Source organism: Pipistrellus hanaki (genome assembly GCF_964339955.1).
Source record: "Pipistrellus hanaki genome assembly, chromosome: X".
NCBI classification, from domain to species: domain Eukaryota; kingdom Metazoa; phylum Chordata; class Mammalia; order Chiroptera; family Vespertilionidae; genus Pipistrellus; species Pipistrellus hanaki.
The window spans coordinates 2,118,611-2,406,968 of record NC_140524.1 but is presented as its reverse complement, the minus strand read 5'-3'; the positions used below and the strand labels follow the sequence as shown (position 1 = coordinate 2,406,968).

At 44.4% G+C, this 288,358-nt stretch overlaps 3 protein-coding genes across 12 annotated transcripts; 1 reads left to right on the top strand and 2 right to left on the bottom strand.

The window, feature by feature from the left end:
- Positions 1-58,596: 58,596 nt before the first annotated feature.
- Positions 58,597-284,706, top strand: CASK (calcium/calmodulin dependent serine protein kinase). 7 transcript variants are annotated; one of them, XM_084870108.1, is made up of 26 exons: positions 58,597-59,357; positions 105,402-105,514; positions 139,807-139,912; positions 161,329-161,406; positions 167,955-168,027; positions 206,203-206,305; positions 210,652-210,827; positions 213,592-213,714; positions 214,647-214,730; positions 222,334-222,433; positions 231,647-231,768; positions 241,881-241,958; positions 245,195-245,275; positions 247,630-247,818; positions 251,652-251,730; positions 253,321-253,406; positions 254,867-254,935; positions 257,514-257,582; positions 258,990-259,025; positions 260,924-261,120; positions 262,578-262,693; positions 269,313-269,393; positions 269,501-269,581; positions 272,362-272,564; positions 278,420-278,503; positions 282,691-284,706. In XM_084870108.1, the coding sequence occupies exons 1-26, from the start codon at positions 59,299-59,301 to the stop codon at positions 282,865-282,867; spliced, it is 2,763 nt and encodes a 920-aa protein (XP_084726234.1). In that variant the 5' UTR covers positions 58,597-59,298; the 3' UTR covers positions 282,868-284,706. The 7 variants fall into 7 exon arrangements, with proteins under 7 accessions (XP_084726234.1, XP_084726233.1, XP_084726236.1 ...); XM_084870107.1 differs by having other exon boundaries at positions 105,402-105,532; XM_084870110.1 differs by lacking the exon at positions 257,514-257,582 and having other exon boundaries at positions 105,402-105,532.
- Positions 172,831-179,988, bottom strand: GPR82 (G protein-coupled receptor 82). The gene is made up of 2 exons (XM_084870118.1): positions 179,595-179,988; positions 172,831-175,862 (listed from the first exon to the last, which is right to left on the bottom strand). Exons 1-2 carry the CDS (start codon positions 179,609-179,611, stop codon positions 174,812-174,814), a joined length of 1,068 nt encoding a protein of 355 aa, XP_084726244.1. The 5' UTR covers positions 179,612-179,988; the 3' UTR covers positions 172,831-174,811.
- On the bottom strand, positions 192,973-201,144 carry GPR34 (G protein-coupled receptor 34). Of its 4 annotated transcripts, none has more exons than XM_084870058.1 (3): positions 200,822-201,144; positions 199,974-200,051; positions 192,973-196,188 (listed from the first exon to the last, which is right to left on the bottom strand). In XM_084870058.1, exon 3 carries the CDS (start codon positions 196,084-196,086, stop codon positions 194,968-194,970), a length of 1,119 nt encoding a protein of 372 aa, XP_084726184.1. In that variant the 5' UTR covers positions 196,087-196,188; positions 199,974-200,051; positions 200,822-201,144; the 3' UTR covers positions 192,973-194,967. The 4 variants fall into 4 exon arrangements, with proteins under 4 accessions (XP_084726184.1, XP_084726185.1, XP_084726186.1 ...); XM_084870059.1 differs by lacking the exon at positions 200,822-201,144 and adding an exon at positions 200,466-200,488; XM_084870060.1 differs by lacking the exon at positions 199,974-200,051.
- Positions 284,707-288,358: the final 3,652 nt, after the last annotated feature.

Genomic DNA, 288,358 nt, shown 5'->3' with positions numbered 1-288,358 from the left:
CTCAGCCTGCCCTGCACCTTCTCCAATCTGGGATACCTCTCACAATCCAGAACCACTGGCTCCAAAGCGCTCACCTGCCTGCTTGATGCCCCTAACTGCTCTCCTCCCTGACCTAAATCCCCTAACTGCCCATGTTCTCTCCCTTCCTCTTCGTGCCTTCAGACCCCTGCGCAGGAGTGCTGAGAGCTCTCCCCGGAAGCCCTGCCCCCATCCTGACACCACCCTCTGGGCCAGGCAGTGCCTTGGGCCTATGAGCACCTCCGCCAGGGGGCCCGCCCCCTGCAGCAGCCTCATGAACCTCTAGCGCAAGTCCCTGCCCTTGTCCCCGCCCACCAGCTCCTATGTGGGTGCAGCCTGGTCATGACTGTGACACCATTAGGATCAATTAGCATATTACCTCTTTATAGATACTATTGTTCTCCCAATCACAGAGGCTCCAGTCATTGATGTTATTTCTCTTTCTTTCTCCTCCTCCTGTAATTCATACTTTGCATGGATATTCACACCCATCCCCTTCTTTCCGTTCCCACTGCCACCACCCTAGTTGAGGACCAAATGTTTTTTATTTTGCTACCTAGTTAGTCTTTATAGCTACCTAGTTAGTCGTTATCATTTCTACCTTTTTTCCTGACTACAAATGACTGAACATTGCCTATTCAATCCGTTGCTTATTCAAACACTTACTGCAAACCTAATTGTGCATAAACACTATTCTAGGTGTTCTCTAACTTTATAGTTTTAACAGGCAGTCCTTAATTAGAGGGGAAAATGGATTGTTTTTAAAGTTAATTTTGTATTTAACAACTACTTTGAGAGAAGTCTACATACACACATATAATAGAACACTATAAAAACACTATCTGTGTTCAAAGAACAGGATAAATACATTTAGTGTAAATTTTTTAAAAATGAACTTTAAAAACTCAATTTCTAAGAACTGGATTTTATGCTCCCTCAGTTCACATGTTGAAATTCTTCTAACCTCCAAGGAAATAGGGACTTTGAGAGGTGACTAGGTCATGGGGGTGAAGCCCTCAGAATGACATTAGTGCCCACACTTTTTAAAATTCTATATCAATAGTACATTAAAAATGCGCGTGTTGTTCAAAGAAGTGGTTGGACACATTGATGAATGAATGTGTGCCACACCAGCACAGCCAAGGGTGAACCTGAGGAGGGGCGGTGAAGGATGAAGAAAAGGCAGACAAGAGAATGCAGCTGGGGCTCAGTAGATCTCCCGTGCCTGGAGGAGGACACAAAAGACCCAGCCTGCAAGCCCATGCTTTATTTTATAGTCTGGTTACAACAAGGGTAGATTAACATGTACACAGATATTCTTGTTTCGGCAGCATTTGCTGCACCTCCCACAGCCCATTAGATACTTAGGAAGGAATTAGAGAGGGCCACATGGTCAGGCTTAATTATGATAAAGATAGCTCTGTCCTCCAGGCTCGGACATGTTTGTGGCCCTGCCACAGGTCACCCTGAGACTTGGCCCTAGAGCTGCTCCTTACACGAATGGATGTATGTTCTGATGTAATCTCATAGAAAATTAATTTAATTGATGTCATAAAGCACATGACACAAGATTCCGAAGAGTATGGCTTACCTAAGGAACAAAAGGGGGAAAGCCACATTTTAAAATAACTAAATTCTTAGCTTCCAGAACAGGCAGTTCCCAAGACGGGCACTGGATGTGTTTGTTTTTAGGTCAATTATTTGAAACTCGGAGTACATTTTGCCTTAGAAGCAAGTCATAAAGGGTTGTTTAGATTCCCAAGCAGAAACAGAGCTGTCTATTTCACTCTTAATGTGTCTGAAGGATGGCACTGCACCACAACTCCTGTTTCAACTGTCACTGAGCACCATCCTTATTTCCATCAGAAACTGCATCTGGTCTTCAACACAGAAAACTGCTCCCACTATTCCAGCCAAGGGAAGAGAAGAGGGGAAGACATTGTAGTACAGTTATGGCTAAAGCAGTGACAGATTCCTTCAGAAACCAGAAGTCAGCATGGGAGACAGAGGTGACTTTGTCAGCATAGAGGAAGTTGCAAGAGACAGATGTTTCTGGGCTTCTGTAGCTAGTAACATCCATAGCTTCAGTTTCTTTTGAAAACCCAGTTCACGTTCTTACAGAACAAAAGCAAGCTCTTCACTTCACCCAGTCCCCACCCTCCCTATAATCTTACACTCACTCACTGCACTTGTTCAAGTTTCCCGTCAAGCATGGGCAGTAGAATTAAATGCTACAGAGAGCTCAAGTAAGATAAGAACTAGAAAAACCTAAATTTAAAGAAATGACCCTAGCTGGTTTGGCTCAGTGGATAGAGCATTGGCCTGTGGACTGAAGGGTCCCGGGTTCAATTCCCATCAAGGGCATGTACCTTGGTTGCAGGCTTGATCCCCAGCTCTGGTCAGGGTGTGTGCAGGAGGCAACCAATAGATGTATTACTCTCAAATCGATATTTCTTTCTCTCTGTCTCTCTTTCCTTCCACTCTCTCTGAAAACCAATGCAAAAATATCCTTGGGTGAGGATTAACAAAAACAAAACAAAACAAAAAAAGAAATAGGGTATAAAATTAAAGGACTTTATGCCTAACATGTATCTGTTTTCTCTGTAGAGTTGTACGTTCATTTCATATGTTGAAGGAAGAGAAGACCTGGGTAGATGGATTAGCATGGGTAGTTTATGGCAGCTTAAGTTGGAGGTCATTATTCCCTATGGTACCATCCACAAGGTCATATCACTTTTTTCTGCAGAGATTAATGGCTTGGGTGTCAGAGTGGAAAACCCAGAAACATCACAATAGGTTTTCAATAGAAGGTACTTCTTGGAAAATCATTTCCCAAAATGTCCAAATTGTAAAGAAAGAGACAACTATATCTGAAAAGAAAGTACATACAAAGTTTTTCTTCACAAACTACTTCGTTTGTATGGGTCATCTTTCAATTCAGTTTCCTTTATCAGATTTTTAATCTTCCCAGGCAACTTGAACCAATACCTCACAGAATACGACAGACCCATAGAAATAAAATGGAGTTATATTTGTTTAATGGATTATTATATCAGAAAAACAGTCTAAAAGAGTTTGAGTGAAAAAAAATGATTTATTGAGGACTGTTGATATCCTTTGGTAGTTTCATGTAACTAACATTTTTGAGGAAAAACTGCTGAGCAAAAATGATCAAAGGTTTCCTTTGGGATTTTTCCAGAAAAAAAAAATGAACATGACACAGAATTATTATGACTAAAGACCTTGAAGAAAGAGTGAATTACTCAAGGAATCTAGATAAAAATTATGATCAGATCAAATGGCTCACTTGAAAAAAATTAGTTCTCATTTATAAATGATTAATTTTAAATATTTTCCTTTATATATTTATATATTTTATACATGGAAAAAATAAATAAAACATTAAGGTAAATTACAAGGCATCTATGATAATAAAAGCATAATATGCAGATGTCCTTCTGGTCGACCTTCCGACAAAGCCACAGCGGCAGGGGCAGAGACAGAGGCAGCCGCCAGAGTGAGTGGGGGCCAAGCCCCTTGCACAAATTTCATGCATCGGGCCTCTAGTAAGAATATAATAAAAGTCAATGAAGTCACTACTGAAAATGTTAACATTGTAAATAATTTGCATCTTATGTATTTACTAACCAATCCTCCTATCTACCTATCAGAAGTACTTACTGTCCTAAATTTTTTGTGCATCATTCTATTCCCTTTTTATAGTTTCATCAATTATATGTGTACTTAAACATTTTCAGTACTAAAAAATCTGTGCATGTCTCCATATAAACTTTTAGTACTTGATTTTTCTCAGTTAAGATTATGCTTCAAAGAATAATGTTGTTGCTTGGATATATAGTTCACTCATTTTCACTTATGTATATTTTCTTTAATATACATACTAGAGGCCCGATGCATGAAATTCATACAAGGGGTTTGGCCCTCGCAGCCCCAGCTTTATCCATAAGGTTGTCTGGAAGAACAGCCAGAAGATCATTTGGCTGTCCAGTCTAATTAGCATATTACTCTTTTATTATTATAGATAACATACTTTAATCCATTCTTCTATGAACAAACATTTGGATATTGAGAGGGTTTTTTCATGTGTATATATAACCTGAAGTACATAGGAAAGATTTTATTTAAGTTACATAAAAGGAAGAGTTTGCTTATAGGTTAAACAAATGCTTAATTTTACAATATAAGTGCAAAAGTTTTTGAGACTGGTTGCAACAATTTACAATATACCAACAATATATGAGTTCCTATCTAATCTTCTCCAGCACTAATATTGTCAGACTGCATTATTTTTTACAAATATAATGGGTATAAATCATGTTTTTATATATTTTAAAATATATTTTGTTGGTTTTTTAGAGAGGAAGGGAAAGGGATAGAGAATTAGAAACATTGATGAGAGGGAAACATTGATCAGCTGCCTCCTGCACACCCCCTACTGGGAATGTGTCCGCAACCCAGGTACATGCCCTTGACTGGAACCGAACCTGGGACGCTTCAGTCTGCAGGCTGACACTCTATCCACTGAGCCAAACTGGTTAGGAACATGTTTTCATATTAATTGACAAAATAACAAGGGTGAATCTGAAAAACATTATGGTAAGTGAAAGAAGTCAAACAAAAGAGATGAAATGCTGCATGACTTCATTTACGTGAAACTCTAGAAGAGTCAGATCTACAGTGACAGGAACCAGATCAGTGGTTGCCTGGGAACAGGGGAGGGATCAACTACAAAAGGACACTAGGAAACTCTTAGAGGCTATGGAACTGTTTTGTATCTCAGTCGTGGTGGATGTTACATGATGAACATAATTACAAGAATTCATCAGACTATGCACTTAAAATGAGTGAGATCTTTTGTGTGTAAAGTACATCCTGTATTAGTGAGCTCAGGCTGCCATAACAAAGTACCACAGATCGGGTGACACAAACAACAAATTTATTTTCTCACAGTTCTGGAGACTGGAAGCGTGAGATCATGCTGCCATCAGGGTCCTTTCTGGTGAAGCTTCTCTTCCTGACTGTAGAGGACTGTCCCCTCATTGTCCTCCATGCCTTTCCTCTGTGTGTGTGACCAGGAGGACAGAGAGATGGTGTCTTGGTATTTCTTCCTCATCTTATAAGGACAGAAGTCTTATCAGATTGGGACTCACTTTATGATCTCATTTTACTTTAATTATTTCCTTAAAGACCATATGTCCAAATACAGTCACATTGGGGGTTAGAGTTATAGCATGAGGAACAATTCAGCCCATGACCTACCTCAATAAGCGATAGATAGATGATAGATAGATAGATAGATAGATAATAGATAGATAGATATAGATGATAGATAGATGAATGATAGATGATAGATAGATAGATATAGATAGATAGACAGATAGATAGATGGTTTTTTATAAATTACATTTTATTTTAGTCACAATGGCTATTTCCCTGATTATAAAAGAGAGCACTTTGTGCCCTGACCAGATCCCCTTGGTTGAGCCCGTGCATTTTCCCCCAGATACAGCTACATTGGCTGCTGATGGTTCGCAGCTTCACTCTTCTCCAAAGAAATATCTTTGACCAATGGGAGCCATCTCACTCGAAAAAGGCTTGGGGCAGCCCATAACCAATGACTGGTTGACACAGAAATGGAAACGTCTAGTTCCATCTGTTCAGGTGGGACAAAGTTGTGTGGCCATCCACATGCCAGAGTCTCCCCATGAGATGAGGTTGACACCACATCTAGGTCCTAGTGCAATTGTTCCTACACCGGGGGATGCCTCTCATGCCTTCCCTTCCAACTGGCTCCTATAATAAGACCAAGCCATCAGTGTCTCCCCGGAAGGAGCTTGAGCACACATCCGGTGCCCCACCTTTGGTGGCAGCCAGCCACCTGCCTCTAACAGCCAATGGGGCTTGCATTCATGAGTCTCACAGAACTTTAGCAAACAAAAATAAAAGTTTTAAATTGATGCATACACGTTTAGAAGTTTTACAACTCCCTGGTCAATTGAGTCTTTTATCATTTTGTGTCGATGCATTGGTTTATTGTGATTATTAATGTAAATGAACATGTTTCTCTAGTTTAAATTTTTTTTCTCTGTGACTTGCTTTTACTTCTCTTTCCTCCTTTAGTATTTTTCAGGATTGATTGAGCCTATTCAGTTGACTTTCTATTCCATTTTATCTGATGTAGAATTTATGTACTTTATGTTTTATTCTTTTAGTAGTTGCCCTTGAATTTTTAAGCATTACTGTTCAACTTGCAAAATGTAATGATAAATAATATCTTAATCTACCTCCTGAATGCTTTAATGTCAATTACCCCTTTTCTGACTTACATGCTGTTATGCACACATTTAATGATGCTATAATTATTGTTTTACGACACAATGATTGTTTGGATTTACATACATATATGTGAGTTTATTTGTTCACCGTTCCTTCTTGCATCTTATACTGTCCTCATTTAGAATTTCTTTTAGTGTCATTATCTGGGAGTTGAACTTTCTTAGGTTTTGTTCGCTTGAAAGGTCTTTATTTTACTCTCAATTTTGAATGGTTTTCTTCTGCTAACAGGTTTCTAAGTTGACAATTCTTTTCTTTGAACACTTTAAAGCGATTGTTCCACTGTTTTTGTTCTATTGCTGTTGAAAGTCACCATTATTCTTGCCCAGCCACTGTGGTTGAACGTCAACCTATGAATCAGGAGGTCACAGTTTGACTCCTGGACAGGGCACATGCCTGGGTTGGGGGCTTAATCCCCAGTAGGGGCATGCCAAGAGGCAGCCAATCAGTGATTCTCATGATTGATGTTTCTATCTCCCTCCCTCTCTGAAATCAATAAAAATATATTTTAAACAAAGAAAGTCACCATCATTCTAATTGTGTTATATTTTATCCTACTTGGATTATGTTGTGATTCCTGGGTTTATGATTTTTTATTTTTCATAAAGTCTAGAAAATTCACATTTATTAACCCTTTAGTTTTACCTTTTCTCCATTTTTTTCTATTCTTTCCTCCTGGGACTCAGATGAAATGCATATTAGACCACTTTCTCATCCTCTTCCTTATTTCTTTCTCTGTTGCTATCTCCTTAGCTTCCTAAACCACATTTACTATTCTTTTCTTGAGATTTTTCCAATATGTTAATCTGTCATTGAGTTTTTTTATTTCAACAATTATATTATTCATTTCTAGGATTTAAATTTTTAAAAATTCTGTCTAGTCATTCCTGATGGTATCTTATTGTATGCTTGGATGTATTGTTTTGCCTTTTGTTTCCTTAAACATTTCTTACCCAACTGTTCTATGCTCAATATGTGATTGTTTTAATATCTGTATCCTTGAAGCATCCAAATCCATTGTTTGTTTGCTTTTTCTACTGATTTTCACTCATTGTGAATTTTCTTACCATGGGTTTCATAATCATCGATTGTGAACTCATTGCTTTAATTTAATCAGTGGGAGTTCCATTGGCAAAACTTGGGGAAGCTTTTCTCTAGAGAGTGTTTGCTTCTGCTTTTTCTAGAAGCCAAGGGTTTACTTCAGCCTGAAGGCTTTAGCTCAGTGCAGAAGTCCCTGGATCATTTTCCTCCTCGTGGTACTGGGATATTGAACCTTACTGCCTCTCACTGCGGCCCATTTCTCTGGCCCCAGTCTCTTCCACTTCAGCTCCAGCTCATGCTACATTGGGAGCGCTCCCTGAATGTCCCATTTTGCTACTGTTATGAATCGTAATGTAAATATATGTGTTTTCCGATGGTCTTAGGCTCTACAGCAGTGGTTCTCAACCTTTCTAATGTCGTGGCCCACAGGTTGACAACCACTAGCAGGGTCGCCTAAGACCATCAGAAAACACAGGTATTTACATTATGATTCCTAACAGTAGCAAAATTACAGTTATGAAGTAGCAACAAAAATAACTTTATGGTTGGGGATCACCTCCACATGAGGAACTGTATTAAAGGGGTCACGGCATTAGAAAGGTTGAGAACCACTGCTATAAAGGGGAAAAAATTTAAATGATTTTTATCAGCATTTTACTTATAGAAAATATAAAAGTATCCTAACCCCCTGTGTTTATGTCTTACATAACCACAAACTAAAATAACTTTACAAATTTAATAAAAACAGAACTCCAACCCAATTAAAGTCAAATTAACAGCATTAATTTAATGTGACATAATAATAGGCTCAAACGGAATTAGCATCTTCAGCGTAAGCATGGCACCGAATGCTTCTGCACAGGCTGGTTTGTTTGCTGTGGTTGCCACTGCTCCTTGGCACGCCAACATTCCCATGCACCTGTGATGACTAATCCTCCCACTTCTCCGTGCACGGACCTGGTGACGTCATTTGGCTTCAACCAGGGCGAAGGCATCAGGATCCTACTTTCTCCAACTGCATCTGATTGCCTTGGGGATGTTAATAATGCAACCCAGTGATACTTTCTGATGCTAACTAATCACTGAAGCCAACACAAATGGAAATGTTATGGCTATTCTCAGAAGGGACATGTCCGGGTCACCCAAAAGATACTGAATGTTTTTAGATTATCATCTAAACAAAAACAGGAAACCTGTTCAGTTCTCATAGAACTCTTTGGGCCAATGAAATGCATTGCTGCTGACCAAAAGCTTTAAGTGACATGGCATGGCTTTTCATAGTCATCTTTCCTTCTGCCCCGACCATCAGACATGGTCCCAATCAATGCTATAGTGACAGCTGGGGTTCTGGGTGAAGCAGAGTGACAGTGACCCATAATGGAGGCGGAATGTGAATGAAAAAGACTCCTTTGTTGTAACAAATATCTAAAATAAAAGACATGACTCTTGTTAAAATTGTTTATTTCATTTTAAGAAATACTGGGGAGAGTGGAGAGCATTCACACTAGCATGTTGTAAAAGCCTTGGATAATCTGCTCCAATTGACATTTCCCAAATGCCAATTACTCCCTTTCCACTCCCCTGAACAGTCCTATATGTTCTGACCATTGAGCTTTGGCTCATGGAATTATTTCTGCCTACACATTCCTTGCCTCCCTCCATACCTTTGTTCCCTATATACTGAGTGGCCAGATGATGATGGTCTCTGAATGCATAATAATCTGGCCACTCAGTGTATATCCTATAGAATAAAAGGCTAATATAAAAATTGTCCCCTCGACCAGGAGTTTGACCAGCAGTCAGGCCAGTCAACCACCCATGTATCCTCCGCCTGGCTAGGCTGGCCAGACCCCACCCATGCACAAATTCATGCACCGGGCCTCTAATATATATATATACTGAGTGGCTAGATTATTATGTGTTTAGAGATCATCATCATCTGGCCATTCAGTGTACAGTGTATATACTCAAGAAGCCTTCTTCAGGCACTCTGGCAGAATAAGTTTTGCACTTGATACCTCTTGAATGACACATATTACAACTTTCCTTCTCTTTTTTTTTTTTTTTTTTGCATTTTAGACAGATTTTATCTTTTAAAAAATTTTATTGTTGAAAGTAGCTCACCCCGCCCCTCGCCCCAGGCCCTCTAGTTTTACTTTTCCTCTATGTATCTTCTATTCCTTCCCAGATTCTCTTTCTGATGGTGGCAATGAGTCTTTTCCAACCTCTTATCCTTGCCAGTGCCTCAGACAATGTGTTGTTTATATTAAATACTTGATAACCAGTTGTTAAATAAATGAGTGTATTGAATCTTCATGAATAGAAGTTGAACAGAAACAACATGAAGATAGGTGAAGATGACAATCCAGATCATGCAGCTTGCTTTGCAATGCAGCCGCAGAACTGCTGTCCTACACGCCCCGATGGTGCTTTTGAGCAGTTGTAACACATTCGCTACAGAAAACACCACAAAGGCAGAGCTCATTCAGCTGGTACTCAGCGAACATTCCATGCAACGTGAGGCAAGAGAAGAATTATTATAAAAGATTATTCTCATGAATGAATTAGTTAGCCCTCTCTACCTCTAAAACAAAATTAGTTTAGAAACAAATATTGCCGGGAAAGTTTTAAAAAATGGAAACATTTTCAAAACTAGAAATGTTTGTGGTTCTGTATTCATTTCAGATGTACAGCATAGTGGGCTGTATCATTGGCAAACACCTTCTTCCATTCAGTGAGTTGATTATTTCTTTTGCTGTGCAAAAACTTCTTAATTTGATGTAGTCCCACTTGTTTAGTTTTGTTTTGTTTTCCTTGTCTGAGGAGATATGTCAGGGGGGGGAAACCATTGTTAAGAGAAATGTCAGAGATTTTACTGTTTCCTTGTAAGAATTTTGTGGTTTTGAGTCTTACTTTTGAGAACATTGTTATATTGAGGAAGCCATTGCATGCTTCCTAAATGGGCATAGATGGAGCCTGAGAAGTGATGACAGACAAGGCTTGGCCACTAAGGTGACAGTACAGTGATTTAAAAATGACACTCTATAATAGTGTGCCAATATGTGACTCATAGTTTGAGCACAGACAAGAGAATTTTTAAGTAATTAAAATTATTTCACTAATTAACAATAGTTTAAAACCCATGAAACATTCCAACTTAAGCATTTATATTCATACTACATCTGTCAAATATTAAGAAAAACAGTACAAAAATGGGAGAGAAGAAGCTATTTCCAATTATACCACCATTTTTTACTTATTTAGGGCAATAGCTGAACTCAGACGACTTCTTTTGGTTAATAGCTTTTAATATATAAAATGACTATAAACATACATTATGAATGCAGTGAAACAGTTTTTTCTATTAAAAACAAAGTAGAAGTATCCTGACATTTATATTTATCTAAACAAAGACCAATACTGGTTAGAAAAAACAAACATCTGTCTGAATAAAGTCAGAAAATCGCTAAGCACATACTTAACTACTCAGCATGCCTTCAGAGCAGACCCACCCGTACACGTGTCTTGCAGTCCAGATGGAATGATGAGATTTCCCAGCCCCTCCTGGCATTTATTTAAATGTTTGGCCATCCAGACACAAACTTCATCCAACAAATGAGAACGGCTCTTCCAAAAATAAGTGATTGAAGACATCTTTTTGCTTCTAGAAGTAACAACTGAATTCTTCATGCATTAAATCATATCGTGCTAACGCTGTTTCTGTTCTAGAATTTGAAGACCTTCAGCAACTTTACAAACACTGCTAGGGTTGCCCTCCTGCACAAGCCCCCGGGCTCAGTGCTGCAAGCATAGAGAGGTGAAGAAGATACGGCCTTCCCTTCCAGGGGAGTGTCTTGGTAAAAGAAATAGAATTTAATTACGAATAACTAGAATGCAATAGCAGGAAATTGCACAAGAGGAGAGGAACATTAGAAAGGGAAGGATTTAAAACTAATGCTCTGACGGTTAACAGGATAAGTGGTGTCATTTGTAGCTAGGAAACTGAAGGCAGAAATTTGGATACAATTAGTATTTAACGTAGAATGTGAAGGTTGGTTAGGATTTAAATAAGCAGCACTATGAGGGACAAAGGAACAAAGACAGGAAAAACACAGTGTAAATGTGAGATGTGCGACCTTTTGCTGCACCGTTTACAATGGTAGCTCGACACTGTTCGCACTCAATCCATGTGCCCTTGGAATTAACTCTTCTATGCACTACCCTCAGACAGAGGCCTGAGAGTTGGTTGATGAATTTCTCAGCTTCTTCGCCTCTCAAAGAAACTCTCTCTCCTGGAAGCCTTCAGTAAACCTGATCCCAATTACCCACATCAACACACTCTGAATTGTCTATTTTCTCTTCCTTGTCTCACTTCCCTATGTCCCTAGAAAGACAAATGAGGCATGGACTCACCTATGAAATCCAAAATGGTCAAACTGAGGGAAGCAGAGAAGAGAACCATAGTTGCCAGGGGCTGGTGGGAAGGGAAAATGGGGAGATGTTGGTCAAAGGGTATAAAGCTTCAGTTACACAAGATAAAAAACTTCTCAAGTACAGCACTGTGAACTTAGTTCACAATACTGTGTATTGTATACTTGAAATTTGCTAAGAGGATAATCTTAAGCATTCTCACCACAGGAAAAGGTAAATATATGAGGTGATGTATACACTAACTAGCTTCATTGTGATGATTATTTGATGATATATACATAAATCAAAACATAAAGTCATGCCCAGCTGGTGTGGCTCAGTGGTTGAGCATTGACCTATGAACCAGATGTCACAGCTCGATTCCTGGTCAGGGCACATGCCTGGTTGTGGGCTCAATCACCAGTGTGGGGTGTGCAGGAGGCAGCCGATCCATGATTCTCTCTCATCATTGAGGTTTCTATCTCTCTCCCTCTCCCTTCCTCTCTGAAATCAATAAAAACATATTTTTAAAAATCAAGGCAAAAGCCTTAAAAATATACAATTTTATATTTGTCAATTATACTTCAATAAAGATTTTTAAAAGTATAGTAAAAAGATATTATGAACAATCTTTTTTGTAAAGTAATTTGGCAACATTTATTAAAAGTGTAATTACATATATACTTTTCAACTCACAAATTCTATTTCTTGGACTCTAGTACATAGCAAAGAAAACACCAATATAATAAACAAATCTTCAGTATGTAAGGAGCATAGAGAGAGACTAGAGGCCGAGTGCAAAAAATTCATGTATGGGTAGGGTCCCTAGGCCTGGACAGCCATCAGGACCGATCAGGTTCCCCAACTCCCAGCCTCCCTTCCTCTTCCTTTCCTAGTTCCCTCAGCATTCCACCACCACCGCTGGTGGCCCACTCTATTCTGTTCCGCCCCCTGGTGGTCAGCACATTATAGCAAGCAATGGAACTCCCGATTATCCAGTCCAACTCCCAAGGGGACAATTTGCATATTAGCCTTTTATTATATAGAATATTTGCTACAGCAATATATGTAGTCAAAAAAAAAAAGAAAGCAATATTTATGTCAATCAATTGCAGAACAGAATATTAGGCAGCCATAGAAAAGAATGATGCAAATACAGTGAGAAAAGGAAAATCCAAAGAAGTGCATTATAAAGATCCTGTTTTCATTAAAAAGGTCTTAACTGTGTGTATGTGTATGTGTGCACATGCAGGCATAGATGTGTGTAAAATTATATGATGATGGAGAAAGGGCAGTAAGAATAAACACCAAATTTTTTACATTAGGTACTGAGAGTATCAGTGAGAGGTGAGGGGTATCAATAAAAAAATTTTTTTAAAAATCATTTTTTTCAAAAGTTTTCCATGATTTAAAGAAATCAGCATGTATGACATCATCTCATGTAAGTGAAAATGCATCTGTGAATATGCATGCATAAACATGAAATGTTAGCCTCCCAAAACATTAAAGGTGAGGTTCTAGGGTGATGAGATTTCAGATGATGTATACTTTCTTTAGTACATTCTTCTAAATTTTTTTGAATTTTTCCCAAAGCAAAAATCAAAACAATAAAGTTACTTTCATTGTTCAACACAATAAAATAATAAATAAAGGCAGCAAGTTGAAGAGAGGTAATTGATAACAAAGCCAAAGTAGGCCCTAGCTGGTTTTGGATCAGTGAATAGAGCATCAGCCTTTGGATTGAAGGGTCCCAGGTTCATTCCAGTCAAGTGCACATGCCTGGGTTGTGGGCTCAATCCCTCATGTGGAGCATGCGGAAGGCAGCCAATCAGTGATTCTCTGACATCATTGATGTTTCTCTCTCTCTCTCTCTCTCTCTCTCTCTCTCTCTCTCTCTCTCTCACTCTCTCTCACTCTCTGTCTCACTCTCACTCTCCCTCTTCCTCTCCATCTCCCTTCCTCTCTGAAATCAATAAAAATATTTTACTTAAAAAAAAAAAGCAAAAGCAGAATTAGAAATTGACCCACGGAGCATCCCAGAAATATTGTAGGAAGATAACCTCTGTCTTCTTTGACTGGATCCTATCACCATGACGCCAGAGTCAGGAGGATCGCAGATAATCTCCTCTATTGTTCCTTAAATCACCCTCCCCTATATCTGAACCAGGGATGATTGATTGACATCTGATAAATACCCCGGATCCCGCTGAGCAGCCAGGTGGAGAACCCAAGACACCGTGTTCCAGGCAGGCCCCTCACATTGTCAGCTTTCCTATGGTTCTAACTTGGTATGGGCCAGTGTAATCCTTTCCTTGCATTTGCTTGCTCAAGATGACATCATGGTCCATTATGCCCACGTACCAGGGTTCATTACACAATCCATCAGCTTCTCTCTGTTCTCCGTGTCAGTGAAAACAACTCTGCCGCAGCCACCACCCACCCAGGCTATAAAACAGGTTTCAGGCTCTCATAGTGAATCATATCCCTGAGATGTTAGCAGAAGCTTGCTTTTCCCAGACTGACATGTCTTCCCTTGAGGGTGACACCTTTCATTTTCCACCTACACGCCACCCGTAAGAGTTCTTTAATCATCTTCAGTTCTGTTTGCTCTGAATACATTTTATTTTGCAGTTCCTGATGGCAATGTGCAGTAGGAGTGTGCAATCACTTTTCCTTTGCCCAATAACAATAGCCATTTTCTCCTTTCTAATAACCATTTCTGAGCCACTGAAATCATGTCACATTAGCTCTGTTTCTGAATTCTCTCCACCTCTTCCCAGTATCATTTTGCTCGGGCCAAAAACCTTGAAATCACCCTTAACTCCTTACTCTTTCACATCCTATACCCATCCCATTAGTAAATCCTTCTGACTCTTCTTTGCTCATAGCAAACAGTTTGGCAGTTTCTTATAAAGTTAATCAGACACTTACCAATCTCACCAATTGCACCCAGATATTTAGCCAAAAGAAACAAAAACGTATGTGTGTACCAAAACTTAGAAACAAATATTTAGAGCAGCTTTATTCATAATCACCCCCAACTGGAAACACCCAATGTCTTTCAGTTTGTGAATGGAGAAACAAACTGTGATACACCTATAAAATGGAATTCTACTCAGCAATTAAAAGGAAGGAACTATTGATTCACACAACACCAGGAATGAATGCCAAATGAAAGAAGCTGGACCCAAAAGGCTATGTATTGTATGATTCCAATTATGTGAATTTCCGGAAAACCCAAAACTATAGAGACAGAAAAAAGATTAGTGGTTACCAGAGTTGGGGCTTAGAAGCATGAAACAATCCTATATAATAAAAGGCTAATATGCAAATTGACCGAATGACAGAACGTCCAGTCACTATGACACACACTGACCACCTGGGGGCAGATGCTCAACATAGGAGCTATCCTTGGTGGTCAGAGTGCTCCCACAGGAGAAGCACAGCTCAGCCAGAAGCTGGGCTCACAGCTGACGAGCACAGCGGTGGTGGCAGGAACCTCCCCCACCTTTGCGGCAACACTAAGGATGTCTGACTGACATTCCCCAAGGGCTCCCAGGATGTGAAAGGATGCAGGCCAGGCTGAGGGACACTCCTCCCGACCCCTCCCCCACCCCAGTGCATGACTTTCATGCACCAGGCCTCCAGTTTTTAGAGTAAGAGATCTGTTCAATATCATCACTGTGATGGTAAATACATGAAATTGTCAAAACTCCCCTGATCCAAGCCACCATCAGCTCACCCCTAGACCCCTACTATAGTCTTCTACTTTTGCTGCCACTCTTGCCCACTTACAGTGCACATGGTAGCCGAAGTGGCACTTCCAACCCTAAAGTTATATGATGCCATATCCAGGCTCAATGGGTTTTAAATAAAATTCACTGTTTTGACAGTGGTTCCCAAGGCCCTATGCAATCTGATCCTTGCCAGCTTCTCTGATATTATCATCTAGTACTAACCCCTCATATTTCAGCCATATTGGCCTTCTTGCTTGTGCATGAACAGTCCAAAGACACTCCAACTTCAAGGTCCTTATCTTTGCTCTTTCCTCTCATGGGATTATTCTTTGTCAAATGGCTGCATAGCTTATTCCCTTGCTTAAAACTTGGTAGTTCTCCATTGCCAATAGAATGAAATTTCAACTCCTCAGTGTGGCACTTAAGATCCTTCCTTTTTAAAAAATATATATTTCATTGCTTTTTTACAGAGAGGAAGGGAGAGGAATAGAGAGCTAAAAACATTGATGAGAGAGAAACATCTATGAGCTGCCTCCTGCACACCTCCCACTGGGGATGTGCCCGCAACCAAGGTACATGCCCTTGACCAGAATCGAACCTGGGACCTTTCTCTCCACAGGCTGACACTCTATCCACTGAGCCAAACTAGTTAGAGCAAGACCCTTCCTCATGTGGCCCACAGCCATATCTACATCCTAATCTGTCACATATTGGGCCCCAAACTTGGTGAACTTTGTTTCTAACTTCTACCCACTTCCCCGTTTTTGCCTAATGAATAAATACCTACTTATTTTTTGAAACACAGCTCAATCATCACTTTCAAATAAAACAGAAAACTCCTTCTTCATGTACCAACCATTACCTGCATGTGTTCCCACATTGGCAGGTATTTTTCATTGAATTTCTTCCAGTAACATCTTTATATATAAAAGATTACCGTTATGACCAGATGACCAGCTGGTCGCTATGGCATGCACTGATCACAAGGGGCAGACAACACAGGAGCTGCACCCTGGTGGTCATTGCACTTCCACAGCCAACCTCCCACAGTCCATCCCCACCACTGGCCAGCCCCGATTGGCCCCGATCTCCAGCCAGGCCGAGGGACCCCACCCGTGCATGAATATGTGCACCGGGCCTCTAGTTTTATATAATTTTCAGGTGTACAAGATTACAATTTGACATCTGTGCACTCTATTGAATGCTCCCCACCTGAAGTCTAGTTTCCTTATGTTACCATATATTTGACCCACTTTGCCCTCCCCCCATCCTCTTTCTCCTGTGGTAACCACCATTCTTTTGTTTGTATTTATGAACTTATTTTTGTTAATTTGTTACTTTTTGTTTTATATTCCACATACAAGTGAAATCATGTGGGGGGGGCGTTCTTTCTCCATCTGACTTATTGCACTTGGTATATGTTTTAATAAAGCTCTTCAGGTGTTTCCTATGCAGACTAAAGTTGAGAAGTACTGGCCCAACCTTTACAATGTGTATTATATTTTATTATATGTCCATCTCCCCTCACTAGACTGAAAAGCCCTGAAGGTTGTTAACTATCCCCACAGCCTGACACAACGTCTGACTCCAAATATGGGTTTTATAAATATTAGATGAAAAACAACTGAAAGGATGTATGCCAAATTCTTCCTTTCTTTCTACTAACAAAACAGTTCTCGTCCTGTATTGACCACACACCCAATCAGATATCAGAATGACACAGAAGACAGTTGGGTCTGGCACCTGCTTGCCCTGTGTTGCTGCGACGAGACTGAGTCATTTTTCTTTTGTCTGCTAACTCACTAGGCCATTACAAATGTACCCGGGTTGTTGTTTATCTCTCTAGTATTTAGCCACAACACTTAGCTCCCAATTTCTGAGTTTGAGGGTTACATTCATTAAGTGCACAACCTTAGTGCAAGGCTCTAAAAGGTCATTGCAGATTTATTTTTTAACCTAGAGCAATTATTTCACTAACTAGTTCTTTCTCTTCATTTGTTAGATGTGGATATTTTAATATATTCATGCTGGGTTGTGTGTGTTTTTTTCAGTTGCGTCATTTCATAGTTACTGCTTATGACTAGAGCTCATTCTTCTAGGAAATCATGCTTTGAATGACATCTTTACCAGTGTTAGGTTTCTAGTGAATTTAATTTGTGCAAAGAACTTTAATCTGTGGAGTCCTTGACCTTCACAGGTATTTACTGAAAGAGAACATAGGTTCTCTCCACCCACCTGCCTTTCAGTGGTCCCCAGTGTCCCTTTCCTGTTCGGGATGATGTAGTGCTGAACAAGACCTTGGCAATAGGGGTGGGACACCTGATATTTGTTCCTAGTAACACCATCATTCCAGATAGCTGCCTTGACACTTGACAATTTATCTCCACTCTTTCAATGACCAACTCCAACTTCAGTGCTCCCCAGTAAGGCACAGAGCAAGAAGAAATGGGAGGTGGAGGGAGAGAAAGGGAACGGAGAAGGGAAGTGACTTGCTAACAGCAGGAAGGGAAGGAGTAGGCTGACCAGACATTTTGCTTGGAGCAATGTGCTCATGCGTATATCAGCCTGAATATTAGGTGGGTGTGCCCCAAAGAGAAGAAAGGGTTTTTTAACTGATTGTGACTCACTCCCACTCAGTGTATACAAATTAAGCTCCCACCTACTTATTTTTCCATTAACAACAACAAAAAAAGATTGACAGCAAGATCACCTTAGTTATCTGCACTGTGACTCAGCAGTTTCTGTTTGTGAAACCCAAACTGCTGCAATACCCTAAATAAGTTGGGGTCAAATATCTCTAAAGTTTGGATAGTATGTATCAACTAGAGGCCAGGTGCACAATATTCGTGCAAGAATAGGCCCCTGGCTTCACTCCCAACCGCCCAGGGGGCCAGCAAGTCCCCGCTCCCCACCCCAGCTGCCCCGGAGCCGGCAAGTCCCTCTCCTGGGCAGCCACTCCAGTAGCTGCCTCCTCTGCCTTCCTTCCCTTCATAGCAGACTTCACACTGCTCTTGCCTGCATATGCAAATTAACCTCCATCTTGTTGGGTTAATTTTGATACTCACTCTGATTGGCTGTGGGCATAGCGAAGGTATGGTCAATTAGCATTTTCTCATTTATTAGTGTAGATGGCTTTTCTATCCCCGGGTGTGTTAAGTCTGATATTGCAAATAGGCTTCTCTATTGGACATCCAGAACACACACAGTACCTAGAGGTAGGAAATAAAGCAGTCAGAAGCAGCCAGCACCACATGACATTTTTCTTCTTGCATCTCCTTCATATGTGCTTGAAAAGAAAGGTGTGGAACTCAGCTAAAAACTGACAGTGATGTTTACATGATTAAAATTATTGCTGTGTCAATTTTCTATTAAGTTGCTGTGGCTAAGACTGTTAATGCCACCCTAAGTCCATTCTCCTTGACTCGCATAGATAGCAATGGCAAATGGTGATGACCCAGAATACATTACCCAGCCTTCTTTGCAGCTGGGAATGACAAATGATCCAGTGCTGGCTAATGGCATCGGAATAGAAGTAGTATGTTCAACTTCCAGGCTGTGCCCTTCTAGAGCAAAGGCCTCGCACTGGACTTCATTCCTATTGACGAGAACATTAGCATAATGGTGGGAACTGAGGCAAACATCTTAAACATCAATTAGAAGCAATGAATTAAAGGTGGAAGAGAAACCAACAAGATAGAAGGTGCCTGGATCGTGACCACCGTGGAGCCACCATACTGGTCTGGAATCATCTACCCAGATTTTTGTATGAAAAAGAAATAAACTTCCATTTGTTTAAGCCACTGTTAGTTTTAATTTCTGTTACAGCTCATGTACCAATATCCTAAAGGTTTAGCTCATTTATATTTGCTTTCTAAGCAGAATCGGTGTGAAAGCAGGTAAAAGCAGCGGTCAGCAATGGCATCAGGGCTCCATCAGAGGGGCAGTGTCTGGTAGAAAATGTGCATCCTGTGGTCAGGGTGTCTGCACAGGAGAGAACCTATTAAGCGCTAGGGAAGGGTGATCAATTTTTTCTCCCAAACTCAACAAGCCAGTAAGTTACTTTCCTCTTCTGAGGCTTCAGCAAGAAGTAAAGGCTGGGGTAGTGGGGGAAGGTGTAAGAGATGAGGGGCAGAGTATTTATTCTAGCAGAAACTCCTAAATTCTTGAGTTCATTGTTCACTTATTTTCATGGTCTTATTAATAATTAAAAAAATTAGTTATAAATTTGCTTCTGAGTATAGACGTAGCTATATTCCATAATATGGGTGTGTTTTTTAAATTATAACTTTACTAGAGGCCTGGTGTACAAATTCATGCACATGGGGTCAGGTGAGCCAGTCCCAATGGGGGCCATCGGGCCAGGCTGGTGGGGGGGAAGAGCCATGGGTGGTTGGCCAGCCCCACCCCCAATCGGGGAAAGGGGGGTGATCAGGGCCCGGATCAGGCTCGTTAGCTGCCACAGTGTGCGTCATAGCCACTGGTTTTTCTGGTCGTTCCAGTAGTTCCGCCATTCTGGTCGCTGTGCTTTTATATATATATATAGATAGATAGATAGATTTATCCTTTGAAGGAATAGTAGTTTAATAGACTAGCTTTAAATTCTAAAAGTTTAAATGTATTAAACTTTTGTAGTGATTATCTTCTGGTTTCATTGCATTGTGTGAAAGTGCATAGCCTGCATGATTTCTGCTTTTTAAAATACATTGGCATTTTCTTTGATTTCCAGAAAATAAGCTTTTTTTAATCATGGTGTGGCTAATTGGAAAGAAATACATTGTAAGGTAGAAAGTTCAACATATGTTTATTAAATTAACTTTGTTCATTATATTATTTAAATTGACACATCCTCTTGTTTTCATATGTTTTACCTTATAAAACTGTATTAAAGTGCCTAAAAAGCAATTAGATTTATTTAACTTTGCCAATGAGTTTCTGACAACTTCTGCTTTGTAAATATCAATACTAAGTCATTTGGAATATAAAGTTCATAGCTGGTATATCTTTGCTCTGTATAATGTTTTTGGCTTGAATTCTTCTTTGCCTGAAATTAGAATTGCTACCTCTGCTTTCCTTTTGTTTGCATTTGTGAACAAAGATAAATTTTGGTCCATTTATAATTTTTAAGATCTAGTGTCTTGCCCTAGCCAGTGTTGCTCAGTGGATAGAGCATTGGCCTGCAGACCAAAGGATCCTGAATTCAATTCTGGTCAAGGGGTCATGCCCCAGTTGCAGGCTTGATTCCCAGGAAGGGCGTGCAGGAGGCAGCTGATCCATAATTCTCTCTCATCATTGATGATTCTCTCTCTCTCTCTCTTCCTCTCTAAAATCAATAAAGATATATATATACAATATATATATATATATATATATATATATATATATATATATATATATATATATTTTAAGATCCAGTGTCCTTTTGTCCCCGATAAGCAATATAGAGGCATATTTTATGTTATAATCTAATCAGAGAGTATTTCAATTTTAATAAGTTTTAACAATTTTTGTTATAATTGATGTTTCATTTCTTTTATGCCATTTTTTATGTCCTATTATTCCTTTAAAGACACATATTCTGTGTATTTCTTTGTGTTTATCCCAGTTAGTCATTTAGAAAATATAAACATTATAAACTTTTTTTAAGACTTTTTTTTTTATTGATTTTAGAGAGAGGATGGGAGTGAGAGAGAAACATTGATCAGTTTCCTCCTGTATGCACCCCAACTGGAGACTGAACACACAACCTGGGTATATGCCCTAACCAGGAATCAAACCCGCCACCTGTTGGTGTACAGGATGATGCTCCAACCCACTGAGCCACACTGGTCAAGGCAACATTATAAACCTTTGCAATCCGTATAGTAAATGTTTACACAGATGTACTAGTTCTTCTTCTTCTTCTTCTACTTCTTCTTCTACTTCTTTTTCTCCTTCTTCTTCTTCTTCTTCTTCTTCTTCTTCTTCTTCTTCTTCTTCTTCTTCTCCTCAAAAAATAGCATGGTTGGCATATTTTATGAGCCTATAATATTCATGTCTTTCTATTGCCTTCATTCCTAAATATTGACTATTTAAGCCAAATCTTTTTCTCTCCAAATATTTTGGACATTGTTCTGTAGTCTTTCATCCTTTAGTTTAAAATACTGAAGTTAGCCTGATTTTTCCTTTCTTTATCAGGAAACTAATTAACAGACTAGATATTTATAGGATATGTTTGAATCCTTATGATTCAAAATATGCCTACATGAAAATTTCTTTTTATTTTTGTGCCTGGAGGATTCTGGACTTTCGGTCTGCACAAGTCAGATCTTGATCAAATCATGAACTCAATTATGTCTGATTGCCGCATTTGTTCTAGTCACACTGACCTCTTTCTCTGGTGTATTGACAATTTTTCTCTTTGCTTTGCATATTATCCTTTTATTATATAGGATTGTGTTTCTAGTTCTCTTACAGTTTCTTTTATTTTTATTTATCCCAAACATTTCCCTGCTATTTTCCTACCGGTGTCTTTTTTTGTACTTCTTTCTGCAAGCCTTTAGCTCCTGTTTCATAGAAGTTTCATCTTGTAATCTTAAAGGTATACACTGAGTGGCCAGATGATTATGATCTCTGAATGCATAATAATCTGGCCACTCAGTGTATATCTTATAACATAAAAGGCTAAGAGTTTGACCAGCAGGCAGGCCAGCCAACTGCCCATGTACCCTCCCCCTGGCCAGGCTGGCCAGACCCCACCCATGCACAAATTCACACACTGGGCCTCTAATATATATATACACACATACATACATATACTGAGTGGCCATATTATTATGCATGCAGAGATCATCATAATCTGGCCACTCAGCGTAAGTTCCTATTGGTTTGCATAATAAATCAGTTACCATTTGGCATTTTCCTGAGTCTTCAGAGTGGCTTTTTTCTCCTGCTGCTGTATTTTTTCACAGATCTCTATGTAAGTTGTTTCTCTTGACTCATCCCCAAAATGAAGAGAAACCTAGCCTGACCCAATTCTTACCAAAAGACAGATTTTGTTTGTCTTTCCTTTCCCATGGGCATTGCTCACTTCACCTTTGAGAGTTCAAGTGTATGGATGTGGTATTGTTCTCAATCCCATTTTCATTGCCCAGCCCTTATGTACTAAGTTGGAATCTTCTCCCACTTCTGTAGCTTGGTTTCATGATGCCCTAAATCAATAAAGAACATGGAAAACTATAATCACCAGCATACACTATGGCAAGGGCTCTTCTGGCCTCTTCAACTGCAAGGAGGTATTATCAATTCCCTCTCTACTTTCTTGCAAATAGTTTTCTGGAAGATTCCTGATCTCTGCTAAATATAATACAGATGCTAATAGAATAGGATATGAGCAAGAAAGAGTCTTCTGGCTGCTATTTGATCCAGAGATCCTACTTCTAGGAATATAGCCTAAGAGACCTGAAGCACCAGTCAGAAAGAATGTATGCACCCCTATGTTCATAGCAGCACAATTTACAATAGCTAAGATTTACAAGTGTCCATCATTAGATAAATGGATAAAAAAGCTGTGGGACATTTACACCATAGAAAACTATGCAGCAGTAAAAAATAGAAGGCTCTTTGAGACAGCATGGAGGGAACTGCAGAGTGTGATGCTGAGTGAAATAAGCCAGTCAGAGAAAGACAAGTCACATGATCTCACTCAGATGTGGAATCTAATCAACAACATAAACTGATAAACAAAATAGAAACATGAAACAGACTGACAGCTGTCAGAGGGAAGGCAGGGGTGGGGGGCAGATGGGAAGAGATTAACCAAAGAATTTATAGGCATATACTAGTATGCAGAACCCCTGGGGTGGTGAAGGCCTGGAGTAGAGGTGGGTGAAGAGGGTTAATGGGGAAAAATAGGGGACATATGTAATACTTTCAACAATAAATATAAATTTTAAAAAATAATAAATGTAAGCAACCAACAGCATCTGCTACACTGATTGTTAAGACTTCAAGGTCTAGCTATTCAAAGCCTGAAGAGGCTCTGAGGTGCAGGAGATTATGAATCGTGGGCATCTTTTCTTTTGCTAAAGCATTTCAGTGAAGCGGGAGCACTATTGCCCTAGCAAGTCAAGAGCTTCAGCAGAGATGCACAGCACAATACAATGAGGCGCCCTTTACTGTCTGAACTCATCCCATGCATGTAGGCACATGAAGATCCATTTATGCAGTTTGTTTATAGTCCTGAGCCTGTAGCTTCTTTTCAATGGCTGAACAGAACCACAAAATGTAAGAACTAGAGCAGGTCTTAGAGATCAGAGAGTCTGCAGGTTGTCAAAAATTTAAATTCAGAAACCTTTGTACAAATAAGCTCTTACCACGAGGAAAAACATTTGAAAGTGGAGTCCCTCTGGCTGGCACTGGGAGGGGCATGGGTTGAGGAAGCTTTACCAGTTGGGTGCTCTCTCACCCACTGGCACCCATGCAGGGAGGTCAGAGAACCCTAGTGCTCACACAGTCCCATTTGAAAAGCCATGATCCACTCCAATCTTCTCCTCTTAATAGGGAGAGAATTTTTATTTTTCTCCCCCAAAGTCTGCAAGATAATATTCACGTTGTCTAACTTTAGCTTTCTTTCTAATCCCACTAATTCAGATTGGCTCACTGGCATTTACTCAAATGCTACTACTGTAAAAATAAAATAAAAAAGGACTCAAAAAGCAAACTAATTTGATTAAAACAAAAGGGCATGATGACCATTCCCACTTAAAATTCATCCCAATCACTTTAGGTAATGGGTCCTCGTTTTTTTTATAAAATCTGGGAGAAATCTCTAGCGGCAGGGTAGAACTGAGGAGTGGTGAGGAGAAAGAACTGGGAGACATATATGTAACAATCAGTTAAGTAGTTCTTGAAAAAGGAGGAACTTAACATTGTATATGTGAACTAGTAGCCCTATGCATGAATTCGTGCTCCAGTAGCTCGCTGCCGCCCTCCAGTAGATCTCTGCCTGCTGCCCCGCCCTCCTGTAGCTCCCCCCACCCCGTAACCCCCCTCATAGCTTGCTGCCCTGCCCCCTCCTGTAGCTCTCCACTGCCTGCTTGTAGCTTGCTGCCCCACCCTCCTGCTGATCCACAATTCCGTCATTATGCAGTCAGTCTTTACTCTTCACAGCATAACGACCATTTGCATATTACACCTTTATTATATAAGATAAGATTCCTGAAGGTATGAAGAATAAAAAAAACAAAAACAGAAACCACAGGATGGGGCTTAAAAGCCAGATATTGATTGATTGATTGATTGATTGATTGATTGAAGCACAGCTGCATAGTTCAGAGTGCAAGTTGAATTAGTACATTGACTTTGGCGAGATGGTCTTATGGTGCTTTTTAATTGTGCAGCTGTAATGAATTGTGATGTGGATTCCAGACAGTTCTAAAGAACATAGGTGTGGCCACCTCCTGGGTTCTATATTAACTTTTTTAAAAACTAAAAAACAAAACAGACAAAAACAACCCTGCTTTTTGCAAAGTTCATTTTGAAGAGTCTTTTGTTAAACCTCACTGTTTCCTATGGTCCATTTTTCCTTGTAGCCAGGATTATAGGCACCAATTATGATGAATCACTGGTTCATCTAAAGGTTCTGCTATTTTAATCTACATCAGTTCTTGCTTTCTTGATACAGTAATGTTTATACAATGCTAAGACTGCTTTCTTGGAGAGCATTTTTGTAGGATCATCTTAAGATTGCTTGGTTCTGGGCATAATTCTTTCATCTCATAATGTTTTCAGTTGTGTATTTATTGAGTAGTCACAATTTAGATCATTTGAAAAGGCCTATAGAAAGCATCAGTGGTCGTTTTCATTATTTAACAGTTTTTCATAAAAATTCAGTATGTTAGAAGATGTTCTTCATTGGCACTTCAATATATAGATCTGTACTTTAGCCAACTGACAATAATTCATCCCGGCTGGTCAACCTTGACTCAGGGTCAGCCTGGCTGCAATAAATTGAAACCATAATACTTTTGAGAGTTACAGTGGTGTTCCTCTTCTGTTGAGAGTGGGCACCGGCAGCTCCATCCCAAGCTGTTCATCAAAACAGAATGGATCACTCATGTTGATGCTGCTCAATAGAGGGATGATCACAATTTACTCTTTCCTTGATTCTTCCCCATCCCTGGCAATCCGCATTCCATGAGTAATGAGGACCACCATTCCCCTAGACCTCAAGCAAGAAACTGTGGAATGATCTATGCCTCTTCACTCTTTTGCCTCCCTGTGGGTATTATTAAATTCTGTTTCTTCTTTTTTATATACTCAGTGATATAAACAACAATCATTTAACACTCACAGATTCTGTGAGTTAAGAATTTGGACAGGGTTTGGGAGTAGCTTGTCTATGTGCTGCAAGTGGGAGGCACACAGATTCATATTCAGTTGGAGGTAATTCAAATGCCTATAGGTTGGAATTATTAGAGACTAGAGGCCCAGTGCACGAATTCATGCACCAGTGGGGTCTCTCATCCTGGCCAGTGATTAGGGCCGATTGAGGGAGGGACTATAGGAGGTTGACCCCAGCAGCAAGCTAACCAATGGCTCCCTCCTCCCTCCTGTCTGGGTCTGGGGTGCAGGTGAACAAGATTTGGGGCTGTCAGGGTCCCAGCAGCAAGGTCTGGGTCAGTGCGCTTCATAGCTATGGCCAGTCATCTGGTCGTTCCATTTGTTCTAGTTGTTTGATTATAACAGTCACTTAGGCTTCTATATATATAATATCTTCATTTGCCCTGCAGGTACCTAGTTGGGGATGACTGCAAGGCTGAGCTCAGGTGGGACTATAGACTGGGATGCCTACATGTGATCTCTTTGTGTGGCTTGGACTTCTTCCCAGCATGGAGCTTGAGTTCCAAGAGGCAATGTCCTAGGAAGTAGCAGATAGAGAATATTTCAAGAGAACCAGGTAGAGGCTACATGGTCTCATTTGACATCACCTCAGAGATCATTCAGGATTCCTTTCATTCCATTCCATTGGTTTACAACCAAGTCAGCCCAGAGGGGCGGGGCTCCTTGTCCGGGGACCTGCAAGTACTCATTGCAGAAGAGCATATGGAATGGGACATACTGCTGCGGCCATCTTTGGAGAATGCTGCTACATTTTCTATGGTTGTTTTTGTTCTCTGTTTTCTGACTACTCAGCAAGACCCCTCATCGTGACCCTGGCTATCTTCCCATCACAGAGTAATACCATCTCCACAGAAGCTTCTCTATTTTTTAAACACAAATTTCTTATTTTACAGTTCTGTAAATCCAACACAGGTCTCACCAGTGTTTTCAGGTCTATAATCTTTCTGCAGACTCTAAAGGAGAATGTCTCTTCGTTTATTCATGTTCTTTCAGAGGGACAGTACCTGCACACGAATTTCATGCGCTGGGCCTCTAATATCATAATAACTATGTACAGGGACAGGTGGCTACTAGACATTGTGGTGATAATTTTGTAAGATATATAAATATTGAGTTACTATGTTGTACACCTGAAACTAATATAATATTCTATATCAACTATAAATAAATAAACTGTGCTCACCACTATTTGGCATGGAACACAGGCTACCTACACTCAAAGTATTGCACCTTGAAAGAATGCCCAGCATGTACAGGGGATGATATTGCTACCATAAAGAACAACTCACGGCAAACAGCCTTGTAGTTATTTAGACTTGCTCTAATTCCTCTAAAAATAGCTGATGGATTTTGCTCTTGGGGGCCACAAAGCCCAATTCAATATATTCTGTAAACTGACTTGGACAAAGAGATGTAGAGTCAGTATCTTTTCTTAGATTTACTAATTGCTTTATTTCTCTTTTGTAATAGAACCATAAACTTGGGCAAGATATCCTGTGTTTATGATGCTGCACAAAGGACATGTGAACTCCTGTAAAGGGACTTTCAAGGGCCTTTCCCTCCGCTAGCACCTGAAACAATGCTGTGAATTGTGTTTGAATACAGGTGGCACCCATAATGTTCAGTCCCTGCCTCTGCCCACTAATCTGACTCAGTTTGTGCGGGGCCAAATCGGATGGTGCCTTCCCTGCCAGATGGCGTGCCTGCCACACTAGATGCATGGCTCAGGACTCACTAAGTCATAGGTAATCAGGAATGTAAATCTATGCATCCCTGCAGTAAATATTTATGGAGCATTTGCAGGATGCGACATTGTGCAAGACAGGCACGGAGACGGTGTTTGCTATGTCTTCTGCACCAAAGGCAACGTGCTATTCTTCTCAAGGGAATCTGCCATTTCATCTGCACTATTTCTTCCGCCACCCATACCACATGACAAAACAAGATGCAACACAGAGATGTGGCCAGTGAGCCTGTGAAGCTTTCCTGCCTCTTCCCTTCACTTCTCTTCCAGTGAGTCTTGGTGTCTCCCCCACACCCTCCCACACCACCTCCCCAGGTAACCTTGCAGTCTTTCCCAGCCCTGTGTGACCTCTGGCTACCTCCCCGCTTTACCTCCACCCCACACACTTATGCCCTTTCCACAGGCAGTGGCTCTTTTATTTTATTTTAAAAATATTTATATTGACTTCAGAAAGGAAGGGAGAGGGAGAGAGAGTTAGAAACATCAATGAGGAGAGAGAATCATGGATCGGCTGCCCCCTGCATTCCCCCAACTCAGGATTGAGCCCACAACCTAGCCATGTGCCTTTGACTAGGACCAGACCTGGGACCCATCAGTCCATAGGCCGACGCTCTATCCACTGAGCCAAACCAGCTAGGGCAAAGGACTCTTTTATATATAGCCTTAAGTAATATCATTTCCCCTTTTACATGTGAATCAAACCTCCTTAATTCCCATTCAGGAATCTGATGCTTACGGACAGCTATTTCTGGTGTGTGTAGACAGGCATCACCATTGGTAGGATGAAGCTGCTGTTGACAGTGCTTCAAAACATAGAGGCACAGACACAATGTGATTTTGATATGCTCAGGCTGCCTCAACCTCTGTGAGACTCAACCCTTCACTTATTAAATAAATACACATACATGCACACACACAAAACCACCTGAATCCCCCCAACAAGAGACTGGAAAAAGAAAATATGGAATATACATACTTAGGAATTCGCTGCTAAAATGAGGTATATTTACTTGAATTCATGTCATTGAAGAGTAAAAAGCAAGTCAGGCCCTGGCTGGTTTGGCTCAGTGGATGGAGCATCAGCCTGCTGACTGAAGGGTCACAGGTTCAGTTCCAGTCGAGGGCACACACCTCTGTTGCAGGCTCCATCCCTGTCCCTGTTCAGGACATGTGTTGGAGGCAACCAATCCATGTGTCTCTCACTTCAATATTTCTCTCTGTCTCTCCCCCTCCCTTCTATTGTCTCTAAAAACCAATGGAAAAATATCCTCGAGTGAAAGTTAACAAAAATAAAATGAAAGCAAATCAGGACATATAGAACAATGGAACAGAACAGAGAACCCAGAAATCAACCCATTACGCTCAATTAATACTTGACAAAGGAGGCAAGAGTATGCAATGGAGTCAAGACAGTCTCTTCAATAAATGGTGTTGGGAAATTGGACAGATACATGCAAAAAAAAAAAAAAAATGAAACTAGACCAGCAACTTACATCATACACAAAAACAAACTCCAAATGGATAAAGGACTTAAACATAAAACAGGAAACTATAAAAATCTTAGAAGACTCCATAGTCAGCAAAACATCAGACATATGCCATAGCAATATCTTTACTGATACAGCTCCTAGGACAATGGAAACTAAGGAGAAAATAAACAAATGAACTTACATCAAAATAAAAAGCCTCTGCACAGTAAAAGAAACCATCAACAACAAAAAAAAACAAGAAAGCCCACTGCATGGGAGGACATATTTGCCAATGTTATGACCAATAAGGGCTTAATCTCCAACATTTACAAGGAACTCATACAACTTAACAAAAGGAAGATAAACAACCCAATCAAAAAATGGGCAACGGACCTTAATAGAGACTTCTCGAAAGAGGACATTCAGAAAGCCAAGAGACATATGAAAACATGCTCAAAGTCACTAATCATCCAAGAGATGCAAATCAAAACAACAATGAGATGCCATCTCACACCTGTCAAAATGTCTATCATCAACAAATCAACAAACGACAAGTGCTGGCGAGGACATGGAGAAAAGGGAACCCTCATGCACTGCTGGTGGGAATGCAGACTGGTACAGCCACTGTGGAGAACAGTATGGAGTTTCCTATTTGACCCAGTCATCCTACTTCTAGGAATATATCCCAATAAATCAGAAACACCAATCAGAAAGGATATATGCACCCCTATGGTCATAGCAGCACAATTCACCATAGCTAAGATTTGGAAACAGTCTAAGTGTCCATCAGCAGATGAGTGGATTAGAAAACTGTGATCCATGCCGAAACCGGTTTGGCTCAGTGGTAGAGCGTCGGTCTGAGGACTAAAAGGTCCCAGGTTCGATTCCGGTCAGGGGCATGTACGTTGGTTGCGGGCACATCCCCGGTAGGGGGTGTGCAAGAGGCAGCTGGTCGGTGTTTCTCTCTCTCTAGTCGACGTTTCTAGCTCTCTATCTCTCTCCCTTCCTCTCTGTAAAAAAATCAATAAAAATATATTTTAAAAAGAAAAAGAAAACTGTGGTCCATCTACACAATGGAATACTATGCTGCTGTGAAAAAGAAGGAACTCCTATCATTTGCAACAGCATGGATGGAACTGGAGAGCATTATGCTAAGCAAAATAAGCCATTCAGGGAAATATAAACATCACATGACCTCACTCATTTGTGGAATATAATGAACATCATAAACAGATGAAACAAAAACAGATCCAGAGACAGAGAAGCATTGATCAGACCGTCAAACCTCAGAGGGAAGGCAGGGGAGGGTGGGGTAAGGGAGAGAGATCAACCAAAGGACTTGTATGCATGCATGAGCCTAACCAATGGACACAGACACCAGGGGGGTGAGGGCATGTACTGGGGGTTGGGGAGACCAGAGAGAGGTCAATGGGGAAAAAAGGAGACATATGTAATACTTCAAACAATGAATTTTTTTAGAAGCAAGTCAGTATACACATGGTCCCATTTATAATGCAAACCATATATATTATTAGGGCTTACTATAGGTAAGATCTGTGCTAAGCACTCCTCATGTGTGGTCATATTTATCCTCTTAATAATTCTGCAAGTTTGGTACTATTATCCTCTTCATGCATGTACAAGGAAACAAGAGCTGATAAGTAATTTCCAAGGCAAATAAGTGTTGGGAAAAGGATTTTCACCCCAGAAACCCCTATTTTCCTTGAGGAATAATATTCCTGTAGAGAAAATGGCGGGGGGTGGGGGGAGGGGAGCGGGAAGAGTAAAGCATTGTTCCTAGTCTTCTCCCTGCTTACAGGCTTTGAGTCCTTCCAGAAGAGCAGCTCCTCATTCTGTGGCACTTGCTGTGCTGCACGGAGTGGAGATAATTCCAGGGAGAGCTTTGGCAGGCCTCACACCCACTGTGAACTAACGTGAGGCCACATCGTGAGAGCATTATTCCCGCTACAACACTTTTTAATCCTCTGATTACATCACTACCAACATTTCAACTGAAGGCTGTCCTTTAACACCCTCTACCAAATGTTCCTTTCCTTGTTTTTTTCTTTTTTTACAGAAAAACCAACATCAAGCTCTGAGGATGGGCAAGAAGTGCAATCTAGTTAGACTTTAGTAACCTTGTGCTGTTTCATTCTATGTCTCCTAGAGGCCCAGTGCACGAAATTCGTGCAAGAGTGGGCCTTCCTTCCAACAGCTGCTGGCACTGGCTTCCCTCTGGCACCCGGGACCCACGCTTCCCTCACAGCCTGGGAAGGTCATGGAAGGACATCTGAAAGGATGTCCAGTCTAATGAGCATATTATGCTGTTATTATTATAGCTCTATGGTTATCTTCTATTTAAGGCAAGTGATACAGGGTATTTATTTATTGTAATGATAAAGCACTTACTCTTTTAAGGAGATGTAGGTAAGACTTTTCTTCATTGAAGTGTGTTAAATTTAAAGAAAAATATTAACTACAGGTTAGGAGGTATACAAATATAACAAAGTCAATATTTATATGGCTAAAATATTAAATACTTCACTGTGCTAAATAACACAGCAAACAGCTCAACTAGCCTGTCTGACTTACCGATCCACGCACCATTTGTCAACCAGTTAATACCAATAAGATAACACAAATAAAATTTATTTTTTGTATAAATTTAAATAATAAAATATGAATAAATTATACTGCTACTCAATTAAGAACTCTTAGAAGAATGTAGTCAAGAACATAACAACCAATGATTAGGACTTGGTAGCCAAATGTCAGCGTATCTGAGTGAGTTGGTTTCATCTGGTGGCTTACAGGAAGGTTGTCAAGACAGAGATCAATTCCTTCTAGAGTACCCAGCTGGAGGAAGACGAGGCAGGAAAAGCAGGGGCTGCTCTTGCTTTCTGTGGCCATGTGTTCCAGGGCAATGCCAGACATTCCCTGAGGTTTGAAACGGCTTCAGCAGGAAACCGAGTCAGACTCCACAGAGGGATGCCTTAGAAAGTCAGTTATAGGCCTAAAAGTCATAAATCAGGTCCCCTGCAGAAATGATTTAAATTCTATATCATTGGTAACAATTATGCAGGTATAATGAGTCTGATTGATTACAGGAATTTTTTTTTTCAGACAATCTAATAACTGCTAATGTTAGTTTGTTGTTTGTCATATGCACTAGTGCAGTGATCGGCAAACCACGGTTCTCGAGCCATATGCGGCTCTTTGGCCCCTTGAGTGTGGCTCTTCCACAAAATACCATGGCCTGGGCAAGTCCATTTTGAAGAAGTGGTGTTAGAAGAAGTTTAAGTTTTAAAATGTGGCTCTCCAAAGAAATGTCAATCGTTGTACTGTTGATATTTGGCTCTGTGGACTAATGAGTTTGCCGACCACTGCCCTATCTGTCACTAAAAGACAATGCTTTGGTCACTGCTCAAAGGTTCCTATTTTGAGGCAGTTCTCTCAAGCAAATTCTCAAAGGCCAATTCGTTGGCTCCCCCAACCCAAGATGGGGAAAAGAAGAAAGAAAAGAAATCTTGCTACCAACCACTCCTCAGCCAATTGAGAACAGGCTGACATCCCCCCAAACTACCGTGTTTCCCCGAAAATAAGACATCCTCCGAAAATAAGACCTAGCGCATGGAAAGATAAGACATCCCCTGAAAATAAGACCTAGCGCAACTTTGGGAGAAAAAAATAATATAAGATACTGTCTTATTTTCAGGGAAACAGGGTATTACATAAGCCTGTCTTCCTTGTTCTTCCCTCCTCAACTTAACGTTGACCAACCTGGAGATCCATGGGAGAGTCGAAGTAACATTTCAGTGAGTATGTGAGCCATGGAGGGGTACTGTTCAGAGCACCCTTCAAGAAATAACTTGCCATTCAGTGCCAAGGAGCTCAATCAGCCGACAGCCTCCAGCTGTAACACCTTCAGGATCTGCCTCAGCTTTGAAGCTTAGGCCACGCTTCTCTCAGGTGGCCTCAGCTGATGATGCAGCATGGCGGAAGTTCAGGGACTGGCCATGTCTGCCCACAGGGACACTCCTCTCACAGCAACCTTTTTCCAAAGTTCATGGGTGGGTTGATAAGACTTTTGCCAGATCTGCATCTCAATCTGCAGGCTTTCCCTACCCAATGCTGTGTTACCCCCTTTTATCTTTTACTAAAGGCCCAGTGCACAAAATTTGTGCACATGTAGGGTTCCTAGGCCCAAGCTGGCGATCAGGGCTGAACGGGGCCTTCTAGCTGCTGGCCAAAGCCTTTGTTGGTTCCGCGCCACCCCCTGGTGGAAAGTGCACCTTATAGCGAGCGAGAGAACTCCTGAGAGGATACTGCATATTAGCCTTTTATATACAGAGATAAGCTTTACTCCCAATCAACTTATCATACTCCTAATTCTATCTCCATGTTGGCTTTGCAGAAGACCCACTGAGATAATGCAATCTTACTTTTGGTTACTGCCGTCCCTGAACAAAGGCTAACACTATTTCTTGAGGAGTTGTTAGACAAGAAAAGAACTTGGAGGAAAAAGGTTCATAAAATCTTCCACTACTGAGTTTTAGCAATAACTGACTCAACATGATGGAGGACTCAGACTTCTATCTGGCTTCTATGCTGTGCTGGGTTCCCTGAGTTCAAATGAAAGCCCTATTTGGAAAAGATTCAAAGCTTGGTCATTGGAATGCGAATGTTATGGAAGAGCCAAAGGAATTAAACCCTGGGACTCCTGAAAAGTCCTAAATTCTCCCAGATGGACAAATGGGATTATCCCACCAAATATAAGGCCAGCCCTAGCTGGTTTGGTTCAGTGGATAGAGTGTTGACCTGTGGACCTGAAAGGTCCCAGGTTCATTTACCAGGTTCAATTCCGGTCAAGAGCACGTACCGCAGTTGTAGGCTCCTCCCTGTCCTGGGCCCTGGTCAGGGTACATGCAGGAGGTAACCAATGTGTTTCTCTCACATTGACATTTCTCTCTGTCTCTCCCTATCTCTTCCACTCTTTCTAAAAATCAATGGGAAATATCTTCAGGTGAGGATAAAAAAAAAAAAAAGGATAACTCCAGAAGTTTGGTCAGAGTAAAAGGACAAAGTTATCATTTCCTGAAGAACATTGTAGAAGGAGCTATTTTAGAAGGAAGGCCAGAAACTCCATTTGGAACATATTAAGTGTAAGATGCCAATTATACCCAAGTCGGCCTGTTGAAGAGGCAGTTGTATCATCAGAAAATTCTCAGGCTCTGTTCTTGACTCAAACCAACCCAGCAGGCAGCTATCCAAGTAATTGCTAAGCTTCAATTCAAAGGATGCCAACCCTTGCCAGACAAACTATTCTGATGACACCTCCTTCCATCAGAAAATCCTCCCCAGTTTTCCTCCTCAAATGTTCCATATCTCAGTAAGTAATAACGCCATTTATTAGGAAAACCTCAAAGTCACTGTTTTCTCCATACATATCTCACCCGCCACATACATCTCCAATTAACCACTGAGTTCTATTTATCCTCCCTCCTCTGTATGTCCTATGTCCACCCGTTATTTTCATCACCATTGCTATCCCTCTGGTCCAACTATCATCACTGTTACTTGGACTATTGTATCAGCCTCCTACCTGGTCTCTCCTATGTTCTCTTACTTCCCTCCTAGCCATTCTCAATTCCACAAACAGAGGGAAAGTTAACACCCAAATTAGTACAGAGGTACCCAGAATTCCCACCTCCCCTGCCCACCAGCCATTGGGCTCAAAATCCAGGGGGTATGAGGGTTAGAAACTCACACATAGTTGCGTAGGAATTCAATAAGATCAGGAGTGATGTTGCATAGAAGCAAATAATGATAATTGACACACTTCTGAATTGGATAATGACAAAAGGTGATCATTGAATGGGGGCGTGAATCATAAATTGGAATGAGTATACTGGAAAAAGAGTAGAATAAGTCATGCGTTTTAAAGTTCTTTGATATAAAGTTAAGTTTGATCACAGAAAATAACGTTCTATTTCTTTGCACATCTGCATCCTAGTAGGTGATATCCCCCTGGCTCAATGGGCCATTACCCTCCCATCTGTACATACTCTGCCCTCTGCCTGAATGCTCCTCCACTCCCAAAAGATTGCTCTTTATCCTTCCAATCTCAGCTCCAATGATTTCCTCAAAAGAACACCTCTTTGACCCCAGATTAGATCCGTTCCCCTTTATACCTGCTCTTAACATTTTCCTGCATGTCCTTTAAAGGACTTATCACAGGTGCAATTGTACAATTACCCATTTAAGTCACATTTTCATGATTATCTCCTCTGGAATGTAAGCAGTTGAGCGGGGACTGTATCTGTCTTGCTCACAACAAATTAACAAAATATAGCCTATAGCCTGGGATCTGGTATGTAGTACATGCTCAATAGCTATGTGGACTGAAGAAATGACTATGGATATTTTGCAAGAGTAATCTGGAATTTTTCCTTCCTGTCTCACACCCACCTTCAATCAGATGGCCAGCTCTGTGCCTCAGGGAGGTATGTGGTGGGGTAGAAAGTTGAAAAAGGTTGCACATGCTTCTGGTTTTTCTTTTCTAAAAGCCTAAGTTGTTTGGAGAAAACAATCCGTAGGTCTATATAGAGTTTCTTAAAGAAACACGTAGGAAAAAGGATTTCCCTCAAATTAGAAAAAATGTCCCCAGACTGGCAGAGGTGGGCCCCTAGAGCAGAGAGAAACCTTGGTCCCACTTCTCAGCAGTGCCCTTAGGGAGGGAGCAAGACCAGAAAGAAGAGTGGATGTCATGTGATCAGGGCTTTCGTATTTCTCAGTGTATTCCAATCACAGAGGACCAAATGTACGTCTGCTCTTGTGTGTGTGTGTGTGTGTGTGTGTGTGTGTGTGTGTGTGCGCGCGCGCACACACATATAGAATCTTGACCCTAGGTAAGATCCCAGAGATGGATAACAGCCTTTAGAAAAAGGAAACAAAGAAATGACTGAAGTGACATTTTAAAACATGTTCTTGCACCCATGCATTTGTTGAATGAGATTTGTTAAAGCTACATGCTTGTTTTATCAAAGATGTATTTATATGCAGCTTAGCTTTCATATGCAGTTTATTCTAGCCTAACAGTTTAAAACTGGACCCCCTGTATGGGGTTCACAAAATCTTTTATAATTTACAATCACACTTGTTCCTTGTAATAACCCTGTGAGATAGAGAGAATATGTATTTCTCCCACCACCATCCCATTTTTCAAGTGAAAACCCTAATTCAAAGAGGTCAAATAAATGGGGAAAATGCCACATAACTATTATATGCTAGAAGCAGAATTGAACTTCTGACCCCTCATTGCATAAGATTCTTTATGTAATCCCATGCTATCTCTGTTAATCAACGTGTTGATTTATGAGACAACTAGAGGTCTGGTGCATGAAATTTGTGCACAGGTGGAGGGGATGGGAGGAGGGCCCCTCAGCCTGACCTGCACCCTCTCCAATCTGGGACATATCTCTCGCAATCCAGGACCGCTGGCTCCTAACCGCTCACCTGCCTGCCTGCCTGATCACCCCTAACCTCCTCTGCCTTCCCGTCTGATTGCCCCCTAACCACCTCTGCCTGCAGACCTGATTGCCCCCTAACCACCTCTGCCTTCCAGCCTGATCACCCCCTAACTGCCTCTGCCTACTGGCCTGATTGCCCCCTAACTGCTTCCCTGCCAGCCTGATCACCCCTAACTGCCTCTGCCTCAGCCCCTGCCACTGTGGCTTTGTCCAGAAGATGCCAGGTCTAATTAGCATATTACCCTTTTATTAATATAGATTCCATTTTCTGACAACATTAAACCATTATGAGTTTTCTGTATTTTGGTTCATTTTTTCCCTGCCAAGTTAATTAGCATTTTTCCAAATCCAGTTTCCATTTTCAAATATGCTTTATAGAACGGATGCTATATTATTTGTTAATTGCTGCTTAATTGTTGAGTTTTCTTGTCTGTTGGTACAACGAAACTTTTTTTGTTCTTTTGGATGAGACACATTCTGCTCAAATGAGCTGCTGCTGGTTGTGATTCTGGTGGCGATGCAGCTGGAGAGAGGGGAGGCCGAGGGAGTGAAATCCCCGTGTTTGAGATCTTCAAAGCTCGGCCTGCAATTACTTCCCTCTGACTTACATTTTATGGCCCAGCAGGGCTGCTCGGATTGTGCACTGTGGTCCTGAGGGGTTTTTTATGTTCTCCACATTCTGAGGCTTGTTTCATAATCATGACTACACAAAAATTTTCAGTGGCTTAGCAGGCTTATTTACATGGTTACAAAGAAAGCTCGCTTCCATGAAATACTCATGAAATAAAAGACGTTCCCTTAAGTAATCAGCTATGTTAAATGCCACTGGGAGGATGGTCCCATGTTAGCCCATCACCTGAACAATCTGTGTTCTTATAACAGCATTCCAAAGACATTTGTCAAAAGTAAAAATCTTATAGACCCTTCATCTCTTTCTAACATATTCACATAGAGGGACCTAAACAGGGGGCGGGGCCTGCAGAGAACGAAGTACTGAACAGAAATGATTTTGTAAATATAGACATTTATCAGGGACTGCTTGAACAATGTGACAAAAACACTACGACGAAAGGCCTGCTTTGTCTAGTTCTCCATTTTTATCCCAAAAGCATTATATGGTTTACAATGAAAACAAGTCTCACTTGAGAACATAAGGATAAAGACAGAAGCATGATCGTGCAGAGCAAAGAATTCTGGGCCAGGGGGGCAACCATGAGGCGGGCTGGCCAGTTTTGTTGCTGGCTTGTCAGCAAATCATTAGCCTCTTTACGTGTAAGAGTCTTATTTGTAACATGAAGATCCCTCCACCAGCTCTTAATCAAGGATAAATGGCTTTTGGGAGGATTGCTTGTACAACCCTTGAGCTCTGTGGAAAGGTGAGGTGCATAGGCAATGGCTGAAGTGTCTTAACTGGACACTAATGCACTGCTGTACTATTCATTCTCTGATTTAGGAAAGTAAAGGCATCAAAAATGAATTTCTTTAACTAGCACCCGTTTTAGAATAAGAAATAAGAAATATCAGCATTATTTATCACTATATTAGATCCTCATCAGTGAATCCATCAAATTAACAATCAAGAGTAAAAGTGCCCATCTAGCAACTTGCTTCTCCCTATGGAGCCCTAGATGAGAGATGGATATAATCCATGGACAGACACATGGACACCAAGTTCTTTTTGTCATACAAATAGTTCAGTGCATAAGATCCCATGTGACCATCTAAAATCAGGATGCAAAACTGTAAATATAAAATGTCAAGCAAATATTATGTCCTGAAGAATATCTATTTTTAGCCAAAACCGGTTTGGCTCAGTGGATAGAGCACTGGCCTGCGGACTCAAGGGTCCCATGTTTGGTTCTGGTCAAGGGCATGTACCTTGGTTACAGGCACATCCCCAGTAGGGGGGTGTGCAGGAGGCAGCTGATAGATGTTTCTCTCTCATCAGTGTTTCTAGCTCTTTATCACTCTCTCTTTCTCTCTGTAAAAAGGCAATAAAATATATATTTTTTAAAGTATCTATTTTTAAAATTAGACAAGCTTTATCTGATCATTATATTGTTCATATTAAATATATTTTAATGAATAATAATTGTTTTACTTTTCAGGGTTTAAAAAGAAACTGGACTAAGACAATAATATAAAAAGTTAAGATGTTTTAGCCAGCACACTTAAAACATTTATAGGATCTATCAGTTTTATCTCTCAGGCAATTATTAGCATATAATAGCTGGTCTTATACCCCTCATAAACTTTTAAATTAAGCTTCTCCATGCTCTCCTGATTCATAATTTTGCTCTCACAGACACCACTGGTATCAGTTCAATCAAGTCACCTAATGGCTTTACCTTTAGTAAACTCACTACTAGCTGCTCCTCTTACTTAGAAGACGCAATCCTCTTTATAAGACTGAAAATGCACTAAATGCATGGAAAGGGAGTGAATAAAAAAGAATAATAAACAAATCGGAACATGGCGTCCTTAATCTATTCTTTGAGAGAGGGTTAGTTCTACTGTTTGTGAGTAATAGAATGAAACTTACCAAAACTCATGTTAGTGCTTATCAAGTCAGATTTTGTCATTCAGAACACATGATATTTAAGTTATTCACAAATTAATCAAAACATGTTTTAAGAAAAAAAAATAAAAAATGTTTTCTTAGAAGCAAACACTGGACATTTAGTGAATGCAAGGCTTTCAAAATGTATAAGGGATATTAAGGTGTCATGTACATTCTTCTGACAATAATTCATCTCTGCTGGTCAGCCCAGCTGCGATAAATTGAAACTGTAATACTTTTGAGAGTTACAGTGGTGTTCCTCTTCTGTTGAGAGTGGGCACCGGCAGCTCCATCCCAAGCTGTTCATCAAAACAGAATGGATCACTCATGTTGATGCTGCTCAATAGAGGGATGATCACAATTTACTCTTTCCTTGATTCTTCCCCATCCCTGGCAATCCGCATTCCATGAGTAACGAGGACCACCATTCCCCTAGACCCATGGTTGGCAAACTCCTTAGTCAACAGAGCCAAATATCAATGTTTCTAACTCTCTATTCCTCTCCCTTCCTCTCTGTAAAAAATCAATAAAATATATATTTTTTAAAAGACATTTACCTTGTTGCCTGGCTCCTGAGTATGCTTTGTGTTCTACCAGGACCCCACAATTTGGGGGCTCACCTCATTTCTGACACTATCTGCTCTGTCCTTAAAGGTGTCATTGCCTCATTTCAGAGCCAAAAACTGTGGGATTTAAGTGTAGGTGCATTATGCCCTATGTCCCCAGGCTGCCACCAGAGTGTCATGCCTTTGCACTCCTCATAACCCTGCCTTTCTGTTCTGCACCAGAACTACTCACTCCCACTGAGTGAGGAACTACTCACTCCTCACAGACCATCAGTAGTCCTTGGCTTAATTAGGCAGGCAATCCAGAGCACACTCCGCCAGCATTTCCTGGAAAACATTTTTTATTTGAAAATTAAAAATTCCCCTGTAGGGGCTATGACAACAGGTCTCACTTTGCCTCTGAACGTGTATACATCCCTTTCACTCACACTGCTGCTTAAAAACTTGGTTTCTGAAAAGTGTCCTTTATTTTTGTCCCTTCCTCTCCCTCACACCCCTGGGAAAGGGGGGAAGGGGTGGAAACTTAGGGAATTAACATCTGAAAGGAAACCTTGAACTTGCAGTCCAGCTCTCAGATGAGATTATGTTGCTGCAGAAAGTGCCACTACACTGGATCTGAGAGTCATGACATATAACGGGACCTGCAAAGTGTGGTTGAAATGAATGAACTCAATGTATTGTAGCCTGCAGTTCACAGGACGGTAGTAGTTTTATGGAATTCCATGTTTAATCAATCACCGCGGACAAAGAAATCTTTTCAGTTTGCTCACTGACTGCTTAGTTCATGGGTTTCAGTTTGGAAAATCCAAATGAACCCTAAATATTTGCGCTCACATTGCTTGGGGAACATTAGGCAAAAGAGCCGTAGAGAGCTGTAAAGATTTCCAAGTAGAGGTGATGCATGCCAATAGTTGCATATTTAAAAATCCAGGAGGACAAAGGGTGCATGCATCTGTCACAGCTAGGAACCCAGAGGGAGAAAACTCAACATCCAAACCAGAACAGCCACCTCTGTGCTTCAGAGGCGGATAGCTGGGCTGTGGGAGAACAAATAGCATGGTGAGTGTTGCTTAAGTTTTCTTCAATCATACTAAAATGCCCACTGCTTATTATGAGCTCTCTGAATTTGAGAAATATTTTGAAAGTCAAATCTTAAGACTCTACTCAACCCTGCCGATGCTTGTTTCTCAGATTGTAAATTGCAAAGATTAGGAAAGCTACATTCTTTTTTTTCTTTTTTTTTTTTTAAGTATATTTTCATTGATTTCAGAGAGGAGGGGAGAGGGAGAGAGAGAAACATCAATGATGAGAGAGAATCGTGGATTGGCTGCCTCCTGCACGCCCCCTACTGGGGATTAAGCCCGCAACCCGGGCATGTGCCCTTGATTGGAATCAAACTCAAGACCTTTCAGTCCGCAGGCTGACGCTCTATCCACTGAGCCACACCAAAAAGGGCAGGAGTAATTCTTATTGCAGGGCAAGTCATCAAAGTAAAATGCGGGTCAACTATAGGCTTTAATTTGGGCTCCCCCAAAAGCAGACCCTGAGACTGGAATATGAGTAGTTAATTTGGACGGTGGGTGAAACACCCCGTAGCAGGGTGGAGAAGTGGGAGCGGGAAGAGAAAAGAGAGAAAGCTGCCTGTTTGCACGGTGGGGGATTTGCACTCAGGTCCACTGGGAGGCAATGGAGCACACACACTTCCGAATTATTCCACCCAAGAGGCCAGGAGCTACAGTATTTAGACACCAGTTCCTGTCATTTCTTGGCTGAGCAATACTCCCCAGGGAGCATTCCTTTCTCGGCACTGTGGGCTGCTGCCTGGATGGTAAGGCAGGCTCTGAGGCCAGAGAAAACCTCCAGGCCCTGTGGGAAGGGGCAGGAGCTGAGGGCTCTGGGAGGGGCAGCACTAGCAAGTGCTGGCCTCTCTGATTGTCGCTGCAGTTTTCCCCTGAAGGAGTGACCGCAATTGCATTTGGAAAGCCTTCCCTGGGTCATTGCTGACCTCTCGCCCGCAGCCCTTTGCACGGTGCTGTCACACAGCCCCTGAAACACCTTGGCTGAATGAACCATCGAGTGATTTACTCCATCCATCCTTCTTATGACTGTATTTAAAGGAGCAACTGCTCATCACACAATTTGGAAACTGTTCCAAATGGGCTCACCCCCCAAGACAGCATCTAAAACACCAGGCGGATTGGCAGAATGGCTAAGGGTGGGAGTAATGGCAGTTTGCACACTGTCAGTGGATGTGTGTGGAGGAGCAAGCTTCCCAGAAACCAATTTGTCAATATCTATCAATATTTCAAAGGTGCCTATTTTGTGACAACTACACCAGTGGGAATTTTACCTTCCAGACATACAGCAATATGCACGTAAGGTGTCCGCTGCAGCTGTCTTTGTAATAGTGAATCCCTGGATAATAAGTCAGCTATCCACAACATCATAAAGGCTAAACAAAGTATAGTAACTCCACACAGTGAAGCCATTAAAAAGAATGAGGAATATCCTTACAGGATGACAGAGAAGTCCAAGACATATCAAGAGAAAGTACCCAGTTCTAAAATAGCATGTTCACTGTGACCCCATACATGTCAAACGATGAGGAGGTTGGATAGTTACAACACAGGTATGCTCATTTAGGCAGATCAAATGCCTAGAGATCAAACACCCCAGTTTCCAAATCTATGTGACATCATAGAATGGTTTAATGTAATCTGGCCCTTACCCTGCAACTAAATTCATTGGCTCTTTTGGCAAGTAGATGTCACATATATTTCATCCTTACCAAAAATTCCACAAAGTGGATGGTCACACTCTCGATAGTAATCACTGTCCAAATCCTGCTGGGGCTGATCGGCAGACCCTGAGCAGAGGATGAACAGATCGCTCTGACACATGTTTCTGTGAAAGAGAGGGCTAAGGGACTGCTTGGCTATAGATACCAAAACAGCCCCATTCATCTGCCTCTTTCGGCTTTTATTGTCACAACAGCTTGAACTCAAATTAACCTCTAGACACAATCAGCAGGGCAAGTATCTTTGAGGAAGCACATGCTTCTACAAGGTGGTGTCTAAAGACCAGAGGGATTCTAGCAAAACACCCCGGGGGCTCAGACTTGTTTGGAAAAGTCAAGGCAGGGGCTGCCGCCTATGGCAAGGTCCTCCCAGAAGCTCCCGACCTTTCAGAGAATCCTCCTTACATTCTAACCAAGTCCCATGCTTCCCCACACAAACCCTATTCATATCCCATGACCTACCCCAGATGCCTCCTCCACGCCTTCCTTCCCACATACCCACTCAAGGTGCAGGCAGTGGGTGCTGGAAGGGCCAGGAAATGCCCCTGGCAGTGAGTGGCAGCGGTTAGTACATAAAGACTCCAGCTCCCGAGGCTCTGGGGCAGGACATTTTCAAGTTGTGTTCTACAGTCTCTCAGAAGCTCCCTGGCAAAATGGGATGGGTCCTGGCCCGCAGCAGTGACCTGCTCATCACGCACCCTGTGTTGGTTTCTCCTTGCCCTATCACAGTGGTCGGCAAACTCATTTGTCCACAGAACCAAATACCAACAGTACAACGATTGATATTTCTTTGGAGAGCCACGTTTCTTACACTTAAACTTCATCTAACGCCACTTCTTCAACATAGACTCGCCCAGGCCATGGTATTTTGTGGAAGAGCCACACTCAATGGGCCAAAAAGCCGCATGTGGCTCGTGAGCCATGGTTTGCCAACCACAGCCCTATCTCACCTGCTTCACTCCTTCACTGGGCTTCCTGCAAAACCCTCCCAAATGAAATAATTGCATCTAAATCTCCATCTGAGAGCCTGTTACCAAATGTTTACCTCGGGGTCTGCTTATGCCACCTCACCATTGAACAGGCCAAGAAACTGGGAGTCTTAAAGGTTTAGGCAATGCACGTGAGTTCATACGGCTGCTAAGTTGAACTATAGGAAAATGCCATTCCCAAAATGGTCAAATGCCAGCAAGTTCACGTGGTTTAACCTAATAAAACTAGAGCAGAAGTCTGAATCCAGATTGAGAGCAAAGCTCGTTGTTTTCAAAGTGATCCTACTAGGTGTGGTCCCGGATAAACTAAGCGGTGCTTCCAGTGGCAGCAAAGGTAAGTTGCACACATTTTGTACACGGGTTATGAGCTCGGGCTTTAGATAGAGTCAAACTTGGGTTCAAACCCTGCCTCTTATTCATGTGCAGTGTTGAGCAAGTTACCTAATTCTGGGGAACCCCCATTTCATCACATATACAAAGTCACCACCTCATCATTTCCTGTGAAAGGCATCTGAGATACAACCCAGCAGGACCCTGGCGTATAGCAAGCCCTGCTACATGGGTACTTGCTCAAGATGGAAAAATCACAATTTTGTTTTTCTTTTGGTTACAGTGGACAGAAAACTCAAACAAGCTTGAACAGAAAGGGGTGCGTGCTGGGTCATCAGAGCAAACAAAGAACCTGGGGAGGCTGGCCTTGGGTGGCTAAATTCAGGGACTGTGGACACCCTTTTCAACCCACTGTTCCTGCTTCTTTCTGTTTCATTCTGGGCGACATTCTTCAGGTGTCAGAGCCCAAGGCTGCAGCTGACTACTGATGAAAGGGAGCTTTATTCCAGGAAGGTCCCTGAGGCGTCTGGCTTTGAGTCATACGCTCTGGACTAATTCCCATGGCCAGGGGAAAACGGTCAGGCCCGCGCCATTTACCCACTGACTGGGATGGGAAGAGAGGGGCTGCTAGCAGCAGGAATATATAAAAGGCATTCTTAGCAGACACAAATCAAACCTTTCTCTCAATTTCAGCAATCATTATCATAAACACTAATCTTTTTTTTTAATTGCAGTAATCCACCACCACCACCACCCCCACCCCCACATCTGTGGTTTTGATTTCTGCAATTTCAGTTACCTGTGGTAAACCAAAGTCTGAAAATATTAAATGGAAAATTCCAGAAATAAACACTTTGTAAGTTTTAAAGTATGCACTGTTCTGAGTAGCGTGAGGGAGTCTCTGGCTGCCCTGCTTGGTCCCACCTGGGACGTGAATATTCCTTCTCCTGCGTCTCCCTGGCCCTGCCTATCAGTCACTTAATAGCTGTCTCACTGATCAGCAGGACCACACTCATGTTTATATTGTTACAATTGTCTATTTTATTATTAGTTCTTATTGTCAACCTCTTACTGTGTCTATTCATAAACTTTATCCTAGGTATGTGTGTATAGAAGAAAGCATAGCATATATAGCGTTTGTACTATCTTCAATGTCAGGAATCCACTGACCAGAATTGAACCTGAGACCCTTCAGTCCCCAGGCCAACCTTCAATCCACTGCGCCAAACCAGTTTATTTTTTAATATACTTTTATTGATTTCAAAGAGAAAGGGAGAGGAAAAAGAGATAGAAACATCAATGACAAGAGGGAATCATTGATTGGCTGCCTCCTGTACACTGGACCGAGCCTGCAACCCAAGCATGTGCCCTTGACGGGAATCGAACCTGGGACCCTTCAGTCCACAGGTCGATGCTTTACCCACTGAGCCAAACCTGCTAGGGTAAAACTTACTTTTTCTAATAGCCAACTTCTATAAAAAGTCCTCTTGTGTTCTTACAAATTTGTCTCACCCCAATTTGCCTCTTCTCCTCCTCTGCACTGAATACCCCTGTCCCTCAGTTCTGGCATCTTTTGAGCTGCAAATTCATTGCATTTAGAAGAGTTTAGTGCCTGTTCATTGGAAATCAAAGCCGAAGCACTTGGCAGGGTGATAGCTGATTGGAGAGTAACCTTTTGTGGATTGGCCAGAGGAGTATTCAGAGGGATAGTAGTCGGGGCATGTTGCCGGGCACTTGTTTGATTTTCTTTTTGTTTTTCTTCCAATTTTATTTCCAATCCTGATTGCAGTAGCAACTGATTTACAGCCTCTTGACATTGCTAGGGATTTGCTTATTTTTTCTCATCATTGCTTCCTTCAGTCCCCCACCCCCAACCTAATTTCTCTTCTAAAGCATCCTTTCAAAAACAAACAAAAAAAATCTATTCTAAGGAAAACCTATAACTAAAAATCCACACAGCGTTCTCCATATTAAAAAGCACTTTAGGGATCGCCTTTATTTCTACCAACAAATAAACCATTTTCCCAAGGCTTACGCAGAGGTACCGCTTTCACAGTCTATAGAGATGGGCAAAGTCTGGTACTATATTAAAACACTGATGCTTTCATGTTAAAAATGTATACAGATAACATATAACGATTATATTGGCTGAATGATCTCTTTAAAGATATTTCAGCAACACTTTATTACTTTTTTATTGGTGGTACGTTTAACAATGTTAAAAAGCTTCACTGCGATTCTCATCATACGTTTCTCTCCGAAAGGGAGCAGGAAATCTGTATTTTTAAAATCCACAGTAAACTGCCGAGTTCCACCGGAATGGATTGGGTATATACTGTGGCAAGTTGCTACGATTCACGAATACACGGGCACCATCTGTGTCAGAGACAGGATTCTCCCGAAGCACACAGGGAGATGGAGTTTGGGGTACATGATGGTTTCAGGGATGAACGCCTTGAAGGAAATTGCGGGCGATGGGGAGCAGAATGGGGCAGAGAGAGAGGAATTGAACTGCGAGGCAAGTCCAATAGAGTCTCCCCCGCCCCAGCAAGGAGCTCAGGAGCAAGAATTTAATTGTTGCCCTAACTGGTTTGGCCCAATGGATAGAGCATCGACCTGCAGATCCAAGGGTTCCAGGTTCACTTCCGGTCAAGGGCATGTACCTTGGTTATGGCCCATCCCCAGTGGGGAGTGTGCAGGAGGCAGCTAATCAATGTTTCTCTCTCATCTATGTTTCTAACTCTCTCTCCCTCTCCCTTCCTCTCTGCAAAAAAATCAATAAGATATAATTTAACAAAATAAATAAAAAATGACCCCATGTCTTAGAATTCTCTGAATTGTACGCACTCAAGTTGCATGGCTTTTCCGCAAGCCTGCTCCTCAGTGAGTTGCTTTGTTGAACTGTTCATAGGAAATGGGCTCTTTCAGTTACACCCGAGCACCTCAACTTACTATCCCAAATGGGCCATGTGGTCTTCTGGGTGACAAAGCCCCTCGAATGGTATTCCCTGTCTTGTTAAGAACATGTCTTCTGCAATCAAAGATTCTGGTCCTCGTTCTCATTTGTGACACTGCTCTCCGCCGAATTAACTGTGAGGGACACAGTTCACAGGAGAGACCCTTGGCCCAGGTTTTCCTTCTCATCAACAAGCATCACATCGCGTAGAGAAGCTGCGTGATCAAAACACCCAGAATGCTCTTCCAGCCCTTTTTATAGTCTCAAGTTCATGGCCATAAAGAATGTGGAGAGACTCCTAGGCCTCCTGGGAATGAAGCAATAATTTACGCGGGCAACTGTGAACTGGCTCCACGCCCTCCGTGGCACCTAGGTGTTTGGAGTGAATGGCAGGCTGCATGCCTCTCCCTGGCCAAAGCCTCCTCCCTGTTTGCTTCCACTTCAGCAGACAGCACTGCCGCCCCCCTCCCCACCCTCCCAGGGCCCTTCCGGCCGCCTGCATTCCCCCTTTGGCTAGGGCAGTGGTCGGCAAACTCATCAGTCCACAGAGCCAAATATCAACAGCACAACGATTGACATTTCTTTTGAGAGCCACATTTTTAAACTTAAACTTCTTCTAAGACCACCTCTTCAACATAGACTCGCCCAGGCCGTGGTATTCTGTGGAAGAGCCACACTCAAGGGGCCAGAGAGCCGCAGGTGGCTCAAAAGCCGCAGTTTGCCAACCACGGGGCTAGTGGACAGTCCTCACAATGGCACCAGCCTTGGTCTGCTCAGCCATACCAGCATAGGGCACTTTTTAAAACGTAAACTAGCTTTACTCAGAAGCTTCAACATCTTATAGCTTTTCCCCATCCCCCCAACCCCAACCCAGGATCCTCCAGCCAGGGTCTCTGTCACCCCTTTTCCTCCTTTCCCTGGAAAAAGTGCTTCCACATCCACTAGGGACTGTATTTAGGCAAAAAGCAATCTGCGGTTTAACTGGAATTCCAGGATGCAACCAATGGCTTTATCTTAGGAACTCACACACTAGTTACCATTCTGCCCCCTGCCAATCGGCTTTAAAGGCAGCTACGCTTCTAGAAAAGTCCAGGGCCTAGAGCACATGTGTCAAACACAAGACCCGCGGGCCAAATCCAGTCCGCCAGGCCTTGCAATGTGGCCCGCACCGCGCTGTCATCACTGCACTCCGCTGTCAGTTTATGACATTGTCAGTTTATGACTGTTCGGTAAACCATTCGGCCCGCGATTTAGGCTGGATTTTAGATTTTGGCCCCTTCTCTGATTGAGTTCGACACCCCTAGCCTAGAGCCTAGACTCTGGGCTCTATCTCCACTGGCTTTAGGAGTAGAAATAAGGAAGCCACAGCAAGCGGTAGTTTGATTTCTTGGTTTGAAGACCTGGCTAGCTAAGTCTGGTGATAGTTTAGAGCATGACCGTTAGGCTCAGGGAATGGGTTCAAATTCCATCTCCACCCTGTGACTAACTGGGCCACCATGGGCAAGTGATTGGATCGCTCTGATACTGCGTTTGCTCTCTACAATGAGCACAATAAAAAGCTCCATCATACAGTTGTTTAAAAGATTAAAGGAGATAAATGTTTTAATTACACATTCAAAAATCTTAATGTGCAGTGATAACAACATTTGCTATATTTTAATCATCTTAAAGTGTACGGCATTAAGTACATTCACATTGTTGTACAATCAATATCCAGAACTTACTCATCTCAAAAACGGAAGCACTACACCCATTAAACACTAACTCCCCATTTCCCTCCCTCTCAACGTTGGCAACCACCCTTCTACTTATTGTTTCTATGAATTTAATTACTCTTCATGCCTCATACACTGAGTGGCCAAATGATGATGATCTCTGAACGCATCATAATCTGGCCACTCAGTGTCTCTCCTATAGAATAAAAGGCTAATATGCAAATGGTCCCCTCACCAGGAGTTCGACCAGCAGGCAGGCCGGCCAACCGCCCATGTCCCCTCCCCCTGGCCAGGCTGGCTGGGCCCCACCCATGCACAAATTCATGCACCAGGCCTCTAATATATATACACACTGAGTGACCAAATTATTATGCGTTCAGAGATCATCATCATCTGGCTGCTCAGTGTATTTGTACACTCACTCAGTATTTGTCGTTTTGGAACTAGCTTACTTCACTGAGTCTGATGTCCTCAAGATTCATCCATATTGTGGAGAAGCCCTCGATGGGGGCCAACAGCCACCACTCGCACCCACTGATGGCGCCAAGCAATCAAGACTGGTGCTGGGTGCCAGCAGCAGGTGCAAGTGATTGCTCTGGCACTGGCTGTGGATGCGAGTGGAGCCATCGCCACCAGCAGGTGCAAGAGACAGCTGCTGCCCCAATTGCCCCTCAGGAGCAAGAGAAGGTGGAAAAGCCCTCAGAGGCAATTGGGGCCAGCAGCCACTGTTCACACCTGCTGATAGCGCTGTGGGATCAGGGCCAGCGCAGGGCTCTGGCAGCAAGAGCAAGCAGGGCTGGTGCTGGCAGCAGGTGCAAGTGGCAGTTGCCAGGGGGGACCACTGTACATGGGAGCAAAGAGTTTTCAGTAACCACCAGAGGCTGGACCTGATGACAGTGACTGGCACCCCACCTTGATCTGGCGTCCCCGCTCACCTGCTCCAACATCTCGTCATGGCCAACATCTGCCATGTTCTGGGTTCTGCCGCCTGCTGCCAATGCTTACCATGTTCCACGTGCATGCCCCTGGGTGGTCAGTGCACATCATAGTGACCAGTTGTTCGGTTTTTCAGTTGTTCCACCGTTCAGTCTATTTGCATATTAGGGTTTTATATATATAGATCCCATGTGCTGTATACTACATGTCTGTGGCTAATTTATTTTATAAGTGAGAGTTTGTGCTTCTTACTAGTATTTCCCTTCAGGTTTCCCACCCATCTTCCCACCCCCAGATTTGTTCTTTTGTTGTTATGTTGTAGGAGCCCTTCATATATTTTGGATATTAATCACATCAGATAGATGACTTGCAAATATTTTCTCCCACTCTATCTGTTGCCTTTTTACTCTGTTGACTGTGTCCTTTGATGTACAAAAGTTTTTGGTTTTAATATTGTCCAATTTATCTACTATAACCTGTTGCCCGTGTATCTGGTGTCATGTCAAAGAAATTGCCCAATCCAATGGCATCAAGCTTTTTCCTATGTTTTCTTCTAAGCATTTGAAAATTGTAGGTCTTTGATCCACTTTGAGTTATCTTTATATGGCATATGGTAAGGGTCCCAGTTTATTCTTTTGCGTGCAGAGATCCAGTTTTCCGAACACCCTTTGTTGAACACATCATCCTTTCCCTATTGAATAGTCTTGGCACCTTGTGAAGATAATTCTATGTTTGTTTTTCTGGTTATTTGATTCATAGCTGCCTCTCTCACTAATTTATAAGCTCCAAGAAGACAAGAATCATGTTGACTTTGCTGACTTTTATCCCCTCAGTTCTAGTACATAATACAGGCTCAGTAAATTTTAATTTAATGAGCAAATAAATGCTTGAAAACACTTAGTACAGTGCCTGGCACTAAATAAAAATTTTAATAAGCAGGAGCCATTGTTATCATAGCTATTGCTAGTCAACCTATTTTACCCTTTACCTGAAATTCACTTTGCTTAATCCAAATAAAAAAAAAAACAAACATATTGCCTCAGAGAAACACAAGAAAGCCAACATCAGGGTGTGCAATGACCCAGGCTTTGGAATCTGATTGACTTGGTTCAAACATCAGTTCATCTCTAACTGTGTAATCCTTGGCACATTACTCAACCTCTTTCCAAGTCTCAGTTTCCTCATCTGTAAAATAATAGGGCAATAATAGCTATCTGTTAAAGTTGTTATGTAGATTAAATGAAATATGTGCAACATCTTTGCATAGTGTCTGGTATTTATGATATGCCTTCAATAAGTAGTTCTGTTATTATTTTTTAAATATATTTTTATTGATTTCAGAAAGAAAGGGAGAGGGAGATGGAGAGAGAAACATCAATGATGAGAGAGAGAAGCATGGGTTGGCTGCCTTCTGCACGCCCCCTACTGGGGATCAAGCCCACAATCCAGGCATGTGCCCTCCACTGGAATCAAAGCTGGGACCCTGCAGGCTGACGCTCTATCCACTGAGCCAGACCAGTCAGGACAATTCTGTTATTTCTTTACAGGCCATTAGACTGTCTATCGTTTCCCCTTTGTTTGGTTTGCTGTTGTCTTTTTAAAGGTTACTTTCTTAGCTATTATCTCCATTTACAAAGCAATTTAAAATAGATAACAAGGGTAAAGAAGCTTGAATAGGAAATATTTGATTAGAATACTTAAGGAAAATATCATTGAAGAGTTCCTATCAGACCTGGGAATTACCACAAACAGCCTGTGGAAAAGCTAAGAGTTCTTTTTTCTCTACCAAAACATCTTATTAGCGCAGATCCTAACATTATAGATTATCGCTATGGGAATAAAGATTTTTCAGGAAAAGAATCTCCATTTAAAAAAAAAAAAAAAGGGTATCATCATTTCTGAGAATGTATGGCAAGCAGGAAATATCTCCTTAAGAGTTTTGCAGGCTCATGCTTGCCAGAAAAGACCCTCTGGATCTGCTCCCTCCTGACGGTAAATGATTAACCCTACCAGTGTGGATAGGCTTGTATTTCATATTGGTGACTTATTAATCACTTGACCTTTTCCACAGTGCACTTAACACAGTAAATTAGACTCCTTCCTATCGCGGTCTGAGTGACTCACCCGACTCTTAGCAACTTAGCCAGAGCTGGGCTCAATATAAGTCACCCATTGGACCCTTTGCAGCCTATCATGCATTCTTACCATATAGTGCGACAGTTTAGTGGCAGCCTGGAAAGAAAGCGCCAGGAAATGCAGAAAGGAATGAAGGAGGAGGTCCCAGTTGAATTTGTCATGCTATCTTCGAAATCCCTCATAGCTAAGAAAGAAGGGAAAATGCCGAATGCTGTGCGAGATTTTATTCTGGTTTATCTACACAAAAGATTGCCAGTAGAACAACTTGCAATTAGTAGAAATAAATCCAGTGCCCTTTTTTTTCTGTCCCTGATCTCTTTGATCCTTCTTTAGCTTTGATACTCTTGACTCTCCCATCCTCTGTGAAAATTGTAATTTTTTTTTCTGTTAGGCAGTTTCTTGCCAAGAATCCAACCACTTTAACTGTTTCTGTTGGCTCTTTGATCTATTTCTAATGACTGATTCTCACATCCAACTCAAGAAACATATCGTCATTTATTTATTTAACAAACATATATGTAGTACTTACTATGTTCAAGACACTTTCTAGGTTCAGGGGTTGAAGGAGAAAGGCTATAACTAAGATAAATGAAAGAGAATTCCAGGAAGTGATAAGGGCTATGGGGCCATTCATTCATTCATCACTCAATAAATGCCTTTTGAATAACTACTACACACCAGGCACTACCCTAGATGCTGAGAAATCTCTTTATGGACCTGAATTGGGTTTCTCCATGGTGAGTAGTATGGGAAAAAGTAGTTGGAGGCAGGAGCCCAATGTGTAAAATGGGGCAACATCTAAGCACGGGTTGAAGAAATGGAAAAGAACCTGGAGAGCATTGCACTAAGCGAAATAAGCCAGTCAGTGAAAGAGAAACATCACATGATCTCACTCATTTATGGATAATATGAAACATTATAACCTGATGAACAAAAAGATAGATACAGAGGCAGAGAAGCATCGAACAGAATGTCAAATTACAGCGGGAAGGCTGGGGAGTGGGGAAGGAGGTAAGAGATCCACCAAAGGACTTATCTGTGTGCATATAAGCATAACCAATGGACGCAAGACACTGGGGGGTGAGGACATGTATGGGAGGGGGTGGGGGGACAATCGGGGGATATGGACACATGTAATACCTTAATCAATTAAAAAAAATGGGGGGGAAAAGTGCTGAGAAACAGCCAATGCCAGTATTTGGGTGAGTAGGGGAACTGGGACCCTTCCCATCATTCATGCTGCCCTTCTCCTGCCTAAAGTGCCCTAATTTTCCTTGGAGGCCTTTTCCTACCCCCGCCAATTCTCAGCCAGGAGATGGATTCCCATGCCCCACTTAATTACTCAGTGACTCTCCCTGACTATAGTCATTGGTTCAGGGATGGTCATGTGCCTGAATTCAAGGCCAATGAGAGAGAGGGAGTGAATCCTAGAACATGGGCAAAGACCTCCTGGGTAAGACTCCCCTTTTCCTGTATGTTGATATACAAGGCGGTGAAGGCTGCCATGCTGGCAGTTGTTTTGCTACATCAAGGGGAGAAAACAGAGCTGTGGGGTAGAGGTCATCCTGTAGAACCTAAGAGTGAAGGCCGTACCACAGAATGCATAACAATGAAGCTGGGAGAAGGCGGATCTTCCGTGACCTCATCTGAGTCTGACTTTTCAGTTATGTGAGCCAGAGGTTGGCTATTGTTTACTGGCATGAGCTTTCTGTCACTTGCCACCAGGAGAATCCTGACTATGGAAGTCCCCGTTAGCACAGAGTACAGGGTTGAGTATCTAGGAGACCTCTGAGCACTTGTGATCTTAAGTGGCTGAGTGAATGGATATATTTTGATTAACTTTTGAGTTACATGTTCATTGTATGCAGGCACTGTACTGTGTCCAAAGGCAATTCTGTTTCTGTCAGACAAAAGTTTCCAGTGACTTGTTTGCTGATAGCAAAGGAAGAAGGGTAAAATGAATCTTTCGAAAGAGGTTGACAAAAGGAAACATTTCTATTCAGATCCTCTCCTGTTCCCTGAGCATCCTTTCGCATTTGTTATGGACTCTCCACCAGAGTAATGAAGTCAGTCCTGGCTCCTTTTGTTCAGCCAGGTTCTTCAGTGGCCAGTGTCAAGGAAGTGGGTCTTCATTTTTAGGTGGACAAGACTCACTTAGGAAGCTCACAAAAATATAGATCCTTGCCACACGCTCCAGAAGATTCCCATCAATAAGGACTGGGTAGGAGACAGGAATCAGCAGTTTTCATATTTTTCACACACACACCCCAGGTGACATGGGAATGCCCAAAGCAGATCCTAATGAACAAAGGCTTCATTAAAGAAGGACTCTCCGAAGAAACCTGGGGGAGAAGTCGGACATGGAAGGGGAAGGAACTGGTGCTGAGGAGGGGAGCTCAGGCTGCCAGGAACCCCTCAGAGACCCCCTCTCCTCTGGGGAAGGGGATTGGACTCACATTCCTGCACTAACAGCCCAATCAGGAAGACCTGGACTCCCAGACACTCCCCTGGGGGCAAATGATCCCAGTAGCTCCTGGGAAGTTCTCTGAAGTCACAGGCACAGACTTTGGAAGCAAAAGCCTGCTGAAGCTGGGGGAGGGACGCACAGAACAGGCAAAGGGGTTGGAGGGGATTTGAGTGCAGCATCTACAGTGTCAGCACAAACCATTCAAGAAATTCCATCTTTAGTACAGGTGGACCTGCGTTTTTAAAGTAACAAAGGGGAGAACAGTGTGCACCACATACAAAGGAGAAAGTTACTTAAAACAGGATTCCATTCATGATGGGGCTTTGGGAAGCTTAGCAGACACATTAGACTAGTGCCACTGAAATCCAAAGTCCTTTAATATTATTACTAGAGGCCCGGTGCATGAAATTTGTGCATGGGGGGGGTGTCCTTCAGCCCGGCCTACACCCTTTCCAATCTGGGACCCCTCCAGGGATGTCTGATTGCCCGTTTAGGCCTGATCATACTGGGATTGAGCCTAAACAGGCAGTCGGACATCCCTCTCACAATCCAGGACTGCTGGCTCCCAACTGCTCACCTGCCTGCCTTCCTGATTGCCCCTAACCATTTCTGCCTGCCAACCTGATCACCCCCTAACCACTCCCCTGCCAGCCTGATTGATGCCTAACTGCTCCCCTGCCAATCTGTTTACCCCTAACTGCCCTCCCCTCAGGCCTGGTCCCCTCCAACTGCCCTCCCCTACAAGCCTGGTCCCTCCCAACTGTCCTCCCCTGCTGGCCTGATTACCCACAACTGCCCTCCTTTGCAGACCTGATCCCTGAAGAGATTGCTGGTGTCTTTTATTTGAGCTTAGAACATCCTGCTTATACCAACAGGCAATAACTTTGTTCCGGTTTAAGACAATGTCATTTTTCATTTTATTCAGTAATTCAGCAATAATTTATATGCTTAGACAATCATGGGTACAGGCTGAGGCTCCACCCTGAATTGCCTCCAGGAAGCCTCCACGCTAACCTCTGCGTGTACTCATGCTAATCGTTCTCTAGAGTATGTTTTCCTCTGTTTCATCTGTGTCGTTTTGGAATTAAGTTAGAGCCCAACCTGAGAATGTTGAAAGCAATTGTGAAGATCTTCACCGACATCTGAGAAGCAAATTTCTTAGGCATCAGCCCCATCCTTGAGGGTTTTCAGATGGTTCTGAGTTTTTTAAAGGCCTATCAACGATATACTCCAGGCATGTTTATACTAACTAGTAGAATTAGCTCATTGATAATTCTCCTAGTATTGGAAATCCTGCTACCTGGTGGCCAAAGCGCATTCTCCACCTGTTCTCCCTTACCCACCTTCAAAGAGGAGGCGGGGGAAGGCCGCTGCCCAGGTTCCCAGCTCCGCAGGCAGGTGAGGGCTGTCACGTGACTGCTCTGGCAGTGAGATGGGGAAGGATATATGATTCCCTACTAAGAGATGGGCGAGGAAGCACAACGGCCTTGCCCATTCTCCTTGCCTTCCTGATTCCCGCCTTGGAAGGCAGCTTGGCGCTGGAAATTGTGACAGCCATCTCGGAAGATGAAGCAGTGAGTCCGACAATGAGAAGCCAGCATGTCAGGTGCAGCAGAGGGGAAAGAACGAACTTGGGTCAGCGATGACACTATTGAGTCACTGATCAGTGTCAGTCCCCACCCACCTCCAAACTCCTCGCTCTACAGGCAAGACACACCCCTCATTGGTTTCAGCTACTACAGAGGACTCAGGTACTCATAACTGAACACAATCTAACATCACTCCCCCCCCCGCCCCCCCTCTCCCCAGTTACTTGAGCATTTTCTTTGTGGAAAGGAAAAAGGAACTAAAGTGTTGACACCTGATCATTTACACGTATGCTTATTTGTAGGAAGAGTATTGGATTTTGGAAGAAACCTAGAGAAGAATTATCTTTATTTAAAAGTTTAGGCCATTTTATGCCCGGCTGGTGTGGCTCAGTGGTTGAGCGTCATCCTATGAACCAGGAGGTCATGGTTTGATTCCTGGTCAGGGCACATGCCTGGCTTGTGGGCTCAATCTCTATTAGTTGGGGGAGGTGGGGGGGGGCGCATGCAGAAGGCAACCAATCAGTGGTTCTCTCTTGTCATTGATGTTTCTATCTCTCCCTTCCTCTCTGAAGTCAAATATATATATAATTTAAATGTTTGGTCATTTTTTAAAAGTTACATTAATCTTTTTTAAAATATATTTTTATTGACTTCAGAGAGGAAGAGAGAAGGAGGGGGAGAGATACAAGCATCAATGATGAGAGAGAATCATGGATTGGCTGCCTCCTGCATGCCCCCTACTGGGGATCGAGCCCACAACCCAGGCATGTGCCCTGACCAGAACCCGGGACCCCCTAGTTCGCAGGCCAATGCTCTATCCACTGAGCCACCCCGGCTAGGGCAGGTTTGGTCATTTTAACTGCAGAAGCAGAGAGGGACCACCTCAGGCCACAATGCATGGCACCAGTTCTGAGGGATGTGTGTGCAGATAACTTCTCTATGACTAAGCACCACATGGGAATCAAACCCTGGACCCTTCAGTCTGCAGGCCGACGCTCTATCCACTGAGCCAAACCAGTTTCAGCTACGTTCTTATTATTATACCCTGTTTCTGCGAAAATAAGACAGTGTCTTATATTAATTTTTGCTCCCAAAGATGCACTAGGTCTTATTTTCAGGGGATGTCTTATTTTTCCATGAAGAAGAATACGGTACACATTTATTGTTAAATGAAAATAAAGGAAATTTATTACCTGTATACGGTACGGTAGTGCGGTAGTTGTCAACACAAACCAGACAAACTGTGAATCCTACAGTATCAAGAATTTACTCATTTATTCAATGACAATCATGTCATCATCTTCTGGAACATCATCCTAACAATCCAATTCCTGAATTTCCTGGTGAATTTCTTGTGACTTCATTTCTTTCAGAATCAGTGGACCAAATCTCTCATGTTTAGCCTAGGGGGGCCTTATTTTCGGGGGATGCCTTATATTTCACTCAGAAGGAAACCTGTAAGTAGGTCTTATTTTCGGAGGATGTCTTATTTTCGGGGAAACACGGTAGATTGTCCTTTTCTACCTCTGACTACAGGCTCTGGAAAATAACCCCGAAATGAAGTGGACAAGCCCTGGCGTAGCTCAGACTGGGGCTGGGGAGAGGATGCGAAGCTGACAAGGTGACCTGTGAGGGTCACAGTCACTTCAGGGCAGAATGGAATGCAGTGACCGTGCCAATCTAGGGCGAGTGACATGGATATGTGGGACCCTCAGTGGAGGTGATGTTTCCCAGGCTCTGAGCTCCCTTCTCTGGAGAATGCCCCAGGCCTTTAGGAAAAAAAGAAAGCCTTCTCAGGCAGTGATATTTGCCTTCTGATTTGCATTTTTATTTTTAAGAGGCTTGGTACTCAATGGTTAACACTGGCACTTCTCAGGGCGTCTGGAGGGCGTGGTCCAGGGTCTGCACAGACGGTTTTGTCTTTCTGTCTTCAAATGGCTGCTGAGCATTTCACCCAGAGACGCCTGGACGCTGACTTAGGAACTCCCCAGACAGTGGTGCTGGGCAGAGGAACAAAGACTTTTTGATGGGCCATCAACTGAGGCACATACCTGTCCGCCGGCCTTGGCTCCCTCCGCACATGCTCAGTGCAACAGAAACGTTCCCAGTGAATGCAACCTACAAGGCAGCGCACCCAGCCCACTCCCGGCTGAGCCCTGCACTCGCCCTCGGGTTGTATTTTGATCCCGAATCGTATAGATGGGGGGGGGGGGGAGGTTCAGGGAGCTTGGGGGGGGGGGCAATATACAAAGGGGCTTCAAGCCTGTGTCCCTGCCTTCCTGTCCTCCCTCTCCAGGCTGTCCGTCTGCGGCGGTCACAGGTGCTGGACAGCTATTTGTAGGGTTGGGGCAGCATGCGGGAGAGCTATGGCTAGAGATCACCACGCGTTGTTGCACACCAGCCTGCACAGTGCGGGTCTGGTCTCTCCTCAGAGGTGGGCGCCCCCACCCTCACCCCCGCCCCCGCCCCAGCCCTGGCCGTGATGACAGAGTGGCGGTGACAACCTGGACCCCTTTCTCCAGCTGCCCATTCATCTGGCTCGCTCCCAGCCCAACCTGGGAGAGGCCGGCGGGGGTGACAAAGGGGGGGAGGGGTGGGTGCGGCCGGGGCTCCCCACCTCCCCCCGCGGATCGTCCCACGTGCGCTCGATCGCGGACCTTTTGTCCCCGGCCCCGCGCGCGGCTCGGCCCGGGGGGCGGAGGTGACGACCCCGACCGCCCCCGCCTCCTCCCGCCGCGGCCGCCCGCGCGCCCCGAGGCCGCCCCCAGCCTCCCAGCCCCGGCGCCCGCCCGATCGCCGTGACGTGTCGGGCGGCGCGCGCATGCGCCGCTGAGCCCGTGCCTCCGGCCCCGCGCCCGGCGGGGAGTGGGCGGGGCGTGCGGGCCCGGCCGCGGCGGAGCGGGCGGAGGGCGTGTGCGCGAGGCGGCGCGGGGCCGGAGCTGGTCGGCTGCTCGGGCGGCCGAGGAGGAGGAGGAGGAGCCGAAGGCGGCGGCCCGGCTCCCGCCCGAGCGGACAGCCAGTCCCGCGCAGCCCCCTCCCACTCCCCGGCGGGCGGCGGCGGGAGGAGGCGGAGGACGGAGCGTCTCTGCCGCCGCCTCCCGGTCCCCGGCGCGGATCTGCCGCCGCCACCTCCCCGAGCGGCGATCGTCGCTCCGCGGTGCCCCCACCCCCGTGGGCAGAGCCGCCCCGCGCCGCGCCGGAGCCGGCGCCGCCGAGGGAGCGCTCGCGGCCTCGGGCCCGCCGGGCTGTGCCGGGCGGAGATCGCGGTCCCCGGGGAGCCGCACGCCGGCAGCGCGGCCCGAGCAGCGCGGGGAGCAGCGGGCGGGCGGGCGGCGCCGGGCCCGGGCCGCCCTCGCTCCCGCGCCCCGGCCCCGCCGCCGGCGCCGGGAGGTCGCCCGCGGAGGGAGGCGCCGCAGTCCCCGGGCCTCGCCGCCCCGCTCGATCGGGCGTCCCCGGCTCCGAGGGCTCGCGCGGCCCGAGGGGAGGAGGCGATCGCGGGGCCGGGCTCAGCTCTTGGGCGCCCCCACCCCCGTTCTCGGAGCCCTCCGCGCCGCGGCCGCCAGCCCCTCCGGACCATGGCCGACGACGACGTGCTGTTCGAGGACGTGTACGAGCTGTGCGAGGTGATCGGCAAGTGAGTGTCCGCGCCGGGGCCGGGTGGGGAGCCGCCTGCAGCGATGCCCGTGTCCAGCCGCACCCGCGCCCGCCCGGGCCCGACCCCTGCCCGCCGTCCCCTCCCCTCCCCCGCTCGGTCCCGCTCGCCCCGGGTCTCTCTGGACGGTCCCTGCCCTTCTGCCTGGCGGGGGCCGGGGCCCGGACTGCCCGGCGGCCGCCGAGCCGCGATCGGCCAGCCCACGAGGCGGGAGCCGGCTGCGAGCCGCCGCCTGCCTCCTGCCCGCCGGGCGCCGGGGACGTGGCCGGGGCGATCTGGCCGCCGCTCCCGGGAACAGTCGGGGTTATTGTTACCTCCGGGCCCCGCAGACCGGAGCGGAAAGAACAGCCCGCCTGCCCGGGGCCGGGGCGGAGAGGGGAGCGGGAAGGACCGGGCTGTTAGCTGGGGTGTGTGTCTATTGTGCGGGATATTGGACACATGCCTTTGTGCTCGCCCCGTGCACCGATCGCGGGGGGCGGGGGGCGGTCATGTCAGACCGGGTGCATTCCTCACTTGGTGGACACTAACGTGGAAAGAGTTCGGGGGGCGGGGGGGCGGGGGGATCGGGGGTCGGGATTTGAAATGCCTCGTTATGCAATGCCGGCTCCATCCGTGTCCCAGGCTCCCTCCGCTGCTGGGACGGATGGTGGCCAGCGCGGCGGAGCCGGCCGCCCAGTCCCCGAGCCGGGCTAGACAGAGAACTGACAGGGAACGCTCATCCTCCCATCTGGGCCGGCTGATTGCTGGGGGGCGGGGGGGGGGGGGGGGGTGGAGGCAGGCAATCAGATTAATCACCGTGCCGATCGAGAATTAAATCTGCGGCTCCTCATCTAATTGTCCGTCCCTGAAATGTGTTTGCAATAGTTTCCTTTTCATTCCCATCAAACACTCCTCGGAGTGCACAACCCTGCTCGTCCGCCTGCAGGGAAGCGCTGGCCATCTGAAGTTCATTGCCTAGTTCCCTGTGTGTGTGTCGGGCGAGGCTTTCGAAGTTGAGCCGATAGGATTGGGGAGCAATCTGGGCCGCTTTGTGGCTTGCTAGGTGGCCACCATGGGAATAGTCCCCTCCTCCGGGAGGCCTGCCTTGTCGGCCAGCGGAAGGTCTGTTGGCATTTGTCTTTGAAGTTGTCCGCAGTGCCGGCTTTCAATTTGTCTAAGTGCTGATAAGTCATCTTCCCCTCGCATGTGGAGGTATTCCAGCGCCGCCTCACAGCCTCACATGGCGATCGCGGGCAGAGCTGGCTGCACACTTTGCTCAGACTCCGCTCATACGGCGACATGCACCTCCTTGCCCTATTGTTTGCCCATGATCCGCCTGGGGATTAGGAGATCCAGATGTGCCCCGATTAAGTGATGGCAGAAGTGCCCCAGAGCCGCGCTGTCCAAGAGGGAGCGAGCCCGGGAGCCACGCATGTCATTTTACATGTCAGTTTCCATGTGTGCATGTTCTAAACGCCGCCTTTAGCAGATTGCAAACGGATAGGTGCGGTGACTTTTAATATAATAATGGTCTTGAGCCCCACAGAGCCAGACTAGGATCATTTCAGCATGTCATCGGGGATAGAAATTATTAAGGACATATTTGATAGCCTTTCCCTGTACTCCGTGTGTTTTACACCGACAACACACTACGTTTTCAGGGGGGATATTTGACCTGAATTTAGTTGTCATGAAATTTGCATGTGCAGAAGTAGATTCACATACCCGAGTTGTTCCAAGCATACCTAAAAGTTTTCTAATAACGGACTGAATGACCTCTTTCTACATTTAAATTTAAACGAATTAAAACTAAATAAAATTCAGAATTCAGTTTCTCCCTCGGACTGGCCACGTTTAAAGTGCTCAGCAGCCCTGTGCGAACAGCACAATGCTGGAGGCAAATGGAAAGACACACCCTCAGCTTCTTCATTCTTAACACCATTAGGGGTGAATTCGATATTTCCCCAAAGCCCCCAAATGATTGTGTGTGTGTGGGGGGGGGGGGTAAATGCTGTTTGTTATATGTTAGCTATATTTGGTGTAAATGAGCCAGCCAAGTCATAATTGGAACCGGTTATTTATATGGTGATGACGGAATATAGCCATCATTAAATCAATGTTAGTTACCAGTTCTGATTCCTCAAGGTCTGGGAGGATGATAGCGCTCTTTGGACATGGAAGAGAAGTGGGCAGCGCCACATGAGCACCATCAATATTCTGCTGACTTGTAATTGACAGAGGATTCGCGGGAAACACTTCTGATAGGACTGAATCCGGTTCTTCTGTGGCTTCTGAGCTGCAGGGAATCTGAGGAGGGCGAGCTCGGGTATTCTGTGACCACCCCAACCGCGGGGATTGTGCGATCTCATTCCGATCCTACACACCCTGACTTGGTCAGTGATTTTCTCGAGGGGACCTGGACAGCATACATTTTAACTTAGAATTTGTTCAACTCCGGATGAAAGCCGAATGCCCCGACATACTCATTTGTCCTGAAAAGCTTTCTGTGGATCGCTCTCCAGGTTCTCTGGCGCTGTGATTTCCTTTTGTGCCAAATTAGTACAACAAGTTGGTTTTGACCCCCGGGTCTTAATAGGTTTACATTTCCCCCCAGGTGCTAGATTGTACTTTTCAAGATCAGCTGACCCCCCACCCACTCCCCTACCTCACCTGCCACTCTCATCCGCTCTCTGAAAGGAATCGCGTGCCCGAGTCCTTATGAATATGGACAAGATGTTACCTCTTTTACTTTTAAGATTTAGAATATTTTTCTGTGGTTCTTATTTTTGAACATTTTACAAAGGATCCTTTGATCGCCCCTAGTTCCCATCACATTTTCCTGTGTAATGTCTTTGAAGCGACTGGAACAAACCTCCACCCATAGGGCCTCAGCACAGCCCCAGGACTTTGTCTCCGCAAATAACGGAAAGGGAAGGTGTTATGCAAATACAGGTAATTGGCCGATGCTTTTCCTGACAGTCCTCTTTACCTTAGTGGATTTCTAGTTTCACAGGTAAGGCTGCCATCGGTACTGTTCCGCGAAGGAAATTGGAAGATGATTCATCCCAATGAAAACATAGAAACGACTTCCTAGGCCAGTAGTTTCTGTGAAAGGGAATAGCAATTTACACACTGTCTTCGCCTCGCGTGGGCTGAGCACGTGCCCGTGGATTCAGTAACCTGCACCTTCTGACTTCCCTGCTTTGGGGGGACACGTGATCCAGGGGGACCCCTGCAGCACGCCCCAGCCCCGCGGTGACAGGCTATCTGTGCTTACACCTGCAGAGTTCTCTTCATATCTCATTGCAGTGACTTATCTGTGGCTCCCCGCTAGTTTACTGAGTGCTTCCTGAGGGCAGGGGACCTGTCCCTCTCCATTCCCTCCCCCAGGGCCTGCAAAGTAACATCCTCCAGTAGCTCTGGAATGATTGAGGCGTTTTCATAAAACCCCCTTAGAAGGCCCAATGCCTATCTATCAGCCTGTCTATCAGCCTCGAAGCAGTGAGCCGGTGAAAAGGCTGCGCTGGCTTACGGGAGCGCCCGCCACCTGATGCGGGTGAGAACTGCCAGGAGCTTTGGAGCCAGATCCATCGTGTGTCCCTGTGTCAGAGCAATGCAATCAGGGCGGCCGGAGCGGGCCTGGTCGCCGATAATTCTGTAAAGCTCTCTAAATGGCTCTAACGAGCAGCTACAATTGACAGGCATTCCTCTGTGTATGGAATGGTTTGGGTCTGGCTTTTAAAAAGTGGAATGGACGTGTGTGTATGTGTGTGTGTGTGTGTGTGTGTGTGTGTGTGTGTGTGTGTTGGGGGGAGTGGTTGAAGCCAAAAGAGGAAACGTGGATTTTCCTTTCTCTGTGCTGACTGAGCCTTGTTGGGGAAGGATTTTGTCTCAGCCTGTGTTTGGCCTTGATTTCCTTGGTCTTTCAAGATTCCCACGGATTCATGACGCTCATCTGATGATAGCATGGTGAGGCATGTTTGGAACCACACGAGGCAAGGATTGCTTCAAGAGCAGTTGATACTGGCTAGCCACTAGAATGCCTCAATTTTATATTAAACTGGTTGGGCAGAGACCGGTTTGGCTCAATGAATAGAGCATCGGCTTGGGGACTGAAGGGACCCGGGTTCGATTCCGGTCAAGGGCATGTACCTTGGTTGGGGGCATATCCCCAGTAGGGGGTGTGCAAGAGGCAGCTGATCGATGACTCTCTCTCATCGATGTTTCTAACTCTCTCCCTCTCCCTTCCTCTCTGTAAAAAAATCAATAAAATATATTTTAAAAAAAGAAAGTTATTGATTCAGTATGGATTGTGTTTGTGCATACACTCAAGAGTATGGTTAAGTTGCTTATACTTATATAAGGGTGTCCCCAAAAATGTATACGTGCACTTTGGATAATTATAAAGGAAGCATTTATTAAAATATATTCCCTTTTCAAAATTGAGCTATCCACTGTTAAAGTGTCTATACATTTTGGGAGCGGGCACAGACTCTAGAGTCCATACTTGTGGTTCCAATAATGCCATTTACCAGAGAACTGAGTTAAATGCAGCCTTTATGTAAATACTAGTTTAATATGTAATTTAACTTAGAGAAAAATTCAGCTTTACTGTTTGCACTAATGACTAAGGCCTTCACCTATATTGATTGGCCCGCTGATTTGGTTTTCTATCACCATGACAACGGGGTGAGGTATTACATTACGTTGGAACATCTTTCCTGGATGCCTTACTTAGACATTGTAAGTGAACTGGTTTCTAATGTTAGGGAAAGGTCACTTGTGAGCCTGAGAGAACCAGCCATTGGCCAGACCCGTCACACGTGGGGTGGGTCCCCGCACAGCAGGCCTTATGGGAAGTCCCAAGCAGTGCCCGTCCTGTCTGGGACCATTTGAGATGGAACTAAGCTACTCTGTTTTCCAAATCTGCACATCTTTCTCTGAGTCTCATCGGTCTGCTTTGTGCAGACTGCCTGGGGCCTGGGGTTTCTGGGAGGGTTCCCGGATATTTTCTTTAAATTGGACATTCCTTTGTCACCTCCAGTGGTAGCTCTACTCAAGAAATTAAAGAAGCAAGCATCCCTTCCTGATGGAGATTGTCCTTGAATTAGCGCATTTTCACAATTCTTTTTCACATTTTAGATGTGGTGGAAGCTCTGTTCAAAGGAGCTTTAACATTAGATTTTTTAGAAGAAAAACATCTTTATAACAATACCTATTTCATAAAAGGAATTGACATGTATGCCTTCTCATGTTAGGTATGTTACATGTATTCTTTCCTCTATTTGTACCCGTTTTATAGAAAAAAAAAATCTGAGATTCAGACATGTGTGATTAACTTGCCCAAGATCACGTGGGGAATACTAACTGGTTCTAAAATTCATTTCTTTCTTTTTTTAATATTTTATTGATTTTTTACAGAGAGGAAGGGAGAGGGATAGAGAGCTAGAAACATCGACGAGAGAGAAACATCAATCAGCTGCTTCCTGCACACCCACCACTGGGGATGTGCCTGCAATCAAGGTACATGCCCTTGGCCAGGAATCAAACCTGGGACCCCTCAGTCCACAGGCCAACGCTCTATCCACTGAGCCACACCGGTTAGCTAAAATCCATTTCCTTCCTGCTGCGTTGGTTTCCTTAAAGCAGGGCACATGTCTTCAGAGATGATTTTCTGCAAATTTTAATTGTTCCATTTTCTAGTTAAATTTCTTACCCCTCAGTAGAGGCTCCATACATCTTCCCCTTCCCCAAGGAAACCTGTGACTGGCTTTGTGGATGTGGATGTGTTCACAATCAGAATTTATTAGATACTTTATGGCACCTAAGCCAATTTCGAAAATCTGAGTGCATATGATTTCATTTCAGACCTTGTGTTCGCTTCCTGGGCTGTTGCCCGTTCTTTGTTCAATCTTCCTTATTTCTTTTCACACACTGATTTCGCTTGGAATATTTGAGTCATTTGCAGGTAGGAGTGATGATTGCCCCCCGCCCTTTTGGGGTAGTTTAATAACTTCAAATATAGATTCTGTTGAGGCTGGATCAAGGTTTTAATTTTAACCCCAAGTTTAGAGTATATGATGAAAGTATCACCCTTTAACCATATGCAGATTTAATGATTTTTTAAAACACTCTCTATGTTACTCACTTGCAGAGGTCTCTAGCCCTGGTATGATATGCAAATTACCATTATACCACTATAGTGTTTTTAAAAAAATATATTTTATTGATTTTTTCCAGAGAGGAAGAGAGAGGGATAGAGAGCTAGAAACCGATGAGAGAGAAACATCGATCAGCTGCCTCCTGCATGCCTCCCACTGGGGATGTTCCTGCAACTAAGGTACATGCCCTTGACCAGAATCAAATCTAGGACCCTTCAGTCCGCAGGCCAATGCTCTATCCACTGAGCCACACTGGTTTTGGTGCACTATTGTTTATACAATCACTTCATGTTTTTAGGAAACTTCATAGATTTGGGGCCCTTCTGCTTGTCCTTGATTTGTGCTTCCCCCAAACACATACATCAGCATTGCTTTGTAGCTTATAAGTCAGCCCCCAGGATGTGACCTGGTACCCTTTGGGCACAGCGTGGCCATTTTCTCCTCATTTATTGAAAGAATAGTAGCTCCTTCTGAGGCCATTGGCATGGACCGGTAATTGTAAGGCGCAGCCTGAATCTTTTTTATTTCTAGGATGTCTCTGAGATACTCATTACTTTTGACAGCTATGTAGCTAAGTTTCAACAATTTCCAAATGTATTTGTTCATTTATGCACCCATTGCTAGCTGTGTGGCTCTAGGCAAGTTACTTAACCTCCCTGAGCCTGTTTCTTTATCTGTAAAATGAGGGTGATAGTGTGTGTGTGTGTGTGTGTGTGTGTGTGTGTGTGTGTGTGTGTATTAGAGGCCTGGTGCATGAATTCGTGCATGGGTGGGGTCTGGCCAGCCTGGCCAGGGGAAGGGGACATGGGCAGTTGGCCAGCCTGCCTGCTGGTTGAATTCCTGGTTGAGGGGATAATTTGCATATTAGCCTTTTATTCTATAAGATACACACTGAGTGGCCAGATTATTATGCATTCAGAGATCATCATCATCTGGCCACTCAGTGTATATCTTGAAGGGGTGTTGTGAGAATTGAATATAACATGGTCTATATAAAATGCCTAAAGGTGGTGGTTCTTTTAATTGCCGTTAATAATCTTATTCACCAAATACTTGTTATCTAGCCTCAAGAATGTCTCTGTCAATGGGAGAAGCTGACAGATAGTTCATATCTAATGGAACTAGACCTTAAGTCCTGTTCCGGCCAGGGCCGTATCTGATTTGTCACCTAGTGTCTCCAACATGACCTGGTGCCTGCACATGCTCACTGCTCGGAAAATGGTGAAGGAGTATGTTAGTGAGTGTCTGTAAACTGTGGTCACCTCATTAGCAGGAAGTGGGGGAAATCTTTGCAGAGGATCTGAGGCTGAAATGATTTGTGGTCTTCTTGAGTAACTCACTGTTTTGAGGCCTGTTTCCTCATTTAGAAAGAGTAGAGGAATACAGGTAGAGAAAACAAAGAACTCTCTAAAAAATTTCAAAAAATGTTTATCCTATTTCGTTTTTTAATTAATCAACCTCATTTTTAGAATACTTTTAGGTCCATAGCTCCTATTTTAGTTTTGGTGACAAAGGTAATATTGTATGTATAATAAGTATAAAATTAAAGTTTTCAGGTAAAACTTTAGGAATGCTTTGATTTTTTTTTCCCCCTTTTTGGTTCTGAAATTCTGTGGCTTCAGTGTTCATTATATGTTGGACAAGGTGTTAAAATTTTTATGTTTTTCTATCTTAACCTGGGCCACAACCCTTCCTTTTGAGGCAATCACCCCTCCCCATTTTACAGATGAGAAAACTGAGGAAAAGGAGACGACTAACTTATCCTGAGGAAGTACAATAATAAGTAGCAACATGGGGATTCACACCTGGGGGGATATGTGACCCATCTCAACACCTGCTCTGCGACATGTTTTATGACACTGCTTTACTGCATATGGAATTAGAAATCTGTGGTCTTTTGTGGCTGTATTTTTCTCCAAGCATAACTTCTTCAGAGGCTCATTCATGTTGTAGATATGTCAGTACTTCATACCTTTTTAAGACCCAATAAATACTCCATTGTGTGGGTCCATCACATTTGTGGATAAGTTGTTGGGCCACTTAACGTAAGTTGAAAACTGTCGTAAAGCAGTGAGAGCAGGTGTTGAGATGGGTCACATGTACTCCCAGGTGTGACTCCCCACGCTGCTGCTTCTCATTGCCACTTCCCCAGGGTAAATAATTATTCATCTCCCTTCTCCTGGTTTTCTCACCTGTAAAATGGGGAGGGGATTGCCTCAAAAGGAAGGGTTGTGGCCCAGGTTAAGTTAGAAAAACATAAACATTTACGTTTTTCTGCTGGGTATACACCTCGGAGTAGAATTGCTTGGTCAAATTGTAACTTTGTGAGGAGTCCTGGACTGTGCATGAGGGTGTGAGTGCTTTTAGTCAGGTGAGTACCAGCAGAGTTTGCCTGTATCTGTTCAACACATACATGGGACATAAACTAAAGCAAAGTTACGAGTTGTTGGCCCACCTTTTACCTCATGCCCTATTTGTAGTGATTTTCAACCATTTGGGGTATTTCAGACGAAGAGTTGGCAAACTATCCGTAAACTAAGCCAGTAAATGTTTGAGAGTTTTGTGGGCCACAGAGCACCTGTCACAGCTATTCAGCTCTGCCTTTGTAGCAGGTGAGAAAAGCGAGAGTGGCTGTGTCCCAGTAAAACTTTATTTACAAAAGGAGGGGGCACGCTGGGTCTGGCCCTGGGATATAGTTTTGCCGATCTTGTAGATTAAAACTGAAACTGGAGCTGACTTTTTACCCTCAAGGTTGGGGTGTTCTTTGAGGTCGGGGAGCCCGCTAGTGAGTAGATTGTTTTTATAAAATGTAAACATATTGAGACTGGTCCACAGAACTGTTTTCACTGTTAAATGGGGAAGTGCTATACATTTAATATTTTTCATTCTTCTTCTTTTTTAAAACTGCTTTTGGATTCTCTTTTTGATCCTAGGTTAAAAGGAAGAAAGCCATCAAAATTCTTCTCAGTTGACTGGAGGCAGTATGAATGTAGAGTTCCTGAAATAAATGATTTCCTTCATTCTTGCTTATTGCCCATAGAATGGATGAAAATAGAGCTGAGAACATACTAGAAATGATCAGAAATGAACTATTATTTTAAATGTTGGCTTTACAATCAGCAAATAAATCTCTATCCCTAATTGGAAAATTGGGATGTGCCATCCATGTCTATTTATGACTTCAAGAGCCTTTAATAAAGGATTAGGGATGGTGTGTGTGTGTGTGTGTGTGTGTGTGTGTGTGATCATATATAATAAAAGGCTAATATGCAAATCAACTGGTCACTATGATGCACACTGTCCACCAGGGGGAGTACCGCTCAACCAGAGGCTGGGCTTGCAGCTGGTGAGTGCAGTGGCCTCTCCCACCTCCACAGCAGCGCGAAGGATGCCCAACTGATAGCTTAGCCTGTGGGGAGGACGTCTCCCAAGGGCTCCCGGACTGCAAGAGGGCACAGGCCGGGCTAGGGGTCATCCCTCCACCTCCTGCTTCTGAGTGCACGAATTTTGTGCACCAGGCCACTATATTATGTAAATAAAACTTCTTCAAATTTCATTTTATGTTTGACATTCATTTTACGCAATTTGTTTTGTGGTAGTAGACATAGACTATTTAGAGTGCTTTGTGGCTTTTTAAAAATTGTCATTGCTTATGTGCATAGGAAAAAGTATTATTGGAGGTTCTAGATTTCATAATTTGTGTCATCCCAGTGAAGTCAATAAAAAAGAAAAAGAGACTCTTCTAAATTATAATTACGTTAAAAGAGGGTATTGGGCATCACACTTTATCTTTGCATTTGGGCATACAATAAATGAATTACTTGTTCAAAATGGGAAATTTCAAACTGAGACCAGGAAAATCACTGACTATAGATTTAGGAGACAGCTGTGTACAGGATTTATGAATATTATGGTGTTCTTTTATGCAATTTCTCCCAATTTTTTTATGTCCACATCTTAACAGCAAGCAAAATACAGTGGAAAGGACCCTGGTTGGGTGGCTCATTTGGATCATCATCCCATCCACCAAAAGGTTGTGGGTTCAATTCCCAGCCAGGGCACATACCTCGGTTGCAGGTTCATGTAAGGGAGGCAAGGAATCAACGTTTCTCTGTCCCATCGATGTTTCTTTCTCTAAAATCCGCTCATCTCTCTCTAAAATCAATAAAATAAAATAAATATCCTCAGGTGAGGATTAAGGAAAAAAATGAGGTAGAAAGATCTTAAATTTAGAGTCCATGATAGGATTGGGCACTGAATCTAAATTACCTACATTTACAGAACAGCATTTCATCTGCTAGGTCATATTACATTGTCATGGAGGGAAAGTGAGAATGTTGGAATCTATTTAGACCACTTACTTCGATGAAAATTCTTCCCAGGTGGCTGCAGAAGGGAGTAAAAGGAATCTGAAGATCACCCGTGGAAAGTATTACCTACACAGAGTGGCCAGATGATGATGATCTCTGAATGCATAATAATCTGGCTACTCAGTGTACATCCTATAGAATAAAAGGCTAATATGCAAATGGTCCCCTTGACCAGGAGTTCAACCAGCAGGCAGACCGGCCAACCGCCCATGTCCCCTCCCCCTGGCCAGGCTGGCTGGACCCCACTCATGCACAAATTCATGCATCGGGCCTCTAATACACACACACACACACACACACACACACACACACACACTGAATGGCCAGATTATTATGTGTTCAGAAATCATAATAACCTGGCCACTCAGTGTATATTGTGCTATTTAGGTTAGGTATTTTGCTGAATTCCAGCTGAGCCATTAGTTCCAAAGCAAAATGGTTAGCCTGTATTAATATAGAGCCTTTACCGGCCTTCTTAAGCTTAGTATGTCATCTTAAACTGGTTTTTTGTTCCAACAGTAATATATGGCATTGAATTTGAAATTATTTTACTGAGTAATTTTGAAATTATTTTACTGAGTAATTTTTCTTTAATTTAGTCCAAGTGAATTAACAAATAAGGTGTTTTCACTGGGTACTTCCTTTCATTGTATTTCATAATACATCATAAAAAATTATTCAGACCACAGTTTAGAGTGATCTCACATTACAGTCAACATACATAATACTTTTAAATGCATGCTAATAAGAATGGAAAAAACCTCTATTGACTATATACTAGTATATTGAAGGTTATGCTTCTTTCCTTTTCAAAAAATTTCCTTCTTATAATGGATGAGAAAATGGCATGTAAATATTCAAATGAGTCCACTTTTGTTATCATTATTGCACACAGAGCCTGGGAATCTGGAGGGGGGCGTCTAGGCTTGCTGCTCTACTCTGTGGCTTATTTCCATTAATAGTATTTCTCCCATTGTTGAGTGTTCCTGTTGTCCTGCTGGAAGGGATCATCACACCGCCACAATCTGTGACCCACTGCACTAAAGGTCAAGTGTGCTTGAAATTGCCATCTGATTCAAGTCCACACTCCTTGGTTCGACTTGCCTGGGTGGCTTCAGAATTAGGCCCACAGCCTTTGCTGGTGTTGCTCAGTGGATAGAGCGTGGGCCTACAGACCATAGGGGCCCAGGTTCAATTCTGGTCAAGGGCATGCACCTTGGTTGTGGGCACACCCCTGGGCCCAGGCCATGGTTGGGGCTTGTTCAGGAAGCAACCAATCGATATGGTTCTCTCACATCAGTGTTTCTCTGTCTTTCCCTCTCTCTTCCACTCCCCCTAAAAATCCATGGAAAAGGAGGAGGAGGAAAGGAAGGAAGGAAGGAAGGAAGGAAGGAAGGAAGGAAGGAAGGAAGGAAGGAAGGAAGGAAGAATTAGGCCCACAATTATGAATATGGACTTGAAGATCTTAGAATATTTTTCCCCATGAAGATGCATTCATAGACATAGCTATGAAAAGATATGTATAGGTTAGATTTGATAAATATACACTTACCATATGACCCAGCAGTTTCCACTCCTACGTACACACCCAAAAGAAATAAGAATATGCCCTCACAAAGGAATATATGTACAACTTTATTCATACTAGACAAAATATGAAGCCACTCAAATAAAAAAAAGACTAGGAAAAGTATTTTAAGGAAAAAATTTAAATAGGACAGATTACAACTTAGTTTTCCTCAGTTTTTCATCTTGTAAAAGAAGGATAGTAAAGGCTGAATTATCTAACTCTGGATTCTTACAAACATAAAATGACACAAAAAGGCTTAAACTACCTTATTTATATTATTATTTTGATGTTATCAAAATCAGACACTTCCCATTAGAAATGGGTTTTGTTGAATTTTCTTTGCTATTGCAAGAGTCATTTACTTTTGTGTTTAAAACTGATTTTATTTTCTGGTTTGATTACTAGCACTAAATACTCTCAAGTCTTTATAGGACTTAGAACCTGTTCAGTGAAAATGTTGACTAAAGAGATCCGGATGAATTCTGTGTGTTTTCCTAAAGGGACAGTGTGTACACTGAAGTCAAAGCAGAGAAAAAGACCCCTAACAGTATGTTTCCCATTGCTTTGCTTCCACTTATTTCATTTTATTTGAGCTTTGAAGTTTGGAACTTACTACAAAGTAGTAAATTTTTGTTGCCAAAGTTTGGCAGCTACTTAAAATGTTGCCCTTTCTGTTGAGTAGTAAGGTCTAGAGCCGTGGCTCTCCAAGCATAGACCTCATTCTGACCTGTGGCAGCATCACCTGGGAACTTGTTAGGAATACAGATTATGGGGGCCCTACCCCAACCCTACAGATCAAAAGCTCTGAGGATGGGACCCAGAAATCTCTATATAACAGCTCTCCAATGGAGAATTTATTGGGTCTTTAAAAAGTATGAAGTACTGACACACCTACAACATGAATGAGCCTCTGAAGACGTTATGCTCAGAGAAAAAAACAGCTACAAAAGACCACAGATTTGTAATTCCATGTGCAGTAAAGCAGTGTCGTAAAACCATGTCGCAGAGCAGGTGTTAAGATGGGCCACTGGCTTAGAACTCTAGCTCACGCCTCAGAGAAGTTACAGCCCATGAGCCAAATTGGTCCACTGGCTGTTTTTGTCAGTGAAGTGTGGGAATGCAGCCACTCTCATTTGTTTACATATTGTTGATGGGTGCTTTTACACAACAAGGGCAGAGTTGAGTAGTTTCAGCAGAGGCCGTATGGCCCACAAAGCCTAAAATATTTACTTTCTGGCCCTTTCCCAAAAAAATGTTTCAATGTCTTTACAAAAAAGTTTTCTGATCCTGGCTCGAATGGAAGCTTTGGTGCTGTTTTCTTGCCTGTAATCCTGGACTACAAGCATCTGAAATCCGTATGTAAACATCTCATTTTGTCTTTCCATTTGACTCTTCTTTCTACAAACTCCACTCCCTGATATCAAACTATTACTTGATGGTTAGAAACTTGTGAATAAGAAGAATAAACTACTGTGCCCTTTCCTTCTATTTGGTAATAGTGATAGCCTGTTTATCAATTCTGCGACATTTTCTCACTAAGTCAGCACTGGGGTGCCCTTGGTGTTCTGTACTATAGAGTGGCGTAACTTAATTATCTATTACTAGAGGCCCAGTGCACAAAATTCATGCACAGTAAGGGTCCCTAGTGGCTGCTAGTTGCCAGCTGCTGGCCAGAGCCTTCCTTCATTCCACGCTGCCTCCTGGTGGTCAGCGCATGTCATAGTGAGCGATGGAATTCCTGGTCAGTCAAACTCCCAAGGGGACACTATGCATATTAGGCTTTTATATATATAGCTAGTCTTCATGTCTCCCCATTCTAGCTGCCTTTTTACTACCACAACAGAAAGCACACCTTGGGACTGCTCAAGTTAGGAATTCATGGGAGCTGTTTGCTGTACTTAGAGCCATTGAAATGGTGCCATTTCATCTGGAAAATTTTTATCCTTGGCCTGGAATGCTGTAGCCACTGTACTTCGCAACAGTGTTTGTGAACACATAGATACCAAATATTGTGGGTAATCTTAGAATGTTTACTGGACGAGTTTTTGCTCCCCTTCCCATAATCAAGAATCACCATGTGTATTCTTAGTTGGAATATAATAAATGTCCTCTTGATATTCTTTTGTACTTGACTTTCAGTCCAGCTGACTGGTAGCCAGGGTCATATAAAATACAAGAACTGACTTTTGACATTGACCTCATTGATGCACTTGGAATCTTTCTACTCACACCACTGAAGAAAGGCGGGGGGGGGGGGGGGGGGAGGCCTCTCACAGTCTCCATTCGTTTTGCAAGACCAGGCAAAGTGTTGTTTTTGCAGCTGTGATTCCATGATTGTACTCAACTGATGTTTCTGGCTAAGAAACATGACTTGGCCAAATGTTAATGAGCTATATTACTGGTGAGTTTGTTTGGGCCCTGATTTCTTTCCGAAAGTTCCAGTTGAATACTTTGGTAGGAGATGCTGGGAAAGACACAGGAAATAGTGAGAATGAAACTGGACATGATCGAGGTAGATCTTCCGTTTAGGCTTTCCCCAGCACCTTAATGCATGCCTTTGCCCTGCTTACTCATCGTGGAGGCGAGGTACAGTGAGAGAGGGTCAGGCAAAGGCCAGCCGCAGAGTGTGGGTACTTAGGTTTGTTGCCAAAAGCAGCCCATCTACAGGAGAATTTGAGCTTCCCTGTTGTGTACAGTATAGTGTGGAAATGCTGTGTTGTTAAAATTAAATTGTTATTTATAGCCATGAATAAAATGTGAACTCTATAAAAGAGAGCCATGTTCTGCAGCCTTATTGTCCTAGTCAACACAATAGCCACCCACACGAATCAACTGAACAACCTCATCATTTCTGGTTTATCTACCTGAAATAGGGGTCAGAGGTGGGCGGTGATGAAAGCTGGGAATCATGTCGCACTCCAGGCACGAGGAGAGAAATGCTCCGGTAACTCTGGCTGTACTGTCCTCCCCCGTGTGTTCGGGGGCGGGGACAGCCCCCAGAGCTGGAGGGAGCTCTGATGCCCCCGGCACCTTGGCAGTAGGCCATTGTTGGGAGCTGGGTGCTACTTCCCTAAAAGAAAGTGCTGTAGATAAGTTCTGCCAAATGTGTAGAGTTTGAGCCATTTAAAAGGCAATAATGTTCACACTCAGAATTCCTTAGTAGGCACAGAGTGTCATTTAAGGGTACTTATGCTGCAGGGATAAGGCTCATTATGAAATAGACACTGCAGCAAGGCCTCCATGTGACTTAAACTTATTGGAGCTTGTGTATTTTTAAAACCGTGTGTGTGTGTGTGTGTGTGTGTGTGTGTGTGTGTGTACTAGAGGCCCAGTGCATGAAATTCGTGCATGGCGGGGAGCCTCAGCCCAGCCTGCACCCTCTCCAATCCAGAACCCCTGACACCCGGGTTAGGCTCAGTCCTGAGGTCCATGCAGCCTGCTATTCAGCAGTTTGGTCATCCCTCACTAACCCCCCTGCCGGCCTGGTCGCCCCACACAGCCTGTGTTTGGTTGTTCATCTGGTTGTTTCGGTTGTGATGGCCCCTGGATTTTTATATATTAGGATATATAATATATCTTTAATATATCTAATACATCTTTAATACATGTTTTAAGCTTCATTGGCATGTCAGGGTTCATGGCTGTCATAGTTATTGCTGTATCTCTACACCTAGGACAGCATCTGGCACGTAGTCAAGCTCATTATTTAGTTGTTAAACCAGTTCAAAGAAGCGGAAGTACCTGAACACATTAGAAAAGATAAAATCTGGCCCATAATGCACAAATGAGTTCAAATTTTCATATAATGGTAATAGTTTGCCGCTTCAGAAATCATCTAATTGTCATCATGTCCCTTTGAGATAGGTTAATAGATACAAAATTGTACAGTATATGCTGAACATAATGGTGGGACCCTGAATAACACTTAGCTTCCCTAGTTGAGGTCTGTAAGATCATTGCTATAATTAAACTACATGAAAAAAAGAAGTTCCTAAGGTTAAAATGGAATGGAGATTTTGATAATGAATAAAATTACTAATACTTGCTTACTGGATCTGTCTAAAACTGCTTCCTCATTTGTAAAATAGGCCAGTCAGAGAAAGACAAGTATCCCATGGTCTCACTTATATGTAAAATCTAATGAACAAAAGAAACCAATGAACAAAATAGATCCCGAGACAGGGAAGGGGGGAGGGTGGGAAGAGATTAACCAGGGAATTTATATGCATATTAGAGGTCCGGTACACGAATTCATGCACCAATAGGGTCCCTTGGCCTGGCCGGAGATCGGGGCCAATTGGGGCCATGTTGTTCAGTCCCAGTCAGGGCCAGCCGGCTGGGGGGAGGGACCATGGTAGGTTCGCTGGCCACGGGAGGTTGGCTGTGGGAGTGCACTGACCACCAAGGGCCAGCTCCTGTGTTAAGTGTCTGCTCCCTGGTGGTCAGTGCACGTCATAGCTACCAACCAGTTGTCCAGTTATAATGGTTGCTTAGGCTTTTATATATATAGATATGCATAGCCCATGGGTAAGACATAGACAAAATAGTGCATTGAAGGCCTGAGAGGGGGTGGGTCAATGGAGAAAAGGGGGCATCTGTAATACTTGCAACAATAAAGATAAAATCCTATACAATAAAACCCCAATATGCAAATCAACCAAATGGCAGAATGACTGGTCGCTATGACGCACTGGTGGTCAGTGTGCTACCACAGCGGGAGCACCACTCAGCCAGAAGCTGGGCTCACGGCTGGCTGGTGAGCTCAGTGGCGGTGGCGGGAACCTCTTCTACCTCTGCTGCAGGCAGTCATTAAGGAGCAAGGGGTCCCTAACTGCGAGAGGGATGTCTGATTGCCAACCTGCCACAAGCCAGCAGGCAGACATCCCCTGAAGGGTCTAAGAGGATGCAGGCCGGGCTGAGGGACCCCCCCACCCCAGTGCACGAATGTTGTGCACTGGGCCTCTATTAACTAAATAAAATGGGAGACAGTAGAATCTATCTCCTAGGACTATTAGAAGGAAACAGTGGGTAGAAAGCACAGTTCCTGGCATGCTGAAAGTGTTTAATAAATGCGAGTTGCTTTCATCATCATGAGTAAGTTTTGAGCACTGGCCATTGTGGCACGGTTGGTTGCCTGTTCAATTCCTGTTGTAGGCACATCCTTGGTGGGGGCATGCAGGAGGCAGCTGATTGATGTTTCACTCTCACATCAATGTTACTTCCTCTCTCTCTCTCTCTCTCTCTCTCTCTCTCTCTCTCTCTCTCTCTCTAAAAATCAATAAAAATGTTTTTTAAAAAGAGTTAAGTTTTGAGATCTTCATAAGTGCCAGACTTTGTGGCAAATACCTCCTCCTTCCAAGTGTTGTTCCAATTTCCCTCTCCTCTCTTCTTGCTGCCTCACTCCTAGTTCCACCTGGGGTACCTGGGATGAGTCATGAAACCAGGTTTGACGTTCACTCACCTAGCCCTTCCCACCTGACCTTGAACAAAGGTAAGGGAACCAGACACTAAATCCTGCCATCTGCCTAATACCGTAGCCACTAGCCACATGCACCTGATTAAATAAAATTTAAAGTTCATTGAATTTTTTCTAAAGATTTACAAATGGCCAATAAAGATATGAAAAGGTGCTCACTATCCTTAGTCATTAGGGAAATACAAGTCAAAACCATGAGATGCCACTTCACCTACAGCAGGATGGCTATAATAAAAAAAGACAGACAAATAACAAGTGTTGGTGAGGCTGTACAGATATGGGATCTCTCATGTGTAGCTGATGGAAATGTAAAATGGTGTAGCCACTGCGGCAGACACTCTTTCAGTTAATTCAAAAGTTGTTTTTCATACAACCCAGCAATCCTGTTCCTGGATATATATGCAAGAGAATTGAAAACATATTTACATATACACTTGTATATCAGTGTTCATAGCATTCTTCATGATAGCCAAAAGGTGGGAACCACCCAGATGTCCATTGACTAGTGAATGGATAAACAAAATGTGGTACTTGTATTGTACACAGTAGAATATTCAGCCATAAAAGAAATGAGGCATTGATACATGCTACCACAAGGACAAACCTCCGAAGCATTACGCTAAGTGAAAGAAGCCAGACACAAAAGAGCACATGTTGTATGATCCATTTATAGGAAACTAGAGGCCCAGCGCACATGAAATCATGCGTGAGTAGCTCGCTTCTACTTGTTTCAGCTGGCCGCCCTGCCCATCACCGCTCCGCTGCTTGTGCCCTGCCCTCTGCCACCCATAGCTCTCCACCGCTTGTAGCTTTCTGCTCACGCCTTGCCCGCCCGCCACGAGAACTGCTGCTTGTTTGGTCATCATGACCATGGCCCTAACCAGTACTGCAGGCTGAGGCAGCTAAGATGTCTGTCTGCCAGTGGTCCCTACTTTCTCAACAGTGCTACAGGCTCGGGGCTTCCCCTTGCAGATCCGGATGGCAAGTGCTCACAGAGCCACAGTGCCACAGACTTGTTGTGGGGGCGGGGGAAACAGCCTCAAGATAATGTGCCACAGGCCCTGCTTATCCTGCCCTGGATCATTAGTAGCTAAGGTCCTCGCTCTGCCATGAGAAGTCCTATTCCCACCTTTGATTTTCAATCTATTGTATTTTTAAAAATACATGTTTTTATTGATGTCAGAGAGAAGGGAGAGGGAAAGAGAGAAAAACATCCATGATGAGAGAGAATCCTGGATCAGCTGCCTCCTGTAGGTCCCACACTGGGCCTGTGCCCTTGACTGGAATCGAACCCAGGACCCTTCAGTCTGCAGGCCGATGCTCTATCGACTGAGCCACACCAGCTAGGGCCAATGTATTTTTTTAAATACATTTTATTGATTTTTAGAGAGGGAGAGAGATATGGAAACCTTAATGATGAGATAGAATCATGGATCGGCTGCCTCCTACACGCCCCACACTGGGGATGGAGCCCACAACCTGGGCATGTGCCCTGACTGGGAATCGAACCATGACCTCCGGGTTCATAGGTTGATGCTCAACCACTGAGCCACACCGGCTGGGCTTCACTGTATTTTTTTATGCCCATTTATAGTTTGATGGCTTTTCATTTGGTATAAGGAACTCCTCATCTCTTTGATGGCTGCATATCATCAGTTATTTGATAAGGCCCCTGTTGCTGGACATTAGATAATTACTTATTTAATTATCTCCTTTCCCCAACAGGCGCTGGAACTCAGAGGGTTGTGACTGCTTGCTTACTACTTCATCTTCAGTGCCTGACACAATCATTTATGTTGAATAAAGATATTTCCCCTAATTTTGAAATATGAATAACACTTAGAGGAGTATCTTACTGCCAAAGCTTTATCCAGAGTTCAGATTATTCTCTGAGTATGGCATTCCAGAAATGGAGCTGCCTCGTCAAAGAGGATAGAAATGTTTAAGCATCTGGGCACAGGCTGCGAGACAGTTCTCTCAACAGTTCTCCCAGCATGCCCTCTTTCAGCAGCAAATGCTATTCCCCCTCGCACTGTCACGTGGTAACACTAAACATGCTGAGTGCTTCAGCATCATTAACCTGCTCAGCAAAACATGTTATCTCATTGGACTACTTTGTTTCTCTTTAATGACCAGTGGAACTACTCATTTTCCTCATGTTTAATATTTGGTATTCCTTCTGTGAATTGGCCATTTCGTGTTTCCCCCTATTTTCCTATTGTTGTCTACTAGCCTTTTTCTTGCTCATTAATTTATGTCAACTTTATATATCAAACATATTAGCCTGCTGTCGTCTTACAAATGCTTTTCACATTCATTTTTTTATTTTCGGGACTAGAGGCCCAGGGCATGAAATTCGTGCAAGGGACTTGGCCCTCGCAACCCCACCTTCATCTGGAAGGACATCCGGAAGGTCGTTTGGCTGTCTGGTCTAATTAGCATATGATGCTTTTATTATTATAGACTAGAGGTCCGGTGCACAAAATTCATGCACTCAATTGGGGGAACCCTCAGCTGCCCCCTGGAGGTCAGTGCACATCATAGTGACCGGTCGTTCCGCCGTTCAGTATATTTGCATATTAGCCTCTTATGACATAGGATTATTATAGATGAGTGGATATGTGGAAACAAAAAATCATACAGAAGCCCCTTTATTGGGTGTGACTAGATCTCATAGCTGGTCTGTTTAACAGAAAATGGTATCTTGTAAAAGGTTACCTGTGTATCTTTGATGTTAAAGCTTCCACAGAATATACATTAAGTCGCTAGTCATTTTACATTGGGCTGCCCTTTTCTTTGAATATGAATCTTAATTGATTAGAAATCTATCTAGTTCTTTTCATATCTCATTCAAAATGCATCATCAGTGATTTTCAGTTTGGGTTTCTTTAAAGTAGAGTGATACCTCAGTGAGCTGAAATCGGTGAAGAATCTTCCAGGTATCCTACAGGTCCCCCTAGTAAGTTTGACACCCACATTTAATGCGACATCACTTTATGTGGTCTTTCCAGCCAGTTCCTCTCTTTTATACTCCCATTCAACTGATTTAGCCTATAATTAAGAATTACAGTAACAGGGGCACAACTAGCATAAAAGGGAATAAATTGCTGGCGAGGATGCAGAGAAAAAGGAACCCTCGTGCATTGCTGGTGGGAATGCAGACTGGTGCAGCCACTGTGGAGAACAGTATGGAGTTTCCTCAAAAATTAAATATGGAACTGCTATTGGACCCAGTCATCCCACTTCTGGAAACATATCCTATCTTCCCTCCCCCCCCAAAAAAAAAGAATCAGAAAGAATGTGTGCACCCCTATGTTCATAGCAGTGTTATTTACAATAGCCAAGACCTGGAAACAGCCCAAGTGCCCACCAGTCAATGAGCGGATAAAACTGCTGTGGCACATTTACACCATGGAGTACTATGCAGCTGTGAAAAGAAGGGTCTCTTATCCTTTGAGACAGCATGGAGGGACCTGGAGAGTACCATGCTAAGTGAATAAGCCAGCCAGAGACAGACAAGTATCACGTGATCTCAATCATATGTGGAATCTAATGAACAAAATGAATTGACCAACAAAATGAGACCCGAAGCAGGGAGGCATGGGACAGACTGACACACCTCCATGTGGGGGTGGGAGGATGAGAAGAAATAAACTGAAGAATGCACATACTTATATGCAGAGCCATGGACACGGCAACAGGGTACTGAAGACCTGGGGGGTGGGTCGGGGCTGAAGTGGGGCTGAATGAGGGGGAAATAGGAGACATCTGTAATACTACCGACAATACAAAATATATTTAAAAATAAAAAAGGAACAAATCTGGGAATAAACCTGACTCTTGGTAAGTAGGCAACTTCATTTCTAGGGCTTCATGGGCAGACACTACACGGTAGACTGTTCCTGAGAGCCAGCGTGGTCTGAGCATCCGTTAGGTTTCTACAGGAGTTGGGCAATGGGAACGGGCAACGGGTTAAATGGAGGCTGGTTAACAGAGGAGGCCTCGCGCCCACATGCCCATTAGTGACGCTGGTGCTAATTCACAGAAGCTGATTACCTAAGGGGGCGCTTGCGCAGAACATATAGTGCTGCTGAGTCATTGCCGATGCGCATGCGTAGGGCAAAGGGGCCTTTGCCAGTAACTCTGCTGTCCTGGCCTGCACGCATGCGTTCGGGGAGTAGGCCTTGACCCTCCGACTTCCTCCGCTCAGGACGCCCCACGTGCTAGCTGGAGGAAGAGCTGGGGAAGAAAATGTAAGTCAGAGCTCACAAGAAGGGGGATAGCTCAAGGAACTGCTTTCTAGAACCCAGGCCCTGCTCCCCATGGTGTTTGAAGGTACTTTATTCAGCAGCTTAAAAAACAAACAATAAATGGCTTATTAATGGGTGTGCCAGCCCTAACCGGTGGGCTCAATAGATAGAGCATCGGCCTGGGGACTGAAGAGTCCCAGGTTCGATTCCAGTCAAGGGCATGTACCTTGGTTGCGGGCACATGGGGGGGGGGGGAGGGGCCGTGCAGGAGGCAGCTGATGGATGATTCTCTCTCATTGATGTTTCTCTCTCTCCCTCTCCCTTCCTCTCTGTAAAGAATCAATAAAATGTATTAAAAGGGGGTAGGGGGATGCCAACCAAGAAGAATTAAGCAAAGTTCTATAGATATTACCAAACTCGAAAACATGATTTATCCCCCTCGATTTTCCCAATGTATGCTGGGAAGTCCTTATGGTAAGATGTCAGCCCTTTGATTTATTGTGTGCTTCATGTAAGCCTTCCTCTGGAATAAGTCCACCCCTCACTGCAATTATTGCTCTTTCCTGGGCCACAGCATTAGGTCAATTAGTGAAATACTGAGTCTTACACTGTTTAAGGCTGTGAACAGCTTCCCACTAATACACAGAAAATATGGGATGAATATTAAGGACCTGCTGCGAAGCTAATGTTAACCAATGGGAGCTGTATTTTGCGATGCTATTTATCCTGGCTTACACTGTCAGAATGTTTCCTCTAAGTGACCACTGTATGTATTTTACTTTCAAAATATTGTCTGGTGCGGCCAAAACCGGTTTGGCTCAGAGGTAGAGCGTCGGTCTGCGGACTGAAGGGTCCCAGGTTCGATTCTGGTCAAGGGCATGTACCTTGGTTGCGGGCACATCCCCAGTAGGGGGTGTGCAAGAGGCAGCTGGTCAATGTTTCTCTCTCATCGACGTTTCTAGCTCTCTATCTCTCTCCCTTCCTCTCTGTAAAAAATCAATAAAATATATATTTTTTTAAAAATATTGTCTGGTGCAGACCATAGTACGAGTCTGAACATTGTGGGTGTTGAGAAGTTCTATTTCATCTTCGTATTTATATTTTGATTGTTGACATACAGATGGCTCCCTCCCTGTGTCATCTGAATGTTTACTTGTGTTAGAAGTTAAGCCACTTAAAAGTGACTCATCGGCATTGTGTGGAAGCAAACCACCAAGCAGCCCTCATGGGAGATGTGCTGCAGCTGGCAGACCTTGTTCTCCTAAAGCTGTTCTTCCCTGCTTCTGGAAAGTGATGGTTGCAAGCCCCTTTCCCTCTCCCCGTGTGAGGTTACTGGGGTTCTGGCTACATGCATAGCAGAGCACGTGCCAAAATGTCCCCTAGTTTCTCAGACCATCTAGACCTACCTGTGGCCACTGTGCACTCTACAACTTCAGATGCCTTTCTGATCCATTGGCAGTGGCTACATTGGAGTTTTGTATCAGAGGTATCATTTATCTTATTTGTTTCATTCCAAAATAATCTACACTAATAAAAGAAAGATGCAAAATTGACCATACCTTCGCGACGCCCACCAGCCAGTCAGGAGTGAGTATGCAGATTAACCCAACAAATATGGTGGGTTAATTTGCATACACAGGCTCTGAGTGACCGGAGGTAGGACACTTGCATGGTCGCCATGGCAATGACGCAGGCATGTCACACCGCCCCACCCACTCCGGGCCTCTGGGCAGTGTGGGAAGGCGGAAAGGCAGCTCTGGCCAGAGCTAAGGTGGTGCCAGCAGCCAGGGGAAGAAAGCCCATTCTTGCATGAATCTTCGTGCATCAGGCCTCTAGTAAATGAAATAAGAAAGAAGACAATGAAGGTTGTGATTTTTTGTGTGTGTGAATTTGGGAAGTATTGACTTTCCTCAGAAAAATATGACAATACATTGATGTTGTTATTACTTTGGATTTTCTGCTTTAGAATGATATTTCTTCACCGGAATTAGCTGAGGAAAAGTGGCATTTGTGATGGATGGGTGGTTTCAGGAGATTGGGTTGTTTTCCATACTTTCAGATACCTGGCTTAATGTAATTAGAAAAATTTCACTGCTTTGTGTAAGTCTCAAAAAGATGGTTATTAAGCTTTCAATTCAATATCTATGGAGCCTGCTGTGTCTGATAGATTAAAATAAAAGTTTTATGATTTATTGAAAAGGGTAAAAGTGCCCTGATCTCTACCATGGCCACATTTGAATTCAAACTTAGCTTTAAACAAATATTTAAAATTAAATAGCCCAGCCGGCGATGGCTCAGTGGTTGAGCGTTGACCTGTGAACCAGGAGGTTGCGGTTTGATTCCTGGTCAGGGCACATGACCAGGTTGTGGGCTCCATCCCCCTATGTGAAGTGTGCAGGAGGCAGCCAATCCATGATTCATCGTTGATGTTTCTATCTCCCCCTCCCTTCCTCTTTAAAGTCAATAAAAGTATATTTTTTAGACATTTACAGTTGCCAGAGGCGACAGGGTAGAAGATGGATGAAAAAGCTGAAGAGGATATCCAGTTATAAAATAAATAAGACACAGGGATGTAGTGTACAGCACAGGAAACATAGTCCATCCTATATAATAAACCCTAATATGCAAATAGACCAAATGGCAGAACGTCTGGTCGCTATGATGCGCACTGACCATCAGGGGACAGACACTCAACGCAGGAGCTGTCCCCTGGTGGTCAGTGCGCTCCCATAGGGGGAGCACAGCTCAGCCAGAAGCTGGCTGTAGGCGGGCAGTACGGAGCGAGGGGTCCCGGACTGCAAGAGTCTCAGACTTCAAGAGGATGTCTGTAGGATGCCTGAGGATCGGGCCTAAGCTGGCAGACAGACACCCCCCAAGGGGTCCCAGACTATGAGATGGTGCAGGCCGGGCTGAGGGACTCCCTCCAAGTGCACAAATTTCATGCACCAGGCCTCTAGTAATATCATAACTTTGCATCTGATAGATGGTTAATAAACTTATGGGCGTCACTATGCTATACACCTGAAACTAGTACAATATTGCATGCCAACTGTACTTTAATTTAAAAATTTAGAATAAGTTTTTTAGAATCTAAAAGCTATGGTCCTTTAATATTTAGACATCAATTTATAGTACTTAGAGAACAATCAACTATGCTCTTCACATATATATCTGCCTTTTATTTTCAGTAGTTGGGATCTGTGTTATGTTTTTATTCGGTGTGTAAGGTTTTCCAAAAGTGAGCAAGCTTGACCTTAAAGATATCTTTGTCACTTTTTCCACGTTGTTAGTGTTTGCTTTGTGAAGCCTTCCCAGTCCCCAAGCTTCTGTAAGTTACATTTCTAGACTTTCCATGAAGTTCTAAATGGTTTCAAAGCCTCAAACAAGGAAATTGAAGTAAGCACTGGAAAACTTGCTTAAACTTCAGCTGGGAATATGTATGCAGATGCTGTTGTAAAGACCCCTGACTGTATTCAGTTTCTAAGTTCTCCATTTTTTGGTGATACAGGTCTTCTCCATTAGGGTTGCTTTGTTGTTGTTGTTCATCCTCACCCAAGGATATTTTCCCATTGATTTTTAGAGAGAGTGGAAGAGGGAGAAAAAGACAGAGAGAAACATCGATGTGAGAGAAACACACCGATTCGTTGCTTCCTGCATGCATCCCAACCAGGGCCTGGGCTGGGGAGGAACCTGCAACCAAAGTACATGCCCTTGACCAGAATCGGACCCAGGACCTTAGGATCTGCAGGCCAATGCTCTAGCCACTGAGCGACACCGGCCAGGGCTTCCTCATCTGGTTTAGGATTGGCTTGTAGTCTGGTGTTCTGCAGCCGCCCCCTCTCCCATTGTTACATAGGTAGAAGAAGACTAGGACGACTATACTGAAAGTCCCCACTCCCACAAAAGGGGGGTAGGAAAGATAGCTGTGATCATATCCTCCTGGACAGGAAGAGCAAAGACTCCCCGCCTGGCAGAAGAGAAGGTTTCTCAGGGGGCCTGTTTGGCAGTCCCTGGTTCTGCCCTCCAGGCGGCTCTCCTTTGCCTGGGAAGTAAATGTGTGAGGGGAGCCCCAGCATTTGTGCAGAGCTCAGGGATTGCTCTTCCCTGTAGGTCAGAAATGACAATGGAAACTGCCACCACTGAATTGGCAAACCTAAATGCAGGGGTGGGCAAAAGCAGGTTTCAATTGTGAGTATGCAAAGCACAGTTGATTCTTACATTATTTATTAATTATCTATACTAATAAAAGGGTAATATGCTAATAAAAGGGTAATATGCTAATTAGACATGGAGACCTTCCAGACAAAGCCATGTTGGCGGGGTTGAGGCAGAGGCGGTTAAGAGCCATCAGGCCAGGAGGGGTGGGAACTGGGGGTGATCAGGCTGGCAAGGGGAGCAGTTGGGTACAAGAAGACCTACGGGGGGGTGGGGGGGAACAGTTGGGGGCAGGCAGGCAGGCAGGTGAGTGGTTAGGAACCAGTGGTTCCAGATTGCAAGAGGGATGTCCGACTGCCAGTTTAGGCCCGATCCCACTGAGGGATCTCAGATTGGAAAGGGTGCAGGCTAGGCTGAATGACACCCCCCATGCACGAATTTTGTGCACTGGGCCACTAGTTGTATAATTTATTTGTATTATAATTTAAACCTACTTTTACCCACCCGTGTACAGTAAGAGTAATTGGATCCTGCGGTGACAGAGGCCAAATAGCACTCAAGCAGCAAAGGCAAGGTAGGCATCGTTTTCTCAATAAACAGGAGGTCAATCAGCAATTGGAATAATCTGAGTAATACAGGAGGATTTCTTTTGCCCCAGAACAGGCCCCCAAGTGTTCTCTAGAGATTTTGGGGGGGATTCCATTCTTCTCCATAGCCCTATCTGAAGTACTAATTGGGGAGCATAATTTTCTTGGGAAGTGCACAGCTTTCATAGCTAATGTTGTTTTGGTGAAGGTTTGGGTCCATGAATTATTTGAGAGGCGTAATACTTTCTGGCTGCTGAAGGGCAATCTTGGGATTTCATGAGAATATTATTCCTCCAAAACTTGGAGGTTTTTATACAGTTACTTTTAGTAAGCTCAATGGGGGAGAAGTCACATCTAGACATCATTTCTTAGCTTGAAAATTCTTCTGCTCACTGGTCTCTGTGCTCAGCCATCTTCCTCTAGCTTTTACGTTAACACTCATCTGCCTTACGTTAGGCAACATCTTTAATCTGATTTTTGCTGGCTGGTTTTCTTCTTTGCCCTGATGAGAGCTCTTCAAACAGCTTGGAGCTATGGGCTTATCCTGCTAAGATAGTCACTTCTCTGAGTTCCTGCTTATAATCACTTCAGTTTGAAGTGCAGTCTGTTGACATTTCCAGCCTTACAGAGATTCAAATTATATAACTCTCAGTCCATCCAGATTGAAGGCTGCAAGCATAGAATGACCAACTTGAGTTTGATTTGGTCCTTCATAGGACAGGGCTCAAAAGCTGTGAGGAAAAGCCATCATACAGCCATATCCTGAAGTTTTCCTGTATTTCCCTGAACTGTAGCCTTATTTGCCATATGACATTATTAAATGTTTTGCCACCACTTCACAAGAACAACCAGCATTAAGAGTCACTAACTTTAAATTGGTTAGAGACTGACGTTGGTTCTTAAGACTAATTTTATATGAAGTCTTTCTTTCCTTTTCCTTGATATAGTTATAGTCTAAGCATTGATGGGCAGCTTGGGGTGCATTCGCTTTTAATTAGGAGGTATCGTGTCTAGAGGGTATTACTTTTTTCTAAGGACAGGGACATTTTGAAAAGACAAGGAGAAAAGAAATACGTGGACATAATTGCCAAGAAGGGAGTTAATAAATGATGGGTAAATAAATGGTCAAGGAAAAATAATGGGCAATGTATTCTTTATATGATCCTGTGAAAGGAGAATAGGTATTATGTGAGCCATTGTCTTACTTCAGCCACCAGGTGATTTAGTTTACCAGGGTCTTGGTTCCTATCCACAGTGAGAGGTACCATGGTTAATTAGAAAGTGAGCTTACTAGTTGTTTATAAGTTCTCCAATGGGGGTGGCAGTCTCAGAAGGAGCAGGAAATGAGAAAGGTACAGAAAGCTTCTTTAAAGAAATAATGATAGAAAACTTCCCAAATCATGGGAAGGAAATAAACATCAAGAGGTTTTTACTAAGACATGTTATAATCATATTATTACAAGGATTTTTAATGCAGCAAAAGAAGTGACTTAGATGTAAGCCTCCTAATCTTCCTCCTTTTCCTCCTCTCTCCATCCCTGCTCCCATAATGCTATTAGCAGACTTCTCATCAGAAACCTTGTAGGCCAAGAGAAAGTGGGATGATATAATCCAAGTGATGGGAGGGGGAAAAATGCCAACCAAAAAGATGATTGAGTTATTTCACTTCTGGGTATTATCTGAAGAATATGAAAACACTAACTTAAAAATATATATGCACACCATGTTCATTATGGTGTTATTTGCAGTAGCCAAGATTTGGAAACAACCTTAGTGTCCAACAGTAGATGAATGATAAAGAATACATGTAGAGCCCTAGCCGGTTTTGCTCAGTGGATAGAGCGTCCCAGGTTCAAGTCCGGTCAAGAGCACATGCCTGGGTTGCGGTCTCAATTCCCAGTAGGGGGCGTGCAGGAGGCAGCCAATCAATGGTTCTATCATCATTGATGTTTCTATCTCTCCTTCTCCCTTCCTCTCTGAAATCAATAAAAAATATATATATTTTAAAAGAATGCATGGTGGATATAGGTATCTATATTTTATATGTGTGTAATGGAATACTCATTCATAAAAATGATGAAATAGTGCCATTTGCAACAACATGGATGGGCCTTGAGGATATTATGCTAAGTGAAATAAGTCAAGCGGAAAAGGACAAATACCATATGATTTCACTCAAATGTAGAATATAAAAAAGATGAAAAAACAAAACAGAAACAAACATAAATATGACAAGAAATTGGTGATTACTAGAGGGGAAGTAGGGTAGGAGAGGATGAAATGAGTATGGTGATGGATGGAAACTAGACTTTTGATGGTGAGCATGCTATACTGTGTACAGATACCAATTATATTGTTGTACACCTGAAACTTATATGTTATTCACCAATGTTACCTCAATAAAAATGGTCTTATAAATTTAACAAACATAGATGCTATATCTGGCAAAGGTATATTTCACAAATGAAGGAGAAATAGACTTCCCAGACTTTCCTAGGCAAACAAAAGATGAGAGAATTCACCCCTAGACAAACTGAACACACTCCTGTATTCAGCAGCCAAGTCAAGAAACTAGCACATTACCCGAAGCCCTCTTTGTGCTTTCTGCACTTCCATTTTTAGCTTTAGAATAGGGGTAATGCTGTCCCCTTCACTTTTTAGGAAAGAAATGGCCTAAAAAGTTGCATTGATCTCTCTCAGGCAGTGTGCAGCTAAAATGAGATGGCCGTAGCTTTATGCATTTGGATCTAAAAAAGTACGACCAATTTCCAGAGTTGTACAGAGCTTACTTACAGCATCCTGTATAATAAAAGCCTAATATGCAAATTGACCAAACAGTGGAACAACCAGAAAAATGGTTGCCATGATGTGCATTGATCACCAGGGGCAGACACTCAATGCAGGAACTGCCCCCAGCCTGCAGGCCCCAGGCCAGCCAAGGTGGGTGCCAGCAGGTTCCCCACCCCACCCCCAATCGCCCTGCTGGTTGCCCCACAGATTGGCCCTGATCACCAGCCAGGCTTAGGGACCCTACCCATGCACAAATTTTGTGCACTGGGCCTTTATTTATTAATAAGCCTTTTAAATTGGGAGTGAAGTAGAAAGAGAAGAGAGAAGAGAGAGAGAAGACAGAGAAACATCAATGATGAGAGAGAATCATTGATTGGCTGCCTCCTGCACTACCCCTGCTGGGAATTGAGCTCGCAACCCAGTCATGTGCCCTTGACTGAAATCAAACCCAAGACCCTTCAGTCCACAAGCTGACGCTCTGTTCACTGAGCCAATCCCGTTATGGCTAGATTTTCACTTTTAAAAGAACATGCTAGTAAACTCTTCCCTTGCCTTAACAGTGACTTCCTGATTTCAGGGTAAGACTCTCTCTCCAAGATTTTAGATTAAAAAAAAACCACCAGATTTACTTTAATAGCTTTCGCAGTACACACTGTGGTTGGTAGTTTAATTTATTTAATGTTTTATTAAGATTGGAAAGCAATAAGCATTGCCTATTTGAATCAAGTACCAATCTAAACCAGTAAACATCTGTTACCATCCCTGCCTGTCTGTTCTGTGTACAGCAACGTTATAGAAAGACTGAGAGTGTCTGGAGCAGTGATTGAAATAGTGACCCTTGCTAATTCCACTGATCACCACAATCATCTTTATTTTCTCATCATTAGAATATATTTTACCTACTGGAGTTAAGATTAAAACTGAGCGATCGCCTTCAAAAAGAATATTAGCCTTGCTCAATAGTGTATTACCTGTGGCACATTTTAGCCTAATGTGATTTCCTTAGCTGGTAATTGAGATCCATTTTATCTGTTCAGGAAGTGCAAGCAGCAGGTGTGTAGGACTTTGGATTGTTTGTATTACGGATCAACTGAGTATTTGTGGTAAAAACCCAATCTGTTACCTGGAAGTAACAAGCTACAGTCTCACTAAGAACAGTAACTGCATTTGTGGAAGTTCCGGAAGTTTTTACAACTGCTATCGTAATAGCTTCTTTGATGTGTTCCCTAGAAGGGATTGTGGGCCATCATTTTTTCAACTGATAAACTCTTGGTTTGGTGCTTTCAGTGTTATCTATAATAATAGAAGTGTATGCCCTGACTGGTTTGGCTTAGTGGATAGAGCATCAGCTTGCAGACTAAAGGGTCCCAGGTTCAATTCCAGTCAAGGGTATGTGCCTTGGTTGTGGGCACATCCCCAGTGGGGGGTGTGCAGGAGGCAGCTGATCAATGATTCTCTTTCATTGATGTTTCTAACTCTCTACTCCTTTCCCTTCCTCTCTGTAAAAAATCAATAAAATATATTTTTTAAAATAATATTGTAGAAGTGTAATATGCTAATTAGACCATACATCCTTCTGGACCAAGCTGGGGCTGTGAGGGAAGCCCAGGTCCCATGTGCCGGAGGGAAGCTGGTGCTGGCAGCTGGGGAAGGAAGGCCCACTCTTGCACGAATTTCGCGCATCAAGCCTCTAGTTCACTAATAATGTCGCAGCCACAATAAAAGGAAGGCTGTGCAGTGGAACTCGTTTCTCTCCTCTGTTACAACCTGCTCTCTGAAAGATGTCTGAGGACACCCTCACTGCCAGCAGCCCCCCAGGGAATTGCACACCAGATGTCCCGTTTTAACGCCTTGGCTCTTAATCTGCATTTTACACCGTTTACTTCCGTCTTCGCCTTTTGTTGGGCGCACTTACTGCTAAGCGGTATGACTGTTTTCCCGGGCAACAGAATTGGATCCTTCTTTTGTTCCCACTGAAGAAAGCCAGGTCAGCATCCACTCCGCAGCTTCTGACTGTTCCTTGAGTGAGGTCACAGTTGGGTCAAGGTCACAAAGACTCATTTTTTCATTTGGGATGGTATTCAAATGGCATCGTTTCAGTCCTTTTGCTTGTCATTGCTTCTGACAAAAAGCACTGTTCTGGATGCTTCTCCCTTATCCTACTGCTCAGCTAGGAAGTATTTGCTCGTCTGAGGCTATAGGGAGAAATAAGGAGTGACCTCAGCCACTGTTTTCTAGAGGAAGCCCCAGAAGTGCATTTGAACTTTCTCAGCTGTTGGGTAATAATTATCAACGTCAGCAAATCTGCTCTGAGTCCGGTGGATTCTGGTATCCACTCTGCTTTGGCCTGCAAAGGCCCATCTTCTTTCGGGAGAAAACTCCTAGAGCAGTTGCCACTGTGAGCTTGCTTTCTGGTCCCCTCTGTAGGGGACAGCCCCCATTGACGGCTTCTTGGGTTGTCTGTGATTACCCAGGGAAGAGGGGGTCCCCGCTCGGCACCACGTGAGGACAGGGGTGCTAGAATGGGAAGAGATCCAAATGCCATTTTAGCTGAGGTCCAGCTCTGGCTCAGGCCTGAAGTGGATTAGCAAACACTTCTTCCACTTAGTGAGCTCTCTTTAGTAATGCTGGGGCTTTAGCCAGAACCTCGCTGCTAGAAGGACTGGGAGCTACTGAGCGTGCGGTCATCGTGTCCTAGCCTGACTATCACAGCCCTGAGGAAGGGTGCCAACATACCAACATAACCAAGGATTCTTAGTTGTTATCTTCAAAAACTCTTACCTGAATTCACTTTTCCATTCAGGGACAGGGACATATCTATTGGGCTGTGAGGTGGCGATGGCTCATCTAGTTTGTACCCAATGGGATCAAAGTGGCAGATAGGAAAAGGAGACCAGAAATGGTCACATTTTTGTTTCATGAGAATTAAATCCTTTTCTCTTAAGATCCATCCTTCAGCCCTAGCTGGTTTGGCTCAGTGGATAGAGCGTCGACCTGCGGACTGAAGGGTCCCAGGTTCGATTCCTGGTCAATGGCACATGCCCAGGTTGTAGGCTCGATCCCCAGTAGGGGACGTGCAGGAGGCAACCGGTCCATGATTCTCTCTCATCATTGATGTTTCTTTCTCTCTCTCCCTCTCCCTTCCTCTCTGAGATCAATAAAGAAACTATATATATATATGATCCATCCTTCACATTTTGTTAGGCTTCTTGCTTAGGAAATACTTGTGGTGATTTCGACTTAATTTGGAAATTCTGATTTCTTACTCATGACATGCCTTCAGAAACAGTGAATCTTTGTCAGAATTTTCTGAGAACTAAGAATGAAAAACATTAAAGAAGTTCATGGTGTTAATTTTATCCAAATATATAAATGCCATTTTGTGACAAATAGAAAATTTTAGCTATTAAGTATGTATTTTTGCTTTTACATGAATATTGATTCAAGTAAGTCACTTATTAAAATAAGTCACTTATTAACTAAGAAATGGACAGTACCTGTGGACTGAACACAGTGACTTACTTCCAAAGACTATAGTATAGCTCTCCCGTAGAGAAATCTGACAAACACGCCTCAGCTCCATGACCAAGGTCAGCATCAACAGTGACAAGTCATGTTGACAGGACATACCTTTGATATGATGTAATGAAAGTGGCACTTTACCTCGGTGGTCTTCCTCTCCCCAAAACACATAAGTACAGTCTCATCATGGGGAAAACAGCAGAGAAATTCCATTCCAGAAAATTCTACAAATTACCTGAACAACACTCCTCAAAACTGCCAAGGTCAGAAAAAGCAAAGGAAGTCTGAGAAACTGTCAGAGCCAAGAGGAGCCTAAGGAGCCCTCACTAAATGTCATGTGATGTCCTGGATGGGACCCTGGGACAGAAAAGGGGCATTTAAGTTAAAAATAAAGAATGGACCTTCATTAATGCTGATGTATCCACATTGGGTCATTAATTGTAACAAATCAATGCAAGATGTTATTGTTAGGGAACTGGGTACAGAGTATACGAGAACTCTGCGTAATATCTGTGTAATTTTCTAAAAATCCAAAACTTGTAAAAAAAAAATTTTAAGAGTGGTCTCCATTGTTGAGTATAAGAGGCCATGCACAAAAGAGTACACACAGTATCATTTCATTTATATGAAATTCAAGGATAGGCAGAATGTACCTGTTATGATAGACATCAAAATAGTGGTTATTTCAGGAAGAGATGATTGCAAAGGCACATGATAGAGCATTTGGGATAATGGGAAGATTTCTACATCTTAATGAATGCCAATCTAACATTGGTAGTCACATAAATGTGAGTGTGTATGAATGTGTGTGATCGTGAGCATACTTTATTATAAGCATGATATGCTTCCTATTATGGACTGAATTGTGGCCCTCAAAAATTAATATGTTACAGTGTTAACCCCTACCACCTCAGAATGTGCCTGTATTCAAAGATACCAACTTTAAGGAGGCGATTATAGTTAGGTGAGTTCATGTGTGTAGACTATCCTATCTAATAAAAGAGTAATATGCAAATTGACCATCACTCTAACACATAAGATGGTCGCCCCCATGTGGTCAAAGATGGCTAGCAGGGGAGGGCAGTTGGGGGTGACCAGGCCAGCAGGGTAGGGCAGTTAGGGGGGACCAGGCCAGTAGAGGAGGGCAGTTGAGGGGAACCAGGCTGGCAGGGGAGGGCAGTTGGGGGTGACCAGGCCAGCAAGGGAGAGCAGTTAGGGGCAATTGGGCTGGCAGGGGAGCAGTTAGGCATCAATCAGGCTGGCAGGGGAGTGGTTAGGGGGCAATCAGGCAGGCTGGCAGGGGAGTGGTTAGGGGGCAATCAGGCAGGCAGGCAGGCTAGCGGTTGGGAGCCAGCAGTCCTGGATTGTGAGAGGGATGTCCAACTGCTGGTTTAGGCCTGATCCCACAGGACATCCCTCAAGGGGTCCCAGATTGGAGAGGGTGCAGGGTGGGCTACAGTACACACAAAAATATACACACTGTCCTTTCGTTCTACACACACACACACACACACACACACACACACACACACAATGCATGAATTTCATGCACCGGGCTTCTAGTAATCCAATATGACTGGTGCCCTTATTAGAAAAGGAAATTTGGACACATAGAGATACCTGGGTCGTGTGTGTGCAAAGAAGACCCTGTGAAGAGGTGGGAAAAGAGTGGCCCTTTGCAAGCCAAGGAGGCAGGCCTTGGGAGAAACCAACCCAACTAGCACTTTGATCTCTGACTTCCAGCCTCTAGAACTGAGAAAATAAATGTCTGTTGATTAAGCTACTCAAAAAATTAAAAAGTAGTCTTATAAAAGGGGAGCTGACTCTCTCTTTTGAATGATCTCTTGAGTGAAAGAAGAGCACAAATAGTGATGCTTTTTGAGATCTAGACTCTAATAGTCCTGGGAATCTGTGCACTGGGCCTCTAGTAGTAATATATTTGAGTGTAAATCTCTTATTTTGTACTTTGCTTGTCCTGCCTGTTCTATTTAATCTTTCATTTTTCTCTCTTTGTTATGTAATTAATTTTATCACTCCCATTTCCTCCCCCACTTAGTTTAGAATTCAGATACTGTGTTTCAAATCTTTTAGTGGTTAACCTTAAAATAACAACTTTTATTATAGACTTACAAATTGTAATACTACGTCTCATTATCCTTATCTCAGGCAATGAAAGGATCTTAGGACATTTTAATTTTATCCCTTCTCAATTTACATGTTAATATTTGTCATACATTTTAGTTCTCTCTATATTTGCAAATGCAGAGGATTTTATTATTGTTGTTTTACATAGTTAGTATTTATAAAGATTTACCTACATATTTATATATTTAGTGTGTTCTCCATTTTTTGCTGCCTCTCTGACCTATCTGGGGTATTTTTCTCCTGCCTTAAGTATCCTTTAGAGCAGTGGTTCCCATTGTGGGACACATGCCCCACAGGGGGCAATTTGATGTTTCAGGGGGGCATTTCGAGAATGAGTTATTCACAGTGAATTTTTTGCATTTGTTATGATTCTAGGGGCCTCATCTACAGTAGATAAATACATATTGTGATATGTTTATGCATTTTAGTTCTTTAGTATATGTTTTGAAACTTTATTTTCTATATTTTCCTATCACTTCATATTATTTTTTTTTTTAACAATTTCTTAGTGATTTCTTCCTCAATACTTCCACCGTCCTTTCGTTCTTTTATTTTTCTCTCTCATGGTTGTCGTGTTCTTTGGCAGCTTGCTTAGACCAAGTTCATGGCCTTTTAGGCTTCTTCCATGGAAATAGGAAAACAGGAGCTCACTTTTTGAATAATAAAAATTTTATGTCGGGGGCGGGGGGGGGGTGGTAATCAGGATGTTAGAGATGCTCAGGTGGGGCGTGGCCAAAACAGGTTGGGAACCACTGGTTCCGAGGTCCCTTTAGTGGAGCCTTCTGTGACACACTGATTCCGTTTGTGTTTGTCTTTAGTTTGCGTTTACTATCGAAGCCTCTGGATGTTGAACAGCACTTTGTTTCATCCCACTGACTGGCACTGGGGATCGACCTCCTAGGTCAATGGCCGGCAAACTCATTAGTCCACAGAGCCAAATATCAACAGCACAATGATTAAAATTTCTTTGGAGAGCCAAATTCTTTCAACTTAAACTTCTTCTAACTCCACTTCAAAATAGACTCGCCCAGGCCGTGGTGTTTTGTGGAAGAGTCACACTCAAGGGGCCAAAGAGCCGCATGTGGCTAGTGAGCTACAGTTTGCTGACCACGGGTCTAGGGTAACTGTTTTATTGTTATTGGAAGCAGAATGCCCCCTGGTCCTCTCCTGATTCTTGGTCTTTATGGTGAAACAAGAGGCCTGGTGCACGAAATTTGTGCACCCGTGGGGGCGTCCCTCAGCCTGGCCTGCGCCCTCCTGCAGTCCAGAGCTGTCAGCCACACTGCCATTGCGCTCACCAGCTGTGAGCGCAGCTTCTGGCTGAGCAGCACTCCCCCTGTGGGAGCGCACTGACCACCAGGGGACAGCTCTTGCATTGAGCGTCTGCCTCCTGGTGGTCAGTGCACGTCATAGCGACCAGTCGTTCCTCCATTGGTTCAAATTGCATATTAGCCTTTTATTACATAGGATAGTAGTCCAATAGTATGGGAGACCGTTTCTATTTTTTAGGGGGACAGTAATAAAGAGGGACTTGTCCAAAACAGACCACCCCCCGAAGAAGTCACCTTTTGCTTGTCTATGCCAAGCACAGCTGTCTGTGCCTCCTGTTATCTTCTCCCAAGCATTTGAAGGAGCTGTTATCTCCATTTCCTGCTTTAAATAAAGTGGGCCCAGAGATTGAAACACTGGCCAGATGTTGTCATAGCAATGGGAAGATCCGGGACTTGGCCCCAGTCTTCTGAACTCTCAAGCATGTGCTCTGTTTATGCTGCTATGGCTTCGGTTCAAAGAGGAAAAGTTGAAATTGATCAAGGGTCAAAGTGCCTTCTCTTAAGGAATGTTGCAGCTGGAGAGAGGGGGGTGTTTGTACTTCAGGCTGCTTGGACATGCCAAGAGGAAGTTGTACATTCAATATAAAATATTAATGTGTGAGTATTCTTAGCTATTAGAATAATGTTTTTCCTTTAAAACTGTCAGTGATCACTCATTGGAGCTGCCTAAAAAAATCCTGTGTTAAAGACATCTTGTCCTCTGATATGATATCAACCCCCGTTTCCTGTATGCATGCTGGACCCTCTGCATGCTTCATTCCTTAATTCTTCCTCCTCTTGGTCGCTATAAAATAAAGGGTTTGGTTAAAGGACAGGAAATAGTCATCGAATATGTATTTTTTATGAATTGACAAATATTATTGGCTAAGATGTTTATCATTTTATTGCATCCCATGTCTGTTCACTGATTTAAGTGTGTACTTAAAATTGTCGGTCTTCAACCAGCATTCATTAGAAACCATGAAGTTTTTTTGTCTTGTAAGTCTTGAGTCTATTGACTGGTAATTTCACCAAAAAAATGATCATATGGCTAAAGTAAGAAGTTTATTTCCATCCAGTTATATTTTGTGATGGTAGACTATTATGGTGATTGAAGCTTACATTCTATCTTGCCAGATGATACAAACTGAAATTTTAGTAAAACTGTTTAAACATTCAAATAATCAGAAAGGTTGAGTTAATTTTGAGCCAATCATTGTCACAGCTGATTTTATGAACTTTTAGGTTGAAAAGCTTTTGGAATTTCAGCGGCTTTGTTTGGTTCTCTGCCATCACAAAATACTATTTTCATAAAATGCCTCAAGTTTACAAGACCTGTTTTAAATCATTAAAACAAAGTGTTTCAGAACAGATGTTAGTCATGTTGAAATTTAAAAAAAAAATGCCCGCTTTTTGAGTTTTAATTATGGTAGCATTAGGAGGATTTTGAATTGGCAATCTACATCTCGCATACAACAAAAGAATTTACTTTTTGCAGAACTATTCAGAAAATCAATTCACATCTTATGATTTTTACAACTTCGTCTGCCTTTCAGTAATTGACATTGACGAATTAAAGTTTTATTTCTGTTAGATGCGTGACAGTCTTCCCCGAGAGATTGAAGAGCTATGAGTTTAGATGAACTGAAATAGAATATAAGTGTCTTAAAGAGAAAACTCTGGTTTGTGCATCCTGAAATGGATTTATCTATCCAGTTGTCCATCCAGAAAGGCTTCCGGAGTCTTCATAGCATACTGTCAGGCATCGTCCTACATGCTAGAGACGCAGGATGGACAGGAGGAAATCCCTGCCTTCCAGAACTAGTAAAGCGATAGATCCTTTGTTACAAGCCGTCTCTCCTGTCTTCTGTGCTCCATTGTACCTCCTCCTGTGAGCACTGAGGGGCTGGGCGTCCTTGGGAACCGGGTGACATGGGCATGACTCACTGGCATGCATTCCGTAGCATCCGGGGATTCAGTTTTGTCCAAAATCCCCACGTGTGGCTGTCCAATTTGACTTTCTTGCCTCAACAGTGATACCCGCTGATTTTATCCTCTCCTTTGCCCCTTGAGCAGTTGTTTTCCAAGTCATCTACTTCACTTCTTGAGACCTAGAAGCTGATTGCTACAATGATGACGCAGAACTGAGCTGAGTAATTGGGTGTAAACAGTTCTCCCTTTGCATGCTGAGCTTTTTCGTTAACTGTGGGTGGTTTTGCTGCTGTTGTTGAAAGACCAGAGGTGGCATTATTGCCCGCAGAATATGCTGTAGGGACAGCTGTAAAATAGAAAATTACTTTGGGGAGTATTAATGAACAGACATTGAAATTACATAGTTAAATCATTCCCACCCTTCACTAAGCAAACAATTGAATTAACCCCCCTCCATAAAAATTTAAAGTGTGCTAGGACATGCCACGTTTGGGGGGGAGGGTTTGTCTCAGAAAGAAGTTGTTTGAAGTCTGAATGGTTCCTAGACATTACAGTGTCATCATTTGTGTCTGTATTGTTTGTTATTAAAAATGTTAACATTTAGATCCTCATGTTTGAAGTGCTGCCTGGGTGATGGGGTGCAGTGTGGTGTTGGGGTACAGTGTGGTGATGGGGCGCAGTGTGGTGATGGGGTGGAGCATGGTGAAGGAGAGAGAAGCTTGTTTCCTAACTGCAAGACTCAGCTGCTAATGCATAATGTGAACGTGGGGCGGGTGAGGGGAGGGATTTCATATGGTGTTTCTCAGATTTATTTGACAGAGAAATTTTTATTCTTTTTTAAAATATATTTTATTGATTTTTTTACACAGAGAAAGGGAGAAGGATAGAGAGCTAGAAACATTGATGAGAGAGAAACATCCATCAGCTGCCTCCTGCACACCCCCTACTGGGGATGTGCCCACAACTGAGGCACATGTCCTTGATCAGAATGGAACCTGGGATCCTTCAATCCATAGGCTGATGCTCTATCTACTGAGCTAAATCGGTTAGAGCAATCTTTATTCTTTTTTGTTGATTTCAGAGAGGAAGGGAGAGGGAGAGAGAGAGAGAGAAACATTCATGAGAGAGAATCATGGATCGGCTGCCTCCTGCACGCCCCATAGTGGGGATGGAAGCCACAACCTGGGCATGTGCCCTGACCAGAATCGAACTATGACCTCCTGGTTCAGAGGTCAACACTAAACCACTGAGCCACACTGGCCGGGTGAAACTTTTATTCTTTAATGACTCCACAAGATAACAATTTGGCAATCCTGGTTTAGAGTGCTAGCCCATTACACTTTTGTTTCTGTGCTACTGTATACATTTTGCATAATCCTGATGCAACTAAAATGAACAATAGAGAAAGGAATATCGCTGGCTTTGACATTTCTTTTCCTGGCTTATTTAATTTAAATTAGATATTTAATTTGATTTAATTCAGAAGCGGGTCTAACTTGTTAGGGAGACCCATAAGACATGGTTCTGAATGGGAAGAGATGATCAGTACTCTACGGAAGTATTATTGGAAAATTTTCTGTTAATGAACATAGGAAGTTCCAAGCTCCAATATTAATCCCCCACCTCCTTAGATGCGCAGCTGTGATTAATGGCGGGCAACAATGCTATTAGTGGAAACGAGCACTTGGAAAAACAATCTACGTTAGTGCCATTAATCGAGCACGTTCACTTTATAAATATGATTTGCAATGTAATTTCATACTGCCAGGCTTGCGTAATTACCAGTTTTCGTTTAGACAGACTAGAGTACGCACAGACTTTCACAGTTGTGATCGTGTTAGTGCCCGCTAGAAATGATCAAGCTCATGGGCACCGCTAGGGAAATCAGCGAGGGCTGCTCCAGAGCTGTTTCTACCCACCAAGCCGAGCCGGCTGGGGCTGGAACTTTTTACTCCTCTCTGAGTTTGCTCTGGACAGAACAGGGCAAATGGTAGGTTTACAGTTGTGAATACGTGAGACACAGTTTATTCTTGTATTATTATTCATTCATTATTGACTTATTTTCCAGACGGGCAACTGTAAACCTACTTTTGCTAATTTTTTATTGATTTTAGGGAGGAAGGGAGAGGGAGAGAGATAGAAACATCCACGATGAGAGAGAATCATGAATCTGCTGCCTCCTGCACACCCCACACTGGGGACCGAGCCCCCAACCCGGCATGTGCCCTGATCCGGAATCGAACCCTCTTGGTTCATAGGTCAACGCTCAAGCACTAAGCCACACTGGCCAGGCATTTTGGAATGTCTTTATCTTACAGTTCTTCATAAGTGTGTGTGTGTGTGTTTTCTATTTCTTTCCTCTTGTGTGTATTCTTCTTCCTTTTCTTATGTGTCACAAAAGAAATTTTTTTTTCTACTCTCCTTGATGCATGCTCCTTCATAAATGAGCTAACAAACACCTGGGCTCCGTGCCCCTCTGCTTTGGCTCGAACCCCAGCCCTTAAAGCAGGCGTGCACATGAGCACGCATTCACTCAATGAAATATTCCACAATTCTGATCAGCAGAAACTGCTCCGCAGTCCCCTCATCAGATAGTGAATGGTGACTGTAGACTCAGCCCGGAGGCTGATGTGCCACCGAAAATCTCAAACGTGGTCTGCTACGCTTCGCACGGAATGACGGAGGTTTGACAGAGGTACCAATTATGCCAACACAAGTGCCGAATTAGTAAATGCTAGTCTTAAACCTCGGCGAAGTGCTCGGCTTTGACAGCTGAGCCAGATTTGTTCTGTTACCTTATTGGAGATCCATGCCAACTCGTTCAAATAATCCTCCCCTTTCTATTTCCAGGAAACGAACGGAATTGTACTGAGCTTATTAATTCCTTTGTCAGGTTTCTGAGACTTTGATTTTCATAATTTTCCACTTCATGTGTGTTTCTGTAGCGGTAGCTGTGATTAGATAAACTCTTCTCCTTCAGGCTGGTTTAGTCACTGTACCTGAAGTACTTAGCTTGTGTGTGTGTGTGTGTGTGTGTGTTTTGGGGGTGGCAGTAGGTACGAGAGATATTAAAGAGAGAAAAAGTGCCAGAACAATATCTCTGTCTTCCTACCGCTGCCACAAAGCAACAGGAAGACCAGGGAGGTGTTTATTGATGGAATGACATGCATTAGCCCTCCTTTAGTGGCAATGGCTACGCCAATAGTGGTGCTGAAATACGAGGAAAAGACCATCGGATCTTTATCAGTCTCACTAGCAGTCCGATGCATGAAATTCGTGCAAGAGTAGGCCTTTACAGCTGCCGTGGCTGCCTTCATCCCTCGCAGGCACAGCGGCTGCCTCGATCCCATGGCTACTCCCCGACTTCATCTGGAAGGTCATCTGGAAGGAAGTCTGGATGGCCGTTCGGTTGATTTGCATATTATGCTTTTATTATTATAGCTTTTTATAGGTGTTTGTGTGTATAGGGTATAGTTTTCACAGCTTTGTTCTTGCACTGCTAATGTTGTCATTGGTACCATTATATTTTTGTTTTGTATCCTTTTTACCTAGCCACCATCAATTTCCCAGAATTGTACAGAAAGTAGGAAGACACAGATGGAGTACACAAATATCTATAAGTGCTATGATTTCAAGACATTTTATAAACTTATATAGAGTGATGCGATGGGATAAATTTATCAGTCCCTTGTTCATTTCTAATTTGTTGTCTTTGATACAACCCCCAAATATATATTAAGGGCCTAGGATATAGTAGGCACTCATGGAGTTTATAGTATAATATTAATACACTAGAGGCCCGATGCACAAAATTCGAGCAAGGGGCTCGGCCCTTGCAGCCCTGGCTTCATCTGGAAGGTCATCCAGAGGGACATCCGGAAGGACGTTAGGCTGTCCGGTATAATTTATTATTATAGATATAATTTCACATATCAATATATATTACATCATATAAACACACCTATATATGTCCACGTATGTATACACAACACACACTGAGAGTCAATGCTCATGCTTTACAGTAATTATTTTGTACAAAATTGCCACAACACTGAATGGATGAGTGCTGAACCATTGTTCCCAATCAATATATAGCCTTGTCTTACGTGTGTATCTGTTTGAAAGCCCCTTAGTTCATATATGCTGGTCGATTCTTTAACATTGAACTTGTGGCCAGTAGCTCATGCCTGAATGGAGCTTCTCTAACACACATTTTCTCAGTACGGCACATCACGGCCATCTTGCACTTAGGAACACTAGACAGCACTTCAGTGCTACCCTTCGGAGCCACTCTAAACAGTGAAATCACCAACAAAAAGCACAAGATGCAGAAAATCCACTACACGGTTGGCATACAAGGACACTTGAGTACAGGAGAGCAGAAACAGGAAAGCGGTTTCCCCTTGTTCAAGGTTTCCTGGTAATGGGTGTGGCGACGACTCCGGATTTTTCTGGCTGTGCACACATCTGCCAATGACCAGGAAAGTGCCACGAGTATTGATTTTGGATTACAAATACATTTTAGTGAGTAAGTGAAATCACAAATATTTAATCTGCAGATAATGAGGATTGACTGCCATCTCTGTGTATGTGTGTGTATTAATTTCTTCACTTATTTTTGGTCTTCAATACCTCCACCCTTCACTTTTGTTCATCACTTGTTCTTGTTCACAGTTGTTTTACATCTCTGTGGCTCATTGTACAACTGTTTATAAGTATAATGAAGCTTCTAGGACTGGAATATGTACAGGAAGTTCACCCCATTTATCAAAGATTTCCTGAGACACAATATGTTTTTGTAAACCTCTTATAGAGTGAGAACTTTATATTACGGATTTGGTCCCAATTTTATATATAACAACTTAAAATATCATTTTAAGTTTAGTTCCGTTAGATGTAAGAGTCCAATGAAACTGATTCATATTGGCTTTATGTTGGAGATAAAAACATTTTTGTTCATATTTAGCAGGTCATTTAAAATAATTTGTATTATACAGATAGGTAAAAAATTAAGACGTCTTTTGATTAACAAGATCTTAGGGATATACCACTCAGTCGTTAAAAACATTCCTTTTAACCGGGAAATATATGTATTTGAGGACTATATAGAGTGTGGTATATATTTTCTAAAGAATAATAATAAAATGAAGACTCATGAATCCATCATTCACATTAAGAATTGAGCATTCCTAGTACCTTTAAAAAGCCCCTTCCCAATCGTGACCCACTCCATAGCCACTGCCCTGACTTTTGGATTAATCATCCCTTTGGGGTTTTTTTTTAATGGCCTTATTACCTATGTATGTATTCCTAAACAGTGTATTGTTTAGTCTTTAAAATCTGAGTAGTGCAATGGAATACGGTGCAGCTGTAAAAAAGAGGGATCTCTTACCCTTTGAGATAGCATGGAGGGACCTGGAGAGTATCATGCTTAGTGAAATAAGCCAGTCAGAGAAAAAGATCACATGATCTCACTTATTTGTGGAATCTAATGAACAAAATTAATTGACCAACAAAATAAGACTCAAAGCAGGGAGGCATGGAACAGACCAACATACCTCTATGTGGGGTTGGAGGGACGAGAAGAGATAAACCAAAGAACTTACATACTTACTAGAGGCCCGGTGCACAAAATTCATGCACAGTTGTTGGGGGGGTTCTCGGGGGGGATGTCCAACTGTTGTACAGGCTGGAGAAGCTCCTGCCTCCACCGCTGCGCTCACCAGCTGTGAGCCCAGCTTCTGGCTGAGTGGCGTTCCCCTGTAGGAGTGCACTATCTCCTGCATTGAGTGTCTGCCCCCTGGTGGTCAGTGCACATCATAATGCCTGGTCATTCCACTGTCTGGTCAATTTGCATATTGGCCTTTTATTATATAGGATAGGCATGGCCCATGGATACAGGCAATAGGGCAGTGAAGGGGGTGGGCGGTGAGAAGGGACTGGGAGGAGGGGGAAGAAGGGGGATGGGAGGTATCAGTAATACTACCATCAATAAAAATATATAAAAAATAGAAAAGAAACCCCTGAGTAGCACAGACACTTGGCTGTGTCAGGAGAGGGAATCTTAGCACTATGGCAGAAAGACTTTCAGAAGGGAAGTCCCGAGGGAATTACTGGGCTCTTCGCAGGCAAGATGGCGCTGTGGTGCGGGGCTGGGAACTCAGGGTCGGCAGGGATGTGCTCAGAGTCTGAGCTGCTCTGCATCTTCTGCTCCGGCTCGGGGAACGAGAACAGGGCTGTGGAGTGAGTGGGGGTGCAATGATCAGTCGGCAGAGGGAGTAGGAATGGACGGCCGAGGAAAGTGGGAACAGACAGCAGAGGGAGCAGGAATGTGACCAACAAAAGCAAACCCAAGAGCCTGGCCTGGCTTCCTTGGTCCTTCGAACTTCCGGTTACAAAGGTGATCCGTGGCGGGACATGCTCTAGGGCATGTGACCTTCAGCCTCAGTTCTCCCTGCCTTGTGCTCCGGGGCTTCCCTTCATGTGTCTTCTGTGCCGGGTCACCTGCTTGCCATCCCTTGCCATCATCCTCTTTGCTTGTGTTCTCTCCTGTTTTGGCAAACACATTCTACCATCCCTCCTGCAGAAGCAGTGCATCGCACGTGATTTGTGCGTCATAGCAACCGGTTGTTCTACCATCCGGTCGATTTGCATATTACGCTTTTATTATATAGGATTGCTATTGCATTTGTTATTCTTCAGTAGTTGATTCAAGAATGTAGCAATCTTATCTTTGGCTTGTCTTTAGTTCAGATACTTATTGGATAACTAGTAATCACAAGGAACTGTGTATGTGCATGTGTGTGTTTTAATGCCTGGGCATTGGTATTTCATCAATCACCCCGTTTTGAAAGCCACCAATTTCAATTGAGGAGAGGATGGGTAAGCAAATGATTGGACCAGTGGCACTCTGCTGGTGGGAATGACCGTCTCCCTGTGGCAATTTAGAACGATTCCCAGTGGAAGTTGGAGAAAGAGGAAAGCTTTCTCTGAGGTTTCAGGGGAGACTGGAGACATTGTTGGCAACCAATCATGGCCCGGCTCTATTTTTGTGATGTGGCTGCTGCGGTGTTTTGCCCAGGTTTTTACGAGTGGATTTTCTTTTCTTTTACTTAGGAGTCATTTCTGTATTTTGGTTCTCAGCTGAATATATGTATTGCAGATCCCTATGGGATTTTAAGCAGAAACATATCAGCTTTTCAGTTTTAAAACATCCCTGCAGGAAGGACTAGGAAAAGTTTGTGAGTATTTCTGGTAGGAAATCGTGGTAGCCGAGATTAAGGTGTGAGACATGGAGAGCTTTTTGGGATAAGCTCAATAGGAATTGTTAGTGAAGTTTAGAACAGCTGTGGCTGCGAGGAAGGGGTCAAGAATGACAAGTTTCTGGTTCAAAATATAAAAGCTATGAATATTGCCAGTAATCGATTTCTTATTTTGCTTAATATGTTGGTAATATAGAGAGAATATTACAATGACTCCTTGCCTTTGCCTTGAATATAAGACTGCTATTTAGAGTTTCTAGAAGTGATTTTGGAATGTAATTTTGTTTTCTGCTTTTCTGGTTTAATAACTTCGTTATGAATTCCTTACCTCATGAATTATTGAAACATATATTCAAAATTACATCACTTTAAAAAAAAAAAACACAAAATTGCATCACTTAAATTTGATTTTGGAGACTATGGCTGTAGTAGACAGAACCCTATGATTCCAGTAGGATTTTGAAGGGAAATAGAACTTCAGAAAATCAATGAATTAAACTTGGCCTTTTCTTTCCAGGGGTCCCTTCAGCGTTGTGCGGCGATGCATCAACAGGGAGACTGGGCAGCAATTCGCTGTAAAAATCGTTGATGTGGCCAAGTTCACATCCAGTCCAGGGTTAAGTACAGAAGGTAAGAGATGGATTTCAAGTAAGTTATTTGATGTCTGGCTTTATTTCACCTCCCAAATCCATTTATCAACCTACCCTTCATCTGGGGGGTGGGGAAAGGGGGGTAAAATGTAGTGAGAAGTGGGTGAAGACTGTGAAAGCTCCATTCTAGTTGGTTAGGATTCTAGAAGCTAGAACTTGAAAGATAGAGTTATTTACAGAGTTAGAAAGTCATCTATGATTGCTTATAGGCCTGTGTTTTACTAGGAAAAAGGTGAATTCAGAACATATATTTTAGGGTCTAATTTTGAGTCCTTGGTACTGAACGTGGGATGGGAAGGGAGGGATGAAATAATGACAAAGATAATTACTGATTCACTTGATCTCACACATCTAGAGGAAATAATGAACAACATAAACAGACCCAGAGAAAGAGAAGCAGCGATCAGACTCTCAAACCTCAGAGGGAAAGTAAGGGAGGATGGGGGTAAGGGGAAGAGATCAACCAAAGGACTTGTGTGCATACATATGGGCCTAGCCAGTGGCCATGGACAACGGGGGTTGGGGGGGGCATATCTAGGGAGGGGTTTGGGATGGGAATGGGGGAATAAGGACAATTATGTGAGACCATAATCAATCAATCAACCAATCAATAAATAAATAATAATTTAAAAAAAGATAATTACTGATTAAGAAGAAACGCAAGTGGATTTTCTTCAAGTCTGTAACTTACTTTAGGAACAGGATCTAAAAGAACTGAAAGACTCCTATCACATTGGGCTTAAGTCGTGTATGTGAAAACTTACAAGATCAGTACTGTTAGGACTTGCAGGACTTAAAATTTTGTTTCAAGACGTTGATATGTGATCATATTCATGTGTAAATAATTGTAAACAGTATGAAACATGTAATGTGATTTATTTTTATAGTTCTTAAGCCCTAGTTTCCTGGAGCCACAATTCAAATATGCTCATACTTCATATGGTACAATTATTATATTTTTCTAATTGACTGTCTACTAGCCTGAGACTTTTCCACAGTCCGGGAGAAGATGTCTTTCTTTAGTCCTTTCCATGTTATTCCCAGGAGAAAACCAAAGGCAGAGCAGCCTATTTCTCGTTTACCCACATAGCATGAGCTCCAAATTAATCGGTTCCTGCAGATCTTTTATTAGGATCATTACTTTTAAATACCCTGTTTCCCCGAAAATAAGACAGTGTCTTATATTATTTTTTTTCTCCCAAAGTTGCACTAGGTCTTATTTTCAGGGGATGTCTTATCTTTCCATGCGCTAGGTCTTATTTTCGGAGGATGTCTTATTTTCAGGGAAACACGGTACTTGCGTAAATCTTTGAAATATTATTCTCTCTATGCTGATTCCAAAGGATTCATGGAGGTTTTTGCTCCTAAAGAATCAGTAACTGATATTTCAGTTCTTTGACATTTTATGGTAAGATTTAGAGGTTTTACATCTCGTGGTTTCATGCTCTAGGATTGGTTGTTATTTACATTGTAAATTATCTTATACGTTTAGCAGAATTTAAAATTTACTTCTAACCAGGCTTTACAACTACATTATGTCTCCTAAAACTTTTTAACTGCATTTAAGTTTAATATACTGTATTTGATTTTCTGTTGTATTATCAACCAATAAAGAAAACCTTCCTGAGCATTGATTGAGGTAATTCTGCATAAGCCCAGTTTATGAAACATATCAATGCGTTGAATCTTTATTTCTTTCCATTCAATGTTCTGATACTGTTGATGAACTGTTAGTAAGATTCCAGTTTCAAGTCAAAAGTCTAAGTCAATTGCTCAATACACCTATAATACGGTGACTGAGTTCATCATTACACCTAATTCTGAATCCATCCAGGCTAAAGACAGGTTAGGAAGATAATTAATTACCTGCTCAGTTGGCTGAGGATGATTATTGGAGGCTGACCATCTTTTCATTGTACCTATCAGAGAGTCAAATGCCAAACATTTTTCAAAGAGGGGGTTGGCATGTAGCCCATGCCTCTTGGTTTAAGTCTTGCCTTTACCTAATATACTAGAGGTCCGGTGCACGAAATTCGTGCAAGGGCCTTGGCCTTGGCCCCGGCCCCCACCCACTGCCACGTAGCCCCCGCTCACCACCACTGCAGCCGGGGCCTCTGCCACCTCTGCCTCGGCCCCGGCCCGCTGTGGCTTTGTCCAGAAGGACGTCTAGTCTAATTAGCATATTACACTTTTTTATTATAGATGGGAAATTGTAGCTCACTCCTTCATTGCTTTGGCTATGTACATGTCTTCAAGTCCAGTTCTGAAGACAAGGCCAGGTCATTCCATTGATCCTCTGTGGTAGGGCCACAGCCTGTAGATGTTAAAAGATATCCAGTTGAATTCTATGTATTATGCATGTGTTTATCTGGTTTTCATCAGAGTTCAATGTTCCTCAAATAAAAGTGTGTGATTCGTTGTTTGTGTTTATGGCACATAATCAAAAATTTATCTCCACTCGGACCTTTTTTTTTTTTTTTTTTGGCAGTGGAGTTCCCATACCCTCCACTCACCATGTTTACACTAGCTTACTTTATTATAATTTGAACACATCTCAATATATATATAATAAAGCATTTTTTTTCATCACTTACAACTTCTTCCAACACTGTCCCCCGCAACTCCCAACTTCTTTAAAGTCTTTTCCCATCACTATATAGGCAACAAATTGTTCGGGTCCAAAATGACCTCCTTCATGGCTAAAGAGAGGAGAAGCATATTTTGAAGTGAAATGTAACACAACAAGAAGTTCAAATAAGTTCACAGGAGAACATCTAGAAATGCTGTATCTGTATTTACCATTACATCCTCTTCTAATTAAACCTGTCTCAGGCAACAGATCATTTAACATGTTATTCTTTATTCTTTTCCTTTTTGTCTTGTGGCTTATTTGATCTTTGTCATTGTCACAAATTTCTTTTCCTGTTTTCTTAGTGCATTTCTATTCAAATTTACTGTTGAGTAAAATACATTTTATAAAGGGCCACCTGGGCACGAACATGTACTGTGATCTGGCTAGCCCAGTGGTCGGCAAACTGCTGCTCGCAAGCCACATGCAGCTCTTTGGCCCCTTGAGTTTTTAGCGAAGGCCAGCTGAGGAGGACCCTAATTAAATTAATAACAATGTACCTACCTATATAGTTTAAGTTTAAAAAATTTGGCTCTCAGAAGGAATTTCAATCGTTGTACTGTTGATATTTGGCTCTGTTGACTAAGGAGTTTGCCGACCACTGGGCTAAGCTTTCACAATGCAAACACAAATAAAAGGAGCATCTACTCTTAAGAGACTTACAGTTTAATAGTCTCCAACTAACATTTTTATGAGAAAGCATATGCAGTAATTCTAAGTATAATGTTCACTTTAGCTTTTGAAATGAAATATGTACTTTGGTTAGAGACTACTTATATAGGATTTAATATTTTAAATTCTTACTATGCCACTGCAGATGAGATATTATAATTATTTTAATATCTCTTTTCCCATTAAAATCACAATTTTATTCTTCAATGAGGGTTTTTAATGTACAGGCTGCAGAATATCCAAGAACCCCTTAAGTGTATGCAGAATCATGTATGTATGTCCACTTTCCTAGGACAAAAATCCACAGCTTTTATTATGTTCCTACACAGTCATATTATTTCCTAAATAGTTCAGAATATCTTCTTTCACATTGGCATGTTGCTTCTGACTTGAGATTATTTTTGTACCTACATACACAAATCCCCATTAATGAAATTCCTTTATTATGATCTTAAACTTTTAATTAATTCACGTTATATCTCTTACTCTGCTGAGAGCCTTATGAACTTTAGATATCAAAATTAATTCAGGCAAAGTACTATAGGAAACATAAGAAAGGAAGATGTATGGAATGGGACACTGAATTGACAGAATTCTGAGATCCTGAAGAGACTCAATTCTTCTTTTTTAATATGTTTTTATTGATTTCATGGAGAAGACGAGAGAGAGAGAGAGAGAGAGAGAGAGAGAGAGAGAGAGAGAGAGAGAGAGAGATCAATGATGAGAAAGCATCACTGATCCGTGTCTGGTGCACACCCCCTTCTAGGGATCAAGCCCACAACGCAGGCATGTGCCCTGACCTGGAATTGAACTGTGACTTCCTGGTTCATAGGTCAACACTCAACCACTGAACCACACTGGCCGGGCAGGACTCAATTCTTTATGGTTTAATTTATTAAAGTTCAAAACTGATGGGTTTTATTTTGGAATATTAATTAAGCTATCTTCTAGAAGAATATAGATGGGGTTCCAGTTTGCTTAGTCTTCGTGACTATCTCATTCTAAAAGTTCCAAATGGCAGATGATGTCAGCAAAATCCGAGCAATGAGACCTTCCACAGTTCTCATCTCCATAAAAGCAAGGGTAGAACTAGCAAAAACTGCCATCATCCACTTTTTCAGAACTCTGGAAATTCGCCAAAGGCTTACAGCTTTTCAGGAAGAATTTCTTCAAGGAAAACAGCTTATTCCTGATAAGAACAGTGAGTGACCTTTGTGGCATGTTATCTGGCCCCAGGCCCATTCCTTGCTCTCTAGCTCCACTGTAACCTTGAAAACAGTCCGTAATCATGGTTTAAAAAAATATATGTACAGGAGCTTGGCTGCCACCAGGGGAGGCAGACAGAGATGGAACTTCTTCACAGCCTCATGCCCAGGAAGTTGTCATCATTTGGCCTGTCTGGAAGATGCCACTTGCAAGGCTTGAGGCGGAGGATAACAGTGGGGCCAGCAGAAAGCCAACCTAAAAGCTTACAAATAAAAGCTGATGAATGAGATGTCTCTTGGGGCCCTGAGAAGCTGCAGCATATTCCTGCGAATCTAGAAGGCCATGCAGCCCAACCGAGGGTGGCTTGGTTGGTTGGAGTGTGGTCCAGTACACCAAAAGGTGAAGGGTTTGAATCCCTATCAGGGCACATACCTAGGTTGTGGGTTCAGTCCCCATTTGAGATGCATATGGGAGGCAACCAATCAATGTTTCTCTCACACATCCAAGTTTTCCTCCATCCCTTCCCCTCTATCTCTCTCTCCCTCTCCCTCTTTCTTTCTTTCTTTCTTTCTCTCTCTCTCTCTCTCTCTCTCTCTCTCTCTCTCTCTCTCTCTCTCTCTCTCAAATCAACAACAACAACAAAAACATATCCTTGGGAGAGGATTAAATAAAAATTAAAAAAAAAGAATGCCATGCACAGGCACACATGTAGGATTGTGCACAAGCTCAGAAAAGACGAAAAAAGGACTTAAGCTCTCAACTCTAGCTGACTCTCAGGCTGTGGAAACAGGAATTGAATGCTTAGGCAGAGGTGGCCTCTCCCAGACTGTTGAAGCTGTACCCCAACACATACACAAAGCATTTTCAGAGTTAACACACTATTTAAAATGTCTCGTTGGGAACAAAAAGTTATGAGACGTGCAAAAAAACAAGAAAGTATGGCTCATTAAAAAAGAAAAAAACAATCAATGGAAACTATCCCTTGAGCAAACCCAGATGTTAGACTTACTGGAAAAATAGTTTAAATCAGCTATTTTAAATGTGTTCAAAGAAATAAAGGAAACCGTGTCTGAAAAACTAAAGGGAAAGTATGAGGATGGTATTTCACAAAATAGACCCTATTCATAAAGGCATAGAATTTGTTTTTAAAAAGAGAACCAAATAGAAATTCTAGAGTTAAAAATGACAGTAACCAAAATGAAAGTTCATTGGAGGAGCTCAATGGCAAATCTGAGCAGATAGCAGGAAGAATTAGCATTTTTGAAAATAGGTCCTTTAAGATTTTTTAGTTTGTCTCTGACATTTATCTTTAGCAATATTCTTTCTGACATATATCTCCTCAGGCAAGGGAAATAATGAATATGTATGCATATATGCATAATCCATGGATACAGACAATAGTGTGCTAAAGGCCTGGGTGGGGCAGGGGCAGGGTGTAGGTCAGTGGGGAAAAGGGAGATATCTGTAATACTTTCAGGAATAAAGATACATTTAGAAAATAAAAATACAATAAACAAATGGGACCATATTAAACTAAAACATTTTACACAGCAAAGGAAACCATCAACAAAGCAAAAAGACAACCTATTGAATGGGCGAAGATATTGGCCAATAATGCATCCAATAAGCAGTTAATATCTAAAACTTATAAAAAACTTAAACAGCTCAAAACAAAACAAAACAAAAAAAGTAGCCCTAGCTGGTTTTTTTCAGTGGATAGAACATCGGCCTGCAGACTAAATGGTCTTGGTTTCTATTCCAATCAAGGACACATGCTCAAGTTCCAGGCTCAATTCCCAGTAAGGGTTGTGCAGGAGGCAGCCAATCAGTGATCCTGTCATCATTGGTGTTTCTATCTCCTTCTCCCTTCCCCTCTGAAATCAATAAAAACATTTTAAAATCAGTAATAAGAAAATAGGCAATTCAATGGGCTCCAAAAACAAATTAATGAACAAAATAAGTACTTTACCAAAGAGATTGAAACTTTAAAATAGAACCAAACAGAAATTCTGGAGATGAAGAACTCAATAAAAGAGATCAAGAATGAACTAGTGAGCATAGGAAATAGAGCCAGCCAGAAGGAGGAGAGAATTTGTGATATCAAGTGTAGAAATATAGAAATAATGCAGTAGGAAGAAGAGATTTGAGCATTAAATACATTGAAGAACTCTATGAGAACTATCTGACTACATCATAAAGAGAAATATACGATTAATAGGCATACCAGAAGAAGAGAGGGAGAGGACAGGAGAACCTGTTCAAACGAATCATTGATGAGAACTTCCTAAACCTATGGAAAGAGCTAGATCCTCAAATCCAAGAAGCAAATAGAACACCTAATTACCTCAATTGAAAAAGATTTTCTCCAAGGTACATTGTATTTAAAGTGTCAAAAATTAACAACAAAGAAAGAATTCTCAAGGCAGCAAGGGAAAGGAAGAAAGTAACCTGTAAAGGAAAGCCCAATTAGGTTTTCATTGAACTTCTCGGCAGAAACTCTACAAGCTAGAAGAGAGTAGAACCAAATATTCAAATGATTGAAAGAATTTACCAACTAAAAATTATATATCCAGCAAAGTTATCCTTTAGATATGCAGGAGGAACAAAGACTTTTCCAGACATATGAAGGCTGAGGGAATTTATCACCAGAAAACCTCCATTGTAGGAAATATTCAAAGGGGTCATTCTACCTGAAAAAAAGAAAAGGTCACAAAACTATTAATAAGATCACCAATGAAGAAATCAAGAGCACGGACAGTTGCCCTAGCCAGTTTGGATCAGTAGATAGAGCATCAGTCTGCAGACTGAGGGGTCCCGGGTTCGATTCCTGTCAAGGGCATGTACCTTGGTTGCAGGCACATCCCCACTGGGGGGCATGCAGGAGGCAGTTAATCAATGTTTTTCTCTCATCGATGTTTCTAACTCTATCCCTCTCCCTTCTCTAAAAAATAAATAAAATATATATTTTTAAAAACATAAGAGAAGCAGAAGAAAAAGAAACCATCCAGTTAGACAGTGAATAAAAGACACAGCCTATACCCAAGAGAAATAAAACATATGTACACATAAAACCTTGTATATGAATATTAATAGCAGTATATTTATAATATCCAAAAGGTGGAACCAAAAATGTCTATCAACTGATGAATGGTTAGACAAATGTAGTATATCTATACAGTGGAATATTTAGCCATGAAAAAGGAATGAAATACTGATGCTTCAAGCTACAACCTAGAATACATTATGATAAGTGAAATAAGCCAGTCATAAGAGATCACATTATATATATATATATATATATATATATATATATATATATATATATATATATATATATATATAGTTTCTTATGAAATATATAGGTTTGCTCCAGTTTCAGGTACAATCCCAGGAAGATTTGTTGAGGCTATAAAAAGCTTATCGTAAAATGTATAATGGAAACACAAAAGAATAAGAATAGGTAAAATAGTTTTGTAAAACTGTAATAAAGTGGGAGGAATCATTCTATCCCATTTTAAGACTTATATAGCTATAAGTAATAAGTAATAATACGCTGTGATGCCGAAACTGGCTTGGCTCAGTGGATAGAGCGTCGACCTGTGGACTGAAAGGTCCCAGGTTCGATTCCGGTCAAGGGCATGTACCAGTGGGGAGTGTGCAGGAGGCAGCTGAATCGTTGTTTCTCTCTCATCGATGTTTCTAACCCTTTATCCCTCTCCCTCTCCCTTATGCTCTTTAAAAACAAAATCAATAAAATAAATTTAAAAATTAATATGCTGTGGTACTGGCATATAGACACATAGATCAATGAAAACTGATTAGATTATCCGGAAGTAACCCCACACAAGAACAGCCAACTACTTTTTGACAAAGCTTCAAACCCAATTCAACAGTTTGTGGGTGGTGGTAGTATTTTTTAACAAATGGTGGTAGAGCAATTGGACAGTTATCGGCCAAAAATTGAACCTCAACTTAAACTTCACCTCTTATATACAAATTAATTATAAATTAAAATATTAAACATAAAACTACATAACTTTTAAGAGAAAATATAACAGGGAATCATTGGCACCTAGGAGATGGAGTGATTAGACATGACACCAAATGTACAATCTATGGATGCAAAAAACACCACCACGAAACAACAGTAAAAAGAAAAAGAAAAAGAAACCACCCAATTAGACAGTGGGTAAAAGACATGGACATTTTCCCAGAAAGCTCCTCCCAAGCACATGGAAATGTTCAACATCATTATCTATCAGGGAAATAATAGACGTAAACCACAATGAGACATCACTCCACAGCCATTGGAACAGGCACAATACAAACCATCGTATATTCTGGAAGGATGTGAGGAAAATTGATCTTTCCTATATTGCTGGTGGGATGTATGAAATGGTACAGTCACTTTGGAAAATAATTGGGCAGTTTCTTTAAAAAGAACTAAGCATATACTTGCCATTCAATCCAGTAATTGTCCTCTAGAGAAATGTACATCCCAGAACAAGGAAAACCATATTCACACCAAGACTTGTAAGAAGGTTTTCATAAAATTGCTTTGAAATGGGCAGAATTTAGGAAGAACTAAAATGTCTTCCAATTAGTTAGTGGCTAAACAAATTGTGGCACATCGCTACCATGGAATGGTACTCAGCAAAAGAAGAAATAAAACAGAAAAATGATTGATGAATTCAGCTTCTTGGGTGGATCTCCAGGGAAATATACCCTGTTTAAAAAAACTACTTCTAAAGGTCATACACTGTATGACTTTTTTATAGAAACTTCAAAGTCATAAAATTAGAGAACTGGAAAATAGACTGTCACATGTAAGACCACAAACTTTGCGTGAGAAGCGCGAGGAGTGGGTAGCTGTGACTATAAAGGAAGAGTATGTTCTGGGCATGGTGGGGGCCATTGACTGTATGGTTTTACACATGGCGATAACATTGAGTATCTCTCCACATACACACACAAGTGGATGTGAAACTGGTGAAATCTGAATAAGCTCTGTCAACTATCCCAATGTCAATTTCCTGATTTTGACATTGTACTACAGTCAGTTATATAAGGTTTTACCACTGGAGGAAACTGAGTCCAGAACCTCTCTATACTATTTTTGTACATTCTGTTAAGGTACAATTTTTTTTAAACTAGAGGCCCAATACACCAGTGGGGTTCCTTGGCCTGGCTTGCGGGATCAGGCCGAAACCAGCTCTCCAACATCCCCCGAGGGGTACCGGATGACGAGAGAGTGCAGGCCAGGCCGAGGGGCCCCACTGGTGCATGATCAGGGACGGGGAGGGACGGGGAGGTTGGCCACCCAGGGAGGGACCACAGGAGGGCTCTGGGGCATGTCTGGCCCATCTCACTCAGTCCCAATCCACCAGACCCCAGCAGCAAGCAAACCTACCAGTCGGACAGTCTGCCCCCTGGTGGTCAGTGCATGTCATAGCGAGTGGTTGAGCAGCCTTAGCATATCATTAGCATATTATGCTTTGGTTGGATGAACAGCCTACCGGTCAACCGGACACTTAGCATATTAGACTTTTCTATAGGATAAAAGTATTTTTTAAATTTCCTCAAAATCTATATGCTCATTCACAAAGTGGGTAAGGAGCCCATACAAATTTGGGCATATAGGTAAAAATATTTTAACTTCAGGTTTTGGTTTTCATATCACCCAAATTGTTCTGTATGGTCAGAATGCTGATTAATGTAACTTGATAGCATAATCAAAAACTGTCACTTGTTTTCCTCAGGAAACATGAATATTTAATACTTAATTCACATAGGGAATTTATGTTCACTTTGTGGAATAATTACTGGTCTAGTTAATAAATCTGTATCTCCTCGTTTTGCATGCAGAAAGCATTTGCCAAAACCTATTATTTGCAGTTGCATTTTCTTAATGTCACCATTTCTTCCACTATGGGTTACAGTTGAAATGGTTAGAAATAATCCAACAAATTCCAAGATGTTATGGCTTATTCTGTCTTATTGTCACCAAAAAAAATCCATAAAATTCAATTCCTAGACAGGTTGATGATATGTTTTTAAGTCCTGATCATAAATTTAATATATCATATGATAGCCCTGGCCAGTTTGGCTCAGTATACAGTTTCAGCCTGTGGACTGAAGGGTCCCGGGTTCAATTCCTGGTCAGGGCACAGGCCCAGGTTGTAGGCTCGATCCTTAGTGTGGGATGTGCAGGAGCAACCCATCTATGATTCTCTCTCATCATTGATGTTCCTATCTCTCCCTCTCCCTTCCTCTCTGAAATTAATAAAAATATTTTTTAAATACCATAGGGTATAAATTAAATATTTGAAATAACAAGTCCCATTGTTTCAAGCATTAATGAATTGTCCTTTAAATGCCATGTCATATACATGTGCAATATTAATTTAATTATTTTAAGCTATTAAATAATCATTCTGATTATAGGTATTAATTGGCATACACACTTATGGCTGATGAAATCCTTAAATTTGGCTAGTATTTTTAAAAATCATATTAATGTGGTTCTATGGCGAAAACATAAAGGATTTTATATTTCATGCAGGAGTTTGAAAAAAAAACTGCTGGAAAATAGCTTCCACCTGGTGGAATAATTTCCAGTAAAACAGCAATTCTTGATGACACTCTAAAGCTGAAGCGGTTTATAGTCACTATCATTAAATCAGCTAGGCAGAAGAAGAAAACCGTGATTTCTTTCATCATCATTTTTTTATCTTTAAAAAATGCAGAGAAGCCTAACGCCCACATTACCTACTTCTGAAAGCATTTAGCTGTTTGTTAAACTAAAAAATTACAGTCCCTGATCGCATAGTCATTTAGTTACTAATGGCTGGCTAGGCGGTATATGTTCTTGCAGGCGTTTTCCCATGAGGATTTGTTTTTCTTTTTGAAAGCAATCTTCGTATGTAGAAAATCATGCATTCCCATAGGTCTTAGGCAAATGAGGAGCCTTGTTTTAGCAAACTGCCGTGATGGTCCATCTTTGGCTGGTTTTCCTGGTGGCTTTTGTGTGACAATATTAAAGTTTTTGAGGCTGAAGAGCCAACTTTAAAAACAAATACCCGTTTTTTAATGATGAGATCATTTTGCTGTATTGCACCAAGCGTTTCTGGACAACTATATTTAAAATGAGGCACCAGTTTTACAAACGTGAACTTTCAATTGTGTTGCTAATTAATTCCTGTACCAGTTACTGTTCTGTGAGTACTAACTGCTGATTAATCTCGAAAGCTGAGCCAATTCTTAGTAACTATCCTAAGGTCAACTCTGTGGGAAAAGAAAACATGGTTCCTTTCATCTTAATTTTTTTTGCCTTTAAAAAATGCAGAGAAGACTTAAGTCTGCATTACCTACTTCTGAAAGTACCTGGCTATTTGTTAGACTGAAATGGCTCATGCTTATGCAGTACAATTCCAGGTGAAAATGTGCCTTGGTATTGCATATAATATGTTGGCCATAATCTATAATATCAACATTTTATTCATAAGGATCTCTTAATCTGGCTTAGGTATGGCCCTCATGTTTACATATTAGAATTCTCAAACCTCTTTGGCTCATATATTCAACTTCATGTTAGCATCACGTTCAGGAAATGTACCAGTATGCAAACTGTGACATGAAAGACTGCTCATTTCGTATTCTGAAACTAGAGGCCCAGTGCACGAAATTCGTGCAAGAATAGGCCTTCCTTCCCCCGGCTGCCGGCACCAGTTCACAGCCCTGGCTTCATCCCGAAGGACGTCCCCGTTTAATTATTATAGCATATCATGCTTTTATTATTATAGATAAGCCACTTGGTTTTTTGGTTTTGGTTTTTGCTATTCCTCACCTGAGGATATTTTTCTCTTGATTTTTAGAGAAAATGGAAGGGTAGGGGAGAGACACAAAGAGAGAAACATCGATGTTAAAGAGACACATCAATTGCTTCCCACACACACCCCAACCAGGGCCAGGATCGAGCTTGCAACTGAGGGCCATGCCCTTGACCAGAACCGAACCTGGGACCCTTAAGTTCACAGGCCGACACTCTACCTACTGAGCCAAACCAGTTAGGGCATCGGTTTTTTTTGTTTTGTTTTGTTTTTAATTTTCCCCTCCTCCACTATATGGACTAATTTGTGCTTCATTTTTAAAAAATACATTTTATTGATGTTTTTACAGAAAGAGAGAGGGATAGAGAGAAACATCAATGAAAGAGAAACATCAACCAGCTGCCTCTTGCACACCCCCTACCTGGGATGTGCCCGCAACCAATGTACATGCCCTTGCCCGGAATCGAACCTGGGATCTTTCAGGCTGCAGACCGACGCTCTACCAGTGAGCCAAACCGGCTTCGGCTGTGCTTCATTTTTAAACCTTTTTTTTCTGTTCTCTACATATTTTCTTTCAAATCCACATTTTGCTAGCTTTAAAATCGTGATTTAGAAAATTCCTCCAGAAATTGTAAAAATAGAAACTACTAGTAGGTGATGGCAGAGATTTTGGCGGTCTGGTGGATGCATAAGCCCTTGGTATTGGAGCAATCGTATGTGGAAAACTCATTATATACAGTAGGTCACAAGAAGAACTTTGGAGTATAGTTACTAATTAAATTTAAGTCTGAGAAAGTAGACGAGTGACAGTTCTTGGATGTCTTGAATGACCGTCACCATTAAATCATCTACTAGTATATGGATAGATTTGGAAATAGCCTAAGAAAGAAGTCTTCTGTGAAGGAGGTTATCCAAAAAGAAGTTTGCAGGACACAGTTAACTAATGCGTGACAAATAAACAAATTCTGGCTTCCTTACAAAAACTTTCTTTGGAAGAATTATTTCAAGGAGGAAAAGGGGACTATTGCAATAGGAAGTAGGGCTATCTCAGTGTTTGGCAAACTCATGAGTCAGCAGAGCCAAATATCAACAGGACGATTGAAATTTCTCTTGAGAGCCACATTTTTTAAACTTAAACTTTATATGTAGGTACATTGTTGTTAAGTTAATTGGGGTACTCCTATGCTGGCCTTTGCTAAAGACTCAAGGGGCCAAAAGGCCACAGTTTGCCGACCACTAGGCTATCTTAATAGAGAGAATGCTCTCACATTAAGTTCTACAAATAACTCAAGGCTTAGACAAAAGGTGGTTGTTGTTTAACCAGGAGGGATATGTAAGAGATATTGCTGGTTTGGTTCCAGACCTGCCATAAAGCAAATCTCGCAATAAAATGAGTCACCAATTTTTTTGTTGTTGTTTCCCAGTGCATGCAACACTCAACTTGGTGGTTGAGTGTTGACCTATGTTTACACTATGTACTGTATCTTTTTAAGTGTGAAATCATATTATGCCAGAAATAAGCAATCTTTATACCTTAATTAAAAATACATTCACGCTCAAAAATGCTACCCATCACCTGCGCCTTCAGGGAGTTGGACTCTTTCTTCTGGTGGATGGTCTTGCCGCTGATTGGCTGCCGACGGGCCAGGGCGGAGCTGCATCCATTCACTCTCCTCTCTCACTTTCTTTGTTATGTGTGATGCTGTGGGATAGCCTTTCACCCACAGGAGATCTGCTTTCCAAATTGGAGCCGGTCCTCTCAGACACTGCTGCTGCTGCTTGGTCAGCTATGTTTGTGGAGCATTCTAGATCCCCGTTGTCATTTCATCCATCTTTACTGCATCCTCGCCAGCACCAGATTCCATCTCAAAAACCATTTTCCTTGCTCAACTGTAAGATGAGCACCTCGTCGTCTGTTAAAGATCTGTCCTGAGCTGCAACCACCCAAGCCCATCCGCAGGCTCTACTTCTAATTCTTGTTCTCTTGCTGTTCTCGCCACCTGTGCAGTCCCTTCCTTCCTGAAGGCTTGAAGCCCTCCACATCCTCTAAGAGGTTTGGAATCTGCTTCTTCCCAATTCCAATTCATGGGGAATTTTGACTCTTCCTCTGCATCCCAAATGTTCTTAATGGCATCTAGAATGGTGAATTCTTTCCATGAGGTCTTTACTTTATTCTGCCCAGAGCCATCAGAGGAATTCCTGTCTGTGGCAGCTATAGTTTTGGGAAATTTGTATATCCTATCTAATAAAAGAGCAATATGCAAATTGACCATCACTCCAACACATAATAGCTGCCCCCATGTGGTCAAAGATGGCTGTCCCCATGTGGATACAAGCTGGCCAGCAGGAGAGGGCAGTTGGGAGTGACCAGGCCTACAAGGGAGGGCAGTCTGACATCCCTCAAGGGGTCCCAGATTGGAGAGAGTGCAGGCTGGGCTGAGGGACACTTTCCACTCCCCCCCCCCATGCATGAATTTCGTGCACCAGGCCTCTAGTTAAATAATAAGACTGGAGCCCAGCCAATGTGGCTCTGTGGTTGAGACCTATGAACCAGGAGATTATGGTATGATTCCCAGTCTAGGCATATGCCTGGATTACGGGCCCGATCCCCAGTGTGGGGTGTGCAGGAGGCAGCCAATCAGTGCTTCTCTCACCCTTGATGTTTCTATCTCTCTTTTCCTCTCTGAAATCTATCAAAATATATGGGGGGAAAAGAAACATAAGAAGCAGTTTGCCCACTTGAAATTTCAGACATCTTTGGGATGTTATGAGAGTTGCAGGCTTAAAATGCTGAGTTGTCTTACTTACCAGTGAATAGAAGTCCAAATCAACTTGATGGTGAGAAAAGCAAGGGGATAAGGAGGAAACTAACATTTTAACAGACACGCTTCAGACTGGGCACAGGTGCTCCTGGGTGTTCACGGACACTTCTCAGCAATATTAGGCATGGGTGGTTTTAAGGGACCCAGTTTCTAAATTTTAACTTCTCTGTGGATTCTTCCTGAAGTCGATGCACCCAGAAAAATGCAAATGCCTATATTGGACATTGAGGTCCTCCTGGCTCACATACCCTTTCACAGTTTTTCTCACTCACTGTACCGTGGGCCTTCCACCCACCCAGAATCTCACTGTGATGTGTTGTAAGCTGTGGTGCGGTATAATAAAACCCTCCAGGATGCCAAACAGAGGGACCGTTTGAAAATTGGTGTCATGTTGAGAAAGGGAGTGACTCTCAACAACAGGGTAATACATACTTTTCCAAGTCAGATTGATTTCTTTCTTGGCTTCCAGCAAAATTAATGGAACTTATCAACCTGTTAGCTGGTGGATCATTAAAAGTAATTTTAAGACATTGTGGAGTTTGTGGCATATGAGTCAGAAGTTTGCTTTCACAAACCTAATCACGATGAGTGAAAGAAGCCAGGCATAAAAGGCTGTCTTACCCTATAATTCCATTTACTTAAAGTACAAAAGCAGCATAACTAATCTATGACGTTTAAAATGAAAATAGTAGTTTCCTGATCTGCATTTATTTTATTTTTTAAAATATGTTTTTATTGATTTCAAAGTGGGAGAGAGAGAGAGAGAGAGAGAGAGAGAGAAACATCAATGATGAGAGGGTCATGGATGATGGATGCTACCTCCTGCATGCCCCCTGCTGGGGATGGAGCCCACAACCCAGGAATGTGCCCTGATCGGAATCAAACTGTGACCTCCTGTTTTATAGGTCAATGCTCAACCACTGAGGCACACTAGCTAGGCAACCTGTACATTTATGACTTAAGTATAAGGTATATGTTGTCCCAAGGGAAAGAGAGTGGAACAGTTTATATCATCAGCTCATGTGGCCAGATGTGGCCAGACTATTTTTTTTTAATTTAGGGAGCCTTTATTAGCCACCCAGTGATTGTGCAGGACCACTTTTAAGCACATTTACCACATCCTGTTTTTGCAGAGCAAGCAACCCAAGATAAAACAGTTTTCCCAAGTAATGTCAGGGTCATGTGGCCAGTCTATTTAGATATTTACATTTTGGCTAGTAGGGATCTGATCTGTCCACAGAAGAGTTTATTCAGTTTTGGGGAAAGGAGTTATTAAGGACCTATTCTGTGCAGAATGTTAAGGATAAGAGCTGGTGCAGATATTAAGGGTGATACATGTATGAAGCCCTGGGCTCATGCTTGGCACATGTAGGTGGGCCGTCATTTCCCTCTCTTCATTAAGACTCAGCCAAGAGTCATGCTGGAGTTCTCTTCACCTTACCCACCTCAATCACATCTCCTCAACTGCCATTTGTTTAATCCTTCCATCTTCCTCCTACTTTTTAAAGTGCATTTTTATTAATTGTAGAGGGAGGAGAGAGAGAGAGAGAGAGAGAGAGAGAGAGAGAGAGAGAGAGAAACATTGATCAACTGCCTCCTGCACTCCCCCACCCCACCCCCACCCGCGTCCTGGTGATCGAGCCTGCTCTGGGACATGTGTCCTGACCAGGAATGGATGATTCTCAACCAACTGAGCCACATCAGCCAGGGATGACTTTTTGTTTTTAATAAAGCTACAGTAAAGTCGTTTTTCTACACTCTGACAAGATGTGATTTTTTTTCCCCTCTTATAATACTGTCAAACAAAACACATTTCTAAACATCTTTTAAATAAAAAGAGTCAAACACTCGTGTAACTTTACCACCTTTTTTCAAACTCTCTGCCCCCAGGGTGGCTGATAAAATAAATTTTTCACTCATACGTCTAAGGTGTTTATTAAGGACTGCTGATTTGGGGGAAATACGCCCTTTTATGTCTGGCTTGACATGTATTGGCTGTGTCTGGCTAGTTTAGTCACTGGAACCATCTTTGGTTTATATTCCTATGATTTCTATTTAGCTTAAGGGGATCTATTTTTTTTCTTAAAATTTTTTCTTAAAATTTCTCTCAGGATTTTTAACAGAGATCATCAAGCGCACATCCCTCTCCCATTTACATTTTACAGGGAGTTTTCTCTTAAGATGACTAGCACCTGTTAAAACTTTTTTTTTTTTTTTTGCTTTAATATACTCTTACTGCTTCAGTAAAGAGAAATTAAGTTGACCGACATATATTAAAAGCAATAGAAACTTATCAGGAGATCCTCTTAAATGATGAATAATTATTAAAACTAAGCTAAGGAAAGGGGCACAGTTTCGTGTCCACTGTGTGTTACTGGTCAGAGAAGTGACAGAGCCCGCCTGGATTGAGGGAGGGGGCACAGTCACCCTCTGAATGGGGGAGATGACAAAAAAATCTCTGTCCATCTTGACCACACCGAGTAATTTTTGAACTTCACCTTTGTTGCCTTACTGTGTGAGTGAGGTTGTAGTCGCTGGGGCTGCCTCACCCCAAGGCAGTACTAAAATTCCGCCATTGGGTCCCATGTCCTCAGTAAGCACCAATTCAGGATACGTTTGACAGCAGTGAATCATTTGTCATTGTGGAGAGGAGACTGAAATAAGGCCATATTGCATTCTACAATTAGAAAGAGACTATTTTCAATGTAGTCTGGCACTGTTTATTAAAACTGAATTTTAATATTTTCGTACCCAAAAGATAGGAAATTTATTTTAGGCAGGCTAGTGTTTTTGTTTTTTGTTTTTTATATGCGTTTGGAACTCTTTTTTAGAAGCAGAATATTAAGAAACAGGTAGTGGTTACCTTTTGAATTGTAAAGGGTTTTTCATTTTTTGTAACAGTTTCATAAAGCAGTACACCAATAATGAATTCTCAGAAAGAGAAATTAAAAAATCATTCCCATTTCCCATTGTAACAAGGAAATGAAGATACTTAGGAATAAACTTAACCAAGGAGGTAAAAGGCTAGTACTTGGAAACCTACAGGACATTGGAAAGAGAAAGCTAGAGGACAATATGAACAAGTGGCAGAATATACCATGTTCATGGATTGGTAGAATCTACATCATTAAGATGTCCATCCTACCCAAAGCAATCTACAGATTCAGTGCAACCCCTATTAAAATGCCAACGGAATACTTCACAGAACTAAAGAAATACTCCGAAATTTTATATGAACCAAAACGACCCTGAACAGCTGCAGCAGCTTTGAGAAAGTAGGAGGATATAACATCTGTCTATCAGGCAGTGGTGGAGGGGTCACCAAGGCTCCTGGAACATGTCATAGAATTCTCATGCGGGGCAGTCCTTAGGGCTGAGTGCAGAGCTAGGTTGACTTCGTCTGCATAGGCAGGTATAGATTGATTAACTAAAAATGTATGCATTGAAGCAGACTGGCTGTTGTTGGCTTTCTAGCATGTTTTAAAATGTTTAATTCCCAAACCAAGAAAAATTCTAAAACTAATCTCTCTCTCTCTCTCTCTCCCTCTCTCTCTCTCTCTCTCTCTCTCTCTCTCTCTCTCTCTCTCTCTCTCTCTCTCTCTCTCTCTCTCTCTACTTTGATTCTATATGTGACCCATTTGCTTTCTAAAATTCCAGACACGCAAAGGGTTTTCTGGGCATCTAGAGTGAATATTTTCTGGAGTGGGGGGTGTCAGTCCGAGTCCATTGAGGAGACAGAAATCAAACAGTACTTGGAGCAGGCAAAGTTTGACACAAACATTTATTACTAAGAGATTGGAGAACTCTGAAAAACACAAGGACTGGGACCCCAGGCCGGTGGCTGGCCCCCCTCCCAGCAGGATGCCTCACCTTTGACCTTGCAGCAAGCTGCCAAGGGGGGTGATGAGGGAAATTATTGTCAGGAAGGCGGCCCATCAATTGCACTCTTTGCAAACCCCCCCCCCCAACAGCACACTGCTGAGAGCCACCTGCCCATGGATATGTATCACAGCTGGACATCTCCCTCTGCCCATTCCTTCTTCCTTGCCCTCCCTCCCATAGGTAATGATCCTGTCCCAAAGGCATTCCCTAATAAACATTCCACATGCTAAACTCAATCTCATAATCTGTTTCTGGAGCAGAACAATCTGTAGCTTGCTGTGGAATACTCATCCCAGCACAGGGGTTCTTTAACTTAAGTGTGTTGGAGGACGTGGGGTATGGAGATGTGCATTTTTAATATAGTCCTAGGTCATTGGTCCCCAAACTGAGGCTCGCGAGCCACATGCAGCTCTTTGGCCCCTTGAGTGTGGCTCTTTCCACAAAATACCACTGCCTGGGCGAGTCTATGTTGAAGAAGTGGAGTTAGAAGCAGTTTAAGCTTAAAAAATGTGGCTCTCCAAAGAAATTTCAATCATTGTACTGTTGGTATTTGGCTCTGTGGACTAATGAGTTTGCCGACCTCTGGCCTAGGCAATGAGAATTGTGTGGGTGAATTGGGCCAAAATGGCAGGTATCACACACAGCAGACTTTCTCAATGCTCAATGAAGAAATCAAGAGCACAGACAGTTGCCCTAACCAGTTTGGCTCAGTGGATAGAGCATCAGCCTGTGGACTGAAAGGTCCCAGGTTCAATTCCGGTCAAGGGCATGTACCTTGGTTGGTGGGCACATCCCCAGTGGAAGATATGCAGGAGGCAGCTGATCAATGTTTCTCTCTCATCATTGATGTTTCTAACTCTCTCCCTCTCCCTTCCTCTCTATAAAACATCAATAAAATATATATTTTTTAAAAAAAGTGGAAGATTACTAAAAATAAAGATAAAAAAGAGCACGGGCAGTAATGGCAAGAAAATAAAAAGACCATGGAGCTGGATAAGGAAGAGAGATGCTAAAGGCACAGCAGCCATGCTCTAGCTGGTCCCCTGTGGCGACACGAGTGGAAAAGGAGCCATAGTGTGTGAGTAAGAACAAGTGAGTTAGCTTCAGGAAGGCGTGGGTTAAGATCTGACCTTGCGAGAGATACTTGACTTTTAAGCAAAATTGAAGCTTCATACGTGGTGAATGTTTTAAAATAAAATAAAATGTCAAGAAGTGGGAAGGTGCAATGTGACTCATCGTGAGCGATGCCATTCTAGCGCAAAGAAACAAAAGCAAGAATGCGTTCGCATTGAGGGCTAATAGCGCATTTTAAGCAGAACATTTTGCTTCACCACATGGTGTTCTGGGTACTGTGGCCGCATAACCAATTAGTCCAAAACTTAGTGGCATAAAACAGCTATTGAATAAGCTCCCCGGATGCCTGGGGCGTGAGCTGGGGGACTCGGGGCCAAGGGCAGGAACCCTCCTCCCTTCCTCACATGTCTGCCAGTTGATGCTGGATGTTGATCAAGAGACCTTAGATGGGACTCTCGGCCACACGTCACATGGAATCTTCATGTTGACAGGCTTCCTCACAGCATGGCAGGTGTGTTTCAAGGATGAGAGACAGAGAGAGAGAGAGCGTGCGCACCAAGCTCAAGTCATGTCCCCAGTGATCTAGACTCAAGAGAACAGAAAATGCACCACATCTCGATGGGGAACCACGTGGTCCTAGAAGGGCTTGTGGGAACAGATGCCACTGTGACTAATTCTGAAATTGGTGCTCTTGATTTGTGTGCTTAGCACGTCCGCTATGTGTGATCTGGGCCAGTCTGTCAAACATTTGTTTCAGAATTACCTATATCTATTTTTAAATTAATTTCACCAAAGCATCATTGACTAACAGAATCTGATCTACCTATCTAAAGTTGACAGTTTATTGAGTTTGATCCAATATACACCTCCTGGTAACCAGCATGATTTCAATTTATTGGTGGCATTTATTGATGTGTCTTGTTTATTATAATTTTCCTATCTGACAGATTCATAGAGAGAGTCGCTCGTTTCCTCCCAATAGTGGTCATTTGTGTCTCCTCTCTTTTCCCATGATGAAGTCAAGCCCACGTTGTTCAACGGTCCATGGTATTTCCTTGTTCCATAGAATTCGTCAATGAAACCATCTGGTCTAAAGTTTTCTGTGAGAGAAAACTGTTTTGAGAACAGTGGGTTTGTAGTATAACTTGATATCTAGTATTATGATCCCTTCAACTTTGTTCTTCTTTCTCAGGATTGCTACGACTATTCGGGGTCTTTTTTATTCCATATAAATCTTTGGAGTTTTTGTTCTAGTTCGGTGAAATATGCCATTGGTATTTTAATAGGGATTGCATTGAGTCTGTAGATTGCTTTGGGTAGTTCGGATATTTTAATGATGTTTATTCTGCCAATCCATGAACATGGTGTGTTCTTCCACTTGTTTATATGTTCCTCTATCTCTTTTTTCAACCTCCTGTAATTTTCTGAGTACAAGTCTTTTACTTCCTTGGTTTAGTTTATTCTTAAGTATCTTCATTTTTCTGTTGCAGTTGTAAATGGGGTTGCTTGCTTAGTTTCTCTTTCTGAGAATCACTATTGGTGTATAAAAATGCCAAAGATTTCTGGGTGTTAATATTGTGAGGTGCTACGTTGCTTTTGCCACTTAGTGTTTCATCATTTAATATCATTTCAGTATTTGCCAGCATCCTGGTGAATGCATCCCAACATATAAAATATTTGTATATCTGACCATAAAAAGTATGGCAGAAAAGTATGCCATATAAAGGGATGCCCCTTCTAAATATCCCCTATTAATCTGTCTCTATAAAGTCACAAGACACCACAGAGCTGTAATTACACTGTCCCTTCTTTCTCTGGATTCCTCCAGCCATTGGTTTTGTTCCAGGTTCCTCCTCTGCCCGTCACCTCTCTGCTCTCTTTGCCCATGTGCCATGTTTCCTTAGCAACCCCACCTCGGAGGGTGCTGAGCTTTCCCTGGAAGACTTGTGCCATGGCCACATGGCAGTACCAGCCCCGACTCTGGTCCTTTTGAGTACGTTGTCCTTTGTCACACTCCCCTTTCTGTCTCAGGGTCCTGCATTGCACTTGGCTTTTTTTTTTCAAACATATATTTGTATTGATTTCAGAGAGGAAGAGAGAGAGAGAAACATCCATGAGGAGAGAGAATCATGAATCAGCTGCCTCCTGCACGCTCCTTACTGGGGATCGAGCCCACAACCCAAGCATGTGACCTTGACTGGAATCAAACCTGGGACCCTTCAGTCCGCAGGCCAACGCTCTATCCACTGAGCCACACAGGCCAGGGCTGGACTTTGATTTTTTTTTTTTTAAGCTCCTCACAGCTCCTCTGTCCTGGTCCTGTTACCCTAGTTGCTCCTAAAGTCTCTGTCTGACACCTGCTGCTGCTTCTCCCTCCCTGTCCCCACCTGCCCTCTCACCGCTCATCTCTCTTCACTCACTGTGCTGCTCCATCTCTGAGTGTTCTGTGCTTCCGTGTGCACCAGTAGTTTCCTTTGATTTCCTGACACAGATGTAGATTCTGTCATCTGGCACCTCCCCCGGGGATTGCAGGGTGTCCTACGGGGAAAGTTTCTGAGCAATTAATACTATATGCAAGAAGCAGCCTCGCGAAAACCTCTTCAATTCACAAAATTGATTCCATGCTCACAAAGTCGGCGTTTTCTCTCAGCAGGCATCCCCGCTAACGACATTAACGAGAGCCATGCCAGATCACAGAACCAGGAGAAGAGAATAAAAACGGTCAAAACTGAGGATGCTAGAAGGGAGTTGTTCCCAGTGGTCCGTTTGAACAGTGTAATTACTAAGAAATAAAACAAGAGGAGACAATTTTAATTGTGGCTTTTAGGACCCCATTACCAATGGACCCAACAACTTTGAGATAGTATAAAAAGTGTGCTTATTTTAGCGTAAAAAAAAACAGCCCCGGCCAGTTCGCTCAGTGGTTAGAGCGTCTGCCCATGGATGGAAGGGTCCTGGGTTTGATTCTGGTTAAGGGCATGTCCCTCGGTTCAGGCTCGATCCTTGGCCCTGGTTGGGGCGCACGCGGGAGGCAACCAATCGATGTGTCTCTCTCATGTCGAGTTTTCTCTGTCTCTCCCCTTCCCTTCCACGCTCTCCAAAAATCAATGGAAAAAATATTCTCCAGCGAGGATTAACAAAACAAATGAAAACAATGAATGAATGAATGAATGAATGAATAAATAAATGAATAAATAAATGAAGTAGGAAAGTCATCTATCTGCAGGATAAACGATCATATTTAGTAAATAGCATCCTAGACCTTATCTTAGAATGTCTTACCACAGATTTGATAATACTTTCAAAATTTCTGTTTTCTTTTAATATTATAGGGAGCACAGACACTAAATTGCCAAATAAAGTTTCAGCAATAAGTGGAAGGACTCACAATTGCTGCTGCTTGTTGGCTGTGATGCAGCCCCAGCACACCTGTCAGCGTTGTTCTGTTCTGCAGGGGCTTTCTCTGTGGAATAGAGAAAACAGCAGCTTCCCAAGAAAAGGAGAGCCCTGGCCGGTGTTGAACTTCTTACCCAGCAAGCTTCCTGTGTTACCTTGGGAACCTTAGTTAGAAAGATGGGCTTTCTAAAGAGGCTAGCTCCCAACCGTGCTCTCTCCATCTTCTATGTCTTAAGGGTTTGTTTTTTTGTTTGTTTGTTGGTTGGTTTTTGTTTTTGGTTGTTCTGCTGTATTTTAAACTAGAGGCCTAGTGCACAAAATCGTGTGCCAGTAGCTTGCTGCGCTTCCCGCCCCGCCCACCACCACTCATCTTGCCGCCCCGCCCACCTCTCGCTGCCCCAGCAGGGAGGGACCAAAAGGTGGTCAATGCACCTCATGGCAACTGGTCGAGTAGTCATTGTGGTTATTATGTTTATGGTCCCTGGCCTTTTATATAGGATGTGTGTGTTTCCACGAACATAGATAGAAATAAGCTATAAACAGATTCGTGCATAATGAAAGGAAATTAATTAGAAGGTGGCCAGCAGGCTGGTCAACCACTTTAAGCATTTTTGCTGTTTCTTTTGTAACAACATATGCTTATATTATACTAGAGGCCCAGTGCACAAAATTTGTGCATGGGTAGGGTCCTAGGCCTGGCTGGCAATCAGGGCCAATTGGGGCTTTCCTTCCCCTGGCTGCCAGCTGCTGGCTGAAGCCTTCCTTTGTTCCACACCTCCCCCTGGTGGTCCACCACATGTTATAGCAAGTGGTCAAACTCCTGGTCAGTTGAAATCCCAAGGAGACAATTTGCATATTAGCCTTTTATTATATAGGATTTTTTTAATTTTATTGATTATGGTATCACATAATTGTCCTCAACCCCCCCCCATTCCCATCCCAAACCCCTCCCCACATATGTCCCCACCCCCTGTTGTTCATGGCCACTGGCTAGGCCCATATGCATGCACACAAGTCATTTGGTTGATCTCTTCCCCTTACCCCCACACTCCCCTACTTTCCCTCTGAGGTTTGAGAGTCTGATTGCTGCTTCTCTTTCTCTGGGTCTGTTTTTGTTCATCAGTTTTTTGTTTTATTTTATAGTTTTACATTTTATCAGTTATTGGCATCCTGCTATGGAAGATGTGGCTCTCTTATGCTGCTACCTGTCCCTCTTCACTTCTCCTCCCCATTTTTATAACATTATTTATATTAAGTCATTAGTATAATGCAGTTATATATCTTATGTAATTTATTGTTATACTTGGAGTAAATAGTTAACTTATTTCATTGCTTCATTTTCCGTGTATTATAGCTAATTCATCCCCAGCCTATCCCACTGAGCTATATAACTACTCTCAGATTCAACCCCATTGGAACATTTATCACGTCTTCTTTTTTTCTTGGCAACAGAGCCCTTCATCTGTCTGTTTCATTCTAAATTGCTTGCTCTCTTGTTCTTCTGGACCGTCATCATGGGAATTCTCTTTGCTTTTCATCTGTGCTGGGAGCCCTGGTTCCTAGATTTCCTAGACTTGCTTCATGTCAGACTTGCCAGCTCTGAGGTTTAGGCAAGTCCCGTAACCTGCATGTGCCTAAGTTTCTTCATCTACAAGTTGAGCAGAATAATCTTACCTTCCCCTAGAGTTAGTGAGAGGACTCAGTAGCATAAATAAAGCACTTAAACTAGTACTTGCCCCTTTTTCTCTTTTTCTGAAAACTTAATGACACTCCCTTTACCCTAGTGCCCTGACATTGTATGATCTGCCACTCAGCCACTGGGCCCCATAGAACAGTCCCTCCACAAGACAGAGAGCTGTGGGGGCCTGGGTGTGACTCCTATCCTGTGTGCGCAGCCTCCCATCGTTCTGCCCGGCTTCTGTAGATTTTATTGAATGAGGGCTTCTCGATGTATTGTAAGCCCTTTGAGCAGTCTCCAGAGATTTTGAATGATTGTGGGGTGTGTGTATTTTTAATGGAGGTATTTTTTTACTCTTTTATTTCTTTTTTTACTCTTTATTGTTGAAAATATTACATATGTCCCCCATTGCTCCCATTGACCTCTTCTAGCTCACCTGCCCCCACCCCAGGCCCTCGCCACCCTATTGTTTGTGTCCATGGGTTATGCATAGATGACTGTTCATTTTGAATTTTAACCAGCTAAATATATGTTTTGGCAGGAGGAGAGGAGTCCCTGAGCTCACACAGTCATTTCAGAAACCCTGCCTGGTCATTGTATTTTTAATAAGTCTGTCTCTTACAGCAAACTGGTTTTTCAAACATAAAATCAGGTGACTTAAAAGGACTAAACTAAGGCTTTTTAAAGGTATTGTGATTTCATTACTGAAATTTGCTCTGAACTTTGCTTTAATCACAGCTTTATATTTCCATCTTTAGAAATAATACAAAGGGATAGCTTACCTGTAAAGGTCACCTTCAGAATTAAGTAGGTATAGACCTAAGAAGCAGTAGAGATGAATTCAAATCCTTGCTCTGCAGGGTATTAGTTCTGTGAGTGAGTTACTTCTCTGCTCTCCCCTTAGCTTTCTCATCTGTAAAATGGGTATCATCTGCCTTCGAGGGTTGTAGCAAGGGTGGAATGAGTGGACACATTTAAAATAGAGCCTGACTCATAGTAAATACTCAAAAAACGTTGGCTTATGGTTATTGTTGTTGTTAGACATTTCAAAGACAAACAATCATCTCATCCAGGTATTATATGATCAAGACCAATAATATGACTGGTTAGAACCAGAGATCTTGGGTATAGGATTTGTCCAAGTAGCTGTATGGTCTTCAGTGTCCTCTTGTACTTTCTTCATAAACCTGCTTCTTTTGGAGTTGTGGTCATTTTACATAATACAATTATCTATATGAATAATAGAATAGACATTGGCTCTACCTCCGTGATGCACACAGCCAATCAGGAGTGAGTATGCAAATTAACCCAACAAAGATGAGGGGGCCTGTGGGCAGGGTGCACACACACAAGCAATGAGTAGTTGGGTGCAGGGCAGGATGCCCGCCCACCCACCGTGTAGTTGGGACAACGTGGCAGGTGTCCCTGGGACCCCGCCTGCTCCAAGCCTGTGGCTAGCACGCATACACGCCAGTGCCAAGCGGCCAGGCTCCCAGGGACTCCACTGGAGTGTCTGGTCCTGTCAGCCCAGCTTGGGGGCGGCTGGAGTTCCACGTCCTTTTGGTTTCTGTAGCCCCTGGACTAGAAGCGGAAACTAAGAGCGCGGGAAGCACCAGGAACACTGGTAACCGTAGTTCTGGTGGCAGATACAATGTGGGATCTCCTAGACACTACAGCTAAGTGAACCTGGAACAAGTTACTGTTGCAGGTGGGGGATGGAGGGAAAGCCAATGTGAGAGACGTAAGTAGTCAGAGTGTCTAGGAAAAATTAAAGGGAAGATATCCTACAACTTCTAGGAAATCTCCACCAATGGAGCAAAGAAAAAAAAGCCCTCTATTACTCTGTGAGCACCAAGCCAGACTGGGCTGGGGTCTCAGACAATTTGCTCCTATGATTGCAAAGACAGGCAGAAACTCCCGGATTGGAGAGGGCTCCCAGATTGGAGAGGGTGCAGGTCAGGCTGAGGGACCCACCCCCCGAATCTTCATACTAGTTCCTGAATAATTAACTAAAGACAAGATCCTTGGGTATAAATGGATTTAAGAAGTAGTTTAAATTTAAATGAAATTTTCTATCTTAATTATTTTTTCAAAACAAGACCTTTTGATTATGTCATTCATGATATTAAATATTATAGTGAATATACTATGTAGTGACATAGAAATGCCAGGCATGTGTTACTTTTGTTTAAAACTAATGCTTTCAGTAATGGGAGTACTTTGAAGCGTTTTATTTTAAGTCATGGTAATGTGCTACAGCATAACGTTTATACTCGTTATCTGCAAGGAGATGGCATTATTTTTGTGTCCTTCTCTAAAATTCTTTAGTGAGTGTGAATGTGGATTGCCTCACATATTGGACCCTTCTAGCCTCTTCCTCCAATAGGTATACCAGTAGGCTAACAGAAAGCTTGCTAGCTGGGATCAGAGGCCTGGCTTCATCTCCCAGTTGTGCCGTGAACTAGCTGCATGACTTTGGGCATGTCACTTGCCTTCCTATGGCCTTATTTCCCTTAGGAATCAAATGTGAGAATGGAGAGGAGCATGTGACAATGGCCCTGTTACTGTCCTCCCATTCCTAGCAGAGAACCAATGTGCTGAGGTGGGACAGCTACTAAGTGATGGAGACAAGAGTTAAAGACGCGCCTCTTGACTACAAGTCTGTTGCTATGTCTCTGGTACCCTGAGTGCATCCCTGCAGAAGAGTGCTGGCATTTCAAAGAAGTACCAGGTCTGAGGCAATAGGGTGCTTAGGACCGAGGGTGGGTTCACAGGACACAACTTTCAGTGCTACAACTGGGAGGTCCCTAAGTTGGTACAAAATAAGTCATTATATATAATAAAGAGCTAATATGCTAATTAGACCAAACAACAGGACGACCGTCCAGACGACCCTCTAGACAAAGCTGGGGCTGCGAGGGCTGAGCCCCTTGCACGAATTTCATGCATCAGGCCTCTAGTTATCTAGAATTAACTAAATAAGGAATTGATTGTCTTTGTTTTCATAACATTGAGACATGAATTAGGCCTTTTGTTACTACAAGTGACAAATAATTCTATTTTTTATATTTTTTTATTGATTTCAGAGAGGCAGGGAGAGAGGGGGGGGGGAAAAAAACACATCAATGATGAGAGAAAATCATGGATCGGCTGCCTCCTGCATGTCCCACACTGGGAATCAAGCCCACAACCCAGGGATGTACACTGACGGGGATCAAACCCTGACCTCCTGGTTCATAGGTTGATGCTCAACCACTGAGCCATGCCGATAAGGCTCTGGGGAGACTTAGTCCTGCTGGTAGTATTTCCTGGGCTGGCCCCATCCTGGAGGAAGGTATGGAGGGAAGTGGGTAGTAAGGAAGCTTGTGCTGCCACATAACCTTGTTGAGCTACTGGGCTTTGTGTCTAGAAATAAGAATAGAATGTAAATATAGATAACATAATTAGGAGAGTGTGAAATACAGGTATGTGAATAACATTTTTTACTTAGACCTATTAGTTGAATTTCTGTCTTATTGCAATAACTTACTTTTTAAACTTTATCAAATAAAAATTTATGCACAATAAAATGAACCTATTCAAGTGTACAAATGAATTTTAACAAATATATATGTACATATACTCTGTCATCCACAAAGTTCCTTCATGCTTCTGCCATGTATGTTTTTTAAGGCTTTAATATGAAAAGTATTGACATACAAACTGGCATTTCTCTAATTTTCTTTTACAAAGTAAAGAGTACCTTATTTTTTAAATAGGTGTCTGATTTTTATAATAGTCAAACTCACATCAATATTTTTCTCACTGTCTCCCTCCCTTTCACTCTCTCTCAAAAAAAAAAAGTCAATAGAAAATATCCTCAGATGAGGATTAGCAAAACAAAACAACACCAACATTCATCGGGAAGCAGGACAATGTGTGAGAGTGCAGAGAAATAGAGTTTGCATTAACCCAGATTGGGGGGGTGGGCCTGTCTGGGCTTCTGGTCAACCACTTGTTGAGAAGGTCAACTCTCCTGATTGACAGGAAAATGGCCTCATGGAAGCCCCCTGTCCTGGAAGGTTGTCAAGGCAGCTGGGACCCTCCATCTTTGAATTCACTATTAGATGAAGGTGGAACTCAGCAACAGAATTGACTTTGCTACTACAGGGAAGAGCAAAAGTAGGTTTACAGTTATTTATATGGAAAATAATACAAGCTACACTAAAAAAAGAGAAATATGCTAATTGACTGTACCTTCACAATGCCCACCATCCAATCAGGAGTGTGTATGCAAATTAATCCAACAAAGAAGGCATGTTAATTTGCATACACGGGTGCTGAGCGGCCAGGGACAGGGCATGATGCTTGCGTGTTGCCATGGTGATGATGCAGGCTTTCTGCACCACCCCAGCTACTCCAGGCCTCTGGGCAGCATGGGAAAGCAGAAAGGCGGCTCCGGCCAGAGTGAAGGCGGTGCCGGCAGCCAGGGGAAGGAAGGCCCATTCTTGCACAAATCTTCGTGCATCGGGCCTCTAGTAATTAATAAATATGAATACCAAAATAAACCCAGTTTCATGTAGTCACAACTGTAAACTTCCTTTTGCCCCATCCTGTATAGTCCTTCCACCATTCTGCTTGGATTTCTTTCTTAAACTAGCATGTGGTCATTCGTTTTAGGACACCAAGGAACAAATGTTGAGTCAATAATGACTTTCGTTGTTAATATTGATTTAGATGAACACATTACTACTCGTCCTACTTATTTCTAAGAGTAGATTAGAATATTCTCTCTGTTCATTGGAGGCTGGGTCAGCTCTTATGGAATTATGGCATTCTGAAAGAAGTGTCCAACTCTTAGTAGTTTGCTCTATCAGCCGGGAATTAATAGCACTTAACACATACATCTTTCATTAACATTTGCATCGAAAACAAACATTTCAAGTTTAATTTTCTGGAATCTATAGTTCAAATGGGTATATAATACATTTGTATTTTTTAAACCATGGTTTTCTACCTGAGATTTTTAATCCTGCCATTTAATCGATACTATTTTTATGTTGTTCGTTTTGTGCTGTTCACTTAGAGTTCTGCTTTTAGTCACTGAGACGTCAGCTTTAAGTGTTTTAAATGTGACATTTAAATGGTTTTAGTCTTTGAAGGCAGGGTCCCCACAATTCTGTGTTCGTTTCGAGGATGGCAGGTGATAGTGACTCAGCCAGGCAATGATGTGCCTGTTCTAATGGAAGGTTCTTTTTCTTAATGTTTTTTATTGATTCCAGAGAGGAAGGGAATGGGGGAGAGACAGAAACATCAGTGATGAGAGAGAGTCATGGATCAGCTGCCTCCTACACGCCCGCCACTGGGGATCGAGCCCACAACCCAGGCATGTGCCCTGACCGGGAATCGAACCATGACCTCCTGGTTCCTAGGTCAACCGACACTCAACCACTGAGCCATGCCGGCTGGGCTAATGGAAGGCTCTTTAGTGTGTTCATGTCTGCTTTAAGGCTCCCAGTATAACAGATGTGGCAACTGGTGAGCATGGAGTCTGAAGCGCACGCAGCTGCATGAAAGGGGCAACATGAACAATAAACTGAAAACGGGAGAAAAGGCCGTTTTCAGCGCGGCAAACACTAAACCTCTGTTTACTTCTTGAGTCCAAGGTCAGAGCATTGAGGGAAAATCCGCTTTTATATCAGCGTAGAAAGAAATGGAAAGAGAGAGGCTACAGTGAATGGAAAGCAGAAGGCATTCAAAGGGGAGCTTCTAATAAAACGAGAAGCTAGAGGCAAACATAAAAATAAGTAATGCAACTCCTAAGCCTTGCAGAACATTCTGGAAGGGAGAGAAACACTGCAGACACCTGATGGATGTTGGTCCAGAGCTGGTCCTGAGCCTTCCTGGGAGGGGGACTTCCCCCCACAGCCCCGCACCTGCCACCAGCGCCCCTCCCTGTGGGACCTTCGCAGCCACATTAGGGAATGGGGACCATCTGGTCTCTTCCTGCAGCGCACACTGAGCACCCCCCCAGCCGCATTGCTGCCCCCACACAGTCCTCCACACCTCCTTCCTCATCCAATCCCCCCCAATCCTCCCCTCCCTCTGCAGGGGGCTCAGCAGACCCCGCAGGTCCTGCCCCACCCCTGCCTCCCCATTGCACTTGCACATCTTGTGGGCTTCTCATCACTGCCACTTACACACGCACAGTGTTTCCTATAAGCCAGCAACAAACACAGACGAGCAACCTTCTTCCTTCCTTCCCTCCTTTCTTCCCTCCCTCCTTCCTTCCTTCCTTCCTTCCTTCCTTCCTTCCTTCCTTCCTTCCTTCCCTCCCTCCCTCCCTCCTTCATTTCTTCCCTTCTTCCTTCCCTCCCTCCTTACTTTCCTCCCTCCCCTTCTTCCCTCCCTCCCCCTACCCTCCTTCCCTTCTTCCTTCCTTCTCTCCTTCCTTCTTTTTTTTTTTAATATATTTTATTGATTTTACAGAGAGGAAAAGAGAGGGATAGAGAGTTAGAAACATCGATGAGAGAGAATCATCGATCAGCTGCCTCTAGGATACCCCCACTGGGGATGTGCCTGCACCAAGGTACATGCCCTTGTCCGGAATCGAACCTGAGACCTTTCAGTCCACAGGCCGATGCTCTATCCACTGAGCCAAACCAGTTTTGGCTGTCCTTCCTTCTTTCCCTTCTTCCTTCCTTCCCCCCCTCCTTCCTTTCTTCCCTCCTTCCTTCCTTCCCTCCTCCATTCCTCCTTCCTTCCTTCCATCCCCCCCCTTTTTTTTTCCTTCCCTCCTTCCCTCCTTCCTTCCTTTCTTCCTTTACTTCTTTATTTTTGTTGTTGTTGTTGTTAATCCTCACCAAGGATATTTTTTCCATTGATTTTTAAAGAGAGTGGAAGGGAGGGGGAAGAGAAACATTGATTGATTGACTCCCACATGTGCCTCGATCAGTGGCCTGGGATCCTGAGATATGTGCCCTTGACAGGAATCGAACCCATGGCCCTTCATTTCAGGGATGACACTCTATCCACTTAGCCAAACCGGCCAAGGCAATCAAACCTTCTTTGGCACTTCTGTCCCTTTCCTGCTGCCAGATTCATTGAATCTTATCATGTCTACACCTGTCATCATGGCACTAGAGAGGCCAGGGCTCAAACCTTCCCCTGGTGGTAGCTGTGTGGCCTTGAACACCTTTCTAAGCCCGTTTCCTCATCTGTAAAATACCTACCTCAGCCCAGACCAGGAGGTCACAGTTCGATTCCCAGTCAGGGCACAGGCCCAGGTTGCGGCCTCCATCCCCAGTGGGGGGTGTGCAGGAGGCTGATGATCCATGATTCTCTCATCATGGATGTTTCTCTCCCTCCCTCTCCCTTTTTCTCTGAAATCAATAAAAATGATTTAAATAAATGAATGAATAAATAAATAACCTATCTCACAGGGTTGTTGGGACATATATGACAATGACTATATTAAGTGCTTATCCCAGTGAGAGATGTGATAAAATTTAATTTATTACATAATTGTCTCCTACATACTGACATCAAACTGACATCTCCACAGAACTTCACCTTACCCAGAATGCTGATGGTCTTTTCTGACTGAATCTTACAGCCTTTCCTCGGCCTTCTTTGACTATTCATGCCTTCATTCCCTCTATTCTCTGGACTTCCTTAATGTTATCTTATCGATTCTTCCTTTTCTGGTAGCTTCCTTTTTGTCTGACTTACTGATTTGCTTTCTTCATTCTACCCTACCCTATGGAAGTCTCCGATGGCTCCTTCTGCAGCCATTGCTCTTGTTGACAAGACTAAGTTGGATTAATAAATCAGAGAGGAGATAATGTTATCTCTTGTGCTTTGGGCAGTGTATTCTTACCCTTTGTTCTTTACCTGCTTCCCTTCTACTCCCAAGTATAAAAATGTTATATTGGATTTAATTCATCCAAAGAGGCAGAACTCCAGCACTATTAACACAGGAAGGCTTGAAGTATCTCATTCCCTGTAGACATGGCAAGTGATACCTATAGTCAATCTGTATTCAGATGATGATGATGATGACGACGTTAATATTTCCCAAATAGTTTTGTAGGACTTGCACACTGGCTTAACCTACGTTATCTGAGAGTGTTCTCTAGAATAACACTGTAGGCAGTGACCTGAATTATCCAACACATTTTATAAATGATTAGTAGCCCTGCGCACAAATCCGTGCACCAGGAGCTCTCTGCGGGGCCTGGCCGCTCCACGCCCACTGCCCTGAGGCTCTCCGTGGCCCAGAGGCCCATTCGTGGCCAGGTGCTGAACACTTGCCTCGTCACTGTCACCGCGGCAACGAAGCAAGGATTCGGCCAGACCTCTCACACTGCCCACTCTCAGTGGTCGCCCTCTCTCCCCACCCTACTCCCACATTGGGACTGGGGGACTCTGGAGGGGCTGAGAAGACTAGGCGCCGCTATCTTGTGGCTATGGGCACCACCATCTTTGTGACTGAGTGATGGTTAATTTGCATATTACCCTTTTATTAGATAGGATATTTTAAAAATTCTGACTTTGATGCTGGGAGTAGTATCTTTTCTGTTTAAACCATACTCTTTTTTTGCCCCTGTTCCATATAACTTCTTGGATGTATCTTATCTATAAATGCTAGATTTCAAAAAGATAAAATGAGAAAAATATAAATGCTAAATTTTAGACTAAAGAATAGACAACATATCCTTATCCACTTTGGGGGAAATTAAGGAAAATAAGTTAAATGTAAAACAGCAAATTGAGTTACTTATTAGCAGATTTAAGAAAGAATTGTGAATTTTAAAACTTAATTGTGAGAGTTTGGGGAATGTATTTATTTGTGCTGTTTCCATTTTTTTATTAACAAGAGATGACTCTAAAATGTATATCGATTTAAGGTGGCAGAAGACAGAGAAAAGTTACAGTGTCAGAGATTCCAAAGGGTGAAAAGTTAGGCTCAGCTTAAATGGGGGATTTCATCTCTTTAGTTAGAGAAGTCTCCATGTTCCCATAGATCATATCCATTCATTCATGATTCACTCTGATTGCCTTTGGTTCCTACCTAACGAAGTATGTTGTGTGTTTGTTTTTCAGATCTAAAGCGGGAAGCCAGTATCTGTCACATGCTGAAACACCCCCACATTGTAGAGTTACTGGAGACATATAGCTCAGATGGAATGCTTTACATGGTGTTTGAATTGTGAGTGTACATTCTGTTATATTTTTTAAGGGTTAAAGTGTTTAGCCACATTGGTTTAGGATAACACTAATGCCTTCTTGTAAAATTGAAGAACAGTTGTGAACGCATCTCTTTAGACCTGAAGTAGTAAGAGAAGAAGCATTATCTCATCTTCAGGTTCACAGTGCTGAGGGAGCAGAAGTTGGTCATGTCTGGTTACCCTCACATTCTTAGCATACTTCGGAGAAGAGGCTTTAAAAAGAAAGAGTTCAGAGAGATAGGAAGCCCCAAAATAGAACATTCTGATCATCGGAGCCTTAGTGGGGAGGAGTGGGATGGCGGTACAAGCCTCGCCAGCAACTCCAAACAAGTGATAACACACTTCACTTCCTCACTGATACCATCGCCAGGGCCAGGCCAGCATGGAGAGGAAAGTCTGCAGAGGACTGTGTATCTTGATTTCCATCAGCCCCTGGGCGATTTCTCACACAATTATTGTCAGTGAGCTGGAGAGATGTGAGCAGCTAAGGCTGGGACGGCTGGGTCATTGTACAGCGGGTTGGATGAGTGTGTCCAAAGTTCATCCCCTTTATGGGATGCCATCTCTTCTGTGCAAATTCTAATCAGTGGCTTTGATTGGGGTCTCCCGCCCAGTAGTCATCCAGGAGTTGCCAGGGCTGAAGTCATTTGAAGGCTCTATTGGGGACAGATCTGCTTCCAAACTCTCTCCCATGGTTGCTGGCCACAGGCGATGGGGCTGTGGGCCTTCATTCCCCAGCAGCTGCGGGCCTGGCCGCCCTGGGATCCTTGTAACTGGTCCTTCCCTGGAGCAGCTCACAGCGCGGCAGCTGGCTGTATCAGAGCAAGCAAGCAAGTGGTCAAGAGTCCGAACTAAACTGAAGTCCAGCCCGGCCAGTGTAGCTCAGTGGTTAAGTGTTGACCTATAAACCAGAAGGTCACGGTTCGATTCCCAGGTTGAGGGCTCTATCCCCATTAGGGGGCATGCAGTAGGCAGCCAATCCACGATTCTCTTTCATCATTGGTGCTTCCCTCTCATCACTGATGCTTCTAGCTCTCTCTGCCTCTCCCTTCCTCTCGGAAATCAATAAAATATACTTTAAAAAAATGAAGTCAATCTTGTAACCTAATCTCAGAAATCACACAGCAGCGCTTCCGGATCCAGCCCTGGATCCAGCCCACCCACAAGCGGAAGGGATTGCATAAGGGTGTGAATACCAGGAGGTAGCGATCACTGGGAACCAGGTCAAAAGCTACTCCCACAGAGGCTGGCTAATGCATTGACTATCTGGATGAGAATTTTACAGTATTTCACAAGCGTGCAGCAAGGGAGCTGGGGAAATGCCAGGCCAAAGGTAATGGCAGCACATGCATTCAAAGCTGTAAGTGTGAGTTCGCTGTGCATTTGGCTGTTGCTGCTTAGGCAGGAAGGATGAAAAGGTTTTACAGCTAACTAAACAGCCCTGATGAGCCTTTGACGCTGCTATTTATAAGTACGTAGTATTCTAAACCAAAGCACACGCCCGCTGCGTTGTATAATGCTCATTCTCCCCATAGTAAGCGGGCGTCGCCACCCTTCCAGAGCGGGAAAGAACCTAAAAATCCTGTCATACAGTCACAGCCTTCTAAACCTTTGTTGGCAAACCCACTAAAAGAATTTTGAAAACTACACTGAGTGGCCAAATTATTATGATCTCTGAACGTATAATAATCTGGCCACTCAGTATATATATATATTAGAAGCCTGGTGCATGAATTCGTGCATGGCTGGGGTCCAGCCAGCCTGGCCAGGGGGAGGGGACATGGGCAGTTGGCCGGCCTGCCTGCTGGTCAAACTCCTAGTCGAGGGGACAATTTTCATATTAGCCTTTTATTCTATAGGATATACACTGAGTGGCCAGATTATTAGGCATTCAGAGATCATCATCATCTGGCCACTCAGTGTATGTACCTCCTCACTTATTTTTTTTTAATAAGCTTATTGATTTTTGAGAGAGGCAGGGTGTGGGAGAAACATCGATTAGCTGCCTCCTTCACGCCCCCTACTGGGGATGGAGCCTGCAACCTAGGCCTGTGTCCTGACCAGGAATCGAACCAGTGACCTCCTGGTGCACAGGATGGCGCCCGGATGACGCCCAACTGAATGAGCCGCACCAGCCAGGTCCTCCGCACATAGTTTTAAGTTGATCTATAACAACTTTTGTTGTGAGGTTGTACTTTTCAGTTCCGCATATTCCTTTAAATGTTTTCTTCAAAACTGCAGAGCCACACCTTCTCAGTTTCTGTCTGCTCGGTGACCTAAATGGCCAAGCCGGTCATCATTGTCAAACCAATGAGCCAAACCAGACTCGTTTCTGACAGAAAAGAATCTGACTTCATTTTTCAGATAATCGTAAAGTGTGAATAGGCGTCTCTGTGACAACCTGTTGCTATTGATTTCTAATTCTAAAAGGGCTCAGGCTTTGCCAGAATATATTGTCCAGGTGAAATAAGATGGCTCTCCTCTTTTTTTAATATGTTTTTATTAGTTTTTAGAGAGAGAGGAAGGGAGAGAGAGAGAGAGAGAGAGAGAGAGAGAGAGAGAGAGAGAGAGGGAGAGAAACATCAATGATGAGAGAGAGAGAGAGAGAGAGAGAGAGAGAGAGAGAGAGAGAGAGAAACATCAATGATGAGCCCTAGCTGGTGTGGCTCAATGGATAGAGCATTGGCCTGCATACTGATGGGTCCTGGGTTTGATTCCGGTCAAGGGCACATGCCTGGGTTGTGCTAGATCTCCAATAGGGAGCGTGCAGGAGGCAGCCAATCGATGATGCCCTCTCATTGATGTTTCTATCTATCCTTTCCTCTCCCTTCCTCTCTGAAATCAATAAAAATATCTTTTTAAAAAATAAAAAGAAACATCAATGATGAGAGAAAAGCATCATCAATCGGCTGCCTCTTGCCTGCCCCCTCCTGGGGATTGAGCCTGCAACCGGGCATGAGCTCTGACTGGGAATTGAACCGTGATCTCTTGGTTCCTACTTTGACACTCTACCACTGGGCCACACCGGCTGGCTCCCCTTTCTTGAACAAATTTCTTGGCGATGGAAAAGACTGGGCCAAGGACCTCTTGGTTTTCTTTTTTTGCTAAAAGAGTCTGCAGGTAGAAGCCCATGGTAGAGCAAAATGGAAGTCTTCGGTTATTTGAAAGATTGTCATCTGTGAGAGGGTGCTGGGTTTATTCAGTGTAGGGTCAGGGTTATAACTGAGTGGCAGGTAGATCTCTCCTCTAAGCACAAATCTCTCCTCTAAGATGAGTAGACTAACGTGCCTTCCCCACTAGAACCGCTCCCGCTGGAGCTGGACCTTCCAAGGGGCTGAAGCTAAGGATTAATTTTGGGCTGCAGAGGGCCTCTAACTCCCCTTCCAGTTTTAAGATATTATAATTCTACTTTTCCCCTTTTAATTGATTTTAGAGAGAGGAGGGGGGAGGGAGAAACACTGCTTGGCTGCCTTCCGCATGCACCCTGACCAGGGATCAAACGCACAACCTGGGCATGTGCCCCGACTGGGAATTGAACCCACCACGTTTTGGTGCACGGGATGGCGCTTCAACCACTGAGCAACACTGGCCAGGGAGATATTATAATTATTTGAATCACTTTTTCTGGTTAAATTTTATTCTTTGTTCAAGAAATATGTTTCTGTCCACATTTTTATTCACTGAGAAGATGAAAAAAATGGTTTTATCATGTACTCTAAAGTAATGAGCATAGAAAGCCCAATATAAAAATTTGCTTAAATTTCATCCTGTCTGCTATCTGTGTCACGGGGATCAAAGTGCAGTAGAGGTAAAATGGTCTTTGGTGTCACGGAACTGGTTTTACTCTCCCAACTATGTCACTTGTATTAATTATGTGACTTTGGCCAAGTCTAAGTGTCTTACCTTTAAAATCTTCATATGGTTATGAGAACTCAGTGGGAAACTCTGTGAACTTGCTTTATATAAAATGGTAACATGCTCAATAGCTCTATGGTGTCATTTTTAGTACGGGTTAGTGTTAGTTTCTCAGCATTGAATCTGTATGAGATTTTATGTAGCTTAGTTTATATGATTCATTTGACTTAAAGTAATTCATCGATGGCTATATGCTAAGATGAGACCTCATTAAAATTGTCTATGCCAACCCGGTGTGGCTCAGTAGTTGAACATCGACCCACGAACCAGGATGTCACGGTTCAATTCCCGGTCAGGGCACCTACAGGTCAGGGCAGATGCCTGGGTTATAGGTTTGATCCCCAGTAGGGGGAGTGCAGGAGGTAGTCGATCAATGATTCTCTCTCACCATTGATGTTTCTCTCTCTCTCCCTCTCCGTTTCTCTCTCTGAAGTCAATAAAAACATATTAAATAGGTAAATAAATAATAAAATTGCCTATTGACCAGTCCCAATAATTCCTGATCCCAGTGTTAACACAAATCACTAGAACATAAATTTCTACTTGAAATTTTTTTACCTATTGGGGGAGTTTTTCAATAAAGAGAACACTATACTGCAAGTCAGCGTATCTGTCACCCAAGTTTCAACCATTGGCAACATTTTGCTATTCTTTTCCTACTTATCCTTTCCTAATGTCTCTTCATCTCCTGGAGATTTCTAAGCAGTGTCATTTCTAAGTTCTTTTGTATTTCTGTCAGTATTCCTTTTTAAATTTTTTAATATATTTTATTGATTTTTTTTTTTTTACAGAGAGGAAGGGAGAAGGATAGAGAGTTAGAAACATCAATGAGAGAGAAACATCCATCAGCTGCCTCCTGCACACCCCCTACTGAGGATGTGCCCCCAACCAATGTACATGCCCTTGATCGGAATCGAACCTGGGACCCTTCTATCCACTGAGCCAAACCGGCTAGGGCATTATTACTATGTTTAAATGACCAAAACAATATTATCACATCTAGAAAAATCAATAATAATGCCTGAATATCATATATTCAATTGATGCTCAGTTTCCCCTGATTGAACATGAATTCTAAAGGAAATATTTCTAAATTTAAAAGTGATTTATTAGCTCTAGGGACCTGGAAGTAGATTATAAATTCAGAGGTCAAATTGCTTTGTTATGTTATTTCTTAAAAGGATCAGAAACAAAATAGAAATATAAAATTGTTTTTGTATCATGATTTTTCATCTATTCACCCAAGTTTTTTGCATCCTCTGACCTCCTGGTGGAAAGCAGACAATCAAAACCATTGATTCCTGTAGGATTTAAGGTCCATGGATCCAAGAGCAGAGCAGAGAGCTTGTGTGCGGCTCCACCTACTGGCGAGGCAGGAGATTGCTGCAGAGCTGCAGGGCCAGGAGCTAGTCCAGAATTGGTTCCCTATTTCTGGCACAGAATGAATTCATTAGCTCCGCACTCAGGGACTCACTGCTCATTCTGCATAATATGGGTCCTCACCCAGACAGAGCAGACAAGGAAGGAGAAACAATATTGTTGGGTTATCAGTGACTTTCTCTTAATATATCTGTATTGATTTCAGAGAGGAAGGGAGAGGGAGAGAGAGAAACATCAGTGAGGAGAGAGAATCATGGACCGGCTGCCTCCTGCACGCCCCACACTGGGGATGGAGCCTGCAACCTGGGCCTGTGCCCTGACACGGATTCGAACCATGACCTTCTGGCTCCTAGGTCAACACTCAACCACTGAGCCATGCGGGCCGGGCTCAGTGAGTTTCTTAATATGCTAGCTATATCTGTCTTTGCCACAGAGTATCTATAACCATCTGCCCCATGTTTTTCCTAAACTGAAGTCATGAAGTTATATGGCCTAATCATGTTAGAAAACCCTATAATATACCAAAGATGTGACAAATGGTTATCAGTTTAACGCATGCTCAAATATAGAAACTCGCTGAACCAGAACCTCAGGCCTGGAAAAGACTGGAGCAGTAGGCTGCAGAAAGCGGCATTGGCCAATCCTGAGCTTGTGAAACAAACATGTCCCCGCCCAGTCCCCGCCCCTAGTTCTCAGTTTCAACCAATGTGGGCCCAGAGAAGGAGGTCGAGTAGGGGTCACACTACTCAGAGACGATGTTGTCATTTTCCCCAGCACACAGTAGTTTGGAAATGCACATGCGTCTGCGTTATATCTACTGCTTTGGGATTGCACTTATCTGGAGCAATTTGCTGAAAGAGACTTTAAAACATAGGTTCAAATTTCAAGACAGGGCTGCTGCTGTCACACACACCCCAGATTAAACGTGTATTTCTACGTCACACATCTGAGCTTGTCTTTAGTGGTGTCTGATACTTGAGTTAAGCTGTAAATCCTAAATTGGCTAGCCAAGGAATATTAATTACCTTATTACAGAATGATTACATAGACCACAGGGAGAGGTTTACAGTAACTACATATGGATTTCAGGAATCTGACATGAAACAGTAGTTGTATCTTTTAAAACAATGTTTTTAATATATATTTTATTGATTTTTTACAGAGAGGAAGGGAGAGGGAGAGAGAGTTAGAAACATCGATGAGAGAGAAACACCGATCAGCTGCCTCCTGCACCCCCCTCCCCACTAGGGATGTGCCTGCAACCAAGGTACATGCCCTTGACCAGAACCTGGGACCCTTCAGTCCACAGGCCGACGCTCTATCCACTGAGCCAAACCGGTTTGGGCAAAACAATATTAGCAGTGTGTACTTTTGAGCTCACAGCCGAGATAAATAGACTGAAGGCGCTTTTATTTGATAGTTTTCTTTCGGTCTGGTGTTTATGCTTGGGATGGGAGTTTTTGTGGAATTCATTTCTACTGATAGAGTAGAATTGATTAATATTTATCAACAAACTTGCCACTTAGAGGAAAGTATATTTTTTCATATCAAGCAAGAAAAATCTGGACTGTATCATGTTAATTGCTATGAAGATGTGTACATATTTTAGCTAGTCTGAGCTACTTCTGTTTTTTAATTTTGATGTGTAATGATATAAATTGCCATTCATTCAGCATGTATTTTTTAAATGCTGCTTAAGTGCTGGGTAATAGGAAATGGTTGGGGAATCGTGTTTGGTCCTAGGAAACATTAGAAACTAGATACTTACAATAATTCAATAAGATATATGATAGGCCCTAACTGGTTTGCTCAGTGGATAGAGCATCGGCCTATGGACTGAAGTGTCCCGGTCAAGGACATGTACCTTGGTTGCAGGCACATCCCCAGTGGGGGGTGGGGGGTGCTAGAGGCAGCTGATCAATGTTTCTCTCTCATCAGTGTTTCTAGCTCTCTATCCCTCTCCCTTCCTCTCTGTAAAAAAATCAATAATATATACATATATATTTTAAGAAGATATATGATAGGACGTAGCTGGTGCTGTGTAGGCCTTTGACAAATGCTAGTGACAAGAAAAAAACTTCTGTAACATTATAAACATGTTAAAATTAAACATTTCTCTTGACCAGCTGTCCACTCTAATAAATGTTTAGTTGCATTTTAGTTTTCAGAACTGTATGTCAGGGGTCCCCCAGGTCACCCCTAGCTTTGACGATTCACTAAGAGTACCCAAGTCTCACTGTAGGGTCATAGGCACAGCTCTGATTCATTGCAGCTAAAGAGCATAAAGCAAAGTCAGCAAAAGGAAAGGGTGGGCAAGTTGAAGTTCAGGGCCAACCCATGCGCACTGTTACCAACCAGGGAAACTCATTGGAGACTCGGCACCCTGGGTTTTATGGCGGGGTGGCGGGGGGGGGGGGTTGTCATGCAGGCACCCCCTCCCTGGCGCATACCAAATTCCAGACTCCCAGAAAGATGGCAGGTGTTCGGGATAAATCACATGGCTTGTATAAAATACTTTAGACACAGTGACCCCTCTTTTCAGTTAGGAGGAGAGGAAGGAAGAAGTCCTCCAAATTCCCAGATGCCAATCAAGAGCCAACCTTGGAAGCAGGCACTTGCCCTAGCCAGTGTAGCTCAGTGGATAGAGCATCGGCCTGCGGACTGAAGGGTCCCAGGTTTGATTCCAGTCAAGAGCACATGCTGGGATTGCGGGTTCAATGCCCAGTGCGGGGCATGCAGAAGGCAGCCGATCCATGATTCTCTCTCATCATGGATGTTTCTCTCTCTCTCCCTCTCTTTTCCTCTCTGAAATCAATAAAAATATATATTTTTAAAAATATAACAGTTTAGGCCTGCTATGTTAACTTTTTTTCTGCACAAACTAAAATAGAGAAAATAGATGGGTTTTGAGTTGATAAATTCCTGGATCTGTAAGCAAAATATAATCAGCTATAAAAATAATTGCAGAGTTTGAGGGTTTTTTTAACTTTTAACTATATGTATAATTTTGACATTCATTTAAAAAATTTTAGGTGTCCCAATTTTTGTATAAAACAAATCTTAGATTGAGATGTTACAGCATATAGTAGATTTTAAGCTTTGAATGCTACATTTGAAAACAAACTACATTCTGATACCTGCTGTCTTAGAAATGTATTTGAAGTTGTCACTCTGGTGATTAATTTTGTATGTGGAAGTTGATCTTCAACCACTAATATATACACATAAAATAGGCAGAAGATTCCGGTAACTTACTTGGATTTAAAAGAAATAGTTTGTTCGTTTAAAAATGAAAATTATAAGCAGTTTTTAGTGTTGACAACCTTTACAATACACACCCTTTATACAAACTTAGAAATTATGGAAAATTATAATGACAAAAATAATGCCATTTGCAAAAGTTCATCTCAGCGAGCATTCCAGAACATTCCTTATCCTTACACTCATTAGCACAATTGCACTAAATTGAGATCATTTTCTATACGCAATTTTGTTTCCTGGTTCTTTTCCTTTAGTAATTTCAAGCATGTTGCTACACCACTAAATATTTTAGGTACAATATTTTAATGGCTGTATTAAGATGTCTAAACTATATGCATGTGCCACATTTAATTTAATAATAGCCCTCTTGGGACATGTTGTTGGATATTTCCACTGTTCCCTGTTAGAAATAATGTTATAATTAACAATATTCTTAGAATTACTTGTTCACACCTGATTGCTTCATTTCCTCAAAATAAGCTTTTAGAAGTAGAATTACTAGATAAAAGAATATATGAATACATAAAACACCTGCACCACATGTAGAATTAATTTTTTCATAGGCTAGATGACATGTAGAAAAACGTATGCACAGAACTATACAGCTTAAAGGGTTATTGCAAAGTGAGCAACATTGTAACCACAACCAGGTCGAGACATTTGAACAACTGCCAGCATCTCATAAGCCCGTACCTCCCCTGTCAGATCACAGCTCCCTACCTCTCTCAGAATCTATTTTAGTCTAGACGCCACTTTCATGCTTTTATATCTTCACCGTCCAAATAGGTATCCCTGAATAATATAATTCAGTGTTATCCATCTTTTAAAATCTTTATGTGCAGCCCAGCTGGCGTAGCTCAGTGGTTGAGCATCAACATATGAAGCAGGAGGCCACAGTTCGATTCCCGGTCAGGGCACATTCCTGGATTATGGACTAGATCCTCAGTGTGGGGTGTGCAGGAGGCAGCTGATCCATGATTCTGTTCTCTCTCATCATGGATGTTTCTATCTCTCTCTCCCTCTCCCTTCCTCTCTGAAATGAATAAAAGTATACTTCAGAACAAGAAATATTTACTGCTTTGAGATAATAAAGATTCACCTCCTATGTTTTCTCATCCAGCTGGAGTTGGTTTGGGGTACACTGTGAGGAAGCAGTCCCGTTTCATGTCTTTCCATGTGGACAGTCAGTGGTCTCAAGAAAATTACTGCAGACTGCTCTGTTGCGTCATGTTTGCTATAAATCAAGTGTCCGTATAGTGTGCTTGTTTCCAGGCTCCGTCCTGGTCCATTGGCCTGTTTGCTTGGCCTTCCACCTCGTTTCCCTGCAGATATATCTTGACGGATGTACTTGTCTCTGCCTTTTCCATATACATTTTAGAATCAGGTTGTCAGTTCACACACACACACACACACACCTGTTGGGGTTTTGCCTTGAATATTATATCAAATCTTAGCAAATTGAGAATAATTGACATGTTTACAATATTGAGTCTTCCAATTCCATGACCATGGTGTCTGTCTTCCCATCTATTTAGGTGTTTGATTTCTTTCAATACCATTCTATGCTTTTCTCCACAAACGCTATACACTAGTACATCCTTTGAGACTTATTCTTAGGTATTTGTTTTCAAAGGTAGATCATTCTCTCGGTTTCTCTCTCCCTCTTTCCCTCCTTCCTTGTATTGACTTGGGTATTCCTTTCTATTCATCAAGCTTTAGCAATTCCAATTATTTATCAGTAGAATTGTTTGGGTTGTCTGCATATCTGATCATATCATCTGTGGGTGAGGAAGATTTTGTTTATTCTTTCCAATTATTTTTACTTTTTTTTTCTAGTCTTTACTGAAATGGATTGACATCCTGAAAAATGGTGATAGCAGGGGTTGGTTTGTTTTTTTGTTCTGTTTTGTTTGCTTGTTTCTGATGTTCAAGTTTGTCAAGCATGCATGAATGGTGGATTATTATTAAGTGTTTTTTTTCTGTGTATGTTGAAATTATCCTATCTAATAAAAGAGTAATATGCAAATTGACCATCACTCTAAGACACAATATGGCCGCTACAAGATGACCTGCAGAGGAGGGCAGTTGTGAGCAGTTAGGGGTGACCAGGCCAGCAGAGGAGGGCAGTTGGGGTGACCAGGCCCACAGAAGAGGGCAGTTGGGAGAGACCAGGCCAGCAAGGGAGCACAGTTGGGGGAGGGACCCAGGCCTGCAGGGGAGAGTAGTTGGTGGGGACCAGGCCTGCAGGGGAGGGCAGTTGGTGGAGACCAGGCCTGCAGGGGAGGGCAGTTGGGGGGTACCAGGCCTGCATGGGAGGGCAATTAGGGGCAGACCAGACTGGCAGGGGAGGGCAGTTAGGGGTGACCTGGCCCAACAGGGGAGAGCAGTTAGGGGCAAATGGGCCAGGGAGCAGTTAGGCATCAATCAGGCTGGCGGGGGAGTGGTTAGGAGGTGATCAGGCTGGCAGGCAGAAGTGGTTAGGGGCAATCAAGCAGGCAGGCAAATGGTCAGGAGCCAGCAGTCCCAGATTGGAGAGGGTGCAGGGTGAGCTAAGGGACACCCCCCACCCCGTGCACAAATTTCATGCACCGGGCCTCTAGTCATATCTTTCATTAATTTGTTAATGCAATAAATTTCATTGATTCTTTAGTTAACGAAACTTGGTTACATTGTATAATCCTTATAATCCTTTTTGTGTTTTTGCTTTATTTGGTTTGTTTACATTTTGTTTAGACTGGTTACACCTATATTTATGAGAAGGTTGTAGTATAATTTTCACATACTGTCCTCTCAGGTGTTCATAGCTAGATGATGCTACCTTATCAAGTGAACTGGGGCATGTTCTCTGTTTTCTTGCCCTCTTTACATGACTGGTAGACTCATCTATAAACCCATCCAGGACAGACTGTTTTGTGAGAAAGGTTATCATTTCTGATTCAATTCCTTAAATATTTATAGGCATATTCAGGTTTTCCATTTATTACTGTGTCATTCTGGTGAATTCTATTTTGCTAGGAATGAGCAAACTTTAAACAATTGTGGCACATAGTGGTTCATTCTTAATACTGGTAATTTATACCTTTTCATTTTCTTTCTCAGTCTTCCCAACACTTGCTAGTTTTATTTGTCTTTTAAACAACGATTTTTAGCTTTGTGTGTTCTTTTTATTGTGTGTTTATTTTCCATCTCAGTAACTTCTGCTTATTATTTCCATTCTTCTATCATCGGTTTCATTTTCTAAATTATCCCCCTTCTTTTTAACCTTTCTGTATCCTTGGGTTTTGGATGTGTTTCTTATTAAAGGCATATAGTTATTTTTTTTATTCTAGGCTATCAATCTTTCTCTTTTAATTGGAGCATTTAATCCATTTACATTTAATTATTTGGGGGATTAGTTTGGTTTACAGCTATGGTTTTCTTATGTGCTTTCTATCTGTACCACTTAACATATGTTTCTTTTTCTTGCCATTCCTGATATATCTGGATCAATTGAATGTTTTTATCACTCTACTTTCCTCCATTAATTTGGAGGTTTAGGCACTTTTCTCCATTATCTTAATTTGTACCCCAGAAATAACAGTGTGGCTTCCTAATTCATCATATTTTAATATTGATACCATAAATTTCATGTAATGCCTTCCTGGATTCCAAGCTGTTGTTTTGTACATTTAAATTATACTTGTCTATATAAATGCATGTTATGTGTATTTACATCACTCTGCTTTATTATTTTTATTCATTTAGATTTGCCCTCAGACTTGTCCTTTCCTTGTTCTCTATCCTTTCGGCATCTCTAAGGTTTTATCTGGATTCATTTTCCTAGTGTCAGTCTGCTCGGTGGGCAAACACTTCTTTTTTTGTTGGTTTCAGACGTCCTTTATATCCCCTTTTATCTCTAAGGATATTGACTGAGTAGAGAATTCTAGATTGGCGTGTTTTTGTGTGTTTTTTTTCATCAGATACCATTCTACTGTCTTCTAGCTTCCACTGATAGTGAAAAGTCAGCTAGCAGTCTGCACTTCTCGGAGAATAATCCATCTTTAGTCCTCAGGTTATTAAAAATGATGTTTTCTTCAGTTTTTGTTTTCTGTACTTTTCTCTGTGATGGACTATGAGAGAGAGAGAGAGAGAGAGAGAGAGAGAGAGAGAGAGAGAGAGAGAGAGAATCAATCCTGCCTTAGGTTCTTTAAGTTTTCTTGAATCAGTGTATTGACATTATTCGTGGTTATGGGAAGTGCTCAGTCCTTATCCTTATCTCTTCAAATGTTGCCTCTATCCCTTTCTTTCATCACCTTTAGGATCCAATTAAGTACAGATATAGATATACCTTCTGTATTCTCTGTATCCTCTACCCTCTTTTCTGTATTGTGTAATTTTTCATTTTCAAAACTATATTTTTATTATTTTCATTTTCTTGGGAGAATTCATACTCCGCTTTCCTGTTCTGGGTAGACCTGGTGAGCTTCATTATTTAACAATCTGAGCTGGATAACCTCAGCATAGGAACCCCCCTCCCCCCCGCCCAAGTCCATGTTAGGGTGTGGGAAAAGGGTGCCCTCCTCCTTCCAGAAAGTGTACAAGAAGCATGGCCTGACATAGGGGGCTGAGGCTCAAGAGGCTGGGGTTCTAGTCCCAATTGCCATGAATCCATTGCTTGCCTCTAACAAGTCTTTTCCAGTTGGAGACTTCTGTCATGTGACTCATTGTGATTTCTATCTGGAAGCCCCTCTCCACTTCCCCTCCCTCCCCCAGAACCGTAACTGAAAGAGGAAGGACATGTGTGTGTGAATATGAAAGCTGCAGGTTGGGGAGGTGGGTGTTTAGCTGTAAGGATGAGTGAGAACACTGAGGGCTAATACCTGTTGCTCCCAACCATCTTCCTTTCCTTTCTGGGAATTTCAGAACACCATTCCGAGGGGTCTGTTAGCATATCCCTAACTCCGGACCATGCTCTCTCTCTTGTAGCTGCTGTTTCCTCGTCCACTAGGAGGCGCCATTGTCAAACAGCATTGAGTAGGGGTCCAGAGAGCTTGGTCCTTGAAGCAGTTCGACAAGAGAAATGTCTGGAAAGAGAAAAGGGTAGTGCATACAGGACCCTGAAAATGGTGCAAATGACTCTTTGATATCTGACTGGCATTAGAAAGTCCTCAGTTTTTTAAAAAATATATATTTTATTGATTTTTTACAGAGAGGAAGGGAGAGGGAGAGGGAGTTAGAAACATCGATGAGAGAGAAACATCAATCAGCTGCCTCTTGCATACTCCCTACTGGGTATGTGCCTGCAACCAAGGTACATGCCCTTGATCGGAATCAGTCCGCAGGTTGACGCTCTATCCACTGAGCCAAAGTGGTCAGGGCAGTCCTCAGCTTCTAAAACTTGAAAAATTATATCTTAGGCTACATCTCCATTTTAGAGGTGGCCAGTTCTCTCAAGCCAGTTTTGTTTTCAAAGAATTCGGATTCTGTGCTTATCCGGAGACCTTAGAGATGACTACACCAAATCCATCCTTGTATTAAGGAGTCCTCGTCAACCCAGAAATAGGAAATGGCAAGTTCGGGGTCCCCTGAGCAGGTCAGGTGGACTTGAGAATAGAACCCACATGTAGGGGACACAGTTCATGGTTTCTGACTGTCCATCACATGAACCTTCTTCCAGTGTGGGAGGATCTTTCATCTTCAGAGTCTTGCTGGGGGACAAAGCCCGCCTTCTCCTGTAGACGCTAAAAATGCCAGACATTTGCTCGCCTTGGCTCTTGGGACAGGAGCAGATGACCCCTGATGGAAGAATAGCTAGTGACCAGCAACTGGGACCCTGTGGGCCTCAGGTCGGAGGTCGCAGCAGGAGGGCCAGTCAGGCAGGCTGCTGGGCTGCCTTACCAGACTGGGGTTCTGTTTCTGACTGCGGAGCACCGGCCTTGGTTTGCTAGGCCTCCCACCACTCTGTGGCTAGTCCAGTGTCCTATTAATAACTCCATCTGCTGAAAGCAGCCAGCGGTGGTTTCTGTTTCTTGTAACTAGAACCCTCACTGACCTAGCATTAAGGAACGAGGGTGAGCAGAGAGAATCATGGCAGAAGACACTATTCTAAGATGAGAGCCGGTGTCCTTGCTAAGTGGTAATAAAATCTGCTCCTCTTGAGCCTTAGGGTGTCAGCCATGGTCTCGGAAGGCTGTGAGGTTGGGCAGGAAGCTGGGGACGGGTTCAAAGATGAGGGCAGGCCAAGGGCCAGAGAGCCCAACATACCACGTTCTGATGAGAAAGTCTGAGGAACCCAAGTTTCAAATTCTTTCTTTTATTAAAACATATTTTAATTGGTATTTTTTAGAGAGAGAGAGGAAGGGAGAAAGAGAGAGAAACATTGATGTGACAATATATCAGAATTTCTGTTACAGTCAACAACCCTTTCCCCATTGAAAAGATGAAGCGTTTCTATCTGCTCACATAGCGTAGTTAACAACCTGTGTCAGTGGCTTCTCTAGTCCCTGGCCAAGTTCATACCGAAAGGGTTTGACTACATCCTGTGTACAGTATAGCTGAGAGAAGAGAGCTTAGCTCAAATTACTGCCCCTTAAATGTTCTAGAATCTACTGCTTCAAGCCCACCTGACATGTTGACTCCTTCCCAACCTGGTCCTCCGGCCTTCCTGTTGTTGGCTTCTCAGAAGAAAAGATGCTGCTTCCCTCTTCACTAGCGACCGTCCCTGTTCCTTCTGCATTCACTCTCTTGTCTCATCCACTCCTGTCTTCCCTCTCGCCATCCGAGAAGCTGCTTACTCCATGAACACTGTCTGGGTCCCTCGAAGATGTACCCCTTCCTTCCATTGAAGCTCTAATATGCACAGTTCTAGCCACTTCTGGGTTAGCCCTGGCCGGTTTGGCTCAGTGGATAGATAGAGCATTGGCCTGAGGACTGAAGGGCACATGTGTAGGTTGTGTGCTAGATCCCTAGGGGGGCATGCGGGAAGTGGCTGATCCATGATTCTCTCTCATCCTTGACATTTCTAGCTCTCTCTCCCTCTGCCTTCCTGTCTAAAGCAATAAAAATATATTTTTAATTGATTGGTTTAGATGGAGGAAAGATTTTTTTAAAGGTCATGGCTCCTCTCTCTCTTTCATAAGTGAATTTACCACCAACAAATATTTGTAAATATTCATCAGCATGTGGAATGTTCTGTTAACAATAAAATACCTGTTTATGGCTTCAAGTTGTTTATAGTGAAATTGTACAGACCAGACAGGTGCCTATCCAGTGACTAAATTATAAACACTGGTAGTGTAGGTCTAAATGACCACAGAGAAGCACGGATTCTTAGGCCCTAGGAGGACAGTTGGGAGGTGGAACAGGCAGGCGAGCATGTACAAAGTCAACAAAGGACATCAACATCCATGTAGGAGAGAGACCGGTGGGAAAGTGGAGGTAAAGCATCTCTGCCAGGGGCCTGGACAGAACACTGAGGCCCGGCCAGCATGGCTCAGTGGCTGAGCATTGACCTATAAACCAGGAGGTCATGGTTTGATTCCTGGTCAGGGCACATGCCCGGGTTGCAGGCTCCATCCCTAGTGGGGGGCGTGCGGGAGGCAACCAATCAGTGATTGTCTCTCATCATTGATGTTTCTATCTTGCTCTCCCTCTCACTTCTTCTCTGAAGTCAGTAAAAAATATATTTGAAAAAATAAATAAATAAATAAATAAAATAGAATGAGACTGCCTGAGTTTGAATCCTGCCTCTGCCACTTCATAGCTGTGGCATCTCTTGAGCAAGTTAGTTAACCTGTGCTGTTTTCTCATAAGTAAAATCGGGATGAGAATAATACCGACCTCAGAGATTTCTTGTAAGCATTCAGTGAATGAAGGCCTGTAAATGCCTGTCACCTCCTATATGTGAAAGAAATCAGAGTTTGTGTTCTTATGTGGCCGCTTCCTACACCCAGTGTTCTACCTGTAGGTTTCAGCCTAATTCCTTTGTGTAGCTGTAATTTCTTTTCATTGCTCTGGAGTATTCTGTTGTACGAATAGATCAATGCTTTCACCCATTCTACTACTGATGGGCATTCAGGTTGGTGACACTTGGTGGCCACTGTGAACAATGCCACTATGAACATTTAAGGATATGTCTCCTGGTCCACGCAAGCATCTAATAAAGAGGGAATATGCTAATTGACCCTCACACCATCACAAAGATGGCAGTGCCCACAGCCAATAAGGCAGGAATATGCTAATTGACTGTCATGCCCTTGAAGATGGCGGTGCCCAGTCCCCTCAGCCCTGCTGAGGTGGCCGCTTTGCACGCCTGCCTCTGGAGTCCCTCAGTACCCCGGCCACCCGGGGCGGGTCCAAGGCACAGGCAAGCTTCGTATGGCAGCTGCCCTGTTCGTCTGGCATAATGTCAGCAACATAGTCTTCATGACTAAGCTTTATATTAGGAAATTTTGCAACCAAGGAGAGCAGATCTTCCCACCTTAGTATTCTCGCAAGTAGCTTAGGTCTTCGTGTCCTCCTGCGGCTCCGTACACATTTTAGATTTTTGCCAGACATTTGCCACAAAGCCTGATGGGATTGTTATTGGAATTCCATTGAATCCATGCTTCCATTGGGAGAAAATTGCCTCTTTACAGTATTGAGTCTTCAAGTCTGTGAACAGGATAATTTTCTCTCCTTTTACTTTATAACCTATCTTAATTTAATAATATCATACTTTTCTCCCTGGAAGTCCTATCCATCTTTCTGTGGTATCTATTTTTATGTTCTCAAAAAGCAGTCTTTAGAATTTTTATTTGATTTATAACAATGATTTAGCTAAATTCTGATTAATTTATTCTTACCTTAGATCATTTTGGCCATTCTACCAAATGCGGTTATTCCATCTGTAGTGACTGTTTCCTTTCGATTCTTATGCATTTTATTTCTTTATCTCTCACATACTGCACTGGCTGGGACCTCCAGAATATGGCTCAATATGAGTTGTTGGAGTGCTCATTTTGTATGTCAATGTTCGGAATCACAGTAATTGAATTCCAAGTGTGAACACGGTTTTACATTCCTCTGGTGTAATTTTTTACAAACCCAACTTTGTCCTGGTGTAGTTTTTATATATTGGTGTTTTGGTTTCCTAATGTTTTGTTTGGGTTATTTTCATCTCTGTTCATTAGTGAGATTGCTCTTTCATTTTCTCATGCTGGCCTAACGTGTTTTTGTATCTACGTTAAGCTGGCTTCACAAAATGAATTGGAGACTGTTCGTGCTTTTTATTCATTTTATTTCTCCCTCAAAATGTTCAGCAGAACTTGTCAGATAATTCATTTTAGGCCTAAAGTTTTTTATTCCAGAAGGTTTTTAATTACTGATTCAATTCCTTTAATCAGTAAAGAATGATTTCGGTTTTCCAATTCTTTTTGTGTCCCTTTCATGAGTTTTATTTTTCCTGGAATTTGTCCATTTCACATTTGTGGCAGTTTCAATACCACCCTTAGAGTGTTTGCAGGATATGAAGTGTTAGCTCCTTTTTCATTCTCTTTAATTTTTATTTCTTAATTTGAGAGAGAGAGAGAGAGAGAGAGAGAGAGAGAGAGAGAGAGAGAGAGTGTCAGTGCCAGGTAGGGTGAGAGAAAAACATCAATTTGTTGTTCTACTTACTTATGCATTCATTGGTTGATTCTTGTATGCGCCCTAGCTGGGATTCAAACCCAAACCTTGGCGCATCAGAACAACGCTCTAACCAACTGAGCTACTGGGCCAGGACTCCTTTGCATTCTTAATATTGGCTTCTATATAGGTCTTCTCTATTTTTTTAATCCATCTTGCTAAAGATTCACCATTTCACAGGGAACAACTGTGAGCTTTCTTGTTCCCCTGAATGTGTTTGTTTTCCATTTCATTAATTTCTGTCACTTTTCCTTTAAATTTGTTTGAGTTTAATTTGATGATCTTTATATAACTTAAGGCGAATGGATGCTTAAGTTCATAATTTTCAGCCTTTCTTCTTTTCTAATATATGCATCTGCAACAGTAAATTTCCTCCTAAGTACTACTTTGTCTGCATTTTATAGGTTTTGATGTGTTTATGTTTGTTATTCAGTTTAAAAGATTTTCTCATTTTCTAATGATTTATTCTGAGATCTGTATAATACAAGTATGTTGTTCAGTTTCCAAACAGGGATTTTCTAGTTCCATCTCATTAATCTCTGCTCATTGCTATTTCCCTCTATCTTCATTGGATACAATTTGCTATTCTTTTAAATTTTTTCTCCTGATTGAATCTCACTAACTCTAGCTTTTTATTTTTTAGTATTTGACATCAACATTCATGATATTTTTGTTACTTCAACAATTTAAAGTTTTAAAGCATATGTATGGATGCAAGCTATTATGTAAATACTGTTTAGCTGCATTGTGAAGGGGTGTTTTTGTGTGTGTTTTTTTTTAACATTTAGAACAGTTTTTAGTTTGGCTCAGTGGATAGAGCGTCAGCCTGCAGACTGAAGGGTCCTGGGTTTGATTCCAGTCAGGGGCACATGTCCAGGTTGTGGGCTTGATCCACCAGGAGGTCATGGTTTCATTCCTAGTCAGGGCCCAGGCCTGGGTTATAGGCTCGATCCCCAGTGAGGGGTGTGCAGGAGGCAGCCGATCCATGCTTCTCTCTCATCATTGGTGTTCTCTCTGTCTGTCTCTCTCTCTCTCTCTCTCTCTCTCTCTCTCTCGCTCTCTCGCTCTCTCGCTCTCTCGCTCTCTCGCTCTCTCGCTCTCTCGCTCTCGCTCTCTTGCTCTCCTCTCTCTCTCTTTCTCTCTCTCTCTCTCTCTCTCTCTCTCTCTCGCTCTCGCTCTCTCGCTCTCTCGCTCTCTCTTCCCTTCCTCTCTGAGATCAATAGAAATATACACTGAGTGTCCAGATTATTATGATCTCTGAACATCAATAAACATATATTTTTAAAAAAGCTAGAGAACTTAGTGGTTGTCCTAGAAATTGCAGTATGCTTCCTAATTTATGTTCTTGTTGTTCAGTATTTTTATTTAAAATCAATCTTCTCCCTCTCTCAGGGTAGCTGTTGTTTTATATGGCCTTTCTCTGCAGGGAGAGAGAGAAAAGGGTTGTTTTATGCAGGCACTGTTCATTTAGATTCCTCTACAGTCACAATGTATGCCTGTAGCCTAGGTGTGCAGTAGGCTGTGCTATCTAGGTTTGTGTGCTGTTTGAACAATTATGAAATTGCCCACCAACTATTTCTCAGAACATGTTCCCATCAAGTGGTGCATGACTGGACAGATTCACCACATTTTATGTTTTTCGTGACTTGCTGCATCGCTGAGTTTTTACTGTATTTTTCTTCTACCTGCGGACTGCTCTTTTGTATTTTCTTTAGGGGCAGGTATGCTGGTGGCAAATTCTCTTGTTTCCTTTCCTCATCTGAAAGAATTTCTCAGGAGGTATTTGGTGAAAATGGAATTTTAGGTTGGCAGCTATTTCGATGTAAGATTCCTTCCTACTACACTCTGTAGCTATAGCTTTCTTCTACCTTGCTTGATATTTATTGGGCTTCTTTAATAAGTGAGTTGGTATCTTTAATTATTTGGGGGTCATTATCAGGCCCTCTATTTTTAATATCGCATTTGCTTCATTTTCCTTTCACTTTTGAAATGTCAATAAAATATACACTGACCTTGTCACTAATCTTGTGTTTCTTTTGCTTCATATTTTCCTGGTTTTGTAGCCTGCGCTACTGAATAAATGAAGTGGATTTGAAAACACTTTATAAGCCTTAAAGTATGAAAATGTTAACCAACTATTAATGTTTGGATCATTTCATTATATATGTAATGATCTAGCAAAACTCTCATACATACACACACACACACACACACATGTTTGTATGTAAGTGCTAACTGTTATGATATGGGGTTTATGGGGCTGTTATAGAACTTAAGGAAAAGAAGGGCCTAATGTGGCTAGCAATCATTTAGGGGCTTTGGGGGAAAGGGGATTGGGAGTAGAGCCTTGAACTAGGATAGGTTTTGAACTTGAGAAGCACTATATGCAGAAGCATGTGGCCATGATAACAAGAGGCTGTACTGATGTGATAAGAAGTAGAGAACCATTTTAAGTTTGGGGTCAAGATAAGTGACACTGTGGCCCAAACACATCACTGTGTCAGAATATGTTTATAGCAATTAACTTTGGTAACAAGTGTAAACAAAAATAAGTGGACAAAAATCGTACACCTGTGGATTAGGACAGTGTAGGGGAGGTAAGGGAAGAGGGTTGGACGAGAACCAGGTTGAAGGGAGCTATTGGGGGGGGGGGAACAACTGTAATAATCTGAACAATAAAGATTTATTAAATTTAAAAAAAAAACACAAAAATAAGTTACGGGTTAACTAATTATTTTTCCTTCTACAGTATATAGATTGACTTCCTATTTAGTATTGATAACTATGACTAAGTGGTTTAGAATTCTTGTTGTATTTTGAGAATATTTCATGACTTGACTAGCTATAGTTAATTTCAGAATTTTATTCAAAAATACGCCCGTAATCTCCAGATTGCCCTTTCCTGAGACTTCTCAGTGATAATCCAAAAACAATTTATAGTGAATTTCTCAGACCTTATTTGATGCTACCATTTTCTCGTTTTTCTGTTTTTTCCCCTGTAGATTTTCAATGTGAAGATGGTTATAGTGTCCTTTACAATTTATGTTTTTTTCCTTGAAAGAACAGAGAGTTAACTAACTCATTACAATCAATCGTTAGCTGTAAATCAACTAATCACTTAGTTCCAATGCATTCACTTTCAGTGTTTGCATCCTGGAATCTCCTCCTTTCTGACATGCTTTTTCCCTTTTCTCTGCAGTATGGATGGAGCGGATCTGTGCTTTGAAATCGTAAAACGAGCTGATGCTGGTTTTGTATACAGTGAAGCTGTAGCCAGGTATGTAATTTGTATCAACTCCCCAGAGGTCAAAGTGAATGTAAAAGAAAGAAATAAGTAAAAAACAGCAACAAGAACTTGCATGAGGTGGCCTGTTCTTTGAACTGACGGTGAGCATGCTGCCACTCTTTCCTGCAAAGACATATGTGATTTATGTACATCAGTGGAACCAACTAGTGACTGTACATGCAAAGGCTGAACAGTGAACTTATCTATTAACTAGAGGCCCAGTGCACGGATTTGTGCACTTGGTAGGGAGAATGGCCTGTGGGGATTGGCCCACTGTGGAAGCGCGGCTCACCTCAGTCACTGAGTGGCACTCCCACAGTGGGAGCACACTGACCACCAGGGCACAGTTCCTGCATTGAACGTCTGCCCCTCGTGGTCAGTGCATGTCATAGCGACTGGTCAACTGGTCGTTCCGGTCATTCCACCATTCTGTCACTGGGCTTTTATATATATATAGATATGAGTTTATAGTTTCACATCAGTACTGCCAAGTCTCCTATTTCTGATGTCTTTTTTTCTTTCAGTTTTATTTTGTATTGGTTTCATGTGGACAGTCATATACTGGGGTATTTCCAGTACCCACCTGGCATAGTTATTACACTATTGGTGACTGTATTTCCTATGCTGTACTTACTTCCCCATCACTATTTTGTAACTACTTATTTGTGCTTCTTAATCCCTTCACCTCTTTCACCCATTCCCCTCACCCCCACCTCCGTCCCCTCTGATGACTTTTACACAAGGAGGGATTTGCTAGCTCAGGAATTAAATTTGGGCTTTTTGTTTGTATATTTGATTTGGGGGTTTTGGCAGACGTTTCTCATTAGTTATTCTGAGAAAAACCACAGAACAGTAGAAGGAACAGAAATAAAAGCACAATTTTTCTGTCGAATGTATTTGCTTGAGGCCAGTGTGTGGTGATCCCAGTCAAATAGCAACCAGTGTTCTATGTGGAGAAGTTGTTGTAAAGAATCAATGGCTCAAAATAAGGAGTAAATATAAAAAAAAATCACAGGAGCCATGCATTGAGCCACTTGCTTATAGATTTAGAGTAACAAGTTGTGTGCTTTGGTGACAGTCATATGGTAAATACCACTCCGCTGGGTTGCCTTTTCAATGCATGTGGTCCCTGCATTAATAGGGGACAGCATCCCTCTTTAGGCAGCAACCATAATATGCTGAAGGGCTCAAACGCATTAGGATTTTTAAAAACTTCCCACCATTTAAAAAACAGTTACCATTAAATGATTATAACACACACCCCCCCCCATTGTTCTTTTTATAATTTTGTCATCATGGACAGATATAGCTGGAAACAGCTTAGCCCAGCGATTTTCTACCAGCGTGCTGCCAGAATTTTTGAAACATGTAATACCTGACTCTTTCTTCGGGGGCACTGATATCTTTTCCCTTTGATTAGTGGTCGGCAAACTCATTAGTCAACAGAGCCAAATATCAACAGTACAACGATTGAAATTTCTTTTGAGAGCCACATTTTTTAAACTTAAACTTCTTATAATGCCACTTCTTCAAAATAGACTTGCCCAGGCTGTGGTATTTTGTGGAAAAGCCACACTCAGGGGGCCAAAGAGCCACATGTGGCTTGCGAGCCGTGGTTTGCCAACCACTGGGTTAGATGGTCAAATAAAAAAATGACAACAGCCAACACTATAGTAGCCATCCAGTGTGAATGAATCAAAATGATATGTATTTTTTTTGTCACAACAGAAAAAAAAATGATTTATAGAAAGGGTAGTTTATACACATCAAGATGAAAGCCTGTTGGTTTTAAAATCTACCTGTGTTTGCTGTTGAAGTGATGTCATAAAAGGAATCCTATATAATAAAAGCATAATATGCTAAGTGTCCTGTCAACTGGTCGGCCCTTCAACCAATCAAAGTATAATATGCTAATGATATGCTAAAGTCACTCAACTGCTCATTATGACGTGCACTGACCACCAGGGGGCAGGTGCTCCAACCAGTAGGTCAACTTGCTGCTGGGGTCTGGCCATTCAGGGCTGAATGAGACAGACCAGACGCTCCCTGGAGCCCTCCAGTGTCCCTCCCATGCACCCATAGGGTCCCTTGGCCTGGCCTGTCCCTCGGGTGATGTTGGAGAGCCAGATTTGGCCTGATTCCGCAATTCCAGCCAAGGGACCCCACAGGTGCATGAATTCATGCACCGGACCTCTAGTTTTTCATAATGGATCAGAAAAGAGTAGTTTTGGGACCAGCAATTGACACAGCAAAAAGAGAGGTTTTAACACAACTTATAAGAGTCCTTCCTAAAATGACAAAAGAGGTGGGGGGCAGCCTCAGAAAATACTGTTAGGCATGTTCCCTGTCACAGAGGCTCCGTGACCAGGTAAAAAGGGCACACAGGTCCTTCCTCTGGTGACAGTGTCAAACGAGTCGACTTCTAGCCTGCCTGCCTTCTTTGCTTCTGTGGCTCACGGTTGGGAAACTCGGCTCCATCAGTATTCCAGTGAGACCAGCTGCAAGGCCGAGGCCCCGGGTCCTCAAATCAATAGTGTTGTTTTTCCGACACAGCTGGGCTTCGAGAGGAGCAGCAAAGCATGGCTGAAACCAAACTGTGCTCAGCCCTCACCACCCGATTAGCGGGTGCCTCTGCTTTGCAGGGGTGCTGGGTGCGGAGCCAGCTCTCACACAGGACCAGCTTATGAATCAGAGGCTCACAGATCAGAGAGCTCTCCTCCCTGAGTGCCAAGCTTTCCTCACCAATTAGACAGATCCAGGCCATCAGAGGCTCCGAGAAGCAGAGGTCTGGGCCTCCAGGGCCGTCACTGCTCACTGCATCCCACAGGCCCCTGTGGCCCGGAAGAGATGAGGTCTCCGCGTGAGCTCTGGGGGCTCACACACACAGAGGGGCAATTTCAATAGGAAGCCTCTTCATTGTCAACCCAGGGAGGGGGGGCTGAGGAGCTGCCATACCAGCTCCAAGGAGCCCGGGTTCTCTTCACCACGGTGACCCTTCAGGGCATCTCCCAGGCAAAGAGCATTGATCTGGGCTTAACAAGGACGTAGACTGAGTCGCCTCCCTTGTCTTCTTCCTCCATATTCCTCCCCCCCCCCCCCAGTCCCCACATGCCCGCTTATAAAGGCAGCGAGCAGTTTGCTGGCCAGCCCTTTCCTTCCTTGGAGTTCTCTTCGTCCCTGACCCTCAAGGAAGATGGAGACAGACATATATTGCTGACTTCCTCTGCAAGTACAGGCCACCACGAAGCTTCACGAACTGGAGCTCCTTGATTAAGTTTAATTAGGAACTCTCCAGAACATGTGGGTGGATTTCAGTTCTCTTTATTAGCATGTAGAGCCACCCCAGGTCATGACTGGGAGGGTGGAGAAAGATCAGTGTAAGTCTGTTTTCTCTGGGGAGAAAGCAATTCTACCCCATACACACCCCAGATATTCTGATATGTATGATATTCATATTTTAATATGCTCATTCAGTGAGGGGTTTTTTTTTTAATGTTTTTATTAATTTCAAAGAGAGGAAGGAGGGAGAGACAGGGAGGGAGAGAAACAGAGAGAGAGAGAGAGAAACCAATGGTGAAAGAGAATCATTTGTCACTGGCTGCCTCCTGCATGCCCATGTACTGGGGAATCAAGCCTGAAACCTGGGCATGTGCCCTGACCTGAAATCAATCTGTGATCCCCTGGGTCATGGGTTGATGCTCAACCACTGAGCCACACCAGCTGGGCATAAGGTGTTTGTTTGTTTGTTTTTTAACGAGGCTTTGAGATAAGAATTTTCTTTAGGCTAAAGATATAAGCAGCTGTCTTAGTAATATATATTCAAAGTAGTCCATAGTGTAGTGTAAGCTGTGTCCATATTACCTCATTTCAACTCCCCCACTACTCCAGTGTTCACATCGAGGTACGCAAATGTCCTATTTCTTTTAAATCTTTGACTAAATCCTATATAATAAAAGGCTAAAATGCAAAAGACCGAATGGTGGAACAACCGGTCGCTATGACGTGCACTGACCACCAGAGGCGGACACTCAATGCAGGAGCTGCCCCCTGGTGGTCAGTGGCTCCCAAGAGGGAGCACTACTCAGCCACAAGTCGGGCTCAAGGCTGGTGAGGGCAGCGGTGGTGGCGGGAGCCTCTCCTGCCTCCGTGGCCATGCTAAGGATGTCCGACTGCTGGCTTAGGCCCACTGAGTAGTCAGTGGACATTCCCCCAGTGCTCCCAACTGTGAGAGGGCCCAGGCCAGGCTGAGGGCCCCCCACCAAGGGCACAAATTTTGTGCACCAGGCCTCTAGTTTAATAATAATGATGTGGTAATCATTGTGTCCTCACCTCTGCAGCATGGTTTAAAGTTTACAGAGCACTTTCATGTTTCTTGCTTCTGCCATTTTGGGGGGCCACAGCCCCTACAGAGCCTGATTTGAACCAGGAAAGGGCCACAACCCCAAGTTCAGAACCCCTAGCTCGAATGAAAACTTCAGCACAGGCTTCCCTGGCCCAGGCAGAGAGCGTGTGACCACCAGCCTTTAGTGTGCATTTGCAAAGTAAGACTAATGGGACATCTAAGCATGGGCCTGGCTCTCTGCTTAGAGCCAGCTGTGAGGAAACAATAAGTATAGGAACAGAGTCTGGGTTTGTTTTCCTACCTTTGCAAGAAGGGAACCTTCTGATCAGTTGCAGTACATGAAATAACACAGATTCTAGATTGAGGGACATTCATCCGATTTTGGTTAGATAGTAGCAACCAAAGAGGGAACTCGATGGCAAAGTCTTTTTTAAATCTAAAGCAGGAGTGGGGACATTTTGTTTGTCTTAAGTCACAAGCGCACACACAAGGTCATGTCTGAGTATTGTTTTTTTAAAGGTTGGGGAATGTCAGAGCTGGAAAGACAGAATAAAATTTAATGAATACTATACAATAAATAATGTGAGTGTAGTGCATTTCTATGCCATGACTTGTTGGGGAAAGAAAAGGGGGAAATAAGACAGGATGGGGGATAATAGGCGAAACGAGAAAGATATGAAGGTAGTGAACTGCAGAGGAAGTGAAGATAAAAAGGACGCTCAAAAAGAACACAGGGACTAGAGAGCAATTTCAGAATGGAGGGGGGAGTCAGATCCCTGCCTGCCTATGTTCAGTGCTCCCCAGCTATCTGGGGGCACACCTGCTGGGTGTGCCAGGACCAAATGCTCATAATCATGCTCCCAGTTCAACCGCAGCATCAAGTCTTCAGAACCAGTGCTCGCTTCCTTGCCGTGTAGTCCTGCCACACCTGTTGCTGCAGGACCCTGTCACCCACTTCTAAGGACCTTTCTGCCAAGTGCTGATACCTCCTGGGCCTGGGGGGAAAGGGGGCCTTAGCTGACCCCTGCTGGCCACTCGAGGAGTCTGACTTCCTGGGACGTAGGCCCAGTACAGAGCGCTTTGTTCAAGGATGTCACAACCAAAGCGCGGTCACGCTGCAAAAAGTTGTCAGCAGAAGGCGGCTCTTCCTGTTGGTGTCCCTCGTTAGGGCACCATAATGCCGGGTTCTTGTCCCAGCCTTACAAAGGGCTCAGCATTCTGGAGAAAGGGCTGTGCGTAGATGATTAAGAAGAAATCTGGGGACAAAAGATAGTTTTGAAAGACATAGGGGGTCAGAGGAGCTTCCAGCTGAAGGAGCTACAATAGAAGACTCTTCTTGTCTCAGGACCCTGTGATTTTATTAAACACAATTTGTCCCAAGGCAAGGTGGAAATATACACTACAAAGGGTAAAGTATCCAAGAGTACAGAGCATTATCAGTTTAGGGAATAGGCTACAGCTGTTCAGGCATTTGGCCAATAGGAGGCAATAAAATACCCAGAGCTGTCTGGCAGTTAACAATCCTATTCAGGTTTGGGGGAAGTGCCGTTTAGCCATTTCCAACAGGTAAATTACATATGTGGCTCACCCTTATTGAGCTGCCCAAGTCCCATCAACCTTTTGGTAAAACTCTTGTAATTATTACATGCTGGAATTGGTTCTCGGCTCTCCCCTCTGATGAAATTTTCCTTTAGAGCCAAATGGGAGTGAGATTTAGAGCCCCCCACCCTCCAGTCAGAAAAAGGGAGAGGGAGAGAGAAACATCCATGATGAGAGAGAATCATGGATCAGCTGCCTCCTGCATGCCCCACTCTGGGGATCGAGCCTGCCACCCAGGCCCGTGCCCTTGACCAGGAATCAAACCGTGATCTCCTGGTTCATAGAGCAGTGCTCAACCACTGAGCCACGCCGGCCGGGCCTGAGCTTGAATTTTCATTTGCAAAGCTATTTTACTTCCAAACGATGTGAAATTCTCTTGACTTCACTATCTTAGAAAAGGTAGAACACATGATCTCTTCAGAAAGCCCCTAAACTCACGGGTCTTCCAGCTTCTCATTATTAGGCCTCACATCCCAGCAGTCCTGTTGACTCAAACGCTAGGTGTCCGCGGGCAGCGCCTATGAAGGTGGGAGTCACTGTGTATGAAGTTTGAAAGATAAGTGTCTTACAGTTGTATGTTTGTTGTGTTTCTCTGCAGTCATTACATGAGACAGATCCTGGAAGCCCTGCGCTATTGTCATGACAATAACATCATTCACAGGGATGTGAAGGTAAGCGCTTTTCTTACCAGCCTTAATCTTTGTGAGGAGAAACGGACTTGAGTTTCTGATGATTTCTCTAATATTCTTAGTTAGCAGCTTTCTACCTATGGAATCACTGTACCAGTTCTTAAAGAAGCAGTTTTTATCATTCCCATGTCCTTCTTTTTGTTAAAATGCACATGCATTCTAAAATGTTGTTATTCTTGCCCTGGCCGGTTTGGCTCAGTGGATAGGCTGTCAGCCTGCAGACAGGAGGGTCCCAGATTCGATTCTGGTCAAGGGCACATTCTTGGGTTGTGGGTTCAGTCCCCAGTGGGGGACGGGGGGAGGAGTATGCAGGCAGCAGCCAATCAGTGATTCTCTATCATCATTGATATTTCTATCTCTCCCTCTCTCTTCTTCTCAGAAATTAATAAAAAACTATATTTAAAAAATAAAATTTTGTTATTCCTCTTTTGCTATCATGTATGTGTGAGAGGAATTAAAAAATCCAACAATAGAAATTAAATAATAATCGATGCTAAGTTAATTGGGTGGATGAGAATTTAGTTTATATAGTAAAAGTTCCTCATACACCTGTAGTTTTGTCATGTAGAAAAGTCAGCATCTTATTTTCTTTGCAAATAGTTTTTCTAAAATAGTCCAATATCATCATTATAGATGTGACATGGTGCACACCCTTAGGAATGTGAATGTTGCCATTATTCAGTCTTTCTGACCCCAGTCGCACGCTCATGAGAACAGTCAGTGCCTGGCTCCTCACATGCGGGAAAGGAGACCAGCAGCCCTTCCTCCTGGTCCCCAGTCCCTCCCCAGGCCGCCACTCAGAAGAGCCTTGGAGGTCTCTTTGGCCCTCTTTTCCACATTCAGTGCACTGGTGTTTTTCAAATACATTTGTATTGCCCTGACCGGTGTGACTTAGTGGATAGAGCGTCGGCCTGCGGACCGAAGGGTCCCAGGTTCGATTCCAATCAAGGGCATGTACCTTGGTTGCAGGCACATCCCCAGTGAGGGGTGTGCAGGAGGCAGCTGATCAGTGATTCTAACTCTCTATCCCTCTTCCTTCCTCTCTGTAAAAAAAAAAAAAATCAATAAAATATATTTTTAATAAATTTTAAAAAATACATTTGTATTGATTTCAGAGAGGAATGGAGAGGGAGTGGACCCACGCAGTTCAAACCTGTGTTGTTCAGGATCAAGTGTACATGCTTTGTTGGTAACACATTGAATAGGCGCTCCAGGGTGGAAGCCAGCAAACAGGAGTGGACCAGAGCCGTAGCTGTGGGGGCGGTGAAAAGGTAGACTCCGGGCACATTTTCAAGGTCATGTCAATAGGATCTGCTAAAATAACTGCTGTTGGTAACTTAGCCGAAGTGGTTTTATTCAGGACCTTGTTGTAGGGGTTTTCCAGTGGAGTGGTCACTATAAAACTTTCATAGCAATACATGTCACTTGGGTAATGAGTTCACATTTCACTCGATGTGTTAATATTTTTGCTAATAAAGCATCCTGTTTTTCTTCACATTCAGATACACACTGAGTGGCCAGATTATGATGATCTCTGAACACATAAAAATCTGACGTGTGTGTGTGTGTGTGTGTGTGTGTGTGTGTGTGTGTGTGTGTATTAGAGGTCTGATTCATGAATTTGTGCATGGGTGGGGTCCAGCCTGCCTGGCCAGGGGGAGGGGACATGGGCGGTTGGCTGGCCTGCCTGCTGGTCAAACTCCTGGTCAAGGGAACAATTTGCATATTAGCCTTTTATTTTATAGGACATACACTGAGTGGCCAGATTATTATGTGTTCAGAGATCATCATCATCATCTGGCCACTCAGTATATAGCCAATGTCTTGAACGTGTGTAGATTTCATGTGTATGTAGATTTTGTCTTTTTGTAGTTAAAGTTGTTTTTCCTTATACTTTCGTAAAAAAAAAGAGAAGAGCAATGTTTCATTCCTTTGAGAAAATTCAGCTTATTTCGTCACTTGCTACACCTAGCCAAGAATATTCTCAGCCTCTCCCCTCCCCCCTCCATCCCCCTCTCCCGCTGCCCCCACCCCTTTTCATAATTCTTGGCACTGATCCCAAAGCACTAGGTTCCTTACATTTCATTGATGAATAATGCTACCTTTCTTAACCTAGTAGGCGTTTCTCTTTGAAATCATCATAATTGAGTATAATGTTTTCTTGTATCAAGTTAGATTTGACCTGATGATGTCGCAAGACCTATTGTGGACATAGCTTGCTCTGGAGAAGCAGTTTCACATGAATGTGAAGAGGGAACTGTATAAGCCTTGGAGGTTTCGGGATGTGTGTTACCGAGGACAGGTCTCCCAGCAGCCACCCTCCTGACTCCGGGGCCTGGGCACTTTGCTGCTGGAGGCTGCCCAGTGTATTGTGCCTGTACCTGCCAATGCCAATAGCATTTCACCCAGTTACACAATCAGAAACGTCTCCAGACATTACCCAGTGCCCCTGGGCACAGAAACAGGCCTGGGTCACACACATAATGTTATCTTGCCCATGGCTGGCCTCCCACAGGCATTTGTTAACACACTAGAGGCCCGGTGCACGAAATTCGTGCAAGAGTAGACCTTGCTTCCCTTTGGCACCCAGGACCCGGGCTTCCCTTGCAGCTCCAGCTTCGTCCGGAAGGTCGTCTGGTCTAGTTAGCATATTATGCTTTTATTATTATGGATGCATACAGAGTCCTTTTTACTGTCACCTTCTGTTGTATTCCTCTTTTTCCTGTAAAAGAACGTGAAAACTTTGTTTCAGTGTTTCTCTCTTTTCTCCCTCTCGCCCCTAAATTAAAAGTACATTAGAAAGAGCCCTAGCTGTTTGGATGGCTCAGTGGATAGAGCGTCAGCCTATGGACCAAAGGGTCCTGGGTTCAATTCCGGTCAAGGGCATATGCCCGGGTTGAGGGCTCCTTCCCAGCCTGGGCCCTGGTAAGGGCTCGTGTAGGAGGCAACCAATCCATGTGTCTCTCTCACATCGATGTTTCTCTCTGTCTCTCTCTCTCTCTTCCACTCTCCCTAAAAATCAATGGGAAATATCCTCAGCTGAGGACGAACAAACATTTTCAGTTAAATGTCCAGGAAGAAATGGTCCAGTTGGCAAGGAGAATGCAGCCCTGGCCCCTTGCTGCCTGCAGTGCTGCAGCGCTGAGGTTGGGGTCTCTGGTCCCTCCGGGCTTCTGCGAACAGCCTCCCAGGACACCTGCTGGGTGTGGGGCCGCAAGCAGTCCTCGCCTCCTATGGCTCCGACCAACTGGCTCCCAGTTCTAGTAACTGAAGTTGAAGGTCAGCTGCTTCTCTAAACGCAAACTACTGCGCACAGGCGCTTTCTATTCTGGGTGGGGCTTGTGTCCAGGAGGTGTGGGGGCTCAGTTGTGAGTTCTCAGAATTGGGCAGAAACCCCAGACACAGCAGAAGCCCCCACACCCAGCCCTACTCTGCACACTTCCCTTAAATGGCTTTCCTCGCTCCCCCGTGGCCGCGCCTGGCTGCCCCTGGTCCCCTACTGGTCTCAGTTCTCCTTTCACCTGCTGCAGGCCAGACTTGATTGTGAGCAGGCGTTCACCCGCGCTGGTTGCCATGGCACTGTGGATTCTTCCAGTCGTTCTTCCTCTATTCTTCTCAGTTACAGACATTTGTTTTCCATCCCTGACCACAGCTCCCAAAAAGCCCCGGGTTACAGAGAAAAGCACACTGGCTGCTGAGTGTAATCCGAGTGTGCTGAGCTGGAGTGTAGGGTTTTGATGATTGAGACTCATGGATCGGCTGCCTCCTGCACACCTGCTACTGAGGATCATGCCCACAACCCAAGCATGTGCCCTTGACCAGGAATTGAACCTGTGACCCTTCAGTCCCCATGCCGACACTCTATTCACTGAGCCACTCCAGCTAGTTACCTAGTATTTCTAACAATCAGCTCCTTTATTTGCAAAGAAAAGAATGATTGTTTCTTTTGCTCGCTGCTGTGTTTCTCCTGAGACAGGGGCAGCAAGCATGGACAGTGCAGCCAAAGCTGCTTTTTCTGTCAGGTATATAGCCTTTCTCACGCAGGAACTCTTCCTTCCCTCTGATGTCACTTCAATTGGAAGTTGGGGAAAGTCCAGGGCATTAGGCCGCACAGTGGAAATGCTTGGCATATGACCAGTGTCCCTCTGTGCTCCCCATGTGGTTGGCCAAGCAAGATTTCCTTGCAGCTTCTCTTCCCACACTTGCTATAACATCTCCCACCCTGCAGGCTGCAGGGCCAGGGATAGGCCGTGGGAGTCCTGCCCAATCAGAACACGATGGGCATCCTCCTCTTCTGCCTGGGGAGCAGAAACTCACTTCCAGGGTAGTGGTGTATCTTCCTTTTGCTTGTGTAGTAATTATATATAGATTACCAGGCATGTCTCCCTCTCCCTTCCTCTCTGAAATCACCCCGGAGCCCTCCCACAGTTGCTCTCCAACCCCAATCATGCACTGGTGGGGTCCCTCCAACTGATCTGCACCCTCTTGCAATCCAGGACCCCTGGGGGCATGTCGGAGAGCCAGTTTCGGCCCGATCACTGCAGGCCAGGCAGAGGGACCCCACCAGTGCACGAATCTGTGCACCAGGCCCCTAGTAAAAATATAAAATAAAATAAAAAGAATCAGCCAATGAATACATAAATAAGTAGAACAACAAACCAACATTTCTCTCTCTCTCTCTAAAATAAATTACACAAAATAATTCTTTTTAGCAGATATATATATTAAAACCCTAAGCGCAGTGAGATTTAATACAGTACATTAAATGAATATTGAGAATCTTCTCAGCTCCCCTTAATCGAATAAGTTTTGGTTTAAAAACTTGTATGAGACTCAAACTACTGGTGTAACTGGCAAAGCTTCCGTTCTGTGATCTGTGGTTCTCATGTCCATGAAGTTCTGGCTTGGGCACCTCTGTTTGCAGGCAGCGCGCAGGGAGGCACCTGCTCTGTCTCCACAGATTAATCAGCCAGAAATGAGATCGCTGGCGGGAAAGAATAGACGCGCGCTGCGTGTGTTTGAAGCCAGCAGGTGCTTCTTCAGACTTTTCTCTGAAGGTTTTCTTCTCTCAATTAAGCATTGAAGTAAAACAGCAGAATTAAAAAACATTTACCTTTTGTTTTCTATTCTCTTTAAATTAAAACCATGCAGATGTGATAGGGAAGCCTAGCGGTATTGATCACCTGGCCCGTGGGGGGTCTGAAGAATGAGTTGCTTCCACATTTTTGATTCAGGACCCAAATCTGCTGCCTGTGGAAAGGCTTGGGGAAGTGCTGCGTGAACTTGGAACTTCTTCTCAAGCACTGAAGGAAGCGCCAGGGGCAGAATACATGACACTTTAAGTCTCTAAGTAACAGGTTACACTGAATAGTTACTCAACTTTATTTTTATTCAGCTGTTTTTGTTTGGTTCTTATCTGAGCAGAGAATGCAGATACCACGGGAGTGGAAAGAGAAACACGCTATAGCTCCAAAGGTCTTACCATCTCTTTGGGAAGATAAAACACGCTTTTTTAACAATAATTATTATAATGTGTATAATACAGAACACAGTCACCAGCATTTGTCTTACTGACTATTGCCTGGAAGAAAGAAGTGACCATTAAGAAATGCTTACGCTTGCCTAAACTGGTTTAGCTCAGTGCATAGAGCGTCAGCCTGCGGACTGAAGGGTCTCAGGTTCGATTCCGGTCAAGGGCATGTACCTTGGTTGTGGGCACATCCCCAGTGGGAGGTATGCAGGAGGCAGCTGACCGATGTTTCTCTCTCATTGACGTTTCTGACTCTCTATCCCTCTCCCTTCCTCTCTGTAAAAAATCAATAAAATATATTTTTTAAAAAGAAATGCTTACTCTTTAAATATTTACTTAGAATATTGGATAACTTACTTAACTACGGTATGCACTTCAGATTTTAATCGGTAAATTGACATACTTTAGGGTTGTGATCATTGAAATAATACTTACAAAGCATGTAAGAAGAATGCCTCACACATAGCAAGTGCTTAGTAAGTGGTAGCTACTCATAATGGTAACATCATCTGATTTAATAATAGTGCCTATGAATTAGTTCACTTATTTCACTAATAGAACAGATCTACATGCCAGGTTCTATTTGTCATCAATAACAACATTGTTTATATTAAATGCAGAGGAAATATACAAAATGCGATCCAGATTGGCATATAATGGCATTGACAAAGTCTAATCCAAATATTTAAGCATATTTATAAGTACATCTGCTTAAGAAATATAAGAATCAGTGAATATTGCTTCTCCTAGTATCATAAGCCAGGTACTAGCAAGTCGTGTGTTTCATACCTTCACACATTTAGATGGGACTTAAGGGAGGAAATTTCGTGTTCACTTTTTCTTTTATTCGTTTTCAAAGTTCCCAAAAAAACACTCTCCATAGATGGACCTTGCATTTGAACTACCAGGAAGCAGGAAAGGCCACACCCTTGGCTTCTTTGTCCTCCCACCAGGACACCCTGTGTTCCCAATAGAAGTCCCCATGGTGACTTCACGTAGACATGGTCTGTTCGTTTCCTATGCAGTGGGACCCTCTCAATGCGCTTACTTTTGCCTCTGAAAGTCTCTGCTTCTCAACCTTCGGTACAAGTTGAACTGTAAAGTGAGTTTCGGGATCACTTTTTAAACCAAACGCATCTGCTCGGTGCCTGTTGCCCACCGGGCCCTGGCCTGTTGACCTTGTAGTTTATAGTCACGTGAGTGCGTTTCTATGTGGTGGGTTTCCCCGCTCAAAAGTCAACCAGAGGGTTGGATAGGTGTTGAATCTGACTTTGTGAAGAGATTATACAGTATCTTCTTGAATGTCTTATCTAAAAAAAGAAATATAATGGGGTCTGTGCTGCTTCTGGCTGATGCCAGACAGGTGAGGATGTTTTTTATTTCTATCAAATAATTCAGCTGCTCACAGGTCACTCTTTGGTGGAGAACAAAGAAAATGGGCTTAAAAATGCTATAGGGGAGGAAGCAGACTACCAATAGGATCTGGATGACCAAAAGATGCCTCCTCACAGAGCTATACGTGAGATGCTTCTCCGTGATGGACGTGCAGGTCCTTATCTTCCTCAGATGGCTGACAAAAGAGTAGTACGATGTCAGGACGACCAAACACGAAAATCCGATAAATGTGGTCCCGATGAGGCCCGCGACCTGAGAGATCATGGCTCCTAGTTCCATCTTCCGGTTGTAGCACAGGCTCTCTTCCCCCTCTGTGGCCTCCACCACCGAGTAGTATATGATCACGGGAATAATGATGCAGAGTACAACTCCCCAGATGTACATGCAGAGTTTTCTTGCAAAGTTGGGCTGGCGGAATTTCTTCAGCAAGTGGCCATAGAAGATCTTCTCGTAGCATGAAGTGGTCTCCTGCGTGGAATCCTTTTTCATCAAGGTGGCATAGCGGCTGATGGCAATCCAGCTCAGAATCAAGAGGCTGACAAACATGCTGACATGCATGGAGAGGGTTCCCAAAAAATTGACCACCCGGCAAGGTGTGGATCGATACTCCCATTGAAAGCCTTTCAGGAAGTACATGCCCATGAAGGGCATGGTGCTGCACACCAGTAAGTTTGCTGTCACGAGATGCGCTAGGTAGATGTGAGTGGATGTTCTCTTGGTGATTTTTGCTAAAAATACCCATTGAGAGAGAGAATTCCCGAAGAGACCGATGATGCAGAGGAAGATGTAGAGGACTGGGAGAGCCACGGAAGAGATTGCAGATGGCCGAATACATGTTGAGGCCGAGTTGTTATTCATTGATACCAGCTTCTCTTGACTTTTGTCACAGGAGCTAGAACAGAATTGCAGATATTTTTTAAACATGTATCCGTCCTACACCCTCTCCCACCTCCCCCCACCCCCTCCTCTGCCATGTTAAATATTTAAAACTAGAGGCCTGATTCATGACATTCGTGCACTCGGTGGAGGGGGGTGGTCCCTCAGCCCAGCCTGTGCGCTCTCGCAGTCTGGGAGCCTAGGGGGATGTCCGACTGATGGGTTAGGCCCACTCCCCACGGACATCCTTAGGGATGCTTCGAAGGCAGGCCATTGCACTCTCCAGCCATGAGCCGGCTTCTGGCTGAGTGGCGCTCCCCCTGTGGGAGCACACTGACCACCAGGAGCAGCTCTTGTGTTTAGTGTCTTCCCCCTGGTAATCACTGCACATCATAGTGAACAGTAGTTCCCTGTTGGTCAATTTGCATATTAGCCTTTTATTATATAGGATTACTAGTATACATGGTAGTTAAGGCGAATGGTTTTTTAAAAAGTGGGTAAAACAGTAACATACCGTGTTTACCCGAAAATAAGACATACTCCGAAAATAAGACCTACTTACAGGTTTCCTTCAGAGTGAAATATAAGGCATCCCCCGAAAATAAGCCCCCCCCCCCAAGCTAAACATGAGAGATTTGGTCTACTGATTCTGAAAGAAATGGAGTCACAGGAAATTCAGGAATTGGATTGTTATGATGATGTTCCAGAAGATGATGACATGATTGTCATTGAATAAATGAGTAAATTCTTAATACTGTAGGATTCACAGTTTGTCTGGTTTGTGTTGACAACTACTGTACTACCGTACCATATACAGGTAATAAATTTCCTTTATTTTCATTTAACAATAAATGTGTACCGTATTCTTCTTCATGGAAAAATAAGACATCCCCTGAAAATAAGATCTAGCGCATCTTTGAGAGCAAAAATTAATATAAGACACTGTCTTATTTTTGGGGAAACAGGGTAGATGTATTGGATGGAAAGGGAAAGTGTGGGTGCCTGCTCACCTTTTCCAATCCCAATTGTGCAGGTGAAATAAAAGCAAAAGTTGGGGTGCAAAGTGTCTTTGTTTACAAAACAAAATTTGATAAAAATAGTTCAATGTCTGAGTTTTCTCACTTTATACTAGAGGGATTTGTAGTTATTATATTAGATTGTAAAGCAATTTGAAAATGACAATGGATTTTTTTTTTCCTAGAAAGGTACTTTTTTATTTTAAGGCATTTTCAAGCAATACACACTGGCAAAGGAACGTGTTGCAAAAGCATTTGGTGGCCACGTTCATAGAGAGAAGACTGATCTCTAACCATCGCATTCAGTGTACATCACTACTTTTCAAAATGGTGTGTTCTCATGGCTGGATTAAAGCACTTCTCCAAAATCTAATGCTATCAGAAGAGTCTCTTTTCCTATCTGAGAAGTAAACTTAATTCCACAGAAACAGATACTCGGGCAAGATCCTGAATAGCACAGAAGGCAGGTGTAGTAACCAAGGATAAATACCGATATTCCAGGGTCTTTACCAAAAGGCATCAGTAATTTCTTTCAAATACTGAACACTAGACAACGTTTCCTTTCAAATTCTGTCAAAACTGTGGTTGCTGTGCTTGCTGGTTAGAGCGCCCTCATGTGTCTATGTGTGTAATTGAGTATCTGGTTTTTCAGAGAATAGGTTTTTTAGAAGTTATTTTCATCTCAGCATAAACGCAGGTGTAGTGTTTGCTTTCCTATGTCTTACTTTTAAATCTTTATTTAAAGGGTAACTAGAGGGTTGAAAAGTCACATAAAAACTCCTCATATTTTTTTCATGTCCTCATTTCTTTCAGGGGGGAATAATTGAATTTACTGAATTCTGGTCAAATCAGAATCATGAGCTTACTCAGAATGTGCCACATTGCTTGTGATTTTCACCATAACTTTCTAGGAGCCACATTCTCTATTCTTTCCTAATCTAGAGGGAGGATTCTCAATCTTACTTTTAGAATCCTATCTTCTCTTTGGCTAAACACATACATTGCCCTCTGAGATTCTTATCTGCCCCCGGCCCCTTGCGGATGTTTGTTCTCTATCTCTTTTCAGAATCGTGGTTATATTTTTGTCTCTTGGATTACAGAAACAGTATATTTGAAAAAAGTCCCTATTGCAATTTTGAAATAATTTTTATACCAAACAAGACCCACCTAAAGACTGGAAAACTTGAGGACTATGCAGTGTCTCTAGCTCAGTGGTCAGCAAACTCATGAGTCAACAGCCAAATATCAACAGTACAACGAATGAAATTTCTTTGGAGAGCCACATTGTTTAAACTTAAACGTCTTCTAACACCACTTCTTCAAAATAGACTCTTCCAGGCTGTGGTATTTTGTGGAAGAGCCACACTCAGGGGCCAAAGAGCCCATATGGCTCTTGAGCCGCAGCTTGCCGACCACTGCTCTAGTTCAAATCCTGAGACCCTTCACTAATGTCTACCAGTGTCTTTGTTATTCTATTCTATTCCTGTCGTTTTTACTTAGGAAATAGTCCATGTGCTGCACACTTAGTGTGTCAGATCTGGTTGTAAATATCTAAAACCTAAACTGTAGCAAATCAGTCAAGAAGAAAGTGAAATAAGCCAGTTTATTTATTAAGAAAAACTGATCTGATCAAAGTAGTTTTTATTTTCCATAAGAAATGGACCTTTTTTTATGATGTTATTAAAGAAACCCACTAGCCCCCTGCCTTGTGTAGATAATACATCCTACACTAAAATCTGTCAACGTAATCATGTTTCTGTATTAACAGATAATGCTCCTTTTTTTAAGTAGACCATCTCATACAGCATCTGATATCTTACTCCTTACCATCACCTTCCTGTTCTATTTCACACCAGCGAATGCTTCAGAACAGAAAAGAGGTACAAAGACCACAGAATCTAGCACTATGAGAGGGGTGGCACCGACACTGAACTTCAGTGTAACCAGTGACAACTAGTCTTTAGCTTCCCAAACATCAGACTTGTGTCTGCTATGTACACCTCCTTTCAAAATAAACTTTAATTCTAAAACTACTGGATAATTCACTTCTAAAACTTGAAAAATACTATTAGGCTTAAGAAATCAAAGAAAAATCACATTTTATATATATATGTGTGTGTGTGTGTGTGTGTGTGTGTGTGTGTATACACACACACACACACACACACACACACACACACACTGATTGGCCAGATGACGATGATCTCTGAACACATAATCATCTGGCCACTCAGTATATATCCTATAGAATAAAAGGCTAATATGCAAATTGTCCCCTCCACCAGGAGTTCAACTAACAGGCAGGCCAGCCAACCGCCCATGTCCCCTCCTGCTGGCCAGGCTGGCTGGGACCCCACCCATGCACAAATTCATGCACCAGGCCTCTAATATATATATTTTTTATATATACATATACATATATACATACACACACACACACACATTCTGAGACACACACACACATTCTGAGTGGCCAGATTATGAGTTCAGAGATCATCATAATCTGGCCACCCAGTGTGTATACACACAAACACACACACACATACACACACACACAGAATTGTTCTAAAAAAAAAAAAAATCTCGAAGGCTGCATTCCCTTGGTATGATGACTGCCTTGAGTCGTCCACACGTTGTGCCTCTGCTGATCTGACAAATAAAAGAGGTTCTACACATCTGAGTTCGTTGCTAATGATTGCCTACATAACAACGCTGCTGACCAGCTGTCTTACCTGAGCAAGCCGCTCATGCAAGCCGAGGCTCCACTGTTCCGGGCAGTGATGCTAAACTTCAGACTCACATCCTCTGCTCATCGCGCCTTCAGTGCCCTGCCATGTATGTCAGTGTGAAGAGATTCTCACATGACACTGACAACAGTGGTAATAAAAAAAAAAAAAATAATAAAAAAAAAGGAAATAAACAGAATTGTAGCAATTGGGTAGTTGTGAGTGTATCACGCCTTCCCCACCCAAATGACAGCCGATTTTTCTGTTTCTGCAGTGAGAGGAAGTTGCTGACCATGTATATATATATATACACACTGTACTTCCCTGTGATTATTTTATGCCCCAGTGCACCTCAGCCGGCTTGATTAGCATGCCTGCTTGAAGTTCAAAGGTTCGATTCCCCGTGGCTAGTTTTACACAGCACAGTGTAGCGGGAACCACTCCGTATTGATCCAATAAAATATTTGTGCAGACTTATCTGTAAAATCAGCTTCCTTATCTACAGAAGCTCTTAGGTAAGAAAACTGAGTTTTGTTTCCCTTTATTCCTGATAAGGAGGAATTGCAATAAGCCACCCACAGATGATTTTATAGACAAGGATAAACAAGTGAGGCCCAGCCTGGCAGGTGTGGCTCAGTGGTTGAGCACTGACCCATGAACCAGGAGATCAAGGTTCAATTCCTGGTCAGGGCACAGGCCTGGGTTGTGGGCTTGATCCCCAGTGTGGGGCGTGCAGGAGGCAGCCGATCCTGGATTCTCTCTCACCATTGATGTCTCTCTCTCTTCCTCTCTGAAATAAAATGTCCCAACTCACTTGCTAAGAACTAGCTTGTTCTACTTTGAACTGCCCTGTGCTGCCTCCTTTCAGAATCGGAGTTGGTTCGGAGCCTTTCAGAATGGCTGTGGGCATCCTGGAAGTGCTAGAATCTGAGCCTCAGGTACGCCTCGGGTACAGTGAATAGTTCCAGAGTGATCTAAAGAATTGGGAAACCAACTTTCTGTATAGACTTGTCCAACCAGTCTGAACTGGTCGCTAAATGAAAGCTCAGTGTGCAGCTGGGAGCCAGACCTGCATCCCACCACCTTTTCATGGGAAGTTAAACCAGTGAGACTCTGAGAATGGAAACCGAAATCCAGTTCAGTCCCCAGTGGGGGGCGTGCAGGAGGCAGCCGGTCCATGATTCTCTCTCATCATGGATGTTTCTCTCTCTCTCTCCCTTCCTCTCTGACATCAAGAAAAATATATTTTTTTAAAAGAATAAAGTAGCCCTGGCCAGTTTGGCTCAGTGGATAGAGTGTCAGCCTGTGGGCTGAAGGGTCACGGGTTTGATTCTGGTTAAGGGCATGTACCTCAGTTGCAGGCTCCTCCCTGGCCCAGGCCTTGGTCAGGGTGCGTGCAGGAGGCAACCCATGGATGTGTTTTTCTCACATCGATGTTTCTCTCTGTCTCCCTCTCCCTTCCACTCTCCCTAAAAGTTATTGGAAAAATATCCTCGGGCGAGGATTTAAAAAAAGGGGGGCAGGGCGCTAGAACCCAGCAGGCACAAGACAACTCAGTCTGCCTGAATGTTGGCGCTTCCACTAGACAGTTCTCCAGGGCTGTGCACCCGCGTCTGCACTGATGCGCTTGGCCTTTTCGGTACCCAGAGCGCAGGGCCTGGCACAGGGGAGGAGCCACGCCTCCTGCATCCACACTGGAGCATCACATGCCAAAGACCGTTATTCCTCTGAAGTGGGGCGCCTGGGAGCTTGCCTGTCGCCAGGCCAGCCCCCCCCCCGCCCTCCAGGCCAGGGGTGCCTCCAGGAGGAAGCACAGCTGTGCTGCTCCAAGCTGCGGCCTCGGGCTGCCCAGCTGCAGGATGTGGGGTCTGGCCACAGCCCTGCCTCCAGGGGCACTGCTCTGGGGCCTCACCACCGACTGAGCAGCCGCAGGCACCCCCATCCTGCCCTCAGCCGGGGTGTGAGGAACCTCTACTTGCTAGTTTCTCGGCACCCCGGGGAACATTTCCCAGACGGCTGGAAAGGTGTGACAGTACAGAAAAATGATTCGCTTCTCTGAAATCTGTGTATTGGTTTCAGAGAGGAAGGGAGAGGGAGAGAGGTAGAAACATCAGTGATGAGAGAGAATCATAGATTGGCTGCCTCCTGGACTCCCCACACCTGGGCCTGGGCCCTTGACTGGAATCAAACCCAGGACCCTTCAGTCCACAGGCTGACACCCTATCCATTGAGCCACACCAGCCAGGGCAAAAAATGATTAGCTTTGTAAAAAAGGTCTAATGACAAGACTCCCATGGGCCTAATCAGAGTTGTGCTCCACTTTGGACTTTCGACCAAGCAACCAGGAAGGTAGCAGGCGTGGGGAAGAGAGGAAATTTTGATCTTGGATGAGAGGAGGGAAAATTTCAAGGTCAGGCAGATGTTGAATTTCACCATCTTCACATCAGTCAAGTTCGGTTCATATTATGCTTCAGAGCCTGCCTTTCTTTCTTTTCTTTTCTTTTTTTTCTTTTACAAGTTCTTTGAAAAGCCAAGAGTATATAAAGTTTTTGGAAAATAAAGTATTTGATGATAGAATTCTAAAAATGACTTAGGAGATCATATCAGCACAGATGCAAGCCATGTGCACCTGTGCGCTGGAAAGCAACCACTCGAGTTGCAAGGAGGTTTAGAGCAGTGTTAGTCCTCAGGCCGGCGCTCTAGCCATTGAACCAAACCGGCCAGGGCACATCTTGGTAATCTTTTGATGGCTGGAGCTATATGAGACTTGAAGTGGTCGTTTTCAGGCATCCTTCTAAGCAGGTCTTAGTGTTTTAGATATTTCTCCAATTGCACTGTACAATGGCAGAGTTCTAACATTGCCACGCTGTCTCCTTCCCTTTTCTCCATCCAAAACCAGCCTAAAATGTGTCGCTTCAGCGAGTCTGCAAATCAGGTATTGCATCCAGGAAATAGAAGCTCTGTGGAGTTTCATATCTCCAGAAATAGCTGGTGGAGAACATTGGAAAGAACACGTCACATGTTAACCCAGAAAAAGTCTGTAAGAGACTCATTTCTTCGGAGGTGCTGTGTCCAGCAGAGGGCAGTGTGTTACCGGCCCTTTAAGTGTCAGAGAATAAAAGGAATTGTATGGACAATGGATTTGCATCCTTAAAGTGAACGCATGGTGCTATTCAGCCGCCTTTCATAGGATGTGCACTTTGGGGATTTTTTTTTTTGGGGGGGGGGGGCCTTCATACTAGTGATTAGCACAAGAGTCAGCTTTGTAGAATCTTCACAACTGTAATTCTCCTAGTGGTGCAAAGAAAGTCTGACCTTGGAGTTTGCAGAAGCTTTTATCGTATTTTTAGTTTCCCTTTAACTTTTTATATATATTTTTTTAATTGATTTCAGCATAGAGGGAAGAAGGAAAGAGAGAAAGAAACATCAATGATGAGAATCATCAATTGGCAGCCTCCTGCATGCCCCCTACTGGGTATTGAGCATTGTCGTTTTGTTAATAAAATTATTATATTTGTTGTCACCATTTTAGAATCAAGGGTACATATGCTGTTTATTTATATTTTACTGGTGGCCCGGTACACAGATTCATGCACATTGAAAGGAAATTAATTAGAAGGTGACCAGAGGGGCGGGACTGGACGAGAAGGGCCGGACACGCCCTGGAGCCAACCTCCGCGTTGCAGCTGGGGCAGTGGGCCATGGCTCAAAGGGCGTCTGGGGAGTTAACGGGTTTCTCCAGAAGGTGGCTTCCCTTAGCCTGGCCTTCGGGGATCAGGCCAAAACTGGCTCTCCAACGTCCACCGTGTCCCACTTTGGTCTCAAAGCTGTCAGATTGTTTTGGTTATTTCTTATATTAAAAGGTCTGTTGAAAGTATCATGAGCCATAATGTCTCCTTTGTACTTTTTATCCTCTGTAAATAGCCTATCCCTTAATTTGTGTGCTTTTCTGAGTAGGGTGATGAAATCTCTTATCATGCCTCGGGCCAAGAACCATCTCTTTGTCCACTGTCTGCATACTGCGCACACTCCCTGCCTGTTAGTCACTGAGTAGCCATCTTGGTTATCAGATGGGTTATCGGAGAGAGAGAAGCCATATTTGCATGACTGTGATACAGTATCTATACTAATAAAAGGGTAATATGCTAATTAGATTGGACATCTTACGGATGTCCCTCCGGACAAAACCACAGCGGCTATGAGGGCAACGGACCTAAGCCGTCAGTAGGACATCCCCTGATGGCTCCTGGACTGTGAGAATGCAGCTGAGCTGAGGGACTGCACCTCCCCATGCACGAATTTTTCTTGCACTGGGCCTTTAGTGTTGTTTTAATTCTTCTATTTCATTGTTGTTAATATCTTACTGTGCCTAATTTATAAATTAAACTTGATTATATGTATGTATAGGAAAAAACAGTATGTAGAGGGTTCTATTCTTGGTTTCATGCATCCACGGCTTCTTGGAACATTAGCCCCCATGGACAGGGGCTGGAGGGACCATTATAGACAGATTATCAGCCTTGCTTGCCCTGTAGCTTCTCTCCCACCACACTAGGCGGTACTCATTTCTCACGCTCTCATTATTTTGGGGATCCCAAATGCGAGCCATCAGATCATGAGACCCACGCGTTCTTACTTGACTGACTTCTCTCTCTACGGGCCACATCGATTTGGAACTCTGTCCTCGGTCCCCGCAGCTGACCCTGTATGTCCCCATGTTTTTCAAGGCTCGCCAGCCACAAAGGGGAACTGAAGATGAGCAGGCATGCAAGTCTCATCAGTTCCCTTGCAGCCAGCTGGGAGCTGCTTTCAGTAGAGAGGAGACAGGGTGTTTCTTTTGGGTGCAAAGTTCCTTCTCTACAGACACGAAGCATCTCTGCCTCGGAATGATCCAGGGACCCGCAGAAGAGGGCCTTCAATCCCAAGAAAGGCAATGAAAAGGGAAAGTAGGGAAGCAGAGACCAAAGCGAATCGGGGAAGAAGAAGAGGTGCTGCCGAGTCTGGGGAAGGGGAACCACGCCCGTGAGAGGATAGCGCCCATGCCAGCAGCGCCAGCAGTGATGGCCATTCCCACCTGCTTCCTGCTGTTGAGCCAGGTCTGCGGGGAGCGTGTCTTGGCCCCACTTCCAGGTGCAACTTCTGGTGACACAAAGCAAAGCCAGGGCTCAGAGAGAAAGCAAGGAGACCTGAACACCAAACCTAAATATCACAGGGCTCCCAGAACCCGTCAGCTCATTTCAGACACAGTTTAAACCATCTCTCTAGCAGTGTGCCTACTGTGTGATGAGCAAGGGACATTGGACGAATGTGCTATAAGAGATTTGGGGAAACTGCCAGGGGGCCATTGGCCACACACAGAGCACCTCCTTTCCCCCAGGTGCACACGCCTAAGTCACCCTGAGGACGTTCATGCCTTGGCACATGGTCACAGGTGGCCTCTGCCTGCCACTCACTATTAAGGCATTGAATGTTCTGGAAGACACAAACCTACTATTCAGGGAGCTGGAGAACATCTCTTCCAAACGGTATCCAATGCTCCAAATGCTTTGCTACCTTCCCAGCCTGCTGGGGACCCATGTTGTACTGAAGAATTTCCACTAGCCCCGTGTTCAGCAAACTGTGGCTCGCGAGCCACCTGCGGCTCTTTGGCCCCTTGAGTGTGGCTCTTCCACAAAATACCACGGCCTGGGCACGTCTATGTTGAAGAAGTGGCATTAGAAGAACTTTAAGTTTTAAAAATGTGGCTCTCCAAAGAAATGTCAATGCTGTCCTGTTGATATTTGGCTCTGTGGGCTCATGAGTTTGCCGACCACGGCCCCGTCGCTAAATGAGAAGGCTTTGGTTATTCCTCTGTGCTATTTATGGCTGAAATGCCACATTGTCTTACCTAATGGGTAATTTCATCCTCAGCGTGGTCCTTGCGGGGTGTCTTTCCAAGGACCCGAGTTATCTAGATGTATTCGTTAGAACATGTCTCACTTTGCCTGAAAAGGTCTGCCAAAGGCACCATGAGCAAAGTGAAGGACAAGTCCCATTCTGGTGGAAGTTATTTGCAACCCACATAAACAGCAAAAGATTTGTTTGCAGAATATGTAGAGAGCTACTTCAACAATCTGAAAGAAATAAAAGAATAGAAGATGAGCGGCTCATGAGGGAAGAGTGGGAGAGTATAGATACGAACCGGTACATTCACCCCAGGAGAGATCGAAATGGGCCAAAAAAAAACATGAGGTGATGCTCCATTCCCCCTGTGGTTGGGGAAGTAAAGCTAAAACCACAGGGAAAGGCCATTTCACACCTACCAGACGGCAAAAGTTAGTAAGCCTGAGAAACCCAAGTATCGCTGAGGATGTGGCTAAATAGGAACTCGCATCTTCCTACGCTGGGATAGGTACATAAGCTGATCAAATGATTTTGGAGAGCCTTAGCCGGTTTGGCTCAGTGGATAGAGCATTGGCCTGCGGACTGAAGGGTCCTGGTTTCGATTCCGGCCCAGGGTACATGCCTGGGTTGCAGGCTTGATCCCCAGTAGGAGGTGTTCGGGGGGGAGCCAATCCATGATTCTCTCTCATCACTGATGTTTCTATTTCTCTCCCTCTCCTTTCCTCTCTGAAATCAATAAAAATGTATATTAAACAAATTATTTTGGAGAGCCATTTGTCACAACTAAGAGAAACTGAAGATGCGTGAGCCCATCCAGGCAAGCATCACCGCTGCTGGGTGTCAGCCAGAGAGAAACTGCGAGCGCGCATGGTTTCTGACAACAAAGAAGCGGAAACCCCCTAAGAACCCATTGTTGGGGGGATGGAGACTTGGGGTGTTGTTTCTTTGCACAACAAAACATTTTCCATAAGAAGAACCACTTCGCACCAGTAAAAGTGAGTGAGATTTATATGTGCCAACCTAAACATAATTTGAGTGAGAGGTGTTTACAAGAGAATGTAAGAGTGAGATACTATCTGTGTCTATTTCAAAAAGAAAAAAATGAAATGTATTGTTATGTATACATATGTTATAAAAATATAAAGTTACATATCAGAACGGTATACACTAACTTCAGAAGGGAGGCATGGGCCCTAGCTGGTGTGGCTAGTGGGTAGAGCGTTGGCCTGCGGACTGAAGGGTCCCGGGTTCGATTCCCAGTCAGGGCACAGGCCCTGATTGTGGGCTCGATCCCCAGTAGGGGGCGTGCAGGAGGCAGCCAATCTATGATCCTCTCTCATCATGGATGTTTCTCTTCCTTCCTCTCTGAAATAAATAAAATATATATATAATTTTTTTATTTTTTTTTTAAAGAAGAGAGGCTTGGGCTGAGTGTTAGTGTCTAAGCTTTTTCGAGTGTGTGGGTGCAAGGAAACAGCTAAGCAAAGAGGCCAAACATGAGCAACTGCAGGTTGGACTGTGAGAGCTTCGCTGCCTGTTTGAAAGGTCCGTTTCCTCTTTTCTGTGTGTGTGAAATGTCTCATTAAAAAGTGAGATGCGGAATTGCCAAGTCGTAGTCTGACTGTAACAGCTTACTTTTGCTCCTGAAATAACTTGCGTGGCTTACTAACGCGGGCAGATTCTCCGCATCATCTACACCCATTTGCAAACCGTACTCAGCGGCCTTTCTGAGAGTTCAGCTGCCGCTGCTGCTTCAGGTGTTTCCTGGGCCCTCGGCACAGTGAGTGAGGTGGGCACTCTGGTTCACTGTTCTGTGTTCGCCCTGCAGCCTGTGCAGCTTGTCACCCAAGTTTCCACAGAGTGCCCATGTCATTAGCTCCAAAACTAGTCTTTTTTAAAAATATACTTTTATTAAATTTAAGAGAGGAAGGGAGAGAGAGAGAGAGAGAAACATCAACGATGAGAGAGAATCACCTATCAGCTGCCTCCTGTATGCCCCCCACTGGGGACCGAGCCTGCAACCCTGACCGGAATCGAACCTGAGACCTTTCTGTCTGCAGCCTGATGCTCCATCCACTGAGCCACACCAACTAGGGCACTACAAAACTATTCTTGAAGCTTTTGGTTGACATCACACAATCTTGATGAGTGCTAAGCAGACCCTTTTTGCCACAAATACATATGAAGGCCAATTTATGTTTAAAGAGAGACATCTCAGCCTGGCCGGCGTGACTCAGGGGTTGAGCATCGACCTGTGAAGTCAGGGTTGGATTCCCGGTCAGGGCACAGGCCCCGGTTGCAGGCTCCATATTCAGTGGGGGACGTGCAGGAGGCAGCTGGTCCATGATTCTCTCTCATCATGGATGTCTCTCAGCCTGTCCCTTCCTCTCTGAAATCAATACAAATATATTTTTAAATAAAATAAAAAAGCGACGCCTCAGTCATTGCCATAGTGTCTGGGCAAGATGGAATGGGCAGGCCGCTGCCCTGCCCACCCCCACGTGGCGGGAGTCAGCAGTCACAGCGCCCATGGCTGGCACCTGGCTCAGCGAATGCCCAGAAATAACCAGACTCCGCTCTCTTCCCTGTCCTCGCATGTGAACTTGAAGAGGGGAAATAAGCAAAACAGATGTTTAGGACGAACCTAGCAGCACTACTTCCCTTTCGATTCTGGCTCAGCTGCTCCCACCACCCAGCCCGCCCCCTTCTCCAGCCGAAGCCAGTCTGCGCCTAAGCGGCCTCCCGGGCCTTGTCCTCACCTGGGCCCCGAGCGGCCCACAAGGATGCTTCTGCCCCATTGGCCTTGGCAGAACTCGGACTTCATCCGGAGCTTCCAGTGCTTTCTTTTCACCAAAGATAGGAGTTTCTTGACGAGTTTGCGGTGTCTATTGGCGCCTCACACAAAAGGCTCGCCATGAATGGCAGGGAGCTGTTTCCCACTTGGTGCTTTTGCTATTATTTTTATGGTTTTTGACTAAAATAAGTCTGTGCGTTTTTTTCCTGTGGTTATTTCTATTGTTTTATCAATATAAAGTTCTTTCCCATCCACAAATGAGTTAGTCACATACAAATGAGTTAGTTACATATTTTTTAATATTTTTTATTGATTTTTTACAGAGAGGAAGAGAGAGTGATAGAGAGTTAGAAACATCGATGAGAGAGAATCATCGATCAGCTGCCTCTTGCACACCCCCTACTGGGGATGTGCCCGCAACCAAGGTACATGCCCTTGACCGGAATCGAACCTGGGACCTTTCAGTCCACAGGCCGACGCTCTATCCACTGAGCCAAACCGGTTCCGGCTAGTTACATATTTTTTAATCTATTCATAGTTTCATCATTTACATATAACTCTTTAATCCACTTTGTGTGTGTTTGTGTGTGTGTGTGTGTGAGAGAGAGAGAGAGAGAGAGAGAGAGAGAGAGAGAGAGAGAAAGAGAGAGAGAGAAACAAGGTGAGGCTATGAATTGGCTTTTAATTTTATACTAGAGGCCCGGTGCATGAAATTTATGCACTTGGCGGGGGGCGGGGGGGTGTTCTCCGCCCAGCCTGCACTTTCTTGCAGTCTAGGAGCCCTTGGGGGATGTCCGACTGTCATGGAGAGGCTCCCACCACCGCCACTGCACTCACCAGCCGTGAGCCCGGCTTCTGGGTGAGCAGCACTCCCCTTGTGGGAGCGCACTGACCACCAGGGGGCAGCTCCGGCATTGAGCGTCTGCCCCTGGTGGTCAGTGCACGTCATAGCAACCGGTTGTTCCACTGTTCCGTCAATTTGCATATTAGCCTTTTTAAAAAAATATATTTTATTGATTTTTAACAGAGAGAAAGGGAGAGAGATAGAGAGCTAGAAACGTCGATGCGAGAGAAACATCGACCAGCTGCCTCTTGCACATCCCCTACCAGGGATGTGCCTGCAACCAAGGTACATGCCCTTGACCGGAATCGAACCTGGGACCTTTCAGTCCGCAGACCGACACTCTACCGCTGAGCCACATAGGATAAGGGCAGCACTATTTATTGATCCATCTCTCCCTTTCCTGATGATTTGTGTGATGTTTCCTTTCCTTCTGGTGATTCTCCGAGGGAGGAAGGTGTCAGTCACTTGGGAACCTTTTTTAAAAATCCACTTAACCCCACTTTGCAAGATTCCAGCACATGATGACTAACAGAGTCTTAGCTTCCCTCTGAGTTGTCCTGCTCAGCCCTCTTGAGAGCATCGGTTGGTCAAATAGCCTTCGCATGTCTCACTGAAGGTCTGCTCGGAGACACGTATTGTTCCATGAAAGCTTCTCTTTGCATCTGTTCCATAGTGTTCTCCTTATTAAAGGGTAAGAATATGTTTTCACATCAATCAGACCTCAGAGGGAAGGCAGGGGAGGGGAGGGGTAAGGGGGAGAGATCAACCAAAGGACCTGAATGCATGCATATGAGCCTAACCAATGAACACAGACACCAGGAGAGTGAGGACATGAGTGGGGGTGGATAGGGGCAATGGGGGGATAAGGACACACATGTAACACCTTAATCAATAAAAAAATTTAAAAAATAATAATAAAGTTATACTAGAATATTTTATTATGCAGGGGGGCAATGCCCTAACCTTCATGTTGTTCCAGGGTCAATTAAATATGTACCCCGTGATGGTAATTGTAATAAAGGTATCTGCATACATAGCAGAAAGGAAGATATATTAAAAAAGAATATATTTTCATATCTAGGGAAATAGATTTCCATTTGTATTTCAAAAGGTTACAAAATAATTAGCCCATGAATGTGTTTCTGCAAAATCCAGATTGCCTGGTGGGAGAACTGGGTTTCCTGCTGGTTTTCTCTCGTGGCTACCGGTCCGCACAGCTTTGCTTCAAAGGGTTGTAATCATATTAGTTCTACCTTCACAGCAGCAAGATTGAAAAACCCATTTCCAAAAGATGTTGGAAAGAAAACCTTTTGTACTAGAACAGAATCTTCTTCTCCTAGGGACCTTATCGTAGCAAGTCAACTGCCATCAGACCAGCTCTGCCCGCAGTGCTCAGCATTCTGTCTCCAGCGCCAGGCAGCTAGGCCTGCCCTGTGAGGTTTTGCATATGAGATATGTTCTTTAGAAACTTTGTCTGGAGATCTGTAAGGTGAGGGTAGAGAGCTTCTGAATTTCCTTGTTCTATATGCTTCTAGAACTAAGCCTTGGGTCGGGGGAGGTACAGACAGTATCTCCTGCTTATACACTGAGTGGCCAGATTATTATGATCTCTGAATGCATAATAATCTGGCCACTTGGTATAGCTATAGATATAGATATATAGATATATAGATATATAGATATAGATATTAGAAGCCTGGTGCATGAATTCGTGCATGGGTGGGGTCCGGCCAGCCTGGCCAGGAGGAGGGGACATGGGCGGTTGTCTGGCCTGCCTGCTGGTCGAACTCCTGGTCGAGGGGACACTTTGCATATTAGCCTTTTATTCTATAGGATACACACTGAGTGGCCAGATTACTATGCGTTCAGAGATCACCATCATCTGGCCACTCAGTGTATACTAATACTTAACTACTAAATAAAAGATTATATATCATAAATGGCCTTAAACTTGGTAAGTGGCATGTTTGTGTGTGTGTGTGTGTGTTTTTGTTTTTTTCCTAAAAATTTAGAAACATCCTCAGGATTCAGGCAATTAGTGAAACTTCTGCTGGTAAACAAGATTTGGTATGAGCTTATAGGCAAGTTGATTTTTATGAAACTTTATCTTACCACAAATATAGCAAGAATTAACTCTACTGTTTAAATTTTTTAAGAATGCCATTGTGCAGGGCTTTATAGAGACCATCTCAATCAAATTTTGAGACAGCTTCTAGAACTATGAGTGTATTTGTTTTAATATTTCATAAAAGTAGTGGTAATCATAGATAATGTAATTGAACCATTCAAACTCTATGTTTACAATAGATGCATGTAAGCATATAAAATATTTACCACTAATATAAAAAAATAATTTTGAGAACCTGAGGGAAAAGCAGTATTTAAAATCATATAAACAGAAATGCTAAATATCAGTTTAGGTTGGTATTTGTTAACATTGTCAAAGCAAAGGAATTAATATAAATGTTACTTTTTTCTGAGCATCTAATTTTTCTGTAAATTTTTATTCTCAAATATTTTTGTTTTATAAATACGATTGTGTATCTACCTATTTTTTTATTGTCTAAAGTTTTACATTATGTCTCCTTTTTCCCCTCCCCCCCCTGCCCCAGCCATTCCCACCCGGGCAAGCCCCCACCGCCCCAGTGTCTGTGTCCATTGATTATGCTAATGTGCATGCGTACAAGTTCATTGGTTGCTCTCTACCCCCACTCCCCTACCATTTGTCTCTAGATCGATCTATTCTTATTCATTAAATTATGTTGATCATTATATCCCACAAATGAGTGATATTTACCTTTCTCCGACTGACTTATTTCACTTAGCATAATGCCCTCCAGTCGCATCCATGCTGTTGCAAATGGTAAAAGTTCCTTCTTTTTTATAGCGAAAAAGTATTCCATTGTGTAGCTGTACCTCAGTTTTCTAATCCACTCATCTGCTGATGGGCACTTAGGCTGTTTCCAAATCTTAGCTATGGTGAATTGTGCTGCTATGAACTGATTGGTGTTTCTGGTAGTCTTTATTCAACCAATTGTGTGCACTTATTGAAACAGAGCTACTAAGCACTAATTGTATGCAAACCAAATCTCATGAAAATAAGTTCAGCCCCAACAAAAGTCTTCATACTCTTGAATATTGGTTTCTTAGCTAGTGGCCTATCTGAAGTTCCAAGAAGTGTTCTGACTATAAGTCATTCTCATACTCTGTGAGAAACATGAATGGTTCCTTGGAGTTTTGTTTTGTAAATATGGTTCTATATTGACCTCTTCTTTTTTTATTGTCTAAAGTTTTGCATATGTCTCCTTTTTCCCCAATTGACCTCCTCCCCCCGCCCCCCCCAAGCCATTCCCAACCCAGGCAAGCCCCTACCAGCCCAGTGTCTGTGTCCACTGATTATGCTAATATGCATGCATACAAGTCCTTAGGTTGATCTCTCCCCCTTACCCCCACCCTCCCCTGCCTTCCCTCTGAAGTTGGATGGTCTGATCGATCCTTCTCTGTCTCTGGATCTAAGATAACAACTTCTGAGAGTGGTGTTTGATCCATGATCTATGGTTTGATCTCAGACTTTCTTTTCAATGGCATCTCGTTCTGAGTCTGACCAACGAACATCCAGCCACACCTTTGAGAATGGTTGCTTTAATGACATCTCATTACAATTGTATGATGTTCTACACAGCTATAGCCAGATAAGACTCGGGCGGGGGGGGGGGGCAAAATATACTCCTTTTTAATTCTGTTAAGCACCTCTTCCCCCTCCTCCCTATCTGATTCCTCCTTCCATCCATTTACTCATTCATTCAGTTGTTCAACAAACACATATATACTAAACTCTGGGAGTCCTTGATGAATAAGATCTCTTTCTCTTAGGTCTTACTGGCCAGTTATTCTTGAACATTCGGGAAAATTTCAGAATTTCCTCCTTTTAATTCTAATCTACGGAGTTCTTTATTATTATGAACTATTTCAAACACTTAGAAGTATGCCAAAATCATATAAAATGCCCGTACAGTACCACACAGGTTTAACAGGCATTACCATTTTGCTATGTGTGCTTTAAATCTCTCCAAATATAACCATTAACTCTCAGTTGGTATGCATATTGTGTACATAACCATGTCTGTTTTATATTTTTATTGTGTATTTATAGATTCATAAAAATGGTTTTTTTTTAAAACCTGGACAGTGTGGCTTAGTGGTTGAGCATTGACCTATGAACCAAAAGGTCATGGTTGATTCCCGGTCAGGACACATGCCCAGGTTGTGGGCTCCATCCCCAGTTGGGGGCATGCAGGAGGCAGTCGATCCATGATTCTCTCTCATCATGGATGTTTCTCTCCCTCCCTCTCCCTTCCTCTCTGAAATCAATACAAATCTATATTTTTTAAAAGAATATGGCACTGTTTCATGTGTTTGTATTTTACATACCTGCTTTCATATGTTCCATACCTGTTTGCGGTTTGTTTTCATTCAGCATTGCTTTTGAGAATTGTGCTGCAGCAGGTGGCGTTCAGTTCGTTTTGTGACTAAGCCACCGTGTAGTTCTTGGCTGCGCACACTCGCTCAGCTTGCAATTGTTGAGCTCACTGAGCAGCATTACACATGTTCTGTCACATGTGTGCTTGAGGTTCTGTCAGATGCACAGGGTGAACACAACTTCCACTTTATTCTATCAAAGTGCAGTTCAAGCTGACTGTGTCCAGCCCTGTTGCCAGGCTATCGTATTCTTAGCTCATCTGTTTGATTTTACTGCGCGATATTTCAGTTCTTTCCATTTTATCTAAGCAGCGAGAGATACTGGGTGATTTCATGTTTTATTTGACATTTATTATCAATCCATCTCTTATAGAGGTTTAGTTTAGGCAACAATTAATACAGAGGCAAATTACAAGCTTTTTTAGTGACAATCAACATCTATTTTCTGACATTTTAAATCAGTCCTCAAATCATTGAACTAACTTTTAAACACACTTTAAATTAGTATTAGGTGCTTAATTTTGAGTAACTACTTTAGTGACTTGAGAAACTATGACAATTCCTTTGATCATCCTGGTGTTGAAGCCATGCATTTCACTTAACTTTATCATCTTTGTTAAGAGTGTTAGCTTAGACCTGGCCGGGTTGCTCAGTGATTAGAGTTTTGGCCCACAGACCACAGACCAAAGGGTCATAGGTTAGAGTCAGGTTAAGGGCATGTACCTCAGTTGCAAGTTCAATCCCAGGCATGTGAGGGAAGCAACCAATAGATGTTTCTCTCTATCTATCTATCTCTATCTCTATCTCTCTCCCTCCCTCCCTCCATCCCTTCCCCTCTCTCCATTTTACTCTAAAAGTCAGTGGGGAGGGGGGGTATTCTCAAGTGATGATTTTTTGAAAATTAAAGAAAGTGTAAAACTTTAAAAGAGTGTTAGCTTAATGATATCTTTTGAAAAGATTTACACACAGATTTAAAAATCTAGTGATAAGTGTAAGCTTTTCTTTTCCTTGAACTATCTTACAATTAAGCAAATGAAATATCCTACCTAATAAGAGTAATATGCAAATTGTCCCCTCTGGAGTTTGACTGACTAGCAGTTTGACCGTTCGCTATGATGTGTGCTGACCATCAGGGGGTGGCGCAGAACGAAGAAAGGCCCTGGCCGGCAGCTGGAGAGGGAAGGCCCCGATCAGCCCTGATTGCCTGCCAGGCCTAGAGACCCTACCTGTGCACAAATTTCATGCACCGGGCCTCTAGTCGCAAACAAGAAAGGAGCATGGAGGAGATCCGAGCCTTGCAAATGCTAGCATTTCATTCAGGACAATGTGTCATTCTTCAAGGAATGGAGAGGCTTTTTCATGAGTTTGCCAAAAAGGCTTTAGAAGCCGGTCTGAATTTTCGCCGCAGCTGATGTCTCGTGGAGGGTGTACCCCGGCTTGAACTCCGAGGTGCTTTCGCTCCGGCTCGAGTCCCCTTGGAACCCTCGAGAGAGAAGCTGGCACATGATTTTGCGGATGTTACTGGACATCAGGAAATACATGACCGGGTCCAGGCAGCTGTTGAACGAGGAGAAGACCAGCATAATCTCGTTGGTTTTGTGAACCATCTCCTTCCAATAACACGATGACACGTTGAGCTGTACAGAAACATAGACAAAGCGGAAGGCATGGTAAGGGACAAAACACACGGTGAAAATGATCAGCACGATGAAGGAATTGCGAGCTGTCGTGGCGTATTTGCCAGAATTGGGAAATTTGGACCTCTTTTTCGAAATCCTCAGCAGGTTCTTGCCGATCTTAATATAGGAAAGGATTATGAGTAGGAAAATCAGCCAGAACATCACCACAAGAACCAAATTAAAAATCGCCTCTCCTTTCTCGTTCATTTTATCTCTGTAATGGAAACACTTTGTGGGATCGTGGCCTCCTTTCTTGAGGTTTAAAATAATCATAGTTAAGAATCCAGCCAGAGCGACGGCCCATACTGTACAGCAAACGTAAATACTTTGTCTGGTCGTTACCACCTTCCGCTGTTGTATGGACCGATTGATTTTTATGTAGCGATCCAAGCTGATGAACCCGAGCAGAATGATGCTAATGTACATGTTCATGTAGAAGAGCGTCCCCACCACCTTGCAGAGGACCACGCCGAGCTCCCACTTGTTCTGGTTAAGGTGGAACATGATGCGGAAGGGGAGGCAGAAGATGAGCAAGAGGTCTGCGACGGCCACATTCAGGAGGTAGATCTGGATGGAGTTCCTCTTGCGGTGGATCCCCAGGAACACGTAGAGGGCGATGATGTTTCCCACCAGCCCCACGAGGAAGATCACCGAGTAGAAGGCGGTGAGCACTCGAGAGAGCAAGTGCTCATCCATGGGGCAGTCGGTGGCATTTGACGCCCCCGAGAAGTTGCGTGGTGATGGGGCGCTGTGGTTGGTTGGGAAGCAGGCTCCCTGGGGACAGGAAGGCCAACTGCTGACCGAAGTTGCTGTCGTCATGGTCACGGTGTGACGTCTCGTCTCCTGGAGATATCAAAAGGTGGAGGTCCCGAAGGACATGTTCCTTGCGTGTGGTGCTTCTGTGAAGGCTTCAGATTCGTCCTGCAATAGAATGTCAAACATTGATTCATTTGCTGTTTGAAGAAGTGACTTATCTACAAGCATCTTACCTAATAATATACAAACATGTAAAATTGACCATACCTCTGCTACGCCCACAGCCAATCAGAGTGAGTATGCAAATTAGTCCAACAAAGATGGCGGTTAATTTGCCTACACAGGTGCCATGGTGATGATGCAGGCATTCTTCCCCAACCCCAGTCTCTCAGGGCCTCTGGGCAGCGTGGGAAGGCGAGGCCAGAGTGGAAAGACGGTGCCAGCAGCCAGGGAAAGGAAGGCCCATTCTAGCACGAATCTTTGTGCACTAGGCTTCTAGTCAATAATAAATGACTGTTTTTAGACATTGCAAGAAAATTTACTTTTCTCCTACTTTAGAGTCTTAGGCCATTTTTGTATGTACACTATGTTTGTAACAGCATTATGGTATCAAAAACAAACAGCAAAAATATAGTAGAATCACACCTGGTCGGTATGGCTCAGTGATTGAGCCCCGACCTACAAACCAGGAGATCAGGGTTCGATTCCCAGTCAGGGCATATGCCCGGATTGTCAGCTGGATCTCCAGTAGGAGTGTGCAGGAGGCAGCCGATCTATGATTCTCTCTCCTCGTGGATGTTTTTCTCCCTCTCCCTCTCCCTCTCCCTCTCCCTCTCTTTCCCTCTCTTTCTCCCTCTCCCTTCCTCTCAGACATCAATGAAAATATTTTTTTAAAGAAAGAAAGAGTGCCAGGTGGGGTAGCCAACCAGGTGGCTGCCTTGGTGGAGCAGCACTTGCATTTCTTTAAAAAAGAAAAACAACACGTGGATTGGAATGATAGTACTTCATTTCCTGATTTGGCATCTCCCACAAAGAACAAGGTTTGGGGGAACTTAGCCTCTCTTAACTCAAGCTCCGATCTGCTCAAGAAGAACCCGTTCCTCGGGGGTGGAGGGCGGAGGGGACCCTTATTGCCGTGGAGGGGAAGTGCGAAGAGGAAGCTGGGTGATGCTCGGTGAGGAGTCTTTCCGGAGTCCAGGGCAGGAGAGGGAGGAAGGCCAGAGAACAGGGTCTAGGCTTTCGGGCACCTCCACAGCAGGAGGACAAATTGCATCAAGCTGGCAGACTCCCAGCATGCTTCTGTGTTAGGAAATCTACAGAGGGGCCATCGAGGAAGGAGGGCAGGCTCCGAGCATGGTGCTAGCCAGGAGGGGGCGCCGACAGAGGGCGCTGCAATGACTTGAAACTATGGTCTTTCCTCCTCCCAGGCTCCATGTACACTGCATGTACACTACATGTACACTCCATCCCAGCGAGGGCCACATCTGTTCTGTTTGCCTCTATGCCCCCAGTGCTTCATATAATAAAGATTGCTGGATGAAAGAGGGGATTTAGCATAAAACCATGGAAAGGACTCCGTGTGGATATTCAAGTCAATGGTGGAGCATAGGAAGGGCTTTGCTGACTTAGCAGAAACGCAGCTGCTCAATTACAAGCAGCTCCAGTTGCCATGGCAGCAGTGTGCTGTGGCAGCAACAAACACTCACCCTTGGGTTGAATTCCTAGATCTGGGGAGTCTTTCTTTATTAGTATTTGATTAATGCTTACCCGAGGATAGTTTTCCATTGGTTTTTAAAGAGAGTGGAAAAGAAGGGGAGAGACAGAGAAACAGCAAAGAGAGACACAGCGATCGGTTGCCCCACACAGGAGCTCCAACCAGAGCCTGCAACCGAGGTATGTGCCCTGGACCGGAATCAAACCCGGGACCCTTGAGTCCGCAGGCCAATGCTCTATCCACTGAGCCACACCGGTCAGGACGATCTGCTAGTCTGGACCAGGGCGAGGAGGACTGTATGTCTTCAGAAAGCGGGGCAAGAACCAGTGAGCAGACATCGAGGCAGATGCTACATTCTGTGAAGGAAATGCTGTTTCAGAATGAAACGGTCCATCCTGGGAGGCAGTGAGGGTCTTGCCCCCAGAGGCTGCCCGGACACCCCCGCTGGCGGATTTGGTGGTTTCCATCCTGGCTGCGGGCTAGAAGCCCCGCAGAGCTTTATGGAGACTCGCCCGGCTCCCCCCGCAGACCTGCCCTCATTGGCCTGGCATGGGCTCGGGCCCTGGCTTCCTTTAAAGTCTCCTGGGGGGGTTGTGAGGCGCACACAGAACTGAGCCCCAGAGCCGGATGGCTGAGACGCGGCCTGGTATTCCGCGAGGTAGGTGTCACAGAAGAGGTCGTGAAAGATCAAGAGGTTACACTCTTTGCCCTTGACCACACACATCTGAAGTGGCAGCGCCCAAACTGGGTCATGTCTAGCTTTTAGAGCCCATGATCCTTTGCACCAAGCCTCTCTCCTCCTAAGCGCATATGGTCAGCGTTTTTGTTGCTGTTAATCCTCACCCAACAATATTTCTCCATTGATTTTTACAGGGATGAGGGAGGGAGGGAGAGAGGGAGGGAGGGAGGGAGGGAGGGAGGAAGGAGAGAGAGAGAGAGAGAGAGAGAGAGAAACATTGATGTGAGAGAGACACATCTATTCATCTATTGGTTGCCTCCAGCATGCATCCTGACTAGGGCCAGGGATTGAGCCCGAAACCTGGGCATGTGCCCTTGATCAGAATTGAACCCAGGACCCTTCAGTCTGCAGGCCAACACTCTATCCACTGAGCCACACAGGCAGGGCCAGCATTTTCCTTGTCCATGATGCGTTCTGTCAGCAGTATTTTGGCATGATCCCTTCCACATTATCCACAATCCTAAGAAGAGATGAAGCCGTCTAGCTATACCTCTCTAGAAAAGGTATTCATCTCTGTTTGCTATGTCCACTATAGCAGGTAATGAGCAGAGTTTACAGAATCACAAACCGTTTGTCACGGTGTTCAGCACTTCCCCCAGAACGTGTCTTTGCCAACTTATTTCCAGGCCTGATAGCCTTCATCAAGATGTTTCTAGAAAGCTGCAAGCACACAACACACATCCCGAGACCATTTGCCTAGCCGTAACCTGCAAAGAAAATAAATGATAGCTGGACAAGATCACCAATAAGCCTCTCTGGTTAGCTTTATTTTCCAGCTTCAATAAAATAAAGCAGAAGCGATGCATCTGTTTAACTAGTAATAGTAGCCATCATTTAGAAGCACACACCGCACACACCGAGTGGCCAGATGACAATGATCTCTGAACGCATCATAATCTAGCTGCTCAGTGAATATCCTATAGAATAAAAGGCTAATATGCAAATTGTCCCCTCCACCAGGAGTTCGACCAGCAGGCAAGCCAGCCAACCGCCCATGTCCCTTCCCCTGGCCAGGCTGGCCAGACCCCACCCATGCACGAATTCATGCACCGGGCCTCTAAAATATATAAATACACACACACACACACACACACACACACACACACACACACACACACTGAGTGGCCAGATTATTATGCGTTCAGAGATCATCATCATCTGGCCACTCAGTGGATATTTGTCGGCTAGTGCCCAGTCATTTATTTACAAATTAAAAGACTAAATTCTGTTTTAAATCCAGTGCCTGCCTTTCACCTCCCTTACAATGTGTCAGTCGAGATACATCTGGTATGTAACCAGTATGTTCTTAAGGCCACTTGACAAAGTATGTATTCCGTGATGCCGTTACTTGGCAAATCCTGAGGTTCGCAGCCCCATGTTCGCGCTGTGCTGTCCCCACCACCACCCGGCAGGTGCCCTGTGGCCTTCAGGGAGCAAGCTTTTCAATGCGGTTAGGGCGTCAGAGGGAATGTCACATGGCTGTGTTCCAGGACATACCTGTTTGGCGGCGGCAGAAGCCTAACCCCACTGGGCCACTGAGTCCTTCAGGCCATGCTTCCGAGGCAGCATTCATCGCTGCGTGCAGAATGGAAATGGAAAGCATGTTACTCTGGAAAGAATACCATTGGCAACCCTAGCCAGTGTTGCTCAGTGGCTAGAGCATTGGCCCAAGGGCTGCAGGGTCCCAGGTTTGATTCCGGTCAAGGGCACGTATCTTGGTTGCAGGCTCCCCAGCCCTGGTAGGGGCCTGTCTAGGAGGCAACCAGTTGATGTGTCTCTCTCCCATCGATGTTTCTCTCTGTCTCTCCCTCTCCTTTCCTCCCTAAAATCAATGGGAAAATACCCTCGGGTGAGGATTTTTTAAAAAATACTATTAGTAGTATATTCGGTTTTGTTATAAACTTAACTATGCCCCAAAAAACATTTTTTCCACTTTAGTTGAATTAACTAAAGTGCATTTTGCTTTTCTCTAATAGTCTCCTTATTTACCTCTGAAGCACAGAAGTCAAAATGTCACACATGTGGTAATGACCACAACATAGCAACAGCATAGTAAAGAAAGTGCTCTCCTGAAGCTAGGCAGACAGCAGAACTTCATCAAGGTACTAAGGTCAAGGTCACGTATCATCGGAAATCATAAAACATCACAGCACATAGGAAATCCAGTCTGCCGCCGAGGAAAGCAACTTGGACTTGATCCCAGCAGACCTCCCAGTCCTCCCGGCAGTGCACACAGAAGACAAGCAGCTCAGGCCGGGGGTGTCCCTCTAAAAGCAGGTGTCACCGGGAGGCAGCTTTAAGCAGAAGAAGGGGTGCCCGTGGCGTGGAGATAGGGGGATACTCACAGCTCAGCTCCGGAGTGAACACTCTGAGCCTGCACTTCCCTAGGCAGCCGGGCCAGCTGGGCTCCTGCATCCGGTGGAGGGGCCGTGGGTTAGGCTTTCTGCTTTTTTTTTTTTTTTTTTCTGTCTGAGTGTGGTAACAGGCTTTTTTTTTTTTTTTTTTTTTTTTTCCTTTTCTTTCTTTTTGCAGTATGACAACCCTCAGGCTTCTTGTGCGAATATCTCACAGCCCCGAAACTGAGCAACAGCTTTGCCTTTCAGCTCAGCGAACGCTTCACTTTAGGAAATGATTTCTGTCTTTTGGGTGAAGACCTTCCCCTTGGCAATGGGGGGAAGTTTTTCCTGATCCCTCAAGAGAAAGGAGCTTTTGAAGTTCCCGTTACGAATAGGCTTCTTCTATTTGAGAACATGCTACATGGACTTTTTTGCCTTTAAAACGTGTTATTATTTATAAAGCGTAATAGTGGCGATAAAGAAGTAAACACAAAAACTCCCACACCACCAAATAACACCTGTGCTGTCATACTGGATGTAATGCAATAAATATAACACTTTATTAAGTTTACATCTGATCACACAATTTTTAGAGATTAATTTTCTGTTGGTGCATTTTATATCCTGAAATGTATAATTTTAGCAAAGTAATATTTAATGAATATAATGAAATGCTAGTCACTCTGGCTAATTCAAGATATCACGTTTTTAAATGTGAGAAGGCTCTTTCTCGTGAGACAACTGTGATTGGTGCTCATTAGAGCATGTTGTGGGCTGTGACGATATTGAGATGAATTTCTGATTATTCTTAAAAATGTAAATGGTAGTTTACAAGAGCTGCTGGTTCTTGAATAATTTTTTCTTTTCCTTCTTTTTTTAAAAATATATTTTTGTTGATTTCAGACAGGAAGGGAGAGAGAGAGAGAGAGAGAGAGAGAGAGAGAGAAACATAAATGATGAGAGAGAATCATGGATTGGCTGCCTCCTGCATGCCTCCCACTGGGGACCAAACCCACTGCCTGGGCATGTGCCCTTGACTGGAATCAAACCTGGGACCCTTCAGTCCCCAGGCCTGCGCTCTATCCACTGAGCCAAACCGGCCAAGGCTTTTCCCTCTTTTTTAAGGGCCAGAATGTGGCCTTTATTTTGTAGATAACCAGAAGGCCATGAGGGTGGTATCATTGTTCCATCAGGTTTCATAAGGTTTGTTGATGACCGACTGTGAAGAGCTGCTAGAGTATAAGTTGGCAGAGTTACCTGTGTGACTGTGTCTTATGTGGACTGTTGTGGATAGAGCATTGGCCAGCGGATTGATGGGTCCCAGGTTTGATTCCAGTCAAGGACACATGATGATAAAGAATCATTGATCGGCTGCCTCCCACAGGCCCCCCACCCCACCCCACTGGGGATCAAGGCTGCAGCCCGGGTATATGTCCCAACCCAAAATTGAACCATGAGCTCCTGATTCATAGGTCAACACTCAACCACTGAGTCACAATGGCCAGGCTTACCTCATTCTTATATATTCAATTCCCCTCACCCTTTCTTGTCCTCCTTTGTTGGTATCTTAGGTTTCTATTTAACTCCAGTGGTCTTGATCCGGCATCTAGAAGGGTTCAGCAATCTGGAGAAGGGGCTGTGAGAAAATTAAATAAGAGTCCAGAGACTAAACATAATTATGGAAGGCATTATAGGGACTCAGAGAAAGACTTAGCTAAAGGAACTAAGTTCTCCTTGTCTTAGGACCCCTTGCTTTTTATTAACATAATTTGTCCTAAGATAAGGTGGAGATATACACATGAAAGGCCAGGGTTTGTATACAAAAGCATTATCAGATTGGAAGAGTTACCTCTGGCTGTTCAGGTACTGGGCCAATAACATGTAGATTGAGATGCCCTGAGCTGTCTGGCAGCCAACAATCATCCTTTTCAGGTTGGGAAAATGCCTTTAGCCATTCCAATAGGCAATAACATATGTGACTCAGCCATTGTTGAGTCCCCAAGTTCCATCAACCTTTCGATGAAACTCTTGCAATTGTGACATGCTGGAACTGATTTCCAGCATCTATTTATATAAATATAAAAGTAAAAACAAAGAAATAAATGGGTATGCTTATTTGGTGCCCTCTATTCACTGATATCACGGTCTTCTCTTTATCTAAATCCCAACCCTGGTTAAATTCAGTCAGGCCTGTGGTCAGCAAACCTCGGCTCTCGAGCCACATGCAGCTTTTTGGCCCCTTGAGTGTGGTTCCTCCACAAAACACCACGGCCTGGGCGAGTCTATGTTGAAGAAGTGGCGTTAGAAGAAATTTATGTTTAAACAATGTGGCTCTCCAAAGAAATCTCAATCGTTGTGCTGTTGATATTTGGCTCTGTTGACTAATGAGTTTGCCGACCACTGAGCCAGGCAGAAGGGGGACTGCGGGGTACAAACACACATCACGCTGATTTGTCTCACTTCCAATCCATGACCACAGACCTCAAGTGAAGCCATGTGCTGCCAGTCTTGCTGTATTCCCGAGCCCGGGCTTCTCTAAGTATGGCTCCAGGCCAGCGGCATCAACGTCACTCAGGAGCTTGTTAAAAACGCATATTCTTTTTTTAAAAAATGTATTTTATTGATTCTTTACAGAGAGAAAGGGAGAGAAATAGAGAGCTAGAAACATCAATGAGAGAGAAACATGGACCAGCTGCCTCCTGCACTCACCCCACCCCCTCCACTGGGGATGTGCCCACAACCAAGGTACATGCCCTTGACCGAATTGACCCGGGACCCTTGAGTCCACAGGCCTACGTGCTATCCACTGAGCCACACCGGCCAGAGTAAAAAATGCACATTCTTAATTTCATCCCAGACCTGATGAATCAGGGCCTGCGCGGGTGGGGCCAGCAAGGCTGTGGGATGCTGATGGTATCGTTTGAAGGTAAACCGCCTTAGTCAGCTGACGCTCCTGCCCTTTGAAAATCCTTTCACACCTTCTCTCTCCTCACGGCCAGCAGGCGCCTGCCCTTTCCCACTCACACTTGATAATCACTTCTTATTTTGAAGTGAATGGAAAGTAGAAGTGCTCGGAAGGGAATTCCTCATCTACATCCACACCTGCCTGCATCCGCAGGTGCCCCTGCACCAGCCACTGTGCATTACGCCCCATTCCCTCTCTCCTGGGAATGTATTCCCTCTCTCAGAATCTTCCCAGCAGCACACAGATGCCTCTGTTTAAAAACAAAAGTCTGGCCAGTGTAGCTCAGTGGTTGAGAGTCAGCCTATGAACCAGGAGGTCAGGGTTCAATTCCTGGTCAGGGCAGGTGCCCAGGGTTGTAGGCTCCATCCTCAGTGGGGGGCGTGCAGGAGGCAGCCGATCCATGCTTCTCTCTCATCATGGATGTTTCTCTCTCTCGAACTCTCTCTCTCTCTCTCTCTCTCTCTCAAACTCTCTCTCTCTCTCGAACTCCCTGAAATCCAGAAAAATATATATTAAAAAATAAAAAACAAAATTCCATGCTAGCTGGGGTCAATGCGGAAATAGGGGACATATGTAATACTTTCAATAATAATTTTTTTTTTAACTTCCCTGAAAATCTCTAGATACCGATAGCTACCCATGAGAAGGGAGAGGTTGGGAATGAGGAGAGGGGATAAAAACTAGACCTCTCTAAATGGTATTTGTTTACAGTTTTCACTTTGAACTATGCACATCTATACTAATAAAAGGGTGATATGCTAATTAGATCGGGTCAACCAGCCATCTTCTGGACATCCGACTTCCTTCCTGACAAAGCCATGGTGGTGGGGGCCAAGGCAGAGGCCGTTAGGTGTGAGATCAGGCTGGCAGGGGAGGGCAGTTAGGGGCGATCAGAAAGGCAGAGGGGTTAGGGGCAATCAGGCAGGCAGACAGAGGCAGTGAGGGGCCATCAGGTGGGCAGGCAGGTGAACAGTTAGGAGCCAGCAGTCCCAGGTTGTGAGAGGGATGTCAGACTGCTGGTTTAGAACCTAAGATGGGGCTGAGGAAGGGTTTTAAGGGAAACAGCTGTTGGACATCCCCCAAGGGGTCCCTGATTGGAGAGGGTGCAGGCTGGCCTGAGGGACCCTCCCCCCCATGCACAAATTTCATGCACCGGGCCTCTAGTATTTTACATAATTAAAATACCAAATTAGGTCAGCATCTAATTGAAACAAATTGAGCTCACCGTGTAAGAAATCAAAAGCGTAACCACAAGAATTCTTTTGAGTGACTTGAAAGTAGGGTGGGGTTGCTTCTACATCATTTTAAGCTCACAGAAAAATTCTAAGGCTGGTACAAAATTGCAGACTCCTTTCACTCAGGTTACCCGGATGTTAACATTTTCCCACTTTTCTTTTATCTTTCTCAGTCTCTCACTCCCATCTAGCTCTATCTACCTCTTTATATATTTCCTCAAAATAAGACATTCTCTTCATAGGTACAGTCCAATGATCAAAGTCATGGAATTTCTATTGAAAGACTACTCTGATATAATTGATAGGTCGTTTTCCAGTTTCTTCTTCCCACTTCTGGTTTCTCACCTCCCTTTCCCACAGAGAGGGGGCGGGGCCCGGGAGAAGGGGGCCTAGCAAGGACAGGGCATTCCCTAGGCGCCAGACCAGTTGCAGTCCTTGGATCTGACTCTTCTTACTTCGGGGTGACACGAAGCAAGAAGAGAAAGGATGGCGGAAGGGTGGACAAAAAAAGGCCATCAGTCTCCCCTGAAGCACAAGGTGTCAGAGCTATTTTTTCCTTAAACAAATGGAGACTACTCAAAGGAAGAGAACATTACATGAAAAAGGCAAAAAAATATATATCTTTCTTAAGCATCTGTGCTTCCTGAGTAATTCCTTTTTTTAATTTATTTTTTATATGTTTGTATTGATTTCAGAGAGGAAGGGAGAGGGAGAGAGAGAGAAACATCAATGAAGAGAGAGAATCATGGATCAGCTGCCTCCCGCACGCCCCACACTGGGGATCAAACCCACAACCTGGGCATGTGCCCTTGACCAGAATCGAAGCATGACCTCCTAGTTCATGGATTGATGCTCAACCACTGAGAGCCACACCCATCAGGTTTAATTTACTTTTAATTACAGTTGACACGCAATATTATATTAGATCCGTGATTAGGATCCTAAGTAATTCTTAGCACCATACCCTAATCTTGGAAGCAGATAATTCCTGGGAAATATTAGAACAGGTAAGTCTTTGGAGAAGTCAGCTAGAAGTGAGACTAAGACAAATAATTCAAGTACCCAAGATAATTCCAGAAGTTTCTAAAGTATTACTTTATCGTCACATTACTCAGTTTTGCGTAAATTGAATTGTTCTTGTTCCTGTTAAATTAATCCTCATCTCTGGTGTGTTTGCCTTTTTCTTTCAGCCCCACTGTGTTCTCCTCGCCTCCAAAGAAAACTCGGCACCTGTCAAACTTGGGGGCTTCGGGGTAGCTATTCAGTTAGGAGAGTCCGGACTTGTAGCTGGAGGTAAGAACACTTTTCAAAAATATTCTTTGAAACCCAGTCACTTTTAGGCTGATGGAAAACTTTCAAACTAAATATTAGCCTCTCTTCAATGTTTTCATACCCCATTGCATTCTATCCCACCAAAGTGCCATTGTATAGTTTGTTTTGTTTTCATTGTATAGTTTTGAATTTAATAACTCTGTAGTCATAACTAGAATTTTAGTCCCTTATGAATAAGCTGTCTTTTTTTTTAATATTTCTATTGATTTCAGAGAGGAAGGAATAGGGAGAGACAGAGAGAAACATCATGATGAGAGAAAATCATGGATCGGCTGCCTCCTGCATGTACCACATTGGGGATTGAGTCCGCAACCCGGGCCTGTGCCCTGACAGGGAATCGAACCCTGACCTCCTGGTTTGTGGGTTGACGTTCAACCACTGACCCACACCGGCTGGGATAGGCTTTTTATTCTTTGTACCTCCAGCACTAACAGAGAAGAGACCCTACATACAGAGATTAAAACAATGTTGGAAGAATTTGATATTTGAGGCAACGTGACTTTTAAGGTTGAACTGAGTAGACGAAGCGAAATAAAGAATGTAGGGATTATGTACCTTCAGGCATACACTGATGGCTAATGTTTCATTTCATGCTGTTTTGCTTTTGCATTTGTCAGAGTACTGCTCCAGCCCTGATCTGTGTATTTGGGAAGAGCAAGCAGAAACGAATGCAAACTAATTTTATTATTAGCCAAAGCAAAACATAACTAGAAGATTTCCAGGCCAGACAACAACGAAAAGCTAAAATAGTGACTTCACTAGTGTACAGGGGTGGATGCTAATCACAGGTTCCAGTATTCGGGCTTCTGTTTATGCCTTTAATGCCCTCTTGTTTTTAGTTCCGTTCCTTAGTTGCAGATTGCTTAGGTCAGTGTTTTTCAACCTTTTTTGGGCAAAGGCACACTTGTTTCATGAAAAACATCACGAGGCACACCACCATTAGAAAATGTTAAAAAATTTAACTCTGTGCCTATATTGACTATATATAAAGTAATTCTCTTGAATAGGAATCAAATAAACACAAAGAAAGTATTTTATAATTACTTTATTATGAAATATTAAGTAAACAAAATAGTGAAAAATTATAAAATTCTTGTCTTGTCTGCACCTACGGCACACCAGGCAACATCTCGCGGCACACTAGTGTGCCGCGGAACAGCGGTTGAAAAACGCTGGCTTAGGTCTCCATTCTAGAAGCTTTCCTTCTTCTAGTCATTTCCTTCTACTTTCTCTCTCTCAATGCTGCCAGCCTTCCCAAAGAGGAAACATGGCAAATATCAATAGCTCCATTTTTGTTGGTGGCGGTAATCCTCACCCGAGGGTATTTTTCCATTGATGTTTAGAGAGAGAGGAAGGGAGAAGGAGAGGGAGAGAGAGAGAGACATAGATGGGAGAAAGACACATCAATTAGTTGCCTCCTGCACGCACCCCAACCAGGGCTGGGGAACCTGAAACCGAGGTACGTGCCTTCGACCAAAGTTGAACCCAGGACTCTTCAGTCTGCCAGCCAACACTCTATCCACTGAGCCAAACTAGGACAATGGCACCTTTTTAAACCTGACTTCTTTCAAGAATGTTCATAGTACATTCAAATGCCTGGCCAATTATAAATATCAAAATAATAATGTTGCACAAGATACTTTATTTCATTTCTTTTTTATTTTATTTGTTGATTTTTAGGGAGAGAGAAACATCAATTTGTTGTTCCAGCCATTCATGCATTCATTGGTTGATTTTTTTAATAAGTTTTGTTTTAAGTGTGTTTTTATTGCTTTGAGAGAGAGAAAGTGAGAGAGAGATTTATGAGAGAGAGAAACATCTATTGGCTGCCTCCCGCACGAACCCTAACTGGGGATCAAACCCACAATCTGGGCATGTGCCAAAGCAAAACATAACTAGAAAATTATGGAATTTTTATGGAATGGTACCAGCTACTTGTCAGTGCACGGGACATTGTTCTACCCACTGAGCCACAGCTACCAGGGCCATCGGGGACGAGCCTGCAAGCTTGATGGGTCGGAACAGGGCTGCCACCAGCTTCACTCCCCAGGTGACATGTCATTCACTGTCATTGAGACGTCAGCACAGCAGCAACACAGACCACTTCTGCCCGTGAGCCAGGAGTCAGCACTCAGTCCTTCAGTCATCTCTTTCCCACATTGTCCTCTAATAGACAGGCATGTTCTCCTGTGTCTGTCCCATACAGTGAGCGCCATTTATATGTATGTGTCACGGTTCGATTCTGGGTCAGGGCACAGGCCCCAGTTACGGGCACATCCTCAGTAGGAGGTGTGCAGGAGGCAGCTGATCGATGTTTCTCTCTCATTGATGTTTCTAGCTCTCTACCCCTCTCCCTTCCTCTCTGTAAAAAATCAATGAAATATATTTTTTTAAAAAGAAAGAAAAAGAAAAGCTTAAACTATGTGCAACAACTGTGTGAGAGGAGGTGGGAGATGGGAGGAAGGTGACCAGGTTTGGGTGTGTGAAGACCCCAGTCCTACAATATTGCAGAGGTAGCTGTCCACAGCCATTCCCTCCATGGGCTTCTGGGCAATGAGGTCATTGTATTATCAGAAAATATGACATTTAAATATTTAAATGGTTATCTGATGCAGATCATGTACAGTGACATTTCACTTGGTTTGGTGACTGGCTTCCTGTTCTTAGAATTTTGTGGTCAAAGTCACAAAATCAAGTGACCGCAAAGCAGGAAAAGTTAAGAGAGAGCGAACAAGGAGTTCCGTGACGTCCATGTGTATTAAAGGTTGCCTCCAGTCCTTTTACCTGCTACCGATCCGCACAAAACCCAAAGGATCGTCCCTATAGTTCTTCCTGCCAGTCTTGCCTTCTGTCATCTACAAGCAAATTCTTAAACCAAAATGCTTGCATCTTCCCCAAGATGCACCCTCATTCTCCACATCAGGGTGGACTTCCGTGCAGATAAGCAGAGAGAACCGCCCCCCCCCCGGGTGCCTGGGGCTGTCCACTGTGGCTCCACCTAATCCCTAAGCGAGGCCCCCACTCTGAGGTGCGTGGGCCTTTCCTGTGTGGGAAATGTAGGAGGTCAGCTGCATTGCCCAGCACCGTGCAGATGGGCATCAGGTACCATGGTCTCTCGCCCTGCGCGTCCCTCCTCACGCCTGTCCAGAGGAACCAAGTGACTCTCCAGCAGCCCCGCCCTGGCCAGGCTGTCACCAAGGTTGGCAGCTTAGGGCTCAGCGCTTCAGCTTCTCTGTGTTACGTGAGGGAGCAAAATGGGGCCAGGCGGGAAAAACTATTTCCTTCTAACCGTGGTTTTCACTGAGCTACTGTACATCTTCAATGAAACTGGTTTCACTCTCTGGACCCTGACTTAATCGCCTTGATTATGGAGGAGGGAGGAGAGCCATGATGGTCTGCAGCAAGGAGCAGCCCCAGCACACAGACTGGGGGTGGCTCTGGCAATCTCCAGCCCAGCTGACTTTGACAGTCACTACCAGGGCTTTTTGATACACTAGAGGCCCAATACATGAAGATTCGTGCAAGAATGGGCCTTCCTTCCCCTGGCTGCTGGCACAGCCTTCCCTCGGCCGGAGCGCCTTTTAGCGTTCCCACGCTGCCCAGAGGCCCTGTGCAGCTGGGGTGCTCAGTGTCTGCATATGCAAATTAAGCCACCATCTTTGTTGTGTTAATTTGCATACTCACTCCTGATTGACTGGTGGGTGTCGTGAAGGTACAGTTAATTTGCATCTTACTCTTTTATTAGTGTAGATTCTCAGCTGCATCAGCAGATCTCTAAGGTCTTTTTTTTTTTTTTTTTTTTTTTTTTAATCCTCACCAGAGGATATTTTTCCATTGATTTTTAGAGAGAGTGGAAGGGAGGTGGGGAAACCGGGCAGGGGATCAAACCTGCATCTGAGGCACGTGCCCTTGTCCAGAATCGAATGTGGGACCCTTTGGTCCACAGGCTGATGCTCTAGCCACTGACTTTTTAATTCTGAATCACAGTTCTGAGCTCTAGATAAAGTATTATGCAATGTTCAAAGTAAAAATGATCTTGGACTCCATATGATGAGAGAGAGAGAGAGAGAGAGAGAGAGAGAGAGAGAGAGAGAGAGAGAGAGGGAAAGAGAAGAAAGAGGGGGGACTGGGTCTGTTCCCTCCCACAGTAACTTCCCTCCAGGTACAAGCCTGTCAATCTCCAGTAGGAAAAACTTTTCATTCCAATTGTTATTGTTCAGTTCTTTTCCGTTTACAGCTGGGGTTGGGGCGAGCTTGCTTTGCCTAAATACTTTTCCTTGATGTTGTTGCTGTTGCTTTCATTGTAGGACGCGTCGGGACACCTCATTTTATGGCCCCGGAAGTTGTCAAAAGAGAGCCTTATGGGAAGCCTGTGGACGTGTGGGGCTGCGGCGTGATCCTCTTCATCCTGCTCAGTGGCTGCCTGCCCTTTTACGGAACCAAGGAGCGGCTGTTCGAAGGCATCATCAAAGGCAAATACAAGGTGCTGTGCGGGATGGCTGGCTTTGTCCGTGGACAGGCAGTGGTTCTGGAAATATGTTTTGAAGTCGCTGTCTGTCTTTGGGTGACATGATTGTCATGTCGACCCCACGTCGGAGAAACAGTCACACCTTGGGGGCGGATGTGGACAGGAAACCACATGTACTCTCTACGGGTTTCTGAGAGTGAAGCATCGCTTTCTTTGTTCAAGAAGTGCAGAGTCATTCCTGGCGTCATCAGGGGTGACGGGCTGGGAGGGTGCCCATGGGAACCACAGAGGAGTGTATCCGGGTACCAGACCCGCAGCTGATGTCGGGAAAGTCCTTTTTCTTCCCATTCTTACTACAACCTGTACTTTCTGCTCAACAGAACGCTCTGTCATTTTCTTACAGATTTCTCTAACTACGCTCCAAAACTGGGAGGCCCCTAAGTTTTCTGTTCAATTCTCCTTTTTTATCTTTGTTGTGGAAAGTATTCTATATGTCCCCCTTTCCCCCGTTGACCCCTTCTAGCCCCCACCCCCATCCTAGGCCCTCACCACCCTATTATCTGTGTCCATGGGTTATGTGTGTGTGCACGCGCGCGCGCGTGTGTGTGTGTGTGTGTGTGTGTGTGTGTGTGTCCGCATACAAGTTCTTTGATCAACCTCTTACCACCCACCTTCAGGACAAACCAGCCGGCCCCCACCCATGCACCAGGCCTCTATACTAATAAAAGGGTAATATGCTAATTAGACTGGAAGACCTCCCAGGAGGCCTTCCGGATGTTCTTCTGGACAGAGCCATGGTCGTGGGGCCGAGGTAGAGGCGGTTAGAGGCCAAGAGGGGAGGGCAGTTGTGGGTGATCACGCTGGTGGGGGGTGGGGCCGTTGGGGGTAAGCAGACCAACAGGGGGCCGTTGGGGGCAAGCAGGCCGTCAGTGGGGGGCAGTTGGAGGTGATCAGGACAGGGGGTGGGGCAGTTTGGAGTGAGCAGGCCAGTGGGGAGGCAAGGTGGATGTGAGCAGGCTAGAAGGGGGTGCAGTTTGGAGTGAGCAAACTGGCAGGGGAGGCAGTTGGGGGTGATCAGGCTGGCGGGGGGGGGGGGCATTTGGGGCAGGCCGGCGGCAAGGGGCAGTTGGGGGTGAGCAGGCTGGCAGGCAGAGTGGTTAGGGGCAATCAGGCAGGCAGGTGAGCAGTTAGGAGCCAGTAGTCCCGGATTGCTGCCAGTTTAGGCCCAAACTCTAAAATGGCAGTAGGACATCCTTCTAGGGGTCCCAGATTGGAGAGGGTGCAGGCCGGGCTGAGGAATGCCCACCCACCCCACCCCCGTGCATGATTTTCATGCATTGGGCCACTAGTTTGCTAATAATAAAGCCCTTCCTTTGTGTCTATTCAGTTGTTTCCAAGGCAATGTGCTTCATTCCAGCAGCTTCTGGTATTCAATTGCATCTATATTTAAAGCATTTAATAGTATATTCATTTCTTTGTAAGAAACTGGGACCGTTCACACATGTACAGAAGTTACATGATTTTAAAAGTCCCCATTTTCACTTTCGTAGTAAGTCAGCTGGATGGTGGCATCATTCCTGTACCTGCAGGCTGGAAGCTTTGAGGTTAATAACACATTTACACCTTCACTTGACCAGCCTCACCTCTTGCATCTATCCCTGACTTTCCTTACAAAAGCCGCAGGCTCTCCACAGTGCAGTGTGAAGTAGAACATCATCGCTACCATCAGTGATGGGCCTCGTGCATTTTTTTAAAAGTATTCTGTGCTATGATCTGTCAGCACTGTGTCTACACTTTTTATTAGGGAAAATTTCAAACAAACAAAAGCCATGGAGAGAACAGTCTGATGAAACCCAGCTCCAATGCTTATCACCGTTCAGCCCGTCTTATTTTGTCCGTCTTCCACATCCTACTAGATTATTTTGAAGCAGATCTCAAAAATATCGTTTTCTCATGCGGGGGTTCTTAACTGAACTGTTATCAAAATCCTGACCTCTGTGGGTATTTCAAGAAATTGTTATGCTATCTCTCAAATATAGTACATTTATGTTATCGTCGTTTATAAAGTACTCCTGGTCTGAAGTTATTTTAATTTAACTTGTTATTCACATTTGCTAGCTTGATTTTTTTAGTAGATATGAGAAAATGCTGTTGAACTGCATTGTAGGCTAACATTTAATTTCAATTAACTTTTTTTCCAATTATAGTTGACATTCAATTTTTTTCAATATTGTTTCATACTAGTGGCCCTGCACACAAATCCATGCACCAGTAGCTCGCCAGTAGCTCTCCGCCTGCTGCCCCGCCCCTCAAAGCTTGCTGCCCTGCCCCCTCCTGTAGCTCTCTGCTACCTGCTTGTAGCTCGCGGCCCCACCCTCCTGCTGATCCGTGATCCAGTCGTTATGCGGTCAGTTGTCACGCTTCATGGCCTAATGACCATTTGCATATTACATGTGTGTTATATAGGATCAGCTGCAGGTGTGTAGCATAGTGATCAGTTATATAATTTATGAAGTGATTCCCCCTAGCTATTGGTAACTACCAATTTTTATTCTTAATCTCTTCACCCTTTTCTCCCAGCACCCCAACCTCCCCCTCCTCTGGCAGCCTTCAGGGTATTCTCTGTGTCTATGATTCTGTCCAATCAACTTCTTTATAAAGGACAAAAATGTATTTCCCAAATGCAGGAGGCACAGTCATGGCCACGGGGAGGGATATTAAATGGCAGTGGCTCTGCCTTCTCACTGGGATTCACTGTCCTGTCTGTCCTCCTCCGCAGATGAATCCGAGGCAGTGGAGCCACATCTCGGAAAGTGCCAAAGACCTCGTGCGCCGCATGCTGATGCTCGACCCAGCTGAGCGGATCACCGTCTACGAGGCCCTGAACCACCCCTGGCTCAAGGTACAGAGCCCACAGTGGCCCCCCGCCCGTGGTGGGGACACTCCCAGCCACAGCAGAGCCTGCTCTCCAAGGTGGCCCTCCGCACCTTGTCACTTTTCTGAGCATCATTCAGACGGTCTGTTCATGCTGCTCCTGCACATCCTCTGTGCAAACATCGGGGTTCAGCCCAGCTGGCATGCTCCCTAGTTGAGTGGTGACCTATGAACCAGGAGGTCAGGGTTCGATTCCCAGTCATACCTGGTGGCAGGTCCAATCTCTACTAGGGGGCGTGCAGGAGGCAGCCGATCCATGGTTCTTTTTCATCATTGATGTTTCTCTCTCATCATTGATGTTTCTCTCTCTCTCCCTCTCCCTTTCTCGGGTGAGGATTAAGAAAAAAACAACAAAAAAAAGAACTTTCTCACTTTCTTAACATTTTAACGGGCTGCCCTAAAAGAATGCTCTCCTACTGGACAAAGTCACAAAGAACCATCATCCATTAGGGACAGAAGGGGGATGTGGAATCAGGTGGCCTTGAAGTTTGTTCTAGTTCGAAGATACTGTGGTTTTTCAATCCAAGTATTCCTCACACTCAGAATGCGGGCTCGGGGATGAAGTTAATTTTCAATTGCTCATTTTAACCGACAAGATCATGTCCAAGATAACTTCAGACCTTAATCACCATAGGCTTAGTTATTTTAGCCATCTATCTGAAAATTATGGCTTATTTCAGTCTTTTATCATTGCTGAAAATAAAGTATTATTTTTCTCTTCGTTTTGCTCTTCATATGCCTCATTTGAGAATGTTTATCAGAATCATGGAATAAAATCTCATCTCCTACAATTCAATCTGGTTCACATTTGAGAATTTGGGCTTTCTCATTTGTTTTAGGTTAAGCTTCTTCACTTTTTTAAACAGTTATGGATGTTCGTTGTCCTTCTCGTTTTTATAGGAGAGAGATCGTTATGCCTACAAGATTCATCTTCCGGAAACAGTAGAGCAGCTGAGGAAATTCAATGCAAGGAGGAAACTAAAGGTAAATCAAAGAAATCGTCAAAACGCCACACATTCCCGGCCAGCATGGCTCAGGGGTTGAGCATCCATCCACCTATGAACCAGGAGGTCAGGGTTCCATATGTGGTCAGGGCACATGCCGAGTTGTGGGCTTGATCCCCAGTAGGGGGCGTGCGGGAGGCAGCTGATCCATGATTCTCTCTCCTCATTGATGTTTCTCTCTCTCTCCCTCTCCCTCCTCTCTGAAATCAATAAATATATATGTATTTTAAAAGCCAGACATGCAGTGGATGATCATGTTTGTATTCTGATCTGGGGCCCATGAATATATCCTAGTGCTGACCGTTGTTTTTCTAGCTAACTTTTCAGTTCCAAAAATGACCACCATTTCAATAAGATTTTGGTTTTTTAAATCATGTACGGTAATCCCTAAGTATGAATCTATACACTGAGTTATATTAAGTGAGGAAAAGTCATATTTTAAATTTGTATTATGTTTCAAATTCATAGCAGAGATAAAATTCCTTTAAAAATAGTAACTGACTTATTATCCATTGTTATTGAAGGTGAATCTAGGCCCCATTTTCTCAAACTGGCTCTTTTCTCTTTGTTTTAAATAATTATTAAGAAGTTTCCCAAGACTTGCATTTCTTAGCTTTGATATACATCTGAACCAGGGTAGCCTGCGAAAGAAAAACATCTTATTATCCAAAGGTGAATTTTGGTCAGCTTTGTTGTTATTGTTGTTGTTATTGTTCTGTTTTGTTTTTGTTTTTGTTTTATTCCTCACCCGAGGATATTTTTCCATGATTTTTAGAGAGAGTGGAAAGGAGGAAGCAGGCAGAGAGAGAGAGAGAAACCTCAATGTGAGAGAGACTCATTAATTGGTTGCCTGCCATGTGCTTCCCCACCACGGTGGTGGATCAATCCTGCAGCCCAGGTATGTGCCCTTGACCGAGAATCAAGCCCATGCCCCTTTGGTTTGCAGGGCCCATGCTCTAACCACTGGGCAAACCAGCTAGGGCTGGTCGTCTGTTTTTGAAGTCACTTCTCCCCGCCCCAGGAAACATTACTTATGCTCCATTCTCAATTCTTCCCTAAAGTCTGCTTAACCCTGATGTTGGCTTTGGCCTGTGCGCCGTTCTCAGTCTGTACACATCCAGGCCTTTCGCTCTGTGGCTCAGGTTCGCCCATCCCAAGGGCCACAGGCTTGGGCCCGAAATAGCCCACGTGGTGACTAAGATGCATTTGGCCGGAGCCGCGCTGTCACAGCAGAAAGCAGTCATGTGCACTGACCACATCCCTCTGCGGGGGTATTTCAAGCTTCCTGACCCGCCGACCAGCCTGGAATCGGGAACATCAGCAGAGACTCAGCCCCTTGGGGAAAGCAGCCCCCTAGGAAGTCCCCCCCTCTTCTGCAATCGCCCTGCCTCCCACAGCCCCCCCCCCATGCTTCTCCCATTCAGACACTGAGGTCCGCCTGCCCCCATGGAGAGGGTTAAAGGGAAGTTCCCCGAGAGCAGGGAGAGCTGCTTCTGCTCTGAGTCAGAGGGGAACTGCTATTGTTAGTGGTGGGAAGAGAGGGAGCGCAGCATTGTGGGAAAGGGAGCTCTGGAGCGCCATGGCCTGAGCTGGCACCTGGCTCTGACACCTACAAGCCGTATAGACTTGAGCACGTTATTTCCATTCTCTGGGCCTCGACTTCCTGATCTGTAAAATGGGGATAATGCCCTGGCCGGTGTGGCTCAGTGGATAGAGGGTTGGCTTGCAAACTGAAGGCTCCCAGGTTTGATTCCGGTCAAGAGCATGTACCTTGGTTGCAGGCATATCCCCGGTGGGAGGTGTGCAGGAGGCAGCTGATCAATGTTTCTAACTATCCCTCTCCCTTCCTCTCTGTAAAAAAATCAATGAAATAAATACATACATACATACATACATAAATAAATAAATAGGGGATACTGATAATAGTTAACTCAGAGGGTTGTGAGGTTTTAATGAAGACATGACAGCAGTTAGCAGAGCACAAAGCAGTCAGAAGTGTTCCGTAGATTTACTTGCTAATCACTATTATTGTTGTTATTGTTTTATTATTATTTTAATGGTAATACCGTTGATCTGATACCCTATACAATTAAGCAAGAAGACAAAGTAAGAGGCAGCCTGATTGGAAAGAAAGTAAAAGTGTCTTTGTTTATTGATGGCATGAGTCTGCATATAGAAAAATCCCAAGGAATCTTCCAGAAACTATTAGGAATAAGTTTAGCAAGGTTACAGGATACCAGATCACTGGGTTGCACACTTTAAAATGGTTACTTTTATGTTATGTGAATTTCACATAACCCAATTTTGTGTGCTGTGTGATAAAATATTCTTTTTTTTAAAATGCTTTTATTGATTTGAGAGAGGAAAGGAGAGGCATAGAGTACAAGAAACATTGACCGGCTGCCTCCTGCACACCTCCTACTGGGGATCAAGCCCGCAACCCGGGCATGTGTCCTGACAGGGAATCGAATCGGTGACCTCTTGGTTCATGGGTCGATGCTCAACCACTGAGCCATACCGACCGGGCACAAAATATGCTTAACTACTGGCTTTCACTGTGGCACCCTCGAGGGATGGGACACATTCCCATAATAACAGCTGCTCACTGCCCCGCTCGGCTCATCTGAGACCCCACTTCCTCCCTCAGCCCAGGCACACAGGCTGGAGGGCTGTGTGTTTACCGGAAAAGCTCCATGAGTGATTCTGACCTGCCCACCATATTGGGCACAAACTGTAAGGGTTCTACACAAATCCACCATATGCCCATGCCGTAATTTAGTGACCCGGTGGGTAGACTCGGAGATGGGTGCCCGTTTTCCATGGCTCGGGCTGTTTCCATCAGCAAACCCTTGTATAACTCTGATGACATTCTTAGGGTGAGTACTCTGCTACTGGAATTGTTGGCATCAAAGTGTGCACATGTGTTTTAGATTTTTTTTATGTGTTTGTGTTTATTTTAGAGAGAGGGGAGGGAGAGGGGAAAACACTAGTGTGAGAGAGAAACATTGATGGGTTGCCTCCGTTATGCACCCCAACTGGGGACGGAACCTGTAACCTGGGCATGTGTCCTGATCGGGAACCAAACAGGTTACCTTTCAGATGAGGTTGAACCAACTGAGCCACGCCAGCCAGGGCTGCATTTAAGATTATTATTTTTTTAATATATTGTATTGATTTTTTTACCGAGAGGAAGGGAGAGGGATAGAGAGCTAGAAACACCAATGAGAGAGAAACATCCATCAGCTGCCTCCTACACACCTCCTACTGGGAATGTGCCCGCAACCAAGGTCCATGCCCCTGACCGGAATCAAACCTGGGACCCTTCAGTCCACAGGCCGGCACTCTATCCACTGAGCCAAACTGGTTAGAGCTGTATTTAAGATTTTTTATCGCTATAAATAACTTGCCCTCCAAAAGGCTTACACCCAACAGGTGTTTTGGTAGCAAGTTATTGTTTTTTCAACCTTTTTCTCATTCAGAAAGTTTTGCTCCATCCAGAATATTAAACAGTACTCACTTCGCTGAAATTTCAAGACAATCACTCAGTACGGTTATAGTAGTATCAACGCTCTACCATCAGAAGATGTTTCTTTCCACGGCTGTACTTCCATTTTGGCATTTCACCTCCATGGCACACGACAGGCAACAACAAATCCCTAATGAGAACATGACGTGGATAAATAGAAAGCATTCACCTCATTTTCAGACTGTTTCAAACTAGATTTCCCACCCCCCCACAGTTATGGAACCCTGCATGTGATTTGAATTACCATCATACACTTCTTTTTCTTTATCTTATCATTTTATTTGGCATCTGTGAACGGTGATGGAAAATTCCTTTTCCTCATTTTGGCTACCAGACATATGTCATATGTTGGTTTGGGAGGGTGCCCTTTTATTTACTTCCATTTTTTAAAAATCCTCAGGAAACAATATTCTAGAAACAATACTTCCTCTAATGAACTGCCCAGGCCTGAGACTAGATAGGACAAGGATCCTATTTGTCACAGTGAATTATCGGGGTGCCTGGGACAGACTGCCACCCAGATCTAGAAGGCCTGTGAGCTGTGTGTCTTAAGGGGGCACCCCTTGCTCTAACCCTGGCTGTCACGTGCTTGAAGGAGTTGCTAAGCAAGATGCGGGGGTGGAGAGAGGGAAGGTCTGTGGTGTGTGAGCTTGTCTCCCTAGCGAAGGGGCTCAGGAGTGAGTCTGTTCTAGAAATCGTCCCCTTTACTTCAAGAATCATTTCTATATTTAGCGAGCAAATCCCCCTGCAGTGAAGTATGTTGAAGAAATTCTGTATAAATAGAAACGACAGTCTGTATTTGGGTAGGTTTGCTGCAGGCCGTTCAGGCCATGGTGAACTGAATCCACGTGATTGAATGTCAGGGACAACATCATGTATTCCTTGTATATAGAGAAAGTGAGGGAGGTGTCTGATCTCTGATGACTTTCTACAATTTTCTTTTATTGGTTTTGCAAATTGCAAAAGTATCGTCTGCATGCATCTCTGACTTTCCAATGCATTGGTCTCTGGGCTCCTGAAAGTGCGTGAACTTGGGCTGACACTAACCACTGTGCAAAACCAGCCAGGGCTAATATTAATAAACTAGAGGCCCGGTGCACAAAAGTTTGCTTAGGAACACTGTTTTCCAGGACTTCATAGACTTGCACCACCCAGTGCAGCAGCCACCAGCTGTGTGTAGCTACTTACATTTTAATTTTAATCCTATATAATAAAAGCCTAATATGCTAAGTTTCTGGTCATCCAGTCAACTAATCAAAGCATAATATGCTAATGATACGCTAAGGCCGCTCAACCGCTCACTATGACATGCACTGACCACCAGGGGGCAGATGCCTCAACTGTTAGGTTAGCTTGCTGCTGGGGTCCAGCCTATTGGGACTGAGCGAGATGGATTGGACATGCCCTGGAGCCCTCCCGCAGTCCCTCCCCAGCTGGCCAACCTCCCATGTCCCTCCCTGGCCCTGATCGTGCATTGATGGTGTCCGTTGGCCTGGCCTGCACTGTCTCGCAATCCAGGATCCCTCGGGTGATGTTGGAGAACCTGTTTCAGCCTGAACCCGCGCAGGTCAGGCCGAGGGACCCCACTGGTGTTCAAATTTGTACACCGGGCCTCCAGTTTATTAATAATAGCCCTGGTTTGTTTTGCTCAGTGGTTAGTGTCAGCCCAAGGTCTGAAGGATCTTGGGTTAGGTCCCAGTCAAGGGCATGTACCTCAGTTGCAGGCTTGCTCCCCAGTCCCAGTTGGGGCTCGAGGCTCGTGCAGGAGACAACTGATTGATGTGTCTCTCTCACATCAATGTTTCTCTCACTCGTCTCTCCCCCTCCCTTCTATTTAGGATCTAATTCTTGCGTGTAATCAAGTGAAATCCTTGGACTGACTTTGCTGCCTCTAGATTATCTCTGTTCAGCCTTGCCCTCTCCCAGTTTAAGGCCCTGGGATGGGCTTCCCCCCCTCGGTACATGATGTGCCTGTGGGTTACCTGGCAACCTGAGTACAAAGCCAGTTATTCTACATCTCACACTGTGTGTCTTGTATTGAGACTTGTTAGAAGGTACCTGCCCTTGTGGCTAGCAGATGTCATAGTGTCTGAGCTCAGCTGGGGGCACCAAAGATGGAGTACGTGTTGGTGTTTTGCTCTTGTCTTCAAGGCAGCCACATATCTGTGTTCAACTCTCTCGTTCCTAACTTACTAACTGCCTCCTTAAGTGCATGGAGTAGTTGAACTTAGCAGAAGTCTGAGCTAAGTATTTTCTTGTTTTCACTTCCTTAAATGAGACAAAGAATCATTTAGCAGCCTACATTCCATTTGGATGGTTGGCACATGAGCTATAACTATGAACAAGTTAAGAATTTATTATTTGTAGTTGTCTTTTTCTTTGAGTTTAGAATCTGCCTTCTCCTTTTTGGATGAATTTGCTCAGTAGAAAATTGCATCTTTAATATTAGTTGTCTTAACATATTATGAATAATTTTCTTTACTCAAATTGATCTTTTACTCTCAAAACAAAAGTAGACCTACTAAATTAGATAGAATTTTTTTTTAATCTAGGATTTAATAAAGAAGGCAGTTTAATAACTTCTTGTATAATATCTGAGCTCTTTAATAACTATAGGGGTTAGCAAACTATGAACTGAGGTCCAAATCTGGAACACCACCTATTTTTACATATAAAGTTTTATTGAAACACAGCATGTACATTGATGTATGTATTGTCTATGGCTGCTTTCACACTATAATGGCAGAGTTGAATAGTTACAACATAAAATATATGACCTTCAACCCTAAAATATTTACTCTCTGGCCCTTTACAGAAAAAAAAAAAAAAAAAAAAGGTTGTTGACCCTGGTATAGTAAAAACCCTTGATTTGGAGAGAGTAGAGGACCTCAATTCTGTCTACTCTTGGTTTTATCTCAAAGTTGGCAGCAACATTAACAGTTTGCTAAGCCTCTCTGAACCTCAGTTTCCTCATCTGCAAAAATGAGTCTTTTAGAATTAATCATCTCTAAGCTTGACTCTCAAACTAATAAAATTCTATCTTATCTAATAAAAAAGTAATATGCTAATTAGACCGGATAGCCGGATGTCCTTCTAGATGAAGCTGTGGTGGTGGGGGCCAAGGCAGAGGTGGTTAGAGGCAATCAGGCAGGCAGACGAGTAATTAGGGGTGATCAGGCAGGCAAGAAAGAGTGGTTAGGGATGATCAGGCAGACAGGCAAGTGGTTAGGGGCTATGAGGCAAGAAGGCAGAGCGGTTAGGGGTGATCAGGCAGGCAGGCAATTGGGCCTGCGGGATCAGGCCTAAACCAGCAGTCGGATATCCCCCGAGGGGTCCCGGATTGCAAGAGGGTACAGGCCAGGCTGAGGGACACCCCCTCCCACACAAGCACAAATTTCATGCACCAGGCCTCTAGTAAGTCTATAAAGAGTCTTGGAACAATTTTGCTGATTTGCTAATAGCTTTGTGTTGAAAATTTAAACCACACGCAGTCACTAAGTTTAGGAAACTAAATAAACAAAACTAGCCATACAACGATAAATTAGGGACTTGCTGCTATTGTTTGAAAAGAATTTACCTCTCAGGGCCCTTTTACATAGTGCTTTCTTAAGAGTATAAGTACTTCTAGATCTTTCACGTCAGTGCTAAGAGACTGAATTGGACTTCATGTGGATATAAAAATAAAGCATCTCTAAAATTTTAGTTTCAGTGGGTGGGAAGCATGGTTTGATTCAGAAAAATTCCGTTCCCACCCAGCTTTTAGGGAACATATGTCATATGTGAAGTGAAATAACCATTAACTGTGGAAAGAAGAACTCGTCGTTCTCATCAAATTCCACGTAAGAGCCTCTCATGCATTAACCCTCGACTTCGAGAAATCAAAAACGTTACCTGGAATGCTACCCCTGAGATCACTTCTCTGGTTTCTGTTCTTCCCTTTTCTAGTTGTCGTGTCCTCTATAATTGGCTTTTCTAAATAACCCTTAAGTAAGCATTTGTTCATTAATTTTTATATTTATGTATTTGTTTTTGGTTTTTTTTCATCTCTTTGCTTCAGGGTGCAGTCCTAGCAGCTGTGTCGAGTCACAAATTCAACTCATTCTATGGGGACCCCCCTGAAGAGTTGCCCGATTTCTCCGAAGACCCTACCTCCTCAGGTAACGGCCATTCATCCATCCGCCAATATGAATCATTTGGTGTCTACATCCTTTCTCTTCCATCGGATTCGGCCATTTTCCGTGGAACTAGTCAGATCCTCTGAGTGATTCTAAGGAAGTCTGGCAGCAACCAAACACCATCCACACGTGGCCAGTTCCTTTTAATGTCACTTTTTCTTTTCACCTCAGAATGCTTCTCCCCTTCTGCCACTCCAGACCCAGGTTGCACTTCATGCATCCGCCATTGTGGTCCATCTTTCTGGATCTTTCTGATTATCTTGGACCTCAGAAAAAGTGCTGCTGTAAGATTCCCCTCCCCCCGCCCCCCATCAACCATAACAGATCAGGCTTTGCCACAACACTGCTTTTAATTGAGTCTTTCCGTATAAAGCTGTCTTGTGAGTTATCTCTTGAAACAATTTCCAGGTTCTTCTCTTTTTTTAAAGTCTCTAACAGGTGTATTCAAGCATTCACGGGAGAAGAACATAGAAGAGTTACCTATTTCGATGAAATGTATGTGTAGATATTCCTGAAAAACCCACCAGTGTTCACAAAATTATATTATAAAATTAGAGGCCCGGTGCACAAAATTCGTGCAAAAGTAGGCCTTCCTTCCCCTGCTGCTGGCACCGGCTTCCCTCTGGCACCCGGGACCGGCTTTCCTTGCAGTCCTGGCTTCGTCTGGAAGGATGTCTGCTCTAATTAGCATATTACGCTTTTATTCTTATAGATGCTCAGATTTTTATCTTACCAGTGAGAAATTCTCAAGTATCACTTCCTAAAAATCCATGGGATCCATATATATGGATATATAAATGCATGTGTGATAGTTTTTGATTTCATTTATGTATTTCTTTATTAATTTAACAACTGACTCATATATCCTCTGCCCTCTGCCTTTCCTTCTTTCATTAAAGCCCCTCAGTGTTTGCCACGTGGTCAATTTTGCACCGTTGGGTTGATTTTTATACCCTCGACCTGGCTCATTCAATGTTCATAGATAACCATGGGATTCCGGGCCCTTCTTGAAGCATGAATTGCTTATCCTTCCCTGTTGCAACCATGGGCATCAGGCAGCACGTGTGCTTCTCCCCTCTGTTCATCCATGTGCACACATGCCTCCACCTTGTGCAGAACAGCAGGCTCACGGGTCCCCTTGCATCAGCTCTACAGGGTTGGGCAAAAGCAGGCTTACAGATGTAGTACATGAAACACAGGGTTTATTCTCATGTTGTTGTTTATTAACTAGAGGCCCAGTGCATGAAATTCGTGCAAGAGTAGGCCTTCCTTCCCCCCGGCTTCCCTCTGGCACTCGGGACCCAGGCTTCCCTCACAGCCCCGGCTTTTTCCAGAAGGTCATCCGGTCTAATTAGCACATTACACTTTTATTATTATAGATTGCTGTGTTCTTTTCTATATGAACAACTCGACACCTACTTTTGCCCGCCCTGTAGTTCCTCATTTTGACTTCTACCAACTGGGATGTGACCCTTCCTCCTCTGAGTGTAGGTGATTTCCAGAACTCTCAGAAATGGGATCTTAGAGAAGAGACTGAGGAGAAGGCTGGCCGTCTTCCTCTTGTTCTGGCTTGGGAATGCCCAGAGCCCCTCCCACGGGGAGGCAAGGCCCTGGAGGGGTTTGTGGACATGGTCCCGGGGCTCCCCCTAGTTCCCTGTCAGTCCTTTCGTTCCCCTCACCTATAGCTCTTTGTTGTTCCTTACCTCGGACCCTCTTTCTCTTCTCCTCACACTTGGTTTATTTTTTTATTTTTTTAATCCTTTTGTTGTTGTTTGCTTGTTTAATTCAAAGATCAGTTTTTTGTTGTTGTTGTTGTTTTTATTGATATCATAGAGAAAAGGAGAGGGAGAGAGAGAAAAACATCCATGATGAGAGAGAATCATAGATTAGCTGTCTCCTGCATGCCCCCTACTGGGGATGGAGCCTGCAACCTGGGCCTGTGCCCTTGACCAGAATCGAACCGTGACCTCCTGGTTCCTAGGTTGACACTCAACCACTGAGCCACACCAGCCAGGCCTCACACTCAGTTTGCAGTGGGCCCTGTCTCCGGGGAGCAGCTCCAGTAATGGTCTATGTTTACTGGGACTACATGGCCTGGTCACATACTGGGGCTGTGTTTGGAGTTTTTAGAGCAAAGCCTCTAACACCATCTTCGTTTTAGAGATGGACCTGCAGAGCAGGGCGGCCCCTATCTGGCTGCATGGCCCTGACCGCTCACGCATCCCCTTCAGAGCATCCTTAGCTCCAGCTCCCTGCCCTCCCCGGGCCAGGAAAGCAGGCCTTTCCTTCCAGGCATGCGCACTTCCTGTTACATTCACTGCTGTGGCCCCACATGTTCTGTCTCCCAGTATGGGCTCCACCCGGTGTGCCTGAGACACTGTGATTCCAGTGCTTGCTCTTTAAGCAAAAGGGACATTTCTTACCCTGACCGGCAGTGAGCCCTCCAGCCCAAGCCTGAATTAGTCGCTCAGTTTCCCTTTCCTACGGTCACACCCTTTTTTGTGTGTGGACTTTGTGGGGTTTTTGTTTGTTTGTTTGTTTTTGTCTTTTTTTTAATTCCTGGATCTTAATGATCTTGTAAGCACTCTTTGTCTTCATCTGATGTGCTAAATGCCTCCCAAATATGTTTAGCCAGCACTGCCAGGTGCCGCCAATCAAAGAGAAAAGAATGGCCCTGACCGGTGTGGCTCAGTGGATAGAGCATAGGCTTTTGGCCTGAAGGGTTCCAGGTTCAATTCCGGTCAAGGCCATGTATCTTGGTTGCGGGCACATCCCCAGTGGGGAGTGTGCAGGAGGCAGTTGATCGATATTTCTCTCTCATTAATGTTTCTAGCTCTCTATCCCTCTCCCTTCCTCTCTGTAATATAATATATATTTTTAAAAAGAGAGAAAAGAATGATTATGTAGTACGCATGCCTGACCTACCCTAAATGAGGAGGGAATTTTTATCTAATTAGACGTCAAAGACCGAAGAAATTTGGAGAAAATTCGAGTATTTTCCTAACTCTCCCATGGCTGTCAGAAACTATCCGGATGTCCCTTGAATTAATTTCTGAAAGGAAGCCTGTGGAGATGTGGGGGGTGGGAGAAGCCCCGTGGAGATGGGGGTGGGGGGACTGCTTTATCAGCGTGTTGATCACAGCGCTGCCAGCAGCTTCCTTCCTGCAGCCCGAGCGTTACCTTTCCCAAAGTAACTCACTTTTATTTTCCTCTCCTCCTTCCTTTGGAAGATGCTCATTCATTTAAACCCGAAATTCCTCTCTGTTTCATGCCAACCCTTACATTCTGCACCATTGTCTTAAGTTCCCAGCGTTGTCCTTGCCAGTGTATCTGTTCCATTTGCATGCGTTTGTTTACAGCACAAAACAGAGCACATCAAAGTTCAAGTTCCTCTAAGCTCATGAGAGAAAGAAAACTCACCCTAAAGCAGGAGCTTGGGGTCGGGGAGGGGATAAGAAGGGAGCAGGGGGGTTAGAGGACAGTGTAAGGTCACCATTGCCCTTTCTGATAGACGGTTTTCCATCTTACCTAAGGCCTTTCTGTTCTTCCTCTGAAATGATCACAAATGCTAGGGACTTAGATGTTTTTTAATGACCTGCTTCGCAAAATGAAGAGCTAACAATCCTATTTTGGTCCCCCCAAAATTCTACTTCAATTTGCAATTTTAAAAAAGAGAGAGAGAGAGAGAGATAATCTAACAGGTGTAAGAGCACTGCTGACACGGTAGAGCAATTTTATATGCGATTCTCTTCTATTTTGATTATTCAAATTTGTTGGTTAATGTATTTGCCCGAATTTGTTTCATTTAATCTTCTGCTGGACTGTATATTGCAGCTTTGCTACTTGGTAACCCCACGTGGACATGCTCTGTTCTCCTCAGAGGGCAGAATCAGAACCCAGCACCCGGAGGGCTGACACCCCCCCAGTCCCACTGAATGTGCTCGGGCCGCGGGGCTGTGTGTGGCTTGGTAACCTGCTTGCTCTAAACTCATACTGTTTGTCGTTTGTCCATACGCTGCCCTCCTCCTAGGACTTCTAGCCGCCGAAAGTAGGTACCCCTTCGTTTTCCTCTGAGGTTGCTCTTGGATGTGAAAGTACTGGCTTTGCATGGTTCACATCGGCTTGACGTTTGCCTCGCTGGCTGTCTGTGTTTCGGTATTTAATTTCGAATTTTAACACTGCCGGGTCACAGCTTCAAAACGTGGGCGTGTTGATTTTCTGAGGCGTTGTTATAGAAATAATACGAACTCCTCGCTTCTGATCTCAGAGGACAAAGAGGCAGTGTTAAAATTTTACCTGCGTTTAATATGATTTCACAGATGAGTTTCAAGCACAAACATTCATTCCGGGGGAAGGGTAACATTTTACTTTATCGTTTGCTTTCAAGAACACTGCGGGTAAGTGAATTTGCCTTTGACACTCACATAATCTGCGAGCGGTTTTTATTACTTTCTCTTGTTGACTCTCTTTTCAGTTTATTAACATTGAGCTGTGAAATGAAATACTGAATTCCTGTCTCTTAACAACTTTTACCTCCAGAAAGAACATTTATTTACAATCATGTAATGTGTAGATTTTAATTACAGAGGGATGTGATTTGAGTATAAAAATATGAAAGTAAAAGGTATGTAAGAAATGACACACACACACGCGTACCAGTAAAACTAAGGCAATCTGAATAAGGTAGGCACGTTGTATCTGCTTGTACTATTACACTGTTGTTTTGTAAAATCTTCCCAGCCGAGAAACTGAGCCAGGTGTACAAGAGATCCCTGTATTAAGTCTTAAAACTGCACATGGCTCCATCATTATCTCCATAACAATTCCAGCTAAAAGCAAAGAATAAACATTTGCTCTTTGATTTCAGCTGGAATTGTTCTGGAGATAATTTTAGAGTTTTCCTTCATGTTGTGCTTACTGGAGGGAAAGTGTATAAGAGACAGAGATAAATTAGGAAGTCTGGAGGCTCATAATTGAATTCATTGGCATGTTTGCGTTACATTAGTTGTAGCTCAGATTCTAGCTGATTTAACCGAGTCCTCTGCCACTTAGCAACGGGGTGCATACTGGGAAATGTGTTCTAAGGCCATGCGGTCGCTGTGCACACACTCAGTGCACTTACATACCTGGGTGGCAGGGCCTCCAGGTCACTTTATGTGACGGGCAGCACAGCGGGTCCATGTCAACCAGCATCGCCACAGATATGTGAGGAATGCGCTGCCACACAACATCATGATAGCTACATGCCTAGGCAGTGGGAACGTAAAGCTCCATTCTATCTGTGGGGCCACCGCTGTGTATGTGGTCTGTCATTAACCTAATGTTAAGTGGTGCACGACTCCTAACACTCTCACCGTGTATTATCTGCTGCTGTATAATGAATAAGGGCAAAGCAGTGCTTATCTTCTCACAGTTTCTATGGGCACAGAAACTGCCCAGGTGCTGCAAATAAGAGAGAAAAGCATGATCATGTAATGTGCATGTCTGATCACCTACCCTAAATGAAGAGGGAATTTTCATTAACTTAAAATGAGATTGCAGTCAAGCTGGCGTTCAGAGCTGCAGTCTCACATGAAGGCCCAATCGGGGTGGGAGAGAGGGGTCCTCTTCCAGGCTCACTCACGTGGTTGTTGGCTGCCTTCAGCTCCTCGCTGGCTGTTGGGCCTATTCGTAGGGCTGCTCACAGCACAGAATGCTCCCTCAACATGAATGATGAGAGAAGGACAAAGGGAAGAGGGAGAACTGGAGAGAGAAGCCACGGTCTTTATAACCTAATCTTGGAAGTGACGTCCTATCACTTCTGTCCTATTCCATTCTTTACAAGTGAGTAAGTCCAAGCTACACTCCAGGGAAGGGTTGCTTGTACAAAAGCATGGCCAGCAGGAGGCAGGGATGTCGGAGAGCATCTTCGGGGCTGCCTGTCACATCCAAGTTAACGGTTATTGACGTGTAAGACTCTTCCCACTTGTAAACTAAGCCCTAGTTTATAGGTCGACGCTCAACCACTGAGCCATGGCGCTGGGCTATTTTAATCAACTTCTACCTAGATTATATATCAGCAGTATAAGTGAAGTTGGAAAAAAAAACACAATAAAAATTAGATAAGATTGCACTAAAATCACTGAGTGAAAATTATTATTAGGTTTCAATGGTATCTGTTGAATTTTTTTTTTAATATACAAATTTTTTCTTCGTTGGTGTTTTTGTCATTGCAGTTCCATAAGTCCAGAAGTTTAGAACTGGCTTTAGTAACTTCATAACGCTCGAGTCCTCTACTTGTGCTGTTGATGGTGTACTGGGGTTAGGTGTTCCCTGGAACATTTGGGACTAATTTCTTCATATCGTCTCTTGCTTTCCAAGGCTTTCAGGAAAGGATGATGAATGAGCTGGCCTTGAACTCATTTCCAGATTTTTTTTCCTACTCAGAACAAACGAAAAGCCCTGAAAAGAGCAGGTAGAAGGAAGTGGATTAGGTTAATACCTTTTCAGAAACAGCGGGGAAAATGAGGATTGATTTCTGCCTTGTACCTTTTTATCCCATTCACATCCACTTAATGTTTTCAGTGAAAGAATACCAATAGCCTGGTGTCTGTAATTATTCAAAAGTAAAAGGTAGCCACAGTCCCTTCAACAGTGAATGGTCAGACTGTGGTACATGCATGCCATGGGATACTACCCAACATTAAAAAGAATTAAATTAGCCCTGCTGGTGTGGCTCAGTGGTTGAGCGTCCACCTATGAACCAAGAGGTCATGGTTCGACTCCAGGTCAGGGCACATGCCAGATTGTGGGCTTCATTCCCAGTGTGGGGAGTGCAGGAGGCAGCCAATCCATGATTCTCCCTCATCACTGATGTTTCTAGCTCTCTTTTTCCCTTTTTCTTTCTCTCTCAAGTCAATAAAAATATATATTTTTTTAAATAAAAGGATTAAATTATTGATACACGCAACAACCTGGATGAATCTCCAGAGAATTATCCTGGGCCAAAAAAGCCAATCCCAAAAGGTTACATACTGTGTGTTTCATTGATATAGCATCTTTGAAATGACCAAAGTATAGACATGAAGAACAGATTGGTAGTTGCCTGGGGTTAGGAGGGAGGGAAATGAATGTGCCTTTAAAAGGTGGTGATGGGAATATTCTGTAGCCTGACTTGTATCAGTGTCAGTGTCCCCGTTGTGGTGTTGTATGACAGTTCCCCAAGATGGTACCATTGAGGGAGCCTGGGGGAGCGCATGTGAGATCTCTCTGTATTGTTTCTTACAACTGGATGTGAATCGCAAAGAAAAAGGGGGGAAAAATCAAATTTAAAAAAAAAAAATGGCCACAGTAATTTCCATGTGGATAACCACTTGATTTATAGCTTAAGCTCCACCTCTCTAACATAATTAAACTAAAGGCCCGGTGCACAGATTCATGCACATTGAAAGTAAATTAATTAGAAAATGGCTGGCAGGGTGGGACTGGGCGGGTTGGACACACCCTGGAGCCAACTGCCCTCAGTCCCTCCTGGATTGCTGCACCAGGGGCAGCACCAGGGCTCAAAGGGTGTCTGTGGAGTGATCAGGGTCCCTCAGGCAGGTGGGGTCGCTCAGCCTGACTTTCGGGGATTGGGCCGAAACCAGCAGTCAGACATCCCCTGAGGGTCCCAGAGTGCAAGAGGGCACTCTGCACAGTTATTGTTGCTTGGCAGCTCCTGTGTTTAGTCTCTGCACCCTGGTGGTGCGTGCAACTCATAGCTACTGGTTGGACAGTTGAATGGTAGGCTGGTCGCTTAGGCTTTTATATATATACATAGTACCACAAAGAAGCGGTTGCTTACATAGCAACTTGTTTTCTAGTGGAGAAAACTTGGAACATATGGACAAGAACAGGATGAAGTCTAAAAAGGAAAATACAGATAACTATTGTTACCCTTTTGGTGTATTTTGTTCAGGGTTTTTTCTGACTGTATTAATCAGTCATAATTGGGAAAATTCCTTTTACGTGGTTTTGTATTCTGCTTTGTTGAATTTTATAGCATGAGGATTTCTGTTCTTAAAAGTCTTTAAAAACAGTTTTCATTTGGCTGCATAGTCCTTTCTATAGATGTCCTGTACTTGATGTGGTCATTCTCTGTTAGATTTTCTTCCATTTTGTATTATAAATATCTTTATACATAGTCCTTTTTCTGTTTCTTGTTTTTCCTTAAGGTGGGTTTTGTAAATGGAACTATTGAATCAAAGCTCATGAGCATTTTTAAGGCTTCTTGTTCTGTTACCAGATGGCTTTCTGGAAAAGTGGTACCCATTTACATTCTTACCAATAAGTGCGTGCGAATGGATAAGGTCCAAGACAGAAGTAATTAGAAACAGCATCAAGTTCCAGAACAGACAGGTTCCAGATTTGTATCTTCATCTAAAGGCAGGGAGGGACTGCGGGAGGGCTCCAGGGTGTGTCCAGTCCATCTCGTTCAGTCCCAATCGGCAGGACCCCAGCAGCAAGCTAACCTACCAGTTGAAGCATCTGCCCCCTGGTGGTCAGTGCACATCATAGCAAGCAGTTAAGCAGTCTTAGCATATCATTAGCATATTATGCTTTGATTGGTTAAATGTATACTTAGCATATTAGGCTTTTATTACCATATATAGGGATTGTGATTGGAAGTGTCAGTCAGTATACTTAGCCTTCATCTTTGTCTTCTGAATAGAAAGGGCCCAGAACACTGAGGATGACTTACTTCTCTTGACTTGTATGTGAACAAACAAAGAAGAAAGGGTTGAGATATTTGCTAATTTAAGTTTGAGCTTTGAAAGTCCTCAGAAGGGGTTGGTCCCTCAGACCTGGCTTTACCTTCCATGTTACTTCTGTAATATCCCAGCACATCATGGGGTCAGGGGACACACATTCCTCTGATGGGTAGCTTGCTAAAACCCAGGTCTTCTAATAGCTCAATTATAGTTGATCAATTTCTTTAATTCAAGTAAGACCAGCTTCAATTGCCTTTGAAAAATGAAGAGCTCACATTACATTGTTAAGAACATAAACTCAGCGAAATACTCTATCCTGAAAAATATGTAAGTCCATCCTTCGCTAAGGACACTAACCTTTGATGTCTGCTTATCAGCCCATTGTTCTGAAATATAGCATTTCGATTGCCAAGGTTGGTCTGCCATTGACTTGGTGTGCCGGCTGTTGTTCTGTCTGTTCCCCTAGGAGCTGTCTCACAGGTGCTGGACAGCCTGGAAGAGATCCACGCACTCACAGACTGCAGTGAGAAGGACTTAGACTTTCTACACAGTGTTTTCCAAGACCAGCATCTTCACACACTACTAGACGTAAGTCTTCCTTTTTATTATCATGGGGGGGGGGGGTAACTACTAGTATTTAGCGTGTCATTTAACTTTATATTAATTTCTCAATGTCTATAATAATAGTCCTTTGTCAGTTGCCTTAAGTCTGGGAAATCGTCCATCACTGATTCATAACTAAAATAAAGTGCTGGATTACAGTGAGCACAAGACAATACAGCCTAACAAGTCATGGTGAAAAAAATCGTGCATGTGTATTTCTCTTAGAAGAATCCATTGATCTTAGCCATGGTTACTTTTCACTGCTTTAAACATTATTTTCAAAATGTTGCGCCTCAAGCATGAGTATAGGAGAGAGAAAAGCAAAGAAAATATTGGGTAATGGACCATGGTCACACATTTCAGATTCAATATTGCCGGTTTTCATAGACTTGCTGTGTCCTCCTTAAAACAAAGAATGCACTTCATTATGAAATTAGAGGCCCAAGGCACAAAGATTCGTACAAGAATGGGCCTTCTTTCTCCTGGCTGCCAGAACCGCCTTCACTTGGCCCGGAGCCACCTTTCTGCCTTCCCATGCTGCCCAGAGGCCCAGAGCAGCTAGGGCGTTCGGTGCCTGCATATGCAAAGCAACCCCGCCATCTTTGTTGGGTTAATTTGCATAATCACTCCTGATTGGCTGGTGAGCGTCATGAAGGTACAGTCAATTTGCATGTTACTCTTTTATTAGTGTGGATAGAACAGATCTGTTGAGAGCAGGTTGAGCTGGAAAGAGAAATCAAGCTGGTCGTGCCCATCTTCCTTCATCTCAGGCACGTTTTAATAAGATGTCAAGGTTGTCATTATGATGTATTATTTAAAGTAGACTTTGAACTCTAGTCCTGGCTCTTTGCATCTCTGTTGTCCTCTGTCATTGCTGCATCTGATGCAGAGCTTGCACAGTGTGCATCTCCTGCAGAGGCATGCCCTTCACTGGGCCCAGGCTGTTTGATGGATGAAGAATGCTGCCACTGAGTGCCAAGTTCGGCTTACTTAGTGCAGTCTGTGGCTAGGTCTTTGTTGAGATTTACTCACCTTCTCTTGATCCAGGACTTCTTGTCATTTAAAGGCTCAGCGATGCCCACATTGGTTTTCGAAGTTGTATTTTTCTCATTAATACAACAAGGGACCTGAACATCCCAAGCCTGAGACTCAGGGGAATGCCAGAGCATGGCTAGCATTCACAGGGAAGGGCAGAGACAGGCTGGCCTCTGGAGCGGGGCCAGCCAGCAGCTCTTGCCCAATGCTAGCCTCAGGCCTCACGGAAACCTTTATCTGGAGGAACAGCTGCATTCTTGGGTAGACGTTGTTATAACTTCAGAAGAGAATCAGATTTGGGAGAGGAAAGACAGGCTTCCGGTTCTCGTGGGTGCTTCTCAGTCATAAACTCAAAGATGTGTCTATGGTGTCAGCATCTGCCTACCAGGGCCCTGGCTTTCAAGGGGGCTCTGCTCGCTGACAAGATGCCACGTCTGCAGAATTGGGCAGCTGAGGCTCCACGTGAACCCCGGGCCCTTCCTGTGGTGACTGGCTGTGAGGCCGGCCCAGGGCAGTGTTGGGAGGTGCTTGGTTCTAAAGATCCAAACTGAGCCACCTTCGGTGAAAGCTTAATCAGCATGGGCGGCGTGAGCCATCATGCCCGACAGCCCAGAGATGCTCTTCCGGCTCTTGCTTCAGAGCTAAGAGGCTACATCTCAGTAAAGTGGACAGTGACGTATTCACCTGCCACGTGGAAAAACCGTTCACATGGTTTTATTTGGTTTTTGTTTTTTATACTTTTTTAAAATACATTTTCACTAGTGGCTCTGCGCATGAATTTGTGCACAAAAAGCTCGCTGCTGCTTGCCTCAGCTGGCCACCACTGCATGTAGCTCGCTACCCTGCCGACCTTGTGATCAGTCATTATGCGTCACGGCGTAATGACCATTTGCATATTACCTCTTTAATATACAGGATTGATTTCAGAGAGAGGAAGAGAGAGAGAAACATCCATGATGAGAGAGACTCATGGCAGCTGCCTCCTGCACACCCCACACTGGGGATGGAGCCTGCAACCCGGGCCTGTGCCATGACCGGGAATCAAACCTTGAGCTCCTGGTTCATAGGTGGATGCTCAACCCCTGACCCACACCAGCCACGCCCATTAAAATGTTTTTAATACTTAAATGCTTGCGATGTACACCAAAAAAGGAACACAGTCTGGCCAACTCTTGAGAAGAAGCTTTTCAAACTTTGACCATTCGTGATCCTTCTTCCAAAGGTTCTGTATCCCATAGTCGGATTTGGAGTGTATGGTTTTGCAAATTCAACGTTGGCTCTTTTCTAAGGATTCCAAGCAGTGACACCTCACGGCATAGTGTTGTGGACCTCGGATTGACTGTTACTTAATCCCACTGAGACAGTTTATAAAACACCTTCATGCTATTGGAACGGTTCCTGTTCATTCAAAAAGAGCTGACTCTGAGGCCGTCTTTCTTAAGCTGCCAAGAAGCAGGATTCTGTTCCTATAGAAGTCTACAGCTCACCTAGTGTCCTGTTTTCTCTAGTGACGCATTTAAAACAGTAACAAACTCGACATTCGGAGAAAGATCACTAGCATTTATTTGGAGGGAACAAAACGTGTGTCTCGTTGAAAGAACTTACAGTAAAACAAAAGAAGAAACACATCTGGTTTGCTCTGTAGTTAGAAATGGGTCCAGAATCCCTACATATTTGCTACCCAACCGGCTCCATCGGGCACACACACCGCTCCTCGTTTTGTAGGAAGCAAGAAAGAGGCTTGAGGAGGAGCCGTGACTGCCCCAGTGTGTCTACTTTCAGAACTTAAAAGCCCTGGTGCAGCCCGGCTGGTGTGGCTCAGTGGTTGAGCGTCGACCTATGAACCAGGAAGTCACGGTTCCATTCCCAGTCAGGACACATGTTCGGGTTGTGGGCTCCATCCCCAGTGTGGGGTATGCAGGAGGCAGCCGATCCATGTTTCTATGTCTCTATCCCTGTCCCTTCCTCTTTTTAAAATCAATAAAAATATTTTAAAGCACTGTTGCTTTAAAATCTATATATTTTCACTGTGTGTGAAATATATAGGTCCATTTTAATATAATACAACTTGTCATGTATCTTAATTTGCTAAGTATGTGTGTGACTGTGCCTTCACGTGACTTCCTGTAAGGGCTCCTGTCATTGGATTTAGGGTCCTCCCTAGTTCAATATGACTGCATCTGTTTTAAAAATATATTTATTTCAGAGAGGGAGAGAGAGAGAGAGAGAAACATCAATGATGAGAGAGAATCATGGACCGGCTGCCTCCTGCACACCCCACACTGGGGATGGGAACCGGCAACCCAGGCCTGTGCCCTGACCAGGAATTGAACCGTTCGTAGGTAGACACTAAACCACTGAGCCACACCGGCTGGGCAATATGACCTCATCTTAATTAATGATTTCTACCAAAACCCTATTTCCAGATAAGGTCATATCTGATCTTCCAGTAAATAGGAATTTTGAGGGGCAGTATTCAGTCCAGTGCCTCCCGGAAATCTGCTTTTTGCCCTGAATTGATTCTTTGGGTGAGTGCAGACTACACAAGTCTAATATAAAACAGTGACTTTACAAATGATGTTACCCTGGTGCTCATGAATTAGGCTTTCTCAGGAATTGGTGTTAATGTGCAGTTAGTAATGTCTTTTAATAATATCTTGAACTAGTTTGGGCTTGGAACTTGTATGTGACCCACAGGTGGTTTTTTTGTTTTTTGGAGGTTTTTTTTTAGACAAAAAGCATTTTGCAAATGTTACATTTGCTGGTGATTCTCAGTCTTCTCACTTTCTTGCGGAAATGTTCCTATTGCAGAATAAATGTTTATTTTATAAGTCAACAGTATCATAAAACATTGTTAAGTGACACATTTCTCTCTCCCCCTGCCAAACTCTGACAACTGAGTTTTAAACATTCACCCACCATCTGTCATAGCACTGAGCAGCTGTGAGCATTCACTGCTGCTTCAGCGAGAGACCCCACCTAGTTCAAATTATTTCTGTGGGAAGCCCTGAAATCATGTTTTCTAAAGATATAATTAGTTATTAGATTAATGACACAAAACTACTGGCAATAGCCACTTAATTTAGCAGGGGTTTTTGTTGTTTTTTTAAATATATGTTTATTGATTTCAGAGAGGGGGGAAATAAAAGATAGAAATATCAATGATGGGGCCGAAACCGGTTTGGCTCAGTGGTAGAGAGTCGGTCTGCGGACTGAAAGTCCCAGGTTCGATTCCGGTTAGGGGCATGTACCTTGGTTGCAGGCACATCCCCGGTAGGGGGTGTGCAAGAGGCAGCTGGTCGGTGTTTCTCTCTCATCGATGTTTCTAGCTCTCTATCTCTCTCCCTTCCGCTCTGTAAAAAATCAATAAAAAATATATTAGAAATATCAATGATGGGAGAGAATCACTGATGGGCTGCCTCCTGCACACCCCACACTGGGGATGGAGCCCACAACCCGGGCATGTGCTCTGACCAGGGAATCAAACTGTGACCTCCTGGTTCATAAGTCGATGCTCAACCACTGAGCAACACTGCTTGGGCTTTTTTTTTTTTTTCAATTTAGCTCTTATTTTTTTATGTTTTTATTGATTTTTAGAGAGAGAGGAAGAGGGGGAGAGAGAGAGACAGAGAGAAAGAAACATTGATGATAGAGAAACATTACTGATCAGCTACCTCCTACATACCTCCCACTGGGGATCGAGCCCACATTCTGGGCATGTGCTCTGACCGCGAATCGAATTTAGCAGTTTCATATTATTAATTTATGAGTAGATTTTTATAATAAATGAAGTAATTTTTTCAAATAATGCATTAGAAAGAAGCTGGTGTCTGGACTCCTCCAGGTTTTGTGTCACTGGCACCTTTATTATACTTTTCTCTGCTCGGGAAGAGGCGGAGTTAGTTTTTCTCTCTGGCTGGTGCTGGCACTGGAGACTGCAGCCTGGTTTACCCTTTTGCTCTGTGAGAGGATGCGGAATTAGCCATCATATTTGGGAACAGCATATTTTTAGAGCTTGGACGTTTCCTAAAGGAGTCTGAGAAATAACCTGATTCACTGTTGGATTGGATGTTTAAATAGACTGCCAGTCAGGAAATGCCAGAGCGAAGTTTCCCATGAATTTATAGTCCAGTCGGTTCGCACTTAAATGTCTGAAATAATAAGGCCTTCCGAGGCTGAGCAGAGGGTACTTTCTCAGGGTCCCATCCCCTCTTTTTTAAAATACATTTTTATTGGTGTCAGAGAGGAAGGGAGAGAGAGAAAAACATCCATGAGGAGAGAGAAGCATGGACAAGCTGCCTCCCGCACGCCCCACGCTGGGGATGGAGCCCACCATCTGGACATGTGCCCTGACCGGGAATTGAACCCTGACCTCCTGATTCCTAGGTCGACATTCAACCACTGAGTCATGCTGGTCAAGCAGTTATGCTTCTTTATGAAAGGAACTAGAGGCCTGGTGCATAAATGCATGCACTTTTGTATTTTATTGGGGTGTCATTAGTCCACGTGAACAGGAATGCAGTGCACTCAGTTCAAGAACATTCGGTGGGGTGCTTCCCAGGCCAAGAACACAGCTGCTCCTTCTCTTTGGGGCCCCTCAGACATCATCTCATCCAACCACTTCTGCCAGGCCGCCTCTGTGTGGTTCTCTTTTAACTTCCCACGACAGAAACTGAGTTTTGCTCTGGCCCCTGTACACATGCTAGGCGTTTACCTAAGCAAAACAAAGGCCACATCATAATAAGTATTGCATCAGTAATTAAATAAAACAGTAGATGGCATTCCCAGTGTAAATGTCTTCTTTTAAAGCAGCAAATGACTAAAGGGATATTCATTTAGTATAAATGTTATTCAGCAGTTGTTGTGGATGCTTCCATATGTAAAGCACATTAGGAAATGAGGTTTTTAACCTTTTTAGACAATGTTTTTAGTGTTGTTTTTTAAGGGGAAGTTTATATTACAGTGAAATTTCTCACAGTTGGGCAAACTCACAGATGTGGTATTTGAAAGTGCACTATTTCAGAAGGTTTGATTGAAGGCAAAATAAAGCCAGCCTGCCTGTGTCATCTACGTAGGCCTGTGAATGGAGCATCGGCCTGCAGACTGAAGGGTCACTAATAAATTAGTCAACATGAACATACAGGTTTCATGTATGGATTACTCATGTGCAAAATCTGTACATAGGAACGTGTGCCCACCACCCAAAGCCAGGTCTTCCCCTGTCCCCTCATGTTAGGACCCCCTTTTCGCCCACCCCCTCCCTCTGGCAACACCACGCCGCTGTGTGTGTTCACGAGTTTCAGTTTTATATCCCACATAGGAGTGCAATCATATAGTTCCTGGCTGTTTCTGTTTGACTTATTTCACTTCGCGTAATGTTCTCAAGGTCCAGCCATCCATTCTCTTCAGAGAGCGTAGGAGGGAGGGAGGGGGAGAGAGAGAGAGAGACATCTATCTGAGAGAGACACATCGACCTTGCTAAATGCTGCAGATAAACTGTGAGCTTGGAAACAAAGGCTTCTATTTGAGGACTAACAATCAAAAGAAAGTGCGATATAATAGAGTGTGCTTAAAAAAGGAAATGGCCCTGGCCGGTGTGGCTCAGTGGATAGAGCATCAGCCTGCAGCCTGAAGGGTCCTGGGTTCGATTCCGGTCAAGGGCATGTGCCTTAGTTGCAGGCACATCCCCAGGAGGGAGTGTGCAGGAAGAAGCTAATGGATGTTTCTCTCTCATTGATGTTTCTGACAATCTCTCCCTCTCCCTTCCTCTGTAAAAAATTAATAAAATACATTTTTTAATGAAATGATTTCGTGTTTTGAATGTAAATAGGTGACATAGTAGCGGATTCCTTCATCTGTATGTTGGAGAATACAGTCTCAGGAGAACTGCATTGAATGTCACCACAGCTTGATGTCAAACAGCCCGTCTCAAATATAGAAAGTGGCCTCCTAACGGAACTGGGCTTGCAGGCAGGCAGACAGACCGACAGACATCTGCCCAGCCCAGAACCGGGCAGAGCGCCAGTGGTGTAGGTACCAGACAGTGTCCAACTCCGCTTCCCTCGCAGCTCTCTCCATTTCCTCATTTTGCCGGGCTGTTGGGTTTTTTTATGTTTTTGTGGGTTTCTTTTAGTAAAAAATGCTGAGCTTGGGTAGCTGTCGTTTCATTAGAAAGAAAAAACAAACAAGTAGATTCATTCTTGTTCTCTCTCCAGGGGTAATTGAGTAACATTTTTCCCTCCCTCCTTCTCACCTTCTATGCTTCAGTTTTACAAAGGCATTTGATGTCTTCAAATTTCAGGGAAGCAAAGAGCTAAAGGAATATATTTGGGGGTTTTGTTGTTGTTTAGTTTTGGTTTGGGGGTGTTTTAAAATTTTTCATTGGTTTCAGAGAGAAAGGGAGAAGGAGATAGAAACATCCATGATGAGAGAGAATCATGGATCGGCTGCGTCTTGCACATCCCACAATGGGAATCAAGCCTGCCACCCGGGCCTGTGCCCTGACCAGGAATCCATCCATGACCTCCTGGTTCCTAAGTCGATGCTCAACCACTGAGCCACACCGGCCAAGCAAGAAATATTTCTTGTCATTCCAATCCACCTTGAATGTAAGCTTCTGGTGCAGTCAACTACCGCTGTCGGGCCAAGCCAGCTGCCTGTTCTTGGAGGGAGTGGTATTGTACCACAGCCTCGCCCCTCATTGATGATCGTTATCCGCTGCCTTCCCCTGCGTGGCTGCTGGAGTGGACTGACAACGTTCAAATGGCCCTCGCCACCTGAAATATTTACCATCTGACCAGGAAAGGATCAGGACTCTAACGTTCTTGACGGGGGCAGGGCTGTAGTGGACTGGCTAATATCTTTACTGTTGAAGGTTTTTGTCCCTCTTTCCTCCCCCCCATTGACCCCCCCCCCCCCCGCCTCCTCCCCGGGTCTTTACCAGCTATTGTCTGTGTTCATGAGGTAGGCATGTCTGCATACAGGTCTTTGGTTAATCTCTTCCTGCCCACCCCACACGCACTGAGATTCGTCCATCTGTTGTTGCATGCTTCCACATGCTACTTGTCTGTCTCTGACTGGCTTGTTCACTCAGCATGATGCTCTCCAGGCCCCTCCATGCTGTCTCACAGGGTAAGGATCCTTCTTTTTCACAGCTGCATAGTGCTCCATGGAGTGAATGTGCCTCAGCTGTTTTATCCGCTCGTCTGTTGATGGGCACTTGGGCTGTTTCCAGGTCTTAGCTATTGTAAGCAATGCTGGGATGACTGGGTCCAATAGCAGTTCCATATTTAACTTTTATATATATATATATATATATATATATATATATATATATATATATATGATTGATTTTTTACAGAGAGGAAGAGAGAGGGATAGGGAGTTAGAAACATCGATGAGAGAAAATCATCGATCAGCTGCCTCTAGCACACCCCCTACTGGGGATGTGCCCGCAACCAAGGTACATGCCCTTGACCGGAATCAACCTGGGATCTTTTGGTCCCCACGCCAACGCTCTATCCACTGAGCCAAACTGGTTTCGGCAGTGTTATGTATTTTCAATGTGTTTGTTTAACTATGGCCCCTTGCATTGTGTGGGGGAGGGGATGGGGGTTGACCTCTCAGTAGTATGGCTGTGCATAGTAGGGGAGTTAAAAAAAGGGGGGGGGGCAAAACCAACCCCCAAAAGAATCCCCAAGTATTTTAGAGAGGTGAGGCATTTCATCGGAGTTAGAAACTAATATTTCAATTGCATTTCCACTCTACAGAGCTTCTTCTCTAGTGAAGTAACAGTCTTCAGAAAGTTTAATTTTTAGATCATTTAGATTTGTGGGGCTTTTAAATGTTTTTAGATTCTTTCAATGTCTTCTCTTTGGGACAGCAAGGTGGGACCTGGAGACTATTATGCTGAGTGAAATAAGCCGATCTTGAGAAAGATAAATATCACAGGATCTCATGTATCTGTGGAAGCTAATGAACAAAATTAATTGACCAACAAAATAAGACTTGAAGCAAGGAGGCATAGAACAGACCGACATACCTCTATGTGGGGTTGGGGGGATGAGAGGAGATAAACCAAAGAACTTATATACTTACTAGAGGCCCGGTACACAAAGATTCGTACAAGAATGGGCCTTCCTTCCCCTGGCTGCCAGCATCATCTTCTCTCTGGCCGGAGCTGCCTTTCCGCCTTCCCACACTGCCCAGAGGCACAGAGTAGCAGGGGTGGTGCATGTATATGCAAATTAACCTGCCACATTTGTTGGGTTAATTTGCATGCTCACTCCTGATTGGCTGGTGGGTGTTGTGATGGTATGGTCAATTTGCATCTTACTCTTTTATTAGTGTAGATATGCATAGCCCATGGGCATGAGCAATAGAGTAATGAAGACCTGGGGGGCGGGTAGGGGCTGGGAGGAGGGGAGAAGAGGGGAAAAGGGAGATATCTGTGATACTATCAACAATAGAAATGTATTTTAAAATGAATAAATAAAATGTGAAAAATGAATGTCTCCTCACACTGTGTGGCTCTCAGATTCCAGAGGAAAAGGTCATGTCCTTGGCTTCCTGCTGTACCTCAGGCTGGTGCTATTGGTGAGCAGCCTGGGGCACAAGCAGGAGCCTCTGTGAGAACATTCCTTCCCGGAAGGGCTTGGCTTGCCCTTTCCCAAGCCTGAGATTTCTGTGAAAATTCTTCAGTCGCGTCTTGGCCAAAAAGCGTTCTTTCATTTTCCTCCGCCTTCGTCTTATTCAGTGTTGCTTCTATCAGAGAGAAACATCCTGTGATTCCTGAAATATTGATGGAGTAAAAATGACAGTGCAATCGCCACATGGACAGCATTTGGGGCCATCTCTTTAAGAATGATTTTTGTAGGATATGCACAGAACTCAGAGTCCAGCAAGTTTCCTTGAATGATCAAAAGACGATGAGCAAGAAGATCCCATGGAAATCATCAGTCTGTTCTTTGAGGAGGAAAACCTTGTTCAATGAAATAATAAACATGCAGTGCTGAATTCCAGCAAAGAATAATGACTGATGGGCTTTTCTCCTTTGCTTTCAGCTGTATGACAAAATCAACACTAAGTCTTCGCCGCAAATCAGGAACCCTCCGAGTGACGCGGTACAGAGAGCCAAAGAGGTGAGTGACATGTTTGTTTGTTTGTCTGTTTTTTAATATATTTGTGTTGATGTCAGAGAAGAAGGGAGAGCAAGGGGGAGATAGAAACATCAGTGATGAGAGAGAATCATGGATCGGCTGCCTCTTGCACGCCCCACACTGGGGATGGAGCCTGCAACCCGGGCCTGTGCCCTGACCAGGAATCGAACTGTGACCTCCTGGTTCCTAGGTCAACGCTCAACCACTGAGCCACGCCGGCCGAGCTAAGGGACATTTTTGTAAACACACCTGGGTTCGTGTTGGCTGCCTTTATTGAGAGCGTGTCTGCACAGCAAGAGGCAGTTCCCTAGAGTCACAGGGACCATGATGCTCAGATGCAGAATGTCTCAGTGTCTCACCGAGCATCTGCTTCAGAAAAGAGAGAAGCTTCAGGAGCAGCGCTCCCCAGGTTCCAGGGCTGCTTCTGCTGTGTGAACCTGAACTTGTTAACAGCAACTTTGCTTCTCTCTTTTTTACATATATATATTTTATTGATTTTTTACAGAGAGGAAGGAAGAGGGAGAGAGAGTTAGCAACATAAATGAGAGAGAAACATCGATCAGCTGCCTCCTTCACACCTCCTACTGGGGATGTGCCCACAACCAAGGTACATGCCCTTGACCGGAATCGAACCGGGACCCTTCAGTCCACAGGCCGACGCTCTATCCACTGAGCCAAACCGGTTAGGGCTGCTTCTTTTTTTTTTTTTAAGTTATTTTACTGCACTTGATGGAACATTTGAGTCACTTTTAAAGGTGGAAATGTTTGCAAGTTATTAAATATCTTAAGTTCAGAGAGAAGTCGTTTCTATAAATTGTCAGATAATGTTTGTCCGTCACCGACTTTTTAAAACCTTTTGAAATGGAAACATGACATTGTAGAAAGTTTGGAAAATAAAAATTCATTCATGATCTCATCGCTCAGTAATTCTCATTTGCATGTCCTTTTCCAGTCATGACTAATTTGCTTATATATAATCAAAATGTATCCTCTTTTTACCTGACATATAATGAGCATTTTTTCTGTTTCTACTTGGTCTTTGTAAATATAAGCTCTGATGACTACATAATTTATCTTTTTTATTACTAAATGCTCATGAATTAGCAATTCCTCCATTGTGAGACACCTAGTGGGGGTTTTTCCACTTTTTGATGTGATAAAAGCTTTCATGCAAATAAACATTTTTCTTTGAACACTTTATTTTTTATGAAGTGAGATTAAGTGAAAGAATCTGAAGGGCCTAATTCCTTCCCCACCAGGTTTTGAACACAAGACCTGTCCTGGAAAATATCATGGACTAGAGGCCCAGTGCACGGATTCGTGCACCAGTGGGGTCCCTCAGCCTGGCCTGCAGGATCAGGCTGATACCAGCTCTCCAATATCCCCTGAGGGGTCCTGGATTGCGAGAGGGCACAGGCCAGGCTGAGGGACCCCCACCGGTACATGATTGGGGCCTGGGAGGGACCATGGAAGGGCTCCAGGGTATGTCTGGCTGTCTCACTCAATCCCAATCAGCCAGACCCCAGCAGCAAGATAACCTACCAGTAGGAGCATGTGCCCCCTGGTGGTCAGTGCACGTCATAGCAAGTGGTTGAGTGGCTGTAGCATATCATTAGCATATTATGCTTTGATTGGTTGAACGGCCAACTGGACAACAGGACACTTAGCATATTAAGCTTTTATTATAGGAATTCCCTGAGAAACAAAACCTAGGACAGGGGGCTACTAGGTGCACCCACATCAGGTCCAGGCACCAGCCAGGAGACACCCTGTCTAACTTAGGAGACCACACCTCAGTGTTTAAAAGCATAGATTGCACCCTGGCCTGTTTGGCTCAGTGGATAGAGCATCAGCCTGCAGACTGCAGGGTCCCAGGTTTGATTCCAGTCAAGGGCATGTCCCTCGGTTGCGGGCTCCTCCCTGCCCTGATTGGGGTGCATGCAGAAGGCCACCAATCCATGTGTCTCTCTCACATCAGTATTTCTCTCTCTGTGTCTCTCTCTCCACTCTCTAGAAGTCAATGGGAAAATATCCTCAGGTGAGGATTTAAAAAATAAAACAAAATACAGCTTTCTTTAAAAGAAATTTTTTTAACTACATTTTACAATTAATGCCCTGACCATTTTGACTCAGTGGATAGAGCGTTGGCCTGCGGACTGAAGGGTCCCAGGTTCAATTCCGGTCAAGGGCATGTACTTTGGTTGCGGGCACATCCCCAGTGGGGGGGGAGGGGAGTGGTGCAGGAGGCAGCTGATCAGTGTTTCTCTCTCATCAATGTTTCTAACTCTCTATCCCTCTCCCTTCCTCTCTGTAAAAATCAATAAAATACATAAAAGTTGGCAACTTTTTAAAAAATTGCAATTAATCAATAAGATCATAGATTGTGAGACTAGCCAGGGACCAGAGAGAGCATATGGTTTCATCCTTTCATTTTCTGGTAGCAAAACTCAACGCCTAACAAACAGCAAGGAGAGTTGGCTTATCGATGAGCAAAAATGAATGACCAGCATAACCAGTACTTGGGAAGGGTACTTTGAGATAAGAAAGAAACCCCCACCCCCAATTTCTGTTTGTCTCAGGGTTCCCTGCGGCGGTGGGTAGCCCCTGGGTCTGCTGCTGAGATCGCAGCCTTAGGCTCAGGAACCTCAGGCGTCTCTTCCGCCCAGGGCTCAGGGCTCATGGGGGAGGCGACACTTCCTACTGAGGGTTGGCCCACCAGCCCGTCCTGCCAGGCAAGCCGTGACCGGCTCAACTTGAGGTGTTGGATGCCGTTTGTGTAAGCGCTCTGGGGGTCCATCTCCAGTAAGAACCGGAGCAGGATCTTTGCTCTGCAAGACAATGGAGCCCCCACTCCCTCCTCATCTTCATGGTAAGGGATAGCTTTTGAAGAACAGCTTCATTTTTTAATATTTTTTATTGCTTTCAGAGAGAAAAGGAGAAGGGAGAGAGAGAGAGAGAGAAATCCATGATGAGAGAGAAACATGGATCGGCTGCCTCCGGCTGCCTCCTGCATGCCCCGCACTGGGAGAGTTGAGCCCACGATCCAGGCATGTGCCCTGACCGGGAATCGAACCTTGACCTCCTGGTGCATAGCTCGACGCTCAACCACTGAGCCACACCGGCCGGGCTCATCCATAACTTTTAATTTAAAAGGTTTCTATCGTTGTTAAACATATCCTGTCTGCACTATTGTATATCTTGCTTTTTTTCTGTTTCAGGTATTGGAAGAAATTTCATGTTACCCTGAAAATAATGATGCTAAGGAACTGAAGCGTATTTTAACACAACCTCATTTCATGGTAAGTAACAACTCCCACAGGACGACAGCCTTCCTTTCAAAGAAGCTCTCCATATTTTTAAACGTTTTATTAATGTGTGTTGGCATTCAGTATTCTATTGGCTTCAGGTGAGCCACTGTGATCACTATAATAAGCTAGTGAGCACCTCTCACTGTACAAAGTGATGATATTAGTGGCATATGCTCGGTGCCGCACACCACATCCCGTGCTTATTTCTTTTGTAGCTAGAAGCTTGTAGCCTTCTCCTTTTTACAAATGTTGTTAGCAGTCCTCATAAAACAGCCATCCCCATCAAATGCAACTTATTCCTACAATATCAGACTATTAACGTTATAGTACAAAGTGACGTGTGCATTGCTATCAGTAAACATTTCCAAAAATAATGAATAGTTCTTGTCCTCTCTGAATATCCAGGTAGACGCTTAAAAGACATTTTCATTCAAACATGTACTTGCCTGCTGTGTGCAGGAGGCAGCTGATCAATACTTCTCTCTCATTGATGTTTCTGACTCTCTATCCCTCTCCCTTCCTCTCTGTAAAAAAAAAAAATCAATAAAATATATAAAAATGCATATACTTATAAGTATTTACAGTAATTAAAGGAAGAGTAAATAAGTATAGATTTAAATGATTGATCCTCAGTGTGGGGTGTGCAGGAGGCAGCTGATTCATGGTTCACACTCATCATTGATGTTTCTCTCTCCCTCTCCCTTCCTCTCTGAAATCAGTAAAAATATATTTTAAAAAAATAATAAAGTAACTCCCACTTTACTATCATCTCTGCCCCATTATCCTTCCTTTTCTTCATAGTCATGATTACTATATGGAACTAGAGGCCCAGTGCACGAAATTCATGCATGGGTAGGGTCCCTAGCCCTGGCTGGCAATCAGGGCCGATCGGGGCCTTCCTTCCCCTGGCTGCCAGGCCTTCCTTCGCTCCACACCTCCCCCTGGTGGGCAGTGCACATCATAGTGAGTGGTTGAACTCCTGGTTAGTCGAATTCCCGAGGAGACAATTTGCATATTAGCCTTTTATTATGTAGGATGATCTTGTTTGTTTACTCCTCACCATCTGTCTCCAGCTCACTTATCTCCCCTCACCCTGTGCCCACGAGAATGGAAGTTCCCTGAGGGCAGGGACCTTGTCCTACTGTCCTCAATGCCTATGTCGTATGTGATATTTTGGAAATTTACATGTTTTATAAGCTATCTTCATCCTTTCGGTTATATAGCAGAGTCATTGTTAACACTATCAATAAAAGACAGTTGCTCAGTACACCAACTATGGCACTGTTTCTTTTCAAATCTGTTCCCATTTTAAGCTCTAGAACAAATTTGCCACCCTACTCACAGATGAGTCTTTCCACTAAATTATTTGAAATTGCATTATGTCAGCCTTCAGACAAGTTAGTTGGGCCCTAGCTGGTTTGGCTCAGTGGATAGAGTGTTGACCTGCAGACAGAAGGGTCCCGGGTTCGATTCCAGTCAAGGGCCTGTACCTTGGTTGCGGGCACATCCCCAGCCCAGATCCTGGTCAGAACTCATGCAAGAGGCAACCTGTCTCTCCCTCTGTCTTCCACTCTCTCCAAAAATCAATGGGGGGAAAAAAAAACAGGTTAGTTGGTACTTTCTTATAACATCAGACAATACCTCTAACCCAGGTAAATCAACAAACGTGTGCATCCATTGATTTACTCATGCATGCTTGCGTTCATTCTTTTTTAAATCATCATGATTATTTGTCATAAAGATATCAAGGTGCCCGGCCAGTGTGGCTCAGTGGCTGAGTGTTGACCTATAAACCAGGAGGTCAGGGTTCGATTCCTGGTCAGGGCACATGCCCTGGTTGTGGGGCGTGCAGGAGGCAGCCAATCCATGATTCTCTCACATCATGGCTGTTTCTCTCTCTCCTTCTCCCTTCCTCTCTGAAATCAGTGAAATATATCTTCTAAAGAGACAGGCTATAGCCCTAGGTGGTTTGGCTCAGTGGATAGAGCATCGGCCTGCAGACTGAAGGGTCCCAGGTTCGATTCCGGTCAAGGGCATGTACCTTGGTTTGCGGGCACATCCCCAGTAGGGGGTGTGCAGGAGGCAGCTGATGGATGGTTCTCTCTCATCGATGTTTCTAACTCTCTATCCCTCTCCCTTCCTCTCTGTGTAAAATCAATAAAATATATTTTAAAGGAAGATAAAGAGATCAGGGTATAGTTAAATGTAGGTGTAAGGCGCTTTGAGTTCTCTGTAGATGAGATACACCTTTGAGAGGCAGAGGATGGTTGTATGCGTGTTTATAGAATCGATTCCTCCTGGAACAGTACTATTATTAAGATGTCACTTCCTTCCTGGAACACTAGGCCTTACTTCAGACTCACGACGTAGTGGCCCATGAAGTTTACAGCGATGAGGCGCTGAGGGTCACGCCGCCCCCCACGTCCCCCTACCTGAACGGCGACTCCCCGGAGAGTGCCAACGGGGACATGGACATGGAGAACGTGACCCGCGTCCGCCTGGTGCAGTTCCAGAAGAACACAGACGAGCCCATGGTGAGTAGGAAACAAAGGTCTCAATCCTCCCAAAATGCCAGCGGGAGTTAGAGCGCCTGACTCCAGCCTCTACACCTCGGAGGGGGAGAGAAGGGAGGGAATCCGCTTCCAGATCCTCAGTTCACACAGGCCCCCCTGCTGCCCACAGCCCTGTGCTGACATCACACCTAAGGCAGGCTGGGTGCTCCTTCCTACCTCTCTTGCACACCTGTTTCTCTCTCATCATGGATGTTTCTCTCTCTCTCTCTCTCTCTCTCTCTCTCTCTCTCTCTCTCTCTCCCTCCCTCCCTCCCTCCCTCCCTCCCTCCCTCCCTCCCTTCCTCTCTGAAATCAATAGAACTAGTTTTTTAAAAGATCCAAAGGATTGAACTGTTTCTAAGTAACTGAACTACATCCCAGGGGGAGAAAAAAGCTTAAGAATATTTAGAAGAATTTAAAAAAAAAAAAAAAACCACCAAGCATGTGACAAGATAAAATGGACAATATCTGGCATCTAATCAAAGATCACGAAGCACATGAAGAAGCAGGAAAGTGTGACCTACCATGTGGAGAATGATCAGTCAAAACTGACAGATATTCGATTACCCCCAAGTGGCCTACGGGATTAATGGCAGGTCAGACCTTTCCAAAGAAGATATTAGGGAATGCGAAGACATAGCAATAAAAATTCTACAAAACAAAAGAGAGGGAGGGAATGGAAAGTGGATAACGTTGTCATAGCAACGCATGGTACCAGGCAGGTGCTAGAAGCAGCACAGGGGACCCTGAACGACTGATCCCTGAGCCTGGGCAGCTGCAGGCATGGGCTCTGACGGAAAACGTATTTGAAGAAACAGTGGCTGAGAGCACACCCCATGATGAAAACTGTAACTCTGGCCGGGACCAGTTTGGCTCAGTGGATAGAGCATCGGCCTGCGGACTGAAGGGTCCTGGGTTCGATTCCGGTCAAGGGCATGTACCGTGGTTGCGGGCACATCCCCAGTAAGGGGTGTGCAGGAGGCAGCTGATCGATGATTCTCTCTCATCGATGTTTCTAGCTCTCTATCCCTCTTCCTCTCTGTGAAAAATCAATAAAATATATATTTTTAAAAACTGTAACTCTGCAGTTGCGAGAACCACAAGGAACTCCAAGCACACACAGGAAGAAAGCAGCACCAAGGCGCATCCTAATCAACCTGCTTAGACCCATGATAAATCAATTTTAAAAATGGAGATTAACAAAATAAGTATCACATACAGGGGAACAAAGAGAAGGAAGATATAAGATTCCTTATCATACAATTTAAAAGAATGTCATTAAAGTACTGAAAGTTTAAAAAACCTCAATTTACAATTCTAAATCCAGCAAAAGTATCTTTCAAAAAATAAAGGTAAGACCTAGCTGGAGTGTTCAGTGGTTAGAGCATCAGCTCACAGACCGAAGGGTCCCAGGTTCGATTCCGGTCAAGGGCATGTACCTCAGTTGCAGGCTCAATCCCCGGCCCTGGTCCAGGCTCATGCAGAAGGCAACCAATTGATGTGTCTCTCTCACATGGATGTTTCTCTGTCTCTCCCCCTCCCTAAAATAATATCCTCAGGTGATGATTAACAGAAAGTTTTTGTTTGTTTTTTGTTTTGTTTTGTTTTTAAATATATTTTATTGACTTTTTACAGAGAGGAAAGGAGAGAGATAAGAGTCAGAAACATCGATCAGCTGCCTCCTGTACACCCCCTTCTGGGGATGTGCCCGCAACCAGAGTACATGCCCTTGACTGGAATCGAACCTGGGACCTTTCAGTCCGCAGGCCGACGCTCTATCCACTGAGCCAAACCGGTCTTAGCAACAGAAAGTTTTTTTAAATAAAGGTAAAATTGCCCTAACCGGTTTGGCTCAATGGATAGAGCGTCGGCCTGTGGACTGAAAGGTTCCAGGTTCAATTCCGGTCAAGGGCATGTACCTTGGTTGTGGGCACATCCCCAGTAGAAGGTGTGCAGGAGGCAGCTGATCGATGTTTCTCTCTCATCTATGTTTCTGACTCTCTATCCCTCTCCCTTCCTCTCTGTAAAAAAATCAATAAAATATTTTTTAAATAAAAATAAAGGTAAAATAAAAACATTTTCAGGTATACCAAAACAATTTAATAGATCTACAGTATAAGAAATGTTAAAGGGCCCTGACCAGTTTGGCTCAGTGGATAGAGCATCAACCTGCGGACTCAAGAGTCCCAGGTTCGATTCCGGTCAAGGGCATGTACCTTGGTTTCGGGCACATCCCCAGGAGGGACTGTGCAGGAGGCAGCTGATCATTGATTCTCTCATTTATGTTTCTAACTCTCTCTTCCTCTCCTTTCCTCTCTGTAAAAAATCCATAAAATATATTTAATAAAATAAAAATGTTAAAGGGCATCCTTACCATCTAAATCTCTTTCAAAGATAGCTGGCAGTTTTCACAAAACTAATGACATGTTTGGGGTTTCTAGCATGTAGGCGTAAAATGTGTAACAAAGCACAAAGGTCAGAAGGAAGGAAGCGCAAGCAGCCCGCTAGAAGGCAGACTGCGGTGAGTGTACAATGTATGCTAGACCCTCAAGCAGTCAGCAAAGCAACACGATGGGATTATAGCTACTAAGACAACACAGGAGAGAAACGAGAATAAAAAGAAATTAACCCAAAAGAAGGCAAGAACATATATTTATACCTAACCGTATCGATAGCCATATTAAGTGTAAATAGTTTAACGTCCCCCAATGCACAAGCAGTGATTGTTCTGTATTGCCTGTAAGAAGTTCCTTCTACATAAAGATGGCGGTAATCAAAAGGAAGCTCGAATGGCTATATTAGCATCAAAGTATACTCTCAATCCACAGGGGGATTAAGTGAGAAATAAAGAACAAAAAGATCCCTGGGAAAATCCCGAAGCACTTGCAAACTAAGTAACACATCTCCAAATAAACCGTCAGTCAAAAAAGAAGTCAAAGGGAAATTAAAAGTTATTTTGAAGTGGATTAAAATGAAACCACAAGTCAGAATCTGTGGGCTGCAGCTAAAGAAGGACTTAGGGAGTGTAGCTCGAAGCATCTATGTTAGAAAAACAGGAATGTCTGCTGCTGGTGTGGCTCAGTGGGTTGAGCCTCATCCCATGCACCAAGGGGTTGCCGGTTCAATTCCCGGTCAGGGCACAGCTGAGGTGGGGGGCATGTAGGAGGCAGGCAATCAATGTCGTTTCTCTCTCTCTCTAAAATCAATAACATTTTTTAAAAAGAGATAAGATCCTTTTAAAAGAAATGTCAAATCAATGACCTCAACTATAAGAAAAAAAATAATCTCAAAGTGAGTAAAAGAAAATAAATAATAAAGATCAAAGTAGAAATCAATGAAATAAAAAGCAGAAGACAATGGGGGGAAATCAATTAAACAAACATTTTTGAGAGGATCAGACTGATTAGGGGGAAAAGACACTAACTTACTAATGTCATGCATTCAGAAGTGACATTATTACAGACTCTACAGAAACTGAGTCACCCTATACTATTTAAAAATTGAATTTGTAGTTAAAAACCATCCAAGAAAACACCTGGCAAGGTTGTTTCTCTGGTGAATTTTACCAAACATATAAGGAAGAAATAATACCAATTCTGCACAAACTCATCCCAAAACAATGAAAGGGAAGGAATTCTTCCCAACTTATTTTTTGTTGTTGTTTTTGTTATTATTAGCTAGAATTACCCTGATATGCAAACCAGAGAAAGGCATTACAAGAAAACTACGGACCAGCAACTCTCTTGAATATAGATGCAAAAATGCGAAATGAGTGTAAACTTATAGTAACTCTGTTTTTACTTAACTTTTTACAGGGAATCACTTTAAAAATGAACGAGCTAAATCATTGTATTGTTGCAAGAATTATGCATGGCGGCATGATTCACAGGCAAGGTAAGTTTCATGTATGATTCTTTCTCGCTTTGTACTGTAGCTGCGTGGAGACAGTGTTGTTATGAGCCATATAAGAGATCTGTTAACACGTGGTTCATAGAAATGGCCCAATGAGGTTATCTTTTGGGTTTAATCATTTGTTCCTGTTCGCCTGTTCAATGGAGTGTGAATCACTGTTTATATCCTGACTTCATAGAGACCAGTGGTCGGCAAACTCATTCGTCAGCAGAGCCAAATATCAACAGTACAACGACTGACATTTCTTTGGAGAGCCACATTTTTTAAACTTAAACTTCTTCTAACGCCACTTCTTCAACATAGACTCTCCCAGGCCGTGGTACCTTGTGGAAGAGCCACACTCAAGGGGCCAAAGAGCCACATGTGGCTCACGAGCCGCGGTTTGCTGACCACTGGTAGAGACCATGAAAGATAAAGCAAAGTACCCTATTGGGCACCAGGATAGATGGAAGACATCCATTCTAGGATATGAGATGTATATATTTAAATGTAATGACAGTTCAAGAATTGCTCTCTCACCCAGCCAGCATGGCTCAGTGGTTGAGCATCCACCCATGAACCAGAAGGTCCTGGTTCCATTCCCCACACAGGGCACAGGCCCAGGTTGTGGGCTCGATCCCCATTGGGGGGTGTACAGGAGGCAGCCCATCAATGATTCTCTCTCATCATTGATGTTTCTCTCTCTCTCCATTCTTCATTCTCTCAAATAAAGAAAATATTTTTCAAAAAATTTTTAAACTTAAAAAAGAATTGTCTCATTCATCTAGGAATGAGATATACTACTTATAACTTGGGAAATTGGAGTTTGATAAAGAACATAAAGATTCAATGATGCCCTAACCGGTTTGGCTCAAATGGATGGAGCGTCAGCCTGCAGACTGAAGGGTCCCAAGTTCGATTCCGGTCAAGGGCGTGTGTCTTGATTGCAGGCACATCCCCAGTAGGGGGAGTGCAGGAGGCAGCTGATCAATGTTTCTAACTCTCTATCCCTCTCCCTCCCTCTCTGTAAAAAATCAATAAAATATTTTTTTAAACATTCAATGGTAAGGTCAGACTGATGGCTGCTGGAAGGGAGGGGCGTTAGTGGGGCCGAGAGGAAAAAGTAAAGGGATTAAAAGGTACGAATTTGTAGACACAAAATAATCACAGATTTAAAGTACAGCATAAGGGAACATAGTCAATAATATTGTAATAACTATGTACAGTGCCAGGGCAAGGTGTATAATTGTCTAATCTCTATGGCTATGCCTGAAACTAATGCAAGATCTTAAAGCTAGTGAACGATGAAGCTGGGATTGGAACCCAGACAGGCTGGATCTAGGAACTGTACCTTTAACCCAGTATACACACTGCCTATCTCAGAAAAACTACCAGATTCCCACCACCAGCTTTCCAAGCGGTGTCTCCCAGCAGATGCGCCTGTGGTAGAGGGCACTGAGGGGCCAAACCTGCCCCTGTTTCTGAAATACTGCCCTTCCATGCTGAGCTTGATTTGTTTCAGTTGTTTGCATTGCTTTCTTGGCATGGTGACTATATGTCATCGCGTGTCTATAACCCTGTGACATTTCTCAGGCACACTGCATGTGGGTGATGAGATCAGAGAAATCAACGGCATCAGCGTGGCTAACCAGACAGTGGAGCAGCTGCAGAAGATGCTCGTGAGTAGCCGCAAGTTTCTTTTCCTCAGTCTCAGGCTGGCTTTCGGGCTGCTAGCCTTCTCATTCACGCACAAACAAGGGGCCTTCTTTTGCAACCCGAGTCTCGCTGGGACCACCGCGGGTATGAACTTGAACTTCCACAACATTCCTGAAAACGGACAGCTAGGAAAATGGTTACAAGCAGTGGGGTTTGGAAACACGGGGCCGTCTTTAGCGGCGTGGGCTTTACCTCTCTCCTTTCCTCTTTATCTGCTGGGTTTGTCCTCCAGCAGCTGTTGAAAGCAAACCTTCCCAGCTGGGTGTAACAGCTGGCTTCTCGGTGACCTCCGTCTGCTGGCACAGCCACGTCAAACCCCTTTCCTGCCTGGCTGAGTCACCGCCAGCGGTGGGCTTTCTCCACAGCACGGGGAGGAAAGTTCTAGTAGATCAGGTCATTTCTGTCCCTGCCCCCCAAAGTCTGTGTGCGGGGCAGGGTTGGGATTTTAAAAAGGGGGTGGGGGCGTGGGCAGAATGGCAGGCCCTGGTGAGCAGACCTTCCCACCACAGCATAGTGAATATCTATTATGAATATTGATTAAGTGTGAAATACCTATTATGAGTATTGATTAAATGTGAATGAAATAAGCACACAGACTTACTCTAGTAAATACCAAGGTCAAATCCTATATAATAAAAAGCTAATATGCAAATCGACCGGCAGAATGACTGGTTGCTGTGATGCACACTGGCCACCAGGGGGCAGATGCTCAATACAGGAGCTGCCCCCTGGTGGTCAGTGCACCAGAAACTGGACTCACGGATGGTGAGCGCAGTGGTGGTGGCGGGAGCCACTCCTGCCTCCACGGCAGTCAGACAACCCTGACCCCAGCCCCCGCGAGCACTCCCGGACTGCCAGAGGGCACAGGGCAGGCTGAGGGACCCCCTGAGTGCATGAATTTCATGCTCCAGGCCTCTAGTTATGAAATAAAAAGTAAATTTTATGACATGTAGCGTCATGCTGGAGCCTGCCAAACATAATTTTTAAGTATTTACTTTTTCGATTACCCAGTTCAGTTTCTATTCACTTTTTTTAGTCTTTATTGTTGAAAGCATTACCTATGTGCCCTTTTTCCCCACTGACCCCCTCCAGCTCCCCCTTCACCCCCCACTGTCTTTGGTTCATCACCTCCTACCCACCCTCCCCCGCCTTCCCTCTGTGATTCCCACTTTGGAAAGACAGGTCACTTAGTGTGTTTTGTATTCGTGTCTGTGAAAGGGTCAGGGTCAGGGTCAGGATCAGAGTCAGGGCTCTGCTGTATGGCCCAGGCCCATAGCTGCACCGTGAGCTCAATAACCTGGTTTCAGTCCAGGCCCGGTGCTCGCAGCTGCCTCGCCTTCCCTGCCCTCACATGTTCTGAGCTGCTTCTTACATGTTTTCTGTGCAACATGGTTTGCTAAGCGGCTGTCCTTTCTTCCTCCAGCGGGAAATGCGGGGGAGTATCACCTTCAAGATCGTGCCCAGCTACCGCACTCAGTCATCGTCCTGTGAGGTAATGGCTCCCCTCCTCTCCCCCCCCCACCCCTCCGCTCCCCTGGGCCCCTCACTCTGTCTGCTCCTGGCTGAATGTCCTGGCTTTCTGGGGAACCGTTTCTGCCTATGCTGTTGATCACTGCACACCAATTTTACAACCAAGATAACGGAACAGAGCAGGTCCCCTCCACCTACTCAGCCCTACCTCCCCGGGGACTTCCACTTGAACTTCCTGCAGGCCGGAGTCGAAGCAAAACAGAGAAGCTCCCAATAGTGGCATAGCCGCCATAGAGCCAGAGCAGGCCTGTGAGGAAAGAATAGGTTGCGGTGATGTTTCCAGGAAATACAGGCACTTCCCTCGCTGAGAAGCCACACAGATAGCTTTGTTCTTCTTTCCAAGAATCTAGAGGCGTCTCTTTCGGTGTCAGGACAGGCGGTCACGCCCTGAGCCGGGACAGGAGGGGCTTGAGGACCGTAGCTGATGCTATTAGAGGAACGGGGGCTTTTGCAAGCTTCTGTGAAATTGCATGCATGGGGGAGGGCAGGCCATCGGTGAGCAAGCTTTCTAGAGCAATGCGGCCCCGGGTCCTGTCTGCGCTGGGCCTTCAGCCTATAGAGAGCTCACTGCCCAGCCTGTCTCGTCCAGTTCTGTGTTGGTGACTAAACGCGATCCCAACGTCTCTCCCTTTTCTATTTGGAATGCAAACTGGCATCAGGGGTGTCCCCCTTCGGCTCCGGGGTTATTTCCGAAGCATGTTCTTCCCTGTGCATCTCCACATGTGTGCACCTTCCACATGTGTGTGTGTGTGCACAGCCACAGGAAGCACACATGCCAGCACCCCTTTCTGAGCCCGACAGGGAGCAGGGGGAGCTCGTGCAGGGACTGGGCTCTGCACTCAGGCCGCGTTGCAGGAGGCATGACGGTGACCCTGCCGCTCTAGCAAGGCTGTCCATCTCACAGGCCGCCCCCGAGGCTCGCTGTGCCTCTAAGCCTGGTGTGGAGCCGCATCCGGCTGTGTAGCTCGGTCAAGTGCGTGTGGAGCGAGTCAGGCGGTGGGGGTTTCTGTTCATCTCAGGTCTTGAGCTCCTCTCGGTGGCTTTTTCTGGAACTTCAGTGAAGACTGTTTTCACAGCAAATGCAGAACTGCTCTGCACCAGGGCGTGTCGCTGTGAGGTCGGTTGCCTAGCACCCAACCTGCTGGGCAAGAGACTCAGTCACTTTTTGATCTTCTGAAAGCCCAGACGGTCCTGACTGTCTCTTATCATTGGAGAAAGTTAGTAAACACTGTGGATTTTTGTCTGTTCTGGCTCACTCCCCAGAAGACAGTTATTAAGATCCCTTAGGTTTCTCTTGTGCGTTTTAAGTGCTTGAACTAGGATGGGACCAGTATGACACGTGCATTCTATGCTCTTACGTAAGAAGCGCCCCCTTGGACCTGCTGTCCCTGTGGCCGGTCAACAAAAGGATGGTCCCCTCCCCACCCCAGCTGGGGCCGTACTTCCCAAAGGAAGGCCCTCCGGCCACCTGCCTCAGTTTCTCCCTGACGTTCGAGAAGGTTCATCTAAGGGGTCTCATTATTTATTTTATTTTAGGAGAAGATTCTATTTTTTTAATTGATGTCAGAGAGGAAGAAAGAGAGATAGAAACACCCATGATGAGAGAGAATCATGGATCGGCTGCCTCCTGCACACCCCCCATTGGGGATGGAGCCCGCCACCTGGGCATGTGCCCTGACCGGGAATCGAACCCTGACCTCCTGGTTCCTAGGTTGACATTCAACCCCTGAGTCACACTGGCTGGACCAGAAGTTTTCTTTAAATCTTCCGGGGGAGGGGGTGACATGTCTTTTAAGCAGGCATGCACATGTCAAAGGTTTCAGAGAAATCTACTAAACCGAAAAGGTTTAAGCACTTCCTTTCCTTCCTCTTCTTGGGCTTCAAGTAAAAGTGATTTGGACAATAAGGGAGGGGCCTGGGAAGGAGTGTGAGTGCGTCGAATAGGCAAATATTACCAATAAGAATAAAACACAGATAGACGCCAGAGAAGAGACCGTTATTTAGGTCATTGTAGCGGATTGATTCAAAGAATAATCTCAAGCCTCTGAAAATATTTGTCCTAGAAAGAGCCCAAAATGGTTACAACATAAGAAGTCTTTTTTTCTATGTTAGTTTTACTTCAAATGGAGTCGTTCAGTCATTTTTGACATTGAGGTACCCAAAAATTTACTCAGTACTTTCTAAACCTACTTTTTAGTACAAATTAGGCAGTTGGGTCTTCAACCCAATAATGGGACCGTACATTTGTCATTTCCTAGCCTAGACAGGGTTCTAATAGGAAGCCACTCTCTGGGTCTCCTTTAAAGAAAGCAAAAAGGAGAAATGGCCCACGAGTGACTTGGTCATTGTTCACAATGTGTGAATAAGCTGCAAAGTTTTCTTTTCTGATTTCTGTGAAGTCACGCAAGTAAGTCAGTGTGGCACCTGCGCAGCTGAAACCTCAGAGGAAATGGTTGTCGGACTGTGGTTGCAACTGTTGATGTGTGAATATTTCTGTCTCTGTGCCGCTGTTTGTTAATGAACCTTGTGTCTTATTGCAGAGAGATTCCCCCTCCACTTCCAGACAGTCCCCAGCTAATGGTCATAGCAGCACTAACAATTCTGTTTCGGTAAGAACTCGGGCTTCACACGGCCACGTGTGACAATTCTGTTGGTGCCACCTGCCATGAGTGTTCTAGTTACATGTGTCCAGTGACAATTGTCTTCTGCCGGTAGACGAGGCTACTACAGCTGCAATGCAGTTCACTTCTGGAAAAATCTTCCTCAACATTTTCCCTTTCCACCAGTTAAATGTGAAGACATGCAATTAACACTCCTCTGGTCACCCCCCAGATATGTCCGCGTCACCCCACTAGTCTTCATGACTTTGCTCCAACTGACGCTAAGGGTGTAACTGGAAATTCCTTGAAATTTCTAACTGTTTTTTAATTTGAGAAAGAGAAAGAAATGTCCAGATTTTGCAGCGCAGGCATTCGGGTCTCGGGCTTGTCGTGGTCCATTCTGAGCGACATACCTTAGTTTCCGCTATCTACGTTTACGAATTGGTGTGCCCTCTGTTTTTGTGGTACGTGCACATATTTTTGTGAATTACAAACCTTGCCTGGATATGAAAAGCAAAAGGAACTGGCTTCAACCTGCACTTAAGCCACGCTGCTATCACATCTTTAACACAAAGTACTTTATGTTTTGGCTTGAACGTGGAGTTCTAATGAAAGTTTTTCCCCCAGAACTTTCCATGTTGATATGTGAAAAGAACTGGTTTTAGTTTCTGTAAACAAATGGAAGCACTTACAGGTGCAAGTGGTAATATTTGGGGGTAACAGAGTCTCCTCTGAGTTGTGGTATTGCTGTTCAAAGTACTGAAAGTTCTAAACATGCAGCAGTATCACTCTTTTTGGACCATGAATTTGCCCTGTAAAAATCTGTCAACTTTTGCAAATAAAATAAAAATATATCAACTTTTTTATCAGGTAAAATTTTAAATAATTCAGCCATCATCTCAAATGGAATGATATCACTAAGTGAAATTATGGAAGAAAATTTCCTATGGCTTTTATTTTCGACTTCAAATAGGCTGTAAAGGAATTCCTTCTAACAGTTAACATTGAATACTCTTACGATGGTGAAAACCATAGAGCCATCAGAGTTTTCAACATCTGAATGGAATGGTGGCCATGACCAAGCCGAAAAGGGCACCAGCTCTTTTTGGTGGGGGTTGTCATTTAAGTAGGGCCGTTTCGCTCGCCCTGGCTTTTGTGTTGAAGATGCTGAGTTGTTGCTTAGCAACACGTTTTCTCTCTGCTTAAACTTACCTGCTTTCTTCGGCTTGCTGCTAAATGGCTAATTTTTTTTTAATAGTTCAACATTTCTGAGAACTGGAATAATGTGTATTATCTCTTTACAACTTAAACCTAGCTCATTTTTTTTTTAACCATATTGTAACAGAACACACAAATTTCCTTGTGCTCTTGAAAAGTAAATGAAAATTTTTCTCCTGGGTTGGCTTTGTTCTGCAGGACTTGCCATCAACTACCCAACCAAAAGGACGACAGGTGAATAGCTATCCTCTCTAGAAACTTCTCTAAAACGAGCTGCTACTAGCCGATCCTTTATTAACCCTCTCCATCCCACAACGTCTGCATTTTGGACCATAACATTGGAGCATCGAGAGCTTGTACCATTTCATTCTAACACATTAAACATGACTAATTCGCTGTACAGATTTCCCCCTCACACCCTTGTAGCTACGATGGTTACTGTCATTGCAACCTGAGAACTGTGTCCGTGACTAAGAATTCAGCCTTTTGGGTAAGGTGACCAGAATTCCGTCTGGTCACCTTACTTTTGGGGGTCTTACGGGCCTGACTCTGGCTGGAGTGGGACAAAAGGTTAAAGGTTATGAAATTCCTGGGATCGTAAGAGTAACTAAAATGTACATCCTGGTGAACTCCTTCAGTAATAACTTTATGAAATTTGAAGTCCTTTTGATCATTTGTATTTGCATGGATGTTTCTCAGAGGCATTGCCAGTGAAGAATACAAATCCTGGCATTGACGCCTCGCATGCCCTCTTAGTCCCAACATGAAATATCAAGGGCCGCCAGCCAGGGGCAGTAACTTGCCACCAAGGATGGCTCTTAGTTGCAAATGCAGAGACTTGCTCATTTTATAGGCGGGGTTTCCGGAAGGACACTGGAAGGGAACAGTTGTGGTCTTAAAACATGCTCAGGTGTGGCGTTCAGATTGGCGGGACTCAGCACCTGACTGATCCGCCCACAGCTGAGCATTAAGACTCGGGAAGCCTTAAGGCACTTAGAAGCCCAGGAATTCTAAACATGCTGCCACAGGACCGCCCCTGAGGTGCTAGTCTGTGTCCTTTTATAATATTTACTCGTTACATTTGCATATCATCACGCTCATGTGTCTTCTATAAGAAGCATAAAACACAAATATGCAGCCTTTTTAAAATATATTTTTACTGATTTCAGAGAGAAAGGAAGAGGGAGAGATAGAAACATCCATGATGAGAGAGAACCATGGATCAGCTGCCTCCTGCACGCCCTCTACTGGGGATCAAACCTGCAACCCAGGCCTGTGCCCTGACCAGGAATCGAACCATAACCTCCTGGTTCATAGGTCGAGGCTCAACCACTGGGCCACACCAGCCAGGCTCTACATCCTTTTTTAACAATAAAACTGTTTTTTAAATGCTTCTTTGCACTGTTTGAATGGCATTGCAGTCGATCGGCTGTGTGCACAAACACTCAGTCACCATGCAGGCATTCTGGGGCAAGATACCAGCACAACGTTCTGGCTTGTTTGGTGCCACGCTCTGCTTTATGGCTCAACCAACCCTGAATGTTTGTGTCTCTGGCCTCGAGGCTGCCACATATCATGACAATGGGTCCATCACACCAACTAGGCACAATGCAGGTTTTTAAATGGTAAGCATACATCTCTATAAGTATAGGCCAGTGGTTGGCAAACTGCGGCTCTTTGGCCCCTTGAGTGTGGCTCTTACACAAAATACCTTGCCCTGGGCGAGTCTATTTTAAAGAAGTGGCATTAGAAGTTTAAGTTTGAAAATTGTGGCTCTCAAAAGAAATGTCAATCATTGTCCTGGTGATATTTGGCTCTGTGGGCTGATGAGTTTGCTGACCACTGGGCTAGGCCTATTCTGTTAGAGTAAACACCGAAATTAAGTCTTGGGTTTTAGTAAACAAGTATCATATGCTCCCCCAAATAAATAAAAGCAGCAAACATTTAAAGCCGAGCACATCAGAAGTAGCCATTGTGGGTAGTGGTAGCGGATTTCCGTGTTGTAGTCCCACGCATCATGTTCGTGTCACCATCCACTGTCCCGTGGTGTTGGAAGTGTCGGGGTGTGCTTGTTCGGGTGGTGCTGTGGCTCCCGCATCCCCCGCCGGTCCTCACGCACTCCTGTTCCATAGATCTATGTAAGAGCGCAGTTTGAGTATGATCCGGCCAAGGATGACCTCATCCCCTGTAAGGAGGCTGGCATCCGCTTCCGGGTCGGTGACGTCATCCAGATCATCAGCAAGGATGACCACAACTGGTGGCAGGGCAAGCTGGAAAACTCCAAAAACGGAACCGCAGGCCTCATCCCCTCCCCTGAGCTGCAGGAATGGTATGTTTTTCTTGTTTTGTTTTGTTTCACCACAAAAATGAAAGCCTGTTCGTCCAGTTTTCAACCTGATATGACTGCTTCCTAGTGTCAAACCTGTTTGATCTCTTCCTTGCTCTACTAACCCAGTGGTCGGCAAACTAAAGCTCACAAGCCACATGCTGCTCTTTGGCCCCTTGAGTTTTTAGCAAAGGCCAGCTTATCCAAATCCTATCTAATAAAAGAGTAATATGCAAATTAACTATCACTCTGCTATACCCACAAGCCACGCCCATCGGCCAATCAGGATTGAGTATGCAAATTAATCCTACCAAGATGGCTATGGCTATAGAGAGAGCAGGAGGGAGGTTTGAGTTGCCCCCAGCGATGGAGGAAGCTAAGCTTTCCGCAGCCCTGGCCTGCCTTAGCCTCCACTTCAGGCTACAAAGTTTCAATTATAGAAGATAAATAAATCCCAGATACCAGGGCCTCCACTGGGGTCTCCAGGGGGCATGGCCATCCTGCAAACCACCACAGGCCCCTCGCCCAGGCTGCCCCACACCCTAAGGAAACCCCCACCCTGTTGCAGGACACCCTTCAGGGCAAACCAGCTGGCCCCCACCCATGCACCAGGCCTCTATCCTAGCTAATAAAAGAGTAAGATGCAGATTGACCATCACTCCAACACACAAGATGGCTGCCCCCATGTGGTCAAAGATCCTGCCCCCATGTAGACACAAGATGGCCACCACAAGATGGATAGCAGGGGAGGGCAGTTAGGAGGGACCAGGCCTACAAGGAAGGACAGTTGGGGGGACCAGGCTTGCAGGAGAGGGCAATTGGGGGGTACCAGGCCTGCAGGGGAGGGCAGTTAGGAGCAATTTCCCCGAAAACCACCCACCACTAAATCAGTGAAAGCTTGTGATAATCACAGGAGGCCTATATCAACCCAACATCCCGTGCTTTTTCCACTGTACATGATGACCATAGGTATAGGCTTTTCTTTTCTTTTTCTTTTTTTTAAATATATTTTATTGATTTTACACAGAGAGGAATTAAGAGGGATAGAGAGTCAGAAACATCAATGAGAGAGAAACATCGACCAGCTGCCTCTTGCACACCCCCCACTGGGGATGTGCCCACAACCAAGGTACATGCCCTTGACCGGAATCGAACCCGGGACCTTTCAGTCCGCAGGCCGACGCTCTATCCACTGAGCCAAACCAGCCTCTGCAGTATAGGCTTTTCATGTGTTATCATGTGTGCTCAAGAAACACAAGGTCATTGTATGATGAGCCTGTGTGTTTCAGACATTTCCAGGGCATTGTCATGAAAGCCAAAGAACAGGCTCTATCAGAATGACGTGAAAAATGTGTGAGGAGTATGTTCACACAGGTCTGGAAACTCTTCCAATCAGTGATGTCTCCTGGATCGGCATAAACCTAGACATCCGTGTCTTTCCTCTCCCTCCCCCCACCTAGGCGCGTGGCTTGCATCGCCATGGAGAAGACCAAGCAGGAGCAGCAGGCCAGCTGCACTTGGTTCGGCAAGAAGAAGAAGCAGTACAAGGACAAGTACTTGGCCAAGCACAACGCAGGTAGGGACAACCCCGTCCGCAATGGAGGTCACGTGTCCTTCAGGCTTCAGAGTTCCCTGCCCCCACACTCCAGCATGTGAGCTCCTCATCAGCTTGCCAATATGACTTTGGTTGGTTGCCAGATATATTACAGAACTCAGCAAGTGCTGTTTGGCAATCGTGTTCTCTGGAACAGAAAGAACCCAGTACATGCAGTCCTCTCCTGAGAAACGCGAGCTGGAGGGTGTGCTGTGCCCTTGCTCCTGGCTCCTGTCCGGCCCTTGGACTTGGCCCTGGGGCACATTGCAAAGGGCAGAGGTGCACTCCTACCACAGAGCGCGCTGCAGAGGGTTGGGTAATTGGTTTGAAAGGGCACAAGTGACATTGGATACTAGACTGCTTTAGTCCGGTTCTGCGGCTAGTCTTCTTCCCTCACTGGTATTTCCTTGGCTCCTAAGAGACCCAGAGCATTACCTTGACGTTCCCTTCATGGTAAGCTTGTCTTCATGGAAGCTTGTGTACACTGAAGATGGAAGACTCATTGTTTGCCAGTGACTGAGATGCATACCCAAAGGTCCTTGCAGTGGGATTCCCAAGGGCTCGCTCAAGTTAAAGAAAGTGTGTGGTGACATAAGAGTGGCATTAGACTAGTTCCCAAGGTTTCAGAAATAACTCCAAGGATCCAACATGTGGTGACAAAAATCAAATGAATGCAATCACGCATGCCCGACCTGACAGTTCAGTGTTTCTGACCAATAGGAAACACCTTTCTGTCTGCGGAACATCAAAGTGATGGTGTGAGCATTCATTAGAAAAAGTAATTTAGAAACACGCAAGGGTTCGTGTATGATTCAGAGAGTAAAAACTAAGCATGTTGAAGCACCACGTAATGTGGAATAGATGCGAGTGGCCACAGTTTATTTCCAACTAACTGTCTCGTGTCTGATCATGTGCCACTGCAGAGCGCAAAGCTGATAATGGCATTGCTGGTTTTGTAAAAGGGACAGATGTTTAAAGCAGATTCATTAGGCATGATTTAGCTTCCAACAGGCTCACAAATTATCTATATATGTGTGTGTATATACATTGAGTGGCCAGATTATAATAATCTCTGAATGTATAATAATCTGGCCACTCAGTATATATCCTATAGAATAAAAGGCTAATATGCAAATTTTCCCCTCGACCAGGAGTTCGACCAGCAGGCAGGCCGGCCAACCGCCCATGTCCCCTCCCCCTGGCCAGGCTGGCTGGGCCCCACCCATGCACGGATTCATGCACTGAGCCTCTAATATATATAAAACACATACACACTGAGTGGCCAGATTATTATGTATTCAGAGATCGTCACTCGGTGTATATACCCTTGTATAATTTTTACAATAATTTTAGATGATACAGATAGACAGATAACATTAAAATTAATTGAAACCTAGGAAAGCAAAGCAGTGGCTGGTGACAGCTCTCAGTGCCTCACTGGCTGTGCATGCTACTAAGAGAGAGCACGCGGGCAAGATTGCTCCATTGGCACATGTTCTATAAATCAGCTCAGAGGAAAAGTACAAAGTCCATTGATAGAAAAACCAGAACCTCTCCATTCTGACCATTAATCCTCTGCTTCATTCACCAGAATATTGCCTCCCCCCCTCCTGTTTCCCTGCTTTGTCCTCCCGTCTCCCTGTTCCAATGCACTGTAGACGATGCTCAGCAGCGCTGCAGACACACCCGTAAGCTCACTAGGCAGCCTGAGATGGGCCCAGAAGCCCGCACCCCTGAGCAATGCAGCTCTCAAATCAAGGATATCATTTCTAATTCGGAAATCCGGTGGGTCTCGGGTTCTTTCGCCACCGGGCCTGACAAACAGGTATCATTTCATGAAGCCAAGGCCTCATTCACTGTCCCTGGTCTCCGGCTTTCGCCCTAGTAAACCCTGCCTCTCAAATAAACATTAGGTCACAAACCCAGCCATCTTTCTGAAGGAACCTCGTAGGGATAGAATAGAATGGCTTTTTCTCTTTTGACATTATACCTCCGAACCAAAATCATGGGCTAAGTTCTTGTAAACTTAGAACTCAGAAATTGGGGACCCCCCTCCCCCACTGTTCCATGCCAGCACAGCCAAGGGTTCAGTGAGCCTGAGGGAGGGCTGGTGAAGGATGAAGAAAAGACAAACAGAGAGAATAAGCTGGGTCCAGGTGCATCTCCTGTGCCTGGCTAAGGCCACAGAACAGATCCAGACTGCAAGTTGATGGTTTATGTTATAGTCAGGGACAAACAAGGTAATTTACAATGTCCTTGTGAATTTCACCTGTTTTGGCAGCATTTGCTGCCCCTCCCACAGCCCACTAGCTACCCAGGAAGGATCAAGCTTAATTATGCTAAGAGGACTGTGCCCTCCAAGCTGGGCCTTGTTTGCAACTTTGCCAGCAGGTCAGAGGCTTAACCCTATAACCGCTCCCTACACCCTGCCACCGCTTTGTGTTATCTTCAGCATCTTCCTATGCAGTGGTCTTCTGGGCCTCAGGGCCTACCTCATCAGGTCACCTCCTCTCCATGTGGCCTCTGGCACTGCGAATGGCACACTCCTTTAGAGCCCTGTGCCAGCCGGGCTGAGCTTCCTAGAAGGTCCTTACAGAGCCTCTTGGGTTTCTCTGTGGAACGTGTATTTCAGGTTCCTGGGTCATTGCCTAGCCAGATGGTCATTGTCTCAGCATCGCTCCTGAGTCTCCCGGAGGTCCTCCTGGTCGGCAGGAGATGCGGGTCCCTCACCTGGGCCTTGGGAAGTGTGCTCCTGGCAAGGCTTTGCCCTCACCCCCTCTTCAGGGTGCTGCCCCCCACCCACCCACTCTTCCACCTGGATCATTAGAAAATGCAGACAATCCATTTGCCTGATGATCATCTTGAGTCCTGACAAGAGAGGAAGGCTGTCAGGGAGGCCGGGTATTGAATCAGCTGTTCTGTCTTTAACTCTGATGAAAGTTCAGGCTAATATGCAGCATTGCCTGTAGAAAGGATTGCTCTAAGAAACAGCCCTGGCCAGTCTGGCTCAGTGGATAGAGCACCTGCCTTCGGATCAAAGGATCCCGGTTCAATTCGGTCAAGGGCACATACTTCGGTTGCAGGCTCCTCCCCATCCCAGGTGCTGGTCAGGCGTGCAGGAGGCAACTAATCGATGTGTTTCTCTCACATCGATGTTTCTCTCTTTCACTCTCCCTAAAAAACAATAGAAAAATGTCCTCAGGTAAGAATTAACCAAAAAATAAAAGAAACAAATACAGGTGACCTCCATCAATAAGGTAGACATTTTGAGAACTTGGAAATGCCTCATTCTTTAGTACCAGGAACTAGCTAAATGGGCTCATGGGTCACAAACCCAACTACCTTTCTGAAAGATTTCTTGGGCTTTTTCAGAAGTTGATTGTAAAGCACAGTGGGGCATCTCCTCATAAAGCTCGGTAAAATAAAATAAGGGCCACATGTTTTGTTTCCTGCTTCAGATATTTGAGAATTCAGCATATATTGGTGACAAGATCCAAACCTTATCATCATTCTGAAGCTGTTTATATTTTTAGTAAAAATGAAGAATGGGAACTTTGTCAATATCTAGAACTGATAGGAATAGTAATACTAGAATTAATTCTTTCCCTTTCTGTTCCCGGAGATGTCACATGTCTAATTAAAGCAGACTTCTCTTCAAACTGTGTTGCCTACATCTCACATTATAAAGTGGCAGCCTACTCGCTAAACATGACCTATAAATAAGTTTTGTTTTCCACATACACTCATGGTGTTTAAAATAATAGCTGTCGCCCATCTTGTGCAGCTCAGTTCTTGAGCATCGACTTATGAACCAGGTCACAGTTTGATTCCCAGTCAGGGCACATGCCCAGGTTGCAGGCTCGATCTCCAGTGGGGGGCATGCAGGAGGCAGCCGATCCATGGTTCTCTCTCATCAGATGTTTCTCTCTCTCTCTCCCTCTCCCTTCCTCTCTGAAATCAATAGAAATATATTTTTAAAATAATAATAATAGTTATCACATTTGAAAATCAGGCCCAGAAGACCAAAAAGAGCACTTTTAGCTTTTCCAAGCAGAGACAGGGAATCAGAACTAAAGGCTTATTTATGAAAAAGATTCAACTGAAAAGCAGTTAACCAAATACTTAACAGTATCATGAATATCGAGTGGCTTCCCCGGAAGTCAAGATTATGTGAGCCCACTATGCCAGACAGTATTTCTGAAGCCTTGCTTCATGCCACAAGCTAGAACTTTCTTCTTGGATACAGAGGACTCTAAAGACAACCAAAAGTGGCCCAAACTCTCCCTGTCCTGAGGATGTTTTTCGTTTTAAACAAGAGGAGTCCTAGGCACAGGTGGTTAGAATGGCAGGCAGGACAGGAAGTACTGTACCTGAAATGCAGACAAGGAAGGCTTCTGGTAACTATGCCCAGACCAAATCTCCCCGCGTATGACACCCGCTGGCTTTGACAGGAGGATGTTGCTGACTTTGTATTAAATGGGGTTTTTTTCTTAATGTGATTTATTTGCCTCGTGTTTAGAATAATGCATGATGAAGTTTCTTTTGTGCATATACTTTTATTTTACTAATATATTAAAAGCCATGTTCAATGACCCCTGTCCATTTTTCATGCTGTCTTCCTCCCAATGGCCTCTGCATGTAAGTAACCTGTGAGTGACTGCCTCTTTGTGTTTGGTGAAGTCCTTGCATTTCGTCACCAGTCATCTTAAAGCCTGTGGAAGTCCCATCTCCATGTGTTCCCCTTACATCCCTTGTAGGTCTCCTTTCCCAGTATTATTTGTGATGGTTTTGCAATCCTGTGGCCGTGTACTGTCATGCTACTCATTCATGGTTAAGATACTGATGTGTAACATATCAGTTCATCTGTTTGTCCTGTCCATGGTGACCATCTAACTCATTCTCATGTGTGTTTTCAAATGACGGGTCTCATTTCAGTAGGCTTGGATTTAGGCTCTGTGGAGGGGAAGTGGGCCCACCCACCACTCAAAAATCTTGCTCCTCTGTGAGAAGCTTGATTGCTTTGTCTGTTAAAATCTGCTGACTTGCTGCTGCACCTCAGTGCACCCCGGGGGGCGATAGGTAGGAAAAGCAGTGCCGGCAGCACTCCTGGTTTTATTTTGGGGACTGTCGTCACTCCGTCACCACCACAGCGTGACCAGCTAGCTCTGCTACGCAGAGAGCCTCGTGTTCATTCCGATGTTGTAAGGCTGCCATGCAGACGCAGAGAGCATTTCTTGGGTTTTAGCTGTCGCTAGAGCCTTGGCTTTGAAGACTTTCAGTCAGCCTTTGTAGGGCCAAGTTCTCAAAAGAAGCAAATGCAGAAGTACCCATTAACATGCACTAACCCTACTTCAGCATGTTGCATTTCTGTCTTTTAATATTTTGGGAATGACACTTTTGTTTGTTTGTTGTTTGTTTGTTTCTTTGTTTCTGATCTGTTGCATTCCAGAGTAGCCTACTTTGCATTTGACAGTTCTTTGCTACTGGGAAGATCACAAACGTTAAGGACTGAGCTGACATCCGAAGGCATTTGGCCGTTTTGTTGCAAGGCACAGAAGCTTCTCTTAAAGACTGACTGAAACACCCCTCCCCCATTCTTGATTACACTGGGGAATCCATTTTATTGAATTTCCTTTCACCCCTCTAAAATCTGTAGCATGTTCCATACCCCCAAAGAAGGAAATTGCAGGGTGCCCGGCCACATTCGGGCATGGCCACGCAGAAAAGCATTGTAGAAAACACAGGTGCGTGATGTTAGCCGCCTTGTGAGGATTCTCAAACGTGTCTGAGAATCGCACAACCTTGAACTTGCACAGGAACGGTTACCCTCTCGGGCAAGTCTTTCTCCTCAGTCTGTAATGATAAGAGAACTCTCTTTCGCAAAGGTTTTCCAGTTAAGGCTCTGCTTCATGCTTCTTTCCATCGTGCACTGCCCACAGGCCCACAGCCTGGGCCCCGTGGAGCCTGTGTCTCTGCTCACGTCCCCACGGGTTTCCATAGAATGGGTAGCTGGGTTGCAATAAAACCCAGGAGATGCTCATTTCAAAAGCCTGTGAACTTGATCTTGAGAGCACCTAGCATGCTGCCTTCAGCAACTCAGTTGAGAGAAAGAACCATGAAGTTCAAGACCAGCTGTCCATTCATCCCACTTCCATCCCTCACTAGCCTCGCTGGCCTCTTCCTTGGCTCACTTCACTTGCATTCATTCTCTATTCATGTTGGCCGCTGTCTGCACACTTCTGCCTTTTTAGTGTTGCTGGTTTCTTAGAATTGCAAAAAGGTGAACAGCATGTGGTTTTGAATGAGTTCGTATGATTTGCTGGCTACTGCATGAGAGAGATGCGGTATCCTTTAGATTTGGACTTTCATGCATGTGCTCAACGTATCTTTGGATGCCCCTGCTTCTGAAGTGCATTTTCATGGGCTTAAAGATGACATTTTCTTCCGAAAGGCTGTATGATGTAAATGTATTAGAAGTTGGATGCAGATATTTTAAGACATGGTTTTACAACTACTTTAGGTTTGCCAGTAGAATTATCATTGACATACATGAACTGTTCTTCCTGCAAATTTACCTGTCTTCTAAATCTTTGCATTTTAGTGTTTGATCAATTAGACCTTGTTACATATGAAGAAGTAGTAAAACTGCCAGCATTCAAAAGGAAAACACTAGTCTTATTAGGTGAGTCTGATGGGGGAACTCGTGGTTTTCTTATTCTTGTCTTCAAAACACTTTCTGAATATTATTAACAATTGTCTGTTTTCACTTCCTTCCCAAAAATGGCCTAGGTGCACATGGCGTTGGGAGAAGACACATAAAAAACACCCTCATCACAAAGCACCCAGACCGCTTTGCGTACCCTATTCCACGTAAGCTATGTCTCTCTCTTAAGTGTATTGTTTTTCTAGTACTTGTTTAATATTGTCATTTATCTCTTTTTTCTGATTACATTAGTAATAACTATCCTATATAATAAAAGGGTAATATGCAAATCGACTGAACAGTGTAAGGACTGGTTGCTATGACAGGCACTGACCCCCCCTCCCCCACAGTGCATCAATTTCGTGCACCATGCCTCTAGTTCACTATAAGAAATTTGGGCCTGGCCAGCATGGCTCAGTGGTTGAGCATTGTGGTAAACCAGGAAGTCATGGCTCAATTCCTACTCAGGGCATATGTTCAGGTTGCAAGCTAGATCCCCAGTGGGGGGCGTTCAGGAGGCAGCTGATCAATGATTCTCATCATTGATGTTTCTATCTCTCTGTCCCTCTCCCTATGTTTCTGAAATAAATAAATAAAAAAATCTGGAAGATCCAAAAAAGAACAAAGAAAATGAGTTATTAATCCCAACCCCACCCCCCTAGTAAGAGTGCTGTAAATATTTTCTTTTATACCCTTCCAGTCTTCTCTTAGTGCAGATATGTGGAGTATGTGCTTCTGGTTATTGTTGTTGTTTTTAACAAAATTGGGCTCATCCATTCTGTTTGTATCCTGATTTTCCAAAAGTGTGTCATAAATATTATGCAGATGAAGTATTCTTCAGAAAAATAGGTTTTGATGATAATATTGTTTTTCTTTGATATAACAATAGTTTTCTTACTCAGAAACTGAACTGCTGACTTTATCAATGTCAAAATCCACTCAATGTGCTGCCAGTTGTTTATTATAAAGAACTTTAAATCTATAATATCTTTATTCCCCTTACCTTCTGTGCTTATCCTTTACCTCTTGCCCTCTTTGTTCTCTCAACTTTAAAATGAAGTCATTCTAGAGCACGGGTGGGGAACCTTTTCTGCCAAGGACCATTTCGATATTTATAACGTCATTCTGGGCTGTACAAAATCAACTTAAAAACTAGCCTGCTCTTGTAAATAATGGCTAAGACTTGGAAACAGCCTAAGTGCCCATCAGCAGATTAGTGGATTAGAAAACTGTGGTCCATCTACACAATGGAATGCTATACTGCGGTGAAAAGGAAGGAACTCCTACCATTTGCAATAGCGTGGATGGACCTGGAGAGCATTATGCTAACTAAGTGAAATAAGCCAGGCAGAGAAAGATAAATATCACATCATCTCACTCATTTGTGGAAAATAATGAACACCATAAAGTGAAGAACTAAAATAGATCCAAAGACAGAGAAGCATCGAGCAGATGCTCAAACCTCAGAGGGAAGGCAGGGGAGGGTGGGGATTAGGGGGAGAGATCAACCAAAGGACTTGTATGCATGCATATAAGCCTAACCCAGTGGTCTGCAAACTGCAGCTCGCAAGCCACATGCAGCTTACGAGCCGCAGTTTGCTGTTCTGTTGACTAATGAATTTGCCGACCACTAGATAGGGACTTAATCACAAGGAACAACAGCCTGTAATTATTGGAATCAAGAGTCTAGGTTAGTGGTCGGCAAACTCATTAGTCAACAGAGCGGCAAACCGTGGTTCGTGAGCCGCATGTGGCTTGCGAGCCGCAGTTTGCCAACCACTGGCCTAACCAAAGGACACAGACAACAGGGAAGTGAGGGCATGAGGAGGGGGGCAATAGGGGAAGAAGTACACATATGTAATACCTTAATCATTTTTTAAATTTTTTTTAGATTAGCCGTTCTATTTGGTCATACATTTAATTGACTCAGCCCTGATTGCCTAGAAACAATTTCCTGAGCTGTCTCTGCCACAACTACTCAGCTTTGCCCTTGTGGCATGAAATTAGGCACAGACAGTGTGGAAAGGAATGGGCATGGCAGTGTGCCGGTGGAATTTGATTCACAAAAACAGGCCGTGGGCATATTTGACCCACAGGCCAGAGTTTGCCGGCTCCTGGTGAAGGTCTTTCTGAACACGAGGTCTGCATCTGGCTGATGTCCTTGTGTGTGCAGAACGGCATGTCTCTGCTGTGTGCTAACCTTCTCCTGCAAGACGCTCCGTATGAGAAGAACCCAATGGGCCTTACGTTCAGGGTCTGTCTCTTCACTGTCCAGCACAGTGGCCAGTAGCCACGTGTGTCTATTGAACCCTGGAAATGTGGCTAGTGAGACTGATTAACTGAAGTTTCCACTCATCTTCAATTGAAATAGCCATATGGAGTTTTCTATCTCTTAAATTCTTTTTCCTTTTTCCTTTGTATGTAAGGCATACACAGTGAGTTAAGTTACTTGTGGGTCGTTTTGTGTCTTTCTCATGTGGTGACCCCTGAAAGAACGAAATGAATCTTACCTAAACACCGAAAGATTCATCAAACCAGTGGTCGGCAAACTGCGGCTCTCGAGCCACATGTGGCTCTTTGGCCCCTTGAGTATGGCTCTTCCACAAAACACCAAGGCTTGGGCAAGTCTATGTTGAAGAAGCGGCGTTAGAAGTTTAAGTTTAAAAAATTGGGCTCTCAAAAGAAATTTCAGTTGTTGATATTTGGCTCTGTTGACTAATGAGTTTGCCGACCACTGCACCAAACCAAACAACACGCCAGCTGTGTGGTCTGATGTCACACAGATAAATGCAACTTCCAGAATTTCATTCTACAAAGCTACGAGGGCCGGGGACAGGGTGTGAGGCACACACTGTGGAGCCCACAGTTCAAGGAGAGGTTAGATTTGGGAAGGCCCACTGGGAGCCAGGCTCCGCCTTCTAATCCTCTCTTGGCGTGTGGCTTGCAGACACCACCAGACCTCCAAAGAAAGATGAGGAGAACGGGAAGAACTACTACTTCGTGTCCCACGACCAGATGATGCAGGACATCTCCAACAACGAGTACCTGGAGTATGGCAGCCACGAGGACGCCATGTACGGGACCAAGCTGGAGACCATCCGCAAGATCCACGAGCAGGGGCTGATCGCCATCCTGGACGTGGAGCCTCAGGTAACGTCCGGCCACATCCAGCCCAGCACCCCGCCTGCATGCCGAGCTCGGGTTTTGCCATCACAATACCATCAGAATGTCATGGGCCACGTAGCTGAGTAAACTACAGGAAAGCAGCAGGGATGAAGGCATCGTGGGTTAACCGTCCAGACGACATACTAATTGCTGGATTCGGTGCACACACCAAGTATTTAAGAAGCAGGGTCTGTCCTCACCTGAGATTCCTTCTACTCGGGAGCTCAATGAACTCCCTGGTGGGGTCTTGCTAGAAATCCTACAGTAATCTGGCCTCAGGATGGGAGTCAGGCCCTTTCTCCCAACAGCCAACTTGACTTCTCTGGGTGCAGCTCACGCTGGCCCATCGTAGCCCCTGCCAGCATCATAGGTTAGTCCCCAGCGAGAGACTCTGGCCCTGGGCCTGGGTCTGAAACCCGGCACCAGCCTATGGAAGCAAGCGGGAGTGAGTCCTGTGGTGACTGGTGGGGCCGGAACGGAGCCTGGGTGGCTGTCCGCCTCCGCCATTTCTTTACTGATGAGATGCCTGACCCTGAACTAAAACTAGGAGGGATGTAGCGAACGTGGAAATGATCAGATGATTTATTAAGGTAAGTCCCACACCGGAAACCATAGAAATCATTAACCTCACAAAGGAAAAAGCCCAAGGCCTACGGCAACCATGCAGATAAGCTGTGTTTCTCCTCTCTGAGGTCAAAGCAAGTAGGGGGAGAAGACTTAAAGCCCCCTAGGAAGGACTCCGGAGTGAGAAACATCAGACCAGGTTGTCAGAGGGGCTGTGATCCTGGGGCTCCCAGGCTGCCGTTCCTAAAGACCTGTTGTATCCCACATCCCTTCGCCCATGTAAATACACGGAGTGGCCAGATGACGATGATCTCTGAACGCATAATAATCTGGCCACTCAGTGTCTGTCCTGTAGAATAAAAGGCTAATATGCAAATGGTCCCCTCCACCAGGAGTTCGACCACCAGGCAGGCCGGCCAACCACCCATGTCCCCTCCCCTGGCCAGGCTGGCTGGACCCCACCCATGCACTAATTCATGCACCGGGCCTCTAATATATATACACACACACACACACACACACACACACGTGGCCAGATTGTTATACGTTCAGAGATCATAGTAATCTGGCCACTCAGTGTAGACTCCGAAGGGAATGGTAGACCAGCAGGCCCTGTTGCATCAGGAGGCTCCCTGTGTATCTGAGGCAGGGGAGGTCCTTCTTAAATGGCCGCCTTATGAGGTGTGGTCCCCTGGCCATCCCCAAAGAGAGAATGGCCCCTGCGCTCAGGGTCTGTGACCAGGCGCCCACCGCTCAGTTGCTTAGCTCCCAGATGCTGACAGCCTGGCCCACGGGTTCACCCATTTCCATTTCTCGGCACCTGATGGGCTTCTTGAACTTGGAATCCAGTTAAGGGGCTGGGAGGTGAGCAGACGCTCGACAGTGTGCTTGGCAATCATCTCAGACCTGCAGAGAGCTAAATAGATGCTGTGTGTGTTCGTAGTTTAACGACTGATCCCTCCTCACCAGGGATTGGAAAAACCTTCTGGCCAGGGCTGGCTAGAGGCCAAGTCTCAATCCTGGGCCTGGTCCGCGGCGTCCTCTCCTTGGGTTCCACACTGGTCTTCACCTGAACGTCGTTTTCTGCTGGTAGTAACGTCTCTAGCAGTTCGCTGGCTGCAGGGCTCAGACCCCTCCGCATTGCCCCAAGTCCACTGCCAGGGCTTCCCGCCTCCCATGCCGCTGCTACCGCTGCTGCTGCTACTGTTGTCACCATGCTCCACGCCCCGCTCTCTCCATGCCCTGCCCTTGGCCTTGCACAGCCATACATTGCTCTGCACTGCTGGGCGGGGGCACTTCTCTCAGCCTTTTCAGGACATCTTCGCAGCACTTTCTGTGTGGCCCCAGGCACCTGGGCACCCCTCCTCCTGGCTGGGTACTTGCCCTGCACCCCTGACTGCTGCATTCTTCTCTCCTGTATCCTGTGTCCCCACCTCTGAGAAGCATGGTCTGGCAGCGCCACCCACCCCTGAGGACTTGCAGGAGGCATCCTATTCTCCCCCTGAGCCTCTCTAGGCCCAAGGCCCTGGGGACCGAGGTCGCCCGCATCCTGTTCCTCCCGTCGGTTTGGTTGGCCACCCTGGTCCCAGGCTCTCTGCGCCGGGCCACACGTGCTCAGTTTAGACGTATGCTCAGTCCTGCGCTCACACTGAATGCCGCACCCAGTGGTCCAGCTGTAGGTGCCCACAAGGCCTCGCCTACTGGGTTTCACCCTCCACCGGCTTGGCAAGGCTGACTTGCTGTCGGGCCTGGTCTTATTGCTCCAGGGACGCTTTCTCCTTGGGACATTTTTCTCCATGCCTGCCCCACCCCAGCCTTTGAGGTCACCTCCTCTGCTGTATCTCATGACAGTTTGACTCAGCCAGCCCCTAGTAAGCTCCTACTGTGTTCCAAGCACCGTGCAGGAGCTAAGAACGCACGTGGGAAGGCGAGCTGGTGAGGATGCAAGCCCTTCCTCTGTGGGCATCGCCAAGTGTCCCGCATGGGAGCAACGCCGTGTGGCATTTTTAAAGCCTCTTGCTTCTCTCCCTGCTGACACCACCCCCACTGCGTGTGGGCCACAGAAAGACCAACTATCGCTGGTGTTCAGCTCTAATTCCGGTCCAATACTTGGGACCATCTTAACTTATTTCAGACAGTCAGGCCAAATGGAGCACATCTATATATATAAAAGCCTAAGTGACCAAATGACTGGCCAACTGGTTGCTATGATGTGCACTGACCACTAGGGGGCAGACGCTCAACACAGGAGCTGCCTGCTGCTGGTCAATGTGCTCCCACAGCCAACCTCCCATGGCTAGCCAACCTCCCACCAGCCAGGCTGAGGGACCCCACCCATGCACGAATTTGTGCACCTGGCCTCTAGTGTCTAATAATACTGTATGACAAGACATCATACTATGATTTTAAACCTCCAGAACCATGGCAGAGACATGAAACTAGAAGAAAAGATGTAGCCTGGCTGCGTAGAAATTATAATAATAGGTTGTGTTCCGATAGCACTCTCCATCTTGCCAAGCATTAGGACCCCTTACCTGATCTTTGTAACCCTGAGACAGAGATTGTTAGGGTTTTTTAGACTACGAAAGTATTCACAACTGAGAGAAGACCTAGATACAGAGAGAGAAAGTTTATTTTACTTTTCCTGCAGAGAGAGGGCTGGTGTGTTGCTAATCAATGTAAAGGCAAAGAACAAAAACAGAACTACTCCCCTTTTTAAAGTCTTGCCTGCTGTTGACAAGGAAGGGGGAGGGGTTGGGGGCTGACATTGAACAGCCATCAGGGGGTTGTAGTTTGTTAGTTCTTCAGGAGACAGTTGGGGCAGATGTCTTAGGGAGGTGTCTTATCAGTATTTTTCCCAGGCCTGTAAACCGTGCTTAGAGTAAAAGTTCAAAAGGGGAGGGAAGTTTCTACTAATTATCCCTGAGTTGTAAAAACAGCCGGAAGGAGGGGCGTGCAAGAATGCGGCCTGGAGAGTAACTTATCTTGTCTGATTAGGAATCTAGACTGAACAAGGGCCGGCTTCTGACCCAGGAGCTGTTTGGTGAGACCCACTGGCTCTTCCTTAGATTTTTGTACAAAATGACTCAGGGCCCGCTCTTCTGTACTTTTTAAGGTTGCAGACCACATAAATGGTAAAGATATCTGCATCTTAGGTACTTGGTCACGTGGTTTTTTATTCCTTGAAGACGGGTAACCTGAGATTAATTACTGACCATAGATGAGCCATAAAGTCAGCTTCTCTCCCCAGAAGAGAACTGAAGAATTTGCTTTAAATGCTACATTCGTGTTACTTTGGCTGTTTAGATCCAGTGTGTTTCCAGGGATCTTTCTAGACTCCATCTCCTCTTCGGGGTTCAGAAAAGAGCTATTTGCCTGGAAATAGTAACAAATGTGTGTTTCATCTAAAGTCAGAAAGGAAAAGTGTTGGCAGATCATTGGGAAGTCGCCTATTCAAGGCCTGAGAGAGGGAATCTCTGTGCAGTGACCTTGAACCTCAGGCCAGCTGAGGCTGCACAGTGAATGAAAAGCACTTGAGACCCATCAGGGAAGCAGAGGGCAGGACAGACCCTCAGGAACATAGGGAGCGCTGGGTGGCTCTGCAGGAGGAATACAGCCTGGTTCTCAGGCACAAGGGGCGTTGGCCGTGTGATGGGCACAGGCTGCGTTGGCCGTTTCACGCAGGAAGTGCAGGATGACCGTGTCCGCATGGGTGAAGGCCAAGGGCGTGTGTGCGGTGCGCAGGGAAGGGCCGTCTGCGGGGAGATCGTGTCCTCTGAGGAGTGTGTTTGCTGCGGGTGTGAGGCGGGAGCAGGTGAAGAACGGGGTGGCTGTCAGGCTGGGTCGCTGAGCAAAGGGTCCCGGCTTCAATTCTGGTCAAGGGCACGTACCTCAGTCACAGGCTCCTCCCCAGCCCAGGCCCTGGTAGGGTGCTTGTGCAGGAGGCAACCAATTGGTGTGTGTCTCTCAGATCGATGACTCTCTCTGACTCTCCCTCTCCCTTCCATTCTCCCTAAAGATCAATGGGCAATATCCTCGGGTGAGGAGTAATAAAAAAGGAAGGAAGGACAGGGAGAGGGACAGAAAGGAAAGAAAACCAGTGCTCTATGCAGCTAACCCTCACCCAAACAGAAGAGAGAGGCGGGACAGGGGCGAAGGGTGGCAGGCCCAGGCACAGGCGTCATAAGAAAAGGCCAGGAAGCCAGACAGAGCTTGGCCCACTCTGGAGTCTCAAGTCCTTGGGCGAGGCCAGCCCACAGGGACAGCGGCGGGGGGCGGGGCAGGGAGGACAGGCTGACAGGTGAGCCTGGGCCAATTCCTGCCGGGGGTCTGACATGTGTGCCAAAAGCCGTGCGTTTCATCCCAGTTGAGTCTGGAACGTAGGGAATGGCAGGTGCAGAAAGGAGTCTAATTGCTACTCATTCCACCCGGAAAAGAGCAGGGCGAAGTCTGCCCAGGACAGACTAGTTTGGGGAAACTCTCAGAAGGACAGCAAGCTGTGTACCCGGATGCGGACAAGTGAAATGCACCTCCACACACATGGAGCGCGTGCCTGTGTGTGTAACTGTGCTCCCGGGGGTGGGGGGTGAGCCGTGCCCTCTGGCCATGCCAGCTCAGTGAGGGGCTTGGATGCCAGGGAAGGAAGCTGGCAGGGGCTTGGAGGCCCTGGAATGTAGCATCTCCTCGGGGGCCTGTGAACTGCTTATAGCCCCAAGCTGCTCCAGGGGCTCCAGACCCCAGCTCTGAGCAGAGTCTCCCCCCACAACCTCCCACAATCCCCCTCCCAGCCCCCAGCACTCATTAGGGCAACCCATATGCTGTGAACACGGCCTCACGGCGCCAAGGGTCACGGTCTGCCCGTCCTGTTAGCACCTTCGGGTTGGAAGTGGGGAGCGGGCTGTGGATCGGTGGGGAGGCCAGTCGGCCGGTCCCAGGCTCCCCCAAAATGCCCCTCCTAGACGTTAAGGTGTCGGCCACCATCAGCAGCCAGCTCAAAGCGAACCCCCAGCAGCACGACCAGCGCTGACTTGTCTGAACAGCTCGGTCAGATTGCTCATGAGATGCGTAAGAAAAATGTCCAGGCTGTCGCCTCTTGTTTGCTGGTGGCTGTCGCCTCGCCCTTGGGAGACAAGGGGTCCTAGGGGGCTCGTAGCGGTGGTCACTCACCTGGTGAGACCCCTGGCCAGAGTGGGGGTCACGCCTTTGCGGCTGGGTCAAGTTCTAGGCTCGTTTGCAAGGTGAACTTCATCTCCTAAGTCTCAGTCTCTCTCACGCAGGCGCTGAAGGTCCTGAGAACCGCCGAGTTCGCTCCTTTTGTTGTTTTTATCGCCGCACCGACCATCACCCCGGGTTTGAATGAGGTAAGACCTGGTCAGTGTCCCCCCACCGCGCACCCCCCACGGCCAGGGCCCGTCCCGATGCTGGCGGCCAAGGCCATGTCCCTGGCGTGTGGTCCTCGTTCAGGGTCAAGAGCGAGGCCAGACAGGCGTGTTCCCCCAAGATCAGCCATGAGGCAGACCAAGCCCTGCTCCCCGGCAGGCACCCTGTGGCCTGATCAATAAGTCTACTTTTATTTCAGTTATTTCTTCTGTTTTTAAAATGCTGTGGAGACTATTGCTCATGTCTCCTCTTCCCCCATTGGCCCCCTCCAGCCTGACCCCGGCTCCCAGCACCCCACTGCCTGTGTCCATGGGCCGTGCATCTATGCACACGCGTTCTTTGGTTGTTCACCACCACCCCACACCCCCCTTCCCTCCCCAAGATCCCGCCCCCTGTTCCCTCCTCCATGGCTCTGGGGCCACTCCGTTCCTCCATTTCTGTTCATTGGATTCCACGTGGATATGAGGGCGATCATGGGCTCCTCTGAAAGACTTTCATTTTTTATTTTTTAATTATATTTTATTGGCCGAAACCGGTGTGGTTCAGTGGATAGAGCTTGAGTCTGCGGACTGAAGGGTCCCAGGTTCGATTCCGGTCAGGGGCATGTACATTGGTTGTAGGCACATCCCCGGTAGGGGGTGTTCAGGAGGCAGCTGGTCGATGTTTCTCTCTCATCAGTTTCTAGCTCTCTGTCCCTCTCCCTTCCTCTCTGTAAAAAATCAATAAGATATATTTTAAAATATATATATTTTTAAATTGATTTTTTACAGAGAGGAAGGGAGAGGGATAGAGAGTTAGAAACATCGATGAGAGAGAATACATCAATCAGCTGCCTCCTGTACACCCCCCCCCCACTGGGGATGTGCCCGTAACCACGGTACATGCCCTTGACCAGAATCGAACCCGGGACCCTCCAGTCCATAGGCCAATGCTCTATCCACTAAGCCACACCAGCCAGGGCAATAGGTGTCCTTTTAAAGAGCTCGCACCCCCTCCGCCCTCCCCTCCTCATAGCGGCCACCAGGCCCAGGTCTGGGCCAGGGATGGCCTTGCCTGAAGGCAGTACCCAGCCAGCCTGGCCTTGGCGGGCTATCGGGCTCCATCCGCAGCCCCTGCAGTGGCACTCACGCAGAACCGCCACGTCGGTCCCCGGGGATGAGCTCAGTCCCTGTGAGGCCAACACAGTGAGCAGCGGCCTGGGAGACCGGGCTGGTGGCTGGGAAGGCCCTGGGGCCGGCTGATAGGAAGGCAGCCGTGGTGGGGCTTACCTGTGGGTCATTCTTCTTTATAATTTCCCCCCATGATCCCCTCCAGCCCGCCCTGCCCCCTCCCTAGGCCCTCACCACCCCGTTTTATGCATCCATGGGTTGTGCATACATGCACACAGGTCCTTGGTTGATTCCCTCCCGCCCTCCCTCTCCCTCCCCGCCTTCCCTCTGAGGTTCCGCACTGTCCATGCTTCCAAGTCTCTGTATCCGGGGTCATTCTTAAGGGGAGACTCTTGCCCTGAGTCCCCCTGAAATCCATCACTTCTGCAGGGAGGCAGCCACCAGGGGGCTCTAGGCTCTGCCCGGTGAAACCAGGGCTGCCGGATGTTTGCTGCCTGTGCCTTTAAGGAGGAGGAAATGGTGAGGTTCCTGTGTGACCTCTGTCTCCAGCCGTCACTTGGGGCCGTTTTCTCTGCAGAGGGGGTTCCTCTGTAGCTGGGCTGGTTCCCCTCCGGTTAACACGCAGGCGCTGGAAGCTGCGCACCGTGGTTCCAGCTGCCCCTCGGGTTGCCATGCGTTTTTGTTGAATCATCATCTTTGCTTTGTTTTTGTTTGTTTTGCCTGTCTCCCCGCCCTGTGCCAATTTTCCATAGCTGCCAAAATGGTGCAGGAAGTTGCCTGTAAGTACCAGCAGGAGGTGATGCGGTGCAGCCTGCTCACCTGCGGGTGTAGGATGTAGCGGTCCCTCCCGCAGCCCCTGCTTCTGCTGCGCAAAAGGCATTTTGTTTTCACTGAGGGACCCCCTCCCAGCCCGGCCGCCCCCCCTCCCGGCGAGCTGTCCTGGAGGCAGGAGCTGTGACAGATGCAGCTCCGTCTCATCAGAGCCAGAGAGGGAGCTCGTTCCTGTGCTGAGACCACATGCCAGAGGCCACGCGCTCGGCCTGGCCTCCCCGGGGTGTCCTCAGCGCCCCAGCTTTCCCAGCAAGGCGGAGGCTCTGCTGGGGGTCAGGAAGCCCAGTTCCCGCTGTCCCCCAGCAGCCCACGCTCGTTTGTTGTCACTAAAGCCCCAGTGAAAACACGATGCTTTTGAAGTGCGAGCGGAAAGCGTGCTGATGCGGCCTGAGAAGGCGAGGAGCCCAGGTCTTATCAGCACCGCAGTAGCCACCGCCTGGCGTCCCGGCACGCCAGGGCATACTGGCAGGAGGAGGCACACAGCAGGCGGCCCCCACAGGCTGTCCTGGAGAAAAGATGGGGTTCCCCACCTCCCTGGTGTCTGTCCCTCCCCACCGCTCGCCACCATCAGCCGAGTGTCGCTTTGGGTCCTCTTTCCAGAGCCTTCCCCGTCCCCCCAGGCCCATGAGGAAGGGTCCCAGGCAAGAGGGGGGCCCTGAGCCGCAGGCGGCACCATGCTCCCAAGTCCCCGGCAGCACCATCTGTCATCAGAGGCGCCCACGTCCCGGGAGAGCTGCTCTGTCCCCAGTACAGAGCCAGCACTCATCACATCTGGTCACGGCCAGCAATAGTCTGCCAAGTGCTTGTTCTTTCCATAACATGTAGTGAGCGCTTACTGTATGCAAGGCCCAATGCCCAGGACACGGCGAGGAGGGGCACCCTGTTTGCAGCCTCGGTGGGGGGACGGTACTGAGCTGATAAGAGGTGTTTCATTGCATCTGTGTGTGCTGTGGGACTCCACCCAACAGCTCGCCACCCAGCGCTGGAGGAGAAGGGGCAGCTAATGGGACTGAGCAAGTTCCCTGGCTTCACACCTGAACTTGTCCATTGAACTTGCAACATTGAATGGTCCAAAAGTCACAGGGGCGGACTCTCTGGTGACTCTTAGGGGGCCCTTATCCTGAAAGAAGAACCACCCTGAGGCTAACAGGAGACTCTCATGACCGTGACTGTGACCCTGAATGTCCCTTTGCTGCGGGCTCAGCCAGCGACCGTTCTCCGGGTCTGTCACCAGCTCCGGAGTGGAGGGAAAGTTCTTGCCAGGAGTCAGACTCCCTAGAGCTCAGCGGCTGCCTCTCCCTCAGTTCTCCCCCTTAAGGAAGCGGTCGGCAAACTCCTTAGTCCACAGAGCCAAATACCAACGGTACAACGATTGACATTTCTTTGGAGAGCCACATTTTTTAAACTCAAACTTCTTCTAAAGCCACTTCTTCAACATAGACTCACCTAGGCCGGGGTGTTTTGTGGAAGAGCCACACTCAAGGGGCCAGAGAGCTGCATGTGGCTCGCGAGTCGCATTTGCCAACCACGGGCCTAAGAGCTGCGCATACTTATAGATGGTGACATTTGGCCCTTTCCAGTCCAGACCAATTTGAGGCAACTCATCAGATGCCAGTGGCTGTTGCGTCTGGGAAATGGCCTCGTTTCGTCCATTATCTGTAACAGCCAGAAAGCTTCGCCTCTGGCGTCCACTGCTGCTGAGTGAGGCCATTATATGTAATTGAATTCCCAGAACATGTTGAGCCTCTAAGTAGAAAGGAGGGAAATGCAACTTCATTTGTTGTGCGGAGGGGAGCCAGGCAGGGGCTCACCTCACCCCAAAGCCCTCCCACCGAGCGGGGAGCAGGAGAGAGGCTGGGGATGAGGGGGCCGGGTCAGAGGAATGAGGACAGAACAGCCAGGCATGGAAGGGGTCAGGGGGCCATGTGTTTGCTGAAGAGTGTGTGTTTTCTCTGGTCCATCCGGTTTGGTGTGGAACTCTTCGCTGCATGGTGAGCGGTCTGGGTTGCAAGCAGGAATTCTGTGACCCAGAACTGGCCCTCGTCTCCTCTGACAACGAAGTGGACCTGGCCTTGTGCCCCAAGGCGGCACATCGAGGCCTGGCCTTGGTTGTTTCTGACACTGAGACGAAAAGCAATGCGCAAAGAAAAAGAATAGCGCTGACTTCTCTCTTCTCTCCCTTTCCCTCCTCCCCTGCCCGCCCCTGCCTCCGCCCCCTCTCCATCCAGGACGAATCTCTTCAGCGCCTGCAGAAGGAGTCTGACATCTTACAGAGAACGTACGCACACTACTTCGATCTCACAATTATCAACAATGAAATTGATGAGACAATCAGACACCTGGAGGAAGCCGTGGAGCTCGTGTGCACAGCCCCGCAGTGGGTCCCCGTGTCCTGGGTCTATTAGGCCTGTGCTCAGATACCTGCCGCAGACCTGGGAGCCACCTCACACATGGAAACGCCTCTTTGTTATCGGCCTTGTGTCAGCAGGTCGTGGTCCCTAGAGACTACCTAGTTGTAGTGTGACCTACATTTATAATTATTGTCATGTCCGAATTAGGTAGGAGGAGAAAAACAATTACACACTAATTTAAAGAGACAGTATCTTTTTTAATCAGTTCTCCTAAACTTTAATAAAATGTATCTTTAAATGTATGTATTATTCAATCCTTTGGAATGTTATATTTTTTGAAATCATAGCTTTTTATTTCCAAGGCCCCTAAAAACTGCACAAAATAGATGCTGCTTTCTATAATCTATTTTAATAATAATAAACAATGATTCTGTTACCTTGACCGGGGGTGGAATACTACATTTCTTTTTAGAGTCTGATTTTCTGGATTGGAATCTCTTTCTTTCCTTTATTTATTTGAAACAATCAGTCTAGTGATGACAAAAACAGTCATAAATTTTTAAAGGCCTTTTTTCTCTTCCGTTTTTTAGAGTAGTCTCCTTTTTTTAAGTCCTTGATGTAACATCCAGATGATGTGATACTGTCTCTTTGAAGCCCCCTGTAAACCTTTTAGAGATTTGAACTTGGGTCTTGACTCTTAATGCATGTGGACAGTCGCGAGCGTTTATGCTGTTGGTGTGTCTGTGTTGGACAAAGCAAGCTGTAATTACAGCCGAGTACATTCCGCTCACGGGGCACACCCAGCGAATAAGAATAAGATGCTATTATGACTAAGTTGTAAAACCTATGCACATCCCTTGCATTTCGGGCAACTTTATAAAAAAAAAACATGACAAAAACAAGACTGATTTTTATTAATAATAATCATATAGTGAACTGTGTTTGTAATTTTGTCTCAATTTAATTTGTTGTAAGGTGGGAGGGGGAATTGCTGGTTTCGCCATTTCAGATCTGTGTTGTCTGAGAGTATTAACGTTTTAATTAAGCAAAGAAATGAGGATTTTTAAAATGTATGTCATTGTTTTAAAAGCACCCATTTTAAGAGAATATACTGTGCAATGAAGAAACCAGTTTAGGCATTTGCTATAAACTGAGTTATTCCAAAAGAATAATCTATAACAGCCCTGTAAATTCCTTTAAGATGCTAACTAACAGGACAGTTTGACCAAGTTTTTTAAATATACTTCCTTTTATGTGTTCAATATTAAAAGCCTTTGGGTCCTTCATTTCATTATAGATTTGTTCAGATGTACAACCGATAATCTTTCCGATTTTATAATTCATTAGATGCTCATTGAACCATCAAAGGTCCAGGAGCGACTATCATTTGGAAGGACAACAAATCACTCCACCAGGGCACAGCTCAGACCATGCCTGGCTCCTAGAGCACACGCGGTCGCCCAAGGGCCACCATATCCCATGGTTTCCCTTCCTCTTGCTATATCCCTTGGCACAGGAGAATCATCTGTCCTTGTTGCTGTAGAGACATTAACCATCTCATCCCCCTTACATGAGGTCACATCCTTCCGATACAGCAGATTCGGGCTGGGGTTTTCGACTCTTGCCAGAGGTCAGTGGAAGGTTTTCCATGATAGCGTCAGGGTGTGTCACATGGTTCTATTAACCTGAGATCCTTGAAAATAAAACACCATCGTGTTTGCTTTTTGGCAGTTAGATGGCCTCATCGCTTTGTGCCTTTTGGCAGGATGTGCAGGGTGTGTTCTGAGCTGAAAAGCTCCTCTTGAAGGACCACACAGAGAAGACGTTTGTATACTCCTTTTGGGGTGTCATCCCTCGCCACATACTCTTATTAAATGATGCTGATTTTTTTTCTCTGATGTTGTCCTTTGTCCGTAACCAGATGAGTCTGCAACTTACCAACAAGATGTTGAGCGAACTGCTTCTGTTGGGGCCCCGTGGCAGGGTGACCAGACCACCGTAGCCGCAACATCCTGGATGGAAGGAGAAACCCCAAGAGGTGTTTAGGGCTGTGCTAGGATTGATTCCAATCTAACCGATGCCAAGGCCAGATAATCATTCCCTTGAAGGTACTACAATCTGGGCTCTTCTCAGCGCGCAAGGGCCCGCTCTACCTCTTTTCCAATGAAGCACAAAAAAGCAATCTGCTAACACCTGGGGCGAAGCAACTCCTCTGAAGAAACCCCCTTGCCCTCCTTGCACTTTCAGACCAAATCATGAGAGATGCTGACCATGCCACGTCGCTCACTGTGGATCAAGCAGAGAAAGAGAACAGCGATGCCAAGCTGTTGAGAAGGCTGTAGCACTAGTCCTCTCTCCCCGGTGATGCAGATGGTTGGATGGTCCTTCACACAGGCAGGCTCTGTTCTTGCCATTGTGTGCTTGGGGGGTTCCTGCACCCAGAACTCATTCTCTCTGACCTCTTCATGGGGTCCCCTGCTCCGTGCCCCCTGATACCCATATTCTCCACAGCAGTGTCTTTATGACCAAGCAGAAAACACTGAAATAGCTGAATTCAGAGTCATTCCAGTAGGTTGCTGCTGCCACTGAATTACAATTGTCCACTGAGCAACCAGGGCAAATTGCTAAAAAGCTTCTTGATTGCTTCCATTCTATCGGCAAAATCATCTTTTGTCCTTTTAAATACCAGAGCAAATGATTAGAATACTAGATCTTCTCACTGGTCACATGAGCCATATTCTGAGGTTTCTCAACCCCACACCCCCACAGCAAAAAAAAAAAGGGGGGGGTGGAGTCTTTTTAATATTTTCAATATTCATCATAAAGAAGAGATGTGATTTTTTTTAATCCCGAGGCAGTAATTACCTTGCACATGCAGCACATTCCATTTTAAAACAAAAATGGAAAATGAAATTCAGTTCATCCGGAATTTCCCAGTGTCACACGATGTGGCAGCCTTCTAAAACCTCCTGTCAGATGAGGTGGCTGAAAATCTGTGCTCAGAGAGGAAAAGGGATGACCTACTTGCAATTTGCATTGCAAAGGCATCGTCTGGCCGGCTGTTGGCGGCAGGAGACGCAGGGATAGGGCAAAGCTCCCGGGCAGACGGAGGCAGCAAGCGCCCGCTTTCCAGTCCAATCCCATCTCACTCTGGGCCAGCTGGTCAGCTGGGACTCTGCATCTTTTAAAATCCTTGATCTCATTCCTGCAGCAGAGGGCGCTTTCGTGGAGTCCCTAGATCACTTGCAGTGCATTCCGGCTTTTCGATCAGATCCTCGCTGGCTGGCGAAGTGTGGCCAGGGGAGTCCCCTTGGGGAACTGGACAGGGAGCTGCTCAGAGAGGACCCTGCCCCTCACGGACAGGTGGCCCCGCGCCAACTCTTGTGTCCCCTGTGCGATGTCCTTTTCTTCATTTCAAGGCCATCTCTCCACCTGTTTCCTATCATCTAACTGGTGTGTGCGTGTGTGTATGTGCACGTGTGTGTGTGTGCGCGCGTGGGGGGGGGGGGAGCTGGTGAGGGTTTTTCCAGAACCGAACACAGCGTCCTGGCTCCATCCTCTTCACAAGGGCTTGTCCCGAGGCTGAGGACAGCTCGGCAGAGGTTCAAGGCCGCTGAACGCTTTGCCCTGGCCCTCGGCCTCTTGGGGAGCCCTCCTCTTCCACAGACTGTGCGCTAAGCGCTACAGGCTTCCAGTGTGAGTCCTCCCCCTGGGCAGACCTTTGACCTTTGCCTCTTCTCGCCCCTTTAGAAGGGAGGTTTTCCTCTCCATTCTGGCTCTTCGGTTGCAGGAGCGCATGCCCAGGAGGCTGCGCGCTGGGTCGGCTTGGCCGCACTCACCCAGCCGTTGGCCTTCAACTTGGAGCTGCTGGGGGTGCGGATCTGCAGCTCAGCGAGTGGGTTTGGCTGTGGCGTGTGCGGGGAGCGGGAGCGGGAGAGCATCCCTGGGAGCTGGCTTTCCTCTGCCCCGCGGGCTGCAGAAGGGGGGCCCGCACCCCCTCTCACAGGGGCGCCCACCCTTCGCTCCTGGGGGGCCTTGCAAAGCCAGCACCCACCACCTTCCCCTGCCCCTCCATCACCTCCAACCTGTGCAAATGGACCGAGCAACAGAAAACGGAAAGATTTGTCACGACTCAGGAGACCTTGGCTGCCACTCGCGTGTGTGTCAGTTCCAGTTCTCGGGCACATGACCCAGGGACCGTGTCAGTTTCCTCCCCAGGAGGTCCGGGGTGCGGCCAGCGCGGGGCCCAGTAGAACCGGCCTTCCTCCGCAGCGAGTCGCCCTACCTGTTTCTTTGTTTTGTTTTTCATTTTGGAGAGACCAGGAATCGGGGGCACTGCTGTCCGGTCCCGGCCGTGCCCTGGAGGGCCGGGGGGGCGGGCGGGGGGCTGGGGCCCCTGGAGATGCAGGCGCGGGGCCGGCCAGCCCCCGTCCTCGGGTTGTGTCGCCTACAGTTCCGCTGACGTGTTCTTTTCTCTGTGTGTATAATTGCCTTTTTATAAAAGGTGGTGAAGTATTGTCTCAGTGATCAAGAGAGCGATGTTCATGGTTGTTGTATATCTCACCGTAGCCAATTGTAAGTATTTGCAGGGTCCAGCGAAGCCTTAGCGTGCCAGTGCGTCTGTGCAGGGGCGCCCTCCAGCGCCCGCGGGGGGCGGGTCGGAAAGGTCCGGTTCTCTGTAAATGTCCTGCTTTTCTTTCTCTGTGTGTATCTATCTACATGCCTTAGCACACGCCCTCCCGCCCCGACCCCCGCCTGCCGCCAGAGCCACCGGTCCCGGTGCCCTGGCCCGCGGGCCACGTCCATGGAACCCTAATCAGTGATCTCGTGTGATGGGGGAGGAAGAGAGTATCCATAGTATTCTTTGTAGAATATACATACCTGTAGGATGCTGTGTAATGGGAAACCATAGAATTGGGCTTTTGTCATTTCAAAGTTGGAGAAATGTACGAATAAAATGTATAAAACCCCAAAAGGCCCTTGTCTCCTCGGATTGCAGGCCACACAGCCCGGGGGCACAACACACGAGGGGGAGCGGGAGAAGGAGGGAGTTCACCCCACCACCACCCCACAAAGGTCTGGGGCACAGGGCTGCTCCCATGCTTTCGGGGTCGGCCCCACAGCCTCCGTCTTCAGCGTACCTATGCACCGTGCCACCCGAGCTGCTCCAGTGCAGTTGCTTGCATTTATTATTTTTTTTTTTAATGTTTTTATTGATCTCAGAGAGGAAGGGAGAGGGAGAGAGAGAAACATCAATGATGAGAGAGAATCATGGACCAGCTGCCTCCTGCACACCCCACTCTGGGGATCGAGCCCACAACCCAGGCACGTGCCCTGATCTGGAATCCAACCTGGGACCCTTCAGTCTACAGGTTGATGCTCTATCCACTGAGCAACACCAGCTAGGGCAGTGGCTCGCATTTAGATGCAGATTTAAAATAGCTTCAGCCCAGCCACGGTGGCTCAGTGGTTGATTGTCAACCTAAGAACCAGGTGATCATGGTTAGATGCCCAGGTTGCAGGCTCCATCACCAGTAGAGGGCGT

Coding starts and splice junctions, on each gene's coding strand:
- GPR34 (XM_084870058.1), bottom strand. CDS start 196,086: ATGACGACAGCAACTTCGGTCAGCAGTTGGCCTTCCTGTCCCCAGGGA.
- CASK (XM_084870107.1), top strand. CDS start 59,299: ATGGCCGACGACGACGTGCTGTTCGAGGACGTGTACGAGCTGTGCGAG. Junction 139,913..161,328: donor CTTTACATGGTGTTTGAATT/GTGAGTGTACAT, acceptor TTTTCTCTGCAG/TATGGATGGAGCGGATCTGT. Junction 259,026..260,923: donor CCCAACCAAAAGGACGACAG/GTGAATAGCTAT, acceptor CCTGTTCCATAG/ATCTATGTAAGAGCGCAGTT.